Genomic DNA, 281834 nt, shown 5'->3' with positions numbered 1-281834 from the left:
AGAGTGCCCACGCACCCATTATCAGCAGCGTGAGTGGGGTGGTCTCCTAGTGGAGTACTCCGCAGTGGTGTGAAGCAGGGATCTACAAGTGCATGCGATAAGGGACATGATTACAAACTCAGTGAAGAGTGAAAAAAGCCAGGCACCAAAGAGTACGTGCTTTTTGCTTCCATTTATGTAAAGTACAAGAACAGGTAGAACTAGTTCCTGCCATTAGAAGTCAGGTGGCGACGGGAGAAGGTGAGAGGGCTTCTGGGACGTTGGTGATGTTCCGTTTCTTAGTCTGATGTTGGCGACATGAGTGTGCTGATGGTGCAAGGGCATCCAGCTGTCCATTTATGATACACCCACCTTTATTTGTTTCAATAAGACGTTTTTTTTTAAAAAAGCTCAAGTATTTTCTACATTAAAACGCTGACCACAAAAATGATCCTTTAATCCCACTTGGCTCCCCGGCCACGTGCCTTTCTCTCGGCCTCTCCACGGGCAGGGAGGGTTGGCCCTCTGACTTTGGTGTGCCAAAGTGACTGGGATCCCCCAGGAGCTTGTTAAGCCGGGCTGCTGGACTCCATTCCCAGAGAGTCTGACTTTGCAGGTGCGGCACAATTTGCCTTCCTAACTCCCAGGTGACCCCACACTTTGAGTGGCGGTGATCCGCAAGAAGATTGTCTGTACCTGCTGTCTCCATTGCCTGGCTTCCCATTTCCCCCACGGCCCACCGCCAGCTGCTTTCCATCCCTAACCCTCCCTGAGAGACCTTTGGTTTTCAGGTTTTCTGAATTTTTACACCAATAAAAAAAAAGAAACAAACCAACAGAGATAACACAGGCTGTTGCCTTTCCTTTCTACCAAGGGGGGTGCTGGGTGGGGGGCTACTGGATTCCCAACCGTGATCTGCTCTTGTTTAGTAAAATAATTCCATTTCACTTCCTGTTAACACTCTGTGGGCAAGTTATAACCTCAGAATGAGGGTCAGTCCTTCCTAAGAAAATGCCGTTGGGAGCCCAGTACGTCTGCACCACTACCCTGTCTCCTGCCCCACCTCTAGTCTGGCCTCGGGCTCCTAGAGCTGGCTCCATTTGTCCAGCAGACATGACCCTTTGGCCCCTGTCCAGCCAATATTCTTCTGCTCTTAGAGCTATGCCCCGACAAGCTCTTTGGGACCAAGGCCCCCACTGACTGGGTCATGGGGACCTTCCCCTACATGGTCTTTCTCACTCTGGCAGCCCTGGGCCTGGACAGCACTGCCCCACATTCCAGGAGATGACTGTTAGCTAAGCTTCAGTTAGACGCCAGACAGGCTCTGGAGATGGACGGTGGTCCGGCCAAGACAGCTCCGGGGCAGGTGGAGGCAGGCACTCCAGCGGCAGTCAGAGAATGGTACTGGCTCCAGGACACCTGGGTCTCGTCTAGTTTCTGCCACTGACTCACTACGTGACTGCAAGCAGGCCATTTAACCTCTGGGAGTCTTGACTCCAACTCTGTTGAAAAAAAAAAAAAGTCTAACCATATCTGTCCTCCCAGGGTTACTGTGAGGATTCAACAGGAAACACGTTTAAAGCATTAGGTCATTGTTTGGGACAGAGTGGCCCTTCCAAAATGCATGAATTCCTTGCTCTCTGTTCCATGAACTTGAATATCACAGTGCTGAAATGATGTGGGTAATCCCCACCCCTGAAACCACATGCATGCGCGCACACACGTGAGCACACACCACTCAGGATGGCTCTAAGCCTGAGTACAGAACTACAGAGTCACTCCTGCCTTCATCCACGTCCTCACCTTATCTTTTACTCATTCTCTTATCCTGTCCTGATGGTTCTCATTGCCCATTCATTCCCTTATCCTAATAGTTTTCAATCTTATCCTAATGGTCCTGCACAGCAGAACCACCTGGTAAAATCCTAATACCTAGGCAGACCAATTAAATGATTAAATCTGACTTTTTAGGTTGCAGATTCATTGGTTTAAAGCTTCCCAGGTGTTCCTGGCAGGGAAGTTCAGTTGCTTAGAGCGTCGTCCCGATACACCATGGTTTCAGTTCAATCCCTTGGTCAGGGTACATACAAGACTCAACCAATGTCTAAGAACAAACTGCCAGTAACCAGAGCTGGAGGGGGGAGGGGGAGGAAGTAATTCGGGAAAGAAGGTAAAGGGTCGTCAATGAACATGTATAAAGGACCCATGAACAAAGCCAAAGGGGGGTAGGATTGAGGGTGGGGGGTGGGGTGAGGAAAAGTAGGGGTGGGAAAATGGAGACAATTGTATTTGAACATTAATAAAAAATGATTTAAAAAAGACTCAGCCAATGAATGCACAAATAAGGGGAACAACAAATCGATGTTTCTCTTTCCCTCATCACCCTCTCTTTCTAAAAATCAATTAAAAAAAAACCCTCAGGTGTTTTCAGTGTGCAGCCAAGGCTGTGAACCACTCACTGTCTTATCTGGGCCCCCAGTCCAGTGATTTCTGCAGCTGGAATCACTACCAGGGGTTAAAAAAATACCAATTTGCTGGTCCCTCCCTTTCCCCTATTTTCACACCTAGGGCATCAGTATCTCTGGCAGTCAGCCTGGGTCATGATGAGATTTTTTTTTGTAATCCTCATCCTAGGATAGATAAATTTATTGACTTTAGAGAACAAGGGAGAGAAACAGAGAGAGAGAAAAAAAACCATCAATGTGAGAAATGTTAATCAGTTGCCTCCTATATGTGCCCTGACTGGGGATCGAACCTGTGACCTTTCGGTGTATGGGACAATGCTCCAACCAACTCAGCCACCTGGTCAGGGCATCATAAGAGTTTTTAAAGCTCTCCAGGTGATTCTAATGTGTAGCCAGGTTTGAGAATTGCTGCTTATAAATAATACCCTCACAGGAGCATTTCTCAGGCATTCATAGAGTACCTCTTCTGAGGTATGTGTTCCTGAGGAGGGCAGTCAGGAGCTCGGGGTCAGCTAAAGGTTGGATGTCCAGCAGACCCGGCTGCTCCCTCCAACCAGAAGGGCCCCCACAGGCCAGCGGTCCGCTTTTGCCAGTCCCCTCAAGCTGACTTGCCAGCTCATCGCCGCCCTTGCTCAGACCTGCTGTGTGTCAACTTTACAAGTGGCCCCCTGGGACCTGCTGAGATTTGACTCTGATTATAGATTTGGACCCATGCAATTCCAGCCCGTGTTGTTCAGGGGTCAGTTGTAGTAATAAGAGGTAAGTCAAACTGCAGCTGCCATTCCAGGTGTTTCTTTATTGGAGGAAATCAACGCAGCTCCAGGCAAATGCTTTAGTCTCTGTCCCAGTAAGCAGAGTATCCGTTAGTCAATTGTTTTTACCCAGTAGGGATAGCAGTACACCTTCAAAATCTTGCTTTAGAGTTAGAGTGGCACAGTGTGCAATGTTCACACAGCGGTCTGGTGCCCAGATGAGCTGGGAACAGCAGTGCCTCCCCCAGGCCTCTCTGCGGCATGATTCTGAGCATTGGTCCATACTGCATGTCCCCTGAGCTGGTACTCAGACAGCACTGCCCCCCACTTTCTGTGTGCACACAGACCTTTCATAAATTTGTTTTCTGGTTAATTCAGGCGGACGTGTGGCCTTGCTTATAGCTAGTAACACTGACAGGTGCACAGACAGCTAGGAGTCTCTGGAGGGCAGCAGACATCACAGGCGCTTGCAAAGGGTGGGGGCAGGAGGTATGGTGCCAGGCAGAAGCAGCACATTGACACTGGCTCAAAGGCCCTACAAACCTGGAGGACAAGGAGGACACGTGCGCTCTCCTGGCCCTGCTGGCTCCCAGGAAGAGTGTGTCTCAGGGCCAGGCTTTGGGGACTTCAATTCCAGTAAGAGATCATTGGTCAGTTCCTTTTCTGAATATTTCTTTTATTGTTATTATTATATATTTTAGAAATGACTATTATTTTTTAAAAAGATTTTATTTATAGTGTCCCAGGTTCGATTCCCAGCCAGGGTACATGCCTGGGTTGCAGGCCATAACCCCCAGCAACCGCACATTGATGTTTCTCTCTCTCTCTCTCTCTCTCTCTCTCTCCCTCCCTCCCTCCCTTCCCTCTCTAAAAATAAATAAAATCTTTAAAAAAAAGATTTTATTTATAGACATAGGGGAAGGGAGGGAGAAAGGGACAGACACATTAATGTGTGGTTGTCTCTTGTGTGCCCCCTACTGGGGACCTGGCCTGGAACCCAGGCTTGTGCGGTGACGGGGAATCAAACCAGTGACCCCTTTGGTTTGCAGGCTGGCACTCAATCCACTGAGCCACACCAACTAGAGCTCTTTTCTGAATATTTCTAAACCAGAAAACCTGAACTAGGAAGTACCTTTGGTGTCCTTTTACTGGCAGCATCTAGCTCTTTATTCATTGCTTTTATCTTTTGTCAAAAGTGTTCCAGTTGCCTTTGGGCACCAGTACTATCCTCCTGCCAAGACCCTTTTGGATAGTACCCACTGTAGTGGGTTTGTCAGGCTCTCAGCTGTCTGCTCTCCATTCTCTTTCCTAATAGTATCTATATTTTCCCCAGGGGAACTATTCCCCTCCCTACTCCTCCCTATTGTGTGGAGTCCTGTCAAGTTCCAAGTTTTGGGGGCTGATCAAGGGAAAACAGGAACATGACCACAAGATGGCAGTAGCACCCAGTGAGCTATATTTGGGTGGTGCCTGGGCAGGGCTGCATGGAGGGGAAGTCCCCACTGCAGACGACCTCCTAGGGATAGCAGTGCTGGGTACCACCTGGAAGGCGAATGGGCAAAGGACCTCTTGGAGGAGAAGGGACTCAGAGAGGGGATTTACGCACATGCGTAAGTGAGACAGGGCATCTCTGGGTCTGAGAACTCTGAAGGGCAGTAGTGGCTTGGGGTCAAACAGTCACTGAGTTTGTCTTATCTGTGGGCAGCAGACATCAGGGTGTGAAGTATTGCAAGGTATGCAAAGCAGGCGGGCTAAACACATGGTTTTTGAGTTTGCCTCTGGTGGTCTTTTGAGCTCTCAGTTCCCCGCCTGCTATGAAGAAATAAACACCATGGAGGCCAATCCATAGCCCACAGGGGTCCTCTATCGCCCACTTACATGACAGAGGCTGAAAATCCCAAGTGACTGCCTCTCACCACTCTCTCCTCCTATAGAAGCAGAGGGAGCAAATCCTTCCTTGAGCTACCTAATTGGTACAAACGTGTGGCCAAGACTCAGCCAGTTACACAATAGCCCTCAGGTTTTTTAATTGGAGTGAGTGACTCCTTCACTGTTCGGAGCTGAGAATCATCAATCAGGCTGGCCCTCCAAGGGACATCACCACGCTCCTGGCTTCTTAATCTTTTAGAGCAGGTTTTGTCATCCAGGTTGTGTGTGGAACCACAGAACACAGAGTGATTGAGTGACAATTCCCCCCCAATTCTTCCCAAAGTGTTTGCCTTTTCTCTTCCTTCCCGGAGCTCGGCCGAGGGGATGCAGGGGCCACACTGAGGATGGTGCAGTAAGGAGCCAAGGGGAGCCTGTGCTTCGGTGGCTTTTCCACCAGCTGTAAACCCCGGGCTGTTGTCCGGGAAACAAGCCCCTTGTTTGTGAGGCGTGAGGTTGGACAAACAGGACTCACAGGGCACCATCCTAACGTGATTTTATTTTTATCCTCGGTCTCCTGGTCTAAACTTGTTCTGTGGGGCTGGTTATCTCCACCCTTCACACTGAGTACGGGGCAGGTCCACCTCTTCCCTGGACACTCTCCATTGGTTCAGAAATTCCCGGTCACTTCCAGTTATAAGAGTCTTCTTCTAGTAAGGGCACTTCAGAAAACCAGACAGAGCGGGCAGACTCGTGGAGACGGGTGGAATAGCGGTTGCCAGGGGTGGCAGCGGGGGATAGGGAGAGCTACTCTTTAGTGGGGAGAGGTTTCAGGTGGGGATGATGAAAATGGTCTTGAGATGGATGGACAATAAGTGTATTTGGTGTCACTGAATTGTGGTTAAAATGGTAAATTGTGTTTTTTATATTTTACCACAATAAAAAAAGAGAAAGTATAGAAGTTCATTTAAGGTTAAAAACTTCTCCCAGCACCTTTTTGGTCTGTTTTGGCTGGGCAGCGTACAACAGGGAAAAGGGCACGAGTGTGCATAACTGTGCACAAGCATGGGGATGTGTGTGTGAGAGAGAGAGCGTGTGCCTGTCTGATCATCTCCCTCCCGGTTTCTCCTTCCCTCACTGCTCACTACCCTGAGAGTCTCTTCATCACCTACCAGCCTGATTTTTTTTTTTAAATTTGTTTATAGAGAACGGGTAAGGGAGGGAGAGAGGGAGAGAAACATCGCTGTGTGAGAGAGACATGGACTGGCTGCCTCTTGCACATGCCGTGACTGGGGACAGAACCTGCAACCCAGGCATGTTCCCTGACTGCCACTCAAACCAGCGACCCTTCGGTTTGCAGGATGACACCCAACCAGGTGAACTACACCTGTTCGTTCCTCCAGAGTTGAAATGGGAAAGAGAGAGGAAGACAGGCAAGAAAGGTCTTATTCTGACCGGTACTGTGTGAGCTGTCGTATGCTCTCCCCAGGCTTGGTGTGTGTTTAGGGCTGATTCCTCATCTGTTGGGGCTCTTTTGTAAGTTCTTCCAAAACTTTCTGCCCACACCATTCCCCAGGGCTCTCACTCACAGCTGGGGCCCTTGGTGTGGGCTGGTAGCTGACCTCTCCTTGGCTCACAGGCAGCTCAGACTGCAGCTTCCTGCTGGTAAGGTCCTACTTTTCCTGCAGGTGGCACTCTTGGACAGGTGTTTGTACAGCTCTGTGCAGGTCATTACTATCGAATAGCTCACTTCCGGATGATGGCAAGTCACACATCCTTTTTTCCCCTCAACAGGTATTAGGGGGACCAGTTTCCAATGCAGTAAACTACTTTCACTTTATTATCAGAACCACTATAGGCCTGCAAGTCTGTCATGAATCTATTTAAAAAACCAGATTTATGAGGTGTAATTTACATAAAGTAAAATCCACCAATTTTAATGTCTATTGACACAGTCAAGATAAAGAACATTTCTATCATCCTGTGTCCCTTTGCCTCACCTCCTACCTCTGACCCTTTGCAACCACTGACCTGATTGCTGGCCCTGTACATTCGCCTTAGTCAAAAGAATCCTGGTTTGAGGCTTTACACGCTATAAATGGAATAATGAAATATGCAACTGTTCCTATCCAGCTCCTTTCACGTAGTACAAACCCTTTGAGAAACATGCGCAAGTTGCAAGTGTTAGTAGGTTTTTCTTTTTACTGCTGAGTAGTGCTCATTGCATCTATATACTGCAGTTGATGTACTCATTGATGGAGATTGGGTTGTTTTAAATTTTTATTATTATGAATATAGCTGCTATAAACATTTGTATACAAGTCTTTGTGTGAACACAGGTTTCCATTCCTGAGAGTGGGATTTCTGGATCATATGGTAAGTATACGGTTGACTGAATGAAAAACTACCCAACCATCTTCCAAAGCAGCAGTGCCACTGGGCATTCCTACCAGCAATGGAGGAAAGTGTCGGTTGCTCTGTGCTCTGGGTATCACTTGGTATCATTGCTTTTTGAAATTTTAAATGATCTAGTGTGTGTATATGTGTAAGAGTGTCTCATTGTGGTTTTAATTTGCATTTCCCCAATGTCTAATGATGTTGAACATCATTTTATCTGCTTGTTTTTTGTTTATGTATCTTCTTTGGTGAAGTGTTTGTTCAAATCTTTTGTCCATTAAAAAACAAGTTATTATTATTGAGTCTTAAGAACTCCTTGTACATTCTAGATACAAGTCCTTTACTGGATAAACATGATTTGTAAATATGTTTTCTCTGTCTGTGGCTTGCCCCTTCCCTCCTTCCTTCCTTCCTTCCTCCCTCCCTCCCTCCCTCCCTTCCTTCCTTCCTTCCTTCCCTCCCTCCCTCCCTCCCTCCAAAAAGCTTTATTTATTCCATTTGGTCCAATGCATGGGACAGGGCTCTGGGGTGGTTAAGAGGATTCTTAGTGGTTTTGGGAAGAGGCTCAGGCAAAAGCCAGATACCAAGGGGATGCAAAGGGGCCCCTCAAAGGCTTCAGGGCTCCAGAGGCTCCTGGTTGTGCCTGAGGGTGAGCCTTTTGAAGAGATGGGGTGCATCTGAGACTGGGGGCCGAGTAGCCTGTGGAGGTGAATCAGGTGGTCCCCTAGCTTCTTGATGAGTTTCACCTCCTTGTCCAGGAAGTCACAGAGCTGAGGGTCTGTGAGGGTAGAACCAGAAGCATGTAGATCCAAAAAGGGCCCAGTCCGGATTCTTCTCCAGGACTACAGCGGCTTCCATGGCGTCCTGTCACCCACTCACCTTAGGAGCCGTCTGCCCTTCCTGGAAAAGGGCGCAGCCACAGCATTGGCTTTGCATCTTACAAAGACGCTGGGTGCTCTTGCGCTTCTCTTCGGCCAACTGGCCAACTCTCAGAAGTGGCCCACGCCCTCCAGAGCCGCTTCATCCTGGTCCAAATAGAAGCTCAGAGAGAGGTAGATGTGGGAGGCCCGCAGATGCAGGGTGACAGGGCGGCTGACAGAATTGTTCACCTGGGTGGAATAATTCTGACACATTCGGGAGCTCACAGTTGTTCTGCACTAAGGAAGTAAGGTAAGAAAACAGTGTTGGCCAGTCTCGGAGGCCAAGAATGGCTGAGGTGTTTCTGAAGGTGGTGCCTGGAAAATAGACTGGAGGGTGCCCGGAGGCTGGAAGAAGGGGTGCACCTGGGTGTGGGGTGTGCTCTGTGAAAACACTGCTGAGGCAGGAGACCAGGGAGGGCTCTGCTGCCTGTTGGTTTCCTTATGGTATCCTTTGAAGATCAAAACTTCGCTTTTGGTAAAACTCTATTTATCCTTTTGCTTTTGTTTAAGAAAGCTTTGCCTAACCCCAAGTCATAAAGATTTTGCTTTTTTGTTTTCTTCTAGAAGTATTATATTTTTAGCTTTTATAATTAGGTCTAAGATTTATTTTGAAATAATTTTGGGCTATGGTGTGAAGTACGGGTCAAGGTTCATTTTATTTTTGCATACAGGTGCCCAATTATTCCATTCCAGCTCCATTTTTAGGAAAGACTATCCCTTGCCCACTTTTGAACATTTCTTGAAAATTGATCAACTCTATACAAGTGTGAGCTGATTTTTGGACCCTTAATTCTGTTCCATTGACACTGGTGTCTGCCCTGAACAGGGAGACTCTACCTTGATTACTGTGGCTTTAGAGGGAGTCTGAAAATTGAGTAGTTTGGATCCTCCTGCATATTTTTTAAATTTTGGGATAAATTTTAGAGGGACCTTATCAGTTTTTAAGAAAGAAAGCCGACAGGAATTTTGAGTGGGATAGTGAGACTCTACAGTTTAGGGTGAATTGACGGCAACATTGATTCCCCTGATTTGCGACCCTGGTGCAGCTGTCTGTTTATTTAGGGCCTGGTTAGTTTATCTCTGCGAGATCTTGTCGTTTTCCATGTACAGGTCTGTTAAGTGTTTTGCTAAATATATTCTTGAATGGCTTTGAGTTTTCTTCTACTGTAAATGGTATTGCGTTTCCTGCTATTATAAATACTATGATAAATAGTATTTTTTAAAAATTTAATGTTCCACTGTTTCTTGCTAATATAAAGAAATGCAATTGGCTTTTTTAAAAAAAGATTTTATTTATTTACTTTTTAGAGACATAGGAAGGGAGGGAGAAAGAGAGGGAGAGAAACACTGATGTGAGAGAGAAGCGTTGATCGGTGGCCTCTCACACAACCCCCTTCGGGAAGTGAACCTGCAGCCCAGGCCTGTGCCCTGACCGGGAGGGGAATCCAATCGGCAACCTTTTGTTTTGCAGTATGATGCCCAAATGAACCATACCGGTCAGGGTGCAATTGGCTTTTGTATGTTGTCCTTGATTCTTATATCCTGAGAACTCGCTAAACTCATTTATTAGTTGCATGTAGTAGATTTTAAAAATAGATCGCTTAAGATTTTCTGCATAAACAATCATGTTTTGTGAATAGAGTTTTACTTCTTCAATCTGTAAGCCTTTTTTTTTATCTCACCTTATTGTTCTAAGGCCTCATATGTATGAGATTTAAAATAGTTATTTTAGGCTGGGATAGAGGGGGAATGGGGGGGTAAATGCAGACAACTGTAATTGAACAACAAAATAAAAAATAAATAGAATCGTTGTTTTAGAATCTTTGCTAATTCTATCATCTCTGTCATTTCTGGGTCTACTTATATACATGATTACACATTTTCTTTATCCATTAATCTGTTGATGAATAATTAGGTTGTTTCTGTATCTTGGCTATTGTGAATAATGCTGCAGTGTTTGCTGTATTATGAGGTCTCTCCATTCTGGCTGGTGGAAATAGGGACTATTCTCACTTCTGTGTGAACTCCGGAAATTGTTTGGTCTACTATTTTATAGTGGTTCTTTCCCTTGCCTTGGGTAATTTCCTCTCATACATGAATATATCAATTCTTACTCCAGACCTCCAGGAGTCCCCTCTGCAGATACCCGGTGCGCCACAGATCTCTAGGAAACTCCTTCCTCCTCAGGGCTTGCCCTGCAAATTCGAGCTGTCTTGACCTCTGAACTCCAGTGGGACTCCTGGGCTCTGGTTAGGATCCTGCTCCCTGTACTGTGGCCCAGAAGCTGCCTCCAGGCTTTGAGAGAGGGGGTTAACATTCTTTGTTTCTCCTCTCTCAGGGATTGCAGTCCTGTGCTACTTGTTCAGTGCCTGAAAGTATCCTTTACATAGTTTCTCCAGGTTTCTAATTGTTTACAGGAGGAGGGGCAATTCTCGAGGCAGGTGACCCTTCAGAGGCAGAAGTGGAAGTTCCCCTTATCAGACTTCTGAGGCATGTATCAGAGACCATTCCACTGTGCCCTCCGGGTTACTGAGGAACGCCACTGCATTCTCAGCTGAACCCCTAGTTCCTGGAGCTGTCAACAGCATCTGAAAGACTGACTGATACATATCAACCTTTTCCAGTGGTCCTGTCGAAGCCCCTGTCCCTAGACCTGTGGCAAAAGACAAACATACCTTCACCCCCACCCCTTCCCCTTTGCTCAGGGGAGGTTGGTGGTGGGAATCATTCTGCAGATCTCTCCAAAGAAATGCTACCTCTATTTTGTTAGCCCCTCTTAGCTTCTCCAGCTCCTTTGTGAGCTTGACGGGGTGTTCAGCTAAGGGTCAAACACTGGTTGTCAACCGCTCCTTGGTAAGTCCTGCCTTGGTGGTGTCACCCCGCTCTGCAATGTGGGGGCCATTGGCGAGACCAGCGCCCATGTCCTGCCACACCGTTTGAACCACTGCAAGCAGGTTCCTGTCACAATGTCTAACTCATATAAACTCTGAGAGGAAAAATACCTCCTGGGACACATGGATAATTTTGACCTAATTAGGGCAATTGAGTGGGACTGGGGTAGGAGAGTGACAGATTCTGTTGGACGGGGGTGGGTGTGTTGGGGCCGCAATGGAGTGCACTTGGAAGGGCTTGGGGGCTGAGAGAAACCGACAGGCTCTAGGGACCCTGGGGGTAGTGGGCGTGATTAGGGTGGGTAGGGGGCTCAGAGGGGCTGGAGGTCACGGAAGGAATGGGGAAAACGAGAGGGATGGGGGAGCAGTGGAGGCTGGAAGGACTAGGGGGTTGGGGGCACATCTGGTTTCCATGGGGAGAGAGATGAAGCCAAAGAGCCGCTAGAGGGAGCTGGAGAGGACTAGGTGGGGGTTGGGAGTGACCAGAGGAAATATATTTAAATTTATTGTGGTAAAATACACATAATATTTACCATTTAAAACATTTTAATTGTACAGGTTAAGTACATGCACAATGTTGTGCAACCATCCCCCTAATCCATCTCCAGAACTTTCTCATCCTCCCAAACAGAAACCCATTAAACAATAACCCCTCGTTACTTCCAGCCTCTCGTAGCATCTATTCTGCTTTTTGTCTCAAAGAAAATTTCAAACCATAATTTCCTTGTCCCTAGATACCTTGTTGCCAAGGTATGGGGACTAGGAGGCAGGGAGGGGCTGGGGGACATGGGGGGTGAAGGAGAGGCTAGGAAGCTCTGTGAGGAATTGGAGGCACTGGGGGCATGGGTGGGGCTAAGAGGGCCTGGGAAAGGACTGGGGGGGTGGTGCCCGAGGGCTCACAGGGAGGCCCAGAGAGGCCTCAACCCAGCAGCTGTGCCCAGGTTCTTGTCAGCGTGCAGGAAAGAATTCAGGCATGAGACAGAGAGACTCGGAGAAGCACAGCAAATTTGCTGGGATGATGAGCTCAGGACAGAGGGGAGTGTGGGAGAGCTCAGAGAACCAGTCACCCTGATGGGACTTCAGTGAAAAGTTTTTATCAGTGATGGGCGAGCGGGGAATGAGGGTGGCTCGTGGTCTCCAAAGTGGAAGGGGTGGTGGTCAGCCCAGCTCATCTCAGCCCCCCCTCCAATGGTGGCTCTTCCTTTGGTTTTCTTGGAAATGTCACTGTGATCTGGAGAGCAGAGTGGCCTCAAACTGTCGATGTAGGTCAACATGGCTGCCAGCCATGGCTGAGACTGGTCTTCATTTGTCTCAACTACTTTTTGCCCCAGGAAACTGGAAGCAGGGTGGCTGCATCACATCCTCAGTGTTCTGACCTGGCAGGTGGGCAGTGGGGGAGCAGGCACATCGGCAGTGTCCTAACCTAGCAGGGGAGGGGGGAGCCCAGGACCCCTGTTCCTTGTGCTGACTTTCCTGCCTCAGAGGGCCTGAGAGGAGTTTGGAGGAATTGAGTGATGATGGATGTCAGGAGGGGAGCACAAGCCTGGTCATCTTGATATAGCCCAGCCCCTCTTGAAACAGAGCCCTCTGATCCCCCGTGCAAGACCACCTGCTGAAGCTGGCCTGTGCTTTCCCTGGCTTGTGTGGTGACAGCGGCCGGGACCCTCCCCTGGCTGGCAGGGTCACCAGGCAGCTTCAGGTCACCTCCCCTGGCTGACCTGAAGCTGCCTGGTTGCCGAGATGGGCTCTGCCCTCACCCTGTGGTCAGCACCCTTGCATCCTGCCTGGGGTGGGAAGTGAAAGGGGGCCTGGGGGACCCCGTCTTTCCTCCTTACTGGGTCTAGAAGTGGCTGGAGGCAGCCTAAAACCTTGCTTGTGTTTTACTAATATCTGGCCAACTGAGGGTCTCCGTGTAATGGCCCCCCTGGGAAGTGGGGAAATAATCTCCTGGTCCCACATGAGAACCTAGAAAATGAGTATCTCTGACCAGGCTAGTAGACCAGAGGGACTGGAGCACAGTGGGGGGTCCCAGAGTAATTGTGGGAAATGGGTGGAAGTTGGCAGGGAGTCTGGAGCCTGGGGTATAAAAAGAATGAGTGTCTAGAAGGGTCAGGAAGGGACTGGGGAGCTGGATGAAATACAATTGAAAATGATTTTGGGATTTGAGCTGCTGGTGAGGACAGGGAATGGAAGGAACCTAAGGAGATGGGAGAAGTTGAAATTTCAAATGGGGGGGATGGGGTAAGAGACATGGAGGGGAGGCTGAGCAGGGGTGTAGAAGAGAAAGGGTGAATGAGGAGAGTGGAAGAGGCTGGGGAAGCGGGAAGGAATTGGAAAGATGTTGCGGTGACACACAGGGACGAGGGGGAGCTCGAAGACTCTGGGGAGAAAAGGGAGGTAATGGGAAGAAGTGGGGGTGCGGCATGGGGACGGGTGGCCTCCAGGGCTTGGGAAAAGGTGGGAACCACAGGGCAACATGGGATGGGCTGAGAGAGGTGCTCCTTTATCTAGAGGTAAAACTTCCCACTATGATTAATAGATTTCTCAACTTGTTGTAGTTCTACCAGTTTTGGCGTTTCCCTGCTTCAGGGATGAGTTATGTGCATGCCTGACTGGAATCCCTACCTCCTCTCTGGTCCCATTAAAATCCACCCTCCATGTGACATTAAAGCAAATCAGGCCCTCCCCGTGCTTGAGATCCTCCAAAGCTCTCATACCCTGCACTGTGGCCCTTAAGAACCACCCCTGCCACACCCTTCACCTGGTCCTGCTTCCCTCTGCCCAGATCTGTGCAACCCTGCAGGCTCAGTGTTGTCTCTGCTCCTAAATTCTGCAAACTGGATCCAGGCTCAGTGGTTTGCTTCTGAAGCTGCTTCTGCCTGGAATGTGCGTCACCACACAGGTCTTAGCTACATTCTTACGCTTCAGGTCTCAACTCAAATTTTACCCTCTTTGGAGAGGTCTTCTCAGACCACCCTAGATAAAACAGCCCCCACCTCACCAGTATCTGTGACCCACAGGCCCGTGCTCTCATTTCTCCTAGCATGGACCTGCACCGGGCGTCACGTGACTGCGTCATTTGCGAGCTCAAGGTCTGCCCGCCCCAGAATATAAGCCCCTGAGGGTTGGGTGCCCTCTTTTTCACTGCTGTATTCCCTGCGCCCAGGGTGGTGACGAGAAGGTGGTAAATGCTCAATAAGCAACTTTTAGTTGACTGTTGATTGACTCATTCACTCACATCCATGTTCACAGCAGCATTATTTGCAACAGCCCAAGGGGGAAACAACCCAAGTGTAGACAGCTGAATGGATAAATGAAATGTGGTATATCCATACAATGGAATTATTCGTTAAAAAGGAAGGAAATTCTGACACATGCTACAACGTGGGTGAACCTTGAGGACATCATGTGGAGTGAAATAAGCCGGTCAAAAAATGACAAATACGGTATGATTCCATGTACATGAGGTACTCAGAGCAGTTGCGTTCAGAGACAGGAAACAGAACAGCCGTTGTCATGGGCTGCAGGGTGGGGGAGGGAGAGCTACTGTTTAATGGGGACAGAATTTCAGTTTTACAAGATGGAAAATCCTGGAACTGATGGTGGCCCTGGCTGCACAGCTTGTGACTGTGCTTGACACTGCGGAACTGCCCACTTAGAAGTAATGAATATGGGGAACTTTATGTTCTGTGTTTTTTTACTACAACAAAAAGGGGCATCGTTGTTACATTCACATTGCTGAATCTTATTGGTGGACTGTGCACTTCATGAGCATGAAATATCCATCTTAATCTTAGTGCCTTTCGGACCGAAATCAGTTTTGTCCGACATCACTACTGCCCTACCAGCTCTCCTTTTTCTTTGGTGGTTGCCTGAAAAGGATATTTTTGTCTGTCCTTTACATTTCAGTCTTCCCACATTGTAGTAGCTTCTTGGGAATGTCTCTTGTTAACAGAATGTAGTGGGATTTTATCCATTTCGAAAGGCTTAGTTTTCTTACTAAGTGAATTTAAATATATTGTGATCGATACATCTGGATTTATTTTACATTTTCTATTTACCATACTTTCTTATTTTTCTTTTCCGTCAGTTACATATGCACATAGTTTAAGGCATTAAATTCTTTCAAGGTTTGTTTAGAAATATATCTGTATGTTGTTCCTTTCCATTACTTCTTCCCCGCAGGCGATTACTTTTTAAAATTTCTTTCTCAGCTGATTTAAAAAAGTGCTGCCATGTTTCTAAATAACATGTTTGTGTGCTATTTCCTGATTATTAAACTATTATCTTGTTGCTAAGCCCCATGCTCCCATGGCCTGCTCTGCCAAGCAGTGGGATGTCATTCGGCCACGGGAAGGCACGAGAAGCACTCCAGTGCAAACCGCAGCCCACACGAGCGCTGGGAATGTCATGCCGAGTGAAGGAAGCCAGTCACTGGAAACCACTGAGCGTGTGCTTCCACGCATATGTAATGCCCAGAGTGGGCAAATCCAGAGACAGAGAGCAGATCAGTGGTGGAATTGGGGAGTGATTACTAATGGGTACGGGATATGTTTGGAGTGATGAAAATGTTCTGGAATTAGGTGGGGGCGATGGTTGTGCACCCTGTGGATATACTAAAAATCACTGGTTTTACATCCATAAAATTAACTTGATGAACTATTATCTCAATAAAAAATAAACAAATAATCTGTGTCTCTATGATCCTCTGTAGAAGAAAAGAACCTTGGTGTCTTGGCTCAGAGTCCCTTTGAAAGCAAAGCCTGTGAAAGGCCTTGTGTGTTAGAAAGTTGATCTGGGAAATAACAGCAGGAAGCTGGAGAGAGGGACCAGAGAGTGAGAGATGGAGAGAAAGCCACACTGGGTGTGTTCCTGAGGTCTCTCCTGGGGGCATTTTACGCTCAGTTCCTGTGGGGGACTTTGTTTAGAAATATATCTGAAGAGCCTTTTCAAAATTGTCTGCATGCAGGGTTAGTGGGAAAAGCATCTGTCCATCAGCTGCCATTCCGCTGGTGGAGGGCCGCCTCTGGAGGCGTCAGCTCTGGGAGCAGGAAGTGAAACACACTTGAGGAGAGAGCCCCTTGTTCTGAGCCCCCAGCAACAGCTGGCTGCAGCTTTGGCTGGACCTGGAGATGAGGCTGAGGGTGTGCTAAGCACAGCAGCAGCATCTGACCCACGGGGCTCTGCACCGCCCTCTGCACACTGTCTCCCAGCTCCCCGTTCTTGAAATCCAAAATTTTAGTGCCAGCAGCGAAACATAATAAAATTAATGATGGTTAGTTAGATTTGCCAATACATTTACCTGACTTATTTGCTCCTTGGTGCTTACTGCAACCACGGCTCCTTTGGAGCTCATTCTTTTCTTTTAAATGATGTCTGAAAATGTATTTAATTTGCCATTACCCTTAAAGGATAGTATTGCTGTGTCCCTAACTCTAGGTTCAAGTTTTATTTTCCTTTATCCATTTGAAAATATTATTTTATTGTCTTCTGGTTTCTAGTGTTGCTGATGTCAGATTTTTTTCTTGTTTTTAGGTAATCTGCCTTTTTTTTTTCTGGTACTAGGATTCTGTCCCTCTTCCCCGCCTTGATCCTTGATGTTCTGACATTTTACTAAAGTGAAACTAGTCTGGATTTTTCTTTGTTTATCATGCTTAGCATGTGGTGAAACTTTTTCCCAGTGTAAGGATTTCTGTTTTGGATTCTTTTTTTTACTTTCTGGAAAATCCTCAGCCATTACCTCTTTAGCAATTTCTCTCCATCACTCTTTCTACCTATCTGTTCTAGATATATCTATTTCTATTCTCCTTGTGTCTAATTTTTTTCTTTCATATTTTCTTCCTGATCTCTTAGTGATATGTTCTTGAAGATTTCCTCAATTCAGTCTTCTAGTTCATTATGTCTCTCTCCACCTGTACTCAGTCAGGTATTCGGCTTACCTTTTGAGTATTTTTCCTATAATTTTAATTTCCCATATTTTTAATGGAATCTTTTTCATCTGTCCTGTGCCTATTTCATGACTTTTTTGTTGTTTTGTGGTTGCTACCCCTTCGATTTCTTTGAAGACTTTAAAGATACCCACTTTAAAGTACTTTCCAAATTGCTCTTTTACTTTTCAGCTATCATTTCTTCCATTTGCTGAGGCTTTGGTATTTGTTGTTGTTTTTGCCTCCTCAGTGCTTAGTGGCCTTCGCTTGGTCTGTGTGTGGCTGGGCTCTAGCCCAGGGTTTTCTCAGAAGTGTCCACTGTGGACTCCACATTATGTGAGTGACACGTTTTTGGGACAGTCCCTTGGAGCTTGGTGGCTCTGCTTAGGGCCCAATCACAGGCCTGTGGCTTTGGGTTTTGCCATGACCTTGACCTATGGATATAGCTGCTCCGGTTTATGGTCATCAACTGGCAGGATAGGTCCTGACACCGTCCAGGCTCGGGCCCCAGCCTGGCTCAGCATGGACCTTGTGGCCCACACCGTACACACTCGGCTGGCTCACTTTCTGGCCCCTCAGACTGTCTGCCTTTCTTTTAAGGAGAAATCTCTTTTTCTTGTCTACAAACATGTCCCTCTCTTGTTATCGATTGCATTTGTGTGATGATTAATTTTTTAAAATCTCATGTCTGTGTGTTTGGATCCAGAAGAGATGGTTTCAACCATCTTTCACCAGAAGCAATATGACTTCCCCACATATCCTACAGCCCTGTTAACTCTGTGCCATTGCACAAGCAGATCTGTAGAAATGCACACACCCAGGACTGTCTGCTGTTCCTTAACTTGAATCACAGCTACTGGCACCAGGCCTGTTTGGACCTGCTGGTGACCAGGGGCTGGCTTGGCCTCAGGCAGCAGGATGAAGATGGAGAAAGCCATAGTTTTTGAGAGTCAAGTCTGAAGCGTGTGTGTGTGTGTGTGTGTGTGTGTGTGTGTATCATTATCTGCCAAGGGCCTTTAACATACAACAATTTTAGGATGCAGATACTATTATTATCATCCCCATTTTACAGATAAGACAACTGAGATGTGAAGGATAGTGAGCCGTGACTGAGATTCAGAGTCCTGTGCAGCATGTGTGTGCCTGTACACTAGTTTGCACGTGGGGGTGGGGACATGAAGTCAAACTCTGGCTGTGGTGTGACTTTCTACAGCTCACCATAGAGTGAGGAAGAGGACAAAGAAATGGCAGACTCAGGGACCTGGCCCGATGACATGGCCTCCTGCCCCAGACCGGCTCTGCCCACTTCCTCCCTGCCTGCTCATTCCTCTGCCCCGGTGGCTGCGGGGCTGGCCTAGGTCTGGCTCAGAGTGGCCCGCGGGCACCAGGAAAGCCTGGTTACAGCAGGAACAATGGGTTCTGTCCTCTCTCATCCTCTCCCACCCCTGTCCCACCATCAGGAAAAATGTTTTCACTGCAGACTGTAGGGACCAGGGCTGGAGAGGGGAGAGGAATGCAGCACAGCTCCCCCTCTGAAGAAAGGCTAACACAGCACTCCATCATTATTATTCATGTACAGGGAGACAGAGAAATGGAAAGAAACAGAGATTCAATGACCAAGGCGATCAAAAAATGCAGAGAATATAGAGAGCTAAGCCAGAAACATGCAGAGACAGAAACAGGCCCAGGGACTGGGAGAAAGAGAGATGGACACAGAGGGGGACTGAGACGGAAGCTGCTGAGAGGTGGAGCAGGGGTGAGTCGAAGTTGACATGGAGGGTGAAATGCCAGGAGCTCAGACCCTGGGGTCCTGGGGGGCTTGGAGCCCTTGAGAAGTCTGGAACTGAAGGGCCTGGAGCCAGGGGTTCCCTACCTGCTGAAGTGGCCATGTACCTGAGGGAGAGCCTGGGGCTGGAGTAAGTGTGTGTGTGTGTGTGTGTGTGTGTGTGTGTGTGTTCAGCCTCCTCCCTGGGCTGCTGGCCTGGTGTCCCTGGAGCTGGGGGACAGGTGCCTTGCTTCTCCGTGCCCTCCTCCTGAATGGGGCCAGCTGCCCTTACACCCCCACCCCCACCCCCACCCGTGTCAGGTTCCAGGCTGTTCCCTGGGGGAACTTTGATCTGGAAAGAATGAGAGTGGCCGATCTGGCTGCTTCCCAGGGCTAAGCCATGTCACTGAGACCTGGCCTGGGCTGCTCCATGGCCTTCCCGCCCACTGAGACACCAAGCAGTCATTCAGGCTCAGGAGATAGAGAAGGGGTCTTTTCTGCCTTGCCCTCTCCGGCGCCATTCCCTGTTTGATCACTAGTTCATGCACTCATTTATTCAGCATCCTCCCCCCTCCCTCGCTCATTCAACAAGCCCTGGCTGATGGAGTTGGAACCTGGGCCACAGGGCAGAGGAATGAAGGTGATGGGGTCCTGCCCTTTCTGGAGTCCCTGGCCTGAGGGCCACAGGGAGTCTCACAGATACACCCAAACAGAGGTCACTACTCAAGGGCACACAAGCTCCATGCTGGAGGAGGGAGGCCGGGGAGACCAGGGAAGGGTGGGAGGGAAGTTTTCCAAAGGTCGTGGTGGGACAGGGAGTTGAGGTGAGGAGCAGTGGTGGCTTCATCAGGGGTGGCTTCCCAGAGGAGACGGCATTAAAGACGGGCTCTGAAGAGCTGAAAAATGAGCAGGAGTTTGTCGGACAGGATGGCAAGTGGGAGGGACGCTTCAGGCAGAGGGGCCAGCTCAGGCATAACTGCAGAAGCATGAGTTTTGTGAGTTTTCCTGGAAGGACCTTGAATGGCACCCTCAAGCATTCCCCTGTTGGTGGAGGGAAATTGTGGATCAGAGGGACTCTTTGGTTAGAGAAAGGTGACTGGGGGCTTGCAGGGGAGGTGGAAGCTTGATGCTAGTCACTGCCTTCCCAAGGAGGGGCTGGTGTCCTCTGAGACCTCCAGGACAAGCCTCCAGCCCCCATGAGCCACCAAAATGCTCCTGGGGAAGTGCAGCTTGGCTGTGAACTGCAAAAGGCCCTGGTGGGCGCCTCAGGATCAGGCCTCAGCCCAGCCCCCAGACTCAGCTTGGCCTCCCCACCCCCACTGATTGCTCTGAGTGACAGGCCTTTTGCTTTGCTGGACTGAAAGCGGACACTTCCCAGCCTGCTGGGCCCCTGGGGGAGGCCAGGTGAGCCCCAGCCTTGGAGCTCTGGCTCCTCTAGTCCTGGAGGCCACTGAGCCAGGCCCTATAAATAGCCTAGGAAGGGGGAGGGGAGGCAGCCCAGGCAGGGCCAGAGGGGCCAGGCCTTTGGGTGGGCAGTTGTGGAAGGGTCAGGGAAAAGGGAGAAGGAGCCCTGAGTGTGAGCCGGGTTCCACCCTCAGGTGACTGCTTGCCCCCTGGGTCTCAGGGTCCTCTGTGCTGGGGCAGCCGGCTGCACAGTGAGCACAGGCAGGGACTGTTGTTATAGGAGGAGGGGCCTATCTTCCTTCCTCCTATCTCTGGGTGGGCTTCCCGAGGCCCAAGGTCAGGATATTAGTGGTAAGGGCCCCAGGCCGGGCCTGTCCTACCCCAGAGGCCACTTCCCCAGTCCCCTGTGGCTTTGGTGGGGTGCATGCCTCTCCTGACCTCAATCTCCCCTCTGGGCTCCGCTGTTCCCAGAGTGGGAGTGGGGGATTGGGGTGAGTCAGCAGAGACCTCTCCTGGCTGTGGGCCAGGGTATAGGGGCTGGGACCTGCGGCAAAGGATCCTGGAAATGGAAAATGTGAGCCCAACAGCCCAGTAGCCTTATCTGGGGTGGAAGCAGCTGTCTCCACTCCACACCCTCTGCAGCCCCCACTTCTGTGGAGAGAACCAGAGGCCCTTTCATGCAGGGATGCACGCTGTTTGCTCTCTGGGTAGCCTGGGCTTTAGCAGAGGCCTGTGGGAAATTCCTCCTCCACTAGGATTGTGGTAGGCAGTTAGATAGGCATGGCAGAGCAGGAATGATGGGTCAGGTGCAGGGGCTTCCCAGAGCAGAGAGCTCCGGGTGCCTAGCAACGGACAAAACTACACGCTCTTGCACACCACTCCCTTAAGCATTAACTCCTGGAAGATGACATCTTGGCTTCAGCTGTGTTTCAGCTCCAGGTCCAGAGAAGCAGCAAAGTCAGACGGAATGACCCCATGGCTGACATTGGGACCAGCTGCATTGACTAATGACCTCCTGGCTCAGACCAGTCAGTGGAGACCACAGTGGGCACACCTGGAAAGCTGATGAATATTCTATAGAGATCCTCCCCGAGACCTCAGATAAAAGCCCTCAGGATGGAGGACCAGCTCGGCTGTCTCTATGGAACAGGAGCACGCCAAGCCTCTCCCCAGCCCCTTCTTTCCCCAGGGTGCATGGTCTGTCTTTTCTCTCTTTTCTTGACTTTGCTCTAAGGACCCTTCTTTTGCTATAACTTGTTTTCTGTGCCCATTTTTTCTATGGCTCACTTCTTCTACCTCTGTGACTTTCTAAACGAACTTTCTTTTGTAGTTTGAGTCTTGCCTCTGAATTCTTTCTTTTAAAAATGATTTTATTTATTTATAGAGAGAGGGGAAGGGAGGGAGAAAGAGAGAGAAACACCTATCAGTTGCCTTTTGTATGCCTCCAATCAGGGACCTGGCCTGCAACCCAGGCACATGTCCTGACTGGGAATTGAACCAGTGACCTTCCAGTTCACAGGCCAGTATGCAACCCACTGAGCCACGATTGAATTCTTTCTTAGCTAGAACTTAAGTGCCGAGGTTGCTGAGCCGAGGTCTAATACCTGGTGTTGCTTTTCACTGCTAACAGGACCAACAGGGCCAAATGTTGGTCCAGGAGGGCGGGAAGTTCTGCTTTCTATTACCACCTTCCCAGGTCAGGGGCACCCTTAGAATTTTATATGCAAGGGTCTTGGCAGAGCATCCAGAATCTGTACCATGTAGAAACAGACTTTGAGGTCTGGTTAAAGAGTCAGCAAGAAACGTGACACTTGTGGGTAAACTCACACAAACACTCACACTCACACAGTGATACCCACACAGACATTTGACATGTGTAAGCACATTTACACAAATGACATGTGTATAAGCATGTGTGTGGTATCAACAGCATAGGGCATGTCTTGATGTCTATGCTGACATGTACTGCAGGCATACATACATATGTGTGTCTATAAACACATTAATCACTACTAGCAAATGTGCAAATATCCTCCCTGGAAACATAGGTTCTTGCAAATGTGCACACACCCCACAGGCCACATAATGTGTGCTGGCCTTAGAACTGTAACTCCCATGTTTTTCCTCTACACAGATACCCCACACACATATGTACAAGCACAATTCATGCTCAGATAAACCCTCAGATACATGGGGAAAGATGAACACTATGAGTTTACATATGTGTCTAGCACAGTGGCCCTGGGGTGGAGGTACGAACTTTAAAGAAGGGTTTGTAGGGAGGAGTTGGAGTGACCAGGGGCAGATGTCTCTTCCCCACTGCCCAGGATTGGCCCCAGGGGCTCTGCTCCCAGTGGTGGGGCAGTGGGCAGAGCCCCATGAGCCCCACTCCCAGGTCCTGGCTGGAGGTGAGTCCTGGAGGCTCCAAAACTCACCCACCCTGCAGCGTCTGCTCCGGCACAGCCTCTACTGCAGCTCTTGACTCCCTCCTGAGCACGCTTCTTGGATCCTGAACCCAGCAACCTGGCAGGAAAAGATAAATACAAGCCCTGCATCCCCACCCCTATGGATCTCATAACAAGGCAACAGTTTCCAGGACAGAGGCTGGATTTCAGGATTTGGGAGGAGACAGGAGGGGGGATGGTACATTTGCCAGGGTGTCCAGTCCTGGAGTGTGCTCTGGAATCCTCGTTAGCTTGCTCCTCTTGGGTGCCTGCAGCTGGGACAATGAGGAGTGGGGTACGGCTGCTTCCACGCACCTTCCCAGTTATGAAGCTTCTTAGCTGCCCCAGCAAGCTTCGAGCTGCACTGGGGGTGTGGTAGAGCCAATTAGGGCCTGACAGAAAATGAGTCTGACCTGGCTATGATGGTCCAACCTGAGCCCTTCCTGGAAGAGAGGCTTGGAGCGGTGAGCTGACCAGTGAGGTTGGCAGCTGTCTTTGACCCCATGCAAAGGCTCATTTGACCTTGGAGACAGGTTCTGGGTAGCACCTGTGAACTACGCCCATGGCTTCCCATGCCCTCTAATGCACCCGCTCTGTGACCTATCTTGGTGAGTGGTAACTCCATAGCCCCCAGATACCCGAGTTAGCATTTTAAAGCCATCTTTGCCTTCCTCCCCATTGTCCATTGATCCAGTAGTCCTGTTGGTCTCACTGGCTTTCCAGTGGTCCCCTCTCCACAGACTTTTAATCACCCAATGTTTGTCGAGCACTTTCTAAAGCTATGTGCACTCCAGGTGTGGGGATAAACGAACAGCTGAGGCAGGCAGTCCCTGCTCTCCAAGGGTGGGGTCTGACGCCAGCATGCAAGCATGTGCAAGCACTGTACTATGCTCATGGACCTGGTGCAGAGGGTGGGGGCAGTGCCAGGCCAGTGGGCAGAGGCCTGTGGAGGACCGAGCCATCCCACTTCTCATGCCCCGCCTTCACTCTGTATGCCTGTGTGCATTCTCAGGACCTGAGGAGTCTGGGGATTGGGTGGGTCCTTCAGGACAGTGGGCTGGAGTAGGGTGGATGAGAGGTGGGGAAGTGGGAGTCATCAACATGGTGACCTCCCTGCCCTGGGAAGGGTGTGCAGGTGAAAGGGGGTTAGGCCCAGGTCAGAGTGCTGGGGACCACCATAGTTAAAGGATGAGTGGCCCTGGCCAGCGTGGCTCAGTCAGTTGGGCATTGTCCCACAAACTGAGAGGGGGAGGTTTCAATTCCCAGTCAAGGCACATGCCTGGGTTGTGGGTTTGTTCCCAATCAGGAAACGTACAGAAAGTGACCGATCGATGTTTCTCTGCCACCTCAATGTTTCTTTCCCTCTCTTTCTTCCTTCCTTTCCCTATCTCTAAAAAAGGGATGGGAGAAAGAACAGTCACTCTGGAAGGTCCTAAGGGAGGAAAGAGCAAGAAGGTGAGAGCCTGGAGGGAGGAAGAGGAAGGACTGGCCCTTAGGGGCCATAGGCCCATGGGATGGGGGCCTGGAGACCTCTGAGGAGCAATTCCACAGGAGTGGAGCCTCCAACCAAGCTGAGAGCAGGGAGGGGCTTCTGAGACTTGGCTGGATTTGACTGCTGCCCCAGGGTGGCGTGCTGGGGTAACAGCACCCAGGAGGAAGTGTCTCAGATCTGGGGCTGGGGCCCTGGTTCCGGCTGTCTTTGTATGCCTTGCTGTGTGGCCTAGGGTCAGTCCCTGTCTCTCTTGAGCCTCAGTTTTCCCATCTCAGGTCCATGACTTTAGCTAACTTGACTTTGTGGTTTTGTCCTGGCAAGGATTTGATCTCATGAGGGGACTGACTGGCAGGGGAACTCTGGAAGGCTTGTCACACATCCTGCTTCTAGCCTACAACCAGAGCAGGTTAGGGACTGGCAGGCAGCTGAGGGGTCAGAGACAGGTGAGGGGGAGCTGGGAGGGAGCTGGGAGGGCAGGCGCCAGAGCCCCCAGGACCCAGTGGGAGGCAGCCTGGCAGGCTTGCTGACATCAGGGCTGGTGAATGTGGAGGGAGTCATTCAGGCCCATCAGCCCTCACCTCCCTCACAGCCTGGTACTGGGCGGGACCTGAGCTGGAGGGTAGGGGGAGGGAGACTAGAGCTGAGCAGGAGCCTTTCTCCACTCGGCATGGAGCCAGGTCTCAGGGGTGGGGGGGCACTGGTCTTCACGCCCCAACCCCACCCCAGAATTGTCCCCTTCCCCCCTGCCTGCCCCCCTGCCCCTCTGCACATCTTCCTCAGGTTCTGGTTCATCTCTCCTTATCTCCTAGGCTTGTTTCCAGCTGACTCAATGGTCTGACCCCCAAAAGAGAGGAGACGAGGGGGATGGCTTGATTCTCGGACTGTCTGCCTTCCTAGAACCCACAGGGAGGCCATCTCTGCCCTTGACATAGTCCCTGCTTCAGCCACAGATGGAGCCCTTCCCTGCCCCCAAGCAGCCCCTCTCAGATCTGCTGGTGGTGGGTCAGGAGGGACCAGAACCTATGCGAGGTGGGATGTGTGGGTGGACCTGGGCAGCCAGTCTCTATTATCTCTCACCTCTTCCACACCATTAGGGTCCCCACCCCAGACGCCTGGCCAGCCTTCTTTCCCCTGGAGAATAGGAGAGAAGGCTGGACCCCTGCCAGCCATCCCCACTCCCCATGCTGCTGGTCCAGGCCCATGCCCAGGTGCACACTGGCTGTGGGGCCAAGGGTCCAGATGGACAGTCCCTCCTAAGACTCCCCCACATGATGGTCCCTTGGGTCTGGCAAAGGAAGGGACTGGGCTCTTCTGCCCAAGACCAGGGTATCTGAACTCCAGGCTCCTGAGCTCAGACCTGTAGCAGCGGCAAGTGCTATCTGGGCGGAAGCTGCAGCAGCACTGTCTCTCTCAGTCTCTACCAGAGTCTACCCAGAGAAAGAATGCAGGGAGCCGCTTGCATTCTCTTACCCTGTCCAGGCAGCTATTTGGAACCCACACATGCACACACACATGCAACATGCACGCCTTTTGGCACTTGACTTTCTCATGAAATAATTGCTGGAAGGCTGCTTGGATTAGGTAACCCAGCGTTGCTTCCTGTCCCCAAGGTGGAGCGGGGAGGGGGATCAGCACTCAGCATCTGTTAAGCTGATCCAGCTCCTTTGGGGCACTACAGGCCAGTCCAGGAGGTCTGTGGCCCCAAACATCTTTGGAAGCCTAATGCAGCAGGACCAAGCCTTTGAGATCTCTCCTTCCTGCGGTCATCTGGCTGTGCCTGCCCAGCCACCGGGAATCCTTTAGGTGGGCCAGGCCTGAGCAGGAGAAGGCTAATCAGGAAAGGTTTTTTTTTTGCACAGACAAGGATGGGATGTGCCCATTTTTATTTTAAATCAGTTTTACAATGCAGTATACATGGAAATTTACTGTATCTGTGCCCATAATCCTATCATCCTAAAGGAATAACTGTTTCCATTCCTCCTTTTCTTGTGAAGGGTGGGGGTGTTGGGAGTGAGGAAGATCTGGGTTCAGGCATAAAAGCATTGTTGAGAGGGAACAGAGGTGGGAGCCCTGGCCTATGGATAGGGGCTAGTGACAGACTGTAATGGAGGGAGGGGGTGATTAGCCCCAAAGTCGTCCATCCCAGGATTTGGAGATTAGTCCCTAAACCCTTTCCTCTCTGCCTGATTTGGCCTCTGCTGATCTCCTAACACTGAGCCCCCTGGTGAGCCTGGGGCCCCTACTGACTCTGGTGGGAAGGGCATAAGCTCCTGCTACACAGAGTGAGGCAGGGAGGGGAGAGACAGTGAGGGAACCTTACCACCTTTCTTTTTCTCGCTTAGGTCTTATAACAGGTGCAAAAAAAAAAAAAAAAAAAAACCTAGGCAAAGGTCCCACAGGTGAGCGTGTGCCTGTGAGAGTTAGCGCCCAAGTAGTGGAGAAGGCAATGCCGAGCACAGGGTGGGTGTCAGGGGGCAGTGCTGGGGACTGCTGTGGCTGCTCTCAGGTCTCCCAGAGCAGTCGGGAAGTCCCCCCCTCCCACCCCCCATAGGGCCCGGGACCTGCGGGTTGAGAACGCCTAGGGAAAGCATAACCCACGTCTGTGATCTCCAAAGTCAAGTCCACTTTGCGGGGCAAGGCCTTCTTCCGGTGGGCCGCAGCCCCTCTCCGCACGCTGCTATTCTGGGGTAGGGGGAATCGGACTCAGCACTCCCCCGCGACTCGAACCGGAGGAACTGAGAGGCCGAGCGAGCTCTTCTTAGGTGTTTCCGAGGGCCCCCACCGACTCACCTACCCCTCAGGTCTCTGCAGGAGGGGGTGTCAGAGCCCTCCCGGCCCCAGGCCCGCCCTCGAGGCCCCGCCCCCGCCTTCCCGCGGCACCCAGTCCCGGGCTCCGGGGGCCCGCTCCGCCCTCCGCCCGCTCCTCCCACCGCCCCTCCGACTAGCCCAGCTTCTGACCGCCAGTCACGGCGAAGAGCTGCGGAGTTTGGCTCCTTTCGCTGCCAGGTTCGGTCTTAGTGCTACGCACCCTGCTCGTCCATGGAGCCGGCCCCCGACGCCGCGGAGGCGCGCGCCGTGCGCGAGGCCCTGGGCCGCTACGAGGCGGCGCTGGAGGGCGCGGTGCGCGCGCTGCACGAGGACATGCAGGGGCTGCAGCGCGGCGTGGAGCGGCGCGTGGCCGATGCGCTGCGCCTGGCCAGTCCGCTGGCGCGCACTGTAGCGGAGCTGCAGCGCGACAACCAGCGGCTGCAGGCGCAGCTCGAGCGCTTGACGCGCCAGGTGGAGGCACTGGGCTTGGCGAGTGGGCTGTCCCCCGCGCCTGGCACACCAGGCACGCCCAGCCCTCCGCCGGCGCCCTCTGTCCCGGACCGCGCACCCCGCCTGGGCACTGCACGTTTCGCCAGCCACGCCACCTTCTCGCTGTCCGGCCGCAGCCAGGTGAGCCTCGGGAAGCGCGGGCGCGAGTGCCGGGGAGTGAGGCTCGTAGGTGCCTCCCAGCCGCCCCGAGGGCGAATGTTGGGGGCAGTTTCTCCACTGACCGCGAGGACTGGGGGTGGGAGTTCGACTGCCACTTCGGAGTTGTAGAAGGCAGAGAAGCACTATCTTAGCCGGCCTGCTGCACCTGTCTCGGGCCCCCTTCCTTTCGTGGAGCTGGGACTTGTTTGCTCCGAGTTTTGTCTCCCTCTCCCAGCTGTCCTGTGACACCAAGGGTTTGGGCGCTGAGAGCTGGCCCCTGATCATTCTACACCGCCCAGGGCCTCGCGGGAGTGTTGGAATGGTCAGCATACCCTACTGCCCCACCTCCATTCACGCGCTCTCATCGTTGCCGCTCCACTGAGGCCTGACGGTTCCAGTTATCAATTAACCCAGATTGGGAACTCAAGTCCTGTTGGGGGGAGGGGAGGACGCAGTCTGGTCTGGTGCGGCCAGACAGCCTTGTTTAGGATCTCGCGCTGCAGGGGGCAAATCCTTACCGTGAAGGGAGAGGTGGAGAAACCAGCCTTGAGCAGTGTCTAGGTTCCTGAGCTTAGTGATGGCCACAGGCCCTCACCGCGTGGGGGTGGGGCAGAGGCTGTGTGGGCCAGTCAATACCCTGAGCATGGGGACCTCTGGAGTGGCCGGTTAGAATGTTTCCATGGTGTGTGCAGATTTAGGTGAGATTTTCCACTCTGCTCAGGCATGTGCTCTGGGGTTGGGTTTCCAGGGCCTGGGTGTGAGTAGTCTGCACCGCACCTGCTGCCCCTTCTAGGTTCAATCCATCAGGCCCTCTGGTCTCCTGTGTGGGTGGGGCTGCACCTCAGTGAGACAGTGGGAGGCGATCAGATTAGCCCTCGCCTCAGGTCCCAGCCTGAGTGGCAGATAGCCCCAGACAGAGCAGTACCAACAGTGCAGGCAGCCAGAACAGGTGTTCTGCCCCAAACATAATCATCCCTTCCTTGCGGGTCTCCCAGGGAGGCTCGTGCGGAAGGCCCAGGCCTTGTTGCTGCTAGCGTAGACTTGGTGCTGTAGGGCTGTGCAGCATCCTTGGAAACACTGAAAGGACTTCCTGGCTATGAGAGTGGAGGGACAAGTTGTGGAGGCCCCCCGGATGCTGAACAAAGGGAGCTGGGCTTTGTCCCTGGGGTGTGAGAGGCACTTAAACATGTGCTGGTGGCAGAGCCCCTGGGTGTCCCAGTGCTCCGTGTGAAGTGTCTGGAAATATGGATACATTTAATTCTGTCCTATGAGTGTGACACTACATGTCCATGGTATAAAATCACCACTGTGGGCTCGCATGTGCCTAATAAACTGTGTCGTGGGCCACTCCTGAGGTTTCATTGTACCCTGCATTTGCTACTTGTCTGCTCATGGGAGCAACTGCCCAAGTTTGAACAACAATACCCCCAGAGCCATACATGCATATGTATGTACACATGTACATATGTGGGAGGATTCCCTCCAGTCATCCAACTTTTTCAGTGGGAGTTGACCATGATCACCTGAGGTGAGCTAGTCCTCTCAGGTGGAGGTGGTGGGTGAGAGACACCGCAGGGGAAGGATGGGGTCCTCGTATCTGGCAAGCTCCCTCAAGGAGGATGGTGGGTTGGAGGGTGGCTGGAGGGTGGTTGGAGAGCTGGGGCTGCCTTGGAGCGGGATCTCAGAGGGAGAATCAGCAGGATGCGAGAGTCCGTGGGTGTGAGCAGGGAGATGGAGTGAGGGGCCCTGGGGGGGTGCGGACTGCTGGGTCACAGATCTGGTGGAGATGTGGGGCTTCGTTTGGGCCGTCCTGAGCAAGAGGGAGCGGGGCACCCAGGGCGAAGCTGCCCCAGAGCAGGTGGAATCACGGATCTGTGACACTAAGAGTGGTCAAGGCCATAGGGAGATATCAGGGCAGAGTGGGAGTTGAAGCTGTAGAGGGGGTGAAGTCTTCAGTTGTGTAGAAGGAGACGGTGGGCAGGAGCCCTGGGGCTGCAGCCCCTGCATGTCTGTCCCACAGGGAGCTGCCAGAGAGCTAAAAGGCCGCAGAGAGCCCACCTTTTGAAATGAGAGGGGAGAGCCCTCAGGGAGAAATTGGGGGTCAGCAGTGACGCTGCAGCGACTGGGGGAAGAGGACGGATACACGGTCAGGGGGTTGGTTGTGGACTTGAGAAAGGCCTGGGGTGAGGCGAACAGCAAGTGTGGGTAGAGGATGACCAGGGTCTCCAGTGGGGTCAGAGGCTCCTGGGCCTGAGGCAGCTTCCCCCCACCTGACTACAAGACTGGTCCCCACTTCCCTTGCAACCCACCTCTCAGGAGCCCTGACACAGGCTTCCAGCCAGTTTCTGGTAGTGAAGAGGGCTGTGTGGGGTCGTCCACAAGTCCCCGCTCATGTGTGGTGACCGACAGTGTGTAACCGGGTGCTTGGTCGTGAACAGGGAATCAGGGCTCCAGGATGAGGCTGGACAGGGTCAAGGGTGGGTGCAGGGGCTGCTGCTCTCCTGGCCTCTCATAACCCCCATCCCTGCCATCTGCATCGCATGGAGGTTCTGGGTGTGAAGGTCTCATTTGCATACTCTAAGTGGTGGCTCTGGTCAGGCATTGTGGAGGCTGGCGTTATGCTGCCCTTCTGTAACAAGCAATGAGATTGGGAGACTCTTTTGCACCCTGCTGCTTTAAAGTGGAGACTGCAAGGACTGGAGGTGGGCCCTGCTCAGCATGTAAATGTGCCCCAAACTCAGTGCAGAAAGCGTTGATCATGTAATCAGCTTCTGAGTACACAAACCTTGCTTGACCTTGCTAAGGACCTTGCTCATCTGGCTTAGACAGGTCTGATGGGAGCCAGGTAGTGAGCAGACAGAAGAGCAGCCAGGGAGGCTCTGGGAGGAGGGAGAGGACAGGGCAGTTGGGTGGGGGTAACCAGGGAGGGCTCCCTGTGGGAGGCCTGAGTCCCCAGAGTGGACAGAGCTGGTTTGGGGACATTTGCTGTGAGGCTCTGGGGTCATCTCCTCTCAGCTAGACCTCAGAATCCTCTCCACTAAACCAAGGGGGATTGGCCCAGCCCACTAGGCCTCTCCCGCTGAGTGGGGTAAATAGTTTTAACAGTGACATCAGCCCAAACTGTTCACAAAAGAGTCCACAGAGCCACAGCTGTGGTCTGGCCGGTGGAGGGAGCCGGCTGGGGGCCGCAGTGGGTGGCAGCAGCCTGAGGCCAGGCCAAGCCCTGGAGACCGGACCACAGTTGTTCCCTGGAAATGTCCTCCCGGCTGAGCTGAAGCCACTGGGCCCCCATGGCCACGGCAGTGAAGTCCCTTAGGAACTACCGCCAGGAGCGAGGTGTCAGGCCTGACCATGAAAGAAACCAGACTCGCCTTATCTGCCTTCCTTTCCCAGACACATTGTGTGATAAGGGAGTTAAATGCTTTGGAGAGAAGTTTGAATTGAGTCTTTAAAACTGGTGTGAGCAAGGAGGAGGGCAGGCGTGTTAACAGGCTTGGAATAGGGGTTCTGGCCGTACGTGGGCCCAGGCTCCCGTGTCCACATGTGAGCCTGCGGGGGTCAGGCAGTACCGAGAGTGCCTGAAATACTATTCCTGCTCTTATAGGTGGTTAAGAACTTCCCCAGTGAGAAGTTCTGTGGAGGGTCTCCAAAATCAGACTTACCACATCCCCACCTGTCCCCCTAACCTTCCCAGGCCCAGCAAGGGAGCCTCCCTTTCTGAAAACAAGGCCCAGGCGGGGAGCTTGGGAGTGCTGGAGCCAGCTCAACAGGACCGGTTCCTGTTCCCAGCCTCTCCAGTGGTTTCTACCAGGCACACAGAGGTCTCTCTCTGGCTCCTTCCCCTGTAGCTGAGGCAGGCTGCCCCCACCAAAGGAAGACTCCTTGGAGAACAAGCAGAGGCCTCCATGGGCGGGCTTGGGGACGAGGAGAAGTGCTGCTCCAGCTCAGCTAGGCCCCTTGGGTACAGGCTCAGGGCCTGCTAGGGTGGATACCCTAGTCACACCTTACCCTCCTCTGACTAGGATGGCTCAGCCTGCCCTAGGTCCTGGGAGGTGAGTTTGTCTTGAGTTGTCCTCGCTGCCCTCTGCAAGGCCAGAGCGCTTTGTGGGGTAGGAGACCCGAGTCCCAGACCTTGACTCTGCCAGTGCCTGTGGTCTCTGTGTGAGGCTAGGGGTGATCCTCTCTGCCCTGGGCTTGTGTGGTGGTGGGTTGGAGGCTGGTCTCCGAGTAGCCCCTTGGCTCCTTGGGTGAGGAGTGGCTCCAGTCACAGAGATGGAGGAGAGAGGTGCAGGTGAGCCTGGGAGTCTGGGTTCAGCTACCACCCGATGCAGGGGGTCCCCTCAGCATGAGTTCGCCCTATGCCCTTCCCCTTCGCAGGAATCTGGCCAGTCCAGAACCTTCTCCCTGTCTGGTTGTGGTGTGTGGTCCCCTGAGGCATCATGGGGGGTATGGGCCTGCAACTTGCAGGGCAGGTGTCTGGGGGGGGGGTCCCCCCACCCCATAGAGACGCACATTCCTGGGAAAATGGTTTCGCTGTCAGCCTGTCCTTCCAGGCCCCTGCCTGGACCTGTGGAACCTGTTGGACCAGAGCAGGGTGGGTGGGGGGACATAGAGACCCCAGAGTGGGGTGAAACCGGGTGATAGGTGGGGGCTGGGGTTCAGGATGGACCGTTTCTCCACCTCCTGATGACTTGGCTTCAGGTTAGCAACGCTGTGGCTCTAGGGGTGCCCTCCCCATGCTGGGCTGCCAGGAGTTGCACCCCACCTTCTCCACTGTTCCTTGGAGTAGGCCTGGCCCCTCCCCCTCTGTCCTCCAGAATCAGAAGTTGAGGGGTCACACCCTTTCCAGGGCCAGACTCTGAGTACTGTCTTTTCTCACTCTCCCAGAGACCCCAGCCACAGAGGGGCCCCTCAGCCAGCTGGAGCCTTTCCCGTAGCCTATAAATGTCCTATCCCTTCTTCTGAAAGAACCCCTCAAACTGCCTTGTCCCTCTCCCCTCACGGCTGAAGTTACTACAAGATCTCCCCCTCCCCCCTCCGCATCTCCTGTGCCCTCCCCCCACCTCACCTCTATTTAGTTCCTGAACAGTGCCAGTGACCTGTTTTTGGCTAAACTTGATGGATGCTTTTTAGACCTTATCTTGGCTTTCTCTTCCTTGACCTGAGGCCACCTTTGGCTGCTGCCAACACACCGGGCTTCTTGCTACACTTCCACCCGCCTTTCTCAACATTCTCCTGGTTTCCTTCCCACCTGCCCAAGGGCTCCTCTCCTCATCTGCAGATGCCTCTCCCACCCCTCAGACGGATGTGGTGCCTCATCCCTGGCCCCGTCAGCCCCATGCTGCCCTCTTCCTCTGCTGCGCTCTGGATTTGAGACTCCTGCTTCTTCGTTTGCCTGTCCTCCCTTCTAAACTTCTCACTCAAATATCCAGCTATTTCCTGACCTCAGTTCCCTGATGCCCCAGGCCACTTGCTTTCGTCAGGTCCCAAGCTGAAGTTCTTGTTTCCCCACCAGTGCCCCTTCCCTTCCTAGGCAGTCACTCAGGCCCGAAGCCCAGGCTGGGGGGTGCAGTGGTGTCCTCTCCTCCCTCCACATCCACTCACTCCCCAGAGCTCTGAGTCCTTCTTGCCCTTTTCTCTCCCACTGCCCCATCTCCCCTCCGCACCTGAGGTTAGTAAGGTGGCTGGCCATCTGGTTTCCCTCTTCCGTGCTACTCTCATCCTGGCTTCTAAAGGATATTCCTAAAAACACAAAGGTGATGACCTTGAGCTCCTTCTTGTTCAAGGAGTCAAGTCCAAGTTCTTGGGGCTGGCGTTTTGGGCTGTGTGGTACTTCTGTTGCCACTGGATCAGAATGCTTTGTGCCTTGATGTCCATCTGCTTTTGCAGACACTAGTCACTCTGCTGGGAATGGCCTCCACCTGGCTCACTTTAGACGTGGCTCGGGCACCCCTGCCTCTGGGAAGCCCTCCTTGGCCTGCTGGGCTGGAGGAAGTCTTTCTGAGGCACACACTCTCATGCTGCCTTGGCGCGGCTGCTCTGCTCACGGCCTGGGCTCCCCCACTGCCCTGACTCCTCCATGCTAGGCTTGCCACCTGTTGCACTGGTTGCAGGAGTAGCTGAGCCTTTGGGGCCCAGGGATGGGCTTTGGCCACCTGGGAATCTTATAAACAAGGGGACCAGCCTGGGGGCATCTAGGGAGAGATACAGCCTACCTCTCCCAAGCCATCCATTGTGGGTTCTTAGGAGAACCCCTGGGAGGGATCTGCCTTGGTTCCCCTCTTGCCAGCAGACCCTGGCGGCCTTACAGACACTCTGGGCGTCCACCTTCCCTCACTGCAAGAGGAGCAGGACCACAGATGAGGAGAAGAATGTCCTTCCTGGCTACAAATCTTGGCTGTAGCCTTGCACTGTGTACATTCCCTCTCTCAGCCCTCGGGTCCCCTCTGTAAAATGGGGCCGGTAGCACCTACGTGGGAGGGCAGAAAAGCAAGCTGGTATAAGTGGCCTGCCCAGAAAACAGGACTGACACTTGGTAGATGCTCAGATGGCACTTGTGTAGCCTACTCCCATATTTCAAACAAAGAAACTGAGACCCGGAGGGGGCATGACCTAACCCAGGCCACCTGGTGGTTGGTGGCACCGCCAGGATGCCAGGTTCCCCGATGGCTCTTGATTTTGGCTTTCTCTCTTCACCCCTCCACTTCTGCAGCATAGACTAGATGGGGGAGCCCTGTGCTCCAGACGTCTGGGCAAACCCTGCGACCCTGCGTCCAGTGGGAAGGCCTCAGCAGGAGAGCCTTGGTACCATCACTGGCCCAGAGCAAGCTTATGTACATCTCTGGGTGTCAGCTGCTCCCACATAGGCCACCACGCCAGCCTGCCCAGCTGGGATGAGCCAGAGCCAGGCTCTCCCTTTCCCAGTCATCTGGTCCAGCCTAGGGTAGGGGTGCGACCACCGTGCACACTCCTTCGGCACCCTCCGTCTTGACCTTCCTGCCTGGCATTGTTGGGTTCTGAGATGTGCCCAGTGAAGCGTTGGCGTCCTAGGACCCCGAGGGCTCAATAGCTGGGGCTGGGTCCATCCCAGCTGGCTGTGCACCTTTGGCCTGTCACAGTGTGTCCTTGGGGCCAGTTCTCTCACTGGTGGACAATGTTTGCCCTGCCAGAATCAGGAGGGGCTTTGGGGGTTGACTCGGGAGGTGGGCAGCCGATCGTGGCCGACTGGGCCTTTGCGGTGTTTGTGTCTCCATAGAGTGTGGATCTTCTGGATGAAGCCAGCGAGTCGGAGATGAGGAGGACCTCAAACTCGTGCATTGTTGAGAACGGGCACCAGCCAGGGGCAGGTAGGGGGTTGAGGGCTAGCTTCAGGGGTCTTGGCAGGGGTACACCTGTGCCCGGCCATCCCTTGGCTGGGTGGGGGGACTTGAGCCTAAACCACAGCCCTGGAGAGGTTGCCAGGAGAGCAGCTGCATTCGAGGTGGAGCAGACTTTTTCAGCACAGGGAGAAGTGGGAGATCTTGAAAGGTAGCGAGCTGCCTGTTTTTGGAGGAGCGTAAGCAGGACCTGTCCGAGGAGCTGTCCCAGCCTGAGTGGGGCAGAGGGTAGGCTGATGGCAGAGGGTGCTCATCAGCCTGGCTGTGAGGGGAAGTTGGGGGAGATGTCAGTTCTGGTTGGAGTGGTGGGAAGTCCCCATTTGGGGGAGCTCAGGGATGCTAGAGTGGTCAGGGAGGCCTTCTTGGAAGAGGTGAGAGGGGGGTTCAGGGTGGCTAGAGCCCTCCTGGGGCATCTGAGGCCCCTGTGGATGCCATAACTGACACCTGCTGTCCCCCCTCTTGTCACATGTTCCAGGTCCAGGTGATGGAACCCCTGAGGCTGCCCAGACCCTCCCAGCACCAGAGGTCCCCAAGCTTCGCCCCAGGAGCCTCTCCTTGGGGCTGCCCCACCAGCCAGTCATGGCTGTCACACGGGTCTCCGAGAGGTTTGCTGGGGAGACCTCAGCCACGGCTCTCTCGCCCACATCTGCCACCATCCTGGGGGGCCTCAGCTCAAGCCCCAGTGAAGCCACCAAACCCTGGACTCCCAGTCCCAGTGGTAGGAGCAGGGGCTTGGGGGCAGACCCCAACTCTGGCCTGGGAGGGTGCGCAGGGGCTGGGTGGGGAGCAGTCAGCTGGAGACTCAGAAAATCTGGGGCCAGGCCCCAGCTCCCCTGCCTGTCACAGCGACTCCCTTCTCTAGCCCGTCTGCACCCTCCCGTGGGGCCCATCCTTGCCAGACTCGTCTCCCAGAGAGGCCATGAAATAGCATCGTCCTTTGCAGGGGACAACTATGGCCTTGATTATAGGCCGAGGCTGTGGTTAAAAGTTAGAAGGTGGCCTTTTGCCCTGCACATTTTGGCGTAGTCCCCCCGCCCCTGCCAGGCCTGACTTGGGGCTGTGGTCGTGCCTCAGTGGTAGACCAGGCTGGGGCCACATGGGCCTCGAAAATGAGTGTTCAGGAACAGGGTGTTAGCTGGATGCACAGTGCAGGAGGCCCCGGGCCCTGTGCTCTCCCGAGCAGGTGGGCACTCTTCGAAAGCCCTTTCAGGTCATTGCTCTAAGTTCCCGGCCTCCATTCCCCTCAGCTGTTGGCCGGGGTGGGGTGGGCTGGGCCCAGGGGTCCTCCCCCTGTGTGGAATGGTGCTGGGTAGACAGAGCAGGGCCAGGCAGATGAGGGAGACAGGCAGGGGCTGGCCCTCCCGGAGACCGGGGTTGGTTATTTCTGTCCCTCCCTTTGTCCCGCAGAGAAGAATTCTTCTTTCCCACGGCCTTTGTTGGGCTCTGGCTATGGGGCAGTGACAGCAGGCAGGAGCAATGACAGGTGAGTCCAGCCATGCTCCTGGTTGGGGGGTCATCGCTCCCTGGGGATCATCTGGGCTTTGCCCTGGACCCAGGGTGCCCCAGCCGCCTGCAGGGAGCTCCCTGCGCCCATTGCATGAGGGAGCACGTGCCCTGGCCGGTCGCCTCCAGAGCACCGGGACAACAGGGGTGCTGGGGTGGGCCTGGAGCATGTACGAGGGCGGTGAGGCTTGGCGGACAGTTTTGTTTGGAGCAGTGTGGCTGCAGGCTGGTTTCTGGGTGGACCCTTCAAAGCAAGTCTGTCAAAAGACGGGAGGGGTATCTCAGTCCCCCACTCTCTTCTTTATCGATCCACCCTGACTAGGGTCCCTCTGAGCTGGGCAGCCTCCTGCCCGGGGACTGAGATGGTACCTGGAGAGGCTGCAGGCCGGGGTGGGCCCGCAGGGGCTGCCCAGTGCCACAGGCCTCTTCCTGGTCTCTGGGTGTCCCTGTGTCCCCCCAGGCCAGCTGGGCTGTGATTGGAGATGGGGGTGGGGGACTGGCTTGGCTTGCTTTCTTCTTTTTTTCTTTTTAATAATAAAATAATTGTGACTTTCTGGCCAGCTGTTGAGGGGAGGCAGAAACAAAGGGGGTCTTATCTACTGGAGGCGGAGGAGGGGCGTCTGGTTCTGTGGGACTGGCTGTGGACATGCCTGCTGCCTGAGAGGATGCCCCTGCCCGCCTCCCACTGACACCCTCACCGGGTGAGGGGCCCATGCTCCCTGAGTCTGGCGGCTGGGCTGGCCAGTTCAGAAAACCTGCCCAACCGGTCAGAGCCTGGTGAGAGCCTGGAGCAAGCGGTGCTCTCTCCTTTGTACCTGCCACCAGGCTGGCCCCCGCCCCCAATTTCTGCCTCATTTAACACTCAGTGGGGAGGAGGAGCCCGTGTGACCTAGTGACAGCTGGACCTGTGTCCCTGACTCGGTGGTTCTCTCCTCAGCCCACCTCTGGTGACACCACCCCAGTCGCCCCCCTCCCCAAAGCTGCCAGCCACCACTCAGACCCATCGGCAGGGGGAGAGCCGCCGGGAGCTGGTGAGGTCGCAGACGCTGCCCCGAACCTCCAGTGCGCAGGCCCGGAAGGCTTTGTTTGAGAAGTGGGAGCAGGATACGGTGGGCAAGTACGGAAGCCGGCCCCAGGCCAGGCCGGGCTCCCAGATAGGACCAGGCCCAGACTGGGGTCCGGCAGACACAGCACAAGGGGGGCTTTCTAAGGGCTGAACTCTTGGGCAAAACACAAGGTCAGGGCTGGGCCACAGGGTGGGCTGGGGGGCAGGGAGCCAGGCAAGGCCGGATGAGAGCCCCCCTCTCTCCCCTGTCCCCAGAGGGGGCTCATGGGCTACCCTCACACCCAAGTTCCTCGTGAGTTGTAGCCTCTTTGTCTTCTGGGAGTGACCGGAAGACAGGAAGGCAGGCAATTGGGGTTCCCATAGGAGCCAGGAAGGGGCACACAGGACCCAAGTGCCACTCGGTCCTCCGTCAGGCCTGGAGCTGCCTGCTAGACATGGGGCTCGCCCTTGCACGTTTGTCTGGCCTTGCCGTCCGTGCCCAGCAGTGCCTCCTGCTGCGTTCGGGGTGCAGCCCTGCGGGTGGTGATGAAGGCCCCCGAGCTGGCTCCAAAGGCTATGACCCCAGTGAGGGAGAGGGAGTGTCCTCAATGGCCCAGACAACCTCACCTTGGCTGTTAGGGCATGTCCTTGGGGCCCAGAGGAGGAAACCTCTGGGCTAGCCTTTCTAGGCTAGGAAAGAGCCATCTGCACACAGATGGCCTCAGAGGGAGGCTCAGGAGGAGAGGTGCGATAGGCATTAGGGGGTTCTCAGGGGCACCTAGAGGCTGGAAGGGGGTTGGTCCTGTTGGATACCATCCAGGATGGCTGTGTGGCTGGTAGGTGGGGGGGCTCACACCTGGATGTGGCCGTGGGGGGTGAGGGAGGCTGTGTACTGACAGCGTGGCCCCTGGGGGAGCACAGCAGGTAGGGTCACTTCCCCGAGGTGTGGGAATGGCTGGGGACTCCCCTGCCTCTCAGAGGAGATAGCAGCTGAGGGATGCCCCCATGGCAGGCTGCGCTCTCTCCACAGGGGGAAGGGCGAGGCCCGGGCCAAGCTAAAGCGGTCCCAGAGCTTCGGGGTGGCCAGCGCCAGCAGCATCAAGCAGATCCTGCTCGAGTGGTGTCGCAACAAGACTCTCGGCTACCAGGTGAGCCAGGGTCCCACCCTGGCCCCTGGGATGTTGGCCAGCGGCTGTACTAAGCAGCACCCCCTGCTTTTGGTCCCCTGGCCAGAGCAAGAACCACAGGTGGGGGTGGAAGGTAGGAGCCAGAGAAATTGTGCCCCCCCCCCCGTGAGCCCCCAGCAAACCCAGGAGTCCTGTACCTGTACCTGGGCCTGTGCAGACTGGTCTGCTGCCTGTTATGGGGTGAGGTCTGGTGCCCACAGCTGTGGCTGTGCTGGGTGGATGATGGACCTTGGGGAGGGGCTGGGAGAATCTGCCTGTGGGGGTGAGTTGGGTAGGGCAGTGAGGTGGGGCCATACCCCCCTCACCCGCCTGCATGGACCTTGCCTTGCGTGCAGCACGTGGACCTGCAGAACTTCTCCTCCAGCTGGAGTGACGGGATGGCCTTCTGCGCCCTGGTGCACTCGTTCTTCCCCGACGCCTTCGACTACAGCACCCTGAGCCCCATGCAGCGGCAGAAGAACTTCGAGCTGGCATTCACCATGGCTGAGTGAGTACATGGCAGTCGCATGGGCTACCAGCCCTGGCCCAGTCCCCAAGCCCGGGGTGGGCAGAGTACGGGGTAGCTGTCCACAGGCCCGAGGCCCTGAGGCCCTTCAGCTGGTCTGCATCCTGTGTAGGTGGCGAGACTGCAGAGCCTGGTGGTGGAGCCAGGCTCTCCTATGGGTGCACCTGCAGGTGGCTGGCCTCTGGGGGATGGTCTGGGAGACCAGCCACAGACAGGGCTTGGTTGGCAGTGGGATGAGGTCCCTCAGAGCATGGAGTCCGTCCTCCCGGGGCTGGTGGAAGATGCAGGTGCCTGGGTGAGCCACAGCTGCTGCTCAGCCAGAAACCGAATAACATCTGCCAGTTTGAAAACATCTCCAATAAGTGGACTTTTGCTTCTCTAAACATTGTTCTAGTGTTCCATATGAAACCGCCTACCTTCTTAAGCCCCGCTGACTGGGAGAAGATGGGGTGTGGGCAATTCTGGGATCGGGAGGTGCATGGGAAGTCAGTTGGGGACTTGGTTACTGTCTGAGGGCAACCCCCAGAGCATCAGGGGCCATGGTGAAGTGGAGGTGCATCCATCCTGAGTCAGTGAGGGGCTCCTTACAAAGGTGCAGCAGGAGTGAGGGAAGGAGCCAGGTGTAATGCGTTGCCCTCGGGCCAATAAACCCGGAGCCACAGGAAAACTGGAGCATAGCTGTGTCCAGGGGGCTGGCTGGTAGGAGCTGTGCTTTTGGGCAGTGCGAGTGACCAGCTCATAGTGACCTGGCAGGGAAGGAGCAGGGGCATGCTCAATACGCTGTCCTCACCCTCCTCCTGCCTCCATGCCAGGGCCTCTTGTTGGGTGGACACAGGCAGGAGGCAGAGGGCAGGGGGCCATCGCTGTGGTCCGTTCGAGCCCAGCGTGGCATCGGGCACCAATGAAGGTAGTCAGGGCTGCCTGATGCTGAGTCTTGTAGAGTTAAGGGGAGGAAGGCCAGAGGGAAGGAAGGCGTCTCCAAAGCAGTATTTCCTGGAGGACACATTTCTCATTCCCTCCTGCACACCCACCCACCTGTGTGCCTGTGACTCAAGCCTCTGTGGCTGACCTTTGTCCGCGGTCTGCGTGCTCAGTGCCCGTGTCTGGGGGGTGCTCTGCTGTGCTCACTGAGCGGGAGGAGCTCGCTCCTGGGCCTTGCCTGGCCTCCTCACTTCATTCCCCGCCCCACTTCCCATCCCCCACACCCACCAAAGCCTGTCCAGGGAAGGAGTTCGAGCCAGCAGGTGAGGAGACCTGCACTTGGTCCTGAGGGGCTCACCTGGAGCCAAGGCAGCCGCCCCTCCGAGCAGCAGCCCACGCCCTGGGGACAGAATGGAGACCTGGCCGCTGGCTGCTCCCTGGCCAAGTGGTTGGAACATGAGCATTGCCCCTGTTGTGTTGTCTCGGATGACGCGCTTGGACTCTCGGCCCCCTTGGGGTCATAAGAACTGCTTGTATACTTTAAAAGCCTTCTCTTTCTTGGCTGCTTGGGATTAGCTGTCATCCTAATTGCAGAAACAGCTTTGGATGGAGCGTGTTATGCAACTGGATCCAGACGATGGTGAAGTAGAGCCAAGTGCACGATGCCGGGGAGGGGCGCTTCCCCAGGATGAGGCCCAGCTTTCTGAAGCCTAGAAACAGGACAGTCCAGAATCAGGGTCTGCCGTGGCACCCCAAGACCCACCCCAGTGGGCGAGGCCACACTTGGCTTTCAGAGTTCTCCATCAAGTCCAGTGGGCCAGGTGGTGCCAGCTCAAGCCCTGGCTGCCATAGCCAACCTCAGGCCTGGACCCATGGCTAGGAGAGGGAGGCCCTGGGCCACGGGTGGTGGCCTGCACCCCAGCTCGCAGGGAACACAGCTTCCCTTGGCAGCCAAAGCCAGAGCAACTTGTGGCTGTGCTTTCCCGGCATCATTTTTGTGCTTGCAGAGCCTCCAGACTCCAAACAGATGTTTCTTCTGTTCCTAGCTGGGGAGAGCGGTGGTGGGCGCTGCTCCAGGGTTCGTCTCCCTTCTACCCAGAGCAAACAGTGGGACTGAAAAGCTTGGCCCTGCCTCCTGTGGCCTGGGTCTGCTCCCGGCTGGGGTGAGGGGCAGATGGTCCGCTAGGCCCCTGGCACAAGTTCTTGTTTTTCTGCTGACTTGAGGGGGCCAGGACTTGCTCAGAGTCTGGGAGGTGCCTCCTCTCATGAGTCACCCGGGAGATTATCTCAGAGGTACTAAGTGGACAGGGCTGGGAAGGTGGACCTGTCTGTCTGAGGCTTCTCGGGAGGGCAGCAGTTTGGGTCCCCAGTTACTGAGGCAACAGGCTGGTTAGAGAAGCTGGGAGGAAGCACGGGGACACCTGCTTGAGGATTCTGTCAACCAGTGCCTTCTCTGATGTCCCTTCGGTGTGCCAGCCAGAGCTCGGCAGACACGAGGGGCGCTTGGAAGCCATCAAGAGCCACGCAGGTGGCAGGCTGGAGCTAAGAAATGCGGTTTGGGAGCAGGCAGTGTGGGAGGGGAGGAGCCTGGGCGCTCACGAAGGGAAAAGGGGACATGGACAGGGCCTCCAAACACTGGGTCCACCGTACACAGGAAGGAAAAGTCTTCAGATCCTTCCTTGAGCAAGGGCCTTAAAAGTGCAGAGATGCAGCAGAAACCTGCAGAGCAAAAGCGGCTCGTGCTCCCCCTCCCCCAATAATTTATGGTCCCGAAGATTCCCTGTGGCCTAATCTGTGTGAGCGGATGTGGTGCTGACAGCAAAATGAGCTCCGTTAGGGGGACAGGTGTTCAGGACTTGGAAAGCTGGAGGAACAGCCCCTTTTACGGGTACGTGACCCTCTACACCTTGTTCTCCGAATCTCCCGTGGAGCCAGACGTGCGGCCTGGAGCGCCCACTTGCCCTGCGGGGAATGTGCCCTGCTCTCGGGTTACGCTGAGCAGAAGGGGCTGGCAGGCTATTTGTAGTGTCCATGTGTCTCTTCCTAAAACCAGATCGGAGGCTGCAGTCCGGGCCCTGGCATCCTGGTCTTAGAGAAGGCTTAAATAAATAAAAATAACCCTTCCCCCTACTTCATCCCCCTTACAGGCCCGCCCTGTGGTAGCTAAAGATCACACTAGACTGGAGTAGGAGAAAACCCCCCTGAACCCCTTTTAACCCTGAACAAGGAGGGGCTAAGTAAACTCATTTAAAATGTCCAGTACACAGATGTTAACTCTTGTTCTTGCTACGCGGTGACATTTGAAGTGATTTGTAGTTTCTCCTTTGGACTAGTCCATGTTGTTTGAATTACTTAAAACAAGCTTGTACCATTTATACAAAAGCAGGTTTGTTTGTTTGTTTGTTTGTAATTTAAAAGGCAATTGGGGTCTCTTATATTTGAGACTTAAATATTTTTGTAAAAGTTGCTGATCATCATTTTTCTTATATTCTGTCTTGTAAGCTATGTTCACAGCTTCTGGCCATCTCGTTGTTACTGTTGGGGTGGGTCAGCCAGGGTACAGACCGGGCAGATGTGGCCCAGTACCCTGGCCATGTCCTGGGGAAGCCAGCACCCTACCCCCTGCTTCTACCTGGGCAGGAGAGGGTGACGCCAGGGTGACACCAGGGGGAGGCCTGGGCACCAGTGCCGACCACCACTCAGATCTCGAACACTCACTGGCTGGGCAGGGCTGTCATTCTTCTGAGAGTCAGCATGACCCCTAGAATAAAGAAGAGGGTCAGCTCGCTCTGCCTGCACAGGCTGGACAGCACCTGGGACGTGCCAGCAATTCTGGGTTCATCCCTTGAGGGGGACAGAAAAGAAATTAGAACTGGCTCAGCGGACGGGGTCCCAGACACCCTTTGGGGACAGTGAAGGGACCAGAATATTTAGTTTCAGGAAAAGACATGGATATGAAGATTCTCTTCCAATGGGACTTTGTGTGTATGTGTGTGTGGCAGGGGCAGGGTGGGGAGCGTGGAATTAACCTGAGAATAGCCTTGTGAGACCCATAAGTGTGAAGTGTGAAGAGTATGAGAAATTTAGGGAAAACTTTCTCATGGCCAGTGCCACTTGCAGAGGAATTCGAACTGTCCTTGAAGGAAATGAGGCCCCAGCCCTGGACCCGGAGGTAAGCAAGCCAGGGCAGGGCCTTCCCGGAGACGGTTGGTGCTTCCAGTGGGGCTGTTTGGAGGATGGTACTTCAGTTCTCTCCCAAGGCTGGGTTCAGGGTACTGACGCTGCCACATTTGATGGGGGGACTGCCAAGGCCACACTGTCTGGGCTGGTACCTGGCACAGGTGCAGAGCCTGCTCACACTCCTGAGACCCTCTGACAGCAGCCCTGGGAGGGCGGGGCGGGGAGGGGAGGTGCTCTCCCTGAGTTGCAGGGGAGGAGGAGGGCACTAGAGGCTAAGTGATAGCTCAGGAAGGTTAACTCAGGTCCCCAGAGGACTCTCAGAAGAACTTGGATTTTCGGACCTTGACCGTTGACAAAGCACCTTTGCATGCCTGCCCTTGTCAGAGCGCCGACTTTCCTGACACCAAGCCCTGCTCTGGCCCGACCTGGGGAGCAAGGGTGCCTGCTCATTGGGCCAGAGCACATGCCACCCTACAAAGCTGTTGGATTCTCTTACAGTCTGCCCGCTCCAGACCGAGGGGGAGGCGGCAATGGGATCTGGGACAGATGTCTCCATTTCGCCTTGACATTTAGTTTCTGATAGGAGGCCTGGCATTAGGCCAGTTGGGCCTTGTGCTAATGTCACGGTTCGTGTCTTTGGAGCACGCGAGCCCAGGCTTCGGTGGGGACTGGGAGAAGGTGCTACACGAACCACGTGGACTGGTTCATGGGCTCTGGGGTACAAGGCACATGAAGACACACCACCTCCCAAAGAAGAGCAGAGGAGGAGCCCTCTGGAAGTAGGAGCAGGGTCAGGAGCCTAACTTTCTGCCAAGGAAATGGCACAGAAAGGTGAAGCCACTGGTAGAGCCAGGATCTGGACTCGGCTACCTAGATTTCAAATTCGGGCATGACAGTAGAAACAGCAACAGTCATCTCTAACGGTTATTGAGCTCTTTCCATGTGCCAGGCACCGTTCCATCTTGTGTGCATGGGTGGTTACTATTCCAGATAGGGTAACCAGGGCCCGGAGATGCTGAGTCTCCTGCCCAAAGTCACGGAGCTAGTAAGGATGGAGGTGGGATAGGAGCCATACCAGCCATGCACTTAGTGACACGGGGTGAAAAGACTGGGGACCCCTGGGACTACAAAAGTGCACACAGCTATTGAAGGAAGGACACTGATGACTGGACCGAGTGCAAGTGTTTTTGCCTTTCTGGTTCTGCGGGATAATGCCAGGTCAGCCACACCGGTGCCCGGGGGGAGTGTGGCTCGGCATTCCAGGGGACTTCAGCTGTTACTGCAAGACTCAGTGCTGAGAAGCAGTGTGATGTCCCTTAACTGTGGATACTCATCATCCTGTCTCCATGAAGCCGGGGGCTTCAGCTGCCTCTGAGCTGAGATGGCGGCGGGAACAGCTTTCTTTACAGCCCAGTGAGCAGCCCCGGCTCACATGCATGGGCACCCAAGGTCCAGAAGTTACACCAGTGGTTCCCACAGCAAGAGGCACTGGGCCCGGGGCGGGGAGAGGGACAACATGATTGCAGGCAATGTTCATTAAAATTATTAATTAATTTTAAATTAAATTGATTGGGGTGACATTGGTTAATAAAATTATACAGGTTTCACGTATACAGTTCAATAACACATCATCTGTATGTTGTATCGTGTATTCACCACCCCACATCAGGTCTCCTTCCATCACCATTTACCCGCCTTTACCCTCTTCCACCTCCGCTGCTCCCCTTCCTTCCCTGTGGCAATCACCATATTGTTGTCTGTGTTCATGAGTCTTTTTTACTTTGTTTAATCCCTTCATTTTTTTTTTACCTAGCTTCCCGACTCCCCTCTGAGACCTGTCATTCTGTTCTCTGTGTCCAAGTCTGTCTCCACTTTGTTAGTTTATTCTGTCCATTAGATCCTACAAATAAGTGAAATCATGTGGTACCTGTCTTTCTCTGATCGGCTCTTTTCACTTAGCTTAATACTCTCTAGGTCCATCCATGCTGTCACAAAGGGTAAGCTTAAAATCCAGCACCCATTTATGATAAAAACTCTCAGCAAAGTGGGAATACAGGGAATATACCTCAACACAGTAAAGGCCATATATAACAAACCCATAGCCAACATCATATTCAACAGGCAAAAACTAAAAGTGTTTCCCTTAAGATCAGGAACAAGAGGGGGATGTCCACTTTCAACACTCTCATTCAACACAGCACTGGGAGTCCTAGCCACAGCACTCAGACAAGAAGAAATAAAAGGCATCCAAATAGGAAAGGAAGTAGTAAAACTGTCATTATTTGCAGATGACATGAGCTATGCATAGAGAACTCTGAGGTTTCCACCAAAAAACTGCTAGAACTGATAAATAAATTCAGTAAAGTAGCAGGATACAAAATAAATATCCAGAAATCAGTTGCATTTTTTTAATGCTCACCTGAGGACATGCTTATTAATTTTTAGACAGAGGGGGAGAGAAAGGAAGAGAAGCATCCATTGGCTGCCTCTCATATGCACCCCGACCAGAGACCAAATCTGCAACCTAGGCATGTGCCCTGACTGGGAATCAGACCCACGACCTTCTGGTTCACGAGACAGCACTCCAGTCAACTGAACCACACTGGTCAGGGCACCAGTGGCATTTTTATACATCAATAATGAACTATCAGAAAGGGAAACTAAGGAAAACAATCCCATTTACAATTCCATAAAAAATACCTAGGAGTAAATTTAACCAAGGATATAAAAGACCTGTACTTTGAAAATTATAAGACACTGAAGAAAGAAATTGGAGATAAAAGTGGAAGCATGTACCATGTTCATGGATAGGAAGAACTAACATCATTAAAATACTTGTACCACCCAAAGCAACCTATAGATTCAAGGCAATTCCTATCAAGATACCAATAGTGTATTTCACAGAACTAGGACAAATATTCCAGAAATGTATGTGGAATCAAAGACCCCAAATAGCCACAGTGATCTTGACAAAGAACAAAGTCGGAGGAATCATGAGAGCCAATAAACTATACTATAAAGCCATAGTAATTTGGCAATGTTTTAAACTTCGAGTTGTAACCCATCAATACATAGTAAACTCAATTTAGTGGCTCATACCAGCATTAAAAATAAAGGCGGGGGGGGGGGAGAAATAGAGATGAAATATTAGAAATAAAGTATTGGTAGTAGAAAGGGTATTTTTATGAAACTTAATTTCCACGTGTGTGTACGTGTGCTGACTTGCAGTGAAAAATCTAACCATAGGTCCTGGTAAAAAGTTTAGAAACAGATTTAGGAGGCATGGGAGTGAATTTCTTTTTACAGCAAATCCTTGAATAAAATTTCATTCAATGTCATGTTGTTGTAACACTGATGAGAAGCTGTAGGGACTGAACTCTTGTTTGTGTCAGTTAGCCTGCGGTCAAGTTGGTTTCATTATACATCCCTTTGCTGACATCGCAGAACCTGTCCATGATGTTAAATAAGGACTAACCATACGTTTATTTTTGTAGTTTATGCTGATTTTCCATATACTGCTGATATAAGTTGAATTTTTAAGTAAAATTTAAGTGTTTGATACAATTAGACTAAATTAATAACGTTTGTGTTTATAGCGCAATTTAATTTAGTGGTATTTCAATGTGAAACTTAATTTGTCTGAACATTAATGTAAGTCGGCTGAGGTCGAAATGAGTTGCATCGGTGCTTCCTGAGTGGGGGGTTTGGGAAACTCGGGGTCAGACTCCCTGACTCCAGAGGTTGTGCTGGGGCGACCTGAGTTCTCTGTTGGGCCGCGCTTGGGAGCCTCCAGCTCCAGGCAGAGTTCTCTCCTCGGGGCGGTGAGGATGGGCGCCGGGCTGGCTGGCTGCGCGGACCGTCATTCTCACGGGGCTTCTGTGTTTCAGGAACCTGGCTAACTGCGAGCGCCTCATCGAGGTGGAGGACATGATGGTGATGGGCCGCAAGCCGGACCCCATGTGTGTCTTCACTTACGTCCAGTCGCTGTACAACCACCTGCGTCGCTTTGAGTGAAGCCCCCTGGGCTTAGAGAGCTACATGGCAAGCCCGGGAGGAGACCGTGGGTCCGCTTGTGTCGCCCGAGTCGGGGTGGCCCCAGAAACAGTGCTTCGGGCGTGAGCGCTGTTTGTTCTGCCGGGTGTGGCCGCGCCCCCTCCTGCCCCGCTGTGTCACTGATTGCAGCACTGCTGAGCGGGCTCCGACTGCGTTGATCACAGCCAGGGGCCCGAAGGAAAAGGGAAAATTACCAGAGAGAGAGATTGGTGCTAAGTAATTATCTTTCTTTTAAAAAAAATGCTTGTCTGTAGATTCCAGAATGCTAAATCACATTTTCCCTCTGGTGAATCTGGTTTCACAGGGTTACATTGATTACCAAGGTTTTTTTTTTCTTTTAATCAAAATACCCAGAGTTTTTTACTTCCTCACCCTATTGTAGTTTCCTTTCCTCCCTCCCTCTGGGCTGCTGCCAGGAAACAGAGAGACGGCTTAATCAGCAGCCTGACAAAGAAGACCGAAGCCTTGGGAAGAAAGAGTTTGATCCCTCCCAGGTCTTGGGCAACAGATGACCTTCAAGTCACCTCGGCTCTCTAGGGAGATGGGAAGGCTCTCGCTCGGTCCCCAGGCACTCCTGCCCTTCCCTGGAGGCCCCACAAGTGTGTGGCTAAGAATAGGCTCTCCTGCGGTTGACACTTTTGGGGATGGACAGGCCCTTTGTGTAGCGAGATAGTTTTTACTCACAGCTTTTTGAGGGGATTTGCTGCAGATATTTATAAAAAGTGACGCCATCTGTATCATTGACCATTTGTACATAAAAAGATGTGTCAAACTTCGATTCAGGTTTGTTATTTCTGTTTGGGGGATATGGGGCCTGTGGCTGAGAGATTCTGCACACATACCTAATGAAAATCTACTTACCCACCCCTTCCTTTACTGTTTCTGTACCTAAATCACTTGTCCAGAAGGTTGAAGTCACATTTGCTCACTCCGTTGTGGAGGGGGTGTGAGCAGCAAGTTCCCTGTGCGGATCTGTCTTTGGATCACAGACGCATCTGTGATAAGCGGTGGCCCGCCCTGGCAGGTTCTGGGTGGTCCTACACGCGGAGGAAGCCCATCCAGGAACGCTGGTTTATTTTCACAGCTGTTGGCTGGTAAGCTTTTAATAGAACATCTTTAGATTCTTTAAAGCCACAGCCTTTAGCTTATCCTAATTCAAGAACCATTTCCTAATTGGGTTGGATTTTAGCTCTGAACTTCCAGAACCTCCCTTTAAGGAGCTAATACGTGCCTTCAGCTCATGCAGTGGGCCCTAAACACCAGCAAATGTGTGCCTTCCCAGGGTCACATGCGTGTTTACTGCATTGCGTGTTGGGGCAGAGGTCTTTTGGGGTGGCGGGAGGAATGTACAGAGCTAGCTGGGTGGGTGAGCAGGGGCCCAGCAGCTTTGTTGGTTCAGTCCTTTGGGTGCTCCCACAGTGGGAACCACCACCCCCTTTCCAGCTCTTGCCTCTGGGAGACTCAGGAAGGTGATTCCTCTTAGCAAAGATCCTTTGTCGTACTGAAGCTTAGGGTTTCAAACCTAAAGCCAATTTGGGAACAGGGGCTCTATAAAAAACATGCCTACATGTCACTGAGTACTCACACATGTTAAATGGAGCTCTCCTGAGTTGCAGATGCGGCCTCGCACCTCTGCACATCAAATAGAACTGATCCTGCCAGAACGAGAAACAATTTCTCTTAAACTTGAGGGATAGGGTCCCTCGTGTCTCGCAGTCAGAATAATGCAGACTAGGTATTTTTAAAGTAGGTTCTATGATGTTTGTGGTCTTTGGGGAGGGCTCAGATTTGATGGGTTTTAAACTCGATTACCTGTAGGACAAAGTCTGAGAGTTTCCAGCCATGAAGGAAAAGTGCAAGAAGGCCACACAATCTCCAGACATTTGGAAACCGCTGTACTGGACCAGGGTTACACGCAAGTCCCCATTTGTGAAACCTGATTTCAGGTTGCCTTTGACCATGGTATAAATGCTTTCACATCTTTTTTTTTTTCTCCCCCTCTCCTGAGAGAATCATTTCTTGGAGCTGCTTGTAAGATTCTTCTGCTTTTTCCAGATAGATTTCCTCACCTGGATTTTGTTAAAACTTATTACGTCTGACCAAATCGGCTTGTGTGTTTCCCTGAAGGGAACGTTTCACCAGAGCCAAGATGGGTTTTAGCTTTTCTCACAGCTGATGGATATTTCTCAGGGCAAGTGCAAGCTTATAAGCACTTTCTGAATGTGATGTAGCACATGCCGGTTAGAGGAGAACGCACAGGCCAGCTGTTTGGGGAGTGATTTGTTAAAGCCAATGAATTTTGCAAATGTGTTGGGTGATGAAAAAACTCTCAGCTTTTGCAGTTGCCGTGGTCAGTCCTCCGTAACTGGAGGAGACGAGCACAAAGCACTATTTTATTTTCTGCCGTACAAGGTCTATAGGACTCCAGGCAAACGGATGGCAGACTGAAAATGCTGATTAGGTTGGTCAGTTTCTCAGACTGGAGACAGGTGACTGACTCATTCTGATGACTTGATTGTGCCTGGTGAGACGGCCAGCGGGGCCCCCTTTCCCTTCTCCCGGCTGTGCTCTCACGGCCGCATCACCACCGATTGTCCCGGACCACAGGCTTCCGCTGGATGAGAAATACACTTGGTATGCTTGTTACCCATCATGCCTCTCGCTTTTAAGATTTGGTTTGGGCTTGCCTTTAGAGACTTGATCTCTTACTCTGGGTTCTTGGACTTGCTTCAACGTCAGACAGCCCCCATCTTGACTCCCACCCTTATCCCTTGAGCTGATTCATGTAGGCAGGAGTAAAATCTATACTTTTCAATAACCCAATTTTTAATCACAGTCACAGGTGTCCTCAGCATGGGTGATGCCTCGGTGGCATTTGCATTGTTGGACCCCTCTTCCTGGCATCCGCGACCCCACCCACTCGCCTTCGTGCCTCCTTTCCTCTACCCATCACCCCTCTGCAGTATGTTTTACACTCGGGTCTGTCTTCTGCACCAGGGGTTTACACCCAGGGCTGGCGTGGGCTTTAGGAGTCTATGAGTGCCAGAACTGAATGTTTAATTCCCGTGTCCCTCTAAAACTGGCTCCTCATCACATGTTTGCTACCTTGGCAAAGGGCAGCACAGTCACTACCTGTCGTCCACCGTAGAGACCGGGGTGTCACCTTGCCCCTGGGCACTGTGGACCTCCCACAAAAGCAGCTCACTTCCCTTCGTGCACTGTGAACAAAGCATTTGCAAAACCCTTGCCAACGGAGGATTTTTCATGACTTTTTCTTCTATTGGGCTCTGAAGCATCAGAGCACTTCGTTTTTCCCAAGGTTTTATTTTGAAAATTCTCAAACTTACAGAAAAGTTGAAAGAAGAGTTCAGTAACGTGTGTTTCTCTGCTTTGATTGTTAACATTCTGCCACGTTTGAGTCCTGTCTGATTCCATTTTTCTGAGTCGTTTGGAATACGGCACAGATCTCAGGACACTCACCTCTGAATACTTCAGCAGATACCTCCCAAGAATAAGACCATTCTCCTAACCCAAGAGTAAAAATGTTCTCCTTCGTAAGTGCAATATGTTAGCTCACCTAAGAAAGGGGACATTTACTCATCTGATGTACAATCTATATTTAAATGTTCCTAATTGTTCCCACATGCCTGTTATGGTTATTAAAAATTTTCAGAAGTCCAATTTACACACATTGAATTTGGTTGTTGTGTCCCTTGAATCTTTTAAAAACTAGAACTGACCCCCCCCCCATTTGTTTACTTTCTGTTTTTCATTTGACTCTTTTCAGAGCCCAGGCTGGTTGCCTTGGAGACTGCCCCCCTACTCTGCTTTTGTCTGTTTCCTCCGGTTTAGATTGGACTGAAACCTGTCTGGCAGGAGTACAGCCCAGGTGGTAGGTACTCTCCTGACTCCTGTCAGGAGTACCGCTGGCCACGGGAAGTTTGACCAGACGGTTGGGGGGTACCCACCACACCTCCTCTCTGGCACAAGATGTTCCAGGCTCACCTTTTACTTCTTTGCCCTAACCTTGGAATCAGTCATTTCTTCAAGAAATCCTGGTGTTTTCTAGTGGGGAATTGTATTTATCAATCAAGATCCAGTAACTAGGTGTGTTCTTTGCACTGGGTGTCATGCTTCTGGGCCCTTTCAATGAACAGAGCTAAGACATTTTGTATAGAGATGGCTCCAAGCTTACTGATACCACCCGTATAAATCCAAGACCACAGAGAACGTTTGCACTTTCCTGTATTCTGTATTCATATTTCTGTTTCTCCAACAGTCCTGATTTCCAATAATTTTAATATACAGGGTAGGCAAAAGTAGTTTACAGTTGTTTGTATAGAAAAAGACATACAGGCTGTGATTATTGCAATGGCTTTTTTAACTCAAAAGTGCACTGTGAACCTACGTTTGCCCACCCCTGTATTTCTATATTTCTTCTATTCTACAATACACAGACGACAGTTTTGTAATTTTACAGTTGATGCCATTGTCAATAATAAATCCACTAAGTCAAGTTCAGGATTTCTTTGCAGCCCTCTTTCCCCCTAGAAACACATCCTTTTAGGGCGCACAGAATACTGGTTTTAAAAGTTTCTTGCATTGTTTTTTCTCTCTGAAGTAATGTTATGAATTTGATATACAGTTCATTTGTTTCATATTCGATTGAGGGTTTATTTCCATGATTTCATTTTTTTAATATGTAAATTCTTTTCCTCATTCAAAGGTCAAAACTACAGAAAGGCCTGCTCCCACCCATGGCCCTCTGCCCGTTCCCGCTCGCTCCCTCCGGCGTCTCCGGCCGTCCTCCCTCGGCTCTGCCTTCCTTTGCCTCTTTGTCGCCCTCCTCCTCTCCCTCCCCGCTCCCTTCCTATCTTCCACAGCACCAAGGAATACATACCTGTGTTTTCATTTCCTTTCTTCCTTCCACAAAGCAGGTAGCAGTATACACTCTCCTCATACCTTGATTTTTATTTTCATTAACAGAAGAAATTGCTTCATAGAGACTGTCCTCGTCTTTCAAAAATGGCTGCATAGCCCTGCATTGTGTGGATTGTTCCCTTTTTTCAACCAGTCTCCTGTGTAAGGACATCTAGATTGTTTCTAGTGTTTTGCTGTCACAAACAGTGCTGCAGGGGTCAGCCTGGGTCACAGTCTGGTTCACATGTGTGGGTGGGCGTCTGCAGGGTTCAATCCCAGAAATGAGACAGCTGGGTAAAAGGGTAAACACCTGTTTTGTCAGATGTTGTCAATTCCCAATGCCCCCCCTCCAGGGGTTGTATCACTCTGCAGTCTCACCAGGAACATGTGAGCGCACCTGGTTTTCCCCAACTCACTTTTTCTGTGAGTGCTGTCAGACTTCTGTCAGTCTTGTAGGTGACAGGGGGCATCAGTGTAGTTTACCCTTATAGGTGAAGATGAGCATATTTTCTTTTCCTTTTTTACACTGTAAAAATGTTGTATGTAAATTACAATGAGGAATCAAATAAAGGGAGGCAAGATGAGCATATTTTCATACATATGGGCCATTTGTACATCATTTTCTACGAACTTTCTGTTCAGGTCTTTTGCCCATTTCTGTATCTTTTATTCCTCTTGATTTTTGTCTTTTAATAATTCTAGAGAGAGAAGGGAGGGAGAAAGAGAGGGAGAGAAACATCGATATGAGAGAGACATCGCCCCGTTGCCTCTTGCATGTGCCCCAGCTGGGGACTGAACCCACAACCCGAGGCTTGTGCCCTGGCTGGGAATTAAATTGGAGAGCTTTTGGTTTTCAGGACAATGCCCAGCCCACTGAGCTGCACTGGCCTGGGCTATTCCTCTTGATTTTTGAGAGCTCTTTATATTTGAGAAAGATTTCTGTATCTCTTGATTCCAATTTTCTCTATCTGCTCTGCCTTAGAACCTTATCTAACTCCTATCACTTCCCACTTGGATTAGAACAATTAACTCCTAAAGCTGATTTCTAGGCCTTTACTCTTGGCCTTCTCTCATCCATTCTCTATGCTGCAACCAGAATGACCTTTGTGAATTGTGAAAGTCACCATGACACCGCCTCCGCTGAGTGGGTTCCCACTGTCTTTAGGGTTAGCAGTTCTTCCCGGGGCATTGGAGGCCGCCTGACCTGGTCTTGTGCCTCCAGTCCCAGCTCTCACCTTTATCCTTTCCTTGTTCTTCCCTATTCCCTTTCCACCGTGGATCTGGATCTCTCCTACTTTGTGCTCATCGCTCAGTCCAGCCATCACTTCCTCAAGGAGTCCTTTGTTGACAGCCCTCCCCATCTCCCTTCCCAGAGCCCCATGAAGTTGCTTTGTCCCATCACTCACCATTCTTCTTTTACCACTAGATCACAGTTCCACAAGGGCTGGGGGGTGGCGGGGGCCTGGCTCCCTGCTGGCTCGCTCCCCTGGGCCCAACACGTACTGACACATAGTAGGTTCTCCATTTGTATTTTTTTGAATAGATGGCCAGTACCAAGTCACCAGTGCCAGGTGAATACAGAAAGAACTGGCTGAATGAATCCGTTGTTCTGGGCTTCATGGACCTGGCCCAAGTTTCTGAAGGTTAAGTGCTTACTTTCAGAATTAATCAGGTGTCATTGCATTTCTATGCAGTGGGACATTCTTAGGTGGGATAACTTCAGCTCCAACTGCCAGACGCTTTTGAGCAGCAATGGGAGGCAGCTCTGGCATCGGAGTTATGCTCCGGTCGGTATTTGCTTGCTCAGCAGAGGTTGATAAATGAGGCTGAAGGTAACAAGCTGTAACTTAGCTTCTCCAGGTTGGACTTGAACCACCAGTGGTTAAAAGGTTCAGATTTCAGCCCTGAGAGTGCAGTGTCACTGCCAAGGATGAAGGACAGTAATTTGTCACAGGGAGACCTCTGGTCTCTTTCTCTTAGTCATTATTATTGTTCAAGGGGAAAAAAGGAAAATCAAATTGGATTAAAACAGAGAAATGCTGAAAACCCGGCCAGAAACCCTGTGGGGGAATCTGCACTCGGTGTGAAACCCCCCACTGGCTCAGGGACCCACGGAAGGATCATCAGGGCAGCACTTCCCAGGGACTGAAATGCTGCCTGCAGCAGAGTAAATGATCAGGTCTCCTGCTGGAGGAGTTAAGCGAACTGGATTAACCACACGCAGAATCACGGCACACTGCTGCTGAGGAAAGTGGAGGAAGGCTTCTTGAGACACTTAGAGCTTGTCCACTGTGAGCGGGCAGGGGGAGCAGGGGTGGGCGGGGGGCAGGGAGATGGAACTTTGCTCCTGTTTACACTGCCGTCCCAGGCTTCAGATGGAGTTTGCACACAGTAGGTGCTCAGCGGGTTCTGCTGACTTGACAGGTAGGCAGGGTCACCCGCCTACCTGTTGACAGTGCTCCACCATCATGGTCACCATTGAATTGCATGTTGGCAAATTTGGGGGACACCGTTTGCCAAGCCACTTTATCACTTTAATGAGGGTGTGGACGTAATTAGATCAGGGTTCTTTGTGTAACTAACTACAAATCAGCAGGTTGATTAGCTCTGCTGGCGGGTCCTGGTCTGCAGGGGAACTGATTTACCTCGATCCTGCCTCGTGCTGCCCTGCTTCTCTCTGCTCCCCGGGCAGGCCAGGCGCACCCCGCAGGGGCTCGCTTTGAAGAGAAAAACCCCAGGGTCTGCCCAGAATGGCGCCCCCTGCCCCTCACTGCAGTTTTCCTCTGGGCCAAGGACTTGCATTCCACAGGAGATCTGTTTGTTCTTTCTGTCACTTTATCCCCCAGGCTTGCGCTGACCTGAGACCGAGTGACTAAGGGGAAATGGAGTATTTTCAGCCAGGGGCCACCACAGTTGCTGTATCAAGTATCTTTTAGGACCGTGGCTTTCATAACAGGTGTGTTTTTATTCCGGAAAAATGATGCACTGAATTTAGAGTGGTGGACTTCCCTTCCAAGAACATTCCCTTTCTCCCTCCCCCACCCCTGGCCCGTTCTGCCAGAATAATCTACAGTGATGCCACCTCCACGTTTAACATGGAGGGACCATTAAACCATAAACCAGGGGACTGGGCTTCTAGTCTTCACTCTACTTTTTTTTTAAATCCTCACCTGAGGATGTGTTTACTGATTTTAGAGAGAGGGAGGAAGAGAGAGAGAGAGAGAGAAAGACAGAGAAACATCAACTGGTTACCTCCCATATGTACTCCAACTGGGGATTGAACTGGAAACCTAGGTATGTGCCCTGATTGGGATTGAACCTGTAATTTTTTTGGTGTATGGGAGGATGTTCCAACCAGCTGAGCCACCGGCCAGGGCTCCAGTCTATCTTTTAATGAATATGGGACCTCACTGAGCCATAGTTTTCTCCTCAAATGGGCATCAGCCCTGCGTCACCAGCCTACAAGGGTTGGGGAAGGGGTCAGCGAGGTGACCTGAGAGTTGGACATTGGTGTGGTCAGTGCTGCTGCAGCACAGAGTGCACTGCACCCGCGGCTCTCGCCGCTCTTTGGGCCAGAGAGGTGAAGGAGGTGGCATCACACAGCGGAAAGGGCAGTGGAATTTTCTAAGACTGCCTTTGCCCTGTGGATCGGGTATTCTTTTCTACACATGTACAACATCAATTTCACTACAATTAGCATCCTTTCCAAACTTGCTCTTTTATCAAAGTAATACATATACATAGATTAAAATGTTGAACGGTACAGGAAGAGATATTGAAAACACTAGTCCCCTTCCCCCTCCCGCACCTTCACCCCATCTGTCTCTCTAGAAGAAACCATCGTTACAGTTCCTCCTTCTGTGTATTTCCCTTTGTATTTATCCCTACCTTTCTAACGGATGCTGTTCATTCTCCTTTCCCTATTTTCCTTCAGTTCACACTCACTGATTTTCCACAATTCGGTGACCCATCACCTCCTTTTCCTCAGTTCCCTGCAATGGGGTCACATCACAGGTTTTGATTAAAGTACTTGTCTGTGTTTACTTTATTGTTACTCTGCAAATAGTGCTCAACTCAAAATGTTTCCCAACTGAACCTTATCTTCTTCCCCAAACCTGCTCTGGTGGTTTTAACACATGTTCTCAAATTCTTTGACCCTCCTTTTATCCAGAGGAGGGAGCCTGACCCCCTTTCTGCTTGAATGTGGTAACTCGGAATATATAAGGAATAGATGGCAGCCGGAGGGACACTGTGCTGCCTCTGATGCTCGGCCAGAAAAGGAGACGTGGCTTCCCTCTCCGCCTTGGGACATAGCCCCGTGGAGCCCTGGGCCACCATGTAAGAAGTCTGGCTATTCTGAAGCCACCATGCTGGAGAGACCATGGGGGGTCGGAGGGGGGGAGAGGGAGAGAGAGAGAGACGCTGAGGAGCCCCAGATAGTCCACCCCCAGCTAGATTAATCTTCTTTCAGTAACCATCGCCCCAACCCAGTGAGACATGCCTAGCTGAGCCCAGCCATGGGAATTAATAATAATAACTGATTGCCGTTGTTTTATGCCCTGAGCTGGGCTGGTTTGACAATAGATAGGGGGAAGACTGCTCTAACTGTGGGCTCCCCATCTCACTTGACCGTGACTTCATCTTTCCAGTCGCTTAGACCAGAAATCTTAGAGCATTTTGGACTTCTCTCTTTCTGTTATACCTCATGTCCAATATATCAAGAAATATCTTGGCTCTGCCTTCAAAGTCTGCCCAGAATCCAACCACCTGTTCCACTTCCAATGCTGGCACCTCCATCCAAGCCTCTGTCTTCCTCGCGGGCCAGCATTGCTGCCTTTCACTATCATCGCTGCAATGGCCCCTCTAACTGTAGTAGCACCTTGCTCTTCCTCTCCCCTTCCCCATGGTTTATTCCCAACACCACAGGCAGAATTATTCTGCTGTCCCATAGGTGAGATCACATCACTCCTTGGTGCAAAGCCCTAAGCAGCAGCTCCCATCCCATGCAGGGGAAAGCCAGAGTGCTCACAGCAGTCCCAGGCCTGCGTGTCCTGGCCCCTCCTCCCTCTCTGACAGCCTTTCCTGGTCTCCTCCCCTCCTCAGTCCTTCCCCAGCCTCACTCTTCTTTCTAGTCCTTGAATGAATTAGGCTCACTTCTACATCGGGTCCTTTGCATGAGTTTATTTTCCTGGAACTAATAATTGCTTTTTGTAATTATTACTACAAAAACAATAGTTTGCTTCATTTATTTCCTGGAACTAATTATTAATTTTTGTTTTTTATTTGCTTGGCATTCTGTATACCAATTGCTAATTTGTTTCTCTAAGTGCTTCAACCTTCTGGATACTATTTCTACATCCCCAAACATATCATTTTCTTTTGTTCCTTGGTGTTTCCCTCCTGGAGCCTGCTGCCCCCTGCTCCCCTCTGGACTGGTTGTGCTCCCTCAGCTGTCATCCTGGCGTTTCCTTTCACCACATTCCTGTCGTGAATCCCATGACTCCTAGTTCCGCACCTTCTTCCTTGCGTGACTTCCTCATTTGGCTGGTGTACATCCTGCAGTAGCTATTAAAAAGTAGATACTCATGTGAGGTAAAATTTGAGTCCTTTCTTATCTGTCTGAAATGGTTATTCCACTTCCACACTTCATATATCACCCGAGTTCATCTGGTTACAGATATTCTAGGCTGAAAATCATTCTGACACAGAAATTTGAAGGGATTGCTCTATTATTTTTGAACCGCTGTATGGTTATTCAGAAGTCTAATGCCATTTTGATCTTCTGTGTGTTTTTTCTCTCTGGAGGCTTTGGAAATCTTTCCTTTATTCAGGGTATTCTAAAATCTGTGATGACAAATCTTGGTGGGAGTCTATTCATTGTGTCAGGTACTTAGTGGGACCTTTCAAACTGGAGATTCATGTCCTTCAGTTCTGGAAAATGGTATTGTTTTTACTAGAATTTCCTCCCTTCCATTTCTTTTCCCCCTGTTTTCTCTTATAGGACTCCTGTGAGTTGGAAACCAGACTTCCTGGACTGGGCCTCATTCTCATTTTTCCTCAATTATTATTATTTTTTAATTTCTTTGTCTTTTCATTCTACTTCATCATCCAAACTTCCCATTAAGCAAGTATTTTACATTTACTCTCCTTTAAAAATATTTCCAATATCTCATTCTTGTTTTTTCAGTAATCCCTTTAAAAATAACATCCAACTTGTTTCATGGACATACTATCTTATTTTACTTCTGTGAATAAATTATTTCAAGGATTTTTCTTTTCACAGTTTTTTCCTCCTCCCTGAATCATCTCTGTTTCCTCTAGACACTTTTTGTCTTGTTTTGTTTGGGTCTCCATCATGCAGGTTGAATGTGCTCCTGAAACTCTGGGTGATTGTGGGCTGCTTGTTCTTGTCTGAGCCCGATTCACTGAAAAGACAAATGGAGGCGGAGGGAGGGTGTGGGGCTTGTCCATGGGAAGGACTTGCTACGAGATGATTGGTCAGCAAACTGGCTTTTCAGTTAGGCCAGAACTCTAAAATGCCAGGATTCTGAGTTCTCTGGAGCCATTCAGTTATCCAGAGAGAACTTGGATCTGCTGGCGGTAGGGGTGGGTGGGCTGTGATGGGTATGTGGAGAGGGTTTGGGTCAGCTGCCTGTGCTGCCTGCTAATGCGCAAAAGCAGAAGAAGGAAGGTGGGCCAACCCCCCACACATGCTTCCCCTGCCCTGGATTTTAGTGCCATGCCTCAATTCCACCATCTATAGATCTTGTGTCTCCAAGTCTTCAGAACTTAGAGTTCTACAAGGCCAATCCGCATCTGCTTGTTGGTCTTCTTGTTGGCAGCACCCAGGTAGTGATCCCCAGTTCCACCAAATCAGCTACCATTCTCTCCATCTTCTAAATATGTCTGGAATGCTCTTAGCTACATTCTCTCCCTCTCTCTCTCTCTCCCCCCGCCCCCCCCGCCTCTCCCCCCCCCCCCCCGCCTCTCCCCCCATCTCTCTCCATATATATAAACTTTCCTGACATTGGAGTGGGATTTTAGAATGGGGGAGTAAGCAATCTGCTATCCTTCCTCAGAAGTGGGTTGCCTTTTAATAACAAAATTGGCTGCATGGCTCAAAGATAAGAGGGGGCAGTTAAAAAATCCAATTTGTACACAGGACATACATTCTAGCTCATAATCCACACGTGCCTTACATGCAGGGTCGGCATGTAAGGCCGGTACCATGTCCCAGGTGGTGAACATGGTACCCCCCTCATAGAGTTGTTAGGAAGATTCTGTGAGCTAGGCTAAGGAAACTGCTTAGTGCAGTGCGGGGCATATCAGGGCTCAAGTGGTGGCAATGATAATTATTCTTATAATTTGGGCATGTACTTGACTAAAGGCTCTGGGGGCTAAGCTGAACTTCTAATTCTCCTCTTCTGTGCCCCAAAACCAGAAGCAGTCTTCAGAGAGCTTCTCCTGGGAAGTCCATTAGGCTGTACCCCTTGGGGCCCTGCGGGTTTCAGGAGGCAGTGGGGACATCCCTCTGGTCTCGGCTGCTCTGGCACTGTGCATAATTGGCACATATGAGACATCCCAGCTCAGCCTGGAATATTCTTATTTCTTGGCATGAATCTGTCTCTTTGCAAACACAGTCCTTTTGTCTTCCCCTCTGCCCTCTTCTAAAGTTTTCTTCTACCCATTCCTGCCCATCCACATCTTTGTCAACAGTAAAGTCACTTGTTAATTTGTAACTAAGAGACCTGGGTTTTGGTCCCATCTTTGCCATTAATTGCCTAGAAATAGTTCAGACTTAGGATCTAGATCTGATCTACTGGAGTTTGAATCCTACCTCCACCATCAAGTAGCCATGTCCGTGGGCAAGCAGGAAATCCTTTATGGGCCTTAGTTTCCTCGTCTGTCTGATCATTATAATAAATAATAGTAAGACCTAACTCATAGGGCTGCCATGGGGATTAAAGGGATCACCCACATGCCCTGACCAGTGTGGCTCAGTGGGTTGGGTGTTGTCCCACACAGCAAAAGGTCGCCAGTTTGATTTCCTGTCAAGGCACATGCCTGGGTTGCAGGCCGGTCCCTGGTTGGGGTGTGTGTGAGAGGCAACTGATTGATGTTTCTCTCCCTCTCTCTCTGTAAAAAAAAAAAAAGAAAAAAAGAAAAAAAGGAAAAGGCCATGGCTTGGTATCCCCGGTGAGGGCACACACCAGTCAATGTATAAGCAAGCGTGCAACAAATCAATGTTCTTCTCTCTCTCTCCCTTCCTCTCTCTCCCTATAAAAACAATAAACAAATTAAACAACAACAACAACATAAAAAACAAGCTGTGACATTATTATCTTTCCCAGTATAAACCCTCACACAAACTTTGTCACGCTGGGCACAACTGCAGGAGAGGACGCTTAGGGGTATGAAACTTGTCCAATGGCTGAGGCAGAGGAAATGTGATCTCCTTGATTCTGTTTGCGGCCTCTGCTGGACCACATAGCAACAGAACAACATAGCAACTAATTGAAAGCCATTCCATTTTGTTCAAGTCAGTCAACTTGCATTTTTTAAAATGTCATTCCAACTTAAAAAAAAAACACCCTGCCTGCATAGTTTTTGTGTCATATAGACAAAGTCCCTATGGTAAAAGTGGTATCTGATTTTTGTTTCTGCTCAGAGGATTCTCATCACAAATTTATAAATGAATCACAAATTCCCTCCCTTCTTGCTAGTCTATTACTTTACAAACCAGTTACTAGATTGTTACCACAGTGCCCCCTAGTGGAATATAATGATTTCCTTGAATTTAGGTCGGCTTAGATTTCAAATAGGATCCTGCTTGTTATTTGCTGTTCATAGTATAAGAATCATTTGCAGATATAGCATAACCACATATTTCACAAAACTCTTAAAATTACTTATTTCATTTTCAATCCTTTGAACAGTGAAGCTTGATTTTCACCATGTAAGACCCAATCTTCCTGCAGAGCAGTTCTACCTGGTGGGCACATCAATCCTGTGCTTACAGTTCCTCCAAGGTCAGAGAGCTGCTTTCAGATTAGTCCACAGCAATTCTGGTGCAGTGGGGAGAGCAGGCCGCCCCCGGGGACGGACCAATTGCTCTGCACGGGGCTGCAGTTAGAACTCAAAGAAACTGCCTAAACTCATCCTTTTGTGCCAGGCCCTGTTTAACTTCTCCCCAGCTGCATGCACCGATGACCCCAAGGGGATCATAGTATGGTACCCCAACATATGCCACTTTGGCATAAGGATAATTTTGAGCTGGTAATTGAGGGGAAAAAAGCATGCAGAAAAAGTTCTCCGCCCTCCCCTTTCCTGCCTACAGGCAGAGATTACATTGTCTTTTGAGGAAGGCGAATCCTCTGTGCTAGGAGACTGACCCCTATCACTAGAGATTTGGGAGGGGCGGCATCACACCAAGAAGAGCCTGAAGAAACAGCCCTTACTGTAATAATCCTCATCTCCAATTAATTTATCCATATATGTCTTAGTTACATTCCCACAATTTATCACCCCCAAACCCACATCCCCTTTTCTTTGCCCTTTCCCGCTACTTAGTGACCTTTCTTAGAATGGTATTTAAGCCCCCAAGTCCAGTTGCTTCTTTGAGTTTTCACTTCTTTCTATGTGAAACTCCTATGTGGGTAAAACATTGACATCCAGAAAATTATATGCCTTTCTTCCTGCTAATCTTCGTCAGTTTAATTTGCAGGCCCCCGGGTCCTGAGCCTAAGAGAATGGAGGCTAAATCTTCTCTCTCCTACAATCCCAGGTGTGGTGTTAAGCATGGCAGGTGCGGGAGGTGGGTCAGCAGCCTTCGCTCCACCCTCTAGGGGAGCACCTTGCAGCTGGTTTGACCCTTGAATGTTGCTACTCCTCCAGTTCGGCCGCCTCAGCTGCTGTGCCTGACAAAAGGCCAAACACGAGAAGCCGAAAGAGCCCAGCGCACACTTCACTCTGCCTGTTCTTGACTTTCAAGTGGCTTTATGTGCTCTATGAAATGTTAATCCTCCGGGGTGAAATCCAAGCTGGATTATCCTCAGAGCTACCAGGGCCAGTAGTGATGGTGAGTAAGGAGGCACCAAATTTCTCCTCCTAAAATACAAGGGATCTATTCAATAAACTCACCGTCGCAGTACAAAAAGCTATTCTTGTATCAGATCAACAAAGGGAACTGGTCCAAGCGCAAAGACAATTTGAGATTTATGTTCAGTTTCCTGTGAAAAGTGAAACCCAAGGAAGACCACGGCTAGGAAAGCAGGCACCGCTGAAGGGACAGTGTCTCTTCAGCTAAAGTTCTGACTCAGCAGGTTTGTCATGGGGCCTAAGAACCCGTACCTGGGGGTTTCGATGCAGGTTATTGGAGGCCCACCCACATTCGGAGAGGCACCCGATGGTGTCTGCTGAGATTTAATAGCAGACACTATTGTAAGGAGCACAAGTTCATGACAATAGAATAAAAGGAGAATAAATATATTTACGTTTTCCAGGGCTTGGCCCAATCTGACCTTGCTTGGCCCACATAAATGCTAGCAGATAGGTATTGATAAACCATAAACATTCTATCACAAACATTTTAGAATGATATTTGTCATTCTTAACTGTACTTTAAAATGGACATTAGAAAATAGTCACTATGCAATTAGTAAGTTTACAATTAATACTTAACACAATTAACAATTAACATCTAATTTTTACTATGCAATATTAATTTATCAATATCTTTCATAACTCAAGGGATCAGGTGGTCATTCAAACCTCAGGAGAGGCTTGGCTTGCACCTGCATCCATTACTGTCTTCTTCTCTCGGAAACTGGATCTTCAGACCTAGTTGATGTGTTTCATAATTCCCTCATCTAGAACAGAGGCCACTGCTATTCCCAGACATTCTCTGCCTCAGTGTGAAGGTGTCCTTTACAGAAAATCTATTAAATACAAAATTTAAATGAGAAAAAATACCCTTTAAGGAAAAAAAGCTTTATTCTTGGAAGATTCTGGTATTTTCATTAGGAAATACAATTCAATTTAATCATATTTATACTTTCTTGGCATTTGTTCGCTTAAAAATAAAAACAAAGATTAAAGAATGGTTATATTATTTCAGGTGCTTTTCTTAGTATTGGCCTAACTTCATCTTAAGGGCAGTTTTCAGTGAATATAACATACCATACTGGTGATATGTTATGCACTTCCCTATGATTAGCTTTAAAAAGAAATTGTTTTCTTGGGCATCATTCTCACAGAAGTTCTGCATCCTCCTCCCTCCGTAGCAGGAAGGTGTTTCCCCTAATTCAGTGGGTGAGTGGCTGGGGGAGAGTTGCTTTCTCTTACTGAACAGACTCAGGGGCAGACTTTATTCTAGCAACTGTGGGACAGCTGGCAAAAATGTTCTCCTGCCCTAGCTCCTGCTGCTGGAAGCTCGGGAGATCCCTTGAGATCATGTTCTGCAAGTTTTACAGCTTCCACAATGAGGAGATGGGGACAGACTAAAAAATGTTTCCAGTTAGTCCTGGCAGGTGTGGCTCAATTGGTTGTAGCAATGCCCCATGGACCAAAAGGAGCAAGTTTGATTCCTGGTTAGGGCACATAACAGGTTGCTGGTTCAATCCCAGGTCAGGGCGCGTACAAGAAGGGAACTGGTTGATGTTTCACTCTCTCTCTCTCTGAAAGGCAATGAAAAAAATGTCCTTGGCTGAGGATTAAAAAATATATATTTCCAATTAAAAATATGCAAAAGACAGCATGTTTTGGTGTATTCTTACTCAAATCACTTGACAGAAGATATGCTCTTTTTACTGACATTAGCTGCATGATACAGTGAAAACAAAACATCAATTTTTTAAGTAAAGACAAATTGAAAATTGCTTGTAAGGTGAATAAGTGGATTTAAGACTATTGTAATAGTCTTTTTTTTTCTGTGAATATCACTGGGTCTAATTCTTCATTCTCTACATAAACAGGGAATCCATCTGAGAATTAAATAGAAGTGGGAAAACATTTTTGTTATTCAGGGGAAGCGTATCATGGGATAAGAACTGGTTATGAAGGAAAAATTCAGATGAGTGACCAAATTGGAAATGCCATCAGGGAAATATAAATTATTAACAAATAACCAAATGGTTAAATTCTACAACTGAAAAAAATACAACATTAGAAATGCAAGATCACTGGATGGGCTTAGAGCAGAATTGAAATGTCCAAAAAAGAGTTGATGAACTACAAGATAGAATAGAAACTATCCAATCTAAAGAACACAGAGAAAAAATAAGGCATATCTTTGAAAAAAAATGAATGCCCTATGGGAGAGGAACAGGCAGACTGGGACTGGGAGGGAGATTTACTTCTCATTCCACACCCTTTTATACTATTTACATTTTAAATCTGCAGCATGTGTTACCTATTGAAATAGAAAATAAACACATACTATATTCACAAGCCCCAGCCCTACCCTGGTGGTTCTAACTGAGTAGGTCTAAGACATTTTTTAAAAAGTTTTCAGTGGATGTTGATATGAATTGCTGGTTAAGAACCACTGTCCTACAGTGTATATGCTGTTTGTGTCACTTGTTTGATGCAACATGCTGCCTTGTAAATGAGTGTTCCTCTGAGTGTGTCAAAACACCCAGCATCTGAAAGGAAGAGGACGTAACATAGGTACTGAGCACCTACCACGTGACAGCACTTTGTGTATATTATTTCCTGTAATCCATGTAGTGCCAGATGAAGCTGCCATCTCAAAGAGGAGGGACTGTTACCATCCTTCAGTCAAATGGCAGAGCACCGTCAGGATTCTGTTGTGACCCAGCAGTCACGGCTCTGGGGGGAGGAGAGCCTGGAAGCAGGGCTGCTGCCCAGGACGCTGTGGGCTGGGGGGAGCAGCTTACAGCAGAGCCCCCAGAGGTAGATTGGCAGCATCCACAGGCTCGCCCACCTAGCCCACTTTTCCTGGTACAGAACATGGTGAAGGACACAATATGGCCATAATATGTTCTGAGCCAGACTTTGGAAGGCCAATATGGGCTAGATGTCTCACCAGATTCAGGAAAGGGCTCAGTCAAGCCTCTGACATGGTACACTGGAAAGGTCACTTCGGACTGCCTTGAAAATGACAGCCTGTGTCTTGTGAGCACACGATGGGTGCAGTGCTTGCATGACGGTGCAGTGGCGAGATCGCAGGCTCTGGAGTCAGGTCCTTAAAATCCCAGTTTTAGCCAAGAGAACGCAAATAAGAAGAGGGGGAGCTGGGGTTCCATTTACAGTACAGTATCAACTTCAATGGCTGTTATTTTTCTTTTATTAAAATTATACATTATTATGCTATTACAGTAGTTCTGATTTCCCCCCTGTGTCCCCTCCACCAAGCACCCCCACTCCCTCAGGCAACCCCCTACAAATGTTCATGTCCATGGGTCATGTGTATAAGTTCTCTGGCTTCTCCATTTCCTATACTGTACTGTACATCCCCATGGCTATTCTGTGATGACCTGTTTGTGCTTCTTAATCCCTTCACCTCTTCACCCATTCTCCATACCCCCTCACATCTGGCAACCATCAAAACCCTCTCCCTATCATTATTCTGTCTCTGTTCTTCTGGTTTGCTTAGTTTGTTTTTTAGATTCAATTGTTGATAGATTTGTATTTTTGCCATTTTATTGTTCATAGTTTCGATTATCTTCTTTTTCTTAAATAAATCCCTTTAACATTTCATAAAATAATGGTTTGGTGATGATGAACTCCTTTAGTTTTTTCTTGTCTGAGAAGTTCTTTACCTGTCCTTCGATTCTAAATGATAACCTTGCTGGGTAGAATAATCTTGGCTATAGGTCTCTGCTTTTCATGACTTTGAATATTTTCTGCCAATCCCTTCTGGCCTGCAAAGTTTCTTTTGATAAATCAGGTGACAATCTTATGGGAACTCCCCTGTAAGTAACTAACTTCTTTTCTTTTTTTTTAAATAATTTTTTAGATTTTTAAAGATTTTATTTATTTATTTTTAGAGAGGGAAGGGAGGGGGGAGAGAGAGAGAGAGAGAGAGAGAGGGGGAGAGAGGTCAATGTGTGGTTGCTGGGGGCCGTGGCCTGCAACCCAAGCATGTGCCCTGACTGGGAATTGAACCTGCGATGCTTTGGTTCACAGCCCGCGCTCAATCCACTGAGCTACGCCAGCCAGGTAACTAACTTATTTTCTATTCCTGCTTTTAAGATTCTCTCTTCATCTTTAACCTTTGACATTTTAATTATGATGTGTCTTAGAGTGGGCCTCTTTGCATCCATCTTGTTTTGGACTCTCTGTGCTTCCTGGACTTGCATGTCTATTTCCTTCACCAAATTAGGAAAGTTTTCTTTCATTATATTTTTCAATAGATTTCCAATTTCTTGCTCTTTCTGTTCTCCTTCTTACACCCCTGTAATGCTAATATTGGACCTCTTGAAATTTTCCCAGAGGCTGTTTATACTATCCTCACTTTTCTGGATTTTTTTTCTTCTTATTGTTCTACATGGTTGTTTTTTCCTTCCTTATGTTTCAAATCATTGATTTGATTCTTGGCTTCACTCACTCTACTGTTGTTTCCCTGTAAATTCTTCTTCATTTAATTAGTGTATCCTTTGTTTCTGGCTGGATCTTTTTTATGCTGCTGAGGTCCTCAGTAAGTTCCTTGAGCATCCTTAAAACCAGTGTTTTGAATTCTGCATCTGATAGATTGCTTATTTCCATTTCATTTAGCTCTTCTTCTGGAGCTTGATCTGTTTTTCATTTGGGCCATGTTTCTTTGTCTCCTCGTTTTGGCAGCCTCCCTGTGTTTGTTTCTATGTATGAGGTAGAACTGCTTTGACTCCATGTCTTGGTAGTGTGGACTAATATAGTAGGTGTCGTGTAGGGTCCCGTGGCATATTCCCCCCATCACCCAAGCTGGGTGCTAGAGGTGCACTCTGTGTGGGCTTAGTACCCCCTCCTCTTGTAGTTGAGCCTTGGTTGCTGTTAGCAGATCCATGGGAGGGGGTTTTATCCAGGTCAGTAAGCTGTGAGGATTGGCTGTGACTACTGACCACCAACCGCCACCATCCATGGAGGATCAGCTGTGCAGGAGCAGGGTAGTGGTGCTCTGATGTGGTCTGCAGCTGTCCACTGGGTGCGCAGGCCCTGGGGTTTCCTGGGTGGTGCAGGCCAACATCAGCCCCTGCCTGTGTTTTGCCTGGGGCCACTCTGCCTGAGCTATAAAGCAATCTGAGATGGTGCCTAATTGTGCTGGGCTTGGCGATTCCCAAAGGAGCAGCCATGCTGTCACTCTAGGCTGGGTGCTCCTAGTGCTGGGCCTGGGACTCACTGAGACCATCTATTGCTTTTTTGATAGGATTTAGGAAGTTGTGCAGCAGGAGCCAAATCAGCCATTCATATGGAAAAGCAGCTTGGGTGAGCCTGTAAACTGGGCGATGAGGAGTCTCTAGGGATCTTCATGGCAGGTCAAACTGTGTTAGCTAGGTTGATGGAGTCTCAGATATGGCACCAGCTTACCGGCTTTGTGGGGGGAGAGTTTAGAAAAGGAACAATTGCCTCTGCTCACCTCAATGCCAGACACTTCAGTTCCTCCCCATATGCCACTGGTGCCTTTCAAGCTGCTACCCCAGTGCTAGAGTTCAGAGAGAGTGAGTCTGAGTAGGTGAGTCCGTGTGTGTGGTTTCTTTAAGAGGAACTTCTTGGGGCTCCAGCAGTTTCTTCCACTGACTTAATCCCTATTGTTTTTCGCAGTCAGTAGTTGTGGGGATTTATCTTCCTGGCACTGGGACCCTGGGATGGGGGGTCTGGTGGGGCGTTGGGACTCCTTGCTCTCAAGATATCCCTCCTGAATTTTCATCCATCACACATGGGTATGGGACCAGCCCATTCTCCATCTGTGCCCCTCCTACCAGTCTGGATGGATGTGGTTTCTTTAATTCTGTAGTTGTCAGACTTTCATTCAACTCAATTTCTGATGTTCCTGAGTGATGGTTATTCTATATTTAAGTTGTGATTTCGATGTGGTTGTGTGAGCCATGTCTGCCTACACTGACATCTTAACTGGAAGTACCACTATTATTTTTCTTTATTTAAAAAAGTTAGCTGCATAATAATGAGAAAATTCTGCAGATAAATAGTGCAAAGGATATAATTTTTCAGACTTGCAAATTCAATGTATTCTCCAGCCAAAACGGATTCTAGAGTTCATAAGGATTAGTGAGAAATTTTGGTTTCAAAGTAGACATACTCACAATATCTCTCATTCCGTATCATAACTATAAATGTCAGAGAAATAATACCCGAAACTTAAGGAGCACTAAAGCTGGTTGGCTCTCTTGTGATTGCACTATTGTGTTGTGACAAGAGAACATGTCCCAACAGGTGGCCTGAGCCTTGCCTGGCATTGATTAAAGGCAACATAAATGTCCTCACTAGGACAATTTCATATGAATAGACACACACAGGCCTGAATTTAAAAAAAGCTCTACTGAATAAACCCTTCCTAACCAAAAACACTTTTAGGTATAGTTGAAAAATGTAAAAATATGACCCAGCTGGTTTTAGTCTGAGGTCTACAAAATGGTGGTTGGCTCCAGTGAGCTAAATGGGCATGTATGACACATTTGACTGTACATATTTTTATTACAGTTTTAAAAATAAAGGGTTTAAAATAAAAGTCAAACACTTGTGGAACCACTGAGACACCTCTGCAGAGCCCTGGAATTCTGGGGTTACATAGTGCCCATCTCATTTTGCAAAGGAGAAAATGAGGTCTAGAGTGGGGATGTGACTGGCTCAAGGGGTCAGTGGCATGCCCCCGACGGGGAGCCCCTCTCTACACTGCTGGCCCGGCCTCCTGCCACTCTGCCTCTCCTGGGCTGTTCATCTCAGGCTCTGCTAAGGGCCATAGTTGAGTCCATTGTGCTGCCACAATCAAAAGCCCTTGTTCAGAGTATTTTGATGCTAAAAAGTCATCCTATAAAACCTACCCCATTAAAATAATCGTCCACTTCTGGCACAGGATTATTACACATGATTTTGGACTAGAGGTAACCTGAAACAAATTAGGAGGAGGCAGGATATAATGATGGGAGGCTAGAGCTACTATGTCAAAAACCAGGCTCTGCACACTGAGTAAGACACAGCAGAAGGATGAGTTCGTCTTTGTAAGGCTTTCGACCCCCAAGCCAGGAAACTCAGGGTTACAGGAAGGGATAAAGAGGGAAGTTTTTCTTTGACTTTTTCAGCTGGTTTGTTGCCTAGTGTTCTTCGTTCTTATTTGGTTCAGGGTAGCTGAATCAGGGGAACAAGGAGTCCAGAAATTATGTAAACGGATCTAGAGTTTGGGGATTGGCTGGTGTCCTCTGCTAATTTCTGAGAAGAGCTGTAAATTCCTGTAAGGTTAGGTTAAGTTTCCTTTATGTGCCTGCGTCGACTGTCTCCATTTCATCCCTGACATAAGTGACTCTGTTTTAGTTTGGTTCCACAGCCGTCATATGGAGAAGAGTTGAAGGAACCTAAATATTTAGTCTGGAAAAGAGAATTCTTAGAGGATAAAGGGCAAATGTTTGAAAAAAACTTAAAGTTGCTCATGTATAGGAAAAAGCAGATTTATTCTGCATGGCCCAAGATGTAAAGAAGCGCCCATAGACAGAAATTATAGAAAGGCCTTTCCAGCTCGGCAGCCCAAAGCAGCCCAAAGGGCAGCTTTGGAGGTGATGAGTTTCCCATCACTGGGAGTGTTCAAACATTGGACAACCATTTGGCAGGAATGCTATAGAGGGTATTTCAACATCAGATTGGACCAGATAAACTTTTAAGTTTTTTTGCCATTCCAAGAGTCAGATTCTTTAAAAAGGTATCTCAAAAACTCAAAAGTGGCCCAGAGCGTGTGGTTCAATCGGTCAGAATGCTCTTCGGCACACCAAAAGGTTGTGCGTTTGCTTCCTGGTTGGGGCGGGGGTGTGTACCCGAGGCAATCAATTGATGTTTCTCTTTCACATGGATGTGTCTCTCTCTCTCCCCCTCTCTCCCCATTCCTCTCTCTCTCCCCCTTCCTCTCTCTCTAAAATCAATAAACATATCCTTGGGTGAGGATTAAAAAAACTCAAAAGTAAGTATGGGTTTAAAACCTACCAAAATTGCTTCCCAATGTTCTCTCACGCAAAATGAAATAAAGATGAGTGGAAATATAGGTGAGTATTCTAGTACCATTTACACCAAATGCTTAAAAAGTTTTAAGAAACAGAACTATAAACAGAACTATAAATTGTACCTAGGCTATCAGAAATGTACATCAAAATAAAAAGTATATTAGGATGACAAAACAAGGCAATAGCTTCTTTACTGTTTTCACAATCCCAAAATGGTAATCAGGAAGAGCAATAAAAAATTATACTCAAATTGCATGCATTCTATGATCTTGAAGTATTTTAGCTTTTGATGATTGGTATTCATAAATATATTATAGTCTTTAAAAAACCCTTCATAATTAAATCTACTCTTGGAAGGACAGCCAAAGTGAACTTACAAAGAGAATTTCTGTCTCATAGCCTTTTTGATGTGGAAGAAAATCATACTTAATAAAAAGTAAGTAAACAGTGATTGGGTAACAAGTCAAAAAGAGCTAGCACATTAATTTCTTTTACTGAGTCATCGTTTCCTGATATTAACGGTGATTTAGGCAATAGAACTTTCTCAAACATCCCACTGTCACTTAGAAGAAACAGGTGGTAAGTCAATGTTGCTCATTTTCATTTTGGCTGGAGAGCCGAATGGAGTGCATTCACTCAATATGCTTTTATAGGCATGCACAATTTGTATTGTGAGGTCAGACCCTGTGATTTAGTCCTTGCCCTCAGGGAATTCACTCTTCAGCAAAGAGAATGCGCTGGGTCCGGGGTTCACTCCCTGTGAAGGCTAGTTAGCCTCGCGGCGGCCCACTCACAGATGCGCACCGGCTATGAATAGTGAGGAGAACTGGCGAGGTTCGCCGTGCCTGGTGGACGTTCAGAAAATACTACAGGACTTGTGGCTGTGCTGTGACCACATGAAAGAAAGATGGCTGAGAGCATCTCTTAGTCCTTATTGGCAGTGGAAATATGCTATTTCAAAAAAGAAACATACACTTTGCAGCCTCTTTATTTTTCTAAGGACCTCTTAAAAGCATACCACTCTTATTTGGTAAGTTAGTGGAAGTTTAAAATTCCAATGAGAGCTCTTAAGTTATCATGTTTCTTAACTGCTGGGTTTTGGTTTTGTTTGTTTGTTTGCTTTTTGTTTTCATTTAAAAATAGAGCTATGTGGCAGAGGAGTAAGTTCCTGGTAAGGAGCCAGGGCACCACAGTCTTGAATAGTCAGCTTCACACAATGGCCTATGACAGCGATTTTCAATCCATGTGTTGCAAGAATTTTTAAAACATGCAGTACCTGACTATTTGGTCAGGGGGCGCTAATCTCTTTTCCTTTAGGTTGTCACATGAAAACAATCACCACAGCCAACACAACAGTGTCCAGTGTGGATGAATCAAAGTTATACCTGTATTTTTTGTCAAATTGACAAAAAATATATTTTTTGTTGGGCTGCAAAATTTTAGTAATTAGTTTATGTGTGCTGTGAGATGAGAAAGGTTGAAAATCACTGGCCTATGATATTGAGATTTAATAAAATATAAAGGATGTAGAGAATGAATGTTGATGGTTTCTTATCAATGAACTTGTGCTTCCACTCTGAAACCTAAGGTAGAAAAGAATTCATATCTAACCAATACCATTATGTGGAGGAAGGTTTTTTTTCCCTTATCCAGGTGCATTCGGTTAGGGACGCTGATACGGATTCCAACGCCACTGGCAATGCTGCCGAAACGCAGTTCAAGGGTCATGGTAACACTGTATGAGTTCAACAAGAATTTAGTAATACCTGATGATATTGGTTTTAGCATTTTTGCATCCGCAAAATGCTCTCCTATCTTTGCCATAAGCTGGGCAGGACAGGAATTAACACGGATGAGAGAACCGAGGCTGCCGCTGGTCAGACGCAGGCTGGAAGCAGGCTTGGCCTTGGGCTGCATGTGTTTGCCACTGCGCTGGCTGCCTCCATTGGCTTTGGCCAGGATTTTCAGTTTCAAAGCCACAATTTATCTCTGTCCCGACTCTTTCCACAGCCGCTTTTCTCTTGGCTGCACTCTTTGTGTCATCTGTTTACTTAAATACTTTATTATTATAAAGAGCTTTCATGTCTTTAAAAAGAAATAATATATTGTACATCTTTCAAATGAAGCGTATTCAGTGAAGTCTTTCCTCTCCAGACCCTGGCCGGGTAGGTCCCGAAGCAGAGGCAACCAGAGTTACTAGTTTTCATGTGTCTTTCCAGAAAAATTCTATGTATATTCAAAGAATTCCATTTTATTTTTCTACCATAATAATGATAGAATGCCATATTTATAGATATATATGTATATATACTCTTCTGAACCTTCCTTTTTTCACTTAATGTGTCTTTGTGGTTATTCCATATAGAAATATAAGATTCTTAATTATACACTTTAAAGGTGAAAAGTGTCCCACTCTATGACTGTTTCATAATTCATTTAATGTCTTCTTTTGGTGGACAGTTAGGTCTAAAAAATTTTGTTTTCTGTGACAAACAATGTTTCATTGAATAACCTCTCACAAACATCATTTTTCACAGGTGCAGCTGTATCTGTAAGATATACTGTACACTTGCCATGACAAACAGTATGTGTGTCTATAAATTTGAAAGATGTAATATTTATTCATATAATAATAAACTAACCTACAAGATAGATGGTGTCAATGGAATCAGGGTAAGAAAGAGCCAGATTACAAATTCCATAAAAAGACAGGGACTATGTCTTCTGGTCATCTTTTATCCTCAGTGACAAGCACAGGTCTCAGACCTTAGTAGATGTTCAATAAATATTTGGGCAAATAAGAGTGACTCCTGAGTGAATTCAGAGAACGGGTTCAGAGAGTGACCCACAAGTCTTTGTCAACTGAATCGACGAATGACTCCGAGAGCAAATGAGCTCCGCTGGGGTGGTCTGTGAGGCCCACACGGCCATGTGGTGGCACTTGGCACCCAGCATCTCGTGTTTCGTATCTTACTCTGAAAAAGAAAAGTCACATCGAACTTTAAGTTTCTTCATAATTATAACTTTCTTGTACAGGCTTTTAATTTTCTCAGAATTTCTGTTTGCCTTTCTTTTTATTGATCAGAGGAGATATAATTTCAGCCCACCAGGAGTATGTGGTTATAGTTCTGGGTTATGAATCATCCAGTTTCTGTAATTCTTCAAGGTATTCTTCAAGCACTCCTCTGACTTTCAGTTATCCGCAGTTTGAACCCATTGTGTCCAGTCGTACAGTTATTATATTGAGGTTTCTTTTCGTCGTGCAGCTGGGTGGCTCCACTGTTTCCCATAGACAATGTCTCCTCTTTCTGGGTTTTCCACTTTTGCTCTAGTAATCCCCCTCCCCGCCAAAGAGTATATGCTCAACTTTTAGAGTACTATCATGTCCAAAAATATTTTTATTTTGCTTTAATACATGAGGGATTTTTAAACTGGTTATAGAATTCCAGATTTGAAATTATTTTCTCTAGAATTTCGAAGACATTATTTTAGCAACCTGTGTTATAGATGAAAAGGTGGTACCTACTTGTTCCTTTCCTCCTTATTCTTTGAATTAAGGCATTTCACCAGACTAGGGGTGTGTGTGTGTGAGATAATTATTTCAAGTGGGTGTTTCACTCCAAAGACTTGCATCTTCAGCTCAAGGACATTCTTTCTCCATCTTTGTTTGCCATTCTTATTTTCCCTGCTCTGAAAATTCCACTTCACAAATGTTTACTCTCCTGGGTTTATCCTTCTGACTTATTTTTTTCTCTGATACTTTCCACCTCTCGGTGCACCCAGAGTGACTTGGGGTGTTTGCCCCCCAGACCTGCACTCAGAGCTGCCTCATCAGGCCTCTCGCACAGGAGGAAGCCAGTCTAGACCTAGACTCACTGCAGCTGTTTACAATCGACTTGGTTTCCTAATTAAACCCCTTGAATTTAGGGGAGAAAGTGTCAAGACATCAGGTCAGACTTCTGGGGTTCACCATGTCTGGGTCCCTCCCCTTCCTGGGCCCACAGGAGGACTATAGTTCCTAAGTTGCTGCTGGACAGAGTCATTAATTCCGAGGAGTCATTGCACCTTTTAACCATTCTAAACATGTTTACTAATGAGTTGAGATTCCTGGTCTGATAAACACCAAAAGTAAAAAACAAGTACATAGTCTTAAACTAACAAATCAAGCCAAATATCTATAGGCTCATTCTTATTGAGAAATTTACTTTTAGATGTGATTTTTTAAAAAACAAAAGGTTAGATTTATAATTACTTTTATCTCTTTGTTTTAAATCAGTATTAAATTTTATGATATTATTTTGTTTCATTTTATTTTATGGTTACTCTCCATTGTGCAAGTGATGCTAGTTTTCCATTTATGGTTGTGATGTAAAGTGTCCTTTTAAAATAATTATGTTTAAAAAATAAAAAAATTATGTTTACATGTAAAAATGAGTATATTTGAAGAAAAACATCATAATAATTCTAAAGTGGGTGCATGGTTATGTCGAAAATTAAGAAATTGGTACTAGAATTACTGAAGTTTAGGAAATATAGCCTCATTCCAACCAAACAACCCCCTCAAAATCACTTAAAAACTTCAGTGCACCTTGCTTGCGTATGTCTACATTGGGTATAAGCTTTATGTGCTTAATCATGTAGCCAGTTCTAAGCTCGGTGCTGGATACCTGTTTTACATTCCATTTGCCCACATGCTAGTGCCAGACAGACACTAAGTAATTGCTGGTAAGTCGTTGCACACTTCCTCTATCAGATGCATTCCTTTGCCTGCCAATGTGAGGGTGTGTGTGCGTGCAAAATTTTTTTCTTTCTAAAATATTTTCAAATACTTTCGATTACACTTAAATTCCAGAATAAATAGCTGAAGGAAGAAGTGTTCGTTTGGTTGTTTTTTAAAGCATAAAGCAACACCATCCAAGTTTAGAACTTTCAGAGAGAACACCAGCTGAAGAGATGGTTTGACTCAACCATCAGCTTTAGTTCTTGGGCGGAGGGTCTCAAGGTTTTTCTATCTACCCCTGCCCCACTGCCCCATGGGAAAGTTATATTTGCATACTGACACAAAATACAATGGTGATCTATGATTATAATTCATATAGCTATTTTCATGTACTTTTGCCAATTCTATCACGTTTCCAACAGTTCCAAGAGATTTCTCCTTCTGTAAATTGAGAGTCGGCCCCATGTCTGGTCTACAAGGCAGGGCCTGCTCAGGAAACCTCAGAGGTCACTGAGGGTTGGATCCCGCCATCAGGCCACCGCCTTCTATCGCCTAAGTAGGAGAGGAGGTCCCCGCAGCGCCCCGCAGCCACCACCTGCCTGCAGGCCTGCTCGCTCCGCACATGTGGGAGCCGTACCACCTTCTCTAGGTGTCCGCGTTAAACTACTGCTGAGACTGGACGTGCACCTGTTCCCGGTGGTTTGACTTCCCAACGTGGAAAACCCAGTACGTCATCCTGAACCCCAACTTGAAAGCGTGGGACTCTGGGTGGGGCCAGCCTAACCTCACTCCTTAATTAGCTGCTCCGTTGAGAGGCAAGTGATATGAATATGCAATACAAGCTCCTTCTCAAGCTATTGGACAGGCGTGGTGTTTAATATTCACGAAGCTTTGTGATATTCCACCACCCTTCTGACTGCAGTGGAGACGAAGGGGGCGGGCTTTGAGAGGCTGATTTGGAAGGGAGGTTGGCCTTCGATTGGCTGGTGGAAGGACGGGGTCTGCCACAGGAGCAGCAGATTTAAATACCCACTTCCGGTGTGCTTGGGGACCCAGGTAAGCGTTTCCAGTCCGTATTCTCTCCAGCTGTGTATTTCCCCTAGTGTTTCTACACTGATACTTTACAAGTACTGCAACCATAAAGAACATATTCCGAGCACAGCACTGTTAGTTTGGGAGCTCCAATCTGCTCATTTTATAGATGGAGAAGCTACTCCTGACTCTTAGCTTTGGGTCCTGCCACCACTCCGGGTGGGAGACAGCCGACCACCAAGGGGCCACGCTTGGCCCCGGGGGCTCGGCACCTCCTCTCACCTCTTACTTCTGTACCCCTCCCGATCGTGACGACCCCAGAAATCTCTCGCGTCTCCTCCCTGCAGCGCTGGCTCTGTGGCTTAGTGGTCCTGAGCCTGCCTGCCGCTGCGAGGACCTTGAGGCATCATCCAGCCTAACCCCTCTGGACACCTGGGGAGTCCCAGACCCAGTGGGAGCAGCACGGCCCGAGGTAACCCAGTCCGCTGCTGGGGCGGGGGGGGGGGGGGGCGGGGGGCTACCACACCCCTACCGGCTGGGGACTGTAGAAATCGCACCTGCGCAGAGCCTTCCCAAGACGCTGCTTCGGGCCAGACCCCACCCTCTTTGCCCTGTTGTTGCGTCACCGGTTGCCACGGAGACTGCACTGTTTACCTTCCTCTTCTGCTAGAGCCCGGAGTTCAGTTGAGGTTAGGAGGCTCCCAACCTGAGCTGGTATAGTAATTTGTGCCGTTGAGGTAAGTACATCTGGTCCCACCCCACCCATGCAGCCCTCAGCTCTACCCAAAGCCTTGTGCCCTTTGAGTTCAGCCCTAATTGAGGTCTAATTTCGATTTGTTTGGAGGCTACTCAGATTTACTTAGGAGTCTTGTGTTAAAATTGAACGCCATGCTCAGACAAACTTGGGAGAGGCCATAGGAAGGTCTGGACTAGAAAGAAATGGGGAGACTCCATGTTGCGTCTCCCGGCTTAGACGCCCGGAGTTCTCAGCCTGGTCGAGATCCGATGTTTGAGGGGCTTCAGAGAGCCAGACATCCCTCCGGGCAGGCGCTTGGAGTTTTGAGTAGGGGTGCGGGTGGGGCGCCTTGAAGGCCTGAGGGAATCAGTCCTCACAACCTGAGCTGTGTACTGACGAGGCGGGGGAATTTTAGTTTTTCTGTTGCTGCTGGCCTCCGCTTGCTGCCTTCTCCTGTGTTTTCTTTCCTGTTCTTGCCTTTCCTTTGTCCTGGGAAGTTTTTAGATTCTTTTATCTGCCAATAGGCTCAACACCCAGTTGCCAGTTTAAAGATAATGACAGCTGTTCACTTTTAAAGAAAACCTGTCTGGGTTCATCTGTTTGTCAGTATCTAGTGAAACTGAACAGTACCCTCTAACACAGCAATTCTAACGAGTCATAAAAATGCATGAATCTGTTCACCAAAAGACATTTATGAGAATCTTCACAGCATTCTCACGATAGGCCCCAAGCTGGAAACAACCCAAATATCCATAAACAGTGAAAAGGAGAGATGAATTTTGGTATATTTATGCCACTGTATACTACTACACAGCACTGAGAATGAGCAAACTACAACTATATGAACTACCGGGATGAATGTTAGCAACATAATGTCGAGTGAAAGAAGTCAGATACAAAAGAGTACATCCTGTATGATTCCATAGATGTGAAGTTCAAAAACAGCAAGACTAATTTGTAGTGTTAAAAGTCAGGAGAGTGGTTACTGTGAGGGTCGGGGTGGGGCAGAGTGGCTGGAAAGAGGCGAGCTGGCTACCCAGATGTGTTCGTTCTGTATGCAGATTATGATTTAGGCACTTTTTGGTATGTATGTCACGTAAGAAAAGTTGACATTTAAAAAAGGACAAATTGGATTCAGTTGATCTAAAAGAAGTTTGTCTTTGTTCAGGACTTTGGAAACCCCAAATGGCCAAACTACTGCAACCTCCACCCAAGTTCCTGCCCTTGGAGTGGTACATTGCTAACAAGAACCAGTACCACAGAGCAGAGGCCCAAAGGTCCCAGTCCGAACGCCTGGTGGCAGAAAGCCAGAGGCTTGTGGAGGAAATTGAAAAGACCACAAGGAAATCTCAAAGTGATGTAAACAAAAAACTAGGTGAGACGGTGTGGGTGGTGTGCTTGTGAACATGTTCTGACGGAACTGTTCAGGTTCAGCTGTGCTGTCATTTGTATTTCATGTTCAGGACTAGTAACGCTCTGTCTTGAAATATTAGGGAAAAACATAAATTCTCTAGGTTCTATGTTCAAGTTCACTGCCCCAAGATAGAGGCATGGTAACCCAGTCTGTTTTTCAGCCATCCATCATCTATGATTTATTCATTTATTGATTGATATACACTTACTGAGCTTCTGAGAGCATCAGTGGACTAAGTACTGGGACTGTCACATGGTGTGATTAGTGTCTACTTTTTAGGGGCTCCCAGCTTGAGGAGGAGAAAGAAACGAACATGAATAATCAGAATAGAACCAGATGGTGCTGGTGTAAGGGAAACAAACATAGGAAAGACTTCCTAGAGAAACATTTGAGCTGATTCTTAAAGGAAGGGTAATTTTCTCTTTCCAACTAAATCCTTAAAAACACTATGTAAAGGACAGTGCCCTTAAATAAACAAACCAAAAATAAATATAAAATTTCCCAAATGCCAAACAAGGATAAGTCAGAGGCCACAAATGCAGGTGTCTGAGGCGGCTGGGCAGGTGGGGCAGGGTGAGGAAGACGCCCTGAGATGACTGGGACAGAGGACCGGGACTGGTGGGGGCGGGGGTGGCCGGAGAACATGGGTTCCATCCAAGGATGCCGCTGCTACTCAACTTCAGCCAGTTCTTTTCCTAGAAAGATTATGAGCCCGGTGTTGCCAAATTGTCTGATTTTTTAAAAAAGAAAATCTGGAAAGCTGAAATTTTACTCATTTTTAAAATGATGGCAATTGGTTTAATTGTATTTATAACATTGGGCAGGATAAACAAAAACACCTATGAATAAAACCTAGTCTAAGGGTAGCTAGTTTTTCAACCTCCAATAAACCAAAGCTTCTTCAGGTCAGTAACGTTAGATGTTAGGCTGCTCCTGATGAGTTGATCCATATTCCTGATATCAGCCTATAGGCATTTCCTATTCCTGTTCTGAATCATTGTGCAAATAGGTAGGTGTTAGGAATGAGGATGCACCATTCATTTTTCACAATAATTGAGTGTCAGGCATGAGACCAAAGATTTCAAGGTCTGAAATTTAACTTCATTGATTCATTAACTGATTTTAAAAAATCAACCACTTAGCATGGCATTATAAAACATCATATATCTAGGAATTAACCAACAAAAGATGTGCAAGAATTCTACACTGAAAAATGCAAAATGTTATTGAAAGAAATAGAAGGAATTGCATAGATTCAATGCAATGCCAGTCAAAATCTCAGCAGGTTTTTTAAAAAATAAAATCATCAAACAGCTTCTAAAATTCATATGGAAATACCAAAGGTCAAAGGACATGGCTCTCTTGAAGAATAAAACTGGAAGATACTTACTGTAGTTTCTGAGACCCATGATAAAGCTATCGTAATTAAACCAGTGAGGTTTAGGCAAGGATAGACAAATTGACCAGTGGAACAAAACATAGTCCAGGAACAAACCCACACATAGGTAGTCACCCGATTTATGGTAAAACAATACTGCAGTGTAGCAGGAAAAAGATGGTCTTTGCAATAAGTAGGTCAATTTGATATTATTATGGAAAAATTATATATTTCCATAATAATGAAGTAGGCAAAGATTTATTATTCTTAAGACATAAAATCATCAATCATAAAAGAGAAAATAATAAATTAGACTATATTAAAATGAAGAACCTTTGTGTATGAAAAGACTCCATTAAGAGACCAAGAAAGCAACCCATAGAGTATACAAGTATTTATAGTATATATTCATATTACATGTATACAATATGTTCATAATATACAAAGGATTTGTATCCAGAACATATATAAGGAGAAAGCGTAAATTGGAAAACTTACACTGTGCACACTGGAAGTGCAACTGCTTTGGACAGCTGTGGCAGTGTCTACTGAAGCTGAACTTATCGCACACACTTTGATCTAGATATCCCACTTTTACGTATATATCAACACAGATTCTAACATATGTTCATGAAAGGTATGTGCTGCAATGTTCAAAGCAGTACTCCTTGTAATAGCCCCAGTCCTGAAACTGTCTATGTGCTCATCAACAATAGTGGTCATAGAAATGTCAAAGAGGCTGGGAGCTGAGCAAATATGAATTTGAACTGGTGACTTGAGGTTATTGGTGACCTTTGAGGTGGCAGGTCCAATAGGGTAGTGGAAGATGCAAGGTGAGGGTGGAAGTCAGTTACAAAACGTGAGCGGGGAAGCTTCCGTTTACGTGGTGGATGGAACATGTGCATTAGTCTTCTTTTCCATTTTCAGTCCAACAGAGTAGCAGTAAAGGGTTAATGAAAAGTGTGCCTCAAAGATGAGACGGTGGTGGGGGGAGCAGCACTAGATAAGCGATGAAGATTTTGGAAACTAGAAAGCAGAAGGACAAGTAGTAACACACCCAGAACCTGCAGAAAGCCTGGGTAGGTGGAGGATAATGAGAAGCCAGCTGATTCATGCTATAGATTCGTACTGTAGAAAACTTGAAATGCTCGAAATTGGAAGCATCCAGTTGCTTCTGTAGCTAGAGATTCAGAATAGAGCTAGAACCAAGATTGGTCGAAAGTCTTTGCAGAGACCCCTCCCCAGTCTGGCTCTCCTTCCCTAACAGAAGGCTAAAAGCTCAAGGATTCAATAAAAGTCTACTCACTGAACAGTTACTCTACCAGTCCCTGGTTCCTAGGTTACTGGTTACCAAGCTTATACCTTCAGTCAGGGGCTTGGAAGATTCCTCCATGGAGAAGCTAACTGGTTGAAAAGAAAGATCTACAGATAATAAAATTTGGTGATTCTCTGACGGGATGCCTGGGCCCTGTCTGATTTCTGTAGACAATAAAGCATTCTGGCAACAAGCCCTGTCCCTGTAGATGGAGCTTCACTTCCAGTTAGCATTTTACCATTTTATTTTTAAAGGTAATCAGATAAAAACCACCAGACATATGAGGAAAGCCTGTATATAACATGACAGACACCAAGACAGGTAAACCATTAAACACACAGAAACTCGAAACAATATGTGCAGAGCAAAAGAAAAACTATATATATACTACAAGGCCCTCAGAAAACTTAGAGAAGACATCACATCCATGGAATAATAAAAGGGGTCTTAAAAAAGAGAAGAGTCAGAAAACAAGCAAGTGTTGCTAGAAATTAAAAACACATGAGTGCAGGACATCTTTAAAAATCAAAGGCAAAGCTGAGGGGTAAAGGTGAAGAGTCTCCAGGACGTAGAGTGAAAAGGGACAGGGACAGGTCACTGGGAGGCTGAATACCTAATAGGACTCCAGACGGGAGCACAGAGAAAATGGGGCAGCAGAAATAGTCCATGACAGAATGCAGCAAACCTTCCTAGAACCGCGGGATCTAGGTGTTCAGATTAAAGGGGCCTGACTTGTGTCTGGCGTAGTAATTGAATAAGGTTGATACCAGTGTGAACTTTTAGGATACTCAGAAAATAGGGAAGAAAGGCCTAAAAGCTTTTCAGGTCACATAGAAGAAATATGGAATCAGAATGACATTAGACTTCTCAGCAGAAACTTTGGAAACCAGAAGGAAATGAAGCAATGCCATCAAAATTCTAAGTGAAAATTATTTACAACCAATAAATCTACACACAGCCAACTATAATCAAATGATGGATAAGATAAATAAAGGCATTCTAGACTTCCAAGTTTTCAAAAATCTTACCTCACATCTACCCATTGGCTAGGAAGCTGCTGAAGGTTGTGTTTCAGCACATTGAAGAAGGAAATCAAGAAACAGGAGTAAATGAAATCCAGGAGAGAGGACTCCAATGCATGGGAAAGTGAAGGGAATTCCTAGAATGGTGATGAAGCAAAGTCACAGGAGGATAGCCACACACCCAGCTGGAGACTGGGCAGCAGGAGGAAGTGCTGTGGGAGAGAGGTGTCCAGCAAAGGAACAGAATCAGTCGGTTACTCGATGGGTTGGAATATATCGAGAGGACATTTATACAGTAGCCCACCCCCGCCCACGAGGGACATGTTCCCAGATCCCCAGTGGAGGCCTAAAACTGTGGATAGTACCCAGTCCTCTACAAGGGGGACCCCCAAAATGGAATTTTTTATGAAAATTGTGTATTTATTTTCACATGTTTAAACTTCAGTCACCTTCAAAGTAGTCTCCATTTGATGCAATGTACCTATTGAAATGTTTTTTTCCACTGTGCAAAACAGTTTTGAACTCATTGATTTTGATGCCTTTTAGTGCTTCTGTCATTTTTTTTGCTTCACCTCTTCCATAGTAGCAAAAAGTTTCCTTTTGAGGATGTTTTCCACCTGGGTAAACAAAAAAAGTCACTCTAGGTGAAACCCGGTGAAAAGGGCATGGGGGTCATGCCCTTTTTGGTAAAAAATTACTGACCACTCAGCGCACTGCGGGCAGATGTGTTCGTAAATCACCCATCTTGAAATGGGCAAACATATTGAGTCTTCAAAAAAAATTCACTGAAGCTGAATGCAGCCTCTCACAACAACACCAACTGGTACACTGACGTGGATGGATTCCTAGAACACTCACCTGGCAGGGGAAGCCTGTACTACAAGGGGCCCTCCCTCCAGAAGATAATTCCATTGTTTTTTGGGTTCCCCCTTGTATATACTATGTTTTTTCCCCATATGTACACACCTTTTCACTGAAAGGAAGCACTTTACAGTGTCTCTCTGGCACATCCCAATTGCCAGCGTCTCTACTACTCTTGTGTGTTGGGGCCATTTTAAATAAAATAAGGGCGACCTGAACATAAGCACTGCAATCCTGCAACTGTCAATCTGATAGCTGAGACACTGCTAAGCAAGTGACCGAGCGCAGTGTCGTGTTTGCAGAGTGGACGCGGTGGACGAAGGGATGGTTCACATCCCCGGCGGGACAGGGTGAGGAAGTGTGAGAGTTCAGAATGGTGTGCAATTTAAAACTTACAAATTATTTCTTTTCTGGAATTTCCTATCTATTTTTAGACGTCAGTTGACTACAGGTAACCAAAACTGTAGATAGCAAAGCTGCAGATAAGGAAGCCTGCTGTGGTTCTATTAGAAAGTTTGAAGAAAAATTAGTAATAAATATATGGAAAATAAAGCAACAATACAATTATTAACTCTTCCAAAAAAACCAAAAAGTTGTGGTAAGGACAGACATTTATCCTAGTATACTACATAGTTTAGGTGTATGTAACATTTACATATTTACAATAATACCAACAAGTATGGAATCATTACTTAACAAAATGGTGAGACAACTACTGGGAAGATGGAAGGAGCAGAGTGTGTTGTGAAAGTTGTGTGAAAATAAATAAACCCGTTCTTCCCTTTGCTCATAGGAAGTCGATAGATCATGCTAAAGCTGATAATGAACACACAGCAGTATAAGCTCTTAGCGGTTGTTCCCAGCAAGTGAGAGTGGGTGGGGTCCGTCAGAGGATTCTGACACTTGTAACACTATTTGACTTTTCAAGCAATGTACATTTATATCTTTGATAAAATTAAAACTTATTAAAAACAGTGGACATTGAAGAATTAGAATCAATGAGTGCAGAATGGTCTTTGGATTAATTTGTCGAATATAAGAAGATATATTTTCCTTCCCTCCCTCCCTTCCTAAGAAACTCTAAGAGGAAAAGAACAGGTCCCAGGTCGTTTTGCGATAGCCTTCAAGTCTCTAATCCCAAAGCTGGCCACATTGGGAATAGACTGACCGTGCGGTAACTTCTCTGTGTGCTTCAGAACAGAGACTCGAAGAAGTCAGGTTCTGGAAGAAGGAGCTAGATGACAAACTTGAGCAGCTTGTGTATGTGACTGAAGATCTGCTTGCGTACAAGACCAGACTGGAGAAAGCCCTGGAGGGCCTGAAGGAGCCCATGCGCATCACTCAGATGTGCCTGGAATACAGGTAGGAGGGACGGTTCCCGCAGTGAGTCACCCGCTGTGAGAAATGAAGTGCTGGGCAGTGGAAGCTGACTGTGTGAGCTGGTGGGTTCGAATGAGGCAAATGAGCATGTGTTCTTCTAGAGCCTGAAATTATCTCGGCATGCCCGTGGTGCTGGGCAGTGGAAGGAGCACTAGACTGGGTTCATGTCTAAACTCTGCTCTTGACCAACTTAAATATAAGTTAGGCCTAGGTTTGGCTGTGGGTAATCAGAAAACCGCAAAATAACACGGAACTTAAATAAGGTAGTTTCTTTTGCTCTCACATTCCCGGAGTCTGGAGACGGTTCAGGGTGGCATGGTGTGCCACAGTGTCAGGGCCCCAGGCTTTTTCGGTCTTGCTGCCCCACTGCACGTGGCTTTCACTCCCGCGGTTACCTGGAGATTTGGGGTGGCAGCTAGAGCTCCAGCCACTGTGTCTACATTCCAGCAAGTAGGAATAACTGGGGTTTGGCATTCGTCATCTCTACTTGTATCCTGTTGCCTAGAACTTAGTCGCATAGCCACACCACTAGAAACCAGGAAACAGCAGTCTTTATTTTGGGCAGGCAGAGCAGATGCTACAGTTACTAGTGGACAAAAAGTCTGCTCCTACACACAGAGGCACACAGAAGCACTTTGTCCAGAGACCACTGTGCAAACAAACCTCTTTGTTATAATTCCTTTCCCGTGAGTCCCGTGAGTAGGATAATTCCTCTGGGGCTAACAGTGACTCCCTGTTGCTGTCCTAGATGGTGCTCCCTAACAGGCCTTCTGGCTAGCAGCTCGGGCCCCCTCCAAGCCAGTGTGTCCTCCACACTGGCTTCGGAGTTAACTTTTCTGAGTGTAGATTTTTGCATATCACCCCATGCTTTAATTTTTTTTTTAAAAATTGCAACCCTACACCCTAATACCTTCCAGATAAACTTCAAACTTCTTAGCCTAGCCAACGGGGTTCCTCATGATCGGGCCCTCCGTGACCTCTCGAGGCCCAGACGTCACCCCCAACCATGGGATATGCTTAGTGCTGAGCTACCTGCAATTTCCTAAACACACCTTGTCTCTGTCCACACTGTTTGCCCTTGCTGGGAAGCCCTCAGTGAGCTTAGTCAGGACCCTCTGCAGAAACTGGGCTGTGGTCTCCCCAGCCACACATAGAGAGTTTGTGAAGCAAAGGTAAAATCACCATTGAAGAGGCCAGCATTCCAATCAGCTCAAGTCTACACCTAAGTGTGATTAGAATGTAGATGTTGCTGAGCTGATTGTGTGCTACTGTGTGTCTGGCACTGTGATTTCTGCTTTTATAGCTCATCAGTTCCTTGCCACCACCTTAATGAAGTTCTAATTATTATCCCCATTGCACAGAAGAGGAAACCAAGGCACAGATGAAATTATACAGTGTTCCCAAGGCCACACAGCTGGAGAGGGGGGGAGCCTTGCTCCCAAGTGCTGTCAGGCAGTGACTGGTCACTTTTGGGAGTAACATAATAGAGTGGTTAAAAGCACATATAATGCCCACTTCTGTGACATTGGGCTTATTAACCTCACTGAAATTCAGGTTCCTCACCTGTACTTGAATGGGCTAATTAAGTGAGAACACCCATATCAAAAGCTCAGCACAACGCCTGTCGCATCACAAGTGCTCAGTGGTGGGGTCATGTTAATGTTGGTATTATTACCCTTAAAGCATCTTTCTGGATTCCAGTCCTTGTCAGAAAATGGAACTAGGATCAAGGAAGGCAGCATATGGCTTTGAAATGCTAAGTGAAAAGAAGTGTTTCCACCAAATAGGTAAGAAGGAAAAGACTTCAGAGCTGACGTCTAAACTGAAGGGGAAATGTCCGTCTGGCATTTTTCAGACCAGGTGACCAGTCATCGATCAAACTTTCTTCATCGCACTTTGGACTTGTTTTTTCAAGGTTCAGAGAGACCAACTAGGGCACCTCCCTGACCATGTCCCCCAGGCTGGTGCAGCACTACTCCAACCAGTTGTCCAGATGAAATGTCCAGGTGTTAGTGAATGCTGAGATGCCTTCCTCCACCTGTTGGATGACCTGCCGCCTTTCTCTGGTCAGGGAGAAGCGAGTTGGCATCGACCTGGTGCATGATGAAGTGGAGCAGGAGCTCATAAAGGAGGCCGAGATCCTCCAGGGGGTGATGGCCCTGCTGACCCGCACCCTGGAGGAGACAACCGAGCAGATCAGGTACGGCCGTTCAGGGCCACCTGCACGTCCCCACTGGGCATATCGAGAAAAGAGAGCACCCACACATGCCGGGCTCCAGGTCACAGAGAGGAGGGGGTTTAATGCTCCTACGAGCACTTCCCATGACCTGAGGTGGCTTGGCAACACTCAGGATGAGGCCTGGATAACCCTCCGGTGGCGGGCGGGGATGGGACCGGGTCTCAGCCCCGACTATAAACTAGAGGACACTGGAAGAGGTTTTGTCCCAGGGCTGGTCTCTCTCATAGAGTATGCCACAGTGGTGGCATCAGAAAATGTCATGGTTGGAGGAAGGATGTTGAAGTCCAGGCTCAGTTACATTAGCTTGTCACCAGGCATCTAATGGTATATATGTGTGTGTGTGTGGCAGGGGGCAGGTTGGGTGATGGCGGGTGGGGGAGGAAGTGCCGCCATCCCACACCAGAGCTACTTTGGCTGCATTTTCCAGGGCCTCCCAAGAAACAACAGGTGCTACTACCAGGGCACTCCAAAGGGAGAAACCTTGACCTTCTCTTTTCAGGCTGAACCGCGCTGCAAAGTACAATCTGGAAAAGGATTTGAAAGACAAGTTTGTGGCCTTGACCATTGACGATACCTGCTTCTCCCTCACCAACAACTCGCCAAACATCAGATATTCTGAGAACGTTGTGAGGGTGGAACCAAAGTGAGTGAGTCCCGGCTGCTGGCCTGGCCACGCTGCCTTCCTCCCCGCTCTGTGGTGTCCCCATGCCCCTCAGACAGGCCGGAGGCCCTGGCACATTGTCGTGACGGCCAGCTGGGAGCTAGGGAGGGGCAGTCCTGCGGCAGAGTCGGGCTGCACAGTGACTTCCCAGAGGACAGGGCTGGAGGGTCCTCGCTCCTCTAGGTTGGGCCCCACTTCAAGAAAGTCTGATGTAAAACCTTTAAACATTTGAAGTATTCTTTTCCCTATTTTGTGTTTTTAACAAGTAAAAGAATCTAAAAATGTATAAAGAACAAGTTAATACTTTTCCTCTGTCCCTGTATGATGTTACCCCAGAGATGACCACTGCTATCTGTATGTTCATGCCAACATATATATATACTCACACACACAACTTTTTAAAATCCGTCTATTGCTATGGGGGGGGGGGAGCATTGATTTGTCCTTCCACTTACTGATGCATTCATTGATTGACTGTATGTGCCCTAACCAGGGATCAAACCCACAACCTTGGTGTATCTGGATGACGCTCCAACCCACTGAGCTACCTGGCCAGGACAAATTTGATTTTGTTTACAAAAATGGGATAATACTATGTACCTTTTCTGTAGCATCTACCTTACATTTTTCAATTAACATTTCATCACAGGCCTAACTCATTATAGTTTTTAAACTATAGTTTCATGTTGAGGTAAAACATACATGTAGAAAAATATATAAATAATAATAAACACACAGTTTAATGAATTATCATTGTGTTACCCCAACACTTAGCCACTGAAAACCACAAACATGTAAAATATCTCTGTTTCAGTGGCTCGGGGACCCAGGCATTGCTCAGTCGGCGCCTCTGGCTCCCGTCCCATGTGGCTGTAGTTACTCTGTCTTCTGGGCTGCGGTCTTACATGGGGTCTTGACTGGTTGGGGTGGGGACCCGCTTCCAGGTGGCTCCTGTGCTTGTGGCACGCCTTGCCTCGTCACCCCCCACTGGCTCTCTCAGCCCTTGGTGGCTGGCTCCCCACCCCCACCCAGTGAATGATCCAAGAGGAAACAAGGGAGAGAGCTCACTCAAGACAAAAGCCCGGTCCGCTTTTAGCCCAGTCCCAGGACTGACCTCTTATCGCTGCTGTTTGTGAGGAATGGGTCCCTGAGTCCACTGCACAGCTCACGGGAGGCGGCACACACAAGGGAGTGAATGCCAGGAGGAGGGTCACTGGCGTCCGCCGTCTCAGAGGCTGTTGCTAGTCACAGCCACGTGGAGCCAACGACCAGGTCAGGGAGTGGAACATGACCACCACCAGAGAAACCCCCATGCTGTCCCCTCTCGGTCAGTAGCCCCTCCCTTCTCCCCAAAGGCAACCACATTCCTGACTCCAATAGCTGTGTCTGCTTTTATGCTTATCAAAGGGCATCATATGCTGTTTTATGTGTCAGTTTTCTTCCAATCAGTGTCATTTTGAGATTCATCAGTGTTGTTATGTAAAGCAGTTGCTTACCAAAGCAGCATTTCATTTATATCAGTAGGGACTCATGGTTTCCTGTTTTATTCGGTATGTTGTAATCTGTCACTATTATTTATTTTGATGCTCAAATTGTCTCTACCTGTGTGATCCTCACCAAGTTATTTCCTCTCTCTGAGCCTCAGTTTTCTTCATCTATAAAAAGGGGGTTATGAAAGTTAGCTCACTAGGCCTTCATGATAACTAAATGTGATCATGTCTTTAAAGAGCCGTCCTGGTGCCTGGCACAGAGTAGGTAGGTTTCCCCAAAGGGACAGCTATTGCCACTGACAGACCACTGTTCACTCCGCCCGGTGGTAAAGGCAGGGCTTGCTTCCAGGGCATTTCCAGGAGCTTGCCCCGCCACCCCGCCCCAGCCCCAGTGTTCTGCGAACAAATGCGTGGGTTCTGTTCCAGCTCTGTGAGTCTGGAGGACTGGTTGGACTTCTCCAACACCAACCTGGAGAAGGCCGACAAGCAGAGGAACAACTCCCTGACGCTGAAGGCCCTGGTGGACCGAGTCCTGTCCCAGACGGCCAGAGACATGTGCAAGCAATGTGACGTGGTGGACACGGCCTTCAAGAATGGGCTGAAGGAGACCAAGGATGCCAGGGACAAGCTGGCCACTCATTTGGCCAAGGTGAGCTCCCTGCAGGGAACACGGGAGAGCACCCTGTGAAGGTTTCACTGTGGAAACTGGGATGTCCTCTGAGCCCGGCGCTGGCTGTCTGCGCTTGTGAATCTGGGCTCACTGGGGAGTAAGGGTTAGGCACTTTGCTCTGTTGTGGCAGCAGGCTTTGGGTTTGGGGGCCTGGAGTGATACTCGGGCCTTCTCTGGGCCTCCCCTGTCACTCGTTGCTGCAAAGAACAGGCTGTGTCCTCACTCTGGGCCTCAGTTTCCCCTTATGTGAAATATGGAGATGGATGATACTGTCTCAGACCTTGTTTATGACTCTGAAGTTCCATGAGTTGAAAGCAACCAATGTCTCTGAACCCAGCCGCAACTTCGGGATTCTGGCTGGTTGTCCCTCTCAGTTATCTATCCAGTAGTGTGCTGGTCAGGTGACTCTCAGGAAAATAAGTCCATAGAAGTCCCTGATGGGTAGAATGTGCAGGTTTCCATGGTATAAGTACATTCATTATGGTTGATTTCAAGCTACCCATTTAACAATGGTCTGGCAAAGTCCCTGAGTATTTAACCATCAGAGCCCACGTGAGCCCACCCCAGTATCCCTTCCTCACCTGCAAGGACCCCTGGGTCCTGAGCATATATGACCATTCCACAGGCTAACTCAGGGACACTGAGAGGTTGAGTCCAGGGAAACAAGTGCTCACTTTGGACTGAAGATACGTGAGTCCAAACCTGGTCCTGCAGCAGACCAGCTAAGTAACTGCTGCAGATGGATCCCTCACGCTCTCTGAGCCTCGTGCTTCACCTGTGACATGTGACAGTGACCCAACTCTTGCATTTTACTGATGGTGAAAGCGAGGCATAGGGAGTGAAAGGGGCCCCAGGTGGCAGGGCGCACTGCTAGCAGCTTGGGACTAGAGCCTGGGCCTGCTCTACCCCCCAGGCTTTGGCCTCCTGCTGCATCCATGCCTGCCCCGCTGCGACCCTGAGTCTAGCTGTCAGACGAGACTGGTTTCTGCAGTGCGCAGGGCGGGCCGGAGTTTAATGGAAGGTTGTACTGCGATAGCACTTCCTATCGCAATCTGTTACAAATGTTCATCCGTGCATGCTGATCTGTAATGAGATTTTATGTATTTCATCTTGGATAATGTCTTTTCACTCAAATAGGTACTGCCAAGTACTATCTGTGAACACATGATTTTAATTGAACATACTCATTGCTTGGAAGGCATTTATAGAAGTCTGTTTAGATTCTTCTCCTGATACTGGCCTTTTAGCATGTCATTACAGTTCATATTAATCACTTGCTGTTGAAGCGCAGGTAGAAGCTCTTCAATTGCACAATTAAGTGGATTTTGAAATACGGAAACTTCCTTTGTACTTGCTTTGAGGTCCTCTCCTCACCCCCCAAAAACACTGCTGGCACTTGGAAAATGTATCTGCTGCACATCTGTGAGGGAGTGGAGGCCTTGTTGCTTGTTTTAACTTTCGACAGCATGGGCAGTATGTGCAGCGGCCTGACATTGCTTGTGGTTCAACCCACGTTAGTTGTTGAAATGACTTCACTGCCGTGTACGCTTTGCATGCTCGTGCTCTCTTGCCTTGTGATTTTAGGTTGAATTTATTAAGATATCTTACTGTTATGTCTGCAGCAAAAATTAATTTGCAAAGCTATTCATTGTTTTATAGTAGTAGTTGTGGGGGATGGTTCTTGTTCAGGAGAATTTCATTCTTGGCCCTGAGCTAAAAATAAATCACAAGAACATTTTGCCACTGACAAACCATTGAATTGCTGAATAATAGGGCAAGTCAAAATATTCAGCTTCTATTTCAAACAAAAACTCACAGGACCAATGATGGTCACATCCATGAGGACTGATGAAGTTCGCTGTCAACGATGCTGGTTCAGTGACACACGATGGACTCGAGCGTGTCCTGTGAAGTGCTTCCTGGTGAACACTACTACACAGGGGACAACCAGAGGCTTTACGCAGCTTACATTTTTGCAGCTTTTGTAAATACGGTCGACTGAGCCATTTCCTGCTCCTCACGTATATGCACCATCATCAGCTATAACATCTCTTAGAAGTTCTACTTTAGGTTGTATTGAATTAGTGTTTTCTCAACTTTTTGAAAATATTCTTGCCTGTAGTTATTTCATGAGACCATTCATAGAGGCCGATTCTTCAGTCACTTCAAAATCAGCCCCGTTCCTTGAATGAACAACTAAGCAGCATCAGAACACCTGCCAACTCATGAAGAGCAAAGGAAAACCATCCAAAATCATGTGCCTTGTTTCTAAACTGACCATCGATCTCATTCCCAGTGTCCTCAACTCTTCCAGCAGCTATTCCCGCAGACCGGCTAATCCTTTTAAACAGTTTCCTGTTCTCTGGACGCCCTTCCTCAGCTGCTGCAGTCAAACGTGTTTTAATTAACTCACTCTCGGGAAATGGCTTTGCTTGCTGGGCTAACAAATAAGACACTTAGAACCTTACTTTGTGGCCTCATTTTCATTTTTGTTAAATTCTGCAGTGATGAGATACAGTGTTTTTCTGACCTTCACTCTTCTGTGAGTCAAGACCATTACAACGATATGCCGTCTGATAATGACGAATGCCGCATCCCTTCAGCATGGCCGAGGGTCGTTACTTAATAAACACAGCGCTTTGCTATCAAACGAACAAATCCACACTTCGCTCTGCCCTAAAAGCGCAACACACGAAACCAGCTTCTCTTGTTTTGACATGACGGACACGTACTGGTGGTGAACAGTAAAATAGGACGTCGCTGTGTGGGGATACACGTTCCACTTGGAAAGCTGGCAGGTTATCGCCGTGTCACTGGATGTGATACTGTGGATGTAGCACTCTGGACAGCAGCGCCAAGCAGTGAGGGTCTAGCACACACAGTCTGTTGTAGCTTCTTAACCCTGACCTTGTAGTTTAAAAACAGCCATATGTAAATGAATGAGCATAGCTGTGTTTCCATAAAACTTTATTATGGACTAAAGTCTGAATTTTACATAATTTTCAGATGGCATGAAATATTATTCTTTTGATTGTTTCAGCTATTTAAAAATGTAAAAACCTTTCTTTTCAAAGAGAAGAAAAAAACAAGCCACAGAGAAAGTACAGTTATCCAAAGTATACAAAGAACTCTTAAAACTCAACAGTAAGAAAACAAACAGCCCTGGCTAGTGTGGCTCAGTGGACTGAATGCCAGCTTGTGAACCAAAGTGTCATGGGTTCAATTCCCAGTCAGGGCACATGCCTGGGTTTCAGGCCAGGTCCCCAGTAGGGAGTGTGTGAGAGGCAACCACACATTAATGTTTCTCTCCCTCTCTTTCTCCTTCCCCCTTTCTCTAAAAATAAATACAATTAAACCTTTAAAAAAAGAAAAATAGCCCAATGGAAAAATAGGCAAAAGATCTAAAAAGATACTTCACCAAAGAAGCATACAGATGGTAATTAAGCATATGTAAAGATGCTCACCATCATGCGTCATTAAGGATTGCAAGTTAAAACGAGACACTGCTACACACCTATAGAAAACCTCAAACATGGACTACACCAAACGCTGACAAGGATATAGAGCAACAGGAAATCTCATGCATTGTTGGTTGGCATGCAAAATGCTACAGCTACTTTGGAAGACAGTTTGGCAGTTTCTTCCAAAACTAAACATATGCGTATGATTCAGCAAACTCACTCCTTGGTGTTTACCCAAAAGTGTTGAAAGCTTATGTCCACACAAAAATCTGCATGTGAATGTTTAGCAGCTTTATTCATAATTGCCAAACTTGGGAGCAACCAAGATGCCCTTCAATAGATGAGCGGATCAACAAGCTGTGCTTCATCGTACAGTGGAATATTATTCAGGGGTAAAAAGAAATGAGCTATCAGCCTGCAAAAAGACGTAGAGAAACCTTACATGCATATCACTGAGTGAAGGAAGCCAATCTGAAATTCATGCTGTATGAATCATACCGCGTGATTCCAACTACGTGACGTGTGGAAACAGTAAAATGGTCAGTGCTTCAGATGCGGGCTGGGTGGAGAGGAGGGATGAAAAGGAGCTCAGGGGTTAAAGGGCAGTGAAACTATTCTGTATGATATGATAACGGTAGATACATGTTACATACCTGTCAAAATCTCTGGAATGTACAACACAAAGATTGAACCATGATGTAAACTATGAACTTTAGTTAAACATAATGCATGCGATATTGGTCCATTGGTTATAACAAAGGCACCACATTAATAGAAGACGTTCATGACAGGGGAAGCTGTGTGTTGGGGAAGAGAAGGTATGTGGGAGCGCTAGACTTCTGCTCAATTTTGCTATAAATCTAAAACTGTCCTCAAAACTAAAGTCCATTAATTTACAAAGGATAGCTAGTTCAATTCCCAAGTCAGGGCACATGCCTGAGTTGCAGACCTAGTCCCCAGTAAGGGGTGCATGAGAGGCAACCACACACTGATGTTTCTCTCCCTCTCTTTCTCCCTTCCTCTCTCTAAAAATAAATAAAATACTTAAAAAAAACCCTAAAGTTCATTAATTTAAAAAACAATCTTATTTCAGCTTGTACAAAACCAGTCTGTTTAAAAACAGACTGCATTTGGCCCATAGGTCATGGTTTGCCGATTCCTGATTTAACCCATAATATTTGTGGTTTTGTTTTAAGAAGTCTGTATGTTTAAGATATTTTAAATATTTGTAAAACTTAAGGAAATTAGCCTTTTTTAAAAAATTATAACAAAATATGTAAGTAAATACTTTAGCCTTGTGATTTTAGTTGAAATTTTAAGTTTGAAGACAAAGTTAAAATATTTGAGAATTTGAGATTAATCATTTTTACTAGTTTACGAGATTCATGAGATCTTTTAAGAACTTTAGAAAGTCTTGTTTGATAAAACAACTCAAGTAGTTTTTTAAAGTTTTATATGAAATTTATAAATACTATATGTTATATATCAAATTTATAAATGCTGCTTTAAATAAACATTCAAAGAATTTTAACTAAGCTTGAAGTGTGAGCAACTATTAACCAAAATCAGTTTAAAGTGATTGTTAAATTTGCTGAATTTGAGATCAGTATGGTATCTGTGAACTGGCATAAGGAAAGCTGGCGAAATGTTAAGAAAAGCCATAAGAAAACCAAATGCAATGTGTGGACCTCATTTGTATTCTAATTTGAACACTCAGGGAAATTTGGAAGCCAGATATTAGATAATATTAAAGAATCATTCATGTATGTGTGTGTGTGAGAGAGAGACTAAGGTGCCATAGTTATGTTAAAAGACAATAAAAGAGTCCTTATATCTTAGAAATACATACTGAAGTATTTGAGACTGAACTGAGGTTTGGGATTTGCTTTATTTATTTATTTAAATTTTCATTTATTTATTTTTAGAGAGGGAAGGGAGGGAGATAGAGAGAGAGAGAGAGAGAAACATCAATGTGTGGTTGCTGGGGGTCATGGCCTGCAACCCAGGCATGTACCCTGACTGGGAATCGAACCTGCGACACTTTGGTTTGCAGCCCGCGCTCAGTCCACTGAGCTACTCCAGCCAGGGCTTGGGATTTGCTTTAAAATAAGCTAATGGGCAGGTGTGGAGAGAGGGGGTTGTAGATGAGACAAGACTGACCACGTATTGATCATTGCGTAAACTGACAATGAGTACCTACGGGTCATCATACTAACTACTTTTGTGTATATTTGGAAATTTCCATGATATAAAGGATTTAAAAAAAAACTTAAGGAAGAAATAAAAATGTTAGTTAAATATTAATCTAAAAACCCAAGTAACTTCTAAGTAATCTTTTCTGTGCACAAAGCCACCTTCAAAGAAACCAACACATCTAGGGTTGAACTGCGCACACCCTTTTTTCAGCTTCTGGGGAGCAGTGTGAGTGCTGGTGGGTAGACTGCCAAGGAAGCAGACACCTTTCTGCTCCTGATACTAAGGTGCTCAGGCTGAGGCAGATGGGCAGCTTCCAGCCTTTGCTAAGGGCGTTCTCCAGGGAGCTCCCAGTATTTGGGAAGGAGATGAGGAAATAATGGCCCGTCGCGTCCATTCCGTCTGTGAGGTTCTGAGGTTGGGGGAGTTGCCTTGCCCGCCAGTGGCCACTGCTGTAGGGAAGAGAGATCAGACTCATTCTGGGGCCCTGCTTGGGTAGAAATCTGAGGTCCCCCCTTCCTAGTTTATATGACCCCAAGAGACCCCCCAAGAGAGCCTGCAGTTGAGTTTTGAGGAACATAGTCTGGCCTCACCTACTCTAATCCTTTTTTAAGGTCATGGAAGAGATTGCTTCCCAAGAGAAAAATGTTACAGCCCTTGAAAAAGCCATCCTTGACCAAGAAGGACCTGCCAAGTTGGCTCATACACGCCTGGAGACCAGGACACATCGGCCTAACGTGGAGCTGTGTCGCGATGTGGCCCAGTATCGGCTGATCCAGGAGGTTCACGAGATCAACCACAATGTTTCCAGGTAGGCTGGCAGCCAGGAGGTGGAGGGCCACTGGGGCTCCATTTAAACCCCGATTGCGAACAGGTCCAGGCTGTGCCATCGTGGGTGAGGCCTGCCTGGCATGAGCACTCTGGTTGATGACGTTTGAGGGGCTCCTTTCTAGAGGACAGTCAAGGGGTTCCTTGTTAACTCCAGCCAATTGCTGCCATACAGAAAGTGGGTACCAGTGTTTAAATTTTTCTATAGAAGCCCAACTCCAGATGTTTAGGTAAAATGCACAGTTTTAAATGTTGGCAGTTCATGGAATTGTCTGTCTTGTGAATCTGGCCCGTGGCCACCCGTCTGAAATCTCTGTTTTAAGGAGGAGATGGGGAGGACGAGTCAATTTGGCTTCTTGCACCGAGCACACAAATGCACTCTTCCCCCTGAAAAAAGGATGTGGAGTGATAAACGATTCCCTTGTGTTTGTCCTCTTTTCCTAGGTTAAAGGAGATATTGGCCCAAGCGCAGGTGGAGCTGAAAGGGCTGAATCACAGACAGCTCGCCCTACAGGAGGAGATCCAGGTCAAAGAAAACACCATCTACATCGACGAAGTGCTGTGCATGCACATGAGGAAGTCCATCCCGCCACGGGATGGGGACGACCACGGGGAGTGGGCGGGGGGCCTCCGCCCCGACGCTGTCTGCTAAAAGCTGGGGCAGTCAGATGCTCATTAAATCAACGTCATGAAACAGTAGTACTGAACTCTCATTTCAACCAGGCGGCACTTGCAGATTGGGCTGCAAGGGCGTGTGCTGCTGGTGCTGCAGGTGCTGCAGGTGTGGTGGTTGGTGAACCGTTAAAGTCCACATGGTAGCTAGCACAGGCCGTTCTGATACTATCACAGGACTTGGGGCCCAGGGAGAGGGGTCCAAGACGTTTTAGCTCAGGTTCACTTCAATTCAGTAGCTGGGCTGGACCCCTTATTCAGACTGTGCCCATCTTACTCATGAGTGGGGATGTAAACCCGCCTCTTGGCTCTCAAGATTCCTTTTCCCCTGAAAACAATATGACAGCTGACTTAGACCCTGGCTGGTCCCCCAGGAAGCCGCCTCAAGCCTTACAGGAAGGACACAGATGAGAGAGGAGCAGCCCTGGGTGGGGAGTCCCCACTAGCCTTCCGAAACCTGTAGGGGGCTCTCCGGCTTCTTCCTTCTGGCTGAAATGAAGAGGATGGGACCGGCAACAACAGGCGGCTACAGCTCTCAAAAAGTCAGTGTTGCGGGGCTTGAGGAGCGGGCCGGCCAGGTTGCTGTCGTCTGGGGTCCTGTGGGGTCCAGTGGGAGGATGATTCTGGTCCACAGGTTCGAGAGGGCTGAAGGGCACCAGTGGGCCTGCATGTCGGCTGTGGGGTGGGTGGCTCTGGCAGGCGGCCCTCCGAGTGACACTCTGAGGAGGCTGGAGGCGTGGGGACTGACAGGGCTGGGGCGGTCTATGCAGGGTGCCCAGCATGTGTTCAGATCCCAGTGACTGTGGTCGCAGGAGAGGCAGCCTGGGGAGGAGGGAGGCCGGGTTCCTGGGCTCCACAGGCAGGTCTTCCCAGCGGCTGGGGAGAGCGTGCCGTATAGCACCACCCTGCCGAAGGGCTTCTGGGTTTTGTTTCCTTTCCTGAGTGTAAACAGACTGAGTTTGGTGCTGGTTTCCAGAGCCATTTATAATCATTTGGAGTACTTTTTTTTAAATACTCAAACAACAGTGAAGGAAAAGAAAAGACACCACTCCCTTTCTTGCCACAGACTCCAGTCGGTGGCTGAGAGTGTGTTCTAGAGTCAGACATTCCTGAGTGCGCGTCCTCCAGCGGTCCCTCCCTCACAGACTGAGCACGACACTGACACCATGTGTGAAGGGCTTCGTACGGAGGCTGACCCTCCGGTAAATATGAGCCATTTGTAATAGTCCTCTCCTCCACACCCGCATAATCTGCCGTTGTACTTATGGCATAGGCTCAATGTCATATAATTGTTTTCTTCTTTAATTGTACACTACAAGTAGTTTTCCGTGTTGCTATTTCACCTCTGTAATTATCTTAATGGTTACATAACCTCTTTAAAATTTTTCACCAAGACCATTTCCATATACCCATACATACTATTTTTTTTCCCAAAGAGAATTCTGCTTGTTGCTCACTGCCTTCTGCTGAGTCACAGCCGCTCAAGGATGCACCTGGGTGACTGTCCAAGGAAGACCTTTGCCATGGGAAACTGCTCATTCTTTCATTCATTCATTCATTTTAGCATTCAAAGATCACCTTCTAAGCTTGGGGCTCACTGTCTCAGCGCCTTCTACGTGTGGAGCTGCTGCCACGCTCTGCATTAACATCCAGTTCCCAATGCTTATTGGGCGTCCATTTGGTGTTGGGCAGAGCTCTGGTGGCCTTGGGTCAGGAGACCTGACTTCTAGCTCTGACTTTGCTAGGGAAGTCCCTCCCCCTCTTAAGGCTACCTGTAAAGTGAGAGGATTGGCTTAAATGGCCCAGAGCTCTTCCCATCTTTGATGTTCCCTGTCTTGGGACACAAAGACAGTCAGTATAGGATGTGGGCCTGACTCCCAGGAGGTTTGCAGTTCCAGTGTTCCATGGTCCAGAGATTCTACGCTGTCAGCAAGGGCTGTTTCTAACCTGGGATGCAGAAACCCTCTTGGAGGCCAAGAGCATCAGCTCCATGCTGATCTGTGCAGTGACCTGCCCACCCATGTCCCTCTCAAGAGCTGAGCAAATGGGCAGTCCTCCCCATGCCTCTCTTGAGAAGCCTCTGAGTGCTCTTCTGCTCTGACTTGGAAGGGCCCAAGCTTAGAGGACAGACTTCAGAGTTTGTGCTAACCTCACAGGATTATGAGGCCTCTGCCAAAGGATGTGGCGAGCAGGGGTGAAGAGTGTGGGGGAACCCTTCCTTGTTACTATGGCTTTGAGAGGCAAGTGGGCTCAGTGGTGAATTAAGGCCACGGGCTCTGCCGTTAGACTTGGCTCAGACCAGCTCCCTCGTCTACCTGGGGTGACACCCAGGAAGAGTTACTCATCCTCCATGAACTTCAGTTGCCCCCATTTCAGGAGAAATCAGAACAACCTAGTCAGGCTTAAAGCATATTCAGAATACATCTGAAAATACTACCATTTAAAAAGTTTCAGGCAACAAACATTCACTGAGAACTCACTAGACATTCGATACTGTGTTCAGCACCAAAGACGGAGACTAGGACCAGCGTCTGGGGGGCCCAAAGTCTAATGAAGGCAACTAGAAATTATACAGATAATTACGGCAACATGAATTGGTGCAACTATCTTGGGAAACAACTTGATAATACTTCAGGATCACATACCAGGTGTGCAGCCCTTGAGATACTTCGACGTGCTTGATTTTCACAAACACCCCGAAATGCAGACAGTAACCTCATTTTAAGGGGTGAGAACATTAAGATTAGTGGAGTTTAAGCATCTTGCCCAAAGCCATCCATCAGTAGTGGTGGAGTGTCCAGATTGGGGTCCGAATCCATTCGATGATTAATATGGATTTTCTCAACCTAATCAACTAAGTCTAGCAGATAAGATAAAGATACAAGATTTATCAACTGTTAACATCTCATCCCAGGCGAGTTTATCGGGTCCTTCCAGAAGCACTGATCCATCGGGAGTTGGACAGTGAGAAATAAAGTTAGCAGGTTTCACTAAAGGGCGTCGCCTCACTAGGGGGCCGGTGGGGTGGGTGGGGGCAGGAGCATCTTGGTATTGATTCAGGATCATCTGGCCAGAAGGAAGGGCCAAACAGTTGCCAAAAACCAGAGAGAAAAGACAATTTAAATGCCCTTTCACTTAATCGACTTTAAATAGAACCAGAGTTGAATTTGTTTGAAATCAACATAATTAAAAGGAGCAGGGGACCAAAGCTCTCCATCCTCAGGGGCTTTGTTAGCGGCGCTCAGTGGGAATCCTCCCAAGGCACACAGCATTCAGCTCATCGGGACAGTCTCAGGAAGGCTGCCTGCCCCCGGATTCTGTCGGGGTCCTTCTCTGTACCCTGGATTCTGTTGGCTGCACCTGCCCCTACCCAGAGCACTCACGTCCCATCATCTTCCCCTGCTGCCACCGCTCGGGTATCATCTGGAGGTGCCAGGGTTGGGCTCACTAAGCCAGAGCCATCCTCCCAAGGGACCAGGATCATATCTGGGTAACCATACGACTGAAGTTCTTATATCCTACTGACAACATGTACAGGCACCCAAAGCTACAAAACCTACAAGAAATAGAAATTCTGAGATGGCAGCCTGAGCTCCCTATCATACAAAACAAAGTGCCTGGTCATGAGTCAGGCTCACAGAGAGTGAGGACCCTGTGTTGGGAGGAAAGGTCTATCTGTATTCAGAAAGCAGGGGGAACACAGAAATCTGGGAGAACCCAGGGAGGCTGTGGTAGAGCTGTGGGACGTATGAGATTTTAAAGTGCATGGCGAGAAGGTGAGGCTCAAGCCTGGGGAAAGGCCAGTCCGTCCAGGCTGAGCACAGGAGAGTCCCACAAGCAGAGTAAGAAGGAACACCCGAGGGGCTGGAGGGGAGAGCATGGTGTCACGGGTGCCAAAATAGAAAGTTTCAAGGCACTGGGGTCCATGGATCAAATGCTCCAGAGCATCGGCTAAGAAAGGAAAAGCATCCTCTAGGCTTAACAATTAGGCAATCACCAGGGACACTTTGCCAAAAGGAATTTTTCCCGTTTTATTTTTTTAATGTACTGTATTGATTATGCTATTACAGTTGTTCCATTTTCCCCCCTTCACTCCCCTCCACCCTGCACACCCCCTCCCACCCACGTTCTCCACCTTTTGCTCATGTCCATGTGTCCAAAAGGAATTTAAAAAAAATTTATGTATGTATGTATGTTTGTTTACAGTCTACCTTCAACATTATTTTGTATTGGTACAGTGGCCAGACAATCATATGCTTTACAAAGTGTTTCCTCCGACACCTGAATGTACCCCATCTCATCTGGTTTCAGAAGCTAAGCAAGGTCTGGCCTGGTTAGTCCTTGGAGGGGAGGCCAAAGCAATTTCAGCCGAGTATTGGAGGAAGACGACAAGCACCTGGACTAGGAGATTTCAGCTCCACCCAGTGGCTCCCCTGAAGAGAACAGACGTGGGCCCTGGAGTGCGCAGTAGCTGCTGTCTGTCGTGTGGGTGGGAAGCAGGAGGCCAGTTTGCCGCAGGAGAGAAAGTAGAAGCTGGAGCACCAGGAGAAAAAAAGAAAGAACTCCCTACAGTTCTCCCTCGGCCCCAGGTGGTTTGTGGGGCCCCAGGTTCTGTGGGGCACTCAGCATCCTCATACACATTCCCCTTTCTGCTCATTGACTCCCAGTGGGTTTTCTGCGGCTGCCACCCACGGGAGCTGTAACTCATCGGCCATGTCACTCCATGGGACAAGTTGGCTACATGAGAGGGGGCTGGGGTGGGGGGTATCCCTGAGAGGGAACTTGATGGAGACATGGACATTAGCTGGGTAGAAAGGGGGACGTTCCAGAGAGTGGCATGGCGTACGCAAAGGCAGGGGGCTCAAAGAGAGAATCCGTTTCCAGGGGAACGGGGTGTGGGTCCTGATAAAGAGTGTTAGAACTTTAAGTCGAAACCAAGCAGGACCTGTTATATAGCCATTGGTAATCCCAACACTTAGCGGCAACCGTGAATATGCTGAGTACTATTATCTCCAATTTCTGGGGGTGGGAATTGAGGATGGGAGTGGTCACATGGGTAGGATTCAGGACTGACTTACCAGAGGTCTCTTGGCTAATGAGTTTCTGATGCTTAATTGGATCTCAGATCCTGAAATTAGGATCTGTTGCCTCAAAGCATTTTTACCTGAAAATTTATGCATGGATTTTGGAAAACCTTTTTAAAAGTATAAAAGTTGGGAAGACTGTATTCTCTAGAAGCAGGCATGATTTGCTTGTTCTGTAACTGGATTACGTTCTCTGTAGAGAAGCTGATACAGATGCCAGTGCCTCCAGCAATGCCCCTGCACAGAGAAGCCCTTTGCTTCTCCAGCCAGTCAGCAATGGCACACTCCCATCTGTTGCACGTCAGGCCTGCGGCATTGAAGGGTATGTGTATATGGGGGTGGGGGTGGGCCCATTCATTTACTAACTCATATGCCAAGTACTTGCTGGGCCACAATGTGCAGTGCCAGGGACTGTGCTGAGCACTAGAGTAGAGGTGAGTCAGACAGAGCTCTTGGTCCCCGTGGAGCTCAGTCCTGGGGCGGGTGGCACACACACACAGCAAAGCCGTTTCAGACAGAGGGAAGTGCCATGATAGCAACAGACCAGCTGGTCTGAGATGCCTGGTCTGATGGGCTGCCACTTCAGACTGGGTGGAGGGAGACCTTTCTGATGAGCTGACATTTGAGCTGAGATGAAGGTGGACAAGAAGGCGGCCATCATGTGAGTATCCGGGGAAAACACTCCTACTTGTCCTTTGTAGTGAACAGAGAAAAGGCCTGGTGACCAGAGGAAAGAAGGTGGTACAAGTTGAGTGCAGTGAGGTGGACAGGGGTCAAATCTTGTAAGACCTTGTAGACCATGGTCACGTTCAAACAGGTTTCTGGAGGGCAGGGGCAACACAAGGGGTTTCCAGGAGGCCCCGGGAGAGCTGGCCCTAGAGCCCATTTGCTGAAATACACGAGGGACAAGGGGCAGGGCCCCAGGCTTTTGCTTCAGAGACTGGGGGTGGGGCGAGGGGGACAGCCGATGGTCAGCAACCTCTCCAATCCACCTGTTCCCTCATCAATCCCATACGTGAGTGACAAGGTTAGGCTGTGACTTAGAAGGCTTCCCTGGGGACAGATTGGAGGGAAAGAGATTGGATAGATTCTCGAGGAATGACTTAGACACAAAGCATGAAGTCTTTGGGGTTAGACATGCCTTTGGTCCCAGTTTTGCTAGTAAGTCAACTAGGAATGGTACAGAGGTCCCCTCCCCTCCCTGGGCCTTATTTTCTTTATCTGTGAAGAAGAGGCTTTGGGGTGGTGGTGAGAAGGGTGGTGAGGAGATGTGGAAGGTTTCTTCCTGCTGACAAGACCTTACATTACCAGCTGTGGTCTACAAGTACATGCTAGAGTTGCCTAAGTTAATTCAAAGTTTTATTAGTGTCATAGATGTGCCCACAGATGGGACTGCCTAAAAAGAAGACATTTGTCTACAGCAGTAAGATGGGTCAAAACAAATCAAACATTACTTTGACACAACTGTTCGCTGTAAATGGGTGGAATTATGCCTCAGCAAGGTCTCATTTTAGATCATTTGACGAACATGGGGTGCCGCCTCTGTGCCAGGCCCAGTTCTAGGCACGGAGACACAGTAAACGGTAGAAGCAGGCGCTCTCAAGGGTCTTACATTCCACCTGAGGATTTAAGATTTTCTGTGTGAGTGTGTATGTGTCTAGATGGTGCTTTCTTAAATCTGCAATTTTGCAAATGTAGAGGAGTAGGAATTAGGTTAATTTTCTAAGTGCCACCCAAGGAAGCCGTGCAAATTTCTCACCATGTGTGATATTTAGCCAATGGACCCATAAGATCCTGTGGCTTCAAATTGCAAAGCAGAATTTCCATCGGTCCCTCTCTGAAATAGCCGGCTGGGCAATGTGCACAAAGGGGTAAACATGCACCTGTGGGCAATGGTTTATGCTTCAATTCGACCACAGCCCTGCTTTCCTTATACACTTGGAAGTGCATGTCGCCGTGGCTTCATCAGTTCTGTCACCAGCTGAGAGGAGGCACCGGGGAGTCAGACTGCACTTCCAGCTCATAAATACAGATAGGGACACGCTGCAGTTCTCCCATGCCGTGTTCCTGCCAGCAACCAGGAGGAACCTCAGCGGGCATGTGGGAGACAGCAGTCCCATCCTCCTGCTCTGTGCTGGAGGAGGGGGACAGGCAAGGATAAGAAGCTGCCACACAGGTCACAGGCTGGGGCTGCCTCCCTTTACCACAGGGCCTCTGAATGGCATAATTTAAAAAATGGTCACTTGTTGAAAAATCTGTGGGTTTGGAAAACTCACGAGCCCTGTGTTTTCCCGAGGTCTTGGTCCTGTTTTGTTTCCTCTGGGGATCCACGGGGGTCAAAGCTATTTTAACACTAATACCAAGACATTATGCCTTTCCCTCGCATTCCCTACGAAGTCTTCCAGGGGCCACCTGGTCTGTGATACTGAACAGATTGCCGAAGCTGCGATGAGAACACAGCTGTCTACTGTTAAGCCAGACATGAAAGAGATCTGCAAAACTGTGAAACAAATCAACTCTCTTATGGAAACGTGTTAACATAAATAACATTTTAATGAACATGTTTTCCATAAAAGATCTTCCATCCTTGATTCTGGGCTTGAGGGTGAAAGAAGCTAACCAGAACAGGTCCACACGACGAATCGTTACACCCTTCTATCAATCCATCTCCCAGGGGCTCTGGATTCCAGCGGAGGCTCCCCATCACTCACATCAAGCCAGCTCCCTCCTCCGCGGTCCACAAGGAGCCAGATGGCTCCCAGGGCCCCTGCGGGTTTCGGCTGTGGCGCTGCAGAGTGTCTTCCCCCATCAGACCCGGGAGCTCGTCACCCTATTTCCCTCTCCAGTGTCCACCCTTCCTGAACGTTTGTGGGACAGGAGCCACGTCTGCCCAGAAGCACTGCAGGGACACTCAGACGAGACAGCGAACGTGGAAGCGATGGGAAAGTTGAAATCTGTATAAACTTTATCAAAGGCCTAAAACGTTGAGCATAAATATGGACACTGCATACTAAAGAGGCCACAAAATCTGAAACGAGACACTTGCCAAAGTATTCTGAGATTTATTAATATATATCTATTGGAAAAAACCCTATATGCAACTATCTGCACAAAAATCTGAAAAGACCAGAAGCAATACAACCCTATGGCCCGGGCTCAGGAATTTATAATTACTCCCTACTTGAAACACACTGGATTGTTTCCTGATTATAAAAAATAACAGCTGGTTATAGTAGAAAATTTGAAAACTGTGGGAAAGCATATAAAAGAAAATTAAAACTACCCACAATTCCAACACTCAGATATAACTATTAACATTTTTGGTGTATTTCTTCTATGCTTTCAAAGGGGAAAAAAACCCCTTATGTGTTTTGTATGATTTATATTACACTAAATATAGTTTTGAGTCCTGCCTTTTTTCACTTAGCTTCACTTTGGGGACATTTCCCCATGACATTACAAATTCTTTGTAAATGTGAATGTAATGACCACCTCCAGTTCTGCCCCACACCTGAGGACTGGGCACCGTGCTGCCTGAGTAAGGGAGACAGAAGACAAGGAAGCACTACCCCGGCCGGGTGTCTCAGTTGGTTGGAGTGTCATCTGCACACCAAAAGGTTGTGAGTTTGGCTCCCAGTCAGGGCACACGCCTAGGATGCGGGTTTGATCTCCAATGGGGGCACGTGTGGGGGGCAACCAATCAATGTTTCTCTCTCACATCAATGTTTCTCTTTTTCTCTTTCTCCCTTCCTCTCTCTCTAAAAAATCAATGAACATATCATTGAATAAGGATTAAAAGAGAAAGAAAAGGAGGTGCTGGAGCTATCAGCCCACAACACTGATAAATTTGGGGCTGAGTTCCCTCTGTAGGAGGGAGTTCCAGCTCTCAGCGGGCTTCTTCTGAAAGTGGGGATTTCCCTGCTTTGTCGGAGGACATGCTGGTGGGTTTCCATTCTTCTGAGACCAGGCTCGGCCAAGGTCAGTTTCAGGAGGCTCTGACCTGAGGGCCGGCCAGGACAGAAAGCATTTCTGAACTGATAATGGCAATGACTGGAAAACATGATCCCACTTGCTCCCTGGCTCATCACACTTTCTCAGGTGCATTGGTTAGTGGGAGTCAGGGGAGGAAACCACTTTGAGAGGCTTTGAGCTTTTAGCTCTGTGGCTGAGTGAGGGTGTCAAAAATCAAAATCAAATGACAAAACGAGAAATTACCCCTGGATAGATGATAAATATAGCACTTTAAAGTCACCTGGGGCCTTCCCATCCCCAGCAGTCCCAGCCTTTGCTGGGGTGTTCATGTTGGTGTGGACCTGGCTGAATGGAGAGAGAGAGGAAAGGGGGTGGGGGAGGGGATGCCCCAAGTGTCCTTCTATATGAGCCAGGCTTTCAGCTTCAAAGTGCTCCTTACTTTCTTCCTCTGGAGAGCGCTCACTACATCATGGGGTAGGCGATGACAAAATAATTAAGCTCTGAATCGATCAGCTTTCTGTACTTCCGGTAAATTTCCCGCAGTGTCCTGTCCTCTTCATTTGTCTCATATCTGTTCGTGTAAATTCTCACCTGTGTCAACAGAGAAACACAGCCGTGCACACACACCGTGACTGTGTCATTCAGGCTCTGGAAACAGCACAAGTGAGGCCCGCGCACCACGGTTGGCAGAGTCGGGAAAAGCCCAGACCCAACCACTAAGGCAGAATCCAGGCTCCCTTTGGTGAAACTGTCAATTTCCAAGGGACAGACTCAGGCAATAGGATTGCCCCCTGTCCTGTCTCATCTCTGACTTCCGTCCCAGCGCTGCAACAGCACGGCTCGACGCCTGCGCCGTGGGGTCCGGTGCCCCTTCTATCTCGAGCAACCACCCCAGGGGGCTCTTACCTTGAGAGTGCGCAGGGCACACTGCCCTTCTTCCTGACTCTTCAGGATCCGCTCCACAAACTTAACATCAAGGAAAGCCCAGATTTTGAAGTAAAACAACTTTCTGCAGGATAAGATGAGGAGGTGCAGCTCCTTGTCAAGCGACTCGTGGTTGTTATTGAACTCAAAAGTTAATTTCTGGAAAAGCGCCAAAGGGGAAGACTTATGTGGGCAAAGATGGAGGGACTGGCTGGATCGTTCATAACATTTCCATGACCTGCCTTTGGGCCCGAGAGCCATTGTGGTTCGAGGCTTTTAGCTAAGGTGCCCTGGACACATAGGTCACAGAAGGGATTGGAGATGAAAGTGGGCTCATCCAAATTTGCAAAACTTGGAGTCTGGAGGCAATGCATTTAGAGTCCGGACCAACCAAGGTCCTGGTCCCAGGTGACTGTGGGCAGGCCATCAAACCCCAAGTTCTTCTGTAGCACAAAGAATGATAATGCTGCCTGCCTGTCCACTAGAGGGCTGTGCGAGTACCAGGTGAGCCATCAGCACTCCGTAGTAGTCCCTGTTAGTAGTATTTATTGATCCTTATCAATGTCAATTGTCACAACCTTCTGTGAGTGAGGTCCTTAGGAGGGACACAATCATCCTGATTTTATAAGGGGCGCTGCCAGATCATGGAACAGCCACACTACTAAGCCCCTCAGTGACTTGGTTCAAATCTGGCTTTTGGTTCAAAGTCACACTGTTTCCCGCCTGCTGTGGCCCTGTGGGAAGGTAGGAAGGGGCCTGCAGACCTGCCACTGGCCTGTAGATGCACCTTTGTGATCAGGCCTGGCATCTCTGAGCTGGGGATATAGGAGCTTTCCTTGGCTGCATCAACCAGAAAATTCCGTGTAGGAAGTGAGCGGCCTGTTTTGTTATCTGCTGTGGTTTTATGGGGCCAGGGAGGCCTAGTTTGGTCAGAATCTCTATTTAAGGTTGAGTGAGTGTGTGTGAGCCCAGCAAAGGGTGGTGTGGGCTCAGCAGCGGCCTTTCCTTTGGGGAAACCAGGAAGCTGGCACGGTCCGTCCTTGAAAGCCTCCCCACCCTCAGCTTATACCTACCTGCAGAGTGTGCCGGAAGGTGGGCAGGAGATCCAGCAGGGTGGGCCGCATGGACCAGTCGGGGTCACTGAAATAACAGCTTCTCAGACTGATGCTCCTGACCGGGATCTCCTGCAAGAGGATCCGGGCCAAGCGCTCATACTTCATGACCCGCTCGAAGAAGAAGTTCACCTTCAGGTTGGTGGCATACCTGGCCAGTTTGGCCCAGGACATGCCCCAGATGACCTGCCCGTGGGGGTCATGAATGTGGCACTTGATGTTTATGGTCCAGAGGGTGCTGGCATTGTTCTCACACAAGTTCTCGAGCAGCTCGTCAGAGATGCAGTTGTAGTTCAGGGTCAGGGACACCAGGTTGCGGAACGTGGCCATGGTCTTGTTGAATTGGGGGCTGCTGTAGACAGCGAGGTGGTGGCTAAAGAAGTCCTCGATGTTGAGCTCCGACGCCATACTCTCATTCCTTAAGTAGCTCAGGGAGTTGAGAACGTGGCAGCCTTGCTCCACAGTCAGCCGGCTGCCTTTCAGGTTGAGATAGTCCAGGTGTTTGCCCATCTTCTTTAAGAAGAAGCTCAGACTTTTAATGAACGAGCTCCTGATGCTGTTCCTCCAGACCAGGCGGTCCAGCTCCAGGTGCTGAATGGAAAGGGATTTCAGGCGGTTGTTACTCTTGCCCAGACTCGAGAGAAGGCCTCGCATGGTGACCTGGAACTTCTTGGTCAAGACAGCATTGTAAGGATTCAGGAATTTGATCTCCAGGTGCTCCAGATAACGACCAAATTTCTTAACATACCAAAGAGCTGACTCAAATTCAGATGCATGTACCCTGGAAGGTCTCCCACTGAATGTGATGGTCCTGTATCGCCAGAGGTCAGCCGAATACATCATCTGGTTCCACTTTCTGCAGACAAGGGCTGCCCTGGACCTGTCCCTATCTCCCAGCCACCAGAAAACACGTTGTAGGCACACATCGGGCAGAGTGGCCCAGCAGCTCTGGTCTTGGGGCTGCATCAGTTGGCTTTCTTCATCCATCAAAGAACCAGGATGTCCAGTGCAACTGTGTGAGAGGCAGGGCTTCCAAAAGTGAGGAAAGAAAAGCAATCACTCGTTTTCTGTGGGGAGTAAAAAGGAAGAGCCATTACCTGCCAAACAGAAATTAAACCCAATTGAATGAATTTGCACTGTGGACTGACATGCACTAGGTGTTGTGCTGATGCAGGTGGTGAAATAATAAATTCACCATGTAGGCCATACCTGCAAAGAACCACAGTCCTTTAGGGGTCTATCAGGGATGCAGACCACCACTTGATGACAGCAGGGTGAGAGAAGTGAGAAGTTCAGGCATATTCGTGGTGCAGGGTAGCACAAACAGGGGGTGATTAATTCTGTCCAGGTGCGGAGGACGTAGAGAGGGCTGCTCAGAGGAGGTGATGCCTAAGCTGGGTTTTGCAGGGTGAGTAGGATTCGCAAGGCAGACTGGGTTGGCCTAGTGGTAGTGGTAGAAGAACTGGGGTTTTCCAGGCAGAGGGAATAGTATGTGTAAAACCACAGAACTGTGAATGTGCACGGTGTGTTCACATGCAGAAAACTACAAATTGTATGGGGCTTCACTTGTAAGGGGAGGGGAGCGATGGAACTGGAGCCGGAGCAGTGGGGGTGCTGGACAAAGGGGCCCTGAACGATGTGATACAGGCTGTGTCCCAGTGGCCAGGGGGTCCCATTGTCTTCTTTCCCCAATGCTTTGGGACCCTGACATGGCCCCCTTTTCTGGATGAGAATCACTGTGTTGAGCTACACTGCTGATGTCTGTGTTGACATTCAACAGGTGCGGCAGCAGAACAAGGGTGGAGAGCCTCCACTGAGGTCACATGGGGCCAGGAAAGGTCAAAGGGTCACATGTCCAGAAGTGATGTGGTCAGTGTTTAGGTTTAGGAAGTACCCTCGGGGGGTGGGGCAAGGATGGTTTAGAGGAGGGTTCAGGCTCTAACCTGGGACTAAGGTGGCACCATAGCAGGAATGGGGTGGGTTGTGAGTTCTTTGGCGGACACTATGTGGTAACTGGGGAACACAGAAATGGGTAGAACAGGAAGTCCCTGACGGAGCTGTAGGATGGCAGGTGGTGCCCCAGCCAGGCTGGGGAGCCCCAGGGGAGAGCTGGGCTAAGGCCTGCCTGAAACATCCACCGAGCGCTCAGACTTTTTACAGTCATGTGCTGAGATCCTCACGGCTTTTTGCTTTCAATGTTTCTCCTGCCTGAAAATGGCCCTTGTTTTCCTTAACTCTCCAAAATCCTGTATTCTTCAAGCTTTAAACCCCACTACTCCATAAACCTTTTACTGGTTATTCTACCAAGTGGCCCAAGAAAACTGACAGTGGCTCATAAAAACTCAGAGCTGAAAGAGATCTGATCGTTGATTTCTTTACAGAGGAAAACTGAGACTCAGAGAGGTGAGGGGCTTGCCTGAGGCCACACAGCGAGTTAGTAACCAGGCACAGTTTGGAGGCTGGCTTTTCTGACCCTACGTCCTGTACTTCTTCCCTGCTGCCACAAGTGGTAAGCCTCAGGCGCTGAAGGACAAAGTAATTATATTTCTCAATTCAGTACAGACATTTGTCTGCCCAAGGCCCCTCTTTGGCTTTATTTATTCACTCTTTCCCTTTTAGCTATATCCCACTCCACTGCCCCCCTCTGGAGGCAACTTCACCAATGCGTTTGACATGTGGCGTCTTTTCATTTGCGTGTGCGGTCGCCAAATGTATATTTAACGTTTGTAAACGTCATCCATATCACTTGGCGTGCCCCTCATCCACTGCATCGTCATCTGAACAGAAACCGTCCATGGTGGTGTCTGTCCGTCTTCTGCCCACGCCCCCACCAGCATCACAGTGGCAATGAGCAGCATCAGTGAGCGCCTGAGGAGGGCCTGATTTGGGGTCTTCCCCTGCGCCTTTGTCCTCAGCACCCACCCTCACTTATGGAACAAGTGGGGTCCTGCCCCCGGGGGTCCTCCCGAGTCTAGATCCAGGCAGACTTCCACATGGGAGCTGGCAGCAGTTTGCCCCCACCCAGGACACAGGGCCCCAGCAGGTTCCCAGAGTCGCTGCCTCTGTGCTCAGCCTGCTCGCTCTCTTTCCCCTCGTGCCACTGTCCATCCCTGGTGCGATCTACGCCCAAGCCTTCCTCTCCCACGGGGCCCGCTCAGTCCTTGTGATCAGGGGCAGACTCATTCTTTGTTTGAGTAGGTGCTTCAACATGGAACGAATGAAGGAACAGGGCTGCCCCTTCCATCACGTACAGACTGCCCGAGGCTGGGAGCCTCCACAGCCCTTAGCCCGAGTCAGGCACCTGGAAGGGGCTCCAGGGAAGCTACACCCAGTTCGAAGGCTGAGTGAAACCCTTTGCCCCAGCAAGTCGCTTGTCGGAAGAATTACCAGATGCTCTGGAGGAACATGTGTGGTGGGCGGGGGAAGTTGTCACCAGGGATTCAAGAGCCATGTGTAATTGCTGGGTCCACCTTCCCTTCCACTAAGACTCTGCACCAATGGGGGGCAGTGTAGCTTCCTGGGCTGGGTCCTGGTTCTGTCAGTTGCTATGTGTGACCTTAGGCACATTGGTTTCTTTGTGCCCCAGTCTCCACATACGTGAACAGCAGTAATAACAATCCTTTTCTCCTAGCGTGGAAAAGATTAAATAAGCTGGTATACAGAAAACGCCAGAACAGCGCCTGGCACAAGGTAAATGCTGTACAAGTGTAACTCGGCGCCAAGGTACTTGGATGACATCCCTGAATGGAAGGTGTGAACATGCCCATTTTACAAATGGGGAAACAGAGGTGCTAGAAGGCTAAGAAAGGCTCCCAGTGCGATGGAACAGTAAGTGGGGAGGTGGGATTAGAACCCGCCCTAAGGACTCTCAAACCTAGGCTGGCTCCACCTTAGCACAGAACTGCACACCCGGAAAGGAAACCTAAGGACGTCCAGTCACCCCTGGAGAGGGGCGGGGACGGGGCAGCTTCCAGGAGGAGGCCACTGAGGAGGGTAGCCCACCCCTCCCCACGCGAGCCCGGGTGTCCCCTGTAGTCCCCACCTTCACCGGCCGGCACCAGGGCCCACCTTTTACCGGCTCACCGAGCGGGCTGCGCCCCGCTGGGGCTGCAGGAACCGGGCACACGCCTGCCTGGTCGCCAGATGCCAACTCGGCGACCTCCGGGCCGCGCCCTGACCTCGCGGACGCCAGATGCCTAGTTGCCGGCCGCCTTTGTGACGCGCGGCACCCGCGGGGCTCCGCTCGTGGGTACCGGTCGCAGCCGCCCAGACCTGAGGTTGCCGGGTCACCGGCGCGTGCCGGTGACCCGGTCCTCGCGCAGAAGGCCCAGGAAGGCACCAGGCTGGGGGCGCTGGCGATGATGGGCATGTCCCCTGCCCTCCCCTCTTCTGGCAAGAAATAGGTTCTGCCCCGAATGTGGAGCTCAGTCTGCCGCCTTCCCTCTCCCGACCCAGCCCCTGGGTACTGGCGGTCCCGAGAGATCCAGCTTAGGCATTCCCCCCCCCCCCCAGAATCCATCACCATGTTCTCTTGGTTCTTGACCTCATGGTATACACTTTCCTCAGATAGGGCCCCCAAAGGAAAGTCTGAAGCAAACCCGACCCACCTAACGTGACAAAGCTTGAGAACTGCCCCACCTTTGCGGGGGGGGGGGGGGGGGTGGATAGGGAGCATCCACCCCGCCCACTTTCCTTGGCTCTTCGGCTAGAGACAGGGGCTGGTGCTCTAGCAGGTCACCCCACGGACCAGGCAGAAATGCAGGGGTATAATGTTTGCCGGTTGCATCTCTAGGCTTCCCCCAACCACTCTCCCCACCAACAGCCTCCAAAGGCACTCCACTGCTTTGGGCTTCACCAGTGAGCCAGGAAGAGCCGAGGGGAGCCTGGGATAATGTTTAATAGACACAGGTCATCATCAGAGGTGCAAACAGACCGGTTAGAGAACACCCACATCAGGCAGGGACTCTCGGGCAGCCTTGGCCTACCACCCGGCCTCCTTTCCCTCCCTCCCTCCCTCTCTTCCTTTCTGGCCTGCCCTCCCCTGTGCACTGCCTGGCCCTGCTGCCCTGGAGGCCACCACCCCATGCCCTGAAAAACCAGTGCAGAACAAAAGAAGGGTGACCAGGAAGCTTTCAGGAAGTGTTTTTATTCTTAGGAAATTATATCTACATCTCTATCTATATCTCTATCTACCTCTACCTCTACCTCTCTCTCTCTATATATATTTTTTTAAATTTTATTTTAATCATTGTTCAAGTACTCTCTCTATATATAATCTCAAAACTCGACAGTAAACAGTCCACTTAGAAAATGGGCAGGAGACCTGAATAGACATCTCAGATGACAAATAAGCAAATGAAAAGATGGTCAACATCATTAGACATTAGGGAACTGCAGTTGGAAACGACAGTAAGGTATGCCCGCATACCTGTTAGAATAGCTAAAGCTAGAGAAAATGTTAATGACAACGACAACTGCTGGCCGGGGAGTGCGGGGAAGTTGAGCTCTCGTACATTGCTCTATGAGATGGGGATGTGAGATGGACATGGGTCCTCCAGGGCGTCAGGCTGTGGGGTCCTGATGTGTGATCACAGTTCTCAGGCAGAAGATCTGGAGGCTTTTTTTCTCCTGGTTTATCTGTAGCTCTTGAGTAGACCAACATCTCTGTTCAAAAGGAGGAAAGTAGTTAAAATCCAAACATTTTCTTCCACAGGAAAAAAACCCAAGAAATAAAACCCACCTCCGTTTGCAAGTAAAGGCCACCACACAAAGTAAGCAGGGAGACCAGTAAACCTTCCAAATCTGTAGTACCTTTTCTTCTCCAAATCTAGCTGAAGTTTCTCACTTGTTTTCCATTCAATGATGCTAACCACCAGCATTTCTCCTAAAGAAATGGATATAAAGAAGTTTGATGTGTTTAAAGTAGAAAATGTTACTTCCTGGGGTATCTGGATATGGCCAGCCCTGGTTTGTGGAGCACAAACCCTGAGCTACAGGTGGCGGAGAAAAGACATGGGACACAGGGACCCAGGAGGGGCCTGTGGGTGGCTTGGGACAAAGTTTACTTGAGGCCTGTCATCATCAGTGGGGCAGAGAGACAGATTAGAAAACAACCACACCGCAGACTGTTAGTCATTTTTTTTTTAAAGAGCCACATTATTGACTTGGAGGGAGGGATGTCCTTGGGTGTTGCTACATCATAACATTAAGATGCAAGGAAACATATAAGGGGATTCTAAATGTGTATGTTTGTAAGTGGTTATATAATAGGATCACCAGATAAAATACAGAATGTCCATTTAAATGTTAATCTCAGAGGAACAACTTTTTTTATGATCCATGTTGTTACTTTGTAATTATTTTTGTCCCAAGTAATATATTTTTATTTGCTAAATTTGGCAGTCTTATATAAGGATGAAGGGACATATGGAAAGAAACAACAAAGTGTGGGAGGTAGGAGAATATGGCATGATCTCAGCATAATGAAGGCCATATATGACAAACATATAGCTAACATACTCAACCAGGAAAAACTAAAAGTATTTCCCTTAAGGTCAGGGATAAGACAGGGATGTCCACTTTTACCACTCTTATTCAACATAGTTCTGGAAGTCCTAGCCATAGAAATCAGACAAGAAGAAATAAAAGGCATCCAAATTAAAAAGGAAGAAGTAAAATTGTCATTATTTGCAGATGACAGGAACTGGTTATAGAAAACCTTAAGGATTCTTGCAAGAAACTACTATAACTGATAAATGAATTCAGTAAAGCAGCAAGATACAAAATAAATATATAAAATAAATAAATGGATAAATACCCAGTATACAGCAATAATGAACTATCAGAAAGGGAAACTAAGAAAATAATCCCATTTACAATTGCATCAAAAAAATTACCTGAGAATAAACTTAACCAAGGAGATAAAAGACTTACACTCAGAAAATTATAAGACACTGAAGGAAGAAATTAAAGAAGATACAAATATGTGAAAACATATACTAAGCTCATAGATAGGAGGAATTAATACCATTAAAATATCCACACTACCCAAAGCAATCTATAGTTTCAGCACAATTCTGTCAAAATACCAATGGTTGTTTTCACAGAACTAGGATAAATAATCCAAAATTTATATGGAACCACAAAAGACCCTGAATAGCCATAGCAATCTTGGGAAAGAAGGGCAAAGTTGAAGGAATCATGCTACCTGATGTCAAAGTATACTATAAGCCTATGGTAATCAAAACAACATAGTACTAGCATAAAAACAGGCACATAAATCAATGGAAGAAAATAGAGAGCCCAGAAATGAACCTGTATGGTCAACCAATCTATGACAAGGAGACAAGAACATACAAGGGGATAAAGACAGTCTATTCAATAACTAATGCTGGGAAAATTAGATAAATGCAGACAGAGAGAGAGAAAGAGGGAGAGGGAGAGGGAGAGATAGGAAATAAACCACCTTCTTATGCCACATAAAAAAACCCTCAAACTCAAAATGAATTAAATACTTAAATGTAAATGTAAGACTTGAAACCATGAAACTCCTAGAAGAAAACATAAGCAGTAAAATCTCTGACATTTCTCTTAGCAATATTTTTTTTGTGTTACATCTCCTTGGGCAAGGGAAACAAAAGAAAGAAACAAATGGGACTACAAAAAACTAAAAAGTTTTTGTGCAGCAAAGGAAACCAGCAACAAAACAAAAAGACAGTTTACTGAATGGGAGAAGATATTGGCCTATGATACATCTGATAAGGGGTTAATATCCAAAATTTATAAAGAACTCAGACAACTCAACACCAACCCCCTCACTCCCCAAAAAACACAATCCAAAACAAAACAAACAAACAAACAAACAAACAAAAAGAAACAGGCAGAGGACCTGAATAAAGCCTTCTCCAAAAAGGACATATAAATGGCCAATAGACATATGAAAAGATGCTCAATCTCGCTAATCATCAGGAAAATGAAAATTAAAACCACAATGAGATACCACCTTACACCTGTCAGAATGGCTGTCATCAATAAATCAACAAATAACATGTGTTGGCCAGGGTGCAGTGAAAATGGAGCCCTTGTGCTCTGTTGGTGGGGATGCAGACTGGTGCATCCATTATGAAAAACAGTGAGGAGGTTCCTGGAAAAATTAAAAATGGAACTGCCTTATGACCCAGCCATTCTACTTTTGGGTATGTTATTCAAAGCAACCAAAAACACTAATTCAAAAGAATATATGCTCTGCTGTGTTCATTGCAGTGTTATTTGCAAGAGCCAAGATATGGTAGCAACCCAAGTGTCCATGAATAGATGAGTGGATAAAAACTTGGCGGTGCGTTTATACAATGGCTATGAAAAAGGGAGGAAATCTTACCATTTGCAACAGCATGGATGGATCTAAAGGGTATTACACTAAGTGAAATAAGTCAGACAAATAAAGACAAATACCATGTGATTATACTTACACATGGAATCTAAAGAGCAAAATATTGAATAGACAAAATAGAAACAGACTCATAGATATGGAAACCAGACCATATCCAGCGGGAGGGGTTTGGGGGACAGGGTAAAGAGGTGAAGGGATTAAGAAGCACAAACTAGTAGTCACAGGAATGTAATTACAGCATAGAGAGTATAGAATATAGTCAATAGTACGGTAATAACTATTTATAGTGCCAGAAGGACACTTGAAATACTGGGGAGACCTCTTTGTAAATTTTATGTCTAACCACTATGCTATACACCTAAGAGGAACCAATAATGTTGAATGTAAACTGTAATTGAAAAATTAGAAAAAGAGAGAGAATATGGCACTAAAAACATTCTCATCAAGTATGAAATTCACCCATCTTTGTAAAATTATATGCTTATGTGCACGTATAGATGCTTAAAGAAGTTAGAAGATAAAGATTTAGGTCTACTTTTTCATAAGGAGTGTTCATGATATTGAGTGAAAAAGGCAAACGGTGGTGTAATAAGTATAGGAAGATAATACATGGGGAAAAGAAGTAACTCACACCCTGTGTAGGTTTGTTTAGGTGTGAGTGAGCAAAGGTACAGCCGGGAAAGGACGCCCAGCAGGCTGCTGATGTTGGTAACTCAGGGCAGGGGACTGAGGAATGGGCGGGGGTTGGAGTGGGGAGGATTGGCTTTGCCTCTATATTTCTTTGTATGGTATTGTCTCATATATTTTGGAAAACAGCAAATAATGAAAGTTTTTTTTTTTTTTTTTTTTTTTAAGTAAAGCATCCAATCTGGAGCTTAAGAGCACCAGCTTTGGAACTATTAACATGTGGGTCCCAGTCTGAATTCTGCCATTGTCTAATCGTATCATCCTGGGGAAGCTGCTCCACCTTTCTGTCTAGTTTCTTTATTTGTAAGACTGGGATAAAAATATCTGCCTATTATGTATAATGAAGATCAGCTGTTTGTAAAGAACTTTGCATTGTAACTGGTGCATAATGGAAACCAATAGAAAATAATCTAGAATGTGAAACTCAGGATATTGAGGCTGCAAATCCTCATCTGTTGGAGGAGAACCTCAATCTGCTGGAAGCAAGACACCAATAGACGTAAGATCTTGAGCAAGGCTTCCATTGCCTTATTTATAACAGGAGAGAGCTAGAGTGGATGCTCTCTGCTTCAGTCATCTACTCAATTGTTTAAAGCATTTGCTGCAGCATCAGCCCCTGGCCCAGGAACTGTAAACACAGAGATGAAAGAGCTGGCTCTGCCTTTGAAGGTGGCCCAGTCTCTGGGAGAGCATGCAAATGCTCCCCAGGTGGGAAGTGCAGGGACGGGTGGATCTGGGCGGTCACACAGAGAAGGAGGAAGTAGGGAAGGGCTTTTCCAGTGGCAGTGTCTGCAAACAACTTGCAGGTTCTGGATTTCTCTAAGCCCTGTCCAGATGGTTTGCAGCCAGGTAAGGAAGGGACTGAGGTTGGGTACCTGATGTTGGTTTAGGGTCGGCAGGGGAAGTAGGATGTCACACTGAGCACATCTTCTCAGAATGTCATAGGCTGCCTCATCTTCTACAGGAGACGAGATCTGGGGCTTTGTGTCACTTGGTGCTTGCCTTGTTGAAGTTTCAGAAAGAAGAGGAAATCTGTTTATATTTTTTGTCTTTGGACGAACATCTCTTTTTGCTGTGGAAGTCTGATCTTCAGCAGCCTGACTTGGGAGCGGTGGAGGAGAAATCGTTGGCTCTCCAATTGACAAATACTTTGTAGACTCTGAGACTGTGCGGCATTTATCCTGCAATGATGAGTAATATATTAAATTTAGAAATGAGCCCTGGCTGGTATGGCTCAGTGGATTGAGCACGGGCCTGAAGACCAAAGGGTTGCCAGTTCAATTCCCAGTCAGGGCACAAGCCTGGGTTGCAGGCCAGGTCCCCAGTAGGGGGTGCGTGAGAGATAACCACACACTGATGTTTCTCTCTCTCTCTTTCTCCTTCCCTTTCCCTCTAATAATAAATACAATCTTTAAAAAAATAAAGAAATAAAAATGACTTTGGCTTTAATAGTTGGACAATACAACAGACTAGATAACCAGAGAACCTCCCACCGTGAGCACTTAGAAATGCTGGTGGAATAGGACAAACACTCATTTAAGCTGATAGCCGACTTTGTGAGAAAGCAAGCAAGCTCCATGGTCCTGGAATGAAGACCTCACCTGTCAGGCACACCAGCTGGCACTTTGGGAGATGTGGGGTCAGTCTCCTAACTATGAGCTTGGGTAGAATGGAAACAGGGTGGGGCAAAGCTGTTCTGGCAGTGTTTGCATATGACTTGAGGGTGGAGCACAGGAGTGACCATGCTCTCAAAGCCATGTATTGTTTGTTAGAAGGCTAGAGAATATGAGTAATTTTAGACTTTAAGTCCGGTATTCACAACTACAGAAATGATAGAAGTAGAATGCAATGTTGCCAAATTAGTAGAAAAGAAGAAAGAAAAGGAGAACATTTGCTCCACCCAGTAGAAGGCAAGAGAAGAAGAAAGCTTGAGCAGCGGCAGTAATGAGCAAGTTGTGGAAGGCCCAGAGAAGGTGGTCGAAAAGAACTGTTTCAATATTGCTGAGGATGTTAAAGGCATTGTAGTTAAGTAAGAAAATGGCTATTTTTAAGACGTATATTAAAGGATGATGGGTGACATGACAGGCTATCTTGGATTTGCTTTTAAAATACTTTGAAAAAAGAAAAGATACAAAAGATAGATGAAGCAGTCTTTAAAAGTTTCGATTATTGGTATATCTGGGTGGTGAATACATAGGGATCAATTATATTCTCTCCCTGCTTTTGCATTGGGAAAATTTTGTCATACTATTAAAACATTAAAATGGCAGATTCTATAGCCATCTAAGTTATCATTTTCAGTTATATAAAGTCTAGATAATTAGCCTCCCATGCTTTATTTCTCAAGAGACTTTTTTAAAGGATATGCTCTACCAAAGAAGAAGCAAACCTAGAAGGGGAAAAAGATCAGAACCTAAAGTCTGGGGAATAGACTCTGACACTGGAGAGGGTGGAAGGAATTCCCAGAATGACAGCCACTCATCAGACCCAGAAGCCACAGGCCCCATAAGTAAAGGAACAGAGTGCTTGACGTGTTTAACTGTATTGAAGGGGCAACTTCAGATCTAGTAGAAAGTTTTAGGGATGATTGAGTGATAAGTAACTAGAAAGTGGAGCAACTGAAAAATTGAAGCAATGATTAACTCCAGAGAAAACAAAAAGTTGTAGAAGAAAGCAAATGCAATTATAGTCTGTGTGGCATTGTCGTCTGTAACACTTGTATGGTCACGATATCATTGATTATTGCTTTAACCAGAATGGCTGGTATCAATAAATTGGGAGGAGTGAGAGATAGAGGCATGAGAAGGTGCTTTAGAAATATGGAGCTAAATACAAGAAGAAACAGTGGAAGACTTAGAAAGCAGAGTATCTGTGCCTTGGCATCAGTTAGCATGAAGGGGAGAGTGAGGCTCGTATTTTAACTGGGGTGGTAGGAGACAACTAACAAGGGCTATTATAATGAAGTAAATTAGAAAATATGTAAGAAATTGATAAATGCTATGCAAGAGAAAACAGTAGAGAAAGGTAAGGGGCGTGGTAAACACGGCATGGGGTAGAGGGTTACCATTTTAAATAGGTTGTTTATAAAACCTCTGAGTGAAGATGCAGAGTAGGCAGTAATATATCAGTCTGGAGTTTGGGAAAAAGTCTGGAAGGAGGTATAGATTTGGGAGTGCCTTCCTACATAAGGCATTTTTTAAAATCATAAGATTGGATGAAATTGTTGAGGCAGTGACTGCAGATAGAGAAGAATGCAGAGGCTGAACTCTCGGGCCCCCCTCGGAAGAGGTCGGGGTGCAGGAGGAGGAGGGTGTGATGTGCTGGAAGCCAAGAAAGAGGGGCACTGAAGTGAGCTGAAGAGGAGGAAGTGAGGAGCTGTGGTCTCCTCGTGAACTGAGGACTGGGGATTGACTGTTAGATTTAGCCATGCGAAGGACGGTCACTGATTTTGACAAGAGCAGGTTTTGGGGGGGTTGTGGGGGTATAAAAGCCAGGTTAGAGTGGGTGTAAGTAAGGATGGGCCAAGGGAAAAGGGGGCGGTGATTACAGACAACTTGTTCAAAGGTTTTGCTGTAAAGGGGAACCGAGAAAGGGGATGGCAGCTGATAGGAAATGAGGTCAAGAGAAGGATTTTTTTGTTTTTCAGTTTTTGGGTTGTGGTAATGTAAACCAAGAACCCATAAAACCACCTGGTGAAAATGATTTCAGTCTCTGATTTGCAAATTAAAAGTAAAAGAGAGAGAGAATGCTTTCCATGCAAGGCCACAGACTGCACCATCAATACAAATATTTGTCAATAGGACCCCTTTAAAAACCTCTCAGAGCAAACATCGGAACACCCTGGAGGGAATGTCTGAGGCTCTGTCGAGGCCTGCATGTGCATCTCGTGTCCCCTCTTCCCCTTACAGGAAAGAGGGGACAGTTGCTGGAGCTGCAGAACAACGGCCTTGTGTAGGCAAGAGGATGACACGGAGTGCCCCAGCAGCATTGGATGGGAATGGAGAAGGTCCCTCTGTGGTCAACAGGCGGGAAGGCAGAGGGTGTGCGTGAGGATGCTGGCTCGGAGGTACGTGGGGTGGTGAGCGGTCACAGACGTTTTCTCCTCGTGAAGAGGTAGACAAATCATTATCCCCATCTTCCTTTCAGGGAAATTACACAACCAGTAATGGCAGAGCAGCACTAATATTCAGGGTTTCTGACCACAAGTCCAGCTCCAGCTTCAGTGAGTAAGTGTGTAGGTGTCCTAGGCTGCCAGTCTGGACCCTTTGAAGGGGAGTGATCAGCTTCACTCTTGTTTTTGCACGCACCGAGCATCTCCTGAGTCACACAAATGACATGGGATACTTCTGTCATTGACTAAGCATCAGTATGAAGGAAAACCAATGCACAGGAGATTTTGATGCTGAGCATTCGAGGCTGAGGATCACTTGGCTGAGACAGTGCTTCTCGAACTTGAAACACCAGTGATCTTGTGAAACAGCAGGTTCTGATCTATCATTTCTAGGGGGAGGGCCTGAGACTCTGCATTTGCAACATGCTCCCGGGCAATGCTGATGCTGCTGGTCCATGGACCCCACTTCAACAATCAAGGAGCTGAGGGGTGGAAATGACCCAAATGTCTATCAATAGACAAATGGATAAACAAAGCGTAGTTTGGCCACAAAGGCCATAGAAGGATGAAGTATGACACATGCTGCAACATGGAGGAACCTTGACAACACATGCTAAGAGAAATCACATAACACTACATGCGATATGACTCCCTTTATGTCAGCTGTCCAGAATAGGCAGACCCACAGAGACAGAAAGCAGATCAGTGATCCCCAGGGACTGTGGGTAGGAAGCAGCAGGGAGTCACTGCTTCATGGGCACAGGGCTTCTTTCTGGGCTGGTGAAAGTGTTCTGGAACCAGACAGAGGTGATGGCTGCATGACACTGTGGATGTGCTCAGTGGCGCCAATGACACATTTGATATTATGTGTATCTTACCACAATAAGCAAAAAGAACAAGAGCATCCTAGGGTTTCTTTAATTCTGACATTCATAGTTCTCTGAGTTGAAGGGTTAAGAAAGAATATGCTCTCTGCTTAAGGAGAAAGAGATGAGGTTCTTGGGGTGGAGCCTTGCTAAGTTTCCCCAGAGCAAATATGCTCCATCCTGCAAAAAAGGGAAGTAGCTTGGCACAGCTAATGCACCAAGAGGTGCTTAGAGCTGTGGAGGAAAGAGTCTGTGAGTGTTCCCAGGCAAAATCAGTCAATCAATCACATCATTACACCTCTACAGAGTCCCCCTTTGGTACCCAGTCCTGGGATCAGCTTCCTTGTGGGGAGAGGGAGAAAGTCGTTTACTTTTGTGGAGGCGCTCACAGTCTCATGGACAAGACTCCCACGAGGGACAGAAAGTTATAAGGCAGGTCCCAGTGAGGCGGCGCCCAGGCCCCGGAGGTGGAAGATGTTCAAGGTGAGCAGGGAGAGCTGGACTGGTCAGGGAGGCTCCTTGAGAGCTGGCACAAAAGGGGATCGATGATCTGTGATAAAGCCTAAAGCAATTCACAGCATCCCTTTTTGAGCAAAGCAAAAGTAGTGATGAGACCCTTTAATATCATATGTAAATTTGGACCCAGAATCTACCTTTCAGACTACACTTTTTGGAATACAGACAAGGTATGAGCACCATTAGAAGATGACTAATTGCTACTCACCAGATGGTGTAAATACTTGTTTCCTGGGGTCATTCGATTACAGCCATGATGGGAGATATTGTTTTTAGGAGCTGAAATTCTCTTCCCTGAATAAACACAGACACAATACCACAAATGATGGCCCTTGACAATGGCTAGCCCAGCTGTCCCACAACTGCCTACACAGCCTGTAGTCACAAGTATGAACTGTCCCAGGCCTGCCTGCCTGTTCTGCACTGCCAGTGTCCTGGGCCACACAGGCAACCTTGGCTGGATTAGCCACATCGCTCCTTTATGACCACAGGGGCTTGGCCAGCGCACATGACCCTGACGTCCACCTGGAACAGACCACTTTCTAAGGAGACGGAGGGAGCGGTTACCACAGGTGCCAGTTCTGAGCTCTGGGATCAGACTGTTATTGTACATGTCTCTGCTGATTGTGTTGTGTGTTGATGAAGTTATGTCGAAGTTGTGTTCAAGCCCAGCCAAGTGGTGTGAAGGAAATATACATGAATCTCAAGACTTCAGATTTTCCTTTGCCAATTTTCTTTTAAAATTTTATTATAGAGAGAGAAAGGAAGAGAGAGAGAGAGAGAGAGAGAGAGAGAGAGAGATCAAATTGTTGTTTCACTTATTAACGCGTTCATTGCTTGACTCTCGTATGTACCCTTTGATTCTTGTATGTACCCTGACTGGGGATCAAACCCACAACCTTGGTGTATTGGCTCGACATTCTAACCAGCTGAGCTACTTGGCCACGGCTGTCCTTTGTCAGTTTTCACCTCGAGTAGACTGTTTACCAGGAGAGATTTACTATACAAGGGATTTTAGACTCACACCACATGTTACCATATTATGAAAACAACCAGTGAAATCCACATTAGATCCGTCACACTGATGGCTTGTGTCCACCTCATAAAGAGGTGACTGGGCCCAGAGAACGTGAAGTGGCACAGGGGCCACCACGCAGGCGCAGAGATCAGGAGCTACAGCTGATTTCCTCTGTCCACTGCCGCTGGTGGATGAAGCCCCAGCTTTGGTGTCGGGAAACTTGGGTGTCCAGCCTTACTTCTGCCCCTGGCAAGCTGCTGCCTCATTCTGGGCATGGGTTTGTCATCTGTGAGCGGAGGCAGGTGCATCTCTGCAGGCCAGGATCATGCCAGAGGAGTTCCGAGGAAGCCTCCCGTTTTGCAGGGCCCCATTGCCTCCGCATCCATGTGCATGGCTCCCAGGCCCCCACCACCTGCCTCTGGGGCTCCCTAGGCCAGTCCTTTAAAGAGCACAGCAGACACACTAGGAGGCCACTCTAGTGCATGGTCTAGACCAGGGCGTCAAAGGGCAAAAATAATTTTAGGACTGTATAAATGTAACTACTCCTTAACTGTTAAGGAGCTGAAAGTACATTCGGCCCTTTGAAGGCAACTGCAAGGCTGATGTGGCCCCCAGTGAAAATGAGTTTGACGCCCCTGGTCTAGAACTAGAGTAGCTAGATGAATTCAAGACCTACATACCTGTCATACACACAGGTGGTCTCTCCTGTTGAACGCCTGCATTTTTTGTATCCCATCCAGGAGAGGTTCCCTTTCCTCCCAGCCTCTCCTTTCTACCCCAGCCCGCACTGCTCACCTCTCTGGGGCTGGGCTTGCTCCCTCCCGCACACATCTTTGTGCTGGGCCAGCCCTCGGACCACGACGAACTGGCCACAGTCCAGGCAGAGTTCGGTCCGGCTGCCGCAGTGGTGCTCGTGGATCTTCAGCTTGCCGAGGCGCACGACCACCCCGCAGAACTTACAGTCAGTGGGGCGCTCCAGGCATTCTGTGGTCTGTGGGGGGACAGGCAGGACTGGCATGGTCACTGGCCTGCAGTGACTGGACTGCAGCCCATTTGGGGACATGAACTTGTTTCCCTAGGGGATGAGAACCAATAAGAAAGCAGGTGGGAAGGGCCAGAGTGGGACTCTCCTCAGGGAATCTGAGCTCTCCTAGGCTCATGGACATGGCAAGCCCTTTTTTCCCTTTTATTGATTTCAGATGTGGGGAAGGGAGGGCGAAAGAGAGGGAAAGAAACACTGATGTGAGAGAGAAACATTGGTCAGCTGCCTCTCACACACGCCCCAACCAGGGATCAAACCCACAACCCTGGCATGCGCCCTGAACATGAACTGAACCCACAACCATTCTGTTTGTGGGATGATGCCCAATCAGCTGAACTAGTCGCCCATTGTTGCCCAGGCCCACTTGGGTGAGGAGAGAGGTCAGGTGGAAGTGTTTATTATGGACCCCTCCCTTCCTCCCTCCCTCCCTCCCTCTCCTCTCAGGTTGGCCACTCAGTGGTAAAGGATGAATCACACTTGCTTCTCACCTCGTGAAACTCCAGCAAGTGCTTCTGCATGGTCTGCTGGCACATCGCACACCCGACCTGAACGGAGACAGAGAAACGCTGGCCCCACCAGCGCCCACTACCTTCCCCCATGTCTGCCCTGGCTTCACTGCCCTGGCCGCAGGTTTGGGTCTGTGAGCGCTTAGGGGCCAGGATCAGGTGACCTCAGCCCCCATGTGGCACCAGCCCTGGGCTCAAGAAGCATTTGGAAGATCTGTGGAGTTGAAGGGGATGCCTGAGCTTGAGCATCTCCAGAAAGAGAGTTGAGGGGCCCCAGAGGGGATTGACATGAAAGAGCAGGAAAGAAAAGTCAGCCTTGGACTGACCCTGGCTATGACTGCCTTCTAGAGCTTTCCTTTCCTGCTTCCCCTCTTCACAGAAAAGAACATTCCGCCTTTCCTGAAACAGGGAGCCCTCACCTCGGCCACACCCATGAGCCTGTGGGGAAAGGGCTGGGGGCAGGAAAATCAGGGGTAGAGTCAATTTAGCATGAGGATGACAATCACTCTGTCCTCTTTGCAGAGGGGCTGGCACACGCTGGGCTGGGTGACTAGCCCAGCTGCTGCAGCCCGGACCCAGGACAAACTCCTCCCCAGCACCCAGCATTCCCCACTCTGCCTGCCCCTCCTTTGGCCGCCTCACCTGCTGGTGCCCCGTCTCACAGTGCTCCTCCATCTTCGCCTGTGGGACGGGCTCCTTGCACTCCGGGCAGAGGACCAGGAACAGCATGCAGTGCGCCTCGTGGAGAGACAGGTGGGCAGAGGCCACGCTTCTCTTGCTGTGAGGTCAAGGGGGAAGAAACTCAGGCTCATTTCATGGTGTAGAACACGGAGCCCTATTTTACACCCAGGGCTGCTGGGTTAAGAAATGTCGAGGCCTCAAGCCCTTAAAATACGATGATGAGGCCACTTGTCCCTGTTGGTCCCCAAGCAGAACAAAGCTAACTCATAGAACGAGTGCAGGAATGTTCTACCAAGCTCTTAACGTTGCCCAGGGCTAGTGAAGGTGAATGGAAAGGAGCAGGAGGGATAGACCACAAAGGGGACCCAGGAAAGTTTTGGGGGCAATGGGTAGGCTCATTATCTAGACCGGGGTGATGGTTTCATGTGTATATGAACATGTCAGGTGCATCAAATGGTACACTTTAAAAATGTACCATTAATGCAGCATATGTCAATTATACCTCAGTAAAGCTGTTTCCCAAAAAAAAGAAATGACAAATACTAAATTCTTTCAAAGATTTTTGTCTCGTTTTCAGATGTTCCCCTGCCTGGTCCACAGCCGGCTGAGAGTCCAGGTGGGCACTCCCATGCTTGCTGCAAGGGCCACGCCAACACGCAGAAGCCCCACGACTCAGCGGGTGAGAGGCCACCCACTGGCCCCCTGCTCCCAGGCTCCCCAGTGCAAAACAAACCCACAGAGAGACCCCGAGTCCTTTCTTGGAGACCCCAAAGAACACAAGCTTCTGAGTCTCCCAGTTCCTGGGCATGGTGTTTCTTAAGCCTCCTTATTACCAAGAAATGCCTCCTTTCACTTCACTCAGCTCTTGCTGTGGTAGCTCGGGAGTGGGAGACCCAGTGCCTGTGTCTCTAAAGGCCCGAGCAATGATGGTGATGGGAGTTGTATGCCCAAGTCCCTGGCAAGAGGGAGGTGACCAGGGAGAAGCCAGAGCCCTGTTCCTTTGGTCTGAGCAAGCTCTCAGCTCTGTGCTGCCCAGGCAGATGCCTCAGAGGCTGCCTTGCTCTCCCTTCCTCTGTTTTTGCCCCACTGCCAGGCCTGGCCCTTTCCCCCTCTGCTCTCCCTGCTCTGTTCCCTCAGCTCTTTCTCCTGCATTGGTTCAGACACCCAAGAGCCAGGGGGATCTGGCTGGAGCAAAGCTGCCTACCTGTAGGCAGTGAGGCCCTTCAGTGGGCCAGAGGCCCCTGAGCTAGAGGTGCAGTCCTGACCCCCGGTCCGTCTCCTTTCCCCGGCTCTGCAGCTCCTTCTCAAGGAGGGTGGGGTGGGGAGGTTGGTCCTGGACTGGTGTGCAGACCGTATGATCAGAACCCCAAATTAGGACTGTGAGTAGGGGTGGGGACAATTAGTCTGGCTCTTTGGCTTGAGGACTGTCCCGGAGAGTCTAGACTATCTCGAGGGGTGGAGGGGGAGTGTGGTTGAGTGATGTAAGGTCGTGCTGACCACTTTTCATCATCCCATTGTCCCAGAGATCCCCAGGGTCTAAGCCTTCCTTCCCTAGTGGCTACAGTACCCAGCTGGCCCCTCCTTGGTATTGTTTATGCCTGGACCGTCTTCTCCTGTCTGCCCTCTCACCAGGCAGCTTCAGGTCGCCCCTAGAGAAGAAGCTCCTTACCAGTTCCTGCACACCTGAACGGCTCCCTCCATGGCCTTGTCTCCGGAGTCTTGGATGGCTCCCTCCATGGCCTCGTTTCTGAAGTCTTCCTGTTGAGTTTCGTTTCTTGCAGAAACAAAACCGAAAGTGTTCCAGCAGCCCTGCCCACAGCTCCAGGCAGGGACAGATTTTCAGAATTCTCAGCCAAGGGCTGCCCCACGGTTCCTGTGACTGACCTGCCTGCTCAGGGAGCCCCTTTGTGGCGAGGCCAGCCCAGCCGGCCCCTGCTGCCTCCTTTGGCCCGAAGCTGCTGTCACAGGCTGTCACTACAGCCCACAGCCCCGAGGGTGGGAGCCCGAGACAGGGCCTCCCCTGGGGCCACAACCCCTCCCCTCCCCTAGGCTGGCTTCACTGTGTGGGGTCTCTCCAGGCCCTTCCATAGTGACTGTCCCCTCTGCTGCTCCTGTCACTGGTCCTCCCTCTGCAGGAGTGAGCGAGCGAGCAGTGCTGAACTCAAAGGCTGCCACCTGAGAGCATCTCCTGGACTTCCTGTGCCCTGCTCTGGGCTGGGTGGTGACGACTGTGCAAATGGGGCCCGGGAGGGGTTGGGGATGCAGGGTGTTGTGCACCAAGATGCAGCATGGTGACTTAGGACAACACCTATCTCCCCGAGTCTCTTTCTTTACTTGTAAATAATTGCAGCAAACACGACTATCACTCTGACAAAGTGACAGCAAGTGAGGAAGGTTCTATCGTGGTCATCCCCATCTTCAGACTAAGAGACCGAAGCACTGGGGGGTGATGTCACTTGGGTGTCACACAGTCAGTAGGCAGCAGAGTGAGGCCTGGGCCCGGGTGGAGTGGTCCTAGGCTTCTCTCTCCTGGGAGGTCGAAGTTTGGATCCTGATAGCGCCATTAACTGGCAGCTTGTGTCTCCTGAGCCTTTTTGGGCTTTTGTTTCCTTATCTGTGGGATTCAGGCGGGGACCTGGAGGATTTTAGGTGACCAGGTGCTCCTAAAAACTGTGTGCAAAATTGCTTCCATGTGAGTGTGTACCTATTCCCAAGGAAGAGCCGACGTTTTTAGCAGACACTCCAAAGGAGTCCTCAACCCAGGCAGTTACAAATGACTGGACTCATTGACTCACAGGTCTGAGAGTGAAAGAAATCAAGGTCTGTTAAAAGCAACACATGTCCCAATTTAGACATGCATCACTGAATGTCTAAATACAGAACGTTTGTTCTGTGCCCCTGTGTTCTGTTCACAGGGAGAAGAAAAGTGCAACTAGCTCGATAACTGAAAATGATAAAACTGTGTACCTAATTGTTCAGGGAGTTGAAAAATTTACAAGCAATTGCATCTTCGTTAGAAACATTTGGACATTATAAACTTCAGGCTGGAATTTTTAGAAAGGGTTTAATGTATATTTCTGTTTCCCAGAATTTTATTCATAAAAAGTCAAGCTCATCTTTAGTTATCTTCAACATTCATTTTTATTGTTTATAAGTACAATTAAGAGGTCAATATGCAACCCTGGCTGGTGTGGCTCAGTGGATTAAGTGCCAGCCTGTCAACCAAAAGGTCACCAGTTTGATCCCCCATCAAGGCACATGCCTAGGCATGGCCCAGGTCAAGATTTTATTTGTTTTTAGAGAGAAGGGACGGTAAGGAGAAAGAGAAGGAGAGAAACATCAATGTGTGGTTGATTCTCACGTGCAGCCCAGGCATGTGCCCTGACTCAGAGATGAACCAGCAATGCTTTGGTTTTCAGGCTGGCACTCAATCCACTGAGCCACACCAGCCAGGGCTAAATAAATAAAATCTTAAAAAAAGATAAAAAAGAAATCAGTCTCTTGAAACCTATCCACATAATTAAAAAAAAGATGTTAATGTGCAGTTGGAGAATTTTGATTGTGGTTTTGCCCATTTGTCTAAGCATTTTCATTTGTTTTAATTTCAGCAAGCACACCGTGTACATAACTTTACAACAGCTGATAAATCCATAGCAGCTTTTCACCAATACATGAAGTCGCCCCTCCTGGTGTTTGGAAATCAAGAAGAGATCACTAAGGCAAGGGTGGGTGATGCTTAAAGTGCTTAGCATGGGACCTGGCCATTATCAGGGCTCTGGGTGCTTGGCGTGGGAAGACAGCAGCTTCCAAACTTGTCCACAAATTGGAATTTCTTGGGGAACTTCCAGAAAAACCACTGATGCCTGCCCAACCCCAGAGAGTGTGATTTCACTGGTCTGGCTTGTGGCTGGGACTTTGGAGCTTTTGAAATGTCCCAGACGATTCTAACATGCAGAGAAGGTGGGAGCCACTGAGTAGGAGGAGAAGGCTGGTTCTGGGTTCCAGGCTGGCACTGAGACTCGAGCCTCGGCCCTTGGCCCTTGGCCCTTGGCTTTTCCCCCTGAAGAACAAGAGAACTGGAAAGATGAGCTTCACTGAAGGCTCCAGAAGTAGAGATGTGCAGTGTGGGGACAGACCCTTGGAGCTCACGGAAGCAAGGCTGGGACTGGGCTGCTGCACAGGGGGATCGGCAGGCAGAAGTCCCAGGACAGCCTGTGCTTCCTCCCCATCACTGCCCTGTCCCTGGATGAACTGGTAGAGGATCAGGGACCTGGCCCCAGGAGTGGGGCGGGGAGGGTCTAGGATTCACTGAGCACCCAGCTCTCCTATCCTCCTGTGGGTGGGCTCACAAGAAAGCCCACCCAAATCAAGGTCCATCGGGGCCAGCCCGGAGTAGCACCCAGGATGTGGGAACAGGATGTGGAGGCTGCTTGTGTACCCTCCCCGACTCTGCCTGCTCAGTAGACCCACTCTGATGTGCATCGGCCCCCTCCCCACCCTGGGGTCCTCAGAACTCTCCCAGACCCCAGACACAGCTGTGCTAATAGCAGAATTCCAAACCATGTGTCGAATAGTGGTACAAGCAGGCAGAGAGTATTCTTGTAAGTCTACACAGCAGAGGGTGGGAACAGCTTTTCTAAGGAGGATACCAGGATTAAGGAAAAGGCTCAGACAAGGCCTCCAGCCACCTGCCAGACCCTAAACTTCATTCAGGTGCTGAATGAAAGACAGTGTGCAGTAATAATAATAATAAACTGATAGGAGGTGAGGGTGAATGAATGTGGAAATGTTTTCTGTATTCCAGGCATCATACTAATCATTTTACATTGTTTTTCAAAATCTGCCCAACAGCTTTAGTATAACAACTGTTAACCCCATTTGCACCTATAGAAATTAAGGCACAGAAAGGTTCAGTACTTTGCTCAAGGTCACACAGCGCTGTCAGAGCTGGGATTCAAACCAGGGTGCTGTGACTCAGGGGTCTATGCACCTAAGCAAGACACCACCCGCCGCTTTGGGTGCAGGGTTGGGGAGACTGGGTTAGCCCCCTGATGCCTTCAGTGGGGCGAATCCCTTAATCTCCTGACCTTTGCTTCCCACTCCTGTCTGCCTCTAGGCAGTCTTGTGAATATTGGCAATAGTGAAAAAAACTGAGCTTTCACACAAGTTGTCCCCACCTGAGACACCCCGAATGGAGGGGTGGGCAGAGATGTAGAGGGGTGCCAGGGCGAGACAGTGGGAGGACAGGAATCAGTGACAGAGCCACGGGGGCGGGACTGGAAAGGACCACGAGGTTTTTCATCTACTTCTTAATGTTCTTCCACGATGTTTCCTCTTTCCAGACTGTCTCAACCTGCACCACCCCTACCCTTACATAACTGTCACCGGTTCTTCAGGATCCACTCCCCTGGTACTGCTGACAAAGGACCTACGTCCTCCATCCCTGGTTATGGGTAGTCGCTTGTCTGTCTGTTGCCTCAACTCACCCCTACCAGCCATGGGTGTCGGTGATCTGAGATCCATCGCCTTCTGCAGCAGGGTCCCACAGGCTCTGTGCCTAGCGGGCAGGGAGGCGCTGTGCTGGGCGGTGCACTGGAGGTGGGTCCGACGCCAGCTCACGGGGAGGGAGGGGAAGGGTGGGGAAGGGTGCGTGTCTGAGGTGGTAAGTAGAGCAGAAGTCAGCAATCTCCACACCCGCCCCACCCCACCCAGAGCCCGAGGGTGCCCAGAGCAGCAGTGATGGCCCTCTTCTTCTGAATTTTAAACATATGTAATTTTATAACTAATACAGGATTGTGCTGCCTTTAAAAAAATGAGACTATTACAGATAAAGTGAAATTTCTGAGTCATGGCTGTTTGTAACTGGAGTGTACAACCAGGCACACTCTGGCTGGTGCAGAAGCCTGTCCCCATTCCCACCACTGTACGAATCTCTCCCCCTCCTCCCCGCCCTGCACTGTGGGCTCACATGATTTCATCATTCTGCTCCCCGTTCCTGGCCGGTTGCCAGCCCTTCCCCAAACCCAAACCCATAAAAAATCAGATGAGAAATGCTCTGTTGTGAGCTTAGAATTCCTCTCTGGGACACTGTGGCTACCGGCTTGGCAGCTGTCAGGGGTTCCGACAGTTCCTTTGTGCCAGGCCCGTGGGTCAGGGGCCAGGGAGCGGAGCCAGTCCCTCCGACTGATTTGACGGGCCTGCCCAATGCTACCTTCCACTGGGAGGAGCGAAAGGGGAAGCTGAAACTCTGCGCTGGGCCAGGGGAAAGAATAATAATGCACACCTCAATGCATTGTTTTGAGGATAAAACGAGAAATTGTATGTCAAAACTGCACAAGGTCACAGGAGGTGGGAGAGAGTAGTGAAAGGTTATTTCAATAGCTGACTTTGCAAAGCGATGTTAGCGAGGCTTTCTTCTTTCAAGGGATCACTGAGCTAAGGAAAATGATGTAATGACAGAGGTATTTCACTTCCCAGACAAAAATTACACGGTGGAATTGTGCCCGCTTCTGTCGGTCGGCCGTGCCTGCAGAAGGATCCTGTGGTCGGAGTGGGCCTGAGTCCCGGGAGACGTGATCACAGAGGCTGCAGTCTCCCCAAGCACATGTTTGGGTGGGAGTTTGTTTTTCAGACCACATGCGATGCACCAAATGACTGGTCTGCAGATGCAGTTCCAGCCCAGGGGGATCTGCGATTGTGTTTGGAGCCTGGCTGGGTGGCAAAGTCAGGGGATGCCCTGCTGGCTCTTGCTTAGTTGGCATGCAAAGGGAGGAACCTTGTCATTAAACGTGGGCAAGCAGCAGCAGCTCCGTGGCTTCTGTCTGCATTTGTGGTCCTGAGTACTTTTCCCTTCCCTTCTCTGCCAGAGCTCTGTTCCCACACATTCCCAGTTCTTTTTCCTGGTGGAAGCCCCACCTCACCTGCTCCCCCATCCCATTCCCACCCAACCAGCGATCACAGCTCTCTTCTTTGTCCCCCAAAGGGACATTTCAGGGACAGTGGTCAGGGGCCTTATGTTTCTCTCTGGTGATTTGTTTAGACCTCAATTGTGATACAGCCACCTTAGTTGCTGCTAAATCTCATGGGACACAGGACACATGACTATGTATATCAAATCTTTTGTCACTTTTTTGAGGGGTAAAAGAGGAAAACTCCAGACCCAAGCATCCTTTTATTATTGGAAGTGGGAGTGAACTTACCATGCATAAGTCGCAGTAATGAGCAGCCTCTCAGACCTCATTTTAGAGAATAATTAGTCTTTTAATTTTGGGCAATGGAAACTTATATTCGTGCCTTGAATTAAAGCATCCTTTCTGTGTCTCCGAGAGTTTCTGTCTACCTTGTTCTTGACATCATGTGGCCTTTCTTTCACTGGTGCGCTGGAGCTTTCTTAAAATGGCTTGCCCGGCTCTGAGATACTATTGCAGCCATCTCTTCCAGAACTGCCATCCATGAGGTCATGTGGGCTGCTTCAAAGTGGCCTTGGTGGGAGTATTTACACCACAGACATTGGCAAACACTACCAATCAGAGTGTTCCTCCCCAGACTCCTGAGAGCTGGTGGTTAAACCTTTAGCCCCTCATCACTGCTGTTCCAGCTCAGTGATGGGGCAGGAGCTCCACGCAGGTGGCCAGGGGTCAGTAGGTCAGGGGAAATCACTGAGAAACAAACAGATGAAGTTAAATAAAACTTTATTATTCCTTAATGTATGTCACAGAAATGTAAATATTTATTCGAAGGAAAGTTTATAGTCATCAGCTTTTTCATTGCCATGTTAACTTATTTCTTCCCCCAAAATCAAAGAAGGAATATTAATATATTTGAGCCAATATATCAGTATTGGTTAGGAAAAAAGATAAGGTGCCATGTCAAGTCAACAGGGTGTTATTTTACAAAGTAGAGGGCATGATCTGGGTTGAATTATTCCCTTATCCATGTTTGCTATTATAAGATATTGTAGGTATGGTATAGCCCACCTTATTTTCCACTTTATTTTATATGTTAATTTATTTAACAACCAAATGGATTGTTATACACCTAGCTCAGGGACCACGATCACAAATAAAATAAAGTCTTTGTTCTTAGAGAGCTCATAGAGCCTTAGGGAAGGGAAGCTGGCCTGGAAAGAAATGAATGTAGTTGAACTTGATAAATACCAAGATATGTTCTCACCATATGAGTGTGTGCTTGTGTGTGTATGTACACTGGGATGAGGGGGTAAGGGGAGTGGGATGCAGACTGGGGGGGTATGTGGAAGTGGAAGAGCACCTAGCACTTGGGTGTGTACACACCTATTGTCTCACAGGTGTGGCAAGCAAAGGGAAGGTGACACTCTGCTTCCATCCTTTAAGAGGAGTGCTTAGCACATTCACATTTAATATAATTACCCATATGGTTGAATTTAGGGCTGCCACATTGTTGTCATTTGTTTTGTATGTCTCCTGTTTTTTGTCCTCCTCACCTCCTTTCTTGCCTTCTTTAGATTGTTTGAACATATTTTAGAATTCTGTTTTAATTTATCCCTGGCTTTTTAGCTATATCTCTTTGTATTCCTTTTAAATTGCTCTAGAGATGACTGTGGTGGGCTGAAAACGGACCCCCTATGATGTCTAAGCTCTAATCCCTGGAACCTGTGAGCATGGTCTTATATGTCAAAGGGGACTTTGTATGTGATTAAATTAGGGATCTTGCGATGGGGAGATTATCCTGGGGCCTGGTGGGCTCTACATGGAATCACAAGTTTCCCTAAAAGAAGGAGGCACAAGGGATTTGACTAGAAGACAGAAGAGGAAAGATACTGTGATGACGAGCAGGGAGATTTGAAGATGCTCTGCTGCTGGCTTTGAAGATGGACAAAGGGGCCATGGTCCAAGGGATGCAGCTCTAGAAGCTGGACAGCCAAGGAAACAGACTCTCCCCCAGAGCCTCCCCAGGGATCTCAGCCCAGCCTGCACCTTGGCTGCTGGATGCTGAAACTGACTTGGGACTCCTGACCTCCAGAGCTGCAAAAGGGTAAGTATGTCATTTAACACACCCACTCTGTAGTAATTTGTTACTGCAGCTATAGAATACTAATCCAATTACAATTTATAGCCTTAATTTTTCTTGGACTAATGCAAGCATCTTTGTTTCTGAAAATGTTGGCTGCTCTCTGAAGTATCTGGCAAGAAGTCTATATTTCCCTATATGTAATTTGACATTTTTCTTGGGCTGCTCTCTAGATTTTCTCTTTCTCTTTGGTTTTCAGTAATTTGATAATGGCTTGCCTAAGTACAGTTTTCTTCACATTTATCCTGCTTGGGCTTTCCTGAGTTTCTTGTATCTTTAAATGTATGCCTTTTGAAAATTTTTGGAAAAATTTCAGTCACTTTTTTACAAATATTTTTCTGCTCTATTTTTTCTATCTCTTTCTACAACCCTGATTAAATGTATGTTAGACATTTTGATATTTCCTCACAGGTCCCTGAGAGTCTGTTCTTTGTTAAAAATTTTTTTTCTCTGTTTTTCAGATTGGATTATTTCTTTTTTTTTATTTTAATATTTATTTATTTATTTATTTTTATCCACACTCAAGGTCATGCTTATTGACTTCAGAGGGGGAGGAAAGGAGGGAGAAAGTGAGGGAGAGAAACATCAATTGGCCACCTCTTGTAGGCACCCTGACCAGGGACTGAAGCTAAAACCCAGGCACATGACCTGACTGGGAATTGAACCTATGACTCTTCAGTTTACAGGACAATGTTCCAATCAACTGAGCCACACCAGCCAGGGCCAGACTGGATCATTTCTATTGATCTAGTTTTAAGTTCACTGACTCTTTCCTCTATCATCATCTATCTGCTGTTAATATTTAATTTCAGATATTGTATTTTTCAGTTTTAGAATTTCTACTTGATTTGTTTTTATAGTTTTATCTGTTGAGATTTCCTATCTGTTCCTTAGGAGCATTTTTCTTTATGTCAATGAGTGTGGTTACTATAACTGTTTTAAAATTTTTTTCCACTAATTACAATATATGGGTCATTTTGGCATAGGGCTCTGTGGATTGTATTTTCTTTTTTAGAATTGGTCCCAAGTATCCATTTCTTGACAAACAATATGGGACTGAATCTAGCACACTGTGACTATTATGCTGTAGAGCCTCTGGGCTCTGTGATGGCCCACTGAAAAGCATCGAGCTGGTGTTTTTTAAGCAGGTGATTAACTGACTGGAAACATTTCATTGCCCGTGCCCAAGCTGGACATTTTAAAGCAGCAACCTAACTTTCCAGGTTTCATTATTTCATATTTCTATTTTAAATAAAATTTGATCTTTCTATAGACTTTAAGTATATTTTAAACCGAACTGTATTGGGAAGGTATAGGGAAGGAAAGGAGGAATGGGTGGGTCCAGTGTAGTAGGATTTGTGTAAGAGGGATGATATTTCTTTTATTGAAGGAAGTCAGTAAAGAGCTTCTAAAATTGAGAAGTTACAAAATGGTTTATTTTATTTCGAAATATGGTGAGAAAGTGATAGAAGTAGTGTCACAAGTGTGTGCCACTGGGGAGTAGGAAGAGGCAGGGTGGACAGAGTAATTCATTTGTTGTTGTTAAAACAATCTCTTTGGTGCTGTTAACACCTTGCTTTAGTTTGTTATTGGGGCTATCTCAGCCCCTAGTGCTGCCGGGGGCTGCGAGAGCAGAGGAGACACCAGGCTGACACAATGGCAACCACTAATGGCCAGATTGGAAATGTCATTAAGAGAGTGGACTCTGTCATCTTTCATTCCGGGGAGACTTCCATGTAGGGATTCTGATGGGGAAAGCAAGCAGGTAATGCTGATCAGACCACACAGGCTTATTTTACCTCGACAGCAGCCTGTTGGTGGGTAGAAACACCAAGTGTTCAGAGTAATCAAGAAATCCTAGGGCAAGTGGCTGGGAGGACACTCACATTTATATACAAGCCAAAGCTCCACCTCTCTGTCTCCTTCCTCCACCCATCCTTCCAGGGTCACCTGGATCATCCCGGTGAAGATGAAAAGGGCTGCACGTATCAATTTCAAATTAGGTTTGTATATTCACCCTTTTGGAATCACCATACGGGAAGCCATTTGAGTGTGCTAAGAAACCTTCCCTCTCTTCTGCTTGCACAATTCCATCCTGTTGCAATTATTTCCTGATTGATTTTTTAAAAATCATGTTCAGGGCACTGTCCCTTTTGGTTGAAATTAAACAAAAACTAGATTACTTACTTACTCACATCTTGTAAATGACAGCTGGGGCATTTCGGATAGCTTCTCTGCTGCCCTTGTTTTTGTTTTTCGTTGTTTTGTTTGTTTTTTGGCTGACATTTTAAACCAGAGACCTAACTTTCCAGGTTTCATTATTTCATATTTCTATTTTAAATAAAATTTGATCTTTCTATAGACTTTAAGTATATTTTAAACCAATTTCCTCACTTATACAAATAAAACATTGTTATGAATATTTTAAATTATCAAAAAGAATGCCTGTTTACTCACTATTCAGCTTAAGAAAGAAAACATTAGAAATAACAGTTGAAGAGTCACCCCAATTCTGTTTCTCGGCCTCCCCATATATTGAATATAACTGCTCTACTAAATTTGGGGTTTATTATTCCTTTGCATAGCTTTTAAACATTTACTGTATACTTGTGGGCCCATAAACAATATATAACATTGTTTTTACACATTGTTAAACCTCTTATAAGTGTAGTTAAATGTACTGTGTGTGTGACGTGTGCATTTTTTCAGCTGACTTACCCCCACACAGCCTTATGTTCTTGAGATTTACCCGCATTCAAACATGTAGCTCTAGTTTACTCAGTTGAGTTGCTGAAAGGGGTCTAATGATGGACTGTGCTTTAGGTTGTCAGTCCATTCACCTGTAAATTAGGATTTATGATTTTCCATTTTATTGTCATTAGAAACAATATCATAATGCAAAGTCTTCAGAAGGACTGACATTAATATGCTCAGAAAGATTTTTAGAAGATACTTTCTGAAACAAGAAGAAAATGCTATAAAAAGACTAAGAACAAAAAAGAAGGCACTCTTAGAGGAAATTAAAAAAACTCAACAGAAATTTTGCAAGGTAGGGGTGAGAAAATTCGCCCCAAATAAAGCAACAACAACAACAACAACAAAAGACAGAAAGGTAATATAGGTGAGAAATTATAAGAAAACTGGACTGTCAGTTTAGGAGATCCAGCATCCAAATAATTGGAGTTCCAGAAAGAGAATAGAGAAAATGGAGAGGAAGAAATAGTCAAAGAAATAATTTAATAAAAAAATATTTCAGAACTAAAGAATATCAGTTTGCTGAGATTTCCACATGCTCGGTCCAAGAAAAAGCAAGATCCTAATACAATGGCAGTTAATGTGAAATTTCAGAAGCCCCTGGGAAGGGGAAGAGAAACTCCTATGAATTCCCAGAGAGGACAAAAAATACAGCAGATGTCCTTGAAAAATCAAGAGCAAGACTGGATTTAGATATTCGGAATAGTGACCCAGCCCTGGCTCGTGTGGCTCAGTTGGCTGGGCATCACCCTGCAGGGCCGAGGGTTGCCAGTCCGACTCCTGGACGGGGCGCATGCCTCAATTGTTAAACAGTGGCACTGAAAGTTAAAAAGCAAGAGAAAAATGACTTCAAATTTATAAGTGAATTTTGTATTCAGCCAAACTGTTAAGGTTGGGTGTAGAATAAAGACATTTTGGATACCTTTCCTGGGTTGAATCTTGTAGTAATTTCTTTAGCACCGTGGTGGATGTTTATCTGTGAGCTGAGATCAAACCTTTCCTTTGTGAGCTGCCCTTGTTTGGCTATGGTGTTAAGGTTGTGTCAACCTCATAAAATAAGAGTGTATTTTCCTATTTTCAGGAGAATTGTATATAAAATTGGGCTTATCTGCTCATTGAACTTTTCCATCTGTTTGAAAATATTCACAAGGTGATGGGAGAATAATTAGAGCAAAGGGGAAAATCTGAATCGCTCAGATTTTCTGGTAAATCACTCAGCTCAAACGAATCTGTGGTTTCAGGTTTGCAGCCACTCAAGGCCATTGTTACTATTTCATGACACAAAACTTTGGACCCAGCATCTGTGTGGAAAAGGGGTCAAAGTTCACCTTTTAATTCAGACATCATTTATATACACAGTGATCAAAAGAAACTTGCCTAACTTAAAAACACACAGTACAGCTTCTTTAGTCCTTTGCTGCTCTAGTCCCTGCCCCTCCCAATGGCTTTTGGCAGGTCTAAATTTTTAGTAAGGGGGGGGATATCAACTATTCTCATGTTGTCTGAAATCTTTTTCCTTTATCTTACACCGTGAGCCTCACCTAAGCTCTTCTAGCATTAAATGTATGCAACCCCTTTAAAAATGTTATCAACATTTATATTGCAATATTTAAAATATTTTTAAAAGTATAAAGAATAATATGAGAAACATTGCTGTGTCCATTCCCAGGTAAATAATAAAACTTTGGTGCAGTTGAAACCCCTCCTCTCATCACAGGCCTCCCCACCAGCTTGAACAGAGACTACAGCTTGGTGTTCACTTACACTGGTATCCTTTATGATTTCACTACTTCTGTCTGCATCCCCAAGCAAAATGTGGTGTTATAGTGCACGTTTTAAATTTTATACACATTATCATACTCTAAGTATTCTTCTGTAACTTGTTTTTTCAACAAATACTATAATCTTTCATTATGTATTTATAAGTTTTATTCATATTGATGTGTATACCTCTAATTCCTTCATTTTTTTGTGATATATAAATATTGGGCTTGAAAATATCCCAATTTATTTATTCATTCTCCTGTTATTAGATGTTTCAATTTTTTTTTTGGTCTTGCAAACATTATTACCATAACTTTCTTTTATAAGTTTCCTGTACGTATGTGCAAAGGAAGTTTTTCTAGTCTTTGAACTTTTTGGCTTATATATTTCCTACATAATTTTGGAAAAATTATGTATTCCTTTCTACATTTTTAAGTTGATATCTAAAATTTTTATCGTAATTTTAAATATTAATTTGAACTATGCAAATCTGTCTTATTAGTCGGCTGAAAATGGCTGCATATCAATGATTCATATGGTTCAAACGAATAGCTGCAAAGAATACCATCATTAAAATTTAAAAATAAAACTCTTACTTCACTTTTTAAGATTTATCCAATAGAATCTAAATAGCATGGTAACTAAATACTTGCTATTACCCACTTTAAAAATATTCAAATAAACTTTTCCTTGATAGACCAAAATTTTATATAGTTATTTTTTCTGTGTATCTTATATTTCCATTTGAAGGAAAACCTCAATAAAACCTCTTTTAACATGTTTTTCATTTGAAGTCTTCTATTGTTCTTTGAATCATATTTTTCTTTGGTAAAAATATGTATATGTGTACATTGAAATAGTCATGTTTTAAAGTTTCTTATGATATAGTAAGACTCTAAGTGTTAAAATTTCCTTCTGCTCTGAGTCATGACAACAATTACTAGTATACATTTGGCCAAAACAACACAAATGTAACTTACATTTTGATAATTAGCATATGTAAAAAGTGAGATTTGGTTGGAAAGGCAGCACAATAAGTTGACGGTTTTGTTTTGTTATCAATTAGCCAAGAACGAATGGTACTTATGTAGTTGGATGAAGCAGGATTCAGCATGGACTCTGTTCCTATTTTCTGCTACAGGTGTGGGCCCTGAGCAACCTTGCTCATGTGAATGAACACACAGGAATAGAAGCTTTTTAAAGAATACAATTTCTATTCTATGAACTTTTCCCAAGTCACATCAAATTAATCAAAAATCATGCAATGATCTGTCATAGAACATTGTGATGTCTCACCAGTTGACAGCTTAATTGGGCTCTCACTCCATTTTGTTGATAGCAAAAATTTGCAAATCACCTGACTCGGAAAAGCATTTGTTGCTGAAACATTTTGGGTTATTTTCTTGCTCATCTTTCATGAAGTACATCAAAAAGTCTATTAGGATTTTCAAATGATAATTACGTATCTTTTTCATGTAGAGGTATCATTTAAAACCCAATATATTCAGAAAGATTTGGAGAAATGAAAATATTGTTAATTTCAATGCATCTTACAAATGTAATACATCCTATAGAATAAAAAATATTTTTTATTATTATGTACTTTATGTTTGTGTCAAAATGTTGGATGTACTAATTTAGCTCATTTGGCTTATGAGAAACATCCTCTATATAATCTAATTGGCAAATTGGTCTTTATTTTAAATTAAATTTATTGAGGTAATATTGGTATATGTACCCCATGTTCATTGCACTGTAACAGAAAGCAGGTGCAGCTGCCTGCCGCTACAAAGCCAATATTTGAGAGGCAGGTGCTGATATAAAGGAAAGTGGTTTATTTTCAGATGCCAGTCACCTGGAGGATGGGGGACTCGTGTCTCAAAGCCCATCTTCTGGGAAGGTGGGGGATTCATGTCTCAAAGCCCATCTCCTCCTCTCAGTGGAGGCAGAGGCTTTTATAAGGAGGACGAGGAGAACAGCACAAAGAGATCAAGGGAGGGGGTTGAAAAGTTCTCTATGTGCCCACTAGCTCAGTCCATTCCGATAAGGCAGGTGACGGCCCAATGTGGGTCATCCTGGTTTGTCATCCTGGCTTCACATCACCCTGGCCCCGTGGTTGAAGGTCAGCAAATATCCTGGAGCTGGGATGCCGGAAGATTGGAGTTTGTATCCTTTGAAGTTAGTTCCTAGAATTCTTATACAAACATGCTGTTCATCTACCAGCTACACATTAGGCAGAGTCAGCGCTTACAGAAACAATGTCAAAAGAATCATGGGGGGAGGTTACAATTTCCCACTGTTAAAAATCCTCACTCCATTATTGTTTCACTTCTGTGGAAGTTAGATGGTTTTAGCCAACACTTTTGGAAAACTAGAAAAATTCAGGATACAGTCTAATTCATAGGTGTAAAACAAAATTGTACAGACAATTGAATTAGAGCTTAATTTCCATCACTGTGTATAATAGATTCTATTGCAACACAACTTTTCTCCCCCTAACATTACCCTCATTTTATCAATGAGCCAAATCAAGACCCATTCATTTACTGCATTAAATCCAATTTTAATGGGTTGATTATTTTCATAAACACTACAGTAATAACTGATCATTTGGTTCTCTTAAATCTGCTTTGCTGGATGTTACAAGTAATTTTCAGATTGAACTTTAATTAGCCCTGCAGGGCCAGGAAGTGAAGCCACATAGCTTCCATAGGATTTGCCTGCAATACCTATAGGTTTGGGTAAACAACTCAAGTTCTCGAGTTTCCAAAGGTATCTTGAGGTTCTTCCTTGCTATCTCCCAGGAAAACAACCTTCTCTTTTCACCTGGAAAGACTGCCATGAACCATGTGAAAAAGCAAGGTACCAGGCCATTTCTCTAAGGGGCTCTTATTGGCTCCAAAGTCAATCTTTATTTCTTAAAGATTTTTGCTGACATCCAGGTCTAAGCATTTCTCTTTCAGACATGATCTTGGTTAATAGAAGCACAATTGGAAATTGGAAGAAATCAGACTTTTATTGGATTCATGCAAACAAACATATTGCCATGAAAATAATAATACTTACTCATTAAGATTTTTTAAATTCTGGAGAGATCAAGCAAGGAGAAAAATATAAATGCTCCAATATTGTCAAAATTTACCAAATTGCTCTGAGAAAACAAACAAGTTTTTAAAAATCAGCGGTATTTTGAACAAAGTCACAAGAATAATAATTATCTTCAGTTCATTCAGTCCCATAACCAATTCTTATTTATCCTAATTATTTGCCAGTATTTCTAGAAGCCCAGTCATTCCCCAGAGCCCCATGGATCCCAATCTATTTCAAAAGTACGATCTGAAAATTTATTCTCTGAAACTCATGTTTTAGACTAAGTCAGAATATGTAACATTTTTTGCATATGATCAGAGTATAACAATGACTGTCTCTAAATGACAAAAAATACTTCAAATGACTAAATGATTATAAGTCATATTACAATGCACTTGACAAAGGAATTTGATTTTTTCAACATTTTAAAAATAACAATCAGACTTACAAATAAAAGTATATTGGACCAAGAAATCAATTAATTTGTTCCCCATTGTCAATTGTACCTGGGGTTTCTGTTGGAAAATAACAATTGATTTTGGGTTTGGAAAAACCAAAGAGAGCTTTTAGCTTTTTCATTTGTCATTCACTCTGTTTTACTATCGATGTGCTTTTAATTTATTTCTTTTTTTAATAAAGAAGTTTCCAGTAGTTTTTTAAAAAAATATTTTATTTATTTATTTATTTTAGAGACAGGAAGGGAGGGAGAAAGAGAGAGAGAGAGAAACATCAATATGCGGTTGCTGGGGGCTGTGGCCTGCAACCCAGGCATGTGCCCTGACTGGGAATCAAACCCGTGATGCTTTGGTTTGCAGCCCGCACTCAACCCACCAAGCCATACCAGCCAGGGCTCTTATTTCTTTTTATCCCATTTCTATTTTTCCTTTTTAAGAATTTCTCCTTCAAAGTCCTTTCCTCACAGTAATATGTATATCTCCTTCCTTTATCCTTTCTCACCTTTTTTCACTTCCTCAGTTCCTTCTCTTTTTGTTTCTTCCCTCTACACAGTCCTTCTGGAACTTGCACAGACCCCATTTGACTTACACAGACCCTCTTAGTTTGCCCTTGTAACTCACCCAGAAATAAGCAGCTTTAGAACAACCTGCTTTCAATTAAATTTTCTTCAAAATGTATTGCCATACCCTTGGCTGATGTGGCTCAGTGGGTTGAGTGCTAGCCTGCAAACTGAGAGATCACTGGTTCAATTCCCAGTCAGGGCACATGCCTGGGTTGCGAGCCAGGTCTCAATTAGGGTGTGCACAAGAGGCAGCTGATCTACCACACATCAATGTTTCCCTCCCTCTCTCCCTCTGCCTTCTTTTCTCTCTAAAAATAAATTAATTAAATCTTTATATGTGTATATATATATATATACGTGGCCATAATTTGACATATTTTTAGGCCAAAACCATATATTATTCCCAACTTAATTAGGCTTTTCAATTTTTAGTGACAACTAAAAGTAATTGACATTCTTTTACGTTGACAAATTTATGAATCCATATTATACCTTTCTGAAACAGTCTCCCCCACTCCCATTGGTAAATATATTCACACTTTTAAGAGACATAATAGAGATAACATGAACTTTTTCTTAAACCCAGGCAAAAACAAACATATTTTATGTTAATAACTTGAAAAGACATAATTTTAACTTAAATCATCTATTTGGATTTTTGGTGATTACTGAATTCTTTTTTTTAAAATTTTATTTATTGGTTTTTAGAGAGAGAAGAAAGAAGGGAGAGAGAGAGGAAGAGAAACATGATGTGTGAGGGAGTGATCGATAGCCTCTCTCCGACACTGCACTTACAGAAACAATGTCAAAAGAATGATGGGGTGGGCTACAATTTCCCACCATTACAATTTTCCACTGTTACAGCATCATTGTTCACAATAGCCAAGACATGGAAACCACCTATGTGTCCTTCGATGGATGACAGGATAAAGATGTGGTATAGATTTTTACAATGGAATACTACTCAGCCATAAAAAGATAAAGTACCACCATTTGCGACAACATGGATGAATTTTGAGAATATCCTGCAAACTGAAATGAGTCAGTTGTATAATTTCACTCCTATGTGGGATATAAAACAAAAAGCAACAAACAAGCGAAGTCAGTCTTTATCGTCAAATTAATCATGCAAATCAGATTTAATTTTGTTTAAAAATCGGTCTGCTTTCAATTTTCCAGTTTGAATAGCTATGTTAACTTGCAATTCCTATAACAACCCAGATGCCAGAGCTCATATAACTCACATAGGTTGGTTCTGTGTCTGCATACATGACTTTTAAAAGATATTAGTTATAATTCCCTGGACTTAGGTTTATCATTTGTGGTAATGTTAGATAGGACAAGTGTTTCATTCAAGGTCTGGGAAGTTCTAGATGTTACTTCTTGCTAAATGTTAAAATGTAGCATAATATTTTGTACATGCAGCTGTAAACAGGATGAGCCGACAGGAATTCAGCTGGAAGAAAGCAGAACTGCAAAGAAGAAATCAACATGAAATTGACCAAATAGTGTATATAAGCAATAGCTAAGCCTCCATTTGGGGAGACAGAACTTGGATGTGAGTCCCCTGCATCCCTTACTTGCTGCGAGTACATAAAACTACCTTGTGACAACCATGTTCCTTTCTTTGAGTAGAGCACCACAAGTGGCAAACCCCTTGGGTTTGGTAACAATAGGTCATATTGTTTATGTACAGTTATTAATTCCTTCCCCACCTTTGCAATACTTCCTGTAGACAGAGAACATTTCCCCACCCCATTGACTTTGGGCTTGGCCATGGGACTTGGCTTTGGCAGTAGAAAGTGAGAGATGTGAAGTAGGCTGTGTCTGAGTAGAAGCTTTAGAGGTGCTGCGAGGTCTTACCAGCCCTCTTGTTCCGGCCCAATGCAGGAGAACAGCCGTGACTGTGGGTGTTGACTTCCCCAGTCTGGGTCTTGGAATGAGAGAGCACATGAAGCAGACTCACAATCCTGAACAAGGAGAGTCCGGAGCTGCCACAGCGTACCCACAGCCAGGAGCAGAGTTGCAAAACCATAGACTCCCCGTGGACTTGCAGCTGGGAGTAAATATTTGTTGTAGCAAGCCTAACCTGGTGAAAGGCTGACCAGTACTCTCTTTGAATAGCAACACCCAATACTCTGAGCAAATCAGGCCTTGACTCTTTAGCAGCCAAAGCTTGTTTACAAATAAAATAGTGTTCCGAAGTTGAAGTGTGGAAACAAGTGATGCCAGCCTCGTGACCAGTTGTTGGAGCAGACCATTCCATGGAAATATTTATGTATCCTGCCCAAATACACACAAAGTCTAGGAAATCCATTCTCAGCTGCATTCCTATGCATGCCAAAATTTCATCAGTCATACCATTTTCTTTGCTATAATATCAGCCATAAAATATGAACTGGGAGGGACTGGACTCATCAGTCCAAAGCATATTTTTATTTATGTCCATTTTAAAATGATTTTTAAACTCTAGCCTAGTCTGGCTTATAAGGAGTTGCAAAAATAGTGCAGGGAATTCCCATATACCAGCTCCCCAGATAGCTCCAAAACAGCATTCTACACAACCACAGAGCATTATTAAAAGCTGGAAGTTTTGACATAGGTTCAATACTACCAAATCATCTACAGGCTTTATTTGGATTTAATGATGTTTACACACACAATTTGTGTGTGTGTGTGTGTGTGTGTGTGTGTGTATAACTCTATGAAATGTTATCACATGTATATATTAGTGTATCCAGTACCACAATCAGGGTATAGGGCTGCTCACCCACCTTTTATAGTCACATCCTCTCCCAACTCCAAACCCTGGCAACCACTGGTCTGTTCGGCCCCTCTCTGATTTTTTCACTTGCAAAATGTTATGAAAATGGAATAATACCAGAAGTACTGGTGACCTTGTGAGATTGGGTCTTTTTCCCACTCAACACAATGCCCTTGAGATCCAACCAAGTATGTTCTTTTCACCGCTGAGTAGTATTCCACTGTTTGTTTACCTACTCACCTGTTGAAGGACACGTGGATTTTCTCTAGCACGGGGCTATTGTAAATAAAATTGCTGTGAACATTCACATAAGGTTTTAGCGAACATAAGTTTTCATTTGTCTAGGATGAATGCCCAGGAGTATGGTGATGGGTTTATATGGTAAATGTTTTTGGCTTTATAGGAAACTGTCAAACTGATTGTCAGAGGGCCTATACTATTTTCAATTCCCGCCAGCCATGTAGGAGAGATCCAATAGCAATTCATCCGTACTTGGTCAGTATTTTTTATTTTGACTATTCTAGTAGGTGAGTGTTCATACTGCCATTTATGATAAAAGTTGTTGAACAGTGTCCCCCCCCCCTTCATTCGCTCTATGGAGTGCCATGGTGTTTGCTGTGAAATAGATTTCATTGAAAAAATGTACTTGGCATTCTATATCTATTCAGCATCAACAATGTATCAGATATGAATATTTTCAAGAGTAATCTATGAGTTCTTAGTCCTTGCACTATGTTGGATAAGTTTTCCAAAGCTGACTTTGATGACCCTGTGAAAATGTTAAGCTTACTTAACATTTTATTAATATTCTCAGCTTTTTCCATAAAAAATATTAAAGCGTGTGAGCCATCCTGAAAAAGAAGAACAAAGCTGGAGTCATCACGTTCCCTGCTTTCAAATGTGTTACAAATCTACAGTAACCCAAAACAGTTTGGTATTGGCATAGAAACAGACACACAGATCAATGGAACGGACCAGAGCCCAGAAATAAACCCATGCATACATGGTCAGTTAATAATACATGACAAGAGAGGCGAGAATATGCAGTGTGGGAAGGGCAGCCTCTGCAGTGAGTTGGGCTGGGGAAACTGGACCGCCACATGTGAAGAATGAAACCAGGCCACTTCTCATGCCACGCACAAAATGAACGCAAAACAGGTTCAAGCAGCCATTTTCAGCCAGTGTGCTGCAAGATTCTTAAAACGTGCAGTTTCTGACTTCTTAATCAGGACACTGACCTCTTTTCCCTCAGACTATCAAATTTAAAAATGACAACAGTCAACACAACAATAGCTGTCTGGTGTGGATGAATCAAAATTACTCTATTTTTTTCCCGTCAGATCAGCCAAAATGTAATATATTTTTTGGTGTGCCACAGAATTTTAGTAATTATTTTATGTGTGCTATGAGGTGAAAAAGGTTGAAAATCCTGGATTAAAGACTTGAGATCATAAAGCCTGAAATCATAAACTCCAGAAGAAAATAAAGATGATAAGCTCCGTGACATCGATCTTGGCGATGGTTTTTTGGACCTGACCCCAAGGGCAAAAGCAACAAAAGCAAAAATAAACAAATAGGACTACATCAAACTCAAAAGCTTCTGCACGGCAAAGGACAACATCAACTGAAAGAGAACCAAACTGAAGGAGGGAAGATATTTGTAAATCATATATCTGATAAAGGGTTACTATCCAAAATATGTAAAGAACTCTTACAACTCAACAACAACCCGCTCCCCAAACAATCCAGTTTAAAAATGGGCAGAGGATCCAAACAGACATTTTTCCAAAAAAAGACATATAGGTGGCCAACCGGCACATGAAAAGATGTTCAATGTCATTAACCATCAGGCAAATGCAAATCAAAACCACAATGAGACATCACTGCACACCTGTCAGAGTGGCTATTATCACAAAGACAAGAAGAAAACAAGAATTACAGAGGGTGTAGAGGAAAGGGTACCCTTATGAACTGTTGGTAGGAGTACAGGGTCGGCCAAAAGTAGGTTTACAGGTGTTCATATGGAATGTAATACAATGATTAATAAATAATAATATGAGAATAAATTCTGTTTCACATATTCACAATTGTAAGCCTACTTTTTTTTTAATCTTCACCTGAGAATATGTTTAGATAGGAAGGGGATGAGAGAAAGAGACGGTGTTTGTTAGAGGTGGGGGTGGGAAGGTGGGCGGGTGACATGTGAAGGGGGTCAAAAGTTACACACTTCCAATTATCACATAAATAAATCAAGGGGATGTAATATGCAGCATGGTGATTATTGTAAATAATGCTGAATTGTATATTTGAAAGTTTCAAAGATCTTGTAAGCTCTCAGCACAAGAAAAAAAATTTTGTAACTATATATAGTGACTAGACTTATTGTGCTTATTATTTTTTGATATACACAAATATAGAATCATTGTACTATTCATCTGAAGCTAATAATGTTATATGCAATTTTACCTCAATAACAAATAATGGGTGTGTTTTTTAGAAGCTGTTTTATAAATTGATGCTTTTGCATAATATATGGCTTTGTAGATCAATGACTTTGCTAGAGAGATGGCATATCACACTCAGCACAGCACCAACATTTAAAGTTTTGCTTTAAACTCAGATTCAGTTGTACTTGAATTTTGTGGGGTTGAACAACTTTTCTACATTCGTATCATGTTTGGAGTCTTGGTGAAAAATGACACCTGCTACCTTACTGTATTCAAGGGAATTCTCGTCTCTATTTTCTTCAACACCCTCATTTTCTATTTATCAGAAATGCATCAGTAGACTGGCAAATTTTCAAAAATACAAATTGTACACAATGCCAATTAATTTGGACCAGAAAACAACAACTGCATATTGAAACAGGTCAAATTGATAAAACATACTTAATATGAATACCTTATGCCAAAAGTAGATTTTTACTACCTCAGTTTCAAGGTGAAAATTCCATTAAATTATTCACATGGGGATGAGAACTGCATCACACAATTACATACTACATACTCAACTACATATTATCATTATAACTAAGTATTCTAAAATAATTATGATTTTATATATGTCCCTATTTTTAGTTTTTTTTTTAAGTTCAAGAACTACATGTTAGTGTTTGGATTCATATTGTGAGAAATATTATTTTTAAAACCTGAGAAATAAAATATAGAACACATCCTGATGATAGGTTACTAAAAGCAGCCACATTAAGATAATATGATTGGCACATAATTAATCCACTTTATGATAAGTTAATCAATACAAGATGTAAATTGACATGCTCTTTTTCATTACATCATTTGTTATCATTTGTTATATAATATGTGGCTAAAATTATAAGTTATTCGTGATGTGGGAGTATGATAAAAGCAGAGCATTCTTTGGTAAACAAATTTACATGCATAAATTGAACTCTTATTTCACCTTTTGGGAATAATTAAATGATTCATGATTTAAAAAAGCAAAAGTAGCTTTATTAATTCTTTACATATTATGATCAAACTTTTCTTATGTGTTTAACATATTTAGTGAAAGAAAAACATTTCTACTGTTAAACACCAATTGGTCCAGCAGCTGCCAGTAGGCATCAACTAGTCCACTCAATCTCTTTTGTGTATCCAGTTTCCATGGAAGCATGGGTCTATTTTTAGGATATTTACTGTAACTGTGAAGCTTGAATTCTGGTAGGTATTTTCCCCCCACTTTTCCAGGAATGTCTTAACTATTCCTGGCTCCTTGCAAAAGTTTGAATTTTAGGTTTAGCTTATCAAATAAAAATTCTCTGGGAACTCTAATTGGAATTGAAAAGAATTTGTAAATTTGGGAGGAATGAAAATCATTATGATGTTTAGTCTCCCTACCCACGAACTTGGTGTAATCTCTCCATGTATTCAGCTTTTGTTGTTTTGCTGTGCTTTAGTGTCTGGTGTTCCTGAATTATCTTGGGATTATTTTCCTCAACAAATTTAATACTTTCTTATTCATTGGTGATTTTAACTAGCTTCCACTGCCTGACGAACTTTTACTTAGCCTCGAAGTCTCAGTTCAAATGCTGCCTCCTGGGTGAAGGCTTCCCCCATGGCTCCTGACACTCAGAGTGTTTTGCATATAATTGCAAAAGAAAATATTTGCTAATGGCTGACTATATGCCAGAGCACTGTGTCAAGCACTCTCTGAGCATTAACTCATATAATCTACAAATAAACCTCTTGAAATCAAATTTGGAGTTATTATCTCCACTTATGAAAAAATAAGCCCAGAGAAGGCAACTTGGCTAAGGCGCACAGCCAGGATGGGTTAGGGCCGGGGTGTGGGTCCAGGCAGTCCGGCTCCAGAGCCAGTGCTCTGACTGTATTATTGTACTGAAGTGTTACTGTACTGAAGTGGTTCACATGCATGCATTCACACAGCCCAGAGAAAACGTTTTGAGTGCACACACTGGATCAGCACTGCAAAAGGTGCTGGTCATACACATGGTGTTAAATAAAACAGACATTAAATAAAAATCTCACTCTAAATATATAGGTACAAACAGTGCTAAGTGCTGTCAGATGGGGGTGGGGGAGGGAAATCTAGGGTTAGATGAGAGAACTACAAAGGGGGAAGGGCATAAGGCAGGCAGATGCAAGGAGGGTCTGGGGGGAATATGTGTTCTTAGGTGGAGGTTCCAGGAAGAGAGAGTCATGAACTTGATTTAGGTAGGATATGTTGAATTTTAAGGCCTGAGGCCTAGACCAGTTAAAAAAAGAGATGAAGGGAAAAAAATCACGTGATCATATCAATAGATGCTGGAAAAGCATTTGATAAAATTCAACACCCATATTGATAAAAACACTCAGCAAACTGGGATGTATGATAATAATAAAGGCCATATACGAGAGACCTACAGCCACCATTATACTCAATGAGCAAAAACTAAAAGCTTTCCCCTTAAGATCAGGAACAAGGCAAGGGTGTCTGCTTTCACCACTCTTATTCAACATAGCACTGGAAGTTCTAGCCACAGCAATCAGACAAGATAAGGAAATAAAAGGCATCCAAATTGGAAAGATGAAAGTAAAACTGCCTATTTGCAGACAACATAATAGTGTGTATAGAAAGCCCTATAGTCTCTACAAAAAAACCCCTACTTGCCCTGATAAGTGAATTTGGCAAAACAGTAGTCAATATTCAAAAATTGATGGCATTTCTGTACACCAACAATGAACTATCAGAAAGAGAAACTAGGGAAAAAAATATCATTTACTATAGCAACAAGAATAATGAAGTACCTAGGAATAAACTTAACCAAGGAGGTAAAAGACCTATATTCAGAAAACTGTAGGACTCTGAAGAAAGAAATTAAGGAAGATACAAATAAATGGAACCATATATTGTGTTCATGGATTGGAAGAATTAAAATTATTAAAATGTCCCAAAGCAATCTACAGATTCAACACAATTCCTATTAAAATACCAATGGCATATTTCACAGATCTAGAACAAATATTTCAAAAAATTATATGGGACCAAAAAAGACCCTAAATAGCCATAACAATCTTGAGAAAGAAGAACAAAATAGGAGGGATCACAATACCTGATATCAAAGTATACTACAAGGCCACTGTAATCAAAACAATCTGGTACTGGCATAAGAACAGACACATAGACCAATGGAACTGAATAGAGAGCCCAGAAATAAACCCGTGTCTCTACAGTCAATTAATATTTGACAAAGGGGGCAGGAGCATACAATGGAGTAAAAATAGCCTCTTCAGTAAATGATGTTGGAAGAACTGGTCTGGCGCAAGCAAAAAAATGAAACCAGACCACCAACTTAAACCATACACAAAAATAAACTGAAGATGGATAAAAGACTTAAAATTTAAGTCATAACACCATAAAAATCCTAGAGGAAAACATAGGCAGTAAAATTTCAGATATCCCACATAGCAGTATTTTTGCTAATATATCTCCTAGGGCAAGGGAAATAAAGGAAAAAATAAACAAATGGGACTACATCATATTAAACAGCTTCTGGATGGCTAAGGAAACCATCATCAAAATGAAAAGGGGCCCCACTGTATGGGAGAACATATTTGCCAATGATACCTTGGACAAGAGTTTGATCTCTAAAGTATATAAAGAACTCATCCTACTCAACACCAGGAAGACAAACAATCCAACAAAAAAAATAGTCAAAGGACCTGAATAGACACTTCTTCAAGGAGGACATACAGATGGCTCATTGGCATATGAAAAAATGCTCAGCATCACTAGCTATCAGAGAGATGCAAATTAAAACCACAATGAGATATCACCTCACACCAGTCAGAATGGCCATCATTAATAAACCAACAAACAAACAAGTGCTGGCATGGATGTGGAGAAAAGGGAACCCTAGTTCTGTCTTTTGACCCAGCGATTCCACTGTTGGGAATATGCCCTAAGGATCCCAAAACACCAATTCAAAAGAACTTATGCACCTTTATGGTCATAGCAGTGCTATTGACAATAGCCAAGTGCTGGAAACAGCCTAAGTGCCCATCAGTAAATGAGTGGACAAAAAAACTGTGATACATTTACGTGATGGAATACTATGCAGCAGAAAGAAAGAACTCCTACATTTTGTGATGGCATGGATGGAGCTGGAGACTATTATGTAAGTGAAATAAGCCAGTTGGTGAAACACAAATACCATATGATCTCACCTGAGGAACCTAATGAACAAAATTAAGTAACAAGCAAAATAGAACCAGAGGCGTGGAAACATGGAACAGACTGACAGTGACCAGAGGGGATGAGGAAGGGGGATAAGAATAGAAAGAAAGGGCCCTGGCTGGTGTAGTTCAGTGGATTGAGCCCAGGCCTGTAAACCAAAAGGTTGCCGGTTTGATTCCCAGTCGGGGCACATGCGTGTGTTGCAGGCTAGGTCCCCAGTGGGTAGTTTATGAGAGGCAATCACACATTGATGTTTCTCTCCCTCTCTTTCTCCTCCCATTCCCTCTCTCTAAAAATAAATAAATAAAATCTTTTTAAAAATTAAAAAGAAAGAATAGAAAGAAAGGGAAAGGGCTGGTCAAAGGACATGCATAAATGACCCATGGACAGGGACAACTTGGGGATTGACTGTAGGGGGAGGCTGGGAGGAGGAGGGCAAGGGGAAAAAATGGGACAACTGTAATACAATAACAATAATTTTTTTAAAAGAATGGAAATAATGGAGATCTGGGGCTCACGCATCATTGGCTGGGTTGAAGATAGGGTGGTGATTACGAAGAAGCAAGCTGTGGTTAAACCTCTGGCAGGCCTAAGACTCTCCAAAAGAAAGCTGCAGAATGATGAGAAGACAGGCAGGCAGAGGAGGAGAAAGAAGGAAAGAAGAAAGTGATAGAGGTGGCAGTGTCCGCATCCTGGTATTTCCAGCACCCAAAGCGGGGCTTAGCACAGAATAGGTGCTCAGTACTTGTTGGCAGGTGGCCAAATGAATGAATGGCCCTTTCAGTGTAGCCTTGGTTAAGTCCCTTCCTTTCTGGGCCCGTTTCCCTCAGTAAAATGGCAATAGCAGCCTTGGTCAGGAGGGTGGTGGCGATCGCTGGGGCTCAGTCCACCCCCAAGTGGAGCACCCGTTATTCTGATGCCCACCAAAGTCATTGCTCCCGTCGGCTGTCGGGCGGGCGAGAGCAAGAGTGCTGAAAGCGCTCGGCCTGAGCAGGACCGCAGCTTTGCCTCCTCGGCGACAGCGGAAGGGCTCGCGCGCGAGAAGAGGTCCCGTTGCCCAGAGACACAGGGACGCTTCGGGGAGGCCAGGGAGACGCGGAAAAGGGAGGCCTGTTGTGGGGAGGGGAGGAACACGGTCATCACCTCTGCTAGAGACCCCTCCGAGGGGTGGGTGCGAAGGACGGAAGTAATAGGTGAAAAGGAGAGAGAGACTGGGAAGATTTAGATCTGAGAGACCCCAGGGCACGCGGAGACTTTCACCTGGGACCCCTGCAGCGCGCAGGAAGGATAGGTGAGGACTGACAAGGGGGTGCCACACGCCAAAGCTGGAAGAACGAATGACCGATCACATCCCGCTGGGCAGCCCAGGGGCGCGCATCTGTCCAGGGCAGCGCTGGGAAGACTTGGAGAGTGCTCGGGCCCCGGCCACTTCTGGGGGGCGGGTCCGAAGCGCCGCAGTCCGCAGGAGCCTCCAGCCGCCGCCGGGTGGCAGAGTTGGGGGCAGGCGGGCCCCACCGACCCTGCGGGGTGGCCCCGCCCCCCGGCCTTGCGGAGGCCCCACCGTGGGGGGCGGAGTTGCCTCCCCCCGCTTCCCCCGGGACTGTGGCCCCTTCTTAAGCCCGCGGAGCCTCTGGCTGCCCCTCACAAGCCTCTCCCGCCCATCTCCCTCCAGCACGATGGCTTCGGCACTGAGCTATGTCTTCAAGTTCAAGTCCTTCGTGATCTTGTTCCTCACCCCAATACTGCTGCTGCCACTCATCATTCTGATACCCGCCAAGGTCAGTTGCATCTCCTGGCAGTCCCGCGGACTCCAAGCACCCGGTCCCAGCAACGGGTTCCGAACCCGGGGGCACTGAGGTGGAGCGCAAGGATTTCTGGGTGGGCACAGTTCCCCACCCCCCACGGGGGCTCGCGAACTCAGGAGGTACTGGTGCCAGATGGGAGGTGTCCTGTAAAGAATTCCAAGGGGCACGGAAATGCCGGGGAACACCAACCTAGGTTCATAGATCCCAGGACACAAGAACAGTCCCAACAAGCACAGAAACCTAGACGTTAGCACAGATCTTGGCCCCATAGCCCATCCATAGGCTCAGTTGGGAGCAGGATCTCCCCAGAGTGCATAACCTCATTCCTTCCCCACCCCCACCCCCCATTCCAACGATGCTGATAGGCAGCCTGAGAGCTTGGCCTTCCTTCTCTCTCCTCTTCCCTTAATGAATGGGGTCTTCCCAGCTCCAGGTGGCTTCCCAGGTCAGTCAGGGACCTAAGTGGACCCTGAATATTGTCTTCGCCACTCTCTGGCCCTCTTTGAGCCTCGGTTTCCCTATTTATGACCCACATTTCTTTCCAACTCTGAACCCCTGGAGGTCACAGCTGAGTGAAAATCCTTGTCCTGGCTGAAAGGAAGGTCAGGGTTGTTCCGCTTTGCTCACTGCCTGCTGTGGCTGTGGCAGGAGGCGGACATGTTCCCAGAGCTCACGCCTTGGGTGGCACGACCCAGGGTTGCAGGGAAGCTGCGTCCCATGCCCTGGCCTCCTAGCGCTCCTGGGAAGGAGGCAGAGAATGAATGGCCTTGGCCACAGGGTGAGGGCGGTGCTGGGAGCCCTGGCCCAGGCTGCGCTGGGCTGTGCAAAGCCTGTTTGGCAGAGGCCCGAGCCCTTTGAAGCCTTTTGTGGCTGCTGGCTGCTCCTTCCTCATTCCCTCTTTCAGCCCTTTCACTCTCAGCCCAGACAGGAAACCCCCAGCTGCCTGTCCCTCCCAGGCAGGTTTGGGAAACAGAGGAGTTCTTTAGGGGATATTCTGGGGGCAGTGCTGGACGACTGGGGGTGAAGTGGGGTATCTATCAGGAAGCCAACTCTACAAGAGAACCGACTTCCTCCATTCACCCTTCTTTGTGATTTTAGAGAAGCCTCTCTGTTGTCTGGGCCTTGGTGTTCTCATCCTTACAGTGGGGCCAGGTGGCTTGGTTTTGACACTTAGTGGCTTTGGGTGCCCAAAGGGATTCTGCCAGTTCCTAGGATGGGGGAGGAGGAGGTTGAGAACAACCCATGAGTGGGCTGAGCACCGGCTGGGGTGGGCCAGAACACCAGATCCAACTGGGATGGCCCTTCAGTTGCCACACCAACTGTGAGGGGCCACATTTCCTCTGTAGAAAGAGATTTGGGCTGTTACCATCTGTGGGAGGAAGGCAGGCAGGAGAGCTGTGATTTTGGTTCTGCTGGCAGGGAGTGATGTTCCCTGGAATAATTATACAGCTTGGCTGAGTGTGACTGAGACCCCTCTCCCACTCTGCTACTCACACACACACGCCACACTTCCCTGAGCTGGGACCTCCCCCAACTTGGAGTGTGCCCGATTGTCATGAACTGGCTTTGGGAGTGAGGATCAGCACGGGAAGAGGAGACATCTGTGAAAGTCCTTCCCAAGGCTGCCTCCACATGCTGTTCCTCCTGGAGGGACAGGTGGCTGGGAGTCTGGGCTTCTGCCCTGGTGTTTTCTCCCCTTGTGCCTCTATTTAGTCACCACCAAAGAGCTCTCTGCCCCTACCCACCATGGCCGCCCCATTGTGCAAGGGTATGTGGGGCTGCCCCAAGGTACTGGAATGGAACAGAGTGGCTGGGAGGCCAGTGAGAACTTGGCCAAGTGGGGAGGTGACTCTGGAGGCATGCTGCCCTCCGGCCCGAGCCCAGCCTCTCTGCTGCGGCCTTCCTTCTTTCCTTCCTCTCCTCCACCTTGCCTCCTGCCTGGCCTCCTCTCTGCTCCACTCTTTCTGCCCTCTCTCTGGGTCCCTTTTTTAAGAAATGTAAAAAATAGCTTTTTAATAAAATCAATTATATGTTTATTATAAGCATTGATTTTATTAAAATTGCAAAAAACCTTATTTTTTAAAGCCTGTAAGATGTAAAGTAAAAATGAAAAATGCCCTCAAAACTCATAACTTACTAATATTTTGATAATCATCACAGCCTTATTTGTTAATAATTATACATGGTTTTATTTATTTGTTCTCTTACTGTGTATTTATTGAGTCCCATTATGTGCTAGGCACTGTGCTGGGTGCTGACTTTTCAATCCACCTCTCACTTTGATCTCTAACTTTAAGTGCTCTTCCAGCTGCATTCCAGCTTCAGGGACCTGCTCCGAGCTCACCCACAGGGAGCTGAGCTCCTCTCTGCAGGGAGAGTCCCTCTCCTTCTGCGTGGGGGCCACCCCCTGCTCTGTCTGGCCTGGCATGGCCCTTCCCAGCTGCCCTCTCCACTGACGCTGGGGGAGCGTTCTAGACCAGGAGACGGCCCTGCCTCTGGGGTGGCACATCTCTTGAGCCTCTTGATAGTGGGGTGGAGGTGGGGAGCCAGTTAGCTCCATATGTTTTTTGTTGGTTATATTTGGTGCCTCCAGGAACTATGCTGTGGAAATTGGTTAAAGGTGCTGATAACTTTAGATAATAAAAATCCACTGAGCACTCTCTGTGTGTCCTACGTTAAAAATGGCTACTCTTAACTCCTCAATGTCCAGGTGAGGACGTGGAATGAGCAGGGAGAGGGGTTGGGGTTGGGAGCCCGATGAGTCTTTCATCAATGATGTTGTTGAGTGACTGCTGAGAGCCAGACAAGGGCAGAGAGGGGACAGTGATCAGGTCTGCCTGGGGTCTCCCTGGGCTGCTACCCACACTGCTGTCCTGCCTCGCGTGCAGTGGCTTCCGTCAGCATTGCTACCTGCAGCCTCCTGAGCAGGGGCACCTGGCAGAGCCTGGGGACACTTTTATTATCACAACTGGTGAGAGTATTACTGGCATCTAGTGGGGTGGAGGCCAAGGACACTGCCAAATATCCTGCAATGCACAGGACACCCCGCCCCTCAACAAAGAACCATCCAGCCAAAAATGTCCATAGTGGAAAGGCTGAGAAACCCTGCATTAGACAGGAGGGAGGTGTCCTGAGCTTCTCACGGGATGCTGAAGAAAGATTTATTTTTTATGACTGACAACACAATCCAGACAAAGAATTTCTAAGTCTCCTTCCATTGCCTTATGCCTCAGCTGCGTGCTCTTTGGGGTGATGATAAACAGTGATGGTGTACAGGTCCCTTTCCAGCAGTGTTGTTGTAGCTTGTGCTGTGCCGGTCCCTTCCTCTAACACTCATTTGCTGAGCACCTCCTGGGTGTGAGGCCTGTGCCGGTGCTGAGGACAGAGTGAATCCACCAACGCTGGTTCTGCCCTCAGGGTGCTCACTGTTCCCTGGTGGTGGGGAGGGCAGACAGTTGAGGAAACCAACAATGGCAAGCCCATGGGTGAACTGCTGGGGCTGGGGGAGGAGACAGAGAGACTGGGGCACAGACCCAGACTGTCGGGAGGGGGTGGGGAAGACGCACCTAAGGAGACACACTAAGGCAAGTGAACACTCACTCTGCCACGGGGCTGGGGTGTGTGAGAGAAGGGGGCTCAGGAACCTCTGGTACTCGGGGTGCGAGTGGGCAGGGAGACGGTGCTGGAAGGGTCTGCAGTGCCTGTTCCATCACTGAGGATCTCCTAAGTCATGCTAAGGCTTTTGGGTTTTGTCTTGAAGGCAAGAGAAGGCCTTTAAAAGGGGTGATATGATCAGATTTGCAGAAGAGAAAGAGGGCACCGCGGTGTGGAGTGATACGAGTAGAAAGGTCCTATAGAAGAGAGTTGCAGCCACCCAGGCAGGAGGAAATGTGGCCTGAAGAAAGGCAGTGACCGAGGGGTCAAGGCTCGAGGAGGAAGAGGCCAGAGAATAATGGACTGAAAGCTGCAGGTCTTGGTGGCTGATACAGCCGGCTGGGTTGGGACGGGGTGGGGAGGGGGTGCAGAGTCTGGGTGGGTAACGAAGGTTGTCATAAAGGTGCTGACGACACACGGAACCACTGAGGGAGGCGGGTGTTGCCCCCCACATCTCACCAGGAGGGGGCGAGACCGAGGGTGGCAGCAGCATGCTGAGACCTCAGGGCTGTCTCTTCAGTTTGTCAGGTGTGCCTACGTCATCATCCTCATGGCCATTTACTGGTGCACAGAAGTCATCCCTCTGGCGGTCACCGCCCTCATGCCTGTCCTGCTTTTCCCACTCCTCAAGATTCTGGACTCCAAGCAGGTGAGCAGACCCAGGGAATCCTGGTGGCCTTCTGCTTCTTCCACTGGCTCCTTCTCGAAGCTGCTCTCTGAGCTGCCCAGGCCCTGGGGGACCAGAGGAGCCCACTGTGGATTCTTTTTGGCATGGAGGCGTACCACTTGACCCTTCAACCCACTCCCAACTGTCCCTGGAGTCAGCATCTGGTCTGCCCGCCTGTCTCTGGGGACGTGGGTGGCCCTGGGCCTAAGCAATATGTGGCCAGGAGGCAACCCTGATGGAGACTCCATGCCACCATCTTCCAGGTGTGTATGCAGTACATGAAGGACACTAATATGCTGTTCCTGGGTGGCCTCATCATGGCTGTGGCTGTGGAGCGCTGGAACCTGCACAAGAGGATCGCCCTACGCACTCTCCTCTGGGTGGGGACCAAGCCTGCACAGTAATTACACCTTCTCTTCCTTGCCACAGGCTCCCTGTGGGCCCCAGGGCTGGGGAGAAGATGCAGCACTGACCAGATCACCCACAGGCAGGGCTGCCCATGGGCTTACCTGGGCCGGGCAGGCAGGTGGACTCCTGGATGGGGCACATGACAAATGTGACAATTTTAGCTGGGGACACCAGATGCATGGGCAATGGTTGGGGGCCTGTGGTGAGCAGCAGTGGGTGAGGGTTCTCTGCATCCAGAGGATACTGGCCAACAAGGGTCCCTGCATGTTCAGAGGACTTTCTGAAGGAGGGGCTGTGGGGTTCCCAGGTGGGTGGAGGCTGGATCAAGCCATGCCTGATAGGGGAATTTGTGGGGAAAGCAGGCTAGGGGTGGCTCAACCACCCCTCTCAGGAGGAAGCAGAAAGGTCATCCTTCCATAGCTGGCACATCTCTTCCCTCTGTAAAGAAGCTTCTTTCCTTATCTTTCCTCACGTCACTTAGAACCTCAAGCTTCTCTGCCTCTCCAAGATCTCCCCCCACCAATCACAGGCAATTTCTAACCCTCCCATGGAGCTTATGTAATCAGAATCACCTGGCTACATTGAGCATCGACAAGGACTTAGGCAAGATGCTGGGAGCTCATTTATCCCCTCATTTAACTCTCCACAGCCCTGAGAGTTGGGTGTTACTTCTACCACCCACGTTCTCTAGAGGAGGAATTTGAGACAGAGAGGGGATAAATGATTGGCTGTCTGATGAGGCTTTCCCTCCTGGCCACCGCCAAGGGGGGAAAGGATGCACCTTTCTTTTGAAGCAATGTGCTCCCTGAATGAAGCTGTGGCTCAGCCCAGCCCTGAGAAGGCAGTGGATGGTTAGTTCACAGCCATTCCCTCCTGAGATGTCCACGTGTCAGGGACTGTGCTGGGCCCTAAGCACACAGAACCTGGTCCATCCTCCAGGAGATGATGCCCAGCTCCATGGGTCCCTCAGGCTCCCGTGTGCAGGGAACTTTGTGACTCCAATCTCTGTTGTTACACTTCATGGCATTGATCCCCTCCAGTGATTGGTTTACAGGGCCAAATCAAAAGCCATTGCATTTTCTAGCAATGCAAGGCCTCAATGGTTTCAGAGTTCTTGCTCTCAGGATCCTTTGAGTGGCCAGCTTTTCTCCATCAGTAGGTGGACCTCATTCTGAGAGTGCCGAAGAGCTTTTGTTCCCAGATCTGGGAATTTTGCATGGGCGGCTTCTGTGCTCCTTCCTGTCACCTGGCTTCCCCTCTGAGCTGTCCGTGACACTGCCTGCCAGGGGGGTGACCTTTATGTTGAGGCCCACTTGGTGCCTTGAAGCACCATGTTGAAGTCTCATTCACGAAAACTCTGAGCCTCCTTCCAGCCTAGGTCCCAGCCTTTGTTCTTGTGGGTCCGTAAAGTCCACCTGCATGGACTCCAGCTTGGACCTTCATGCAGTGCAGCACCTAGATCCCTGCTTCAGGTGAATGAGTGGCCTTAGGGAGAAGCCTGGCTACCGAGGGACATGGAGGCCAGGAGCAGTTTTGTTCCATTTAGCCAGCCCTCCCCGAGCCTCTTCTGTTTCTGGCCCTGTGCCAGAGTACATGGACGCCATGGAGAAGAATCAGACCCTTCCCCTGCTCACCATCCAAGGACAGAGCAGGCAGGGAAACAGGCCAGTGAGGAGTGTTGGAGGGGGCTGGGGAAGGTTGTTCACCCCACCTGGTGTGTACTGGGAGTGAGGCTGCAGAAGAGCGATGTTATCTAACAGGTTTGGAAGGACCATGAGGAATGTTCTAGGTGGGCAGAGGTGGGACAGAGGTGGAAGACAGGTGGTGTAAATGAAGGGAACATGCCTTCTGAATACTGTTTGTTTGATCTGGTCCATTGCTGAATGGAGATGTGTGTGTGCAGACAGAGGCGATCGAGGGTCAGACATGATGGAGGTCCCACTGTCCCAGGCTCACCCTCCCCCTGAAGGCTAACTCTGTGCAGACCTCCTCAACTTAGGAGAGGGGAAGCAGAGTCTGGGGTGGGTGGCAATCTTCTAGATAGAAGTGGGGTGTTGGGGCTACTTGCACATAGGGCTGTTCTGGTACACCCTTAGGATGTGCTAGGGCCAACTGTTCCCACTGGGTTGGCACCATCTGGTTGCCTGTGCTGGCTCAGCTGGACAGGAGCTCCTTAGAACCACAACTGGGTCTGAGAAAGGCCTCCTGGTGCCCCTGCAGCCAGCAGAGTAGGAATCAGTAGTGTTTGCGGGAGAGAGGGAGGAAAGAAGGAAGGGAGAGACAGAGGGAGGGACTTAAGCTCCAACCCTCCCCCAGACAGTCCTGTCTTAAACTGGCCTCAGCACCCTGGCCTGGACCCCTGGCATCTCGACAGGAGGGCCCAACCCCTGTTGCTCCCTAAAGGCTTGGGGCCGTGGGGGTGGGAATTCTCTGTCTTCCCTCCTTGCTGCTCCTCTGCAGGCTGATGCTGGGCTTCATGGTCATCACGGCCTTTCTCTCCATGTGGATCAGCAACACAGCCACCACAGCCATGATGGTGCCCATCGTGGAGGCTGTGCTGCAGCAGATGGAAGCCACGGGCGCCACCGCCGAGGCCAACCTGGGCTCCCTGGAGCTGGTGGACAAGGGCAAGACCTGTGAGCTGCCAGGTGAGCCCTGGGCTGGGGTGCTGCTGGGGTCCACTTCTAAACAGGCCTCCAGGGAAATACTTAGAAAGTGCTGTTTTCATAAGTTTTAGGAATGTAATTAGGGCATGAAAGTTAAGTCCTTTAATACTGTTCATAGCAAGTTCCAACCCTCAGTTCCCACCCATCACAGAAATCAATAGGTATTCATTTGATTCCCCGTTTGGGTATCTTTTGAGCGCCTGTGGGGTGCCCATCACCCTTTGCTCCTTCTATTCATCCTCATAGAGGCCTGCCCTGAACAGGTCAGACCTCCCGTCTGCTCTCTGCTCCCACAGGCATTGGGGTGGTTGTCCCATGTTGCTTCCCCGCTAGGTGCGGAGCTTGGGGGAGTCAGATGGTGCCTGTTTCATTGTCTGCATTGTCTGTACCCCATCCCCAGGGCCTAGCACAGGAGAACTCAGGGCCCATTCTTCTGATGGCCTGATCGCCAGGTCCTGGGGCTGCTGAGACGAAGCAGATGCACCCATACTTTGGGCTGAAGGAGCCCAATGGGGTGGGGTAGTGAGGCCCCTTGCCCAGTTCCTCTGACTTGTGGGAAGCCACCGGGTGCCATAAGCCAGACACCAGAGGAGCCCAGACAAGGGAGAGGCCTTACTAGGAGGAAAGGACAGTCAAGGTGGATTTGGACACCCCTCTTAGAGGGAGGGACCAACTGGAGCAACAGCAAGGAGGCAAAGAAGGGTGTGTGTCTGAAGTTGCTGAATTTGCACTGGGCATGGAGGAGCCTGGGGGAAGCAGTGGGAAGTGACTGCGGGAGGCAGAGAGGGAGGCTGAGGAAAACCTGAGGAGGGAGCCAGCCGAGTCAGCCTGTCCCCATCCTCAGGTCAGTGGCAGAGTGAGGAGCGGGGCTGAGCAGGCGGTCCCCGGGCCTGGCTCTGCTTACAGAGGCGTGTCACTGCAGGGAGCCAAGCGCTGTCTGAAGGCCCTGTGATGGGGCCACGGGAGAACCGTGGCAGGAAGAGCATATGCAAGGCCATGAACCTGTGCGTGTGCTACGCGGCCAGCATCGGAGGCACTGCCACCCTGACTGGGACAGGACCCAACGTGGTGCTCCTGGGCCAGATGCATGAGTGAGTCACTGGCCATGCCTCCTGGGGACAATGATGTGGGCCCCAGGGTCAGAGCTACTCCTGTTCCTCCTCCTCAGTGGGGCCCTGGAGCTGGGCCCAGCGGGGGTGGGAGGGTGTGCCCCCATCAGCCTCTGTTGCACCTGCTCGGGACTCCTCGAGGTGGGAGCTGGTGACAGTCCCCAGACCTGGTTGCTTTCTGTCCTGGGTGATTCCCGCTTTTCTTCCTGGAGCTCAGCATTTTCACTCACACAAATCGTGTGACTGAACTCTGAGCTGAAGTCGTGGAGGGTGACAACATAGTCCTAGATGCCGGGTCCTGCTTTAAAACTGGCAGAAAACAGGTGCCCCCCGCCTGCCCACCAGACATTCTCCTCGAAACTGGTCCGCTGGCCTGGCTTGTGAATGGTAATGGTCCCGTGATAGCAGGACTCTCGCGATGGCATACAGGGTCAGAGGTCAGGTCACTCCCTGCTTCACCAGCTCATTCGCTGTAGTTCGTCTAATTGCCCTTGAAGTGACCATGTCCTTGTGAGTTCCTGGGTGGACCACAGGGGTGGTCTGGATCTTTCCTTGGCCACAGATAGACATAGGCCATGAGGCCTCTGTCCTGTTCCTGGCCTTGTGCTGGGTAGGGCTGGAATCACAGAAGTGAGAAACCTAGGTGCTGTCTGTGGGATACTTGTGGCCTGCTGAGGGTAGCGGATGCCTGGAGAGTTCTGGGTGGGTCATGTAAATGCCCTCGTGGAGGAAGGTGCAAACTGCAGTGAGCCGGGGGGAAGGAGCAGGAGTGCGATGGTGCTGTCCTATGCAGACAAGGGCCCTGGACGGGAGCTAGAAGGTGGGGAGGATAGGCCTGGAGCCTGGCCGAGCAGACGCTTGTGAGCCAACAAGCAGACTATTCTGATCCTGTGAGTGTTTTCTGTAATGATAGCTTTCAGTTCTCCCTGGAGAGATTCTGGCTGAGTGCAGAAAGCGCTGTGTCTACTTTGACACCCTTGGGCTAAAGTGAGCAACGCCTGGGGGTGGGGGGGGGAGCTTAGAGTGAAAGCTCCTGGAACTGTCATCTGCCCCCACCCTGGGAAGCTTTTGAGATTTGTTTTTCTAGGGGAGGGTGGGGGCCCACCTTGCAGAAGCCTACAGGGTGAGGGTTCTGGGCTGTCTGTGGACCGCCTGATGCTATTGGCCAAGTTATACATGTTCAAAGGCATATTTTTCTGGAGGGAAGGGACATATCTTTCACGAGATTCTCAGCAGGGTGCAGACCCCCAGGAGGGTCAGTCGGTTACTCCTCAGGCTCGTACCGTGCCAGGCTGGGTCCTGAGGCCCGCGCCTGACCGGGGTACCACTGGGCAGGGGACTCAGACGGCTGGGCCTCAGGTGGATGAGACCTCCTCTCCAGACCATCTCTCAGGGCACCTCTCTGGCCGCTGCCCGCACTGTACCCACAGGGCCTAGCCTGCGTGTTCTCTGGCTCAGCATCAGGTAGAGCTGTGGCCTGGTATTTCTCCCTTCAGGTTGTTTCCTGGCAGCAAAGACACTGTGAACTTCGCCTCTTGGTTTGGATTTGCCTTCCCCAACATGCTGATCATGCTGGTGCTCACCTGGTTGTGGCTTCAGTATTTCTATATGGGATTCAAGTAAGTTTGAGCTGCTTCAGGATGGAGTCCCATCTGTCATGCCCCTGCAGAGGAGCCAGTAGGCGGGTCCACAGAGTTCTTCCTTTCTGGCCCTTTTCTCCAGCCCCACCATCTGCCAGTCTGCCCTCTCATTTTGGCCATTTCAGGCTGCTCACCATGCCTTTGCACAGGCTGTTCCCTCTTCCTGGAATGCCATTCTCTGTCTTCCTCCCTTTCAAGCTCCTCAGCCTTCAAGGCCAGTTCAAATGCTGCTTCCTTAGGGACACCTTTTCTGACCCTCTCACCTCCTGCCATTCCATCGTAGAAGACTCCCGTGCTTGCTCCTCTGGGCTCCCCTGAGCACCACATGGCCCTGCCCCTCAGTACCTGTAGTCACGTTCCAGTGCTGTCCTTGACCCCTGGCTTGAGCTCCTCTGAGGCCTGTGGTAAGTGCTCTCTGTCCCTGGCACCCTGCCCGGCTCCTGTCCCAGGGAGAAAGCCCAGCGAGCCATCAACATGAGTCAAAGCAATAAAAAGAAGGGTATCTTGTCCCTGTGAGCAAATCAATACCACTGGCTAACTTCCACTTGGCTGCACGTGTCCATGCGGTGAGGTCACAGCATATCACCTGATAATGTCCAAACAGTTGAAACCCAAACTTTTACTGAACGCTTACACGTTCCTTCCCAGCGGCGTGCGGAAAGTTCTGCCAAGTTCACCTTCCTCTTCCCAGCACACAACAAGTTCACCAAGAGTCATCCTTGTCAGCAGCCAGACTTTGGACAGAAACCATAATGTGTGGCCGACAAATACTTTGTAAATGCTCTTGTGACTTTAAGAGACACAAATTTATCTGTGGAGCAAAGGTGACCCTCTCGCATTGGTATGGAAGGTACTCAGCTGTGAGCCAGGCGCTCTGTGCCTTAAACCACAGGCAGCCACAGCCAGAAATGGGCCTGTGTGGCCCAAGGGAGGGGCTCTGAGAGCTGAGAGGCCAAAGTGCCCCCCAAAACCTGTGAGTTAACTGGGGAAAGAGGGGCAGTTTTGTAAGTTTTCTCCTAAAGGAAAAAACTTTTGAAAATCACTATTAAAAATATATCTGCATGTAGCGTGGTCACAGCATCAGCACAATAGCTGCAGACCCCGCCCCCCCACTGCCCCCACGGGCTGGCCTCGGCAGGGCGAAGCTGCTCTGTGCATGCTTGGGGCACAGCCTGGTTCTGAATGAAGCCCTTTGCCCTGCTTTTCACACCTGCTGCAGGACCCAAGTCCTCACACCTGTTCAGTGGGCCTCAGGAGACCTGCCGCACACCTGTTGCAGGCTGCAGGTGGTGATAGTAATAATGTCAACCAATATCTGTTAAGAGCTTTTTAAGTGCCAGGCACAATTTTAATTACTCTTACATATGTTAACTAATCTTCACATCAACGTGTGAGGTGCATACTCTTATTATCCCCAGTTTACAGATAAGGCACCTGAGGCACAGAGAGGATAAATGGCCTACACCGGGGTGTGTGACTTGGAAGTCATGGGGCTGAGATTTGAACCCAGGCAGTTTGGTCCTGGAGCCTGGTCCTACTACCTTTCATCCTTGTCTCAGTCAGCTCACCTGGCATCACCAAATGCCACAGACTGGGTGGCTTCCACCTCAGACATTTATTTCTCACAGTTCTGGAGGCTGCAAGTTCAAGATGAAGGTGCTGGCCAATCTGGTTCCTGGCAAGAACCCTCTTCCTGGCTTGCAGAAGGCCACGTTCTCAGCTGTATCCTCACAGAGAGAGTGTGAGGATACTTCCTCTTCCTCGGAAGAGGAAGGCACTACATGATCTTGTCTAAACCTAATACCATCACATATGAATTTAGGGGGCACAACTGAGTCCCTCACAGTCCCCTCTTGGGGAGGCGGAAGGTTGCAGCCCTTGGCTGCCTTGAGGCCTAGGTGCAGCCTGGTGTCGGGTACCAGTTTCAGCCTCCCCTCAGCCTGGGTTTGGGGAGGGGCCTGGAGCCCTGAGGGCTACCAAGCTCCCCAGCAGAGCAAGCCAAGGGAGCTGGCCTGGCCCCACAACCACAAGGACACTGCCGGCCTCTAGAGGTGGACACTCGGCTCCTGGGAGCTCACCTGTGCTGTGTGCACTGTACTTCACCCAGCCTGAGGTGGCCTCCGCTGGTGCTTCTTGACTGACAGGGAGCCTGGAGCTTCTGCAGTCCACCTGTGGCTGGGCTGGGGGCTGCCCCGATACCTACCTTCCCGGCATGTGGCTCCAGCTCAGGAGCCTCACCACCCAGGCTTGGAGTGTTGTGGGTAGGGGTGGGGGTGGCTCACAGGAAGCCTCATTTGGGCAGCTCTTTATACTCAGCTTGAATGACGGGACAGTAGGGCATGTCCTCCAGCCCGGCCGTACGCTGCCATGCACCAGGACCTGCCTCCGGGCCTCCGGGACCACCTCACCAGAGGCAGAGCAACACCTGTCTTGGCTGTGGGAAGCATCGCTGCTGTGCCTTCACGTGACTCTCATCTGGATGGTCATGCAGAGCAAGGTCAGGGCGTTGCCGTTGGCCTAATCCAGAAAAATTAATTTTTTGGATTTATGAGTGACTTCCTTGGCCATTGACAACCAAGTGGACCATGGAACCCCTGCCCCAAGATAGCCCAGGACCGCTGCGGCACTACTGCTGGCCCAGCCCCAGCTTTCCTGCCCGGGCTGACCCCAGTCAGGGAATGAGGGCTTTTCTGGACCCCTGCCATGGCAGAGGCACTCAGGGACTCAGGGGTCCCTTCACTCTCTCCTCAGCTCTGTACCAGTTCATCCTCAGTGTTCTGAAGGCCATTCTACTGTAGAAGGACACTTTGTACCCATCCTGCCCCATGGGCTCTGCAGGCAGACTGGGTACACTTGTCTGTACCTTGTGCCAGCCCAGTGGTCAGCAGACAGGACAGGACTGACCCAGAGATGAGGGTGAAACTGCTTAGCCTAAGAGGCTCCTGAAGGCTTGGCAGCACCATGGTGCGGGGCTGGGAGCCGGGGAGCAGCACTGGACAAGTGCAGATGCAGTGCAGCCCCCAGGGTCTACAGTCATGCGATGTCAGCACAAGTCACCAGCAGCCAGGAGTGCCAGAGTCAGCGCTCATCCTGGAAACCTGAAGCCTCTGGCCAAGTCCTACAGTCCCGAGAATGACAGTTGGCAGCAGATCGTTTCTTGGTCAAAACAGACTCTTCCACACCAGGAGGGCGAGAGGCTACCGTCCACACCAGCAGCCTGCTGTGCTGGATGGCCTAAGGGTGTCCTGGCAGGTGACTCTCTGGATGTCCAGACTTGCCCCCTTGCCAGGGCAGAGATTGTGGCAGGCTGTGCAGACATGAGACCCCATCACTGCCTCTTGCTTTCCCAACTTTTGAGCACCCATATCCCAGCCGTCTTGTGTCCTGTGCTTCAGGCTGTGTCCCCTCGCCAACATAGCCCTTGCAGGCAGCTCATGTCCAGCCTTGGCTTCAGAAATTGGCATCTTGGTCCCGATTCCAGCACCTTCTGCCCTCCTATGAAGGCTGTTGTAGGGCCTCGGGAGGGACGTCCACAGGGAGGGCTCTCCAGGGACATTCTTTTGGCTGGGCCCACCACCTTCAGGCTGACAGGCTGGAAAGTGTGCATGGATCCTTCAGAGAATTCCTCAAGGCCTGGATTCTGGGCCCCAGGGGCCCTGTTAACCCTCCCCATGGCTGAGGTACCCTCCACACCTCTTCCAAGAACCCTCCTCCTCCTTGTCCCCTGCCAGCACCTCCCTAAAGGAGGTCCTGCAGTGCATCCTGGGCAGGTCATATTGGACAATGGGCACTGGGCCCTAAGGAACCCATCCAAGACCAGGGCCCAGGCTGGCTTCCTTCCTGCCATGGTCATGCCTGCTGCTAGCCCCAGGCTCCTGGATCCTGAGTCCTGCACTTCCAGCTCCTCGGAAGACAAGCACCCACCCCGGTCCTGCCTGGCCTAGTCTGCTTGTTCTTTGTGTCTTTTGAGCTACCCTGCTGATGGGGCCTGGCATCCTGGAATCACTGGATGTGGTTCCAGGCCACTGTGGGAGGAGGAAGACTTGGGCATATGAGGGAGCCCTGGCTCCACCTCGAACTGGCTCCCAAACTTCTCGTGGCCCTTCCCCAGAGGACACATGAAAGGAACAGCTGGTCTCCAGATGACTGGGCACCTGCCAGGCCCCCCAGCCAGTGGCAGCCTCAGTTCTGCTTATTTCCACCTGCGATACTCCTACCTGCCTCCACCCCCTGTTCTTCTCAGCCTCCCACCCTGTTAACCACCCTCTCTTTTCCTGCCTCCATTGCCCCTATGGCCTGGTCCACATGGGCCGCCCATCTGTGCCTTCTCGGGCCTCTGGGAGCATCCTCCAGTTCTGGAATACCCTGGGGCACGTGTTGGGCACCCATAACAGAGACTTTCCCCACCAAGTCCTGTGAGGTGTGGTAGGCAGATGACACAGACGGAGCGGGGAAGGGACTTGCTCGAGCACCGCCCCCATCCCAGGCGATGGGCAGCACCTTAGGCCTTTCTGCCAGGGTGGCTGCCAACGCTCAGGCTTCCTTACGACCAGCCCCTGAGCCAACCAATCTTCCCTGCTGTCCTCTTGTCTTTGCATCCTCTAGTTTTAAGTCCTGGGGCTGTGGACTGGAGAGAAGGAATAAGGAAAAGGCTGCCCACGAGGTGCTGAGTGAGGAGTACAGGAACCTGGGGCCCATCTCCTTCGCTGAGGTCAACGTCCTATTCTGCTTCTTCCTGCTGATCAGCCTGTGGTTCTCCCGGGATCCCGGCTTCATGCCTGGCTGGCTGTCAGCCGCCTGGACGGAGGGCGAGACAAAGTAAGTTGTTGGCTGTGCAGCACCCTCCAGGGCACCCCTTTGTTCTGTAGATGAGTTCTGAAGCACTCTGTTGGTGTCTGGACTCATGTTTTCTCACCAGTCTTCAGACAAGCCCGCAGATATGTCCCTGTGGCCCCTCCTTCCCCAACAGGCTGAGCAGAAAGTACTTGGCCAGGCCAGGGCTGTGGTGGAGAGAGATCTGTTGGGCTCCGGTGGAGCTCCAGAGCTCTGGCTTCTGAGTCTCTACTCTGTCACCTTTAGTTTCTCATCTTTCTTCAGAGCTGAGCAAGTCCATCTGAAGACACAGATCCAGAATCTTCTTTAGGCAGAAATTTGGCAAAAGGGGGTATATGTAGTTTCTTTCCTGCTTAAGACGATAGGGAGTCAGCTGGAAGAAAGGCCGAGAAACATGCATGTCCTAGAAGAGGCAGGAGATGCAGGTTGGGACAGAGCTGCCTACTGCTGCTCCCTCCACTTTGAAGGTCTGTTCGTGGTCACCTGGTGAACCCAGAATTCTAGAAAATCTGACTGAGAAGAGGTCACAAGTTTCCCCCGGGAAGCAACATGAGTGTGAGAGGGAAGAGAGCTGCCTGGGGGTCACCCAGTGCTGGTGGCAGAGCCAGGCCAGGAGTGGGAGGGTCTTGGTTTCCAGCCAGGATTCACTTCTCCTGACCTTGGCCTCCGGGATTCCAGTTTTCATACCCAGCTAAGCCTGTTTCTCCATGTAGGGATGTTTAGATGCGGTCTAGGTTTCTTGTGTGACTTCCACTGCGGCTGAGTTGGCTCATCCTGTGTGCTCTTGCCCCCCCCAGGTATGCCTCCGACACCACGGTGGCCATCTTGGTGGCCATGTTGCTCTTTATTCTGCCTTCACAGAAGCCTAAGTTCAACTTCTGCAGTCAGACTGAGGAAGGTAAGTCTCCTGTCCCAGTCTCCCATTCATCAGGGTTGGTGTCCTGGGCTTAGGAGGGAGAAAAGTCTACTCTATCAAAGAGGACTGGCAAGATTACAAAGTCTGGACAGAGGGTGTTTCTCAAGCCTTCCCTGGGTATTGTTTAGTGTAAAATTTTTCTTTTGCTTTTTCAACATTTGAAATCATATTACTATTACAACAAGAACAGAAAAAATGTCTTGAATTTTTCTTTTTAAAACATTTTATTTATTTTTAGAGAGAAGGGAAAGGAGGGAGAAAGTGAGGGAGGGAAACATCAATGTGTGGTTGCCTATCACATGCCCCCTACTGGGGACCTGGCCCACAACCCAGGCATGTGCCCTGACTGGGAATCAAACCAATGACCCTTTGGTTTGCAGGCAGGTGCTCAATCCACTGAGCCACACCAGCCAGGGCCAAATTTTTCACAATGCTATCAGTATTTTAGGGTTTCTCTCTCTCCCAGTCTTTATTAATAGGCACATGTATTATATGACTATAAATAAAACACACAATTTAAATCCAGTTGCTTCATTGTTTCTGTTTTCATATTTTTGCTTGAGGTTACTCTATAAACATTTCCTGCTATTGCCACAGTCTTCAAATTTATCTTCTCTAATACCGGCGTTATATTGCTTGGAGGGGATGTAACCATTCTCTTGTTATGGAACATTCTAGCTGTCTTGAATTTTGCATTATTATAAAATAATGTGTTCATGTATCTAGCTTTTCTCTGAGGATGTTTCTCCTTCAGGAATCATTTCTAGGAGTGATGATGCTGGGGGATATATATCTTAGTGGCTCTTAAATGCATTGCTGCGTTGCTTTTCAAAAGGACTATGCCAACTTGTAGTGCTGCCAGGAGTGTACAGTAGCTTTGCCATACTCTCACCAGCAATGGGTATAGTAATTATTGTAAATGTTAGCTAATGTATAAATGTAAGATGGTACTCATTGTCCTTACAGACTTTTGTTCCTCTTGATTAGATTTTTGTTTTCGCTTCATAAGTTTGCTCTGGGCTCTGTATGTGTGTGTTTATTGTTTCTTCACAGAAAGGAAAGCTCAGTTTTATCCCCCTGCACTGCTGGATTGGAAGGTGACCCAGGAGAAAGTTCCCTGGGGCATCGTGCTGCTGCTGGGGGGCGGATTTGCTCTGGCTAAAGGATGTGAGGTAACTTCTCCAGCTGTGGGCGGCCCAGGGCACCCCCCTCCCCCCACTCTGCCCCCCTGGGCTGGTGCTGCATGGTGCCCTCCACTAACTGCACATTTCTTGAGGACAAGGACTCTGTCTTGTGACCTAGGAGCCCTGCACCATGAATGGTGCCTGGAGTAGAGAAAGTGCTCTTTGAGTGATTGCAGAAATGAGTGAATTTAAGTGACCCTGGGTTACCCCAGAGAGGCAGAGGATGCTGTGAGGTCTCCTTTGGGATTTGGTAATAAGGGTCTTTACTCTGATTCACTCCAGGGAAATCTGCAAGTTTTCATGGAGATTTCCACCATTACCTTTGGTTTTTCTCCTTGTTGAACTCTTTGTTGATGTGGTTGCCATTTAAAAATTTTTCTCTAATAAGTGTGTAGAAGGAGAAAGACAGCTTTTGGGAGAAAAACACCCCCAAAGTATAACTTTCTTACCTCTCCCCCTGCCCTGATAGAGAAGAAATGAGCCAGAGGGGGGGGGTGAGCGAGCTTGATGCTGCTTGCTGTCCTCCATGCATCCGCTCATGTGTCCATCCATCCACGAAGAGAATGTAATAGATAGACTGAATCTGTCTTATTATTTTCTTACCCTATTTTCTGCAGCATCTAAAACAGAGCCTGGTGCATGGTGGGTGCATAAATAGTTTTGGGTGAACAAATCCATCTATCTAGTCACTTCTCTACCCAGTCATCCACCCATCTATCATTCATTCACTCACCAGACACTTCTCTTATGTCCTTGTTAACCCAGACATGGGAATTACAGAAGAGATTGAAATATGGTCCTTGTTCGTGAGCACTTCACAGACTAGAGAGGGAGACGTATCTGGAAGAGCATTCCAGGAAGGAGTGGCATGTCAGTAAAGGAATAAGTGTGTGGTACCTAGCTGAGGAACAGGTGAGGCTGCTGAGCCTAGCAGGGGCCACTCCACAAGGGTCTTGAATCCAAGGTAGGGAGTGTGGACTTGATTCTGCAGGCAGTGGGCAGCCACTGGAGGGCTGAGGCCAGAGAGTGACTTGGACAGATCTGCCCTTGGGGAAAATCACCCTGATATCTGGGTGGAGGCCTGGGCAGGGCCGGGGATGAGGGAGGCCCAGCAGACGCTCTGCAGCTTTCATCGAGCTCAGCCTCAGAGTGCTGGATGCCAGGACCACACTCTCCTCCTTCCGCCCCCAAGTAACCAGTCTCTCCTGGTTTCCTTCCAGCTCTGACTATTCTTGCTCATTCTCCTTTGATGACTTTTCTTCTGGTCTCCCCTAAATGCAAGTGTTCCTCCAGGCTCTGTCCTTGGCGTCTTCCCTGTTCACTTGCATGCTCTCCCCTGGACGATCTCTTCTCGGCCCAAAGCACCAAATCCAGATCCCCAGGTTCTGGCTCAAATTTCTCTCTTCAGTTACAAGAACTGTGGGGGACTGAGAGGAGACAATGGACATGAGAAGCTTTTGGTGACTTGGTGACTGATGGGTAGAAGGAATGAGGGGGACAGAGGTTCCCCAGGGTGACTCCTGGTCTTCTAGGTTGGACAGCAGGTGGACAGTGAGTCCATTCCCTGAGCTGTGGAGCCCAGGGGGGAACAGTAGACTCTGGGCTAGAGAGGAGAAATGCAGGTAGGGACATGTTGAGTCTGACATGCTCATGGGACATCTGGGTGGAAACTTGTGGAAGGAGTATAGATGTAAGTCTGGACAACAAACCAGCTGGGCTAGAAACATAGATCTTGGAGACAGCAGAATGAGGATGGAGAGTGAAATTGTGGGCATGGTTGAGGTCACCCCTGGAATGTATGCAGAGAGAGTAAGAGGTAGAGGATGGGCTGAGCTCCCCGGGGAAGGGTGAGGGTCCCTCCTGGCCTACAGGAACTGTAAGCCAGTTGCCCTTTGGTGCCTGCCCTCCGGGTGCTTCCTAGGTCTCAGGGCTGTCTGAGTGGATGGGGAAGCAGATGGAGCCCTTGCACACTGTGCCCCCGGCAGCCATCACCTTGATCTCATCCTTGGTCATTGCTGTATGCACTGAATGCACAAGCAACGTGGCTACCACCACCCTGTTCCTGCCCATCTTTGCCTCCATGGTAAGTAACCCTGCTTTGTTTTGAGGGCCCTTAACCATTATTTCATAGGAAGCTGCCAACCCAGAACTACGTCCTAAGTCCCTAGAGAGGCAGGGAAATCAGGGCCCAGAGCCCAACCAGGCTTTCCAGACATGCATCCGGCCCTGGCTCTGATAGGACTGGTGAGCCCTTGATGAGCCTGGGCCTGCCCTCGGTGCTCTGCTGGTTCTTTTTTGTATCCCCACTGCTGGCAAAGTGCTAAGAATAAACCAGGTGCTCAACATTTATTTGTCAATGTAACTGACTATTTCTCAAGATGGGGATGCAGGGCTCATGCCCAGGGGGAGTGGACCAGTGCTGTGAGGGAAGGCCTGAGGGTCTCTAAGAATGTAGTGCAGGTGTGAGAATACAGAGCTGGGAACACAGAGGTCTCGGGGAAGGTTGGGCTTGGGAGTGGCTGGGGGGAGGGGCTGTCCTGGGAAGATGGAGAGCCCAGGTAAAGGAAATGGGGAGTGTGACTGAAGATTCCCAGAAGCCTTGTGTGGTGCGCCCAGGGGTCAGGCATCAGTGTGCTATGGGAGGGCATGTTCTTGAGCTGGCACTTAAAGCAGAGCTTATAGGAAAATTGGCTGTGATCTTTTTGTACATTTTCTTCTGTCACTCAACACATGGCAGTGCCAACCTCCAGGTGGCACAGGAAGAGGCCTGGGCGTGGGGTCAGAAGACCTGAGTTCAAGTCTTGGGATCCTTGAACTTGTCCCTAAGTTCTTCCTTCTACACTTGATGGTCAAGTAAGGCGAGGGCTATGAAGATCCCCTGTAGACTGCAGAACGAGCCTGGGAGACACGGTGGCTGCCCTTCTGGGGTTGGGAGACACATTTACAAAAACCTGAACACGGAATTGCAGTTGGTGAATTTCTGTTTGGCCTCCAAGGTGTCCATGTGTATAAAAAGCAAACCCAAGCAGTTTTCTCCTTTCAATCCAAGTGAAGATGACAGTGTTAGGAATAGCGAGGTGGCTGCCCCAGCTCTCCCTCCCATAAGCAGGCTGCCCAGACGTACACCAAGGAGCATCTTTTGATGCTGGGCATGGGGTGGTGAGGCCTTCCCTCCTTTGGCAAAGGTTTGGCTTTGTCGCCTCCAACCCCAGCCGTGAGCCCCGAAGGCCCCAAGCCAGGGAAATCGAGCTCTGAACCCAAGGGGGTGGCCAGGCCTTTCCAAACAAGGTCTTCTAGAACCAGAAGTCCCAGTAAGATTCCTCACGGTGACCTCCAAGCCCACTCACACTCCTGCCTCAGGACCCAGCTGTGGCAAAGGAAAAGGCGGTAATACCCCAGCCTCACCACAGAGCCACATACACCATGTATACCCAAGGCCAGGACAAATGGAGGGACCAGGAAATAGACTGGGCCCCTGACTGGGACCTCTCAGGTTCTCCCGGGGGCAGTGTGACTTGGTGCAGCCTGTCTGCCCATAGGAACCCTAACCTGAAACCCGCTCCCATGCCCCAACTCAGCCGTTCGTGGTTGTGAGTGTGTTTTAGGGAGTCACTGGAGATGCTGACAAGCACGCACAGTTGACTCAAACACCACAGGGGTCAGGGGAACAGCCTCCCTGTGCAGTCAAAATTCCATGTGTAACTTGTGGCCCCCACAGAACTTAAGTGTGGTACCTCAGTATCCACAGGGGCTGGTTCTGGGACCTCCCTCAGGTGTCCCAATTGGCGGATGTCAAGTTCCTTACATAAAGTGGCGTAGAGCAGTGTGTGCAGCTGACTCTGCACATGGCAGGCTCCTGTCCGAGCTGCAGCTGGCTGGCTCTGCAGCTGGGAACCTGGGCATACAGAGGGCTGAGTGTACGTTTGCTGAGAAGAGCCCACGTGTAAGCAGACCTGCACTGTCTAGCCCCGTGTTGTTCAAGGGTCGACTGTGTTACAAAGGTGCACTTTGCAGAATCATTTATTATAAAATATTTCCATGATAGTAGGGGTCTGATGAAATAAGTTATATATTCATAAGTGTAATATTATCAAATGAAATATAAAATGCAATATTGCAATTTTTTAAAAATCAGAGTTTTGAAGGACATTTAGTAAAATGGGAGCATATATAATTTTTTAAGTTGAAAATGTAATACATATACATGACTTATGAATGTCAAATAATACCAAAGAGTATAGGCCCTAACTCTCTAGCTTCCTCCTAGAGACAACTTCTGTTATCAGTTTCTTAGGTATCTTTCTGGATGTATTGTACACACACTCTCTCTTGTAAACAAATGGTATCAGTCTATGGTCTTGTCCTGCACCTTAAATTTTAAAAAATCTAACTATAGATCTTAGAGATCTTTCCATGTTAACACATAAAACCTACTTAGTTCTTTACAGCTTCAAACTACCTGTTGTCTGTATGTGCATGTTTTATTTGGCCACCCTGCTGCGGATGGCTGTTGAGTCTGTTTCCCACGTGCTCTGCTGTTGTAATGCCGTGATGAACATCCTTGCATATGTGTCTGCTCTCATGTGCATGTCAGTCTGCACGCTAGGTTATTAATTTTGGTAGATGTTGGCAGATATTATGAATGTATTATGATATCATTCACTCATTCAACAGATATTTAACGAGTGTCTGTCTGTGAGGTACTATTACATGTGGCTGAATTTTAAGCTGTAGAGTAAAAAAGATGGATACTGAATTCCGTACTCAAACTGATCCCAAGTGTGTACAAAAACACACATGTACACAGATGTATCTGTTGGCGAGAAGCTGTGCTCCTCCCTGCCCTCTGAGCTGTCTCAGTGTGCAGCAGGACAGACAGACATGTGCACGTGTGGGCTGCAGGAACACTTCAAGGCTCAGTGTGGTCTAAGTGGCCGGCAGGGTCTTTGGCACATAGTAGGTGGCCAAGAAATATATGTTGAATGAATTGAGGGGGTTCAGAAAGGGCTCCTGGGGGGAGGGCTCAGAGCTCAGCCTTTGGGGTCCAGCAGAGTTATCGCCCAGAGGCGTGGCAAAGGGCAGAGGACCCAGGGCACAGAGACGCAGAGGTGGGAATGCGCACTGCACTGGGGAGATGCTTTCCAGAGTGCTGGCCCCAGGACCTTTTGTTTTCCATGTCTGTGACACTATAGTGCTGTGTTTCCCCCCAGTCACGCATCATCGGCCTCAACCCGCTGTACGTCATGCTCCCCTGCACCCTGAGTTCGTCCTTTGCCTTCATGCTGCCCGTGGCCACCCCGCCTAACGCCATCGTGTTTGCCTACGGACACCTCAATGTTTCTGACATGGTAACGCAGCCACTTTTGTTTACTCCTATCAGCTCCGATGCTTTTATCGCCAGGTATGCCCTGTTTGTAAATGACCCGTGATGTCACATGATTTGGGAATAGCACCAAAAGTCTCAGTCTCCCCTCATTATTTGCACTTATATGCAGCTTGTCTTCTTTTTTGAAATTATCTTACATTTCATACTGTTCTGAGTCCCAAGGCTGAGAGGTGGGTTATAGAATCTCCTACCCGGAGGGGCCTGAGCAGCCACCAGGGGAGCCCTCGCTGAACACTCGGAACAGCTGAGAGTGGGCCCCACATGGCCACGGGGCACTTCACACACTAGCAGAAGCTGTGAGGACAGCCAAGAGGGACAAGACTGAGATGGGGGGCAGGGGCAGATGGACACTAATGACAGCCAGAGAGATTGACAGAGGTGTCTGCAGATATGAAGTACGGGCAGGGAGCGAGAGACCACGGCCTGGGAGCAGAGGACACTCGGAAACAAGTGCAGCCAGTGGAGGGACTCTTCGGTTCTGCTTTGGCTTTATTGCCCCTGACAGGAGAAGGAGGGCAGTTCTGAGAGGAGGCAAGCCAGAAAGGGAGGTCCCTACCCCAACACAGTTGGGGGTGAGTTGTTGCAGAGCCTCTGCTGGGTATCTTCGACTCTGTAGAGCATTTTTGAAGAGAAGGGGTAGTCCAGAAGCTGTGGACTACAACCTCAGCTCCAGCCCCCAGTAAAAAGTCTACATGGGCTTGAAAGCAGTGGTTAGCGAGCCTGAAGAAAGAGCTGGCATCAGAGGGAGCCACGGGGGGCTCTCGGGAAGCCAGCAGGTGCCAATGCGATGGTGAAGGGGTGGGGGCAGCACAGGACCTGGAGTCAGACCTGGCCTCCTCCAGTAATTCCCTGAGTGGCCTGGGGTGTGGCCTCATGTCACCTCCTCAAGGCCCAGTTTTGCAAATGTCCAGATAGGCAGAGAACCCGAAATCATGCCTGTTTCCCGGGGATTCTCTGAGCACCGATAATACTTGCTAGGTGTGAAACTGCTTTGTCTGAGGGTGGGGTGGACACAGAGCGTGGCCCAGGGATGGGAGCCCAGCACACCAGCCCTTGTTCCCTTCTCCAAGCACTGGCTCCTAGCCTCCCTTTCCCCTTGGTTCTGATGCCCTGCATGACCCTGGGGTGCTGACTCTGGCCCTGTTTTTTCCAGGTGAAAACAGGACTAATGATGAACATAATTGGAGTCTTCTCTGTATTTCTGGCGGTGAACACCTGGGGACGGGTCATATTTGACCTGGATCATTTCCCTGACTGGGCTAATGTGACACATATCAAGACTTAGGAAGAGCCACAAGACCATAACACAGGCCCTGCCCTCCTGAGGACTCCTGAACCTTCCAGCATGCCTTCCAGCTGAGCTTTGGGTTTCACACCCCAAAGATGCCGTGATGCCTACACCCCACAGGGTCATAGCCAGGGTGGGGTGGCTGGAGGGCAGGTTCAGACGTGAAGGGAGCCCCCCAAGAGGCAGCCGGCACCCGTCTTTCCCGGGGGCCTGCCGTCATCTCTGGGACAGGCAGGCTGCACAGGGACTAGGACACCGGCTCCTGCCCCAGCTCAGCCTTGTGCTGGCCTCACGCTGGGCTCTGATGTCCACTTGCTTGGTCCCAGGGTCCTCTAAATGGGAATCAGATCCCAGCTTGGGAGGTGAAAACACTACCTTCCAGAGTCCATGCCTCTTGCTGCTGACTTTGGGCTGCCTCAGGTCACTCCTGTCACTTGGAAGGGACAACCCAGCCCAGGGACAGAATGTCTGGTCCTGGGAAGCTTCCTGCTGCTGGAGTGAGAGTGGGAAGCAGAGCCTCCTGGAACCACAAGTGTAATGCCACCAGCAAAGGACGAGGAATTTGAGTTGACTTCCAGACGACGTCACCTATGGTACGCCATTGGCGAACCAGCTCCCCTCCGTTCCTCACTCCATCTTACCTGACAAATGGACCCCTTCCCCAGCTTCCCACTGCACCGCCTTCAACTCCTGTGCCCCTTGCTTTCTGGGCCCACATTCACTGGGCTGGGGCCCTCCTGCACCCCCTTTTCTTCCAGGCAGGTCAGCTTGGCTCTTCTGGGAGATGCTCTTCCTGCCACCCACACAGCTGGGATCACACTCCAAGTATGGGCAATGATGGCGCCTTTGGGGTCACAGTCAGCGTCTAGGTCCTCCCTTGCCTGCAGGCCCAGAGTGGATGCAGCTGTTAATTGCCAAGAGCAGGGTCCCTTCAGAGTTGGTCTGTCCTGCCAGGGTCTGAGCACCCCCCGGGGGGGGGGCTTGATTTTGCTGACTGGCCTTTGCGGCCATGCCTGGTAGTGACAGAGCATCATGGAGAATGAGCACTACTTGGTGGTCCCTGAGCAGACGGCCCCTGCCCATGAGTGGACCTACCGGAGGTTGCTGGAGCAAAGACCCCGAATGGCTGTGGGAACCCTCAGAACCCCTATGATGGAGACGTGAGTGACACCCACCCTCTTTCCCAGCAACCCCATTTTCTTTCCTTCTGCCGCTGCTCTGGAAGGGAGGCAGAGGCAGACACATGAGGTCCAACAATGGCCCTTTTCAGGGCAGGAGAAAGTATGGGAACCCAAGGAAACCCCCTCAGGGACTGAGTGTGTACCTGGTTCCTTGGGTGGGAAAGTTCTTGACCACCCCATCTGCCCCCCAGGGGAAGGTACGCTGTGCTGTCTCTGGTGCTTTGCTGTGTGTGGGTGGTGGGGCAGGCAGATGCATGGACAGCCGCTGCCCACCTCCTGTGTGCCAGGCCTCCCTGTGGCTGGTGCATCCACCACTTTGCTCGTTTGACATTCGCAGCAGCCCTATGGCACAAGCAGGTATTATTATCTGTGTTTGTCTTCCAAGAATGCTGGGCTCAGAGAAACAAGCAAGCCATGTGTCCCATCACACATCGAGGTAGTGGCACTTGGATCTTCAGCCTCCATGTCCACTGCTCCTTCCTCTAGTCATTGAGGGTCTTGGCCTTACAAGGCCTGCAGGGAAAAGTGGGCAGCCAAGAGCAAGTCTACCCCAAGGCCCTGCTTGCTCAGGGAAGATCATGGAACAAGAGCCCTTTCTGCCACTGCCTCTTAAGACGGGCTCAGGACAGTGTTGGGACAGACAGGGCTGAGCGTTGCCTGAAGAAGCAAAGCATTTGTTTGGAGAGAGAAGCATGGAAGTGGCTACCTGCTACCGCACTGGGCTGAAACTGATCCACCCCCCAGTATTGCTCTCTGTGCCACTGCTGTGGGCTTGTCTGCCAGCCCGTCTGTGGGCTCCTGGAGGACTTACCCTGCCCACTGGGTCCAGTGCCAGCACTGTGACAGACTCCGAGCAGGCCACCGTAAGTGTGATTGGTAAATAAACAAGTGATCAGAGTGGTCAGTGAGATGCATGCCTTATGGTAGTGGGCAAGGTCCATGAAGGCCGTCCAAGGTGGGCACTGAAAGATGAGTAGGACTGGCCAGGCTGATGAGGGGGGTTGTGGTGAGGTGGGTGGAGGACTCTACCAGATTCCACCTGCCTGAGGGTTGACAAGAAAGCTGGGTGGGGGCCTGAGGAAGCTGATCAAAGGCTACTTCTATATGGCATTTCTTGAAGTTGGCTGGAGTTGCTAACAGTTTTAGCCAGTGCCAATCAGGATTGCTTTGGGCTATGAGCAAGAGAAAAAAAACCCAGCTGATAGTAGCTTATACCCTAAGGACACTTAATGTCTGCTTAACAAGAACTCTGGAGGTAGAGAAGTGCTGATATTGGTCCAGCAGCTCACTTGGGCCACTGAAGACTTGGGCTCCACCATCCTAAGGGCATCCTGCCTTTCTTAACTCCACGCCTGACCCTTGTGCTACAAACACATCTGTATTGAAGGTGGGAAGAAAGAGATGTGGGGTGAGGGTCTGACAGTGCCTGCTTCATCTTTCCTTTTTCTTAGGAAAGCAAAAACTTTCTCAGAAGCCCTCACTGACTTCCCTTTATGTCTTATTAGCCAGTATGAGGTCATATGGTCATCCTTAGGCCAATCGTTGACAATGGGTACTTGGACTATCATGAGACCAATTAGAACCCATCTCTTGGGCTTGGGGAGCTGGCCTATGCTTCCTGTAATGGTGAAGTTCCCACCCACCACAAAATCTGGGTTCTGGCAGGAAAAAAGTGGGGAGCTCTTGGGTAGGTGATGAGCAGGATCTAGCGTTATGACCCTTTCAGAGGGCTGCCCTCACTGCAGCCTGCTTGAGTGGCTGCCATGGAATTCGGTAGAAACATATTCCTAGGTGGTAAGAGAGTACATGGTTGTCTGGTCAAGGGCTTCAGCTCTGCTTATAGTTCCCAAAGGCCAGGACTCCAGGAGACCCACTGGACGGGGAGGCTAAAGTGCAATTCCTGACTGAGCTCAGCCCTGACACCTGACACAAGTCAGTCCACTCTCTGGGCCTCAGTTTCTCCCAGGGAGAGGCCGGACTAGAGGATCTGCAAGGGCCTGTCTCCCCCTACCCCATCTGATCCTTCATCTGCTCAGGCCAAATGCAGTCCTGCCCCCAGTCCCCACACTGTCTCGGATCCCACACTTGCACACAACTGGCTCCCTGTGCCCATCTGGGTCTTAGCCATTTGCTGAAAGCCCTTTCAGACCTTCTCCTCATCATATTTTGCCTCTTACATTTTGTAAACGGGTTCTACCCAAGACCCTTCAGTTCTCTCTAAGGCATCTGGATCAGACTTTTGGACTGCTCTCAAACGTTTTGCCAGGAGTTTACAAGGATTCTATGCATTCCAAAGGTCAGGACCCTGGGTTCCTTACCCTCTGATACCACAGTTGGGCTCCCTTCCTGTCCCTCAGAGCAGAGGACTCCCTTTGGGAAAGGGCTGGGCCACCTCCTCTGGCAGGACCACTGAGCAGGGCATCTTCTGGGACAAGTGAAGTTCTCTCTCCTCCCTCGAACACTAACAAGGAGAGTGGACAGTGAGGCCTTTGCTCTGGGTGCCGAGCAGGGAATTATGACAGTAGCACAGAGTGCAGCTCTCAGAATCAGTACAGACATTCTTGGGTAAGGTCCTCGATGGCATATTCTTGTTTGTGGAAAAAAGACCAAAAGCTGATTGATTAAAAACAATACCTATTCTTAGCTCAGTCAGTCCTATTCTTAGCTCAGGACTCTCCTCCAGGACTCTCTCCCCCTAGTCCCATAGCCTCTTACAAGCTTTGTCTCCCAACCCACCAAAGAAGCTTCTTTTCATATTAAAAAAAGTGCATCAAGATGAATCTTAAATAGGGTGCGTTTTTACATTCCTTAACAGAAAGCTTATCATTTCAGGCTGAAAGCCTGGCCATCCGATAGTCAGTTTATTTCCTCCGGTGTCCTGAGCCAGGGCTTCCGTTCCCACTTCCCCGCCCAAGCAACGTCTTCCAGCGCTTCCTGGATCTGCTTGTCCGCACGCCCACCCCAGCCTGGGAGAGACAGCTGTCCGCCGCCAGCCGCAGGCAGTCCCAGGGCAGCATCCACGTCCCTGCTTCCAGCCACCAAGGGTAGAGCGATACTAAAATTCAGGCTCAATCGAGAAATTTCAACTCAGTTTTATATTTAAAAACATATGAACACAGAAGAAATTTCAGCAGTACGAAAAGTGCTAAGACATGCCCCGCCCAATGCAGAGACCTCCATCCCTCTCCAGAAATACACTGTGAGCAGCGAGCAGCTCCTCACACGTTCCCCTGGAGATGAAGCATACGCCCGAGCTTACGTCATAGATGCAGGTCCAAAGTGTTCCATCTGGGCCCACACCAGCACGTTTTCCGTCCTTGTTGCCACCCCCCAACTCCCCAACCCTGCTAAATTTATTTAGAGATCATTCCATTTCAGGACATATTAAATTTGACTAGGCTGTTTTCTTTTTAATTCAATAATTTTTGTTTCTACATTGAGGCAAAATTAAACTCAGTGAATCACACCGATCTTGTGTTCAGTTGGGTGACGCAGACACGTCGTGCCAGCAACACCCACTTCCGTCTCCTTGCACCCGGAAGTTCTCCTGCCCCTTCCGGGGTAATCCGGGCCCTCCCAGGGCCAGCGCTGCTCTGCCTTGTTTCGAGGTGTTTGCTTTTCCTGTAAATGACATGAAAAGGGAACCCTATAATACATACTCTTTTGTGTCTGATTTGTTTTTTTAGCATAGTGCTTTTGGAATTCATTCTTGTTGTTGTGTGTACCCATTCATTCCTTTTGTATTGTTTCCAAGGAGTGTTCCATTGTATGAATATGCCACAATTTGTTTATTCTCCTTTGATGGACATTTGGGTTGTTCCACTTTGGGGCTATTATGAATAAAGCTGTTATTAAATCTTCTGAATAAATCTCTTTGTGGTCATGTGTTTTCATTGCTCTTGGATGTGTACCTTTGAGTGAGCCTCCATCTTTTTAAGAGCTGATAGGGTTCCCTTGCACAATCAGCATATACCACATGATAGACAAGTTCCCTACTAGCGGTCATTCGGGCCACTTCCAGGTTTTTGCTAACACTATAATAAACAGGTCTGTACTTGCATCTTTGTGTATCTACGGGAGGAGAATACTTGCCTGGAATGAAGTGCTGGATCAAGGAGTACATGTATTTACTTATGTGACACACTGCCAAATTGCTTTCCAAAGAGGCAGTGCCAATGTATATTCTTGAGAACTGTGCATGAGGCCTCACTCTAATACACCCTTGGCAACTGCACACACTTCTCAGTCTTTGCTAATCTGCTTGTTGAAAAATGCTCTCTGATGGTTTTCATTTTTATTACTTTAAATTGCAAGTAACATTGAACATTTTTTTACATATTTATAAGCCATTTGTGTATTTTTTGTCAACTCCCTGTTTCTCTTCTCATTTTTTGAGTGTTTTAAAAAGCCTCTTCTTATTTATTTGTAAGAACTCTTTATATATTGAGGAATCAGTCATTTGTCTAATTAGGACTTGATCATGCATGTTAAGATCTGGTGAAGCTACTGTTTATTCATTTTAATTTACTCCTCCTAGCTATCCTCACATATTTTTCCATAAGCATTTCTGAATCAGCTTCTCTAGTTCCAAGAAAAACCTGCTTGGCATTTACCCCTCTGGCTCTCTCTCCTGCTACTGTTTCTTTCTCTCTCCAGGGTTTCTTGACCTCAGCTCTACTGGCATTTGGACCAAATCATTCTTTTGTGTAGGGAGCAGTTCTGTGCACTGTGGGATACTAAACAGCATCTTGGCTTGTGTTCACCAGATGCCAATAGCAACTGTGCACCTCCCAGCCCTGGCTGTGACAATGAAAAATGTCTGCAGGCATTGCCAAGTGTCTCAGACAGACTCACTCTGAGTTTGCTACACTGTCCTCCTTCATGTTCCTAGAGCAGTGATTTTCAGCCGCTGTGCCATGGCACACCAGTGTGCCACAAGAATCATTAAAACACTCAATGCCTGACTATTTAGTCTGGGGCACGGACCTCTTTTCCCTTAGATTGTCAAATGAAAAAATGATAAGAACCAACATAAAATTGTACCTAGTTTTTCATCAGATTGGCAAAAATACATTTTTTGGTGTGATGCAGAATTTTAGTAATCAGTTTATGTGTGCCGTGAGGTGGAAAGGTTGCAAGTCACGGTCCTAGAGCATGCAAAGGACATTCCTCTCCATCCCCTCCCTTGAATCTCTGCTCAAATGTTACTTCTCAGCCTATTTTAGACTATAATCCCCCCACCTGTCCTACACTCTGTACTGTTCCTGATTTTTCTTTGTTGCACCTTTCATCTTCTACTATACTATGTAACTTACTCCTTTAGTTCTTCTTTATTTTGTCTGGCAGGATTTTTATCTGATTTGTTCTCTCTTGTATCCCTTGTTCCTAGAATACACCTGGTACATAGTAGGTACTCAATAAATATTGAGTAAATGACTGAATCAGAACAGATTTGTGGATTGCCTTAGGTGGGAGATGACAATACTGAATCATCCTACACAATAAAATGATGTTTTTCTACATAGTGAGGCTTTCTTTTATATCCTCCTGTAGTCTTAAAAGTTTCTTACAAATAAGAAATTCTAAATGTTTTGTAGTAAACGTTTTCCCGGCCTGTTTTTCACTTTTCCTCTTGATGGACTTGGGAAGTGAAAATTCCTGACTCACGTGGGTGGGCGAGGCTGCCCGCAGGGGGCCAGGCCCCAGCCACTGCCCTTGCAGGGGGACCCAGGGGCCTGCAGTGATGCCGGAGGCCCCTTGCTCCCCATCACCCAGCCCAGAGCTCTTCCTTACAGTCTCCTGGGAGGACCTCTGCCTTGGTTGGCGGTGCTTCCTAGGCATCCAGCCCCATCCTTCTCCCTGAGAGGGCTCTGGCCCAGAGAGATGGATGGGACGTTGCTCCAGACAGTCCCTCTGTGTGGGGCCTCTGCAGAGACCCAAGGGCTCATCTCTGAGCTCTCCTGCAGGGCAGGTGACACAAGCAAAGGGTGACCTTACCTTTCCTGGCCAGTGCCCTAGTCGGGTGGGAGGGGCCTGAGATAGGGGGCAGTCTGTTCAGTGGAGTAGGTATTGGAGGAGACACCTTTCCTTGAGCTCTGAGAGGGCAGAAAATGAGGGGTCTTCCTTCCCTGGCTCTGTCTACCCAGACCCTTGCACAGGGCCCCCTGCTCCCAGCCTGGCACTGCGCTTTGGGCCAGGCCTGAACTAGGGGAGAGGTGGGGAGAACCAGGCACAGGCCATTCCTGTGAAATGGGCACCACGACCCTTTGGAGGTTCTGAGAGCTGTGAGCTGGCCCTGCACCAGGCACTTTGTGAAGGGGCTGCTCTCATTTGGTCAGCTGTGCGTGCCACTCCCGGGTCTCCTTTCCGGCGGTACCTATGAGGATGCCTGTCAGAGCCACGTGAGCCCCAGGTCCACCCCAAGGTCACCCTGACTGTGCTCGAGGGAACCTCCAGGAGGGTCTGAAACTGCGGTTCAGTGCTACCCAGGGCAGGAGTAGGACCTTTAGAAGCACTAAGCTCCAAAAAGATTATGGCGCTCCCTCCTCTTGGATAACATAAAACAAGAGGTGCTCATGAGGTGCAAGCAGAGGCCCCGACTATTGGTGTACAAAGTGCTGTGTAGTGTCCTGCCAACCCTCTGCCCTAGACCTCCGTTGGGGCCCCCAAGGCCCTGCTCGGAGCCGAGTTGGGAGGCCAGCAGGCAGGTCTGGGCTGTTGGGGAGGCTTGGCCTGGGCCCTGTGGCTTGCAGGGAGGCTGGGAGGCAGGCCCCTGGGGGGCTGCAGCAGTGTCCTGTGGTGTGCCACTTCACATTTATAGTTACAGTGCTTCTCAGTTTACTGTCCCTGTGGCGGGAGGCCTGGCTCTCTGGAAACCGCAGCTGCGGCTGGTGGGGGGCCTGCCTGAGGCTGTGCAAGGCCGGGGCCTGCCTCGTCTTGGGTTGTCCTGGTCCCTTCCCAGAGCGAGGTTTCAGGCCGGATGGAGCTGGCAGATATGGAGGCCCCCCTGGTACCCCTGTCCCAGTTGGCCTCTGTGAGGAGCAAGGGCCTTGCTAGAGAGCCAGGTGCTCCTTCAGGCCCCAGGGGTCTCTGGGACAAGGGAATGGAGTGCGGCTCTCTGCTGTGCATTCCTTACCCCATGGAGTTCCCCACACAGTCCCACCACCAGAGTGGCTGGCCCTGGCCTTCCCTGCCTCATGGTGTGACCCTCACGGTGATGGGAGTAACAAGATGGTGCACTCACAACAGATCAGCACAGCAGATGTGTCTGTTTAGCCAGGGAGGGTCTGAGGCTGGGGGAGTTTAGGGAGGTAGGTGAGCTAAATGCTGGCAGCCTTGGTGGAGCCAGAACCAGAACTGTGAGCTGCTCTTCATTGTGCTAAGTGGACCCCGAGATTCAACTCACCTAGGCAGCGGGGTCCTGCTGGTTTTTCAGAGAACTGGACGGAGCAGGGTCTGGCTCCTGTGCACCCAGTGTGAATCTGCCCTGCTCTGGCTCAGCCAGGGGGTGGCCCAGTCACAGACTGACTCCCTGCTCTCCCCCACCGGGGCCCATGGGCCCTGGCTCTGGCCTGCTCTTTAGAAACTCTGGGGTTAGAACAGCAGGTCTGGGAGGGAGGGAGTGAGTCTGGGGCATGAGACAGGCCTCTGGGGCGTCTGGAAGCTCACACCCTGCAATCGAGGGAAACCCCAGAGAGCAAACAGGGGAGGGGATGGGGCAGGTAGGGCCATGATTACTGGGTGGGGTATAAGGGGACCCATGGGACAGCTGGGCCCACCTTGGGGAGGTGAGGCAGGAGGGCAGATACCTAAAAACAGAGCTGATTTTCACATAAATAGAATACCTATTGGGTGTGTTTCCTTTTTAAAGTTAGGAGTTATTTCAGTTCCCTTCCTCAGCAAAACCCTTGGCATGCCAGTTTGTGGCGGTTTTAGCCTGGTGAACTGGTCACGGTGCCCTTATTCTGGGTCTCCGAAGCAAAGAGCAACTCAGTTCTACATTTCCTCCCTGATGCTGGGTGCCTGGTCTGTGCCAGGGAATGGGGCCACAGGGAAGAAGCAGGTCCTGTCCCTGCCCTGGGGGGTGTGAAGGGTCCTCCCACACATTGTATAGGAGGGGCCAGGGTCAACTCAGTCTGTGCCAGTCAGCAAAGGCTTCCCAGGATCTAGACTAAGCAGTTTTGGAGAATGCATGTGAGTTTTCCAGACTCTTTTTTCTTGCAACAAACAGCAAGCAACTATTGTGTGCTGGGTGTTAAACTAGTAACAGACAGGACACAGGCCCTGCCCTGAGAAGTCTAGGAGGAGAGCATGTGAATGGTGACAGCAACGCCTTAAATGTTAGAAGTGTGTGTAAGATGTATCGGAGGCCAGAAGAGGGGACCATCCACTCTCTGTGGGGACATAAGAGCCAGGGTCTGCATAGGGCACTGGCTGGCTTGTCCCAGCACTTGGCTGAGGCAGGGGGGCCATGTACAGCAGGAGAGTAGTGCTAAGAATATATACTGGGATTGGGCTTTCTTAGGCCCAAGTGCTTGCTTAATGCATTGCCCAGGGCCATGGAACCACCAAGCAGCAACCAGGAGTGGAATTGGTGGTTTCAGGCTGGTTATCTGTGTGCTTTGGGGACTTTGGACAACAGGGCTGTAGCTCCACTCCATATACGAGCTGGGTGGCCTTGAGCCCCACACTTCACCTCCTGGAGCTCACTCATGCCTAAAGCGGGGGTCATGGAAACAGCAGTCACACCTACTTGGCAGTGGTGATGGGAGTGAAAAAGGCCCTGCATGCACAGGGCCTACTGCAGCTGATCGATAAACAGGAGCTGTTCTGTCTCCTCCACAGGCTACCAGGAGGCAGGACTGGTGGTGGGAGGGCCGCGTGGAGGAAGGGGCAGTGGTGTTCTGGTCTGTGAGCAGGGACCCAACCCCACTCTTGCTCTGTCAGGGCTGTCTTCATGGGGCTGAGAGGCGGTGTTCTCTGGTGGCGCCCAAGACAGGGAGAGGTGCAGCCCCCTGGGAGGGGCGCCTACAGTGGCCCAGGCCTTCATGCTCCTTTGCCTTGCTCTTTTTTGAACTAGGCCCCTTGAGGCAATGTCAGCCCATCTGTGAACACTGTGCCCAACAGCCAGGGCTTGGTTCATTGGACCCCCAGACCCTGGCTGGCTGGGGAGAGCAGCATTCATGCATCTTCTAGAGGGCAGAGGCTCTGAGATCGGCTAACCGAGGGAGGCTGGCCTGCTCTGAAGATGGTGCTTCTCTCAGCTCTCCGGACCCCCAGCTCAGGAGGGTGAAGCTACAGCATCCTAGTTGCTTACAAGCCTCAGTGGTCTTCTCAAAAGCCTGGTGCTGACTTGCTTGGCCTTTATGCAGGCTGCCCCAGGAGGGCCCAACAAGACGGGCCTTGTGAAAGGCCCATTACCTGCCAGCGCTCGGCATCCAAAATAGAATCTGGAGCAGCAAAGCCTTTAATTCCATGTGTCCCAACAGCAGGTCGGTGTGGGGATAACTATGATCTGGCTGGTCTTGAGCTATAATTATGGAGTCAGAATAAAAAATTACAGGCATTGTGTGGGCTTGTTTTAAATATAACGTAATCCATACCGTCCTCTCTCTTATTTGCTAGATTTGAGGTGGAGTCCTTGGTGGTTGGCACAGGTTTTGCCTGACGTGTAGCAGATAAAAATGGCCCTTGCGCAGTGACACAGCAGGAGGCCTCCCTAGCCCCCTCGAGTTCCTGCCTGCCCTGGGCCCACGGCCCACATGCGTCCGGGCAGCCTCTGAGTTGTTCACATCATCTGCAGGTCGAGTCCGCCCCCCCCCCCCCCGGCCTGTCTCCGCCTCCCCCTGCCAGTCCACCAGAAACATCTCTGTAAAACAGTCTTGATGCTTAAGAGCCCATTAATGGTGCCTCTCTGTTTACAGGGTAAATCCAGCCTCTGAGTTCCTTCATCTCTTGGCCCCAAACCGCCTTTCGACATCTGTCTGGGAACAGCAGTGAGAGAACAGAGGTGCAGGGCAAGGGCTCTGGGGTCCGAGCACGAGCAGTTGCCCCGGGCTCCCCTTCTTAGTGGCCGAGCATGAGATGGGGCAGGTTCCCGCTCCCTGTGCGTTGGTCCCTCCCCCACGACCGTGGACTGTTGTGAGGGTGGCATGAGGTGACAATCCCAGAGTGCCCCAGCTATGTCCCCTTTCCTCACCACGTGTCAATTCACCTATTGAAAGGATCAAGAGTTTACTGTCTCTCAAGTCAGTAAATGTTTTTAAAATGGTATTTCTCGGTGTAGTTGTGTGGTAAGGTGGGCATGCATTAGTGCACCCTTCTGGAAAGCAAAATAGAAATACATATGCAAAGTCCTAAAACATGTTTACACCGTAGGATTAGGAATCTAACCCAAGGGGAAATCAAACGTGGACAAAGGTTTATATTTAAAAGTTGTTTACTTCAACATGTTTTTATGCTCTTGAAAAACTTAAAAATAAAATGCCCAACATTTAGGTAACAGTAAATATTTATGGTGTGTCCACTCAAAACACTCCCATGCAGTCACTAGAAGTGTTTATGAAGAACATTTTATTATGTTGACAATGCTTGTAGTTTAATTTTAAGCGAATAAAGCACATACAAATTTTATATACTACATAATCTCAATGATTATATTTTCTTCTTGCCTTCTGTATTTTCCCAATATTTTAGAATAGGTGTGCACTACTTTTTAGTAATTTTTAAAAGAGCTGAGTGTTAAAAATGGTATAAGTAAAACGAGAGGATAGAACTCGACGTCTGAGTTTCTCTCTGGCTTTTAACAACTGAGGGGCCCAAGAGGTGACAGCAGAGACTCCTGCCCCAGTGACAAGCCACAGCAGGTGCAGCACCTGGAAGCAGAGACTGCCACCTAGAGGGCGCCCCCCGTGCATCTGCAAAGACTTCCCTTGAGGAGAGCTGCCTTTCCAAGTGCCTAAGAACCGTCAATGCCGTTGGAAGTGGGGCAGTGTGCCAGCCCCGTGCTGTCCCTGCCACACCATGGAGTGCTGGCGGCCGCCCATCCACCTGGGTTGACTGGATTTTCTGCCTGAGAGGTGAGCTCTTCCTGCCACCTCAGGCAAGGGGCAGGAAGAGAGGCCGAGCTGCTGTCATCACTGTGGGCCCCTCTGCTGTCCACGTGACTGGACTTTGGGGACCTCTGCATCCCCAACTGCCAGGACACACAGGTCCACGTGGCAGGTCCACTTGTTCTGAGGGCGGAGAGCCTGAACGCTTCACTGGAGAGGTCACTGAGGGACAGCATGGTCAATCCCAGCCATTTCTCGGGAGATTGGCCCAGATGATGTTACCTGGAGAAATAAAAAGAAGTTCTTGAAGGGTCCCTGGTGGAAAGAAGGGCCCACATGAGTTCAGTGCGGGAGAGAGGCCTTAGAGGCCCGTGGCCAGGGTGTCCAGGTCCAGCCAGCCCATGTCAGGGCCTGTCCAGGACTCCCATGAACCAGCCATGTGCCTGTCCAGTGAGAAACCAGAGGAAGTCGGGAATCAGAAGTGGAAGGACCACAATAGATGACACACTGCACAAGGCAGGGAGGTGGAAAGGGAGGCGGACTGAGACCCAGGTCTGCCAGGCAGGGAGGCCACTGCCAAGGGCACGTTCCTAGGAGGAGATCAACACCGAGGACACGTTCCTCTTGGCTGTCATCAGGGAAACGCACATTAGAGCAGCCGGAGGTGCCCATGCACCTGCTGAATTAGCACACATCCGCAAAGTGATAACATCTCCCACGGCTGGGGTTGTGGGAGCACCAGCTTAAACACACTGCCCGGGGCCCTGTCAATTAGCACAGCCTTCTTGGGGAGAATTTGGGCAACACAGCTCCAGTGCTATTAAAACGTCCATCTCTTTTTACACAGTAATTTAATTCCCTTCCTGGGAACGTGCTGCAGGGAAATAATTGACTGGAAAAATGGCAGGTCTGTAGGTAAAACATGACGTGGGTGGTGCTATCCCTGTGTCCAAAGTGCTAAGGTGTGGTGCTGTGAATATTTTAAAATAGGAAATATGAAGACTCAACAATAACATTTATGGGTACTGATGATACATGTAAATAAGCAGAAAATAAAACTAACTATCTGTATGAAAATTAATAATTACATACATCAGCTGCTGGGAGGCCGGGCAGCCCCACCCATGCAGGTCCTTGGTTCCCAGCTGGCCACACAGACACTGCTGTCCTCCCCAGGGACCTGCCCTGCCGCTGCCGTCTGAAGCTCTCTGACCAAGAAGCCTAATCCACAGACCTCAGACTGGTGGGGAGACAGCCTCAGCGAGCCTGCCCACCTCGGCAGCTCACGCTGGTGGCCTGGGGAGTATGGGTGACGCCTGCTGGCTCACTTCAATGTCACACCTCAAGGAGCCACACCAGAACAGATATGGGTGGTGGGGAGTTAGGTCCTCACTTAAGGAAAGGGATAAAGTGATTTTCCAGGCTTTGAAATATCTTGGTATTTGCAAGCGAAGAAATCTGCTTAAGCCAGCTGGAGTCTGGACTCCCAGCTGGAGCATTATGGGAGGAAAGCAACTTAGAACAGACTGGAGGCAAAGGCAGGCAGAACTGCAGGGTCACCCCTCGTGGCCTGCCCCCACAGGAGGCGCAGATCGGATCCTGAACTCAAATCATCCCATTCCCCGTCTTCCCCTCGCTCCTAGCGGCCGTCAGAGAGGCCGGCAGCGAGTGAGAACTCAGTAAGTTGTGAGCGATGAGAAGAACGGGAAAGGACCACGCAGTCTGTGAACGAGCATGTGTCACCAAACAATCTGCCTTTATTCAAAGCCTGTCTGGTTTTCTAAACGTGCCCTTAATGTGCCTCAGAGAAACCGTGTCCCTTGTGCCTGCCCTGCTTGCTGCCAGGGGATGCCTTGCCTTATGGGGCAGAGAACTTTCAGTGACCATGCCCGTGTCCAGACAGACCTGACCTTGTTCGTTCAGCCCTGCACCATTACTGAGCACAAAGAGGCTTTATCATAGCCCCTGCCTTGATGTGCTTTCAGTCTCGTGGGTGAGACAGGAGTAAACAAGGAGGAATAGCTCAAAGAGCAATCACACGGGTGCTGTGAAGAGAGGTTGCAGCAGTGGGGAGTGAGAACACCCAGGAAGTGGGCTCAAGATGGGGTGCAGAACCTGGCAAGGCTCCTTGGGGAGGTAGAAGTGGAGCGGGGCCTTGAAGACAGGAAGGATTTTACCTGGCAGAAGAACATCGGAGGGCGGGGCATGTGCACGAGTCCACCCCAGCCTCCCCCAGCTCCCACCCCCTCGAACCTGCCGCCCACGGTGGCTCAGCACCGCTGGCCTGCCCGGATGGACGCAGACAGTGCTGGTGCAGCCTCGACGTGAGCTCTAACTGCTGAGGGTCTGAGACTCCCCTTCACCATTCCGTCACTCCTTAGTGTGCTCGTATCAGAAACAGTCATCACAGACCTACTCCGGCCTAGGTACTGTCATAGGTTTGGGGGGCAAACCAGCCAAGTTCTGTGCTCTTCCACTGGGGAAAACAGACAACAAACAAGGGACTGGAGAGATATAAAATAAGGGTTAGGGGATAAGAGTGATGAACATGGGGGAGAAGGAGGAGGTATTTAATCCTTAAAATCAGTACCTGGTTTACCATATTTTGATGTGTATAACGTGCACTTTTTGCCCAAATTTTTGAGGGAAAAATAAGGATGTGCATTACACATGGCTCTAATGATTACATAACCCCATGTATAATGTGCACAAAAACACAGCAAAATTACAACACACATTACACACAGCAAAATACGGTAATGCCGAATGATGTGAAGAGGCAAACCATTACAAAACATCTGGGGAAGAGCATTCTAGTCAGCATACATGGAAAGTGCAAAGGCCATAAGGCAGAAACAAACTTGGCCTATTAAGGATTAACACGAAGGCCAGCAAGGTGGAAAAGAACGGGGAGGGGCAGGGCAGGGCAGTGGTAAGAGAGGAGATCTGAGAGGTGGTGGGAAGCTCGGGGAAATTACAGCAGGTCTTACATCACAGCCAGGCTCCTGCCTTGAATGTCAGGGCTGGACCCAGGCCCCACACACTCCTCGTGCCACACCCTCATCCAGAGGTGCCTGTGGGTCAGACAAGCACAATGGACAAGCCACCGCTGGTGCACCATCCTCCCAGACCACCGATCCTGCCGCTTCTTTGGCTTTGCCCATGCCCACTGCTACGCTCTCCTCCTCCTGCTTCTCTGGGCAGCGGGGTTAGAGTACCAGCCTAACCTGAAACCAGGTCATGGAAAGTGTGCTGTTTCCGAGTGAGCCCGAGCAGGATGTGGCTGGAGCACTGACTGCCTAGAGGACTCTGGTGGCAGGTGATGCCAGAGAATTGAAAGCCAACCTACCTGTAGTGTAGGAGGCACAGAAACACTGCAAATGCTCGAGGAAGCGGGGAGGAAAGAGTGAAATGTTTGAGGAACAGAACTATAGTAGCATTTTGGAGACAGGTCGGAAGAGAGGAAAGGAGACCGGGCAGAGAGACAGTGTGACTCTGAACCAGGGCAATGCCCATGGGCTTGCTTCAAGAGACAGAGCAGACAGACCCACTAGACTGACGTGTATGGGGGGTGGGTGGCAATTGTGAGAAAGAAGTCTAAGGTAACGGCGGTTTCTACCAGGCAACTGGGCAGACAACACTATTCACTGAGGAAAAGCAGGCAGAGGTGTGTAGGAACATGGCCAGGGTCATGGTGGGGAGCAGAGGGCAGGAGGCAGATGGGCCGGTTCTGGATACTTGGAGTGGAAAGTGAATCTAGGCCATCGAGGAATGTCAGCATTGAGGTAGCAGCTGGCACTGTGAGTGCTGGGGCAGGTGTGCAAAGTGAAGAGGAGGCTGGGAAAGAATTCTGGGGGCCACTGACACTGGAGGGCTTGAGGTAAGGGGAGGACATGGGGAAAGGAGACTGGGCACAGAGTGCAGGCTCATGGAAACCAACAAGGAAAAGATTTCGAGGAGGGGATGGTCACCAGTTTCAAATGCTGCAGAAGGGTCAGAGAGGATGGAGACTGTGAAGGGGCTGCTGGATTTAATAGCAGGAGTAGCAGGAAGAGACCCCGGGAAGGACAGATGTGGTGCAGCTAGGCTGCAGGGGTCGGAAAAGACTATCAGGAAGGGGAAGTTTAAGTAGCAAGTGCAGACAGCTCTTTGAGGAAGCCTGAGAGAGAATAAAATAAGATGAACCGTGGCTCAGGACTGGAGTGGGGTGGGATGGGGAAGAGGGGGTCTGGTTTGGGAATAGGGGAGATGTGACATCTTTGTTCACATGGGCAAGGGAGCAGGAGAGGGAGAGGTGCCCCATGGACTTCCCACTTCTTTCTCTCCCCACCCCAAACCTCAGGCTTCCTGGGGCCCCAGTGCCCAGGTACCCAGCGACCTCCTGCCCGACAGGCATCTCTTCCCAAGTAGCTGTCTGGCCTCCCTCTGTCCTTGCTCAGGGGCACAGAGCTCACTGCTGTGTGGCAGGCAGGCAGGCAGCCCCATCCACCAGGGGACCAGCTCAGCTGCTGGAAAAGCTTTTCGTGGAGATCTGACACAGATGTGACATTGTCTTGGGACTTTGAAGGGGCTGAGCTTTCTGGGTTTGTCTATAGATCTTATAATAAATGTTTAAAATGCTTCCTTCTGTTGAGCCCGAATGCATCTCCTTGTAGCTTTTTGCCCTTTGATTCCTGCTCTGCTCTCGAGGCCTCTGACAAAGGCAGCCCTTTAGGCAGCAGAAGGAAGTGGTGCCCACCTTGTCTTCCTGTCCTGGGCCTGAACATCCCCTGCTCTGCTGACGGCCCCCAGGAGTTCTTGGGAACACACTGGAGCCACACTGCCCTTTGAAACAGATACATCACTAGAGGAATAGATATCTGTTCCTCTCCCACCAGCAGAAGCTAGTGGTTAAGAGCCAGCCTGGGTTTGAATTCTGGCTCTGCTTCTTTCTAGCTGTTAAGTCTCTTCCTGGGTAAGTCACTTAGCTTCTCTCTGCCCCAAGGTCCTGCCTAGGAGGTAGCAGCTGCTATGTGAGGTAGCAAGGTCCTGCCCTCCCTCAGCAAGCTGTGAGGCTCGCATGAGTTAGAACACACAGAGTGCTTGAACAGTGTCAAGGGGAAAGTCGGTGCTCAGTGTGTGTTTACTGCTCTTAGATATCGAAGCTCCTTTTGGAAGGGAATATAAAACACAAGAATTCTCCCTGAGTCAACGTGGGCATGATTTTCTGAGATGAACCTGGCTCAGGCCCAATGCTGAATCACAGGACCTTCGTCTGAGAAAAACAAGACCCCTGAAGCCTCCCTAGGGCATTTGGACAGTTCAGAGACCAGAATCCAGTCCAGGGACAAAGCATGGAAAGTGGCCGCAGCAAAGCCATCCAGAGAGTGCCTCTCAGGACCTGGCACCCCTGCAGGCAGATGGGCTGGTTCTGTTAACAACTGTCACCTCAGGCCTCTGTCCTGCTTGGCGCCAGGCCCAGGTTTCTGCTCTTCCAAGTCTCGGCCTCTGCTGCTGTGCGAGGGCTGCCTGACCTCTGCTGTCCATTGTCTGTCATGGCACAAACTCAGAGACGGCCACAGACCGGGGGCACTAGAAAGGGAGGAGACCTCAGAGGTGCACCTTTGTCCAACTTTTGTAAACAGTGACTCCCAACATTAATGTATTTCACATGTGACTGTACACGAAGGTTTTGCAAGGCAAGTCTTCCTGTCAGTGTGTATGAGCACTCTGGTGTGTCCTGTGTTTTTCTGTTTCATTTCAGGAATAAGAAATGTGCTAACTGCAATCCACTGCATGGATGTCACAGCCCCAGGTTTTCTTCTGAAGTTCACAGGACACCAGTTCACTCCACCAAACTAGTGCTGCGCTCTCCCCGGCTTCAGTCAGTGTGCACCACGCCACTGCCAAACTTTTGGCCACTTTAAAGGCTCACTGTGATTTTTTTACCTTCAAATCAACTCACTGAAACATTTTTAAATACCCATCATAGCTTAAGTAAAATATTAGTGAAATTACAAGCTGAAGGGCTAGCTGCATTGCTTTCCCAATACACACTGAATAAACACTAAACCATCAAAATAAAATATGCTTCCATACCCCCTCTAAAACCGTCTTGCACACTAGCAGCGTCCGCATTTCTGACTTCAGGAATCGCAGGTCTGGAGATTAGTTCAAACATCTCCTGTTACAGTGGGGACAGTGAGGCTCAGAGAGTTGAATTCACTTATCTGAGGTCTAATCAGTCAGTCAATGGGAAGAAATGTGTTATCTGGTCACAGGAAAGAAAAAAGGACATTTATCTCTAGGCTTCCCCAGGCTGAAGGCAGTGCTGGGTCTCCAGTCTGCCGGTCCTACCGCTTTTGGAGGGAAGCCCCAGCCCAGCTCTCACCAGAGCCAGGCTGTCAGTTCTTAGCGAGCCTGGCGGAGCCACCATAAGACCTTCATAGGCCTGAGACACCCTCATTTTTTGAGGTCCTGATCCATGTCATATAAATATGACAATTTGTCCACACTGGTGCTTACTAATTTCAATTCGTTTTTTTTAAAAAATGCTTGTGTTTTGAAGCAGATGCATTTTCTAAGCTTCAACCACTTTTATAAACCTTACATAGTTCGAAGGCCCTTGGGTTACAGCCTGCAGTGCGCTACGGACGATGATGTGAACCCGGTAAAGGAACCTGATCTATGAAGACGAGCTGAAGGGCAATTGCACACGCACACCCTCCCCCTGGTCTCTGGTGGGGAATGTGTTCGGGCCCCAGACAACTACAGGCATGACCTTCCAGCAGGGAATGCTGCTGCTCTGCAGACTGCTGGGGGCGGGGCCACGTCAGGTCCACGGCAGGCCGTGTGGCTGATAAGGTCCTCTCACTCTGGGCCTCTGTTATCTCATTAAGTAAAACAAAGGTACATATTAGAATAGATTGATGATTTTCAAAGATTTTATTTTAGCATCAGGGCCCTTTTGCAAATGAAATCTCGTTATTAGGCCCAAAGCAGACCTGCTCCACAATGGACAAAGCTCTGACCAGCCCTGAGAACCTAACTGACGTGCAGGTAAGGACGTGAAGACACTCAGGAGAAGGTCCCCTAGGCGTCTGCCAAGACAGAGTGGTCTCCTGCCGACAAGGGCGGGTCCTGAGGGCCCTCATATTCTCTAGACCATGACCAGACCTGAGCTGTAAGGAACAGCACAGTAATTTTCAAACCTCTGCAGTGGCTGCACACAGTCAAAAACAAAGTTCACATCAAGACAGGGTACACAGGTACTGAAATGTAAGTGCTCACGAACCAGACCTTTGTACTGTAAAGGAAAATACTGTCCAATACTTGGGCTGGTCAGAGATGCTTTGGGAATGTAATCCACCAACCTCTTCTTGGGAATCAAATATATTTCTGATAAAATGCTTCAGCAATTTTCTGATGAATTTTAGTGGGAATAAGACCTCTGAGAAACCACTTACATATGCATTCAGCTAATGTCAACTTCGGGAGGGACCCAATGGCCTTTAGCTATCTTTTAATAAACCTAGTAATTGTGAACAGAACTCTTTTCTGGTACCCAGTCTGACAATGGCTATATAACTATTCTCTTTTCCTACACGATGTCCTTACCAATAGATACTTGTTGAATTGTCCAGGGAGAAGCCATTTTCCTTGCTGTGAAGCTGTAATGAAAACTCTGACATGGAGTTGTAAATTGCCTAAAGCTTTTTTCCTTCCTCCTCTCATTCATTACCTTAATGGTGTGATGCACTCTGACATTTTCTGTTCTATTTTATTTTTAAAAAATGCTAACTGTGACCCACTAAATTAATTTCATCAGTTTTTCATGGTTTTGACTGGAAGCTTAAAAACCACTGGGTGGGGCAGCAGCCTATTAAGGCAGAAGGACATTGCTGCCGTTATGAAATGAAACCAGAGGAGGAAACCAGGTAAGGTGAAGGCCACAGAGCACTTACTTTTCCTGAGTACCTGGCACACATCAGGAGTTCAGTAACTGTCTTCTGAAACTTAAAAAAAAAATAATATTTTAAAAAGGGAGCAAGCCACAAACTAAATATGTTTGCAATGCAAGCGAGAATTTGTGTTCAGAACATTTAAAGGACTCAAACATCAAGAAAAAGACAAGAAAGAAGAAAAAAGTGCAAAGGGTATGAACCGGCAATTTCTGAAAAGCATACAGAGAGCGGCTCTGCTTCACGGGTAGACAGGAAAAGGAGCAGAATGGAATTACTAACACTGAGAAACTGAGAGGAGGAGCCCCCTTGGAGATGGAACACAGACCTCTGAGAAGGGCACCAGCCAGCCGGTCCTGGGGTTCGGGAGTGGGGCGCAGCGAAGCTGGTTCTTAGAGGAATGCACATACCCCTTACAAATAAGAACTCCCCTCAGAATAGGGAACGCCTGAACACTAAGAAAATAACAGTATTCCTATTTAAAAACCAGACCAGATGGGAGATTCTGGATTCAAGACATGTTGGACTTTTCAACCTGATTTCCTTTTATTAGTCTAGAAAAACCGTAGGCAAGGGTGAGGTGTTGCTGGTGGGATACTCACATAAACCACGAGGCGGGAAGCCCACAGAGCGCAGACAGGAAGGAGTCCCATCCCCTCCTCCAGCTGGGAGGGCTCCCTCCCGGGCCCCTTCTTGGCAGATTGCCACAGGGGTCCAGGTGGCAATGAGGAAATGTGTCTTGTGGAGCCACGGCCTCTGCCACAAAGTGGAGTATATGAGACGTGGGACAAAAGCATAACTGCCATGGCCTGCCACACTGGCTAATTAAACTCCACAGCAAAAGAAGAACAAAGTTGTTTCTAACACAATGCAACTATTCCACACAGAAAGGTGCTATTACTCTCTTGCCAAGAAAGGGGCACAACATCCCAAGAGTCATTGTGTGCTTCCCTGAGAGAGAGTCACACTACCCACCTGAGCTGTGACATAATTCATCTCCATATTCTGTTATCTAAAGACTAAATTGTAAAGTTAATATCCAAGGAAACATATTAACTAACGAGGCAGGGTAGAGTAACAGAGACCAAATTTACCCTCCTGGCTGAGCTAACTAAAGTAACAGATAAAGGTGAGCCCTACGATTGCCCCAGCTTACTGCCTGGAGGGAGCTTTGAGGTTACAGTGTAGGAAGGGGGAACTCAGACAGAGCCCAGAATCTTCCTGAGTTCAGATGACAGAGTGCTAGGGGTCCAGCGAGTACCAGGCAGCTGGAACTGGCAGGGCAGTGTACGAAACTGAGAAGGCTGTGCAGAGAGAGAGAGCTGGAGGTGAGCAGAGGTTGCCTTGAGTATTCAGCAGAGTGCTGACCGTCACCTGAATGTGAGGGCAGGAAAAGAAAAACCTGAAAGGAGGAGGAACAATCTCCAAAGCTCACATAATGCTGAATGCTGGGTCTATTCCCACCAGTCAAGGTACAAGAAACATGAAGAAGACTACGCAAAGGTTCATCATAATCCAATTGCTTAAAACTAATGATAAGCAGACATAGTAAAAGGAATCATATAGAAGCCTTTGTACATAGGGACAAAGACTAGGATAGAGCAAGATCTCTTGGAAGTAATGTAAGTCAGTAAGCAATGAAATGAACAGTTTTAAAGTATGGGAAGAAAAACAATATAAAAAGTCTTTACCAGAAAAAAAAATGTATCAGAAATGATGGCAAAATCAAGACTTTATTGAACATAAAAAAAAATTGAAAGAATTCATCACCAGCAAACCTGCACAAGAAAAAGTGATTAGAAAGTCTTTTAAAGCCCTGGCTGGTGTAGCTCAGTAGATTGAGTATGGGCTGCGAACCAAAGCATCACAGGTTCGATTCCCAGACATGCCTGGGTTGCAGGCCACGGCCCCCAGCAACCGCACATTGATGTTTCTCTGTCTCTCTTTCTCCTTCCCTTCCCTCTCTAAAAAAAAAAAAAAAAAGTAAATAAACCTTAAAAAAAACTAAAAAAAAAAAACAGAGGATTTTCTAGATTCTTAAAAAAAAAAAAAAGAAAGAAAGTTTTTTAAGCCCTGCTGGTGTGGCTCAGTGGATTGAGTGCCGACCTGTGAACCAAAGGGTCGCTGGTTCAATTCCCAGTCAGGGCACATGCCTGAATTATGGGGCTAGGTCCCCAGCAGTGGGCGTGTGAGAGGCAACCACACGTTGATGTTTCTCTCCTTCTCTTTATCCTTTTCCATTCTAAAAATAAATAAATAAAACATTAAAAATAAAATAAAATAAAGAAAGTCTTTTAAGCAGAAGGAAAATGTTACCAGATAAAAACCTGGATTTATATACAGAGATGAAGAGCACAAAATTGCTAACTATGTGAATACATATAAAGGGCTTTTAAAAAGTTATTTAAATTTCTTTAAAAACTAATCAACTATTTAGAGCAAATATGCTAACAGTGTATTGAGGGGTTTATAACATATGAATAAGTATGTTGTATGATATATGATATGATTGAATAAGTATGTTGGTACATCATACAACATGTAAGTATCAATTATATGACAACAGCAGCAGAAAGGCCAGGAAAAACGGAAGTGTGCTCTTGTAAGGTTTTTATACCATATGTCAAGTAGTATCACATCAGGTGAAGGTAAAACAGGGTAAGTTAAAAATGTATACTATAAACTTTAATGAAACTACTAAAAAACACAGAAAGAGTAAAGAAGCCAACAAAGATGAAATAAACAATTAAAAATATTAAGTTAATACAAAAGAAAAAAGGAAAAAAGGGAACATGACCAGAGGGAACAAACAGAAAACAAACAGCTGGATGGCAGGTGTGAGCTCAGCCATATCAGTAGGTACGGAAAATATAAACTGTCTAGACATTCCCATATTAGCAGAAACTATTAGGTTGGATTTAAAAAACACCAAGATCCAACTATATAATGCAACACATCTATTTTACATAGAAAGATACAAATAGGTTGAATGTAAAAGAGTAGGAAAAGGAATACCATCCTAACAATAGTAAAAAAGCTGAAGAAGCTGTATTAATATCAAATAGAACAGATCTCAGAGCAAAGAATATTACTGGGGATAAGGAAACTCATTTCATGATAAAGAGGCCAATTTATCAAGCAGACACGATGATGCTACATGTTTATGCACCTAATAGCAGAGCTTCAAAACAGCAATGAGATGTTTGGAGCCTCACAGGAGTTCCATACAAATGTTCCTTCTTTCATTTTTTCTTTTTAGTATTATCTATTATGCTCACTGAAATTTAAACTTGAGGACACCACACCTACCTTCATGTGGTTATCAGAAGGAATCATCCTGGGAGGAAGCAAATAGTGGTGGCAAGTTGCTTTGGCTTCTACGGACTTCAGTTTTTCCATCCGTACCATAGTCATCTGTTTTGAAAAACAAAACAAAACAAAACGGTTTTTAAACAGTGAATTTTTTCTCCAGGCCAATGGCATGTGGAACCCATGTAAGCATATAGAGCCGCAGAGGCTGGGTCAGTGTGCAGGGCTTGGGCACTTGTACCAGCCACGCTGGACCAGAGCAGCAGCAAGGACGGAGGACCAGGAATCCTGGGAGGTCTCAATGAAAACTTGAGCCAAACACCTCGCTGGTTGAGCTCTTAATTCTTCCCTTGGCTTGTGTGATGTAGGAAAAGAGTATTCTATTAGAGACATTCTTTTACTTTAAGTATTTTCAACAACTGATGACAAATATATGAGATTTTGTAACCTACCCTCAGCTTACATGTAAATGAATGGATTGTGAGGAGAAGGGCAACAAGTGAAGGATGGTCACAGCTATTTCCTAGGTCAACAAATCAAACGGGTAGTAGATGGAGCCATGACAGGCCTTCCTGGCTGGCAATGGAGGGGACAACATCACTCTCTGCTCTTTCTTGCATGCGAGTGCTCAGCATCATTGACCACGTCACAGGTGCGACAGCACTGTGCTCCCTGGAAGCCTCCCAGAGCAGACAATGTAGGAGAGAGGTGCTGACACACGATGTGGGCAGCGTGCACTTACAATATGCAGCAGCTACATTAAAAGTTATGACAGCTATAAGCTTCTTTAATACACAGGGTCATTTTAAAGCTGTGGAATCTGATGTGTAAAACAGTACATATGGCAAATATCCTGTCAACATCCTTTTTTTCATGTCTCCTGTCTTTTTGACACTTTCCTGCCCTGTGTATGCCCCTGTGGATTTCAGCTTTGAAACGTGGATAAATGAATTAGGAGGAAGAAACCTCGGTAAAACCCTTCTTATGAAACAAAATTAACAAAAAGAAAGAAGGGATCACAATTCTGTATCCTCCCAAGAGAATCAGTCATCTCAAAAACAAGTGCCCAGCTTTTTCACAGTAACCTTCCAACCAGTTTCATGGGTACCATCAAGACGGGGACCAAAGCAGTTAATATGGAAAAGTCTAGAAGGATAAACTCTGAGTTGCTGACACTATTTGCAGAGGATGAGAATCGAAAGGAACAATGACAAATTATTAATTTTTCTTTACACACCTTTGAATTATTTCACTTGTCACATTAAGCACATATCCCTTTTGTAATAGACACTAATAAAGAACACTGATAAGAAAAGCAACTACCTTATTCACTTAAAAAACACTGATTAAGAGAGTGTTTGTATACAATGCATATGGTCTGTCATGTTAAAAGCAATTAGTAAGCTCACCAAAGATTAAGATTCCAAAGTTTAATTATCAGTTTACAGCAGAAGTTGTTATGAGGCAGAGGCATGAGGGTAACCTCTGGGGTTTATGGCACTCCTCTGGCTCGGGCCCCTAGTCCACTGGGCAGCCCGGTGCCCTCCCCTGCAATTAAATGACATAACATGGGCACTGACTTAGCACAGCATCTGGGAACAACAAGGGATGCCACTCACAAAAAGGTCCCACAGATTCAAGGTCATCTACATCCTGTGCAATGGGACCAACTTTCCTCCTGGGGTACATATCACGTAAGTTATTGAAAGCAGAGCTGTAAGGTCCCCTCAAAGAGCAGCATATCCCTCAACTCTGAAAGCCCCTGCCCTGACATTTGACCCTGGTCACTGCCTCTAAGCCTCTCCCACAGCATAATCCTATGATTAGTGGGGGGCTTCCTCCAATGGATCATGCTTTAGCTTTCTAAGCTGCTAGAGTCTTCAGGGTTTTTCACCCTTGGTACTGTTGGCATCTCGGGCCCAGTGATTCTTTGTTGTCAGCGGCTGCTGGGTTGGGGATAACCTGCGCATGGTAGGGTGTTTAGTGACACACACCATACACCAAACTGCTGAAGCCAAGCTTCACCCACTAGATGCCAGCAGCATCCAACCCCCGCAGTTGTGACAAAAACGCCAGGTGCCCCAGGGGGGCAAACTTTCCCCCAGTTTAGAACCACTGTTATGGATCAGTTCAGCTCTTCCTCAGCCATCCCATAAGACCCTGGGGCTGGGACCACTTGTTAATATCCACATACCCCACCTGCCACAAAACCCCAAACTTGAACTTTTGAACTTTAAGACCTTCTTCCCAGGAGCCATGTAATGTTATCTGTGGAAGTCAAGTTTTCTGAAACACTTGTCTAACATTTTAATGCAAATTCTCACTTATTGGTGGCTGCCAACAGACTATAGGCAAGAAAAAACTAGGTAGGTCAAGTCGGGCCCTGAGGGGATGAGAGGGAGGGAAAGGGTGTTCAGCCAGCTGGTGCTCTCTGAAGAGCAAGATTTCACATTCATTTGTGCAGCATAAAATGAGTGAGATAGACTGGCAGGCGATACTCACTCGTATGGCTTTAAATATGACTTTAAAATGACCCCATATTTCATATTCCCAATTCTCAACATCTCCTTTTCGGTATTGTTCAAGAATCTCAAACTCAGCATGGCCAAAACTGAACTGATTTGTCCTCCTAAGCCTCATCTTTCGTTAGTATTTCTCAAAAATGGCCATACCACCAAACACCAAGTTGCTCAAGCCAAGTTTGAAGTCATCCTTGATTCTTTTATTCCTCTCCATATCCACCAGGCCTGTCAGCTCTGCCACACCCAGCACTAACCTGCCTTCTCTCTAGCTCCACTTCTGCCACCCTAGTATGAGCCACTACCATTTCTTATTGGACCATGGCATTAGCTCCCTAACTAGTTCTTGTTTCCCCTCGTGTCCCCCACATCAGGTTTTCTCAATACCACACCACTGACATTTTGGGATAGGAAATTCTTTGGTGTGTGTGGTGGGGAGGGCTGTCTCAGGGACTGTACAATGTTCAGCAGCATCCGTCATCTCCAACTACCAGATGCCAGCAGTAAAACTACCCGCCCCCTCCCGCCCCCCCCCCCCCCCGCCAAATTCTGACAAATAAAAATGTCTTTGCACATTTCCAGGGGACAGAACCACCCACAGCGGAGAACCACTGCCTTACAACCTACACACAGAGGCCATATATTTTATGTTAAAAATATAACTTGCATCATTTCACTCCCCTGCTGAAAACCCTCCAATATGTCCCTATGGACCTTAGAATAAAACCCAAGCTCCTTGCCTGTGGCTTATAAGACCTCTATGATTGGGCTCTTGCCTACCTCTCTAACATCCTCTCTTCCATATGATGGTTCTCCCTCATTCAAGTCCAGCCACAAGGGTCTTCTCTCTGCTTCTTACACATTCCAAGTTTGCTCCCATCCACTCTTTGCACTTACTGTTCCCTCTGCCTGGAATGCACTCTTTCCAGATCTTTGCATGGCTCACTGTTCATGCACACACACATCTCAGCTCAAACGACGTTCATGCAGCAAGGCCATCCCTGACCACCCCTTACCCTCATTCTCTATCATATTACCTTCATGGTGCTAACCACAATAGAAAACTGTCTTTTCATTTGTTGTCTGCCTCTTCACCAGAGTGTAAACTCCTCAAGAGCTGGGCCCTGTCTTCCTAGTTCACTGCTGTAGCCCAAGTGCTAGAATCCCATCTGGAATAGAGTGGTGCTCAAAAATTCCTCCCCTCCACCTCCTCAAATATCAGGTCAGGTTTCCCTTCTAAGATTACTCTTGATTGTTGGTGGTGCTGACCTTCATTTTAAACTACAATGACCTATGTTAAAAAGTGTGTGGCTGGGGGTACCATGTACAGAACTTAGTATAAAGAAAATAACTGCTTATTTTGAAACATAAACAAAGGCTAATTAATTAATTAATGAAAATCTGTTCCTTGCCCCTCAGATTTTTAGCAGGCATATAATCATACCACTGGTGATCCTTTCAGTTTGCTACCTGCCCCTAAGCAGTGAAGGGATTATGAATCTCAAACTCACCTGGCTCAGAGGTTCAAACTGCCTATTTGTCCATCAACTCAAATTATACAGTATCATGGGCCTGAAGACCTTTTGTGCTTGTGCTGGCATCAAGTTCAAATAGTTGCCTGGGTCGAAGGCAGGATGATCCAGGGTGCAGCATGGTCAATAAATGTTGGCTGAGTCCCCAAAACCATTGCTTGGTTGTTTCTTACATTGATTTACCATGAAATCAAAGATGATTGATCCACCTGGCAGCTGGGTGGCTGCAAACTGGAGGCAATGTCGTCCTGGCTGGGGGCCATGGCCCTTTTGTAGCCTCTGGAAAGCATTTCATCGAGCCATTTTTACATTCTGGCCGGATGCCGGCTTGTCCCTCCGGGGAGGGCTCTCTACGCGGTGCAGAGACGTCTCCACCCGCAGGGTTGAGGCCTTGACGTGGCGCGAGGACGTTTCTGCGCGCTGCGAGGAGGTTTCCACGTGCTGGGAGGACACCTCTAGGACGCGAGGGAGCCGCTTCCCAGAGGGGGAATGGGAGAGCCCCTCACTATGGCGCTGGGAGGTCTCCACCTGCCGGGAAGTAGTGCGCACCAACCGGGAGGAGGTCTCCACTCGGTGAGACGAGGTCTCCACGTGGACTGTCGACGTCTCCTTGTAGCGAACAGTCTCTACTCGAGGCGAAGGGGGCTTCCCCCGAAGGGGTGAAGCCATTCTACGGATGTAACGGGGTCAAAGAGGCCTTAGGAGGCCCCACAGCCCAACACCCCCCGATAGCCTAGCCTCCGGGTTACATCACAGGGGAAGGAATGATGTCACAAATGGCGTGTTTTGTCACCGCAGGCACAAACGTGGACAAACGGGTGGACAAACGTGCCCGGACACGATGACGTGCAGGCACCGAGGTCCCATGGGGACTTTTTTCTCCCTTGCAAATACCAGATCTGTCACCCAGCTCCGTGGGCTCTGCACCACGCCCTCGCTTTTTGAAAGCCAGGGAGGGCGGAGAAGAGGGGCAGCCCAGGCTGGCCAGGGATGGGCGGAGCCTCCCGCCTCCACGCCCGGCTGTGCCCGCCCTCGCATCCCACACTGCCTCGCGACAGGAAGGCGGAGCCCCGGCTTCCGGAACTTTGTCCACCCCTCCCGGCAGTTACAGTGTAGGGGCTGTTGGCGTCTTGGTTTTTTCGCTGGTGATGGCCGCCTCTGTCGCTATGGAGACAGGTCAGTGGCGCTCGGAGCCGCGAGTCTTGGCAGACAGACTGGTTCGCGGGCCCAGACACCTCCTCCCGCTCCCCGGCCAGAACATAACAGCAGACCTAACCCCGCGCGGTTAGAGTTTGGACCGGGAGGCGCGAGGGCTCTTGTAGCGTCTGGAAAGGCGGAGGTAGTTTGGCCTTTTCAGAGTCTGATTTGGCCGTAGATCTTTTTTCCTCCCTTGCTAGTCAGACACTGACCCCGTGGGTTTCCTGGTGTGGGCGAAATTAACTGAGAGAAGTTCGACTTGTTTTTTGCGTCTCACATGAACTTGAATAAGTTTGAAATGCCGTCGACATACTTGTGTATTTTCTTGCCACTGACACTTCGTACAGGCACACGCTCCCAGATCCTGCAGATCCCTCTGTTTTCCAGCTTGACTTCTAACTTTTTTCTCATTGATTTAGCATTCGCTCAGCTTTTGCTTAATCACGTTAACATTTCAACTCATTATTGAAATGGGGAGGCACAGTTATTGCCACTTACCACAGTCATCACTTTCAAAATTCCTACATGGTGTTTCTTAAGTGATAAATGTCCTGCCCCCTGCGTGTCCCATCTTTTACTTTGATGACATCTCATTAATTTGAGAGAAAATTTTAACTTAATCATTTTAATCAGGGCTTTGCTTTTCTTACCCTTGTAAGGAAGGTTTATCTCCTTTCACATCTAGTGTAGAAAAACCATCACCTGCCGTTTATGTAGAAATGTATCTCAGCATTAGTTTTTTTTACTACTGTTTTCTTTTTACAAATCAATAATATATAAGTGACCTTTATTTTGGATGGTTTTTGCTATCTTCTTTCCTAGATGATGCTGGAAATCGACTTCGGTTTCAATTGGAGTTGGAATTTGTGCAGTGTTTAGCTAACCCAAATTACCTTAATTGTAAGTTGTTGAGCACCTTATTGAATTAATGATTTCTGACAGACGAGTTGCAATTCATAATAGTGTCTGCTTTTATACTTTCTCAATTGAGCAGAATTACTGCTACACACACATATATATATATATTTATACTGTTATATATATATATATTTGAGCAAACTAGGACTTGTTTTTTGAAAATGTGTGTTGGTGGTGGGGATGTTATATAAGTAAATTCTTTATGGTAGGAGTCACAAATCAGTAGTTAAAGGATTGGCTTGCTCTACAGATTTTTTTTTTTTATGCCTTTCAGTTCTTGCCCAAAGAGGTTACTTCAAAGACAAAGCTTTTGTTAATTATCTTAAGTACTTGCTTTACTGGAAAGAACCAGAATATGCCAAGTATCTAAAGTAAGTTTAATTTTTATAGTCCTAAATATGTGTATATTTTATTTTACTTCAAAAGATTGATATTTAACAGACTTCTTAGTTTCACATTGAAAAAAGTATATTTTGAATCTTTCCACTTTTAGCTGCCACCACTTTACAAGACACACTCATCTCCAACTTGGATTATTGCAGTAATCTCACTGGTTATCTCTGCTTCCACTCTTACCTGTGCCCCTTCCCCTCCCAGCCAAACAAAGCAAAACAGTTGTTTACACAGAAATGAAGCTGATCTCTTAAAAATGTAAATCACACCATGTCACTTTATTGCTTAGAACCTTTCAATGGCTTTCCATTGCATGAAGAATAAAATTCAGTCTCGTTTCTTGAGCAAAAATTAATATGATCTGGCTCTACCTGATCTTTATCTGTACCATTCACCCTATTTCACTGATTTTCTGACTCCAGGGAACCCACAACCTACAAATGCAGGTCCATAGCCATAGGCTAAAAATTTAACAGAGAAAGGGTTATTTTAAGGAAGGTTTTCTGGAGGAGGTAACTTTTCCTGAGTCTTAATTTAATTTTACTGTCTGTTTTAGGCCCTCCTATGTGTCAAGTACTGTACTAATTAAAAAACATACCTAGATCTATAGCTATAGATGTAAAATTTAAGTTGTGTAGAAGATGCTGTCATTTTAAGGGTTACTAAATTACAAGAAGCATATTATAATCACAAACCTTTTTACTTTTTAATTGTAAAAAAATAAACTTTGAATTCATACCTCTGCTTTCTCTTAACTAGGTTGTCAAAAAGCAATACAGAAACTTTTTGTATTTTTTTTCTGAACACAAGTTTGAGAGGAAAATGTTTCAAACTTGTCCTTTATCCAGGTTACTTTTCTGATCTGTGTCTAACAGTGATTCATTCACAAAGCTGCCTGCAGGACCCTTTATACCATTACTGGCTCTTTATAAACAACCATGTATTCATTGAATAGTCCAGAGAAAATATTTTTTTATTAGATTGAAACATGTAAGTACATAGGCTTAGAGGCTCAGTAATGGACACTTAGTCTCAGACACCATGAAGTTCAGTTTCAGTTTCACCACAATGTTACTGAGATGGACATCTACACTGTGGCCAGAGGTTTCCATTGAGCAAATATTGCTCCATTCAAGGACAGCCAGTGCCAACAACTAGATGCTACAAAGTTCTTTGTGTTGTGATATTATATACCTCTATGTAACTTCAGTCCATGTTTCCAGTTTTGTCCCTGAATTAATCTAGAACCAGGCTATACCTTACTGAGGCAAGGGCCCTTCAATATTTAAGTTCAAGAGAGGTTGCAAATTAACCCCTGTGGGCATATTGTTCATTCTGCACATGGTTTTTGTTATTTTAGTTGTTGCCAACATTTAAAGATGGGAAAGTTTCATATAATCAGATTTCTGGCTGCTCTTTGAAATCTGAGCGATCTGGTGACTCCAGGCCTTCATTCTCCCAAATCAACAGCTGAGTAGAGCTGAGGAGCAGCTGCCTCTTCTAGACACTTTCTACCTTTGACCTGCAACTATGTTTATTTTACATTTATTTTTCTCGACTACCTTCAGCCATTTCTCATGTGTCCTCCTTTGGATATTTTGCAATTGTGCCTTATCTTATTCAGCTAAGAACTAAACACAGGTCTTCAGGTGTAAGGGTACAGTGGACCAAATAACACTTTATTTCTTCATATGGACATTGTACTTTTATTAGTTCACCTTAAGTTTACACTAGCTTGGGAGGATTGGGGTGGGGGAAGATTCACATTGTTGACTTCCTGGGAGCTTTATGTCAACTAAAAGTCTTTAGTTCTTATTTTCATTAATGCTATTGAGTTCTTCACGTATGTCTTATTTACTTTTTAAAAATATAAATGCGTAACTTTTCTTTTGTACCTCTTCTATTTCATCTTGTTGATTAATGCTATAATTTCTTATTGTGTCATTTAATATATTCTGAGTATTGTCTTCTCCAGCTTGGATAAATGATCACTTTGTGTCTAAATTCCAGTTATTTACTTGTAAATGCTCTTTGAAACCATTCTCTTGATTGTCATATTATTTTACAGATGAAGAAACTAAACCTTAGAGAGGTTAAGTACCTTGTTCAAGGCCACCCAGCTGGTGAATTGCAGAGCTAGTATATGGACATAGGTCTTTTAAACTACCAATGCCTAGGTGATAAATAAATAGCTAGGGTAGGTGAGAGGGCATTCTAGGCTCAGCTATCAGCAATTACAAGCAACTGTGTGTCTCTGGAGTGTAGACAGCAAACCTGTATTACCTTGGAAGGACAACATAATATTGGGCCTTGATACTCAGTGTGGTCCTCAGACCAGCAGTGTTCCCATCACTTTGGACCTGTTAGAAGTGCAGAGCTTCAGCCCCACCCCAGACCTGCTAAATCAGTATGCATTTCCTGAAGTGATTCATGTGCATATTAAAATTTGAGAAGCCCTGCTGTACTGTTTTCCAAACTTCAGTCATTTGTTCCATTTGTACAGTTTTGGCTCTGTGTACTCCCTATATGACTTAATGTTTTTTTAATTTACTCATTTAAATTTATGCCTTTTCTCTTTGAAATAATTTCACTTACAAAACAGCTTGGGAAAATTAAGAGAATACCTACATATTCTTTACCCATATATTCTAAATTCTAAATGTTAACATCTTATATGAAAATACAGTACAATGATCAAAATCAGAACATTAACATTAATATACTATCCAGCCTGCTGACTTCTGAGTTTGTAGGCTGTCTTACTAATATTCTGTGTCTAGTGGAATACCCAAGTCTAGGCTCATCTGCTGCATTTTGTCATCGTGTCGTCTTAGTCGTCTTTGATCTCAGTTCATTGGTCGTCTTCCCCCCCGTGATTGTGACACAGAAATGACATTCTGTCCTTCTAGGTGTATCAGGAGTCACAGGAAGTTGATTTACCCATTTACTAGTGCTGTTAATTTTGATCACTCAGTTGAGGTGATGGCTGCCAGTTTTCTCCATATCGTTACTATTTTTTCTTTTATATTTAATATCTTGTGAGGAGACACTTTGAAACTGTGTAATCGTTTCATACCATACTTTTACCCATTTAGTATCTATTGAAGATACTTGCATTTAATAATTTTTACTGTGGTGATTTTCTAATCCCAAAATTCTTTCCACATTAGTTGTTAGTTATTCCGTTGTAAGGAATATTCCCTTGTTCCCCTTACTTATTCATTTAAAAGGTTACATCAGTATGGAGTCTTGGAACCCTGTTTTTATTTTGTGGATTATAATCACATATTTTCTTGCTCTGGTGATTCCAGATACAGCCTTTAGGAGCTCCTTCACATTTTCTCCTGAGTACTTTTGACATTTCCCTATAATTTTTTGAGCATTTTTCTTTGGCACTACATAATATTCCAGGCCCATCTCATATTTTTCCCCGCGTGTGCCATTTCTCCAAGGAACCCTGGAAAATGTTATATAAAACCCACGAATTAGACACCAAGTGTGCCTGTCAATACTAGTGTTACTGCTCCTAGGCCCTCCCAGCACACAAACTAAGAACATGTATCTATGTTTATTTTTATATGACTATATACAAAAAGTGAGGAGTTCACACTATTTTCAATTCTAACTCAATGATGGTTTTCATTCTAGCCTCTCCCCCTTTTCCATCTATCTCTTCATTGATAGCCAGAAAGTTGGCTCATTATCCACAGTAAATTAATTTAAGTCTTTGCTCAGTCTTAGAGTATGCGTAATTTCAGAACTCCATATCCCCATGGAATACTGGAGTATGTTTGTGCACAGTACTTTTTGAAATTGACTCACTTTTAAAAGTTGTCTTTTTATCATTATTGATAGAAAACCAAGTTACCAGTTAAGTACCTAATTGCTAAAATTAAAAGTGAGCGTGATTTGACCCCAAACATTGACTCTGCTTATCGGGTGTTGTGTGGTCTTGGGCAAGTAATCTTTCTGGACTTAAGTTTTCTCACTTTTGAAAATTTTGCTTAACGCCGACTTCTGACTGTAGCTTCTTTGCCTAAGCAGGAAAAAAACTCTATGCTACTAAAGTGTACTAAGTTAATGTTACCAATGGTGGTTGTTGATTGTGGGCTACAAGATCATTTTTGCATAACTGAGTTAGAGTTTGACGTTATTGACTTCAATTATGCTGATCATTAATTTATAAACTTAAACCCAGGTACCCTCAATGTTTACACATGTTAGAACTACTCCAATATGAACACTTCCGAAAGGAGCTGGTGAATGCTCAGTGCGCGAAATTTATTGATGAGCAGCAAATTCTGCACTGGCAGCACTATTCCCGGAAGCGGATGCGCCTTCAGCAAGCTCTGGCAGAGCAGCAACAGCAAAATAACACATCAGGAAAATGAAAAGCTGGATCCAGACCAGACTCCTAAGACTGTATATATTGCTTTTGTACAGTGAAGACAAAGACTCATCCTACCTACTTTTGTTGTTAGCACCTAGTACCTTTAGTGTGCTCTTTAATCCATCTGACTTTTTATTAATAGATTTGTTAAACCAAACTGTTCTTTGATTTCCCTCTGAATTTGTAAGTTTTTATTAGTATTTAACACAATCAGCTGGGTAAGAACAGAAACATTAGATGCTTTAGACCAATTTAAGGAGGCAGTAGGGATGGAGCAAGGGGAGAGCCATCAAACATCCCAAACTCAGCCTAGCTCTGTTCCTGATGTAGTGCTACCTAGGGCGAGTCCATCTCCTAGAACCATACTGTTCCTCAGATCAGATACCCTACCCTTCCTATCTACAGAATGATGAATAGAGTCAATCACCTGTTTACATCACAGGACAAGAATGGCAGTTTTTTTTTAAATTCTGCAGGACAGGACATGCCTGTATTAGTACTTGCTTTGCAAGAGATCATTTTCAAATAATCATTGGTATCTCACTGACCTAGAGATGGCAGGGAGATTGGTAATCAACCAATTGGACTCTTAACCTTAGACTAGAACTAAGATAAACCTCAAATGCTTGTGCTCAATTTGGTAATACTAACATTTATCTGGCAGATACCACAAACTAGGCATTGTGTAAAGTGCTTAGCTGCATTTCATTTTATTTTCAGAACAATCTTTGTTCAAAAGGAGGAGACTGAGGTTTAGATGGGTTAAGTAATTTGCCTATGGTTACATAGCTAGTAGGGGGCATTCAGTGTGACTGACTCAGTTTGGAGTCCTTCCTACAGCTAGGTTGTATAGGCTCTGCCCTGTCTGCCACCCGCCTCATCCGAAGTGGTGAAGCACATTCAGACAGCTGTAAAACAGATCTGCCTGCATGAAGTGGGGGCTGGATTAGATGTGCTGTGTTTTCCTTCAGTGATTAAGTCTAAATTCTAAAGCCAAAGAAGATATTTTAAGAATAACAGTTCTCTGTAAATGCATGGAATTTAAGGTAAAAGACCCTAACTCATTTAGAGATTTGAAAGCTGTCTACTCACTATTAGCGGCTTTCATATATTTCTATTACCTGCAATAATACATTCTTTTGTGCTATTACTACCACTCCTGAAGATTTATTTTACTTTGGATCTTAAAGATACCCATGCATTACAAACAAACTGAGGGTTTGTGAGCATTTTATACCACTCTGTTGTTTGGTGCACCAGTTTTTATGTCATCATTATTTATTTATGGCTAACATGAATTCAAAGCAAACATGCAAATCAGGACATCAGAAGACACAACTGTCATCATCAAATGTTAGTCTTCAGAGAACAACATCTCCACGAGGTTGGCCTGAAGACATTCTGATTCTACCAGCTTTTGAGGCTGCAAAAGAATAACAGTCAAATTGTAACCCACAGTTACAAAATTGCTAGGAAAGGATCGAGTTGTTCAGTCTTGAATGACATAAATCTTGGAACAGAGAAAGTGTGCCGTTCAGAAACTATCGACTGGTGGTAACAAGTTTTATAAAATAGTTAAGATACTTGCTTTAAGATGAATCATTAAAATAATTGGGTCTAAACTTGACTAAAACCAGAGACAGGTAGCTCAGTGCCATCCCCTCCCACCGCAGCTTTTATTCAGAATCCCAGGGCCATGGCCAGAGGTGCCGTTTTCAACTAATTATGGATTGAATGGAAAACCACTGTTGATGCCAATATTTAAAAAGTCATATGTAGACCAGCTTTCTTGAGCACTGTTTATAGAATTGTAAAATAACAGCTTTTGAAAAGCATGAAAAAGCCCTGACAGGTGTGGCTCAGTTGGTTGGGTGTCATCTTGCAAGGTGAAAGGCAGCCCATTCAGTTCCCCATCCCAGGCGTATGCCTAAATTGTGGGTTCAGTTCCCCAGTCACAATGCCTCCCTCCCTTCCCGTATCTCTGAATAAATAAGTAAATAAATAAAAATAATAAAAGCATGAAAAGTATGTAACATTTAGATATTTACGTTATTAATAGTTTACTGGGACTGGCCACAGGGAATGGACTGAACAATGTGGTGTTTGGGATGAAATGTCCAGACCTTTCCTCATGGGAAACCAGAACAGGTTAAAAGAGTTGACAGGGTGAATTGTAGCCCCAACACAGTTGAAGAAAGATACTCACTGTTCCATATTTAAGTAGTGTAGGCACTGCAGTTACTTTCAGTTTTTTTCTGAAGTCATTATTTGGATCTTTCCAACTTTTTGGGAAAAAAAAAGTGATGAAAAACATTAACTTGGTTTCTTACATTTTGTTTAATATTTAAAATATCCTTACATTTAATTCTTTAGTAATCATTGTTTTTGTTGTAAACATTTAAAAAAAAACCTTGAGGACTGTGACCTATTCCTCTGTGTAAAAGTTTTCATTTAAAGTGTAACTAAGCTATAAAATAAATGTAAAGACAATTAAGTTCCGAACTAACACCAGGCCAAATTCATTTCATTATCCTTATCTCTAATATTCATACAAGCGGGTGAACATTCAAGTTTCTAATTTGTATTTAATAATCTTGTAATTGTTTCACTTATCCCACTGTATCTCAGACAAGGAATCCAAGTCCCGAGGCCCTTCCGCCCGTTTGCAAGAGTCCAATGCATGCCTGAGAAAGACTGTATATTACCACTTACTAAGGTTTTTCTCCTACTTGGCAATAGATGAACACACATCCTTCACAAATATGCTTCAGCCCCTCTCGTACGACTGGTTCAGCTTTTAAAAAAAAGTTGATATAAAGTAATCACATCAACTCCGCAATCAGACACTGAAAATGTCCCTCTCCCCTCCCCTCCCCTCAGTGTTGGCTAAGGACTCAGACTTTAACCTGCAGTTAACTGAGGAGGTGTTCTAGGTCAGGTGTCTTCTGGTTTGAGAGGCACTTTTAAGATAACTCAGTCCCAGTCCTGATTTGCCCGTCACGCCTCAGCTCCCAGAAAGAAAAGCAGAAACGCTGACCTACCCAAAACAGATCAACTTACCTCTCCAGTAAGGCATTAATCACGCTGGGGAAGCGAAAAGCTTGAAAAAACTAGATTTCAAGATTACATGGGTCGAATGGTATCAAGAGCACTCTTGGGGCTGGGATGGACTTAACCGGAGAGAAAGGAACAGGGAGGAAAAGGAAGCAAGACGACAACTCAGCCCAGCGAGTCTTGAGACTCCCTTCGCCTCTTTTCAATGTTGCCTAGACCTTCTTGCCACTTCCTTAAGGAAGCAGCCCCGAATCCCCGCCTCACCCTGCACGCAGTCGGGGCACCAGCTTTTCCCTTCGGCGTCCTTAGAACCGGTAAAGTAGGCGAAAATGGTCTTGCCTTTGTGCTGCTCCACAGCCCGGCTGAAATCCTCGAAGCCGGACACACTCACCTCCTCGTATGGCGCCATCAGGAAAGCTCACCGGAACCGCAGTGGGAATCCTTGGGCTGCACCGCCTAGAGGCGGGGCTCCACGTGGGGCGGGGCGAACCTGTTTCCGGGCGGGCTGGGAGTACCGCGGTGCCTTAGGAGCTGCAAGGCTTAGGGGGGCTACGGGGACCTCTGAGGGCCAAAAGGCATCCGTGCCGCCTTTCTGCTCTCACTTATCCGATCTTTCGGTTCTGGCTCCATCCCGAAACCTAGGCTGCTGCCCTAATCTAGTCTTGGCCCCCAGCTCCTTGTACAGTGGCTGTAAACCCTACCGCCTTGCAGCCATTGGGCCTTTAGGTGGCTCGGGAGCCCTAACGGCTCCCAAGCAGCCCTGCGCCTGTTGCTATGGCGACCAGGCGAGCGGCCGGAAACGAGGCCTAATTGAGCTCCCCCCCGCCTGCTTCCCAGTAGCCGCGCCTCGCCACCCCAGGCTCAGTGGGCTCCGGCGGAGTTGGGGGGATTCTGGGAAGCTGCGTTAGGAGTCATGGACCTGGGGGAGAGGAGACCTTGACCCGGGGCAGATCCTGCTGCTCGGCGCCCCTAATTACCTATTCTTCTGCCTAGGCTTTAGGGTGGGGCCGGGACTGGGGAAAGGGGGTGCGGGACGGGGCGGGGGCGGGTGGGGGGCTGGGAGGAAGTAAGGCTGCGAGGTTGGAGTTGTGTGTGTGTGTGTGTGTGTGTGTGTGCGCGCGCGCGCGCGTGTGCGCGTGCACGTGTGGAGCAACCTTGGGAGCAGGGTGCCCTGGGTCTGCGTTCGGGCAGACGAGAATAGCCCTCGAGCTATGAGCTGGCCGACTGGCCGTGGGCTCTTGCCCAGGCTGCGCAGGGGCGAGCGAGCCGCAGAGATGCCACGCCGCTGCATGCGGCTCAGCAGTTCTGGGCGCGGACTTCGCAGGCCAAGGGGGAAGAGATGGGTTGCAAGGACGTCCCGCGGCCGAAGAGTAAGGCGCCGAGTGAGGTCCTTGGTGTGGGAGATGCGCCGTGTCAGTGCAGAGAGGCTGCAGCAGTGTCGGCAGCCACAGGGGAGAAGACCAGCGGCGGAGGCGGCCGCGGGGGCCAACGAGGCTTCGAGGACTCCTGGCACTGCAGACTCGATTGAGGCTGCAGGGGACCCTGGGGCTGTGTGGGTGAACGGAGCTGTGGGGGAACCCCAGGTGGTGGGGCCTGCGGGGTCTGTGTGGGTGACGGGCACTGGGGAGGAGGAGCCGGGAGTTTATAGGAGTCCCCGGGGCTGTGAGAGGAAAGGTCGTCCTGGATCTATGGGGCATGAGAGCATTTTGGAGCTGTGGCTGAAGGTGCAGGCTATGAGGGCAGCTTCAGGATGTGGGGAAGGAAGCAGAGTCGAGCTCCATCCTGTACCTCCGGGAGAGGGGCCAGTTGAGAGGGGTGTACCTGGCCGAGCTTCGTGGGTTGAGACCAGCCGGGGTGGTCTTACAGGACCATGGGTGGAAGGACAGATCAGGACAGCCCTCCAGGCCTCAGGAATATCTACAGGCCTAGGGGCAGGTTGTGAGAGACTCTCAGGCTTGTGTGGGCCTGGACAGGCTGTGAGGGACCCACCTGTGGGTATGCCTGGGGCTGTAGAGATGAGCTCTGGGTTGGTCCCACCCCTGCTGGGGGGAGGACAAGCTATGGGGGTACCTGGGACAGTGGAGGAGACAGGCTATGGCCTTGCCCCAGGCCCTTGGGGGAAAGGACCGACTATGGGGGTGCCTGGGCCCATGGGGTGGCCTGAAGCTGTGGAGGTACCCAGAGCTGTAGAGGCAGAGGTAGGCTGTAGGGGTGCTCCAGGTCTGTGGGAGAGAGGGCAATCAGTGCAGGTGCCAGGGGCTCTGGTACAAGAGGCAGTCTGTGGGGCTACCCCAGGCTTATGGGGAAGGGAACAGGTTGTGGGGATACCCAGCACTGTAGAGGAAGAAACTGCCTCCATGGGTGCTCCAGGCGTATGGCGGAGGAGACCTCTGGAGGAGGTAGGCCCTGGGGGCATCCCTGACCTGTGGGGTACCAGAGAGCCTGTAGGGGTACCTTGTGCTATTGAAGAGGAAACTAGATGTGGTGGTGACCCAGGGTTCAGGGATAGGGGACAGGCTGTGTGGGCAGAGACAGGCTCTGCAGGTGACTCAGGATCATGGGAAGCTGTCCAGACGGCAGAGGTATCTGGTTCTGATGAGCAGCAGGCAGGTCCTCTGGGTGCTCCAGGCCTGTGGAGTGTGGGACAGGTTATGGGAGAACCTAGAGCTTTGGGGAAGGAGGTGGGCTGTGCGAGTGTCCCAGGTCTGTGGGGGACAGACCAGACTGTGGGTGTGTCCCAGGCTGGGGTGGTGCCAGGAGCCATCGGAGAGCAGACATGTTATGGAGGTATCCCAGGCCTGTGGGACAGGCAGCAGGCTCTGGGGGTGCCCTTGGCTGACTCAATGCCCGGGGTGGTTGGGCAGGAGCAATGCTGTGAGCATGTCTTGAGTCTGTGGGAAAGGAGGCAGGCTGTAGGGGAGCAAGAGGCTCTGGTGCCTACGGCTTTAGGGGTACCTGGTTGTGTGGATCAAGACACTGGCTATAGGGATGTTGCATGTCCGTGCAGGAGGAGAGAACAAAGGAGGGAACAGGCTGTGGGCTTCTCTGAGACAATAGGGATGTCCGAAGCATCAGGCATGCCCAAGCACAGGTGTGCCTCAGCAGGGGTGCCCACAGCCACGGGCATACCTGCATCTGGAAGGGTGCCTGCTGCTGTGTGGGTGTCTGGCCCTATGTGCCCAGAAGTCAGCTCTAGAGATGGCTTGAACCTGTGGGAAAGAGTTCACTCTACTAGAATACCCATGGCTTCAGGGGTAGCTGTGGCTTCTGAGGAACTGCTTCCTGTGAGAGAGAACGCTGGTTCTATGGCTTTCCCAGGATTATGGGGAGGGAGGCAAGTTATTGGGGTTCCTGAGACCGATAGGGTTTCTGTGGCCCCAGAGGTACCTGGCCTTTTTGGGGAGGAGAGTGTCTCTGGGGGTGTCCCAAGATCTTGGGGAAGGAGACAGAGTGCCAGGGTTCCTGTGGCTGCTGTTGAGGTGCCCAGGGCTCCTGGGGTGCCTTGTCCTTTAGGGATGGAGACTGGTCCTGGGGGTTTCTCACATTTGCCAGGAAGGAGACAGATTGCAGGAATACCCATGACTGCAGTAGTGTCCACAGCTGGTGGGGTGCCTAGGCCCATGCAGGAGGAGCCTGGTTCTGGAGGTGTCTCAGGCTCGTGTGGGGAGAGAGAGGCAGTGCAAGGACCTGCAGATGCCAAGGGCTCCACAGGGATGGTGATGCCCGCCACTGCCCGGGTGCCTGGGCCCATGGGGGAAAAGGTGGGCCCTGGGAGCATCTCAGACGTTTCTAGAGGGAGACAGACTGCAGGGGTGTCCATGGCTGTGGGGCTGTGCACAGACCCAGGGGTGCCTGGGCCTGCAGGAGAGGAGACACTCTCTGGGGGTCTCTTGGGCTTATCAGGAAGAAGGCAGGCTGCGGAGAAGCCTGTGGCTGCTAGAGTTTCCATGGCTGTGGGAGTGCCTGCAGCTACTGGGGTCCCTGGGCCAACGGTGGGTGACACTAGCTCTGAGGATGTCTCAGGTGTGTGGGGAAGGAGACTGGCAACTGAGAGGCCCACTGCTGCCAGGGCTTCCGGACCTGGGGATGGGGAGACTGGCTCTGAAGGTGTGTCAGGTCTGTGGAGACAGAGACCCGATGGTCAGGTCCCTGGGGCTGTGAGGGCACCCTCGTCTTTGGGTGTGCTTGCAGCTGTAGGAGTTCCTGTGGTGGGGCGCATTCCTGCTGCAGTGTGGGTCACTGGGTCTGCAGGAGAAGAAAGGAGTGCTGCTGTCGCAGGCCTCACAGTGTCAAGGAGACAGTCTGCAGAGGGACCTGGGGCTTCAGGGGAAGAGACAGGAGGTAGGAGTGTCCTGGGGCTGGTGGGGAGGAGCCAGGCAGCGGGAGTATCTTACACCCACGGGCAAGGGACCAGGTTGTGTAGCTGCCCAGGGTCTGTGGGGCCAGAAACAGACTGTGAGAATGTGCCAGGAGTGTCAGACACAAGAAGGGCTATGGGGGTGAGTGAAGCTGTGGATGTGTCCCCAGTTTCAAGGGAGGAAACAGGCACTGGCCGTTTCAGGGACCACCTGCAGCAGAGAGGGAGGAGACAGGCTGGACGAGTGTCTCGAATCAGAGTGAGAGGGGACAGTTTGCGAGAAAATTGTGTGGGGGAGGATAGACTGAGGGAGGCATTCCGGTAGTATGTGTAGGGAACAAATTGGGGGATCCTGGGACTCTGGGAGGGAACAGTTTAGGGGGAGATTTGTTTTGGGTTGTGGGTGAAGGCACAGGCTCTAGGGGTGTCTCAGGGTGGGGGAGAGAGATACTTTGTGGAGGAGATCCCTGGTATGTGGGGTCACGTTGGGTGGTTTCCTGGAGCAGCTGGAAAGGCACAGGTTGTAAAGAGAGAGGTGTCCCAGGACTTTGTACAGGGGAACAGTTTGGGGGTGGGTGTCCCTGGACTCTGTGTGTGTGTGTGTGTGTGTGTGTGTGTGTGGCGCATCACTTGAGCTCTCCTGGAACTGTGGGGATCATGTTGTGTTTTTCCTGGTAGAGAATGGATTATTAGGCCTCTGGCACCCTGGGGGAAGGTGTTGAGCATATAAAAGTTGCGGTTGACCTGGCCTCAGTTCTGCAGACGCCCCTGAACTGTGGTGTTAGCAAGCCACTTGGGATTGCCTTGCTCATGTGCCTCCTCCCGTCTTCGTTTTGATTGTGACTCTACAGCCTTAGAAATAAGGAATCTTGGACAGCAACCTTTATATTCCTTCAGATGTGTCTGTCTTTAAGCAAATCCAGCCTACAAATGTTGGGTTTATTTAGAAACTTAAATTAGGAATTTTTTAAAAACCTGATTTTCCCGATTGATTTTCTGTGGGATTCCTGGAGAGAACAAATTCCCCCCAGTGCACCTAACACTAGTCAGTTTATGGGAAATCAACTTAATTCAGCAAATGTTGAGTTAAATTGTCTACTATGCTCAAAGCACTGTGTTGTGGGAACTATCAGAGAAGAGCAAGACAAGGCCCTTACCCTCAAGGAACCTTGTCTAGCTGGGAAGATGAGACATATGCCTGTGAAATAGGTAAATAACAACCTGAGACAAATGTGTGATAAGCACGTGATTAGTGTAGGGATAATAAAGTATCCAGAAGGAGGCCTGCAGAACAGGGAGAGACTGATAATGAGTGTAGCCCGTAACAGCTTACAGAGCACTCATATCTTGTATCTCCACTGTGTGTGCACAGGGTGAGGGGGAGGTGGGGGAAATTGGAGGTTTGGAGAAGTCATTCAGTTAATGGCAGATCCTGGCCTAAATTTAGGTATTCTGCTGCTGCAGGTTTATTTAGAATCCTTCAGTTCTGTCCTGAGCTACCGAGTAGGGTGAAGCCTAACTACTTTCTGACTAATGGTTAGGATTTATTAATATGGAATGTGTATCCATAAAATGCCTTGCCGGGAAGTGCTTGTTGACCACAGCAGAACTCTGTTTTTAGAATAATGTCTTACTAGAGACCCCTGAGATTTGAAATTTGGAATGAAAAGGGCTCAAGAGATTGTCAGCAAAGTAGTGTCCCCTTGTTCTCTTGGAAAGTAGAATTTCAAAAGTGTACTTGCTTTTGTAAATGGAAGGAACAATCGTATACCTATCTTTAAGCATGCGCTCTTTAGTGTGAGGTTGCTATGGACTACTTCTAGAATATTGTATGAGTATGGTATTGTCTTTTACTTATTCTTTTTCTTTGTTGAAGACTTTTGGTCTGAAGGTAACTGTCTTTCATTTCAGGCAATGTTTTCGGGAAGAACTGGTGGCTGGTAACTGAGCCTTCATTGTTGTTCTGCACTGTCTGACATGATGGGACCGGCTTCAGTCTGTGTTCATCTGGCATCTGGTGTCCAGCTGGATGGGCGGAGTGATTCCTGGACACTTCAGGCCCAGGTAGGTTTTTATTCCTTCATATTTTCATTATGAAACATTTCAAACATAAAAGTTGAAAGAAGAGGGTAAGAACACCTTTTTAATCTTCTATTTCAACAGTTGTAACCATTTGTCCTGTTTTTCTGTCCACCCTTCTCTCTCAAGTTGTTGCAGAACCATTTCAAAGTGAGTTGCGGATATCATGACACTTCTAAATATTTGAGAATACTGATCCTAAAAATAAAGTCTTCTGCTTAGCTGTAATGCCATTCACTAAGAAATGGACAAAATGTTTTCCTAATATTATCTAGTAACCAGTCTTTATTGTACTGAACTTCACCCAGTTGTACCCAAAGTGCCTTCCTTTGTATTATGAAAACCTTCAAACATACAGCAAAGTCAGATTTCACAGTGAACACCTAGATATCATTGCTGTTTCACTGTATTTGTTTAATTGCATATCTGTCCTTCAGTCCATCTCTCTAGAATCCATTCATCAGTCCGTCATACTTTTTGACATATGCCAAAGTAAATTTCTGATACAAGTACCCTAACTACTTCAGCATGCATATCATATACTAGAATTTACCATTTCTTTTGATGTAAATTTTACACCTGAAATGAATACATTGAAATATATTTGTTGAGTATTGAGATTTTATTTATTTATTTTTAGAGGGAAGGGAAACATAGTTTTTCACTGTTCCAGTCCTGGAATTGGCCATTTATTCAAAGAGCATTTGTCACTTTAACGGAGAGTGGAATTTGGAAATCAGTATCTGGACACTGGATGTGCTCATTGATTTTTGGGTGTCATTGTTCCTAGGCCCTGTCAGGGCACATGGCTAGGGAGTAGATGGATATACTTGAGTGACTGTACATCCGTACGTTCATATGTATACTCCCATCTGTATCCCTCTCACTCCTTCCCTTTCTCTCTCTCTATCTCTCTCTCCATATTTTCCCCCTTTCGGTGTATCTGTCTGCTTGCCTATCTATATTAAAACCTATGACTTCACACAGATATCTCCAATTCCAATGCAGCACTCTCCATATTTGTAATTCCGTTATTCAACAATGTGAAACCTTACTCCAGTTATCCACAATCTATCTACTTATTTGCTCAATCCTAGAATGTACAAAAATATTTCAGAATTTTAATCCATGCCCCTGCAAAAAGAGAAGCCTACAAATTAAACATTTCAATATTTTTAGAGTACTTTGTATTTTTAGTTTTAGGTCATATGGTCCAAATGCTATGTTCAAAAGTTCATTGGGTTAATTTTTTTTTTAACCTCACTTTTTAGTGTGGTTATGTTATTCATTGGAAATTCATTTTGTTTCATTGGTTAGTATTCATTTTTAGGGCTTTCCTTAATTTTACTTATTCCCTTCCTCCTCTCCTCCTTTCTTCTCACCCTTCTTTCCTGTCTCTAGTGTCTGTGAAACCTCAACAAGGTTCCAAATATACTTGTACAAAAAAATTATGTTCAGGGAGTTGTTGTAGCCTCTTCATTCCTCTATCCTTTCTATTACGGGACGAGGACTCTGGCCCTGAGCCAGTAGTGTGTAGGTTCTTGACTTTGTGTAGGAATGATTTCACAGCATGAGTCCAGGTGAGTGTGAGGCTGCATTGATTAACGCTGGGGACTGTGAGACAAGGAAGGGCTCAGCATGGAAGAAGCAACAGGAGAGACCAGGTTCAGCTGCCTTAACTCACTGGGAAGTCAGAGAAAGGGGGGCACTGGGGACAGGTTCAAGGGTTAGCCTGGCTTGAGCCACCACTGCCTATTGCTTACCTGATTTCAAGTCTTTTGGGACCCTTAGAATTTAGGAGATGTGTGCCTGTCGGGGAAGAACAGAGGGGAGAAGGGAGGAAGGGAATGGAGCCAGCTGCTCCCCAGAGGGAAAATGTTCATACACCTGGGTCCTTTGTATTGAGGGTTGTATCTCTCTTGCAGACAGGAATTGGAGGGGAGTTTTCAGGGGAGGCTTTCAGCAGAATATTCATCAGTTTTCTAGGTGTGCCCCTTTGGGGTCATGGTCTCCTCTGATCCATCAGAACAGAACAGGGCAGGGGATCTTTAGTCACTGCAGCTGGTCCTGCCATCACTCACCTGATTTTGCTGCTTTTCTGGGTCTGGAGCTAAAATACAACTGTGGCCTAGATGCTATCCCTAGGGAGGTGACCTTCTGCATCTGGCTCTCAGTTGCTCCACCAGTTTGTACAGCTGTCTGTCTCAGTTTCCCTACTTGTCCTGGCCTACTGGCCTGACTCATTTCCACCCAATTCCTGCCCATACCCTATAGGTACCTAATCTTAATAGTCTCTGATTTTTCTTTCATGTGCTTCTTTTTGTCCAAATGATCAGACATGTATATATTTTTTCATATTTTCCCCCTTTTTTGAAGATATTACAGGTACCTTTTGGTACTTTGCTCTTTTCCCTGAACAGTGTATCTGAGAAGTCCCTCCACATCAGTTCAAAGAGATCTTCCTCATTCATTTTTACATTTTTATAGTACTCCTTTGGGTAGATATAGCATAACTTATTCAGCCATTCTTCTACATGGCATTTAGGTTGATTCCAATACTTTGTAATCACAAACAATACAGTGGTGAATAACCCTTTGCATCTAGATGTATTGGGGGTGTATCTTCAGGGTAAATGGCTGTAAGTGAGGCTTCTGGGTCAGAAAGTAAGCACAGCTAATTTTGTTAGATTTGCCAAATCCCACCCCTGAGGATTGTACCGATTTGCGTTTCCCACCCGCAGTCTGTGAGAGCATCTGTGTTTTCATGGCCGCACCCACAGCATGCATTGTCATTCCTTTCACGTTTCTGCTAATCTGTTGCTGTTCCAGTATTTTCTTAGTTTGTATGTTTGTGAGATCGACCAGTTTTTTATGTTTAAGGGCCATTTTTGTATATAATTTTGGTAAGTTGTCTGTTCAAGTGTTTTTCTCATTTTCAGTTGAGTTTGGGTATTTTCTTAATATTTAAGATTTCTTTTTTTTTTTTAAGATTTTATTTATTTTTTGAAAGGGGAAGGGAGGGAGAAAGAGAGGGAGAGAAACATCAGTGTGTGGTTGCTTCTCATGTGCCCCCTACTGGGGATCTGGCCCACAACCCAGGCATGTGGCCTGACTGGGAATGGAACCAGCAACCCTTTGGTTCACAGGCTGGCACTCAGTCCACTGAGCCACACCAGCCAGGGCTTAAGATTTCTTTATAAAGATTTCTTTATATATAGGGAGCCCTCTGTACTTACAAATATTAGTTCTTCTTTGAATTTTTATGGCATTTTTTAACAATGAAAAACAGGTAGAAGTTGTTTTTAAAGTTTTTATTTTAGTGTAATGAAATTTTGTCACTCTCTCCTTTTATTGCATATGGATTTTGTGTTAGAAAGTCTTTCCCTACACCCAGGTCAATGAGGAATTCACCCATAATTTTTTCCTAGTACTTATATTAAATCCCCCAGGCACTTTAGGTTGTTTTTACTTTGGGGGAAAGACTTTGTCCGTATTAAGGCTGTAAGTTTCAAGTACCGTTTATCAATATGTGTGTACCTTCCATACTGTTTATTTTTCTTCCTCTTAATTTCTGGTGAGGTTTATAACTGCTCAGTTTTTTTCAAAATACTGTCTTGAAGTTTTATGACTGTGGGTTTATGTTAAACTGACTCCTCACACACGTGAGTACATGAGCACGCTTCACTGTGGAAGCCTGGGAGGCCGTCCCCCGGACAGAGGCCCTGCAGCATGGGCTTCACGGAGTGTGTTGTTGACATGCCCAGAGCTGCCGAGTTGTTTACTGCCTCTGACCTGCTGACCCCAGAATAGATCGTTTGTCCTAAGGAAGTAGTCAGAAAAGATGAAAAAAATTAAATGTATGGAAAAGATGCAGTAATCTAAATGTTTAATAATAAAGTTATAATTAGGTTAATTGGATTTTGGAAATGCGGCCATGAAGAAAAATGAAAACTGTGAGAATATGGAAACATGACTATGTTAACTGAAAAACAAAATCAAGTTTGTATACGTTATGATTAAAACCGACAAAAACTTAAGCCTGCATAAGAAGGTGTAAGTGGCCTGTTCAGGGCAGCATGGACTTAGGTGCAGAATAAGAGGTGTGGCCCAACCACCAGAGGAAAACCTCAGGAAGGCCTGAAAAGATGGGGTCGAATGGCTTGGGTCCAATGTGGCTCTGTGCTGTGTCTGGCAGCAGTTTTGGGGAACGCTCATAATGGATTGTGTTGGTCACTTGCCAGAACCTGATTATTTAGAAACAGGACAGACGTCGTTAACTGGAGAGTTGAGCTTGCTGGTTGCTGCTTGAAGCATTTTGGGTTGATGTTTAGAGGAGGGTCCTGGTGTGCTGTTAGTAAACTGAAGGGTAGTGCTATGGCTCTGAGTGGCTGCAGCGTAGAACCGGAGGGCTCGGTGGGGAGTTAGGGGGTGTTAGAGTGGCTGATTCTATCAGTACAAAATAAAAATACCTTTTAGCACTAATAATTGTATGGGTAAATTTTTAGAAACTTGACTACACGCATATATCAACTATACAAAATGCTATTTCTCTAATGAGTGCTTACTTTTATTTATTTAACTTTTTAAAGAACCAGCTGCAGTTCAATAAGAATGTTCCTACACATTCAAGCAACTTGGCAATCCGGTATTCTCCTCCACATGCCATTAAAATCGAGAAACTGAAGCACTTGCACAGCAAGTCCGACTGTTCTAAAGACTTGGATTTTAGACACGGTCCTGACCAAAGCAGTTCTGTTTCCTTTTCTGTCATATCAGAAGAGAGACTTAGCCATGCTGTCCACCTCGCCAAAAGAGATATGAAACGAAGACAATTTGAAGAACATGTAAGACATCATCTCAGAAGTCAGCCCCAAGTTTCTCAGAAACACGGATACACCAAGCATAAAATGTCTGACCTTGGTGTGGATAGGAAGGAATTGAAGAATCAAGAGGGTTTTCATTGCAGCCACCAGCCGCCCAAAGCGGACGTTTCCAGCTCAGGTGCCAGGGTATACATCTACACATCTCATCCAGGACAGTCGGATCTGACCGTGCCAAATTCGCCACCCACCCATGATCCAGGACTTCAGCCACGTGCCAGGGTAGGTGACCACAAAAGCCTGTGTGAACACAGAAGCCTGCTAGAAGTTCAGCGACTCCAGAAAATATTGAACAATTGTATCCATAAAATTGAAGAAGTAACTAAAGAAGGTGAGAAAAACTGGTGAGAATGGGGTAGCTCAGATACATTTCTTCCTTTGGGATCCCCGCCCCATCAGGTTCCACTCCCTCTTCTGTCCCTAGAGCAAGCACTCATGACCAGACAGGTAGACTTTGAGTTTGCCCAGTGTCTTTTTCCGAAGAGTTTTCCCCGGCCCACAGCTCCTTTCCTGAAGCTGCACTTGATGATCGGCTGACCAAGGGCCCAGCCCAGGGCCTGGGGCACCTGCTGTCTGAACCTTAAGTCTTTTGGCACCAGGGTGAAAATCATCCTGTAAAGTGTTGCTTCTGTACCCAGAAATTCTTCAGAAAAATTATTTTTAATTTGTTTGAAAAAGAGCATAGCACATGTGCATTGTAAATTAAACCAGGTTTAATGTAGACAAGTGTTTAGACGAGTACACAGCAGTGACAAGGAAAGTGGCGGATATATACGGAAAATATCTGACCATAGGGTAGAAAGGAAGTTGTATGATCACCACATACTCTTTTCTACAGTTCTTCAGTATTCTCCAGGCCCTTGTGTTTCCCTGGGGAACAGAGTGTTGATTCCACGTGGAGAAATTACGGTTACCATAGCCAATAAGGACGGGAATCGGGCCCAGGTCAGACTTCAGGGAGTAGGGAGTTGAGCATCACATATATTGTGTTAGGATAGTACATAAGTCTATGATGATCTTTGGCATTTAAAAAATTAATTTATATATGCATATGTACAAATATGCATATTATATCAGGAATTTAAAGTACCTTAGAAAAATACCTGTGGTTGAACAACATAGAACAAAACACATTAATGAGGATATTGTGGCACATGAAAAAAATGAGGAAAGGAAAAACAAGATATATTCAGGATGGGTTACAAATTGGTTTCTGAGCTTCCTAGCATCCAGCTAAAGAGAAAAGTGTGACCAGTTGCAGAACTTACAAAGTCTAAAATAGAAAAAGCAGTTGTGTGAGGAAAAGAATTATTGCACATATGAAGATCAGAAAAAAATGTCTTCTGTGGGTCTTCATAAAGAGTGTGTTGTGTAATATGATGAAGAATTAAAACCATTCCTATATCATGATAACGGGAGTGTTAAGATTTGTTTCTTGTAGCGTTGCTCAGTGTCAGCCTATGGCAGGTCCCCGTGGCATACTGGGGTAGGAACCACGCTGCCGGGGGAGAGAAGCCAAGAGGCCCACTGCTTTGCTGATGGGGCTTAATACAGGGGACCTTCGGGAGCAGAGCTTTTCAAACTCTGTGGGGAAGGACTGGGTTGAAGGGGCTTTGGTTTTGTTTTGTTTTTTAGTTAAAAATGTCAATTACAAATCAAAACTTTCTAAACTATAATAAAAATGTCGTGACAATGGCGCATTGCTATAAAAATGTGTAAGTGCACACTTCTGGTTTCTGCACTTACCTTGTCATGGACTGGTAGTAGTTTGCAACAGCCCCTGTCTGCAGTCCACCCTTTCAGGTGGGCCCTAAAATGCCCGGTTGTGCTTCCCAAGTGCTGCTCTGCACACTAGTTGCATCAGAATCACCTGCAAGGGGGGTAAATGGTGATGAAGGAGACTTGACTTGGACTGATGAACACACAGTACAGTATACAGATGATGTATTATAGAACTGTACACCTGGAACCTGTAAAACTTCATTAACCAATGTCACCCCAATAAATTCAGTAAAAAAGACAAAGAAAGGAATCATTTAGAAGATGAGCAGTTAAAAACCCCGCCTGAGCCAGTTGCCGTGGCAGCAAGTACGTGAGTCCAGAGTCTCTCCACGCAGTGCAGGCCAACAAGAGACAGAAGCAGTGGCTTGTAGGCTTCTCTGAGGCTGCATCTGTGCCCACACCTCCTTGATTTCAAATTTTGATTTCTTCAAAAAGATTTTCATTAGTTGACTTTGTAATGAGTAAATATTAAATATTTGAATTTATAAAATGTACTTTATTAGTGGAGTTTTGCTTAAGGATATGTGTTGCATAAATGTACTTGAAAGCCACCAACTGGACAGAATGGACAGGTTGCACACTCCTCAGGCAGTGTTCCAGAGACGATTTCTTTGAACTAACCTTTTGAAAATGTGGAACACCATTATATATGGGGAACACCATTGTATATTATATATAATCCTTCCTGACAAGTATATGAAGGCTTTGGACATTCATACACTCTTCATGTGTTGGGGAAAGTATTTCTCTTCTGGATTCCAGAAAAGAAAGTGTAAAAGAAATCTTGTTAAAAAGTAGGCCAATAAAGGGTTTTTGAAAAACAATAGAAAGCATTGCAGATTTTGGCCCAATGTAAAGAATTTTAAAATAGTAAGAGGAGCTTCCCGTGGAGTAGGCAGTGCAGTGGAGTTGGGATCAGGAGATCCCGCACCGCGGGGAGCGTGACCTGGTGCATCCTCCTCGTGGCCCTGCTGAGTCAGCACACCGCCCTTCCTTCTGATCTCGTGGTTAGTGGGAAATGGCATTTGTTGTGACCGCCCCGTTTTTCTTTGTAAAGTAGAGCCCTTCAACTTACATGATCTTTTGAGCAGTTGTATTTTTGTCAGTTTTTATATTTGGTTTATAACTCATTTGGGGGGATATTTTCAGAGAGAATGGAAGAAGCCTTGGACCCTGACGAAGAGCGGCGGATCCGGGTCAGGAGGCAGGAGCAAGCCATCCGTTCTGCGCGCACGCTCTACGGCCTCCAGCAGCAGGTGCAGGCGCGGGGAGCGGTGGGGCCCTTGGACTTGTGTGTGGCCTTCTAAGAGATGTGTTTTCCTTTTGCCTCAGAAATGTTAGCACCATGGTTTACTCTGTGAACTCTCATATGTTTGTGAAGCTAAATTTCCTGAACATGTGGACAAATAATTTCTTTCTCTTTCTGGCATCTGCCTTTATGTGTGTGTATTATCTATGTAGCCAAGCTCCTTAAATAGTGGTTTTTGACTTTTTAGTGTCAGAGACTCTTGAGAATCTGCTAAAAGCCATGGGTCCTTTCCCCATTTAAAAAATTGCTTATACAGCACATTTTCCCAAAGTCAAGGGGATTAATTACCCTAAAACCCCTTGTCTGCAGTTATGAATCCTCATCTTAGCAGAAAGGGACCATTTTAGTTTCCCATCTGTCTCATGTTTAAAAGGTGCTAGAAACAGTAGTAGTAAATAATTTGATCATCTTTATTGAATAGTAAAAAGTGAAGACTATGTTAAGTGTCTTTTAGGACACATTTAGTGGCGGAAAAAGGAGCATTTACATTGTTCATGGGTAACTTTTAAAAAAATATTTGTTTTACCTTTAAGGACTTACTCATTAATAGGTTTTTAATTCATTTCTGGTCTTATTTCTTGAACCCCAAACTGGACCTTTTTATTTTAAAGAATATGTCTGAGATTTTGTTCCTTATTCGGGGGGCGGGTTCTGTTTCAGTCCTTACTCTATATTGCTGCCATAGAGATTGTTTTAAAACACAAATTTTCCCTGACAGACCTCTGCTTAAAAGATTTCAGTGGCCCTCTGTAACACAGGGTGGAAGCTAAATCTTTTAGCATGGCACTGAGACTTTCTGACCTGGCCCTCCTAGCTTTCGAGGGTCACCTCCCCCTTCACTCCTTCGTGCTCAGTTCCTGTCACCCTGGGGACTATGGGACGGAAGGTGGACCCTGTGCTCTAGTCACCATCTTGAACTGGAAACCAGTAACTGTTTTGGGGGCACAGGAATGAGGAGTCTTGTCTTATTTTCAAGTGACTTGAATTAAGAATAGTTAAATTTGGATAAGACAAGCTGTGTCCTCTTCTACAAAAAAGATCAGTGGAAAGGTACGAAGTTTTCATGTATTTCCCTTTATAAAACAGGTTAAAGAAATCCAGGAAGAATTGGATAAATTGAGTCCACATAAAACTAAGCACACTAAGAAGGTATGATGCAATTAAATTCTGATTAATACTTATCATTTATAAGTTAGATTTCCAGTGTGTTAGCATCAGGTGTGTTCTCTGCACCAATACTATTTTCAGGGCTTGTAGAAACCTATTAGCGGGGGCATGAACACCTTAAATATTCTGAACTTGGGGTTGTCTTCCAAATTCTTGAAATAGATATTTGCTGCTGCTGTAAGAAACTGAGAATTGGAAGTCTTTAAACTTCTTAATTCCCTAAACTATGAAAAAGTTTTCACAATGGAAATAGTTCAGTATAGACAGAAGATAAACTGTATGTATTCTTAAGGATGGGGTTAATGTCAAGAAGTTCTGAATATTGAAGTAACTTCTCACATTTCATGTATTGCCAGTCATGGGCAATGTCCAGGCTGGCAGCTGCCCATCGAGGAGCCATTCGGGCCTTACAGACATTTGTCACTCTGTTCACTGACCGAGGGGAGCACCCCGTTCCTGCTCAGTATAGGGAACTGGGCAGTCTCATTCGCCAGCTGTCACTCTGTTCTGCCAAGTTGGATGCTGACTCATCTGTTGCTGATGTGGTTATAAATATCCTGCATCAAATTGAGGTATGAAATTGACTCTAATTTTTGTCAAAAGTGTGTTGTTTCTAAGCAAGGAGGTAATGTTTACTGCCACCAAGTGTCACTGAGATTCATGGAGAATACAAGACAGAACGTCTACACCTAGTAAATTAAAGCTTTACTGAGGGCAGAAAAAAGACTTCATTTTTATTTTATTGTTTTTATGATCTAGTCTATAATATTTTCACTTCTTGGAGAATGGTGGCTTGAGTCTAGAATATATATTACCTCTTAACCAGGTCCATTAATTAAAAAAGAATTTTCCATTTCCTGACTGTGCCAGTTAATAAAGAATTTTCTACCATAGAAAAAGAAAACAACGCACTCTTAGATTAGTGCTTTAATTAGAATATCGGTGTATAATCTAGAGAGACTTTTGGAAAGGAGACATTTTAAGATCTAGGGAAGTGGAGCCTTAAGTCTTGTGATATGGCTAGAGACTTGTGGAAATCACGACCGGAATGTACTAGTCAGGAATAAATAGTGTTCTTTGTTTTTATTGGTGACAAAGATGGCAAGGACAATATGGTCTCAAATCTTGATATTTCTATGAGGTTCGCAGAGTGCTACCACAGAATTTAGCATTTTATCTACTGCAGTGCTGTGACTTGCAGTAGATTTATTACTACTATTTTACAGATAAAATTTTTAAAAAGGAAAAGTCAGAGACATGACACAGTTACTTCTCTTGAGAGCTGGGAATCAAATATCCCATCTTCCGCTCCCACGCCACTGTTACTTCCACTGCACTGCACGTTTTCATCCACAAGTAAGACGACCCCTCTGTTAGTGTGAGTTGGAAAGCCGTGGCTGTAGAGGAAGGTGCTGTAGTGGGGACAGTCGCTGGCTAATGACATACTAGTTTTACCATTAACTAGCCCTGGTGGTCTGTAAGGCCCCTTCTACCTGCACAGTTCCATTAGGCAGCAGGCATGTTTGTGAGTGCATTGGTTACGCCGTGGGTGTAGAACTCCCCATCGGGAATGTTGGTGCCAAGTGCAGACCCTCAGACAGCATGTCAAGTCGGGTGGTGCTTTTTAAACTTATCCATAGGAAACATTTATTGGTCAAAATGATTTCCTTTAGAGGATGTATCTTTATGATCCTAAAAAGCATCTCAAGAGATTATCTAATTCCTTTCCCAAGTGTTGAGCAAAAGTGAGTACTTTAACATGATGTTTCTTAAACAGAATGTTTCTCTCTCCTAAACTGAAAGTATTCAGTTGTGCAAGCAGTTCATTCTGTCTTGTTGATTACTGCACCATCCATGGCTTATTTTTTCTTACTGTCCTCTGCACTGAATCTCCCTGGCCATGTTCAGTGGTCCTCAGTTTGTACTGACCGCATGGAGCCTGGGCCCTCACTGCCTGGCAGTGAGTGAGTGGTACATTATTGGAGGACGTGCCTCTTTTAGAAGAGAAGGGACACAGATCTCCTTCCATTGTGGTGGAGGAGTGACAAAAGCTACTGGAGACAGTGTTTCCTTTCGTTTATGAAAGTGTACATTAAATATGATCTATTTACTCTCTTAAAATTATTTGAATTTATGAGGTTTTTATTGAGAATTAAAATGCCTTTAAAGCATATAGGATTATATTCTGAAAACTAGGGTTAGGTTCTAAAATGGTAACCCTTAATTTTAGGATTTGAGTACTTTCAAATACTCATATACTGTATCTTTTTGCTGTTGGGTTTAGTGAGCTTAACATGTAAAAAAACATGCAGAATTTGATGTCTTAAATAATAAGGTTTTAAAATTAAGTTAAACAACATTTTTTAGTCTTTAGAGACAGCCCTTTAATAACATGTTTCTCCAGAGTTCTTATTTTGTGATTAAAAGTCAGACTTTTTTAAATCACTGAGAGATAAACTAAGAGAATAATTGTTTTATGGCAGGCTTTGGAATCCCTACTGGAAAAGAAACTGTCACCCAAAAAGATGAAGAAAAGTGTCACTGAAATTAGCAGATTTCCAGTTGGTAGCCAGCGGTCCTTAGAGAGGTGGCAAAGTACATATCCAAAGAGCGAGAGGAGACCCTTTGTGACAAAGAAGATATTTCCACAGGAAACAAGACAACCTTCAGTGGCAAAGAAGGCTCTTGCTGGTATGTGTCTTAAAATGTTCATTGCAAGGTATTTTATTCTTTGGAATTGTCTGGACTGTGACAGTTGCTACACTGAGGGGCAAATTAGGATTGAAAATGTAGTCCACAATAAGTGTACTTGAACTAAGACAAGTGAATCGCAACCAAGATGCTTCTTTAGGCTGCAGGCTGGAGTATTCTTCCTTAGAGGAGGGTGGAAGAGGGAAATTCCCTTTTCCACATCATAGTATTTGGGCTACCCACAGTAAATTTCTGCATATCTGGAAGTTAGAGCCCTACTTTTAATTTTCATTTTAATGATAGGGAGAGAGGCAGACAGATAGATGCATATATACATGTGCATTAGATATATAGGTATCTTTTTTACATAGGTGGTGAATTCTTGTTATTCCAACAAATGGAATTGCTAGCTTATGTGATGTGCACATTTAGACTGCCAGCTTGCCTTTGAAAATGGGCATACAATTATGTTTGGGCTAGCAGTGATCGTCAATATACATTTCCCTATATCCTTGCCAAGTACTTTATGTAATGAAATTAAAAACTTTTTTCAGTCTCTCAGGGGAAAAATGGTATCTTACTATTTTATATTTCATCTCCCCTAGTTCATAGCATGTTCCTTAGTCATGTTTATTTCCTCTTCTGTGATTTGTCTGTCCTTTGCCATCTACAGGCTGGGTTCTGTGTCTTTTGTTTATGGACATATAGAAGTTTGTTATATATTCTGGGTCTTCCTCTTTTTGTGGTATACATATATTATAGATATTTTCTCTTAGTCACTTGCTTTGTGAAATTTGTTTATGATATCTTTACTGACACAGAAAGTTTTAATTTTGTAGTCAAAATCAACATTTTTTTTCTTCAATATTTTAATATTTCATGAGGCAACTCTTTCTTCTTTGTTCTTCTTTTTCAAAATTTTGCTGATGGTGCCCTGGCTGGCATAGCTCAGTGGATTGAGCGCGGGCTGCAAACCAGTGTCGCAGGTTCAATTCCCAGTCAGGGTACATGCCTGGGTTGCAGGCCATGACCCCCAGCAACTGCACATTGATGTTTCCTTCTGTCTCTCTCTCTCTCCCCCCACTTCCCTCTCTAAAAAGAAATAAAATCTTTAAAAAAATTTTGCTGATGGTGATTGATTGCTTGTTTTCAGAGAAATTTAAAATGAGCTTGTCATGTTCCATGAAACATGATGTCCAGATTTGACTGGTATCACCCTGAGTTCATAGATTATGTTGGAGAGAAGTGACGTTGTTACAGTATGAAGGCGGCCCCTCAGTTTCTTCATGTCCTTTCTCCATCCCTTCAGTTGAATTTTATAATTTTCTGCATATAAGAATTCCTGAGACGGGAATGCTTAGGAAGCTTAAATTCCTTGTTAGGTTTATTTCCAGTTATTATTGTTACGGTGAATGGGATCTTTTTACTACATTTTGAAATTGGTTATTGCTACTTACAGGAAAGCTGTCAGATTTGTATGTTGCTCTTATATCTGGCACCTGGCTGAAATCTTTAATTTGCTGTGATAAGATATATATTTGAACATTTCTGAAATTGGTATACATTCTTGTATTGATGCTATCTTATAATTAGTTGGCAATACTTTAAAATTTGTTACTGATGCATACAATAATGATGTCTTACACTGTAGATTTGAAACAATATGAGATTTTGTTCTTTTGTATTTTTCCAGAAGGATGAGATCACCTGCAAATAAGTTTTGCCTTTCTCTTTGCAGTTGCCTTTCTCTTTTTATACCTTTTCTGTTTCCTCTTTCTGCTTATTTGAGTAGTTTTCATTCAGAATAATACTGAATAATAGTTACAGTGGTGGACATCATTTCTCTCCCAGATTTAATGGGACTGCTTCTCCTGTTTTTTACTTTGTATGCTACATTTAATTTTAGCATACACCTATGTATGTTTTGTTGAATATTATTGCTTATTTACTATAATCCTCAACACACAGATTTTAAAGACCAAAATTGCATACACTGTACTTGCACAATTAATTAACATTTATGCTGTCTTGGAGATTAAGGGATAAAAGTCATTTTAGCACTTTAATGAACATGACTGTTCTCTGTATTTTTTTCTTAAGATTCTATTTCTGTGCTTTTTAAATTTCATTTTTCTTTTTTTTTAAGATTTTATTTATTTATTTTTAGAGAGGGAAGGGAGGGAGATAGAGAGAGAGAGAGAAACATCAGTGTGCGGTTGCTGGGGGTCATGGCCTGCAACCCAGGCATGTACCCTGACTGGGAATCAAACCTGCGACACTTTGGTTTGCAGCCCACGCTCAATCCACTGAGCTACGCCAGCCAGGGCCCTAAATTTCATTTTTCAATTACAGTTAATATTCAGTATTATTTTGTATTAGTTTTAGGTGTACAACATAGTGGTTTGATAGTTGTACACATTTCAGAGGGTTCCCCTGATATCACAGTACCTACCTGGCACCATTAGTGATGAATAGTTATCACAATATTGGCTATATTCCCTATGCTGTACTTCACATTCACATAACTGTTTTGTGTCCTTTTTCACCCAGGCCCCCAACCCCCTCTCCTGTGGCAACCATCAGTCTGTTCTCTGTATCTATGAGTTTATTTCACTTTAGTTTATCCCTTTATTTTGTTCTTTGGATTCCACTTGTACATTAAATCATATGCTATTTGTCTTTCTCTCATCCATTCTGTTGCAAATGGCATAACATTTTATTCTTTTTTATAGCTGAGTAATATTCCATCGTATATACGTACCGCCCCTTTTCATCCACTCCTCTGTTGATGGGCATTTGGGTTGTTTTCATTTCTTGGTTACTGTAAGTAACGTTGCAGTGAACATTGGGGTGCATATATTCTTCTGAATTAGTGTTTTGGGTGTCTTCAGATAATATACCCAGAAGTGGAATCACTGGGTCATAAGGCAGCTTCATTTTTAATTTTTTGAGGAATCTCCACACTGTTTTCTATAGTGGCTACTCCAATCTGCATTCCCACCAACAGTGCACTAGGGTTTCCTTTTCTCCACATCCTCCCTGATACTTGTTTGTTGATTCATTGATGATAGCCATTCTGACAGGTGTGAGGTGGTATCTTGTGGGTTTAATTTGCATTTCTCTCCTGATTGGTGACATTGAACATCTTTTCATATGTCTATGGGCCATCTTTATTTTCTCTTTGGAGAAGCGTCTGTTTAGGTCCTCTATTTTTAATTGGATTGTTTGTTTGTTTTTGATGTTGAGTTGTATGAGTTCTTTATAAATTTTGGATATAACTCCTCATAGGGGATGTCATTGGTGAATGTCTTCATCCATTCAGTAGATTGTTTTTTAAACTATTTTGTTGATGGTTTCCCTTGCTGTACAAAAACTTTTTAGTTTGCTATAGTTCTGTTTCTTTATTTTTTCTTTTGTTGCCCTTGCTTGAGGAGATACTATCAGAATATTGCCAAGAGAAAAGTCAGATTTTACAGCCTATGTTTTCTTTTAGGAGTTTTATGGTTTTGAGTCTTACATTTAAGTATTTAATTCATTTTGAGTTTATTCTTGTATTTGGTGTAGAAAGTTGGTCTGATTTCATTTTTTTGCATGTATCTCTCCAATTTTTCCAACACCATTTATTGAATAGACTGTTTTGCCTTCTTTATCAAATATCAATTGACTATATAGTATGGGTTTATTTCTGAGCTCTCTCTGTTCTGTCCCATTGATCTGCACATCTGTTTTTGTGCCAGTACCATGCTGTTTTGATTGCCATGGTCTTATAGTATAGTTTGATATCAATTAGCCTGACACATCCAACTTTGTTCTTTTTTTTTCTCAAGATAGCTGTGGCTATTTGGGGGTCTTTTGTGGTTCCATATAAATTTTTGGATTATTTGTTTTAATTATGTGAAAAACGCCATTGGTATTTTAATAGGAATGGCGTTGGAACTATAGATTTCTTTGGGTAGTGTGCACATTTTAATGATGTTAATTCTGTCATCCAAGTACTGACCAGGCCTGACCCTGCTTAGCTTCTGATCTCAGATGAGATGGGGCGTGTTGAGGGTGGTGCGGCTACAGACCAACGAAGTCAGTTCTTCCTATCTGTGAGCATGGTATATACTTCCATTTATCTGTATCTTCTTCATTTCCTTTCTTTTGCGTCTACTGACCAATTTTTTGAATACAGGTCTTTTACCTCCTTGGTTAAATTTATTCTTAGGAATTTTTTTTATGCAGTTGTAAACAGGATTGTTTTCTTAGCCTCCCTTTCTGATAGTTCATTATTGGTATACAAAATGCAACTGATTTCTGAATATTTATTTTGGATTCTGCTACTTTAACTGAATACATTTATCATTTCTAGGTGTTTTTTTGCAAATCCTTAGGGTTCTCTATATACAGTAGCATGTCATTCACAAATAATGACAGTTTTACTTCTTTCTTTCCAACTTAGATGCCTTTTATTTCTTCTTGTCTGATTGCTGAGTACTATGTTAAATAAGAGTAGTGTGAAAGTAGGCATCCCTGTCTTGTTCCTGATCTTAAGGGAAACGCTCTTAATTTTTCCTGGTTGAGTATGATGTTAACTCTGTGTGTGTCATATATGGCCTTTATTATGTTCACACTGTTCCTACTCTGCTGAGAGTTTTTATCGTAAATGGTGCTGGATTTTGTCAAATGTTTTTCTGCCTCTATTAATATTATTATACTATTATTATCCTTCATTTTGTTTTTGTGATGTATCTCGTTGCTTGATCTGCAGATAGTATACCAACCTTTCATTTCAGGAATAAATTCCACTTGATCATGGTGTATGATCTTTTTAATGTGTTGCTGAATTTGGTTTGCTAGTATTTTGTTGATTTTTGTGTCTATGTATATCAGGGATTTGGGCTGATAATTTTATTTCTTCATAGTGCAAAATGAGCTTGGGAGTCTTTTCTTGTCATGAATTTCTTGGAGTTGTTTGAGCAGGGTAGATGTTAGTCTTCCTTTCAGTGTTTGGCAAAATTTACCTGTGAAGCCATCTGGTCCAGGACTTTTGTTTGTTGGGAGTTTTTTGATTCCTGCTTCAATATCATTGGTTGTAATTTGTCTGTTCATATCTTCTGTTCCTTCTTGATTCAGTTTTGGAAGATTTTGTGTTTCTAGGAATTTATCCATTTCTTCCAGATTATCTGACTTGTTGGCATATAGTTGTTCATAATATTTTCTTACAATCCTTTGTATTTTTGTGGTGCCAGTTGTTACTTCTCTTTCATTTCTGATTTTATTTATTTGGTTCCTCTCTCTTATTTTCTTGATGAGACTAGTTAAAGGTTTATCGATCTTTTTTGTCTTTTCAGAGAATTAGCTCTTGACTTAATTGATCTGTAGTATTTTTTAGACTCTTGTTTATTTTTGCTTTGATGCTTTGATTGTTACTCTTTTTCTAGTTGCTTTAAGTGTAAGGTTATATTGTTTTGTCTTGTTTTAGGTTTTTCTCGTTTCTCGAGGTAGACCTGCACTGCTGTGAATTTCCCTTTTTGGGACTGCTTTTGCTGTGCCCCATAGATTTTGGGTTGCTGTGTTCTCATTTTCATTTGTCTCAAGGTATCTTTGAATCTTCCTTGATCTCATTGTTAACCTGTTCATTGTTTAGTAACATGTTATTTAGTTTCAATGTCTCTGTGTGTTTTTAACTTTTTTTTTTCTTACAATTGGTTTGTGGTCTGATACCATTGTGGTCAGAGAAGATGCTTGATATGATTTCAATCTTCTTAAATTTATTGAGATGTGGTTTGTGTCCTAACACATCTATCCTGGAAAATCTTCCAAGTGCTCTTGAAAAGAATGTATTCTGCTGCTTTGGGGTGAAATGCTGTGAAAATATCAATTAAATCCATCTGGTTGAGTGAATCCTTTAAGGCTGCTGTTTCCTTGTTGATTTTCTGTCTGGAAGATTTATCCACTGATGTCAATGTGGTGTTAAAATCCCTTACTATGACGGTACTACTATCAGTCTCTGCCTTTATGTCCATCAGTATGTACTTTATATATTTAGGCGCTCATGTGTTGGGTGCATAAATGTTTACGAGGGCTGCATCCTCTTGTTGGATGGATCTCCTTATGGTTATGTAACATCCTTCTTTGTCTCTTATGCTATCCTTTGTTGTAAAGTCTAGTTTGTCTGATAATAAGTATTGCTCCTCCAGCTTTTTTTGTTTGTTTCTATTTTCATGAAGTATCTTTTTCTACCCCTTTACTTTCAGTCTGTGTGTGTCTTTTGTTCTCAGGTGGGTCTCTTGTAGACAGCATATATATAGGACTTGTTTTCTTATACATTCAGCTACCCTATGTCTTCTGAATGGAACATTTATTCCATTTACATTTAAAATATTTATTGATAGGTATGTATTTATTGCCATTTTATTCTTTGTAATTGTGTTTCTATTCTTACAGAAATTCCTTTCCTTTAACATTTCTTGTAATACTGGTTTGTTGGTAATGAACTCCTTAAAGCTTTTTCTTATCTGGGAAGCTCTTTTTTCTCCTTTAATTATAAATGATTCCCCTGCTGAGTAGAGTCATCTTGGGTATAGTTCCTTATTTTTCATCACTTTGAATATTTTGTGCTAATCCTTTCTGGCAAGAAATAGATATGTTGAGAAATCAGCTGACAGTCTTACAGGAGTTCCCTTGTGGGTAACTAACTGTCTTTCTCTGTCTATTGCTTTTAAGATTCTCTCTTTGTCTTTAACATTTGGTATTTTAATTATGATGTGTCTTGGTGTGGGTGGGCCTCTTTGGGTTCATTTTGTTTGGGACACTCTGTGCTTTCTGAACTTGTATGTCTGTTCCCTATACCAGTCATTACTTCTTCAGATGGGTTCTCAGTCTGTCTGTCTGTCTGTCTGTCTCTCTCTCCCTCCCTCCCCCCCATTATAGTAACCCTATAATGTTGATGTTACATTTGATATTGTCTTAGAGGTCCCATAGACTCTCCCCATTTATTAAAATTCTTTTTTCTTTTTGCTGCTCTGATTGGGTATTTTCTGCTACCTTGTCTTCCAAATTGTTGATTTGATCCTCTGCCTTTACCTAGCCTGCTGTTTATTCCTTCCAGTGTTTTATTCATTTCAGATATTGTATTCTTCATTTCTGACTGGTTCTTTTTTATGCTTACTGTTTTATGCTTTCTGTGTCCTTTTTTATGCTCGCTGTTTCTTGTTGAGGTTCTCACTGAGTTCATGCATTCTTCCCCTCAGTTCCCTGAGCATCCTTGTAACCATTTTGTACTCTGTATCTGGTGGATTGCTTGCCTCCATTTCATTTAGTTTTTTGTTTTCAGGGGATTTTTCTTTCTCTTCTGTTTGGCCATGTTTCTTTGTCTCCCCATTTTGGCTGCCTTTATGTATTTGTTTCTATATATTAGGTAGATCTACTATGTCTCCCAGTCTTGATATGGTGGTGTTATGGAGTAGGTGTCCTGTGGGGCTCAGTGGTGTAGCAGAGTCTCCCTGATCACCTGAGCTGGGTGGTCCAGGAATGCCCCTTGCATGGGCTATGTGAACACTCCTATTATAGTTAAGTCTTGATTGCTGTTGGGTTGTCTGTGGGTGGGGCTGACCCTCAGGCTGGCTGACTGTGAGGATTGACGTCAAAGACAGTGTACAAGCTGCTGTTCAGGGGCTGACTCCCCCAGCAGGGTCTGGTGCCTGCCAAAACCTCCCTTTGAGTGTGGCACCTATGGAGCTAATTGGGTCATAATCTGATCTGGTCTGAAGCCTGCCACCCGGCATGTTGGTTGGGGCCTCTTGGGAGGGACTCTGCTGCAGGTCAGTGTCGGATGCTGTCTGTGACCAGCCCTGGGCAACCTGTTTAGAGCCACAATGTGATCCACAGTTGTGGCTGCCTCTACTGGGCCTGGGTGCATTTGGGAGGGGCCAAGCTGTGCACTGTGGCCAGCTTCCCCCAGCACCAAGCCAGCAGGCAGGTCAGCAAAAGGCCCAAGGCAACCCAAGAGTTTCCTCTGACTGCCTTTTAGGCTGAGTCACTGAAAGAACCTCTAGTGGTAGGTGGTTGCACGAGGTAGGTTTTCAGTTAGTCACCAGGTTGGGGTGAGTGGTGTTCACCAGGTTGATACAGAGTCAAATGCAGTGCCATTGCTGGGTCTGAGGCCTTTAGCAAGAGTAAGCTGATGACCACCTGGGGCCTATGGACCTTTGTGGTGGAGTCTCAGGGAGTCGTCAGGGTGAGGTCAGCAGAGTTCATGAAGCTAAAACAGATCAAGATGTGGCCGTGTGGAGGGAGGGTTACGCACAGGAGAGGGGTGCTGGTCATGTGTGTGAGGGAAAAGGGGCCCACACCCTAGAGCCACACAACTCAGTCTCTCTCTCTTTGTGTCTCTTCTACCCCCGGGTCTGCTTAGACCTCCTTAAGAACCCCTCAAGAAAGTCCACACCCTTGGCCAGGCTGTCTGCCTGAAGCCAGTTGTCTCCTCCAGAAGGCTCGAGCTCAGCAGGTGGGGCCACAGGTAGGGTGGGGCTAGTGCATTCCCCCACCATAGGCTGAAGCTGTATGGAGGGGAGTGCTCAACTCAGGAAAGATGGCATCTGTGGGCAGCGTGGGAGAGGGACTCTGCCCGGGGACTTTGGAAGCTAGCCCTTCAACTCTCTCACTGAAGCCACACAACTCAGTCTGCCTTTGTACAACCTTAGCTCTTTCTAGTCTGCCCTCCCTTCACCAGAGCCCAGGGTGAGTGGCCACGAATGCAATTGTCTGCTGGCCCTTTAAGAGGGTGCCTGAGTTTCTTGCAGACTCCTGTCTCTCCCTGGCTGATGGAATCCCTACTGATTTTCACAGGCAGATGTTAATGTGGGCCCCTCTTCCCAGTTGGTGCTCTGGGCTCCAGAACCCAGTGTGGGGTTAAGACCCCTCACCCCTCATGAGACTTTAGCAGCTGAGATACCGGTCCAGATCCTCAACTGCTGCATACACGTGGGTGCCAGGCCAGCCTTTTTACAGCCTTACCCTTCCTGCCAGGCTCAGTGTGGCTTCTTCCGTAAATCCTTGGTTATAGGATTTCTGTTCAGCTAGTCTTCAGTTGGTTATTCAGGCTGATTGTTCTCTAAGTTAGTTGTAATTCTGTTTGGTCCTGGGGGAAGTGAGTGTAGGTTCCACCTGCGCTGCTGCCCTCTTGGGTGCTCTTGGAATTCTTCATACATGAGCTTACCTTCAGGTTTTGGCCGATCTGCATGTGAAGTTAAGGGAGTTTTCTTCTCTTCCTATTTTGCTAAGAGATTTTTCTTTTCCTCTTTTTTTTTCTTAAACTGATAGGTATATATGTTCATAGTGTTTTAAAATAGTTTAAAAATGTTAATACTTAATTTTTTAATGTGCTATCTATATCAAAGTACGGCAAATCCAGTAAACTAGTTTTCATTTTTTTATTTAAAGTAGAATATACACACAGAAGAATATACACAATGTAAATTCACAACTACACTAATTATTGGAAAACAAATGTCAGTAATCACTGTAGGAGTCAAAAACCAAAACATTACGAGCACTGAGAAATTCCCCAGTGCCCTCCTCCTCTGGTCTCTATCCCCTGCCTCCTCCCCCAAATTAACTTTTATTCTGATTTTTAATGCCGTGCTTTGGTTTTGCCTGACTTAGAACTTAATAAAAACAGAATATATATATATAATTATATATATATAAAACCTAATTATATAATAGGTATTCCCTAGGGACTGGCTTCTTTCACCCAACACTTTGTGAGATTCATCCAACCAGTTTGTGTAGCTCTGATTTATTTATGATCATTGCTATATTCCATTATGTGACTATATCACCATTTTGAAATGTATTCTGTTGTTTTAATTATTGAGTTTTTCCAGAGTTTGTGTAGCTCTGATTTATTTATGATCATTGCTATATTCCATTATGTGACTATATCACCATTTTGAAATGTATTCTGTTGTTTTAATTATTGAGTTTGGATGGTTATAAAGAAAGGTACTGTGACTGTGCTCACATGTCTCAGTGTGTGTGGGCATGTGTTTCTCTTGGGTGTGTTCTCAGGAGTGTGATTGTTACATCATAGGTTATATATTTATTCAACTCTAGTAGATAAACATTTTTTAAAGTAGTTTTATCCTTGTATATTCCAACCGACTGTGTATGAGAACAGTTCTACACACCCTTGTCTGCACTTGTTTTTACTAGTTTTTTTAAAATTTTAGTTGCCTGGTTGATGTGTAAGGCTATCATTGTGGTTTTAATTCACATTTTCTGGATGAGTAATGGTGTGACTACTTTATCATATATTTATAGGCCATGTATGTGTCTTCTGTGAGATTCAAGTTCAAATCTCTTGCTCACAGCTGCCTCCCTGTCGTCCTCATTCTCTGTCTTTCATTTTCTGCTTTTTTCTTCCTTCCCTCCTCTCTCTCCTTTCTTGTTTGTTGATTTATAGGAGTTCTTTGTAGGAGTATTTGAATATGGAGCCTTTCTCAGTTATCTGTATTGTAAATATATTCATAGAAATAAGATGTGTCTTGTCTTTAAATGTTGCAGTGGTGACTTTTGATGAACAGGATTCTTAATTTCACTGTAGTCTAATATTAGACTCTTTTCCTGTATTTTTGTATCTGTATCTTTATTTTGTATCCTGTTTAAGAAGTTTTTCCCCATGCCAAAGTTAAGAAGACACTTTCTATGTTAATTCCTAGAAAAAAGTTTCATTTTCTTCCTGTTGGATACCCAGTTGAACCAGCATTATTGTTGAAAGGATTGGTTTTCCCCTGCAGCGGCACATAGTGCCACTTTGGTCATAAAGTAACTGTCGACATGTGTATGGGCCCGTTTCTCGGCCCCTGTTCTCTTCCACTGGTCTCACATTGGTTCTTCCGCTAGTGTATGCTACCTTAATTATTCTAGGTCTTGATAGCCAGTAGAATAGCTTTGCCTCCTGCTCTTCTTAGAATGTCTTGGCTTATCTTGACCTTTGGTATTTCCTTATCAACCTTATTTTTTTAATGTTTATCGATTTTAGAGAGAGAGGATGGTAGAGAGAGAGGGACACTGATGTGAGACAGAATATCCATTTATGCCAAACTGGGGATCAAACCCACAACCTAACTATGTGCCCTGACTGGGAATCAAACCCCCAACCTTTTGATTATGGGATGATGCTCCAACCGAGCCACAAAATTTTAGAGTCAGAATTTGAAAATTTCCACCAACCCACCCTCCCCCATTCCCCTGGAAACAGCAATAAAGACCAACCAACCTATGGGATTTTGATGAGGAATTGGTATCTTCATAATATTGAATTTCCCAACCCACAAACAGGATACATCTTTACATTTATTTAGGTTGCCTTTAAATACTCTCAGTAGTTTATTGTGTGGTTTTGTTCATCTTTTATTAGATTTCTTCCCTGCTATTGCTGTTTTCAATTCTCCTGTGAATGATACCTTTTTAAAATTGTAATGTGTAATATGTATTGCTGATACACAGACACACAATTGATTATCTGTGTTGCTCTTGTATCCAAAATCCTGCTAAGGCTAATTTACTTCTAGTAATTTAGATGTAGATTATTTGTGTTTTGCTCTGTATATACTCATATTATCTATGAATAACTGTTGGTTTATTTCCTCCTTTTCCATCTTTATTTCTTTTTCTTCTTTAGTTTTCTGGTTTTATTTACTGATCTGTAGATGACTGATATAAAGGTATGTTAAAGTCTCTTGTCAAATGAGACTTCCTTAATTTCTTACTGTATTTTTATTCATTTTTGTTTTATGTACTTTGGAATTGTGCAGTTAGATGCCTAAGACTTCCTGGCTGTTGAAATCTTTTTGGTTGATTTCATATGTTGTCATTATTAAATATTTCTCTCTGTCCTTTGTAATGTCATTCACTTTGGGTTCTGTTTTGTTTGGTGTTAATATTGTTTCATCTGCCTGACTTGCCTGGCATTTACGTGGAATAACATTTTCCATTCCTTTATGTTCCATCTTCTTTTGATGTTTTATTTTAGGAAAGTTCCTTGTAAATAGTTTATTGTTGGTGTTTTTAACTCTGTTGTATAGTTCTATATTTAACCTACTTATATTTACTGAGACTAATTCTATATTTGAACTTTTTTCTGCCTTATTTTATGTTTTTCATTTGCCAGCGTTTTCTTTTTTCCTTTGTTGTAATTTATTGTATTAATAAAGTTTTTCTTGTTTCATTTTATTTTTTTCTACTGATTTGAAAGTTATATATTAGTTTGGTTTTCATTTGACTTATTTCTCAATCTGCCACTAATTCCGTGGAATCTTGGTAGCTTAATACACCACCTCTAATATGAATGTAACAAAAACTAATTTACTGGGTTACTACTAGATATTTGTTCACTATAATGTGATATTCTCTTCATTGGTAGGCAGTTGGAACTAATACAGCATCTGCCTTTGCCGGCTTTTCCCCTCAGGACAAGTATCGTGTCTGTTTGCCATCATGTCCTTTATGGCCAGCCCAGTGTCCGACACACAGGCCCTTCAGCGGGAGACTCAGTGAAGAAGCGTAATTGAGTAAGAAATTGCTTCTGAGCAGCAAACCAGAGTAGCTTGAGTTTGGGTGTTGTGGGCTCACTTGTGGTACTCTGGAGGAAATGTAGAGAACTTTCCAGACCCGCACACAGTAATGTGTTTCCCGAATGAGTTAAAAGATTAGAGGTGCCCATAACTGATTAGTGAAAATGTAGGACCAGCTTTAGAAAGAGAAGTTGGAAAACCTGCTGATCCAAAACTCACCATAGGAGCAGATGTGGGAAAGCTGGGAGACTGACAACCATGGGAAAATGTCGACAAAAAAGACCTCTCTTCTAGTCCCAGGTCTGTCACTTTGTGACCCTGGGTTGATGACTTCATCTCTTGGAACCTCACTTTTCTCACCTGTAGAATGGGGATAATAGTCCTTACCTTATGTGACTTAATTGTTCTAAGTAACAAATTATGCCATTACTAAATGCTATAAAAACGTAAGGTATTGTTTTTAGTTCATAATAATCTCAAGAAAAGGTTAGATTTTATTAGGCATATTCTAAAAGGAAGCAATGTTTGGTAGCCATTGAAAAATGAGAGTTTGTTGGTTTTTAAAATGATGAAGCTAAGTGGTCATGAAGAAGTAAGCAAGTTTCAGTTACCTGGAGAATGGATTTGTATGGAACAGTTCCACACTCCCTGACCGGGCAGAATGAATGCTCCTAGCCCTGGACTGCAAACTTGGTGACCTTGAGTAAAAACACTTAGCTGTTACTTCACCTGAAAAAGGCGGTGATCGTTGTCCTGCCTGCCCTGTGTGTCATGGCGAGGCTCACTGTGAGTTATGTTGTCAGAGAAAAAGTGTTGTGCAGCCCTGGCTGGTGTAGCTCAGTGGATTGAGTGCAGGCTGCGAGCCAAAGGGTCACTGGTTCGATTCCCAGTCAGGGCACATGCCTGGGTTGCAGGCCAGGTCCTCTGTGAGGGCCACATGAGAGGCAACCACACACTGATGTTTCTCTCCCTCTCTTTCTCCTTCCCTTTCCCTCTCACTAAAAATAAATAAATAAATAAATAGAATCTTTAAAAAAAAGTGTTGTGCAGGTGTAAGAGAGAACGGTAACTGTTGCTATCATCCGTAATACAAATTGAGGTGTGGTTAAAGTTAGCCACTTCACAAATTTAATACATTTGCTCATGGGGAGGGTGTGGTAGCCCTCTTATTTTTATTTTATTTGTGTTTTCTTCTTGCCCTTGTGATCTGGATTTCATAAGGTTACATTTTCTGCTTGTTTTAGATGTCACTAAATTTCATTCTGACTTCCTAATAATATCCTCTCTTCCTCTCCCCTCACCCTCAGAAAGTCATAGGGAACTACTTGGGCGGAAAACCCTCTTCTGCCCTTTTCAGCTGGGGTATACTGGTATGTGTGAGTCTGATTAAATTCTGTGACGTAGATAATTGTTGCCTGGTGCATTTCTTTAGTGGCTTCTGAGATGTTATTGCAATGGCTGATTGCATTAGTGTAACTTACCAGATACAAGGATGATGCTCCCACCCCACTACCAGCCCCACTACCAACCCCATCCTTCCTCAAATTCAGCTGTCCCAGGAACTGTTACTGTATTTATTTACATGTTGGTTTATGCAGATCATAATTGAAAAGGCCTCTGGACTGAGGAGTCTGAGTTGCTTTGCTGTGTGTAAACTTGAAGGTTAATTATAAATTATAGGCCAAGGATTTAATTGCAGCATCCTTTCCTTCCAGTTTTTATTTCCTGGCTGTGTAACTTCTATGGCTTTAAAAACTATCCGATTAAAGAAGTGACACGGTTGCCGGGACAGGGATCTGCCTCTTGACCTACTTGTGTTAGTTTGAATATAGTTTTCCCATTATTATGAACTATTTAAAATGTACAGGAAAAGAGTGGAAATAGTAAATACCTGTGTATCCATTACCCAGATTTTAACAGATTTGAACCGTTTTGCTTTATTTGCTTCTGAATTTTTTTAGAAAGTAAATATGGTGGGTACAGCTGTTTCTTTTATATTCTTCTCCTCATTCTATAGCCCTCCCTCCCTCACCAGAGGTTAGTCGTGTTATTGTTATTATAATATGGACCTGTTCTGTTTGTATACTTGTTCTGCTATGTATCTCTCCATAAGCAGTACAAAGTTTTGTATGTTATACATTTCATGGGAATGGAGTTCTATAGTAAGCATCACTCTGCAGTTTGCTTTTCCCCACCTGTGTGTGAATGACTCGTTCATGTTGATAGGTGAACTCTGTTTCATTAATATAGCTGTTGCATAGGTTTCCCTTGTATGAATAAGCCATAGTTTATTTTCAGCTCCTATTGATGGGTACGTGGGTTGTTTCCAGTTTTTTGCTTTTCTAAACAGTGGTGAAGTGTATGTCCTTGCTCATGTCTTTGTGCACACGCGTGCGAGTTCCTCCAGGCTGAGTTTGTGCGGAGAAGTGACACTGCTGGGTTGCAGTGCAGGGCATCTTCGGCTTCACTGGAGCGATCAGGTCGCTCCCCCAGCAGCCCGGCCGGTTCGCTCCTGCACTAGCAGCTTGTTGAGGGCACTTGTTTTCTTCATCCTTGTTTATGTTTGGTGTTTCATGGTAAAACTTTCCCTACAATCTGGTGAGTGTGAAATGGCATCTCATTGTTTTAATTGGGGTTTCTCTGATTACTGGTGATCATCTTTTCACATTTCTGTTGACATTCAGCTTTTTTCTCTAAATTGCTAGTTTCTGTCCTTTGTCTATTTCTTTCTTGGGTTGTTTATTTTCCTTTCAGATTCATGGATGTTCTTTATATTAATCCTGTGTTAATATTTGTATTGCAGATCTCTACCTCCAGACTCTGGCTTGTCTGTTGACTTTATGGTGGGTTTTTGTTTTTTGTGTGTGTGTTTTTTTTTTGTCAAAAGGAAGTTGCAGCTTAGTATAATTAAATTTAAAAATATTAATATTAGATCTGAGTTTAGGAAAGCCTTTTCTGATACCGTAATCATATTCTTCCTGTTATTTTCTTCTAAAAGCTTTAAAGTTTTCCTTAACATTTAGGTCTTCGCTCCATTTAGAATTTAACTGTTCTTCCCTGGCTGGCATAGCTCAGTGGATTGAGCGCAGGCTGCGAACCAAAGTGTCGCAGGTTCGATTCCCAATCAGGGCACATGCCTGGGTTGCAGGCCACGGCCCCCAGCAACCGCACATTGATATTTCTCTCTCTCTCTCTTTCTCCCTTCCTTCCCTCTCTAAAAAATAAATGAATAAAAATCTTTAAAAAAAGAATTTAAGTGTTCTTCACTCTGAGGCAAGGATCCTGTCTCATTTTGTTACTTGTGAGTATGAATAGTCTCAGCACCATGGAACTCAGTTCAGACTCACTGACTTTTATGCTGCCTTTGTCACACCCACTTTGCTTTGTTGGTTTCCGCCCGTTCCTGCTTCACTCCCACACTGCCTTGGTTGTTACAGCTTTATCGTGAACACTGTGTCTCTGATGGAATAGGACTCCCACGTCCGCCCCACTCCACACTTTGTTATTGCTCTTCACAGTTTTTCGGGCTCTCGTGGGATTTTACTCTTCATGAGAATATTGGGGTCAGCCTGTTAAGATCCACACAAAAAAATCTGTTGGGATTTGAATTTACAGTGAAAATTATAGATTACTTTAGGGAGAATTGACATCTTTACAGTATTCTTTTCATTTATAAAAATAATTTCCTTATACATTCTTCCATGTCCTTTAAAAATACCTTTGAATTTTTCTGTAAAAGTCTTATACATCTTTCGTTAGATTTATTCCTAAGTGCCTTATACTTTTGTTGCCACTGTTAATAGGTTTTTTTCTGTTATCTTTTCTCTAGTTATTTTGATGTGTGGAAATGATACTGATTTTTTATATGTTTTTCTTTTTTAATCCAGAAACCTTGCTGAACTCTCTTCTTAATTGTAATTGCTTGTCTGTAGAGTCTCTTGATTTTCTATATAAAAAGCATTATATCATCTTCAAAAAGAGGCAATTTGATTTCCTTTCCCATTGCAGTTTGAATGTTACGTACAGAGTTCAGACTCTATTCTGTATCAAATTAGGAGCCATCACAGGTTTTGAGAAGTGACATTTAAATATTTACATTTTATAAGAAACAATTTTGGTAGCCAGGTATAGGTGTGATTGAAGATGAAGAAGGGGTCAGCTGGGAGATGCTATTATTACAGTCACAAGGGTTTACAAGCCTGACCTTGGGTGGTCACAGAAGGAAGGAAGGGCAGAGAAGAGTACAAGAGAGATTTTATAATTGGGGTCAAAGGGACCAGGTGGAGGAGTAAATGTGGGAGGGGAGATTTGGGGAGCCAGCCATGACCCTTGGGTTCCTTCTGGTAGAAGTGCAGTAGGAGTGATAGGATGAGGAGTAACTCTGGCTTCAAAACACCTCAGTTTTTAACAGGGCTGGGATAGGTATTTGGAGCTTATCTGTCTGTAATCACTCTTTCCCACTTGATTTGAAGAACATTTTTCTGTTTGTCCTCTTGAAATCTTCCATATAGATAAGTTCCAGTCTGATAAAGAACTTCCAGTGACCCAGAGGCTGGAGAATGAGCTTGATGTGGTCGATGCAGATATCCTTCCAGAAGAAGCTCCATCTATTCCAGACCAAAATGCAAGCTTCAAAGATGAAGCATTAGCCCTGGCAAAAACCAAAGCAGTGGGGCAAAAGCCTGTGATGGAAAACACGCCCCTTAGGAAGAAAGATGGTCTGCCACCGGCAAGACTACAGCAAGTATGACGTCACTGCTCTCGTCCGGCCCCTCCGTGTTAACCTGGCCTTGCCCGACCTCGCAGGCTGCTAAGAGGTGGAGTCAGGATTTGGGTTCTCAGACATCTGAGTGCCAGAGCACTGGAGCCCACCTGTCTAAATTGCTGACTTAGCTTAGCTTCAGGTTGTTTCTATTTTTCAACAAAAATAGCAATTTTTAATATTGTTGCTAGGACAGGGCATTCTCATCCTGGTTTGCTAAAATCCTAACTTATTTGATACCATGATCCTAATCAGGCAGGCCACTTTAAAATTCAGGGTTTTCTTTCTGTTTCTGGTTTGAAAGTGTGAAATTTGAGGGGATTAAACTTTGGTAATAAATAATAACTACTCAATAATAAAAGGCATCCTAAGGCGAGTACTTTCTAATATGGCTTTGGAGGTCAGCTTACTTGGAACTATATTATATTTTAAGCTTTTGTTTAAAATTTAACTTGAGGCCCTACCCGGGGAGAACTGGCGAGAAGACTGTGTCCTAGTCTAAATACCCTCGATGCGGGGTACTGCCATTTAATGGTGCTATCCTGAGGCTTCCATCGCAAACCTGTGTGTTAGCAGGTGGCCCCAGAAACAGGAGTCAGCAGGTACCGCCAGTTACCAGTAGAGCATGGATTTGGGGTGTATCTTTGTTCCTTGCCAAACCAACTCTCAGGGGGATCCCTGGGAAGTCAGAACTGAGCCTGTATGGTTCAGCTTGGTGCTCTTCTTCAGAGATAAGCCTCACCTTCCACAGCATTTTGATACAGCCCCAATCATTTGTTTAGATGGCATATGCCTTTCCACCCTCATCATCATACACTTCCTATATCGGCCCATTTAATCTTCTGGAAACTTGTGAATAACTTCTCTCCCATTTTACATGAAAAAGCTGAGGATCAGAGAAGTTAAATATTTTAACCAGGAATATTTTAAAGATTAGCCCTGCCTGGTGTAGCTCAGTGAATTGAGCACGGGCTGCGAACCAAAGCATCACAGGTTCGATTCCCAGTCAGGGCACACGCCTGGGTTGTAGGCCATGGCCCCCAGCAACCGCACATGATGTTTCTCTTTTTCCCTCCCTTCCCTTTCTAAAAATAAATACATAAAATCTTTTAAAAAAGAATATTTTAAAGATTAATCTCCCTTTTTTGTTTAATTAGGAAAACATATAAACATTTATTTTATGTATAATATATACAGCATAGCAAAGCGAAGGATTCCAGTTTTACAGCTCCCTCCCCTTCATTACCGGCGTTGTTTTAGTGCCACTTACACCCTCCCCCAGGTGCCACCTCAGTGTCTCTGGTTGAGTTTGTGCATGAACGGGGTAGGGGCATTTGAAGCTTCCTAGACAGAGTTTCTGTGATACCCATGTGGCTTTGTAATTCGTATTTATCTCTTACAGGGACTTCACAAAGCTGACAAAAGTAGATCAGCCCAATCTCACAGCAAAAGCAGGTTGCAACAGACAACAGTTTCATCCAGATTAAAAATAAACCAACAGCCTGTGAAAGACAGTAGAGCTCCCTGGATACCTCCAAACCCCACGTCCCCCCCAGCGTCTCCTAAATGGTATGTCAAAATTCAAGGGACCTTTTGGGTATGTCATTTTAACTTTCCTGTACAGGTCAGAGGCAACCTGTTGTTTAGAGCAAACACAGCAGCAGCCTTAGTTCCCACTAAGAATAAAAGCTTATTAGGGTTACTAATACATAAGAAATTTTTATCTAAAAGTCCATTGTTGGTTCCTTTTTCCTACCTGCATATGAGTCATGTAACCTCCACGGGCCACCCAGCACTTTGTGGACATGTGTCCTTGTGTGGAGGGCCGGCCGCAGGCCCTCCTCACTTGACTCTCCACGCAGTAGATTTTAGTTATTTAAGGCCGGGAGCTGCGCCTTCCCTACAGCTGGATGTCGATGCCGAGCACAGTGTCTGACACTTAGTAAACCCTAGTAGGCACTCAGTAAATCTTCGCTGAATAAATGAATATATTAAACTAATTCTAATTTGATTTAATTATGAATTATACAACCAAACAAATCTCACTGTTCTGACTGCAGGGGACGGTTAGGGTAAGCTGACATTGTTGCTGTGTCACCCTCATTCATAGCACCTGGAGAACGAGGAGCCACCATTCCGCAGAACGAGAGAGAATGTATTGACCTCCAGGGGCATTGGGGTCCAGTTGGGAGGAAATAGTCTTCGGGGAATTGGATGGGAAGGACCAGAAGGTAGGTCAGTAAACGGAAGGCAGCAAAAAGCAGTAGTGTGGGGAGCAGACGAGGGAGAAGTTAAGGGACTGTCAGCACCTGCCTTTGGGAGGCTAGCAGGTACAGGGTAAGGAGCCGGTAGAATGGATTCCCCTTACAACTTTGGATGATTCTGAATGAATGGTTTTGCTTTACCCATCAACTCATAATTTAAAGTCGAAGAAACAATGTCTAGAGAATGTAATGCTTGCTCATGTAGCAGAGCTGGGACTGATGACAGGTCTTCCGCTCTCATAATGGGCTTTTCCATTTTTATTTCCTCTGAATTCTCTATTTTTATACATGCTAGTGTAGAGGCGTGGATTCAGTTGGTAAGCACCAATTAGTTGAAGTTTATATTGCAACCAGATATGCAGTGGACTGTCTGCTAGAGTGTGTGTGTGGTAGGGGAGGGGCGAGGTGGGTGAGGCTTCCAGGTTCAAGGTGCTGTGTTAGGCCTGATAAAGGTACGGAGCTGCTTCGTAACGTGGAATGTAATTAGTGACCCAAATCTATATATTATAACAGGGTTTTGTTGAAGTTTATCCATTATTCTGTGATCGACTTTTGTTTTCCCATTTGAATTAGTGATTGCTTCTATGAAGCAAAAGAAGAACTTCTCTCCTTTAACACTAAGCCCAAATCCTGGAGGATCTCCCTCTTCTTTACATTCAGCTTCCACTTTAGGGCCCCGTGGGCTGGAGATGAGCACTGGTTTAGTGCTTTCATCATCCCTGAGCTGGCACCTTTCAGTGAGTCATTGGGTGTAGAGCGAATGATTACAGAGATGTACTTTTCCATCTCTTGCAGTGCGGCATGGCTAAAGGTGAAATCTAGCCCCAAAGATGCCACAAAAGAGCAGCCTGTCCAGCAGGAAAGTACTCAAGAGGAAAGTCAAGTGACAGGTGCTATTGAGCACGAAGCAACTAGGTTTGTGCTGGGTTTTCATATCTTTGAAAATGTGAGGGCCCCTTTCGCATAGATTCTGAATTGAACGTTCTTCTCTTTCCTGTGTATAGAGTTAGTTATTTAAAAGTAAATTATTAACATTTTCTGTCAAACTATGCAGCTTAGACAGTGATCCTCTTTTCTATTCCTTCTTATTTTATTCATTCAAAAATTATATGTGTGTGTGTCAAGTGCTTTACATATATTCACTCTCTTAATCATTATAACCCTGTGAAGTAGATACTGTTGTTATCGCCCCCATATTTCAAAGGAAGCACCTGGAGCAAAAGATGTTAAGTAATTGACCCATGAGCACACCATTAGTCAGTGACCAAAGCTGGGATTTGAACCCAGGCAGTCTGCCCCTGGTGGTATGTTATTCTGGTTGCTAAGCAGCAGGTATTTTAAGATCTAAGATTGAAGTTGGAGGAAAAAAGATTAGCAGGAGGTACATTTTAGAGTCATCTTTGAGGCAGTGTTTGAATTAGTCATGCAGGTAGGTGAGGTTTATAAGGGAGTGAGTATGAAACAGAATTTAGTTGTAGGTCAAGGGCTGAGCTTTGAGTTAGCTCCCTAGGGTAGGGAGCAAGAATAGGAGTGGAACTAACGGAAGAGCATTAGACAAGAAGAAAAAGCAGAACAACATAATATTATGAGTAAGCCTTAACAAGAGAGGGCTCAAGCAAGGACTTCACGCTTATTGAATGAGTTTTTAAGCTTGTTTATGCCATGGGCTTCTTTGGCAGTTTGGTGGTACCTTTGGATTTTGTCCAACAATATTTGTAAATGCATACATAAAATACACAATTATCACAATATTTTTTAAAAAGTATAAGTGTGTCTGTCAATTGTCTACCAGTGTCTTGTTTTGTATATGGTACAGTTGTGAGCGCTCTGGAGACTTAAAAATGGTCAAAATGGATCCCAGCTTATCCACGGCCAGTAGGAAGGACCTGCTGTGAGCTGTAGCTGCAGACAGAGCGTGACATGGACCCTAGAGACTAAAGGGTTAAAAACAGAGACTTTAGACAGGGGACAGGATACTTCTTGCTGCAAAAACATAGGCTTCATGGAGAGAGATGAAAAATAAACTAGGACCTAAAGTACAGGCCTTAAGTAGGGGGTGAAAAGGTGAGAACATCCCCTGAGAGGACAGCAGTGAAAACAGGTCTAAATTTTGCATTTATTAGGCTGAAGGTGTTCTTGAAATTATGGGAAAGTAAAAATGAACATGGGCCATTAAACAATTCGATGATGTTTACATATCCTGAACTGAGAGAACCAAAACCCGTGGGCGTGCAGTGAAGGTGTTCAGGGTTAGCTTTCCCTTTCTCTCTGTATCTGACCTCACTGTGCCTGTAAGGCTGTCCTGAGGGTCCATTTCTTTGTCTAAACTTGTAGCTACTGCAGCAGCTTTATTTTATGGTCGAACAAGAAACCCTAAGTCTAGTGATGGCTAGTTTTCCAAAGAATACTCGTTGGGCCGTTTTTTGTTACTCTGCTCACCAGCTAGGAGAGCTTTAGCACAGAAGGGTCTTCTCACTGGGAACATTGCTTGGGGAGCCTTGTGGGACCAGGGAGGTGGAGTGGCCTCCTGAGTCCTTGCGGAGCCAGGCCTGGCACTCTGGAGGGCCCTGGTGCCTGTCTGTTTCTGTGGTGTGCACGTCTTGCAGGTCGAGGCGGAACTGGTCTAACTCTTTTTGCCCTCTCTGCTAGACTCGCTTGGCTTGATGCAGAAACTTCCAAAAGATTGAAGGAACTTGAAGAATTAAAAACTGAGGAAGTGGACAAAGCGCAAAAACAGAGGTAAAGAGGCGTTTCTGAGGTAGAGAAAGATAAAGCAAGCCTGTTCTTCATCATCTAACTATTTTAACAACTAGTTGAATTTGTTTAAAGGTGTGGTCACACTTTTTATGCTTATTGGCTGTCTGCCTGCTTAAAAGATTTTGAAATCATGTAAGAAGCCTCCAGTGGAGCCCAGGTAGGAGACCAGGTCTCCCATCTGGCTGCTTTGAGACCTGGCTGCTTGGAGGAGAGTTGCAGTGACTGTTTTGTACCATCCTCTAGACTCTCTGGGCTTAATGCTGAAAGGGTTATTGAACTTGAGCTTTAGTGTCATCTGGTGGATCTTTCGCTAAGGACCGTCATGCTGGTCTTTGGGTTGCTCCTTTTGAGGGGTGGGGGGAGGTCAGGCTGTTCAGACAAGAGTCTTCTGGCTTTTCAGCTGGAGGGTAAGGATCTAGATGCCAGCATCCTAAGAGCTGAGTCGGGGAGGAAGGTTGTGAGTCTTAGCCCTTGGCAGTCAGCATGCATACATGACCCCTCTTTTCGGTGGGGTACCTACAGCCTCAGCTGTGTTTGGCATCCCTTAGTCAAGAGACCCTTCCAGAGATTGAGTAGCCAGACTTCTCACAGAGTTGGAGAGAGTCTCACTTCTCAAGCATCCTTTGATGATTCTTATCTTTCCCCTCCCAGCTCACCTTCAGGCCTAGGTGTACCTGGTACTCCCAGCCTTGTGCCAGTGCAAGTCAGGGATGTGAGTGGTGTGGGTTTTCAGTTTTCCCCGTCACTGGCTAAGGATCTAGCTTTCTCAGGTCAGCCGAGTTGTTACTGCCTTTGGCTTTCTGCTCTCCGGCACCACTTTTTCCTTGTCTGTGTGGGTTTGTGTTTAACTCTGTACCTTGGAGTTTGGGGAGGGAACACAGTTAGTTTTATTTGTCTTCTACCCTCTTTAGTTATTTAAAGGCAGTCGTTACTCTTTTAAAGTGTACTGAGAGCCTGACGTACTTCTCCAGGTGTTTCGATCCAGGACCAGCAGTGTTGCATCTACCTGGGAGCTTGTTGGAAATGCAGAATCTCAAGTCTCAGTCAGACCAGCTGAAGCAGATCTGCATTTTAACAAGATCCCTGGGGGGGCTCATATGGCATGAAAATTGGGGAAACATTATGGCTTTATAATAATTTGTTTTTTCCTTCACCTGCAGGGAGTGGTAAATAAATATTCGAAATAGGATTTTTTTCTTGCTTTTGATTTTAATTTTCTGTTTTATTTCTAAATAGTGTTTCTGCCACCCAGTTAGCAGACAAGGTAGAGAAGGAAGTCCTGGAGCGTTTGAAGCCTCTGCTGGTCAAGGCCCAGGTGATCTAGTTCATCTCATTTACTCGCCTTTTGGAAGTTCTAGATTAAACAGTCGCCGCTGCGGAGATCCCACTGACCCTCTCTGCAGGGCCGAGTGTCTGGTAGCTGGGCCCTCCGTGCTGAGCTGTGCTGCACGGTGTGGGTGCACCACTGTGAGGGCCCCTGGTGGACACCCGTAGACCACTACACACTGTTGAGGCGGGCTAGGGACAAAGGCAAGAGGAAGAGAGAAAAGCCCCACTTTGTAGAGAGGTGAGACTTCAGTTTGGGGGATGAGTTCAGATCACACTTCCCACTCTTAATCAAATATACCTACCGGTGGTGGTGTGTGTAATTAACTGCCCCACTCGAATCCTGTGCTCTTTCACTTTGGGGTTTGGAATGATTGGCTCTGTTTTTCCAAAGGAGAGGGATGTTAGCACGACTTCTGTGCACAAACCGGGACTTTCTTGCAGAGGAGATTAAATACAGCATCACCAGCAGGTTGTGCCATCCTCTAAGCAGGAAGCTGAAGGTAATGGCCAGACCCTGTGGATGCATCTATAAATAGGAACAGCCTGTTTGTGTGGATAGATGAGGCCATGGAAGAGTATTATCCTCTTAAAGGGACAAATGGCATTCCGGGTCCCTGAAAAGGCCATGAGTTTCTGTAGCTGTTGTTGAAGAAATGTTGAATTATTTTTAGAGTCTGTGGAAATCTCAGGAATATAGAACTGGGAGGGCTCCTCCAGACCAAATTGTCCAACCTCCTCATTGTGGAACAGAGAAGTAGAGTAATTGCATAAAAACACACAGCTACTCTGACAATGTTTACAAAGTTGAAGGAGGAAAGGGGGGCAGAAGGCCAAGATAAACACATGGCATTTATTTTCATGAAGACAGAGTGCTTTTAATCACTGCAAAAAGCCTAATGTAGCTAAAGCTGATGAATGGTTCCTCACAAAAGTTATTCTGTTACAGAATTCATTTGTATTAATATGGGTTGAAATTTGTATAATTCATGAACGTGCTTGTCTGTTTTAATAGAGAGTCAATTCTTCTCTGGAAGCGGATACTCATTTGAAGGATTGGCCGTCAGTAAGCCCAGCGACAGCCCAGCCTGCAGAGCAGGTATGTGGGGTGTTATTGTGCAACAGTGTTGCTGGTTGTAAGGAAAATGATGCACACGTTACTTTGCAAACACTAGATTATCCTACTCAGGAAGTGCAAGTTCTTTTTCATATTTGGCACGTTAATTCTTACAGTGTGTATTTAGCATTGTGAGTTAGATCTGCCTTGCAAATAGCTCACAGAAATCTCTAGAGCCACAGGTTTTTGTTAGCATCTCCTTTCCCCTCCTCCTGATGACAGTGTGTGGATGCACTGCGCGACCCTGAATGTTGGTGGCCTTCGGCAGAAGGATGGCTGTCCTCATTTCCTTTCATTCAGTCTAGTTTTGCTCGTTACTGGCCTAATTTCCTTTATACTTAGGGCCTGATAGTTACTGTTAGGCCAGCGTGTTTTGAGTGCCCAATAATGACCAGTATTGGCCTAGCAGAGACAAAAGGTAGCCCAAGAAAAAATAATAACATTTGAGGGGAAAAACCAGTGTATTTTGTGGTTGTCCAGCCTCTGGAGGACTTGTGGGAATAGAGTTCCTACCTGCCCAGGGCTGTGAGTGGAAGGTGCTGATTGCATCCCCCGAGTCTTTGTGGAGGGCGGCAAGAAGTTACTGCTGTATGTGCCAGAGCCCATGGGAAGGTTCCACAGTTAGAGGGAAGTTGGAATGAAGCTCTGCCAGCCCAGTGACCTTAGGAGCAGGAAGAAGGGAATAGATTTCAAGAATATATCTCCAGTATAATTATTAATCAGTATTTTAGCTGCAGCATATTTTCATAATCTTTGTGATTATAAGTTTACTGTACCAAAATTTTGTGAAAGAATCTCATGTGAGGTGAGGCTTCTGAGACTGGAAACTGAAAGCCTGCATTTAGCTCTTACGACTTGGGTGTGCTGTGGCTTAGGGTTTTGTGCAGCACAGCCACCAAGTGGTACTTTTCTCTCCCAGCAAAATAACAAGGCTAACATCTAATCTAAGAAGGCAACTCCATATGGCATTTAATAAGAAAGAAAATGAAGTGATTATAAGTGCTGCCTGTGAGGTGAGCATGGCAACAAACTCATAACTATCAACAACTGAACCTAAAAAAAACAAAACAAAAAAACAAACTAAGCAAACAACTAGAATAGGAACAGAATCACAGAACTGGAGATCACATGGAGGGTTATCAGCAGGGAGGGAGAGGATGGGAATGGGGGAAAAGGTACAGGGAATGAGAAGCATAATTGGTAGGTACAAAATAGACGGAGAGGCTAAGAATAGTATGGGAAATGGAGAAGCCAAAGAACTTATGTGGTAGGACCTGTGGTCCTGAACTAAGGTGAAGAGGGGGGGAGTAGGGCGGAGGGGGGAAAGAGGGAGGAAAAAAATGGGACAACTGTAGTAGCATAATCAATAAAATATATTTTAAAAAAGAATAATCAGCTCTCTATGTAAGGATTATACTGTAGGCATTAAATGGTCTTTAATACAATTTACTGAAAAAGAAAAGTAACTCTATCAGTATTTATCACTCCAGGCTGCTGGTGGGCACTGGGACTATTGCAGGCAGTTTCCCAGGCGGCACCATCAAGAGCCGGTGTTTATAAATGACTGAGCAAAGACAAACCAAAAAAGCTCTTTCCAGTTGGCATGATGAAGTAAAACTTATTTTGCTGTATGAACTTTAAAAAAGACTGTGGGCCCTTGGACACAAATTCTCAGAAGTCTTATTTCTGAAATGGAGAGGATATCTGCTGCACTTCATAAGTAAAATACAACTTTCAGTAGATTTACTCATAGACAAGATGATCTCTGATACCAAAACGAAGCTCCTGGAAGGGCACCAGTATAGCATATTCATCTGTTGCTGCTGCCATTGCCATTAACTGAACTTGCACACGAACTATATATTTTCCTGAAATGTATGAGCTTTTTTAAACTTTAAAGTTGTATATGCACATGGCTACAAATCAAACAATCCAAAGTTAAACCTCTCCGCAAAGGGGTGCCACGTGCTGGTTCTGTGCCCAGCTAGCTGCTTTCTTCATTTTGGTGACCTTTCCGTATCAGCACACTAGACCTTGTCTTTTTTGACAGCCAGTGAAGATATGAAGAAACAACCAATCTTAACCAAAATTAAAGAAATAAAAATTAGTTGAATAACCAATACAGAAAAATTTAGAGACAACTATACCTATAATATGGGTCTAGGTAATTGACATACATACATTTGCATGTGTAAAGTGGAATGTCAAGAATACCATGTGCCATTTCTTCTGTGAACTGTTAAAAGTTTTTTAAAATTGGCTGTGGCAGTGGCCGTCTTCACTGAGTGTCTTACTTGTGTCCGCCACTGTGCTGTGTCCCAGTACGCAAGTGCTGGTACAGCCCTTACAAGTCTGACGTACGAGATTATTGTTTCCATGTTGCAGATGAGAGGGTTGAGGCCCAGAGAGGTTCAGTAAACTAGCCCACCATTGCAGATGTATCAGTGAGTAGACCCAGGATTTAATCCCAGGAAAGTCTCATTCCAAAGCCTGATGGTATCATTTCCCCAGCAGACATTCTTTGCAAAGCCTCGTTCAGAGTGGATTATAGATGCACAAGATAGACTCATGTGTCAGGGTCATATATAGACATATATTAGAATAAAAATATACAACTCATGTAAAAATGCTTTGCAAATCATAAAGTGCTTTATGACTGTCAAGAATATAAGCTCAAGAAAGGCTGGTCAAGCTTTCCCGCTTGTAGGTAGAAAGTCTCAAGCAAAGAAAAGAACCATGAACTTTGGTGATGTCATGAACCAAAAGAGAATAGATACATCCTCTGGCATATGTGACGTGTAAGACATTGGATATTCTTCCGAGTACGGCAGAAGGAAGATTCTTGCTTTACCAGCTGGCAAAACAGGTAATGGTAATTTATACAGACAATAATAGTGTCACTTGGTTTAACACCACTGTTTAAATGGCTGTGGTAAAAAGTGTGCTGATGTTCCTGATTCTGGTATTTACTGATGCAAGGAAAGGGCTAATGTAGCGTAAAAACCGTACCATTTGGTTCACATGCAGTTGGCTCATGATCAGCACTTCTCTTTAAGTCCCTCTGTTGTCTTTGTGTGACCTCTTCGTCCCCCTCCCTCGTTTCGCAGGCCAGTGCTGTTGACGGTGCACCCAACAACAGTTGTCAGCTAGATGGCGTGCTGGAAGATACCACTCATGAGCTCTGGGCTAGGGCTCATCCTAAGATCTTGGAGCCTGACTCCTTAGCCACCTTGGATGACAGCACGTACCTGGAGACCATGATGCTCCGAATGGAGGAGATGGAAGTAAGTTCTGGGGCTGCAGGCTCTCATGCCCACAGGGGGCTGTCCCCTGCTAAGTGTGGGTCCTCCTCACATTTCTGCAGCTTAGGGCTTTAGGATCATACCACTGGTTTTATGAGGGGGGAAACCCCCCCAAACTGGAATTATCCTCTGGCTCCCTTATAGTAAGTCTTACCCCTGTAGGTGAGTGTTCTGGGGACCCGTCTGTATCAGCGTACCAGCTGGCATTCTTGTGAGGGGCTACCTTCAGCTTCCGTGAATTTTTTTGAAGACTCTTTGAATGTGTTTGCTCATTTCATGATGAGTGATTTAGGATTGCACCTGCCCACACTGTGCTGAGTGTCCAGCAGTGTTTGACCAAAAATGGTATGACTACCGTTGCCCACCCTCCTATTCATCCAAACCTTGAGCGACGTGTTTGTTTTTCCTGGATGAAAAAAGTCCTCCAAGGGAAACGTGCCAATGTGGAAGAGATGAAACAAAAACTGGCAGAAGCAGTACAAGCTATCAAAATAGATGAGTTTAAAAGCTGTTCTGAGCAGTGGAAAAAGCATCTTGACAGGTGCATGGCATCAAATGGAGAGTGCTTTAAAGGTGTCTGAAGTTTGAACATGTAAGAATAAGTACACAGTTTTTAATGAAGAAATTCCGGGGGGAGGCTTGAGGTCCCCCTTGTAAATCCTAGCTTAACTGCCAACCAAGTGTAAGGCCTCGATAAGGTCTCTTACCCTCTCCAATAGGTAGGATGTGTTTAAAGATACAATGAGGCATGAAGTATCATCGTGCCTGTAGCAGCTGACTGCCTGGCACAAGCTCAGGAAGTGATCATTGTCAGTTTCTCCTGGTGTCATTGATATGTGATTCAAAAAAATGCCAGGACCCTGGGCTTCTCCATCCCTGAGCATGTACATGCTGTTCATTTGCCTCTTCTACCTGCTAGTGCGTGATCCTGACACCACAGATAAGTTTACCTTCACCTCCATGGTACTCCTTTAGAGTGCTTTTGTCAGAACTTTCAATCTCAGACATTACCCAACACAAGTGGAGCATTGTTCAGAGCAGGAAATTGAGACACATTGAGGAAGTAAGTGATGTGGCTAAGGTCACAAAAAGACTCCCCCCAGAGCTAGGGTGCACATCCATCCAGGTCCCCAGCAGCCATCTGCTGTTTTCTTCAGAACTGCACTGTGGTGAAATCTCATTTTAGCTTTGCTGCTAAATAGAAACATTAGGGGAAAGATGATTTTTTTTGTTGTTGCTTTTTGAAAATTTAAAGATGTGTAGTTTATCATAGACTTGCAACCAACTTCCTAGTCTTGGGGGAAACTGTCTAGACCGAAAGTGTCCAATATGGTAGTCTGTAGCTAAATGTGGCTATTTAAATGTAAATTAATTAATATTAAACACACTACTCATGTTTTTAAGTGGCCAAAGTGGTCAGTCGTTTGTGGTTACTATATTGGACATATTTCCACCATCACAGCAAACTCTGGTCTAGATTAGATTAATTAGATTAATTGCTTCATTTTATTTTAGACCTCACTTCATAAACTAACCACTTCCTGGTCTGGCAGATGCTCATTTCTGGCAATGTGTCAATATCAAATATATCTGCTGAACTGTGACATTCTCACCAGCTCTGGTTTGTAATGAAACTAACTTATTCTCATAAACTTTTTATTTTTAAGAAATACCAGGAGACAGTTCGCCAAAGATATAAAAAAATTGTATATACTGATCCTCATCTGTGGATGCAGGAAGGAAAAAATGGTGAGTGTTCCCCTTACCTTTTCCCCCAACATTATATCCTGAAAATTTTCAAACATACAGAAAAGTTGGGCGAATTCTACAGTGAACACTCATATGTCCACCTTGTAGATGCAGTGAATGTGTTGCCTTATTGGCTTTCTCCATCCTCTCTCCACCCATTAGCTGGTCCCATTTTGCATGCGTTTCAGAGTGAATTGCAGACATCAGTGCATGTCATCCTGAACGTTGCAACATATGTGTCAGCAACAAGAGTTTATTATTTGTGGCTCTTTTCCTTTCGAGGTAAAATTAACTGTGTCATTTCATGGGTTTTGATACATGGATAATTGCACTTTTTTCCCCCACTGTACTTTTGCCTGTTCTAGAATCTTATATAAATGGAATCATACTCGCATATATTCTTTGTCTAAGACTTCTTCCATTCAGCATGATGGTTTATAGATTTATCTATGTTACTTGTTTCCTATTGCTAAGTTTGTAACCAGTAAAAGCACAGATTCAGTGATTTACAACACAGATTTACTCTCTTACACGTCTGGAGGTCAGAAGTCAGAATCGAGACTTAAAGGGCTAAAATCAAGGTGTTGGCGTCGCCTGAGGCTGCCTGCATTCCTTGGCTCATGGCCGCACTGCTCCAGGCCTGCTCCTGTTGTCACACTTCCTTCTCTCCTGTGGGAAAGTCTCCCCAGGACTGCCTGTTAGAAGGACACTTTGGTTACATTTAGGGTGGACCCTGATAATCTAGAATACTCTCCCTATCTCAGTATTCTTAATTTAAAGTTCCTCTTGCCATAGAGGAGAATATTCACAGGTTCCAGTGATTAGAATGCGGACACTTTGCAAAGCCATTATTCAGCCTTCCACACTTACATCAGTAGCACATTCCTTTTCATTGCTGAGTAGTATTCCCTTCGATGCATGTGCCACATCTAGTTTGTCCATTTGCTTGTGGATCTACATGTGATTGTTTCTAGTTTTGAATTATTAGAACTAAATCTGCTATGAAAATATTCATGTATAGTCTGTATGGACATATGCTTTTATTTTTCTTGGATAAACACCTAAGAGTAAACTTGCCAGGTCGTGGGATGGCTATGTGCCAAACTTTTCCCCAAAGTGGCTGTACCATTTTACACTCCCATCCACAGTGAGATTCTGTTGCTGGATGTCCTCGCTAACCCTTGATGTTGTCAGCCTTTAATTACAACCATGCTGGTGGGCATGTAGTGATATCTCATTGTGGCCTGCATTTCATTTCCGTGATCAGTAGTGAGGTTTAGAACATTTTCAAGTGATTATTAGCCATTTGTGTATCTTCCCTTGTGAAGTATTCAGATCTTTTGTACATTTTTCTAATGAGTTACCTATCTGCCTACTCATTTATTTATTATAATCCACTTGTAGAGTGGGATATTTATTATAAACTTGCTCAGTAAAAGAATAAGAGTCCAACAACTTGTCAATAGAAGATGACAAAACACGCAAGAAGCTTAACCATTCAGACATATACTGGACCCTGAGCCCCCCCAACACCAAAGAAATATGCAGTATTTTGAAACACGCAGGAGACAATTTTTTAAAAACTGGCCATAAACTAGGTTGATCATTTAGCATTTAACTGAGTTATAAAAAAATCTATCCTAACATGCCTTCTTAATCCAGCTGGGTGTTTGCTTCATTAATAAGTTTAAAAGTACAGACTGTTGCAGCCATGGACACCCACAAATATGCCAAGGGGGAATGAACAGTCTCGCATTTTGAGGGTTGTGTTACTGGGACTGGGACCTTCATGCCAACAATCCCGAAGTCACTGGTGTAAACTCAGGGAGTGTCACCAGTTTGCAGAGCAACAGGGAGCGAGAGCAGAGGGAGCCTGACCGCTGTCCAGGGTCCACACCAGAAGTTCTGTCCTTCTGGCCAGGGCTCTCCACTGTCCCACCCTCAGTGAGGAGAGGAACTGGGAAATGCGTCTAAGCAGATTAAACGGTGCTATCTGGAAAAGTGAGCCCTTTGCACCTGAAGAAAGAAGCCTAAAAGCATGGGTGTGGCTGGGCAGTGGGCAGGGGCCAGACACTGAGGCCAAAATGAAAGTCGGAACACGCACCCCCATTGGCGTCATGAAGACCACACACTTGGACCACAGAGCAGTCAAATCCCGACCAGGAACGACAGCAGGAAAAAAAATGACAAAAATGGTGTTATAGAGAGAGCACATTAACCCACATCTGAGTTACATGTGGTTCTAGAAGGGCTTTGTGTTGGCAAGACCACATGTGTGTAAGAGAATCGTGACGAAGCTACTGCCTCCCTGTATCGGAATCCGTGTAGCAGAGCTGAAGGGGCACACAGAGGGACATTTGTCATTTTGCAGGGTTTTATTAGAATGGAAAAACTGGAAAGTGATAAATTTGGGTTCCAGCTGAAGGATGGGGCAGGACTGGCCCAGTCATGGCGTCTGCTGTGGTGTTTCCTGCTATGCACTCATTTGAGCCCCTTGAGTTGTGAGCTGGAACTGAAGCCTTCTCACATCTGTTAGAGTGTCTCAGGTGTGTGCTCCCGTGTAACCTAAGATGCAGGTGTTTAGCCCTGGCTGGTGTGGCTCAGTGGATTGAGCACCGGCCTGCAAACCAAAGGGTCGCCGGTTTGATTCCCAGTCGGGGCACATGCTTGGGTTGTGGGCCCAGATCCCCAGTCAGCAGCCACACAGTGATGTTTCTCTCCCTTTCTTTCTCCCTTCCTTCTCCTCTGTCTAAAATAAATAAATAAAATCCTTTAAAAGGGGAGAAAAAGAATATGAGTATTTAAAGAGGTCTTCCCCACGGTCCTTACTCCAGGGTTTCTCTGCGGTGTTGGTTCTTAGGGGGACTCTTGTTTGAGACAACACTGAAGGCTTTCCACTGTCCTTAGATTCATAAGATTTCTCTCTCGTGTAAGAATAAATGTCCACTAGAGATGAACAAAGGTTTACAAGCTTCCCACTGGCCTTATCTTCACAGGCCTTCTTTCCAGTGTGAATTTTCCCATTTCTGTTTGAGGTAAGAGTTCAAGGAAGACTTCCCTGTACGTCAAGTCAGCCTATTGAGCTCACCCTGCCAACATGGCCTTTTCATGCATTCGGTGTTTTGAGAAAAAGGAAGCTTTCTCCACATTCCTTTCATTCTGAGGGCCTCTCTCACCTGTGCTGCTTTAGATGGCTTTTAAGTCCTGGATTATTGGGGCAGCCTCTTCTGCATTCCTGTCACTTACAGGGCCTCTCTGCAGTGTGGGTCCTTGTGTGTACGGCATGTTTTGAGGGCTTACAGAAGGCTTTCCCACACTCCTTACATTTACGGACTTCTCTGCAATGTGCCATAGTAAATCTTTATTAAGGTGAAGGAATATTGAAAGACTTTCCCGGTTGGTTGCACTCAGAGGGTTTCTTCTCTCTGCTGTGGGTTCTCATGTGTTTCATAAGGATTGAATGAGCACAGGGCTTCTGCAGTCCTCACGCTTACGGTTCTCTCCGCAGCCCCAGTGCTCCTGTGTGGCTCTTCAGAATGTGTGGGTTGTGGGAATTCTTCATGCATTCTGGGTGCACATTTTTTGTCCCCAGGCTTTTTAAGTAACTTCGTCTTTTAAGTAACCACTTTATTAAGGTATAATTCACATACCATAAAATTCCCCCTTGTACACTGTACTGTGGTATGTGAATTTTTAGTGTATTTATGGAGTTGTGCAGACATCATTGCCATCTACTTCCAGAACATTTTCATCACCTGAACAGAAGCCCTGCCTCCACTTGGCAGTCAGCACACACTGTTTCCCCTCACCTAATTATCTTTATCAAATGTGTTTCATTACGGCAGACACTTAATTTTTATGAAGTCGAACTTCGAATTTTTCTCCTGTCATTTTCGCTTTCTTTGATCTAAGAAACCTTTGCCTACTCCCAATTTGAAATGAGTCTCGTGTTTTCTCCTAGGGACTTTTATGGTTTTTGCTTTTATGTGTAGGTCTGTGATTCATCTTGAATAAAAGTTTGCCTATGGTTTGAAGTAGAGGTTACAGCTCATTTTTTTCCCCTTAATGGATATCTGTTTGGTCTCATACCATTTGTGGGAAAGACGTTCACTTTTCTCCTCCACTTGTCAAAATTCATACATACGCATTTTGGCTGCAGTTGCTAGGCTACAATCACAATTTTGGCTGGGAAGTGTTACTCAAATTCTGTTTGACTCAGGCTTATCGGTAATTCCCTTCCTCAATGAAAGGAGGTGAGTGAAGTGCGGTTAAACATTACCTCTGAAGAAATCTCAGTACGAGGAGTACTAAGGCATGTAGAGGAAATGTGGGTATAGGTGATTTACAGCAGTGGCCTGTGTCACCGATACTTCTTTTAAAATCCTGTTTCGGGTATTGTCTCAGAAAAAGTGTTCTCTGTGTCCAATTTTCCCAGAAGATTGAGCCTTCTAAACACAATACTGATTTATTCCTTTTTTGTTCTCTGTGACTTTCAAACACTATTCTTCGCTGGTAGTGTTCACTCTTTCCCCCAACCTTGATCCCACTCCATCTTCATCCTCAAAACACTAGCCGGAACCCTTCTCCAGGGCCTGGCTTGTGTGACCCTGTGTGTTCGGTGCCTGCAGTGCTCTTCCTGGCTTTCCTGTCCTGGAACTTGGCTCCCTTCCTCGCCCGAGAATTCCCCTAGACTTCTGGCATATCCTGTATGTGAGGAGCTTGGCCACAGATTCTTTGAGGCCAGAGAGTTTGTCATATCCACTTGCATTTCCCACTGCATCTAGCATGGGCTGGCATGGGCTGGGTGAATCAGGGGGCATTTCAGCATCATTTTGTATGGAAACAGAGCAAAGGGGCATGTTGAAAGGCAGCTCGCTCCACTGATGGTTTGGCCACTGCTCACAATGTTAGGGTGCATCACACAAAAGATAGTCTCACCTAGGACTCAGTGTTCTCTTTTTTCAAGGGCAAGTTGAATGATTAGTCACCATCTGTGACTGTGCAGAAAGTCTAAGTATACATTGAAAAAAAAAAGCCCTTTAGAAGACTAGGTACTAAAATGAATTTTTGGACTTCAGTTCCAGAGTCGTGAAATCCTAGTAAGAATCCTATGTTTCTAGTTGTTCAGATGGTATGTTCAATTGCCTCACAAAACCCCATTTAAAGTGATTTTTGAATTGTGCAGGGTCTAATCTGTATATCCTCTCTTTCTGTGAACAGTTGAAAATTGATTGTACTCAGCAATATTTTTACAGAAACTGACTTAGGTTGTATTTCTAACAGTAAGAAATCACAAGCATATAAATGAGTAGAGAAAGTTATTTGGTTTAAAGATTCTCCTTGCCTAAGAGAAGGACAAATCTTCCCACACTTGAAGTGCACTTAAAATTATAAATAACCTGGAACTCAAAAGACCTGTCAAGCCTGCAAGATAGTTAATAAGTTAATGTTTTGACTATCATCATGCAGATTCTCCAGCAATGCCCGTCGACAAATTAAATCAGCTAATTAAGTGTTCAGGTGTAAGTGGTTTTTTTTCTTTCTCCCTAATCAAACCATTTAAAGGTTAAAAACAGACCCAGCTGCTTATGATTCCTTGAATGGGTGGCTGGATCCTAACGGAGCCTGCACAGCCTGGGGCTTCGCACACACTTCTTAAAGGAATCTTCCTCAGAGCTAGTGCAGGCTTAAAAGGAGTTCATTTCTTAAAAGTGACACCTCATTGGCTTGTGTCTTTGTAACTTTTAAATTCACCTTCTCGTGAAAAACAGAAACTTTTTTCATTGCACTGCTGACTAAACCCATCGTGCTTAAGAGGTGTGCCTGCGACTTCCTCACCGGGGCTGTGGGCCACGGGACAGCTCTGGTTGGTGCGTCGGCTTCTCTTCATAGACGGTCACGTTGTGCTCCCCCCTTTCTAGACCAGACACTCCCGGCAGTCAGTGCAAGGCCCCTTTCTCCTCATCCAACCAGGATCACAAAGACGGCAGCCGGCAGAGACTCAGACGTGAACATCGTGTTAGAAAGGCCCTGGAATGGCAAGTAAGGAGCCACAAGACTCTGATTTCACTGTAGTTGTTGCCTTTGATGCTGTTGAGTTTCATATTCTTTCCATTGGCACAAGACAGAGAAATTCTTTTGAGCAAGATCTTGCCAAACGCCAGGATGGCTCAGTAAAGCAGCATGTTTATAAGGTGGGTGGGGAGTGTATAGCATCTTAAGGAGCCTGGTTTTTATTGTTGGAAGCATCACATGGGCACTTGTGGTTATACTGATAACTACTGCAAGATTTGCATTCAGAATTCTTTCGTCTGTGAGCTCCATGGAGCTCCTGCCGTGTGGAGGGTCAGTCCAGCGAGATGGGGAAACGAGTGCTGATAGCCTGAGTTTTGTAAGCCTTCGGTTAGCAAGCCGTCAAGGTGAATGGACCGAGTACCCTTGCTTACAGGTGATTTTGAATGTTGTCATTTTTGTTGCTCTCAGTTCCCTGGATGAAAGTGTGGGAACAGAGGAGAAGCTAGAGAAAAAAGAGCCTCCCCTTGTCACCGTTCCAGAAGATTCCGAACCGAGAAAGGGTCGAGCTGCACTCTTTGTCCCAGCTGGTATGCGGCACCGCATCGGGGACTACTGCAGCCGGTACGAGCAGTACCTCCGGATGGTCTCTCACGAGGCCGTGGGCTCCTTCAATCCGTGGCTGATTGCCGAAAGGTCAGTGAAATGTCCTGTGCCTCTGAGTAGGAACAAGCGCCAAGCGTTCCCAGAGGGCGGCCTGGCCAAGGCCTCGCGCCATGCTGTCAGGCCTTGGAGTGCCGGTGGTTGCTCTCGGCCTGTGGCCAGGTTTCTCTGCTGACAGCCTTTCTTCAGCCAGAAGAGACTGTAAAACAGCCTGGGTGCTGGCACCCAGAGGGACGTCCGGCACCCCCTTCCTCAGCAGAGACATGCTGTGCAAGTCAGGGAGGACGTCCTGTTGCTGTTAGTGAGGGCTGCGTCCGTCAGAGGACACCGGATTGTGCGGGGTCAGACGAGGTTGTGACCATGACAGCTCCACAGCCAGGACAGACTGGCACGCAGGAGCGGGCCTGTGGACTTGGCCAGGCTTTGTTCAGCCCCGCTCCTGCCAAGGGTCCCCTCCCCTGGGAAAGGCCGTTTGTGCGGTCCCAAAACACAGTCTTGCTGCTACTAACTTTTGGAAGAATGGGCAACCTTTTTATGTAAGTAGTTCGTTGAAGCATGTGTGTAGCCCCAACTGGTGCAGCTCAGTTGGGTGGGGGAAGGGGGTCCCCACAAAGCAAAAAGTCACCAGTTTGATTCCCAGTCAGGACACGTGCCTGGGTCGCAGGTTCAGTTTCTGCCTGGTTGGGTAAGAGAGGCAACCAATCAATGCCTCTCCCCCTCCGCTCCCCTCTCTCTTTAAAAAAAAAAAAAGGGAAGGTATAAATTCTTTTTATATTGGGCCCAAGTTTAAATTCCTCGTGGGTATCACTTTATTATAAACATGCAACTATTTTTTCATCATTGAGCCAAATTGTATACTGTGATTCCATTTTTCTCTCAACCAAGTTTTAAACATATCCCAGGAGTTAATGATTGCCTCTTTTTATTTGCTTGTTCTTTCATACAGTTACTAACTTTGCCCACACACTAGCCAGCATCTCAGTGCAGTTTTGCCTCTGTTTCTCACCCCCACCCCTGCTCCTCTCTGTGAGACCCTCTTTCCCGCCCCCGTGCCCCCCCCCCACCCGCCCCGCACCTGCCTGGCTGGGCAGCTTGCCGCATCTGCCTCGGCTCTCGCTCTGGGACCCCCTTCTTCCCTGCCCTGGGTCTTAGATGGCTTCCCTCCCATGTCAGATTCTTTGTTTTCTGCTGCCCTCACCTTCCTCTTTCTTGATTCACTCTCTGATTTTGACGGAGCATATCCTGCTTTGTGTATTGGAGGAAATTTTTTGAGATTTACGTATTGGAAAGTATCTTTATTCTGTCTTCATATTTGATGGATGATTTGGCTGAGTTTAAAATTATGGGTTTATTTTTTACAAAGAATATATACCTCCCTTCATTTGCGGGGGTGAAGAAGCAGTTGTCACTTAGCTGCCAGGAGCAGGGGTGGAGACCTATCCATCTCGCTGCTCGTTCTGCAGATGTTAATCCCGTGCCCTTGTTTTCTACCCAGTCCTCACCCCACCTTTGGGATGCTCAGGCGCTCTTGCATCCCAAATTTTGTGAGACATATCAGCTTGCTTTCCTCAGCTTCTCCCTTGACAGACTCCTAGGTTCCAGCTTCCTTTGGACCTCTCTGTGCTGCTGAAGCAGCTATGATTCTTCTGTGTGCACTTTACTTTCTGAAAATCCTGGACATTTCTCATCTACCATTGTCTTAGTTTTCTCCTTGTAGATTCATGTACTTGTTGGTCTGTTTCCTTTAATTTTAGTGGAGTTCTGGGTGGGATTGGAGATAATCACTTATATTCAATCCCTCAGGCTTAACCTGAAGTCCTAAAACTTCTCTTTGGAAGTGGAGTAGCCCTCAGAGAGATGCACCTTTCCTTTGTGGGGGAGGAGTGTAGGGGAACGAGGCTTGCTTCTGTGTGTGAACACGTGGTCCTGCAGGACGCCGCTCGCTGTCCCCGCACCTGTCTGGGTGGTCAGGCCAACTGGGACACGTCAGGAAGGATCCAGTGTTCGTTCCCTGTGTGTTGTCACCACTCCGTAAGTGGTACACTGTGTTCGTAGTTGTTTTCTTGATGGAGGGAAAGCTCTCTCTGCATATGAAGAATAATAGGTTGAAGTGTAGAGGGCAGAGCTGTTAAAATATGCCTGGACTGTTACAGATGTTCTCTGCTCTGCTTTGGCCCTCGCCTGGCAGTGCATCTGAATTCTCTAGCTATTTTGGATGTCTCTCATTCTTGTTTCTGATTGGAGTGTTACAGACAAGAGTTGTGTTGATCACATCTTGAAAAATCCTAAGACAGTTGACTTCACTTCATAGCATTTTGTGTGAGGGAGAACTTAGATGCTTTTTTTCTGTAATGCCTCCATTTCTCTTTACATCTTAAGAAAAGCACTGTGAGGGGAGAAAATGCTATAAATTAGATGTAAATAAAAGAGTGGTTGTGAAAGGAAAAACTTAATGTGATGCTTTCGATAAAAGCAAAATTAAGGACTCCTGGTTTGAAAAACAAATCAGGAGACTTCTGGTTGAAAAGGACAAATTGAACATATATATTTATCTTTATCTCCTTTGTCTTTCCCCAACTGTACGTCACTAAAAGAATAAATAAAAGGCGTGAACCTATAAATGACAGCAAACAAGAAATAATAATAAAATTTTGGAAGCCATTAAACAGGTAGGCAAATAAATAGCAAACGACTTTGCAGACCGGAGAGACAAGTGCCTGATGAGGGGAAACCAAGAGCCACGCTGATTTATGCAGAACCTTGTAAAACTGAGGGATGAGAAGCAGCAGCCGCCTGTAAGGCACAGGTACAATGAAGTCGGAACACGGGGCTTGCCCGACACTCTCCTCCTGGAGCAGAGCAGATGGGGCAGGCGACCAGGCATTTGGTGAAAGCCGTGGGAGACGCGGAGCCTCTTACACAGGTGAAAAGATCTCAGAGGAAGCCCAGGCAATGCAGGAAGAGAATAAAACATTAAAAACAAGTTAAAATTAATCTTCTCAGAGAAATAAGTGAATTTATTACATCAGGAAGCAATGATGGATATTGTAAAAATGAACTTTCAAAGAATAAAACAAGAGTTCTTAGAAATTAAAATATGGCTGAAATAAATTTACTAGAAGGGTTTAGAGAAAAAGTCAGATCTCTCAGGAAGTAGAATTAAAAAAAAAACAAGCAAGGATAGGTAATACTGAAGAAAAGACTTTAAAAATTAGAGGATTATTCTAAGAGATCCAGTGTCTTAGCTCAGGCTGCCGTAACAAACACCCTAGGCTGGGCGGCTTGAAGGACACCCGCCCCCTGCAGTTCGGAGGCTGGGAAGATCAGGGGCCTGCATCGTGTTCTGCAGACAGACGTTTTTTGTTCTCACGTGTCAGAGAGAGAGAGAGAGACGCTTTCTCTGTCTCTTTTCTAAGGGCACTGATCCCATTCATGCCCTAATCACCTCCTGAAGGTGCTGCTCCCAGACACCATCGGCTTTGGGACTGGGCTTTAGGCCCACAGTTTCGGTTTATACTGTCCAACATCTAAATAATAGGAGTTCCAGAATGTGAGAACAGGGAAAATGGAGGGACGGGGAATAGGCAGTTACCAAAGAAACACTAAGAGATTCTTCCAGAAGACTGTTGGTCTCTAGATTGGAAGAGTTCATCACTGTCCACTGCAAGTCAGTGAGGGAATAAATACATGAATAAGCAGACAGAACAGAGCTCACCATGGCACATCACTTTGAAAAGGGACTTCGGACATTCCTGTGCAAGGGAAACGTGTGAAGAGCCCCAGAGAGTTACAACGGACAGGGCATGTGCCAGTCAGAAAGGAAAACAGCAAATTGTTTTCAGTAGCAACACCGCTAGCCGGTATTAGTGCATACTGCCAAAATTGAACCTAGAATTCTGTGCCCAGCTAAATTATTAATCGAATGTGAGAGTAAAATGAAGACATTTTTAGGTGTGCAAAGTGTCCAAAAACCGAGTTCCCGTGCACTTCTTCAGCCAGCTGCAGGAGGACGTGCTGGCAGTGAGGGAGGCGCAGCTCAGGAGACGGGGGCTCCAGCGTGGCACTGCAGGGGAAGGGCCGGAGCTGTTTCCAAAAGAAGAGCTTTCCTGTGAGCACGGAGCGCAGCTAGTCCAGATTGGAGTAGGAGGACAGAGAGAGCGCTCCAGGAGGGACAGTTTCCAGGGAGGGAAGGGCAGGGTGAGGAAGGTTAAAAGGAAGGATAAAAGCGGATACGTCGCTTAATGAATGTTTTTGACTGTATTAGGAGTGTGTTGGCATTTCATAGTGTGATGATTTCATAATATAGAAGAATTAGTGATGGATATGGAAAGCAAAGCAAATGCAAAAACCAAGGTAATCACTTGATGACGCACATGGTAATTGGGACCACTGTTCCCACTGAGGGTAACTCTTAATAGAAAAGCTAGATCAAAAATAAAACACATGCTGGAAGGCGTCGGGCAGTTAACTAGGTAAGGAAGAATAACTGGGGCAGGATCCTGGAGAAGACAGCCCCTCGCCGGACACTGGAGTGTCACTTCTATGGTGTTTTCAAATTAGAGGACAGAGGTGGGAGCTCAGGCTTGCTGGGGCCGGGGATTGCCCTGGTGAGCTTGCATCACTTTTGACTGGGGCCCTGCAGGAAGGGTGGCCTGGATGCCAGCAGGCCCCCTCAGGGACTCCACTCAGCTCCAGGTTCTCCTAGCCCTCATACTGGATTGAGGCGATCCTAGATTACTCCCCCCAAGCCCCAGGCAGAAGCTAGCATACATTTTGTCTGAGGGATAGAACATCGTCTTAGGACTTAACTTATTTTTAGAATTTGTAAATACAGTGTCTGGTATGCAGTGCACAATAACCAGGCAGAGAGAGAGGACAATAGCGAGCACAGACCCACAGCGGCCCCAGATGCTGGGCCTGTCAGTCACAGACATTGGAATAACAAGGGCGTCAAGCCATAGATCCAGGAAGCTCTAAAATTAGGCCCAAGCAAGAAAAATAAAAATGAATCTATATATAGACATAGTGTAGTAATGTTGAAAAATCAAAGATAAAGAGGAAAAGATTTTAAAAATCAGCTGGAGGAAGAAAAAAAGAGAAACAGTAGAAGGTGGAAGATCTAGCATATCTTTTAATGTTCTGAAAGAAAGAAGCTCGAATCCAGAGTTCTAAGCCCAGTGAAATACATTCCAAGAAGGAAGATGAGAGGCTCCAAGCAAAACTGAGAAAATTTATTTTCAGTAGACCTTTATGATAGGGAATATTAAAAGGATATTTTTTAGCCAGAGCAAACACAGTCACAGATGAAGGTCAAGAAATATTGGAAGGTGTGAATTTTTAAAAGGTCAATATGTAGGTAAATGAATATTGACTGTGTAAGATGATAAACTGATGTCTTCTGGGTGTGTGTGTACATTTAAAATAAACAATAACAGTAGCCTATAAGCCAGGGAGATGATAAATAGAGTTAGTAGTGTTCTAAGGTTTTTGCATTTTCTGGGAAAGTGGCAAGAATGCCAAATAATGTTAGACTTTAAGCCAGGGATTCTCAGTACAATCTAGGGTGGCCCGCTTAGAGAATAGTGAGAGTATCATATCCAAGTTAATGGTGAGAAAAGAATGTAATGAAAAATTACAAATCCAAAGAGGGCAAGAGAGAACAAAGAGATGAATAGGAAATATTTAGTGACTTAGTAGCAGAAGCTCAAATACATCAGGATTACATTAAACAAAAGAGAACTAAACATGCCAAGTAAAAGACAGAAGATTGCCAGGAGACCCCCGACCACCGACCGACCGCTGGGGCGAGAATGGGGGAAGGGCAGGAGAGGAGGGTGTGGGCTGGGCAATCGCAGAATCACGCTAAGGGAAGCGGGGACAGATGAAGAGTACTCTAAGTAACTTTTGGACGTGGTATTTTGACTCTGTGCCCTCCGACTAAAGATGAAAAAGCCTTTAAACTCATACTGGATTCTAGGGAGTAGATTTCTTTTACGCAGTGGCATGGGAACGATGCTAAAACTACGTTGTCTACACTGTAGGATTGGTCAAGTAAGGAGATTGTGGATAACGACAGCCAGGTTTCTGGGGAAGGCTGGAATGAGTCATCTGTTGAGTTGGGGTGGGGGCACTAGGAATTTATAGTTGTGGGCAGCTGGAGACATGTCACGTGGAACATGTGCAGTGTGGGTCTGTCTGCATCCCCCCGACAGTGGCACCAGGGGTGTGAGCACGCTGAGCACCCAGGTCTTTGTTTCTAAGTCCTGTTTTCCCTGAAGAGGTACTAGGGCTCCCTGGAGCAATGGCTGGTTCCAAGACCAGGGCTGGGAACATGTGAGATGAGCCAGAAGTAGCATGTGGTGGTGCCCGGAAGGACGTGTTCGGGGAAGGATGGGGATGTGTCCAGGGTCCTGTGGGCCAGCTGGAAGGGGCTCCTCCTGGTCAGTCTGGGACGTTTTGAGTGTCAAAATAAATAATAATAGTAATGAATTACAAACTATTGAATGCAGAAAGAATCCACCAGGCCAGGCCTGTATGAGTGGATGAGTGAATGAATGAGGACACGAACGGTGAAGGGAAGGTGCTTCGTCCCAGCAGAGTGCCACCTGTGAGATGGCGAAGGAGTGTGGGGTGGCGTTAGAACGTCGGTGTTGACGAGGACAATGGTGTAGGGATTGCCAGGGGCAGGGTTGGCAGGGCAGAGGGGGAAGAGCAAGGGCAACTGTAACAGCATAAACAATAATGTACAATTAAAAAATCCACCCACATTGGCAACCCTGTGATAATGGACTCAGGTAAGTTTGGTGAGAAACCAGATGTTGGCACAGTCATACGGCGCCTCCCCACAGCATTCGTACCAAGGACGAGGGGAAACAGTAACTCTTCACACTGGAGAAACGTGGCCGGCGTCGCTGTGGGCACGGGACAGAAGTGAACCCTCCCCAGGAATAAGATAAATAGAAGCGCCCAGGAGACACAACATCCATTCTGTGGCATCTGTTCCCCCCAAGTGTAACCTCAGTCTGACCATGAGGAAACATCAGGCAAACCCCAGTCGGGGGACCTGCTGTAGAAAAGGCCTTTATTCTTTAAAAAGTCAGGTCCTTCGGAACAAAAGCTGAAGTACAGTTTCAGATCGAAGGACGCTGAAGAGACCTGATGACCCCATTCCACACAGGACCCTGGGCTGAATCCTGGACTAGCAAAGTTTTCTTAAAGGGACGTTATTTGGGCAGTGGGCAAGCTGTGAACAAGGTCTGAAGATAAGATTAGATAATAGTATTGCATCAGTGTTAAAGCGGTGGTTTTTATAATTAGGGTTTGTAAGAGAACCTCCTGGTTTTTAGGAAGTGTAAACTGAAGCACTTGAGGGATATCAAGTCTTCAACTTACTGTCACACAGTGTGGAAAAAAGTTTTGCATGCAAGCATGTGTGCATGTGTGTAAAGAAAGAACACAAATTTGGGGTCTCCTGCCCCCTGTCCCACAGGGAGGGCACGCACCCATCTCTGTCGGGCAGTCAGGCAGTGTCAGTGGTGGCTCTGGGTGGGCCTGGGGTGCAGCTAGCAGCTAGTTAGTTTCTGGTCACCACTGGTCTCGGCCGTCTCCTGCAGGGGTCCGTCCGGGAAGTACTGCCGCCCATCCCTCTGTCCCTGTAGCCGGACCTTGGGATCTAAGTGACACCTTCTAAACATCCAGGAAAGCAAGGCCCCTCACCTGATTGTCCTTCAGAGGTGCCTTGGCTGTTCTTCGCCTTTTGAATTTCCTGTGTTGAAATCTTAGAACTAACTTGGTGAGCTCCCCAGGCCCCCACATTCGGCTCTGTGCCTTCAGCTGTGTGGTTTTCTTGCAGTTTTTCAGAAGAGCTGCTAGATGAAGCTCTGGGGTCCGTGACTGCTGAACTTCAGAATGTGTGTGAAGATTACGCAGAAGCTGTGTTCACCTCAGAATTCTTGGAGGCTGCTGCATAAAGGCTCCCGACACGGGGGCCCTCGTGTCACACTGGAGAAGTGACGGCACTACCTTGGTTTTGGGTCACAGCGAATCTTTATCCTCAGCTGTGGACCCAGGCCCAGAGTTGCTGCCCGCGGACAGGAAGGACGTGCCAGTGAGGTCATCCTCGCTGTCCCTTCCCACTGTTCCTGCAGTGGTTCAGTCAGTGGTTTGCATTGGGATGTGGTCTATTTATTAGTGCCCAGGAGATATGAATTGATTATGACAATATAATATTTTCTGGATGTATACTTTTCCTACTGACTGATGTATTACATTCACCCATTGGCTCAGTGTGGTAATGAGAATGTTTCGAAAAGTAACTGATAGGTATATTTCACACATGGACTCATGGGTGGCATCCATCCCAGCAAAAGTGCAGTTCCTGTCTGGTCCCATCACCTGGTTCAGGTTTCCGTCTGTGGCCGTTTCTCACAGGACACCTGTGCCCACTGGGTCATGGGCAGGGGCGAGCCCAGGGCTAGGTCAGAGGCCAGACCTCTGCTCTGCGGCAGCTCGCTAGGGAGAGAGCCGCCAGTTACCCGTGCACAACAGCAAACACACATTCCTCTGACGTTCGCTGCACAGGTCGTTTTCACACTTCAGTCCCCCGAGTCTCTTGTTGTTCCCGGATGGCACACTCATACACAGACTTTTTCTGAATTCAGAGTGGGCTGGCCTTCCCTTGTGCCGGTCGAAGGTGCAGTGCTCACTCCCATCCCTGGTGAGGGCAGACATTCCTACATCCCCAGAGTGCCCAGGGGCCTTGTGCAGGCGGAGAGAACAGGCGTGGTTGGAGTGAGGACCTCTGGGTCTCCAGAGAAAGGAAGAGACTGCAGAGCCATAACAGCTTGGTCCTCGAACACCTTCTCAGTTACATTTTACCAAGAGAAAAAGCCTCTGTGTTTTCCGGAACTCTGAATCCAGAAAAAGGAATGTGTAAAAAAAGTAAGGCCACTGCCCGGGAAAAGGTTCCCTCCATTCTTCCCCCCCCCCCCCCCGCCAAGGCGCGGAGCGAGGACTGTGAAGAGGGCGAGGTGGGTCTGCACTGCACGTGTGCGGCGCTGTCTTCGGGGTTTTCTCTGAAGCACTCGTGTTCCAGGTGATAGTGTGAGCTGCTTGATCCCACTTGTTTGTACAGAATTGATTTTTGTTTAATGTTAATGTTTTCTTGATTAATCTTACAAGTAACCTCAGAATTAAAAAGGCTTCAAGGGAAATGAAAGGTTTTTAATTTGAGGAATTACATGTGTACATTTGAATTGATAGCTTAAAGTTATTTGTGTGGCAGTATTTACTGTGCTGATTTTTTAAATAAACTCAATTATTTTAAAGTACGTGGGTGTCTATTTTGAAACAATTTACATCTTTTTTCCACAGGCAAAGTGAAAGGTGATACACAAAAACCACTGAGAATGCATTTACATCTGATAGGAGCCCCCAGAAAGGAAGAAATGATCACAACAGCTAACTCTTTGCGAGCACACGCCGTGGGCCAGGGGCAGCTCTGAGGGCTTCCCGTGTGTTATTTAGCCTCCTGTCAGGGAGCGGGTGCCATTATTGTTCTCGTTTAGTAGATGAATAAAACGAAGCACCAGAGAGGAAATAATGTGGCCAAACAAGCCGGCTGCCAGTGATGCCGTGGCCACGGAGCCACTCGTTCCTGTAAAGATGGTCGTCGCAGTTTCGAGTGTTCCCACGAGTGCGTTCTCCCGCCCTTTCCCCACGCAGCTCGCCCGGACGCTGTCGGCGGGGGCAGTCCCTTTCCCAAACGCTCACGTCCACTGGAGGGTCAAGTCCAGACTCCTTTGCTCTGTTTCAGGGTCTCTCCCATCTCTCCCACTCCTCCCAGCGGACGGCCCCCCGTCTCTGACGCAGCGTGGGCGAGGCCGACGCCTGCCTCCGTGTCAGGGTCTACTTTGTAGCCCCAGAGATGCAGGAAGTCGAACCCCTCAAATACAGACCCCGCCGGGTGTAGCCTGGCACTGGCCCCGGCCTGCGGAACACCAGCTCTCCGTGAGCAGAGGCTGTGTGTGCAGGTCGTTCCCCAGTCCCCCTCTGTCGTCTCGTGACCGGTTCTGTCCTGTTTTCGGAAACGGGTGTGCACGAGTGTGGCTGCCCCGATTTACAGAGATGTTGAAGTCAGTGTTTTTCTCACTCCCCACTCGGACCAGTCCAGCCTCACAGCCCAGTCCTGTGGGGTTTAACGTGTTCGTGTGTTCGCCTCTGGTCTGTTGAGCTCCTCAGGGGCAGGGTCTCTGCCTGCCTAACGTGCAGCTGGTGCCCAGTACATCCTTTCAAGTTAGAGACGAAACAAGGCACACTTTTTCTTGGGGTGGGTTTAGGATGGGCCCGTCACAGCTCTGTGTGACCTGGAAAAATCTGTTCTCGCCTTCTGTGGCCCGATGTGGGACACCACCCATGAGGACCCGCAGGCCCCGTCTCGGAGGTGCTGATGAGGTGGGACTCACGCCCAGCACCTCAGGACCTTGCCTCCCTCCTAAACAAAAGGGTGCTCCTGGGGCCCCAGGCGGCTCCTGGCCCTGAGTGCCTTGGTCAGCGCACTGCAGCGTGGGTGCAGGGACCATCGAGGCTTGGGGCGGCCCGGGACTTGAGAGAGAAGAGGACGGAGGTGAATGGGACCGCAGTGTGGTCGATTCCCTCTCTGCCTGTTGGTGCATCAGGCAGGGAGGCAGGCATTGGGCTCAGAGGAGAGATGGTGTTGGGAGCCTCTCCCTCAGCTCCCCTCCTTGCTCACAGCTCCTGCAGCCCTGAAGGTGAAGGGAGGTGAGTGCCTGGAGGGGCCAGGGGCTGCTGCACCGGGCAAGGCTGGGTCTGCGAGGCAGGTGTGTGGCCTGGGTGAAGTCCCTGGGCTGGCAGGAAAGGAAGGGGCTCCACACAGAGCCAGAAAGTTTCCAGTTGTCTCTGTAGCACAGTGTAAGCTTCAGCTCAGGCATGTTTCTGAGAGAAAGTCTTATTTTAGCAGCTTGAGAGAGTGATGAGAGTTCCCTGCAAACCTGTAAACCATGGGTGCCTGCGCCACATTGCCACGCTGACACTGTCACCTTTGGAAGGGCTGGCTGCTGAGAGAGCTCGTGGTTCTCCAGGCTCTTGAGAAACAGCAGAAAGACAGTGAGTGGCCTGTCTGCCTTCTTACCAAACACCAGCCTTCCTGTTTGGCTCTGCTGATTCAGAAGCAGAGCCCCGGGATCTGTTTCAACACGGGCGTGTTTACTCGGTGGCTGAGCCCAATAGCGTGGGCTGGGTTGGAGGGCTTCCTACCACTCTTCAGTAGG

The 281834-nt window shown here is 47.0% G+C and overlaps 9 protein-coding genes across 20 annotated transcripts; 5 read left to right on the top strand and 4 right to left on the bottom strand.

Annotated features, from left to right (window-relative positions):
* Positions 1 to 27250: 27250 nt before the first annotated feature.
* Positions 27251 to 48304, top strand: SMTNL2 (smoothelin like 2). Its single transcript, XM_028534401.2, has 8 exons — positions 27251 to 27740; positions 35014 to 35104; positions 35610 to 35852; positions 36542 to 36617; positions 37575 to 37754; positions 38713 to 38830; positions 39205 to 39356; positions 47363 to 48304. The coding sequence occupies exons 1-8, from the start codon at positions 27342 to 27344 to the stop codon at positions 47487 to 47489; spliced, it is 1386 nt and encodes a 461-aa protein (XP_028390202.1). The 5' UTR covers positions 27251 to 27341; the 3' UTR covers positions 47490 to 48304.
* A 28559-nt stretch (positions 48305 to 76863) lies between these two features.
* On the top strand, positions 76864 to 96708 carry TEKT1 (tektin 1). Its single transcript, XM_028534472.2, has 8 exons — positions 76864 to 77098; positions 78266 to 78472; positions 84284 to 84449; positions 86539 to 86667; positions 87206 to 87349; positions 89284 to 89506; positions 95796 to 95992; positions 96454 to 96708. The coding sequence occupies exons 2-8, from the start codon at positions 78283 to 78285 to the stop codon at positions 96659 to 96661; spliced, it is 1257 nt and encodes a 418-aa protein (XP_028390273.1). The 5' UTR covers positions 76864 to 77098; positions 78266 to 78282; the 3' UTR covers positions 96662 to 96708.
* An 8864-nt stretch (positions 96709 to 105572) lies between these two features.
* On the bottom strand, positions 105573 to 109232 carry FBXO39 (F-box protein 39). The gene is made up of 3 exons (XM_028534567.2): positions 107735 to 109232; positions 106644 to 106820; positions 105573 to 106328 (listed from the first exon to the last, which is right to left on the bottom strand). Exons 1-3 carry the CDS (start codon positions 108758 to 108760, stop codon positions 106200 to 106202), a joined length of 1332 nt encoding a protein of 443 aa, XP_028390368.1. The 5' UTR covers positions 108761 to 109232; the 3' UTR covers positions 105573 to 106199.
* A 3806-nt stretch (positions 109233 to 113038) lies between these two features.
* On the bottom strand, positions 113039 to 127551 carry XAF1 (XIAP associated factor 1). 2 transcript variants are annotated; one of them, XR_004904789.1, is made up of 8 exons: positions 127259 to 127551; positions 125551 to 125686; positions 124891 to 124947; positions 124156 to 124351; positions 122551 to 122636; positions 117725 to 118030; positions 113514 to 113657; positions 113039 to 113437 (listed from the first exon to the last, which is right to left on the bottom strand). XR_004904789.1 is itself a non-coding variant. In XM_028534583.2 (8 exons), the coding sequence occupies exons 1-7, from the start codon at positions 127324 to 127326 to the stop codon at positions 113601 to 113603; spliced, it is 906 nt and encodes a 301-aa protein (XP_028390384.2). In that variant the 5' UTR covers positions 127327 to 127550; the 3' UTR covers positions 113039 to 113437; positions 113585 to 113600. The 2 variants fall into 2 exon arrangements, 1 of the variants encoding a protein (XP_028390384.2); XM_028534583.2 differs by having other exon boundaries at positions 113585 to 113657; positions 127259 to 127550.
* Positions 127552 to 154337: 26786 nt separating this feature from the next.
* SLC13A5 (solute carrier family 13 member 5) lies at positions 154338 to 180646 on the top strand. 2 transcript variants are annotated; one of them, XM_028534438.2, is made up of 12 exons: positions 154341 to 154501; positions 158703 to 158831; positions 159113 to 159249; positions 161718 to 161905; positions 162846 to 163014; positions 164529 to 164651; positions 169278 to 169490; positions 170303 to 170403; positions 171475 to 171593; positions 173527 to 173688; positions 176816 to 176953; positions 178145 to 180646. In XM_028534438.2, the coding sequence occupies exons 1-12, from the start codon at positions 154400 to 154402 to the stop codon at positions 178274 to 178276; spliced, it is 1713 nt and encodes a 570-aa protein (XP_028390239.1). In that variant the 5' UTR covers positions 154341 to 154399; the 3' UTR covers positions 178277 to 180646. The 2 variants fall into 2 exon arrangements, with proteins under 2 accessions (XP_028390241.1, XP_028390239.1); XM_028534440.2 differs by lacking the exon at positions 176816 to 176953 and having other exon boundaries at positions 154338 to 154501; positions 178145 to 178282.
* A 9261-nt stretch (positions 180647 to 189907) lies between these two features.
* Positions 189908 to 206810, bottom strand: C8H17orf100 (chromosome 8 C17orf100 homolog). 4 transcript variants are annotated; one of them, XM_036033228.1, is made up of 4 exons: positions 205791 to 206810; positions 201761 to 201865; positions 190641 to 190793; positions 189908 to 190608 (listed from the first exon to the last, which is right to left on the bottom strand). In XM_036033228.1, exon 1 carries the CDS (start codon positions 206478 to 206480, stop codon positions 206103 to 206105), a length of 378 nt encoding a protein of 125 aa, XP_035889121.1. In that variant the 5' UTR covers positions 206481 to 206810; the 3' UTR covers positions 189908 to 190608; positions 190641 to 190793; positions 201761 to 201865; positions 205791 to 206102. The 4 variants fall into 4 exon arrangements, with proteins under 4 accessions (XP_035889121.1, XP_035889120.1, XP_035889122.1 ...); XM_036033227.1 differs by having other exon boundaries at positions 190587 to 190793; XM_036033230.1 differs by lacking the exons at positions 189908 to 190608; positions 190641 to 190793 and adding an exon at positions 198269 to 198499.
* A 51-nt stretch (positions 206811 to 206861) lies between these two features.
* MED31 (mediator complex subunit 31) lies at positions 206862 to 214998 on the top strand. Its single transcript, XM_028534164.2, has 4 exons — positions 206862 to 206987; positions 207831 to 207908; positions 208201 to 208297; positions 212518 to 214998. The coding sequence occupies exons 1-4, from the start codon at positions 206960 to 206962 to the stop codon at positions 212708 to 212710; spliced, it is 396 nt and encodes a 131-aa protein (XP_028389965.1). The 5' UTR covers positions 206862 to 206959; the 3' UTR covers positions 212711 to 214998.
* TXNDC17 (thioredoxin domain containing 17) lies at positions 213082 to 216420 on the bottom strand. Its single transcript, XM_028534165.2, has 4 exons — positions 216028 to 216420; positions 215422 to 215503; positions 214916 to 214991; positions 213082 to 214132 (listed from the first exon to the last, which is right to left on the bottom strand). The coding sequence occupies exons 1-4, from the start codon at positions 216170 to 216172 to the stop codon at positions 214064 to 214066; spliced, it is 372 nt and encodes a 123-aa protein (XP_028389966.1). The 5' UTR covers positions 216173 to 216420; the 3' UTR covers positions 213082 to 214063.
* Positions 216421 to 216586: 166 nt separating this feature from the next.
* KIAA0753 (KIAA0753 ortholog) lies at positions 216587 to 279875 on the top strand. 7 transcript variants are annotated; one of them, XM_036033220.1, is made up of 19 exons: positions 216587 to 216764; positions 221231 to 221329; positions 222032 to 222184; positions 226789 to 227410; positions 230011 to 230117; positions 231257 to 231319; positions 231694 to 231909; positions 233821 to 234028; positions 251106 to 251338; positions 252759 to 252925; positions 254416 to 254535; positions 256270 to 256359; positions 257614 to 257692; positions 258719 to 258802; positions 261928 to 262104; positions 263790 to 263871; positions 269793 to 269913; positions 270355 to 270579; positions 278399 to 279875. In XM_036033220.1, the coding sequence occupies exons 3-19, from the start codon at positions 222098 to 222100 to the stop codon at positions 278514 to 278516; spliced, it is 2799 nt and encodes a 932-aa protein (XP_035889113.1). In that variant the 5' UTR covers positions 216587 to 216764; positions 221231 to 221329; positions 222032 to 222097; the 3' UTR covers positions 278517 to 279875. The 7 variants fall into 7 exon arrangements, 6 of the variants coding, with proteins under 6 accessions (XP_035889113.1, XP_035889114.1, XP_035889116.1 ...); XM_036033221.1 differs by lacking the exon at positions 221231 to 221329; XM_036033223.1 differs by lacking the exons at positions 216587 to 216764; positions 278399 to 279875 and adding an exon at positions 271910 to 272696 and having other exon boundaries at positions 216871 to 221329.
* Positions 279876 to 281834: the final 1959 nt, after the last annotated feature.

The sequence above is a fragment of the Phyllostomus discolor genome, chromosome 8, assembly GCF_004126475.2.
Source record: "Phyllostomus discolor isolate MPI-MPIP mPhyDis1 chromosome 8, mPhyDis1.pri.v3, whole genome shotgun sequence".
Classification (NCBI taxonomy): Eukaryota; Metazoa; Chordata; class Mammalia; order Chiroptera; family Phyllostomidae; genus Phyllostomus; species Phyllostomus discolor.
The sequence above is the reverse complement of the archived record's forward strand: the minus strand, read 5'-3'. Positions and strand labels throughout refer to the sequence as shown.

Bases quoted from the DNA above. Each gene is read 5' to 3' on its own strand.
- SMTNL2 (XM_028534401.2), top strand. From the start codon at position 27,342: ATGGAGCCGGCCCCCGACGCCGCGGAGGCGCGCGCCGTGCGCGAGGCC. The intron at 35,105-35,609 runs GTAGGGGGTTGA...CACATGTTCCAG, and splicing joins CGGGCACCAGCCAGGGGCAG to GTCCAGGTGATGGAACCCCT. The intron at 35,853-36,541 runs GTAGGAGCAGGG...TTTGTCCCGCAG, and splicing joins CTGGACTCCCAGTCCCAGTG to AGAAGAATTCTTCTTTCCCA.
- TEKT1 (XM_028534472.2), top strand. From the start codon at position 78,283: ATGGCCAAACTACTGCAACCTCCACCCAAGTTCCTGCCCTTGGAGTGG. The intron at 86,668-87,205 runs GTACGGCCGTTC...TTCTCTTTTCAG, and splicing joins GAGACAACCGAGCAGATCAG to GCTGAACCGCGCTGCAAAGT. The intron at 95,993-96,453 runs GTAGGCTGGCAG...CTCTTTTCCTAG, and splicing joins ATCAACCACAATGTTTCCAG to GTTAAAGGAGATATTGGCCC.
- FBXO39 (XM_028534567.2), bottom strand. From the start codon at position 108,760: ATGGATGAAGAAAGCCAACTGATGCAGCCCCAAGACCAGAGCTGCTGG. The intron at 106,821-107,734 runs GTAGGTATAAGC...GCGCTTTTCCAG, and splicing joins CCTTCCGGCACACTCTGCAG to AAATTAACTTTTGAGTTCAA. The intron at 106,329-106,643 runs GTAAGAGCCCCC...CTGTTGACACAG, and splicing joins GTGCCCTGCGCACTCTCAAG to GTGAGAATTTACACGAACAG.
- XAF1 (XM_028534583.2), bottom strand. From the start codon at position 127,326: ATGGAGGGAGCCATCCAAGACTCCGGAGACAAGGCCATGGAGGGAGCC. The intron at 124,352-124,890 runs GTGAGAAGCAAG...GTCCCCCCACAG, and splicing joins ACTTGCTGGAGTTTCACGAG to ACCACAGAATGCCTGGAGCG. The intron at 118,031-122,550 runs GTGAGTAGCAAT...TCATCATTGCAG, and splicing joins ACAAGTATTTACACCATCTG to GATAAATGCCGCACAGTCTC.
- SLC13A5 (XM_028534438.2), top strand. From the start codon at position 154,400: ATGGCTTCGGCACTGAGCTATGTCTTCAAGTTCAAGTCCTTCGTGATC. The intron at 159,250-161,717 runs GTAATTACACCT...GCTCCTCTGCAG, and splicing joins GTGGGGACCAAGCCTGCACA to GCTGATGCTGGGCTTCATGG. The intron at 173,689-176,815 runs GTAAGTAACCCT...GTTTCCCCCCAG, and splicing joins TGCCCATCTTTGCCTCCATG to TCACGCATCATCGGCCTCAA.
- C8H17orf100 (XM_036033228.1), bottom strand. From the start codon at position 206,480: ATGGCTTCACCCCTTCGGGGGAAGCCCCCTTCGCCTCGAGTAGAGACT.
- MED31 (XM_028534164.2), top strand. From the start codon at position 206,960: ATGGCCGCCTCTGTCGCTATGGAGACAG. The intron at 206,988-207,830 runs GTCAGTGGCGCT...CTTCTTTCCTAG, and splicing joins CTCTGTCGCTATGGAGACAG to ATGATGCTGGAAATCGACTT. The intron at 208,298-212,517 runs GTAAGTTTAATT...ACTTAAACCCAG, and splicing joins GAATATGCCAAGTATCTAAA to GTACCCTCAATGTTTACACA.
- TXNDC17 (XM_028534165.2), bottom strand. From the start codon at position 216,172: ATGGCGCCATACGAGGAGGTGAGTGTGTCCGGCTTCGAGGATTTCAGC. The intron at 214,992-215,421 runs GTAAGTGGTAAT...TTTCCCAAAAAG, and splicing joins CAAGTAGGAGAAAAACCTTA to TTGGAAAGATCCAAATAATG. The intron at 214,133-214,915 runs GTGAGTATCTTT...ATTCTTTTGCAG, and splicing joins CACTACTTAAATATGGAACA to CCTCAAAAGCTGGTAGAATC.
- KIAA0753 (XM_036033221.1), top strand. From the start codon at position 222,098: ATGATGGGACCGGCTTCAGTCTGTGTTCATCTGGCATCTGGTGTCCAG. The intron at 231,320-231,693 runs GTATGATGCAAT...ATGTATTGCCAG, and splicing joins AAACTAAGCACACTAAGAAG to TCATGGGCAATGTCCAGGCT. The intron at 270,580-278,398 runs GTCAGTGAAATG...GTTTTCTTGCAG, and splicing joins CCGTGGCTGATTGCCGAAAG to TTTTTCAGAAGAGCTGCTAG.